The 288,358-nt window shown below is 45.8% G+C and overlaps 1 protein-coding gene across 1 annotated transcript; it reads left to right on the forward strand.

Annotated features, from left to right (window-relative positions):
- The first annotated feature begins 285,240 nt into the window (after positions 1-285,240).
- On the forward strand, positions 285,241-286,176 carry LOC147660667 (olfactory receptor 2D2-like). The gene has a single exon (XM_086951549.1). It carries the CDS (start codon positions 285,241-285,243, stop codon positions 286,174-286,176), a length of 936 nt encoding a protein of 311 aa, XP_086807675.1.
- The last annotated feature ends 2,182 nt before the right edge of the window (positions 286,177-288,358 follow it).

Genomic DNA, 288,358 nt, shown 5'->3' on the forward strand with positions numbered 1-288,358 from the left:
TTGGGTGGTTGATTGACTTGGGTGTGAGCTCTGCTCAAGCAACAGCCACAATCCCTGGCAAGGTGAACAAACATAAATGCACTCAATTAACCTGTGCTTTACCCTAGGTAGCACTGCATAAAAAGCAGTTAGGCTTAATTTAGAGGCAATGTGTAAAGTATTTATATGCAGCACACAAACAGTAAGAAATTGAACAAACAACACAGGTCAGCCAGCACAGTACAAGAGGCACTTGTACAAGAGGCAGCCCATCCCTGCTACCCTGCATCCCTGTGTTTTCAATAGAAAATGGGAAGAAAAAGCACGCCCAAAGACTAACAGTCACTGCTGACAAGATTCCATTTCATCCATCTAACCTATCTTTAGCAGCCCCTCTAAGCACCACCCAGTACCCCCAGGAGCAAGACGAGGGGGAGGGGAGGAGGGGAGGAGGTCAAGGCAGCAAAAGACAGCGGTAAAAAATGGGCAGGACAACAAACAGTCATTAACAGCTATTAACAGCCAACTGAGGGTTGAGGCTGAAGATTGAAGGTCAGTCTAAGGCGAAGGCATTCAAGCCGGTCGTGATAAGTGTAGTCCAGCCTAGCGTAGACCAACAAAGCCTGTCTCATCGCACATTGATGGACCCATCCCTTGTTGGTTGACAATCAGGAAAACCAACAATTAACAGCCAACTACAGAAATAAAAGCAATCTAACAAGCGGATACAAATCTGACCAAGGCTGGCTCGATAAACAGGCAGTGGCCTACCTCCAAGTTAAAGGCACCGTTTATTACCGAGTATTACCCGGATCCAGTCTAAGCAGTCCTACATACCTGCTCAAAAATAGGCAAGCGAAGCACGCACCATCCTCTGACACCGCCCCCACCCTCTCCCTGACGGCAGCTGTCCCTCCTGGGGCAGACGGGCTTGGGAGCGCGAGCGCGAGTGAGAGGGTGAGCGCTAGCAGAGCAGAGCAAAACTGCGGGGCCGTTACTAAGGGGGCACAACCTCCCAGCGTAATCTAGACCCCTCGAACAAATCCCGCATCCGGATAGCCAGTGGGTGCCGGCGGAAGAGCACAAGCCCAGATAAGCCGAAACAAGACAGGATCATTGACGGCCGGCTGCACGTAGGCTGCACGTAGGATTTACGCCAGCGTGACCGTAAAGATCTGAATCACACCGAGAAACCAACGCCACACAGGCAACTCCGGGGCAGCAAGCGCACAGCATTGTGCAGGAGGAGGTTAAGCACCACATAGGTGCACGACAGCGTGAACGCGGCGACCTGCGCTGCGATAACAACGCTGCTGTAACCCAAAGCCAGCAAGCCCAAACAATGAGGTCCGGCAAAATAAGAAAAGCACCTAGCGAGAAACCGACAGCACGGAAGATCTCAGCCAAACGGAGAAGACTCGATAAATCATCTGCAAACAAAGCCAACAGCACCCTGAAAAATCCCTTAATATCACCAATTGCAACTCTCTTCGAGAAATCAATAGCGAACAAGAACTCTTTAAAGGACCAAAGATTCAACTTTTTGAAAGATCCAGGCGAGGTACTGTTCTCTTCCACGACCGACGTAGCAGGCCTACAAACCCCATTGGATCCTGAGATAGAACTAGAAGACAGCTTCCAGTCAACAAAAGATGCATGTACATACTCAACCTCGCTTGTAAAAGTAGCTGTTCAACTCACTGAAGACAGTCCTGTTAATAAAAGTCAAGATCACCTAACAAGCAGTGAGAACAATACAAATCCGCTAAATGGACCAACAAGTGTAACCACATTTGCAATAATTCACTCTGTTGACAACTCAAGTCTGAATAATCTGTCACAACAATGGCCCACCACCAACCAACTACTTTACAAAATTAAAGCGAGAGAGCTATCAGCCGAAAAAGGCCCCTACGATCCGTTGAACCAGGAAATAGGAAATGTAGAGCCTGAAAAACTCCAGTCAGATGAAGTCCCATACCCACACATCCCGGAAAGCAACCCAGCACACGGTTCAAAGGCCCCCGCTGGGCAACAAGTCCCACTCAATAACACGAAGGATCATAACAACTCGCTAAGACACGACGACAAAACAAATTCACCTACAGGTGACGAGTCTCTGACCCTCGTGGCACCTCTCCTGCAAGCACTAAGAACAGCTACGGCAACGTTAACAATGCAATCCGACAAGTTGGACATCCAAATAGATCTGATGAACATAATTGCATCTTATATAGCAGGAATAAATACAAAACTGGATAACCTTAATAACTTAATTAAAAGGGCGCAATCCATCTCGGCCGAACAGCATCAAATTTGCCCTTGCAGCCCAATTCTGGATAAATTGAGTACCCTACCAACGGTCCTTGACCAGATCATTAGTTTAAACAAGCAATCAATAAGCTGCGACAGAGCTACCGAAAGCTTAAAGACCGTCAAACTTGAAGATCAACAATCTGGCAGCAACAGACCTCGAGAAGAAAAAACACCTGAATTACAGACATCACGGCATGAGATCAACATAATCAGTGATAATACACCAGAAAAACCAGCGACGGAATCTACCACGGCCAAGCAAAAGACACAAAATTTAACGAAAAGACAAAAGAAAAAAGAAAGGAAAGCAAGAAACAAAAAAACGGAAGATGACGTGCTCCGACGCCATAGCAGCTATCCTATATTCCTAAAACACCATACACAAAACACACCAGAGTTAGGCACAATGGATACCTCTAAGAAGGCTGAAGCAGGAACCATCGGACAATATATATACACAACCTCGCTAAACGCGAAATCCAGCCCTCAAAGCTCACTGGAATCTCGGGAAAACCCCCAGTTGAAGCAAATACCTGATCAAAATCCAGCCTCAAAACAGACCAGTCTGACTACAAAAGAGCCGGAGCACAAAATATCCCCGGCACCTGAAAACAACAAAACTATTGTTCAACTACACAACGAGCAGTCAGAAAATTTACTAAACAGGAGTTCACCCAATGATCCGATGCCACTTACGGAATCAATAAAACCGCCAACACAACATCATCATTAAACCCTCAAAATGCTCAAATTCGAGCACTTCACGATGGAAACAAAACTGCCCAAGAACGCACTAGCAACCAACAACAGCAGGAGAGAGAGAGCGAAGCTGAAAAACACTGCCTTAAAGCAAACAACACAGATCCAGCACATCGAGACGAATTGCATAGCACCATCCAACACCCCGGGCTAAGCCCCCACACCTTAACATCAGGCAGCCAGTGCAATTTGACTCAGACAAAGCTGAGCTTCGTTGTCACCAACAACAAAATGACACGACCAAGAGACGCGGCAGCGACAAACCAAAAACTAGATACCATCAATTTATCACCTGATATCCAGCACAATCGGCTCCAAACGTCACGGCTAAGCGAAGAGGCAGTAATAAAACCAATAATAGACACGATCAATGCGGATAATGTCAGCTGCCAAATTATCTTTACCCCCGAGTACGTGACTCAAGGCAGACACGATATCCTAAATAGGAATAATGTCCTAAAACTGACCAAAGAAATTAAGGAACTAAGCGCTATCAAATCATCCGACCTAGACCGGGTAGAATTTCTAAGTAGCTCTAACACAACAACGCATGAACAAACAAGGACAACATGGACCTCGCTGCTATAGCCCAAGCTATTCTAGAGCATACGGAGACCTTCCAAGCATGGGGCATTCAATTATCACAGCCAACTGCCCCAAGATACCCGCTTCCTCTACAGACAAATAGTGGCACGCAACTTATAAGAAGACTGGCAGACCTCGCCCCAAAAAAAACAGTCTACTCTATACTACATAACGCCAAAGGCAGAAGCGAGGCAGAACCTAAATGCATAGAGGCAAGCGCAGTTACAGTGGGAGAACAGCTAAATATAACTGATTCTTGGAACTGGCTCCCTAACATACTAAACAATAAACGGCCTAACTGACCGATCGCCCAAGAAAGAAATAAAGTAGTACATAATGAAATACATATTATCTCATGGAACATAGCAGGCGCAAAAAGACTGCTGGACGACGGTCTCGCCTTGGATGAATGGGACAACGCCGACATAATTGCCCTGCAAGAAACATGGCTGCAGGAAGAAATTGCATTGGCGGGCTACATCCATTACACGGTGCCAGCTAAAAAATGTAAAACCTACGGAAGAGCAATCGGAGGCCTAATGGTATACGTGTCTACTGCTCTTAAAATTAAGTCAGAACAACTTCAATCGCCAGATCCAAGTTTACAGTTAATCAAATTGTCAGGCCAAAAAAAGTACGGCCATAAAACGGCAATATTGATTAATCACTACACCCAACCGAATCATCTGGTAAAAAAGACAAAATTCAACTTATTACGCAAGGAGATACTAAAATTTCGGAGCTCTGAACCAACCTGGAACATCATCCTAACAGGAGATTTTAACTCCAATCTGATTTATACACCAGAGGAAGATGAGATACTAACCTCAGACAACATACACTGGAACGTCCCCCAGCAAGCAACAGGTGCAAAAAGAGCCGAAAGGATAGCCTAGCCACTCACTTAGTAACTGACCTAGAGTACCTAGGTATGCGAGTACTGAATGGCAGAACAGAGAAAGACAATACACCAAAGAAAACGTTCTACAGTCCTTGTAGTCAATCCACATTGGACTTTACGATAATAAGTCTCCCACTGTTTCCTTCAGTACTCAGTTTTTACATCGAATATACAACAATGAGTGATCATAGTATGCAACATCTGAAACTCAACTATTATTCAGATACATTGCAACCGGTGTATGCCCTGGAAGGCTACTTGGGAACAACCAACCAGAAACGAATACACTGGAACAGTTCGACTAAACTGAATTGGACCTTAATAATAAAGGACGCTCTCCAAGAGGCAAACAGAGCTACAACAGATAAGATACAAACCTGGTCTCTCTTTCTTGCAAAATTAAAGTTAAGAATGAAACCAACAAAAACATCGGTAAAAACTAAGCATGCGACCAAGAAACTGCCCTGGGCACTAAATGAACAAAGAAGGGCCTTGCGTAGAAGCCAAAAAAATCTGCAATTAAAAGTGAATGACCCGAGCTGCTTGAATACGTTTCGTGTCCACAGAAAATTATATAAAAAAGGAATCTGGGAGCTGCAAAAGAAGGCGAACGATGACTTTTGGATTAACTTACTGGCTAGCTCTAAGTTACAGGACTCAAACAAATTCTGGACCATAATAAACCAGCTAACAAGGCCACGAAATGCTCTGTCCTCGAATATTCAAGAAACTGTATGGTCAACTTTCCTGTCGACAAAATTTGAAGAAAACCGACGGAAAGCTCCAGAACAGACATTGGGAACTGCGGCGCCATATTTAAACAGTTGCGATGAACATCATCACATTAACCGCACGACAATAGCACAAAGGATACATACGTGCACTGAAGCCACAGAAGGCTGGTACACTGCTGACGAGATCATAGCCATCATCGGAAAGGGAAAAAGAAATGGAGCGCCGGGCCCGAATGGCATCCCACAAATTGCCTTTAAGGATTCACCAGACCTTTGGGCACAACATCTCGAAGAGCTCTTTACAGACGTTCAAAGGTATAATCACATCCCAGAAAGCTGGAAAGGCTCTATCATCACCCCAATACACAAAGGTGGAGACAGGGCAAACCCTTTAAATTACCGCCTAATAACACTCCAGGACATCGAAGCCAAATACTTTGCCTCTCTCCTTTTAAAAGACCTGGTAAATTGGGCAGACGATAAAGCAATAATTCCAATAAATCAAACTGGCTTTAGAGCGGGTATCGGAACTACGTCTAATATACTAACAATAACAATGATAGCGGAAAAATGCCAGCGCTCGAAGCAGGACCTGAATCTCTGTTTTATCGACCTGAAGGCGGCCTTCGATAGCGTTGACCGCAAGCTATTATGGGCGAAGCTGAAAGCCTGGGCCATTCCCGAGAAAGTACTGAGGGGGCTACTCCTATTCTACACAGATACTTGGACACAAATCAAGTTAGGGGATGGATCACATCTATCAAGAAAAGTATACACATCGATTGGCTTAAAACAGGGCTGCGTCTTAGCACCACAGCTTTTTAATCTATTCATATCAGACCTGTCAGGAACTTTAAACATTTGTAATGCGCATGCACCAAAACTTGGCAACCGTCATCTTACCCATCTGGCTTATGCTGATGACATCGTTCTTTTGAGCCAAACAAAAGTGGGCCTGTCCAGGTTACTGTCAGTAACATCACAATTTTTGAAGGCAAATAACCTTACTCTGAATTTATCTAAGACAAAAACTATGTCAATAACCAATCATCGTACTGTGAAACTTAACATATCATTTGAGGGAAAATCACTTGAAAGAGTCACAGACTATAAATACTTAGGATACTATCTCGATGACAAGCTCACCCTGAACGCCCAAAAAAACTATATGAAGCAGAGAGCCGGAGCACTAATTTTTGCACTTAGCTCATTGGCAAAAAAGCTGCAAGGCCCCTCACTGAAACCTCTACTAACAGTAATGGCAACCAAAGTACTTCCAACACTATCCTACGCAAGCATAGCTATGCAGGGCAAGGATGATATTACTTTAAACAGCCTACTGCAAAAATCTACAAGAAGGTCTTGCAACTTCCACGTTCATCTTCTCCTGCCCAGACGCGTTTAGAATTTGGCCTGATGAACGAGACACTCGGAAGACTCTACACAAGTATTAGAGTATGGTATAGAATTAAATTGAACTCTACAAATAACACCTTGGACAGCTTGTTATGGCAGGAACTACAAAATCAACAAAATTCTGCCGCAAACAAATATCTGACAGGCGCTTTGGAGCAAACATGCATGGTAACCTTGTGGGAAAAAAATCTACCATTCACGTCCTTTAAACAGGTCCTAAAAAAAGCGGCCAAATTCCATTCATTAATCACGGATAAAGCCATCTTTGCAGCCCGATCTCACGCTTGGACCGTGATTAACAGCTATAACAATCTCATCCCGGCTACCTACCTTGCATCAACATACTCTGTGTTTATAAAAAAAAGGCTGATGGCAGTGAGATTCGGTAATCCACCAACTGTGGCTGATGGACCTGTCTGGAAACGCTCAGAAGCAAATACCTGCCGACTATGTGGCACTATAAAAGAAGATATAATCCACATTATATGCCACTGCAAATCACTGACCCAGGAGCGAACACTTTTTCTAAAGAACATTTTTAAGGCCAAAGGTCTACGCACCTGTAGATCTGCAATTATTGGTGCCTTAGACTCAACCGACCCAATAATTAATTGCAAATTTATAAAATTCTTGATAGCCTTTGAAAAGCGGCTGAAAGCTCTTGATATTTTAAAATAAGATGCTCAGTTTTATTAACTATTTTAAAGACAAACAATTGGACACAGCTCCTACCAGCATCATTTTAACTTTTGCAATTTAAAACTGTACGATGCAGAAATTTAATTGATTTCACTGTAATGTTTAAATGTCTTCCATGTTCATTTTTGTTATGGTTTTAATTAACTAAACAATAAAGTTTTACACCAGCTATTGTAAAATATACTCTTAGCAAAGCAGTAAGGCAAATTAATTCTACACACAGTGGCATGGTAGCACTAGCAAGCACAGTACATAACATTTGTGGTATGTATCTAACCTCCCACTTCCTTGGCCTTTAACATTTGTGAGAGTTTCAGGCATTCAACCACCCATACATCTGATTCCTATCAGTCAACTATGCACGCATGCATCCCACGTATCCTTCTCTGCCAGTCATAAATATTAAATCTCACCCGTCCTTTTTCCTCCCACCCTTCTTTCCCTTTTCGTTCAACCCATCCATCAAGGTCATCTGATCTGACTTTTAGTCTTCTCCATAAAACTTTCACAGCTAAGTTCAAGTCAGATAGAAGAGGCCATTGGTTACTCCTCACTCCAGCCGCTAATGCTTTTAGTAATGCTAAGTAAAGGGTGTCTTCAAACGTCGTTCACAACGACTTCTCACTTAGTAAGTCTCAATAGTACAGTATGCAGTACACCCTTGCAGAGAGTGTAATGTCAATAAGTAAGGATTAGAAATATAACTTACAACCGCCAGCCGCTGCTTCTGGCTCATACCCTGCAGCTCTTCCTACAACTGCCGCATCTTCTCCCTCAGCATCCGTGTCACCTTTGCCGCTGGCCTCGACAAAGGTGGTCGGTAGTACGCCATACTGCTACTGTCTAAGCTCTGCGTACAAGGTCGAACAAAACAAGCCACTTTGTTATGGAGTTCCGATGTTAGTCCGTATTGCTTATCCATAAAAATGCTACACTTTTTGGCATGACTGAGAAGTGCTTGCAATATACTAACGTGCTCCATTTTACTCCTAACAGACGCAAGATTCCCTTATATGAACCAGAGCTTTGCAAGGCTTATGATGTAACCAGTACTAGGTTCTTCTAAGGTGAAGGGTCCCCAGAATTTGCTCAGAGATCTTCATTTATAATTGTATTTAAACTATATTCCTATGAAGGGGAGGGTGGTGCTTCCACCACAGTTCAGTTATCATGATTTCACATTTTGTCTTCGTTCTATGGACTTGTAGTTGTTGTAAGTGTAAGTGTTTATTGTTTTAATCTCATGCATTTTGCTGTTGGTGCTGCATTATAGAATAACGTACAGAGCTTGTCAGTTGAAAATAAACCTTTTGAACTTACATAGACTCAGTGGTATTTGGTGTGGACTTACACGAGTGAGTGAGCGAAAGGAAGGGTGTGCATCTAACACTCCCGAGAGGTCGGGAGTGTTATGTTCTGGGTTGTCTACTCATTGGGTATCTTCGGGGGGTTCAGACAGCTAATAGTAATTAGATACTACTATATCTAGTCGGGCAGGGAATTGTGGTGGGTTCTAAATTGATTGAGGTGTGAGGAAGGTCCAACCTCCCATCACCAATGTCCTATTTTCTTGTGCAATGTTCTGTATGTGCAGAATCCCTACAGCAGTAGTAGTAAGTCCTATCCTATCCTATCAAAAATAGTAAAATCTGAATGGGCATTTTGTTAGTGGGAATTGTCAAAAAGCCTCAAGATTAAGAAGACTGAAGTAGTAGAAGAGGACAACCCAAAGGACTGGACTCAGGCTAGAGATATTGGTGAATCTGAGTTTTATTTAAAACATTTTAAATAAAGAGTGGCCAACTGGGCAAGGTTAGCTACAGACAGACTAAGAGTAATAGTACAGAGAGTTATAGCAGAGGCAGTTAGAGGCAGGGATAACAAGAATTTAGAAACAGATAGTCAAGATTGGAAGGGGAATCAGTAAAAAATAGCATTAAGAAACTAAAACATTAGTTCTGAAAAAATAAGGTGCAGTAAAAGTTAGGGAAGAATAATTATTAATATTAAAAACAGGAAGACTTAGGGGGGCCAGTAGCAGAGCCCTCAATAGAGGAGTGGTCCTGGCCCTCCTGTTCCTGGTGTTTTCCAACTGCTCCCGCCGACTCCAACCCCGTCTTCTTGCCCCTGGATGCTGATCATGAAAGATATAAGAACGAAAGAGACAAACATTGATAATTGATGTGAAACAAATAAAATATTTTCAAAAACAGTCAAAAAAACATTTATGCAATGAAATTGACCTATCTAATCTGGTCGACTAGTAGTATTAGGGGATTCACGGACCGACTAGTTATTATTTATCAACACTAATCCAGTGTTCCATTCTGATTCCAGAGTACTAACTAAGCCTAAGTATCACCTGACCTAGCCCACCTATTCCAGGCATGCCAGTTGTTCATTAAGTTATCATTTCCAGTTCTTTTAGTTCTCAAAAATGCATAAATGGAAGACACATGCCTCCATTTTTGCATACACCAATTAGTTGGTTGGTTGCTGCTGATGTTCTGCTAGTTACCACTCACTGAACAAACTACAAATGGTTCTACTAAGGACGAGAAGAGCTGCTAAAATCTGCGGCCCTCTCTGACTTCTGTAGAAACTGGTGCCTAATGAAACATAAACAAAGAACAGATAAGTGCAACCTATCCCTAAATGTGTTCCTGACTAAACCTTAATCTTATTAGAAATTCTCTTCTAAAAGTACCTCTTGGATCCTGGTCTCAAGCTTCCAGGTTTGGAATGTGTTACTGTTCTGGGATGTGCTTTCTATTACTGTAAAACTTCTGAAATGAAATGAAAAATTGCACTTATATAGCGCGTAACTACCCGGAGGCCTGTACAATCAAACGAATATCATTATCAGAATTACCAACATCTAACATTCACCTTAATATAACTGAAGCCTAAATTCTTAATAGCAAACTCACTTTCACACATTTCCAGACTTTTTATAAAACAAATACTGTACTTTTACATCAAAATACAGCAGGTCATTTGTGCAAGTCCTTGATTTACTGTGTGCCTTGCTGTCAATGGTTTCTTCTGTTCAATTCTTTAAAAAGTTCCATGTAAAACAATGTTTATTTCACAAAGTTCCACAAGGTATTCTTGTAACAAAGAGTTTGAACCACAAAGTTCGTGTGAGATATCTTGTTCCAAATTGTATTTACATGAATCCAGAAATCTCCGATAAAATTCTTTCAGGTAATAAAAGGTTTTGCACTTACTTGTTGCTGAAAAGGGATACTGATCAGTCTAACCGTGACCTCTTTCTCTTTTGCAGGTCGATTGCAGTGGACAGAAGAGGGGCTGAGGCAAGAAGTAGCCGGAAACCAGAAGAAGGAAGAGCCAGAAGCCACGCCTGTTGAAGTCAATGAAGGTCTGGAGAGAGCAGTAGTGCCAGCGCCAAAGGATCTGTTCTCAGGTAAGTGGGAGGTAGACGAGCACAAGCTCTGGGTGAGGCTCAGGGGCTGCCTTTTATAGACAGGACTGGGTGTGGTTCGAAGAGCTGGGTGTGGTTCGAAGAACTGGGTGTGGTTCTCACAAGCAGGTGTGCAGAGCTTCAGTTATTATGCTAATGAGTTGAAGTAACACATGGCCAAGGGAGGAGTGTTCTAAATAAGCCTTGGTAAAAGCAAGGTCCAATGTTTTCTAAATAAGCCTTGGTAAAAGCAAGGTCCAATGTGCAAACAAGACAGCAATGTCCAAACTTGTGAATACATTGAGCAACATACACAGAAGTCTTAGGGAGGGGCTGAGATAACAAGAAAGGCTTTTCAGTAGTATGTTTAAAGAGAGCTATTACAGAGACCACTAGTGCAATGAGTGGGGACATGCTCTTTGTTGTGCACAAACCATAACACCCTCCTTGGCCAGCCGCTCTGCTGCAAGTGTTATGGTGGCCACCTCCTGCGCCCATACTCACTGGAAATGCGGGCCGATACAAGTGCAGGCACCACAGCAGGGTCAGTGAACTCATCCGCAGCATGACTGCTGCCCGCACCACAAGTCCAGCCCCCGAGCGGAGTGCGTCTAGTCCTGCGGCCAATATGGATGTCCCCGCACAGCCTCCGGGGAGTCATGTATTTTTTATTTATTTATTTATTTATTGGGTTTATAAAGCGTGACAGCTACCCCAAAGGGTTTCCCGGCACTAAAGGCAGAAAGCAGCAAGGCACTAACGGATGGAAAGTTATTTATTAAAGAGCCAGGTTTTAATGGCTCTGCGGAAGCGAGTATAACAGTTCTCAGAACGAATGTCAAGGAGGATAGAATTCCAGAGTCTGGGCCCTAAAAACGAGAAGGAGCTGCCACCCATTCTAGATAGTCTATACTTGGGCACGCAAAATAAATTTTGTGAGGAGGAGCGGAGAGAGCGAGAAGGGACCTAAGTCTTAACCAGAGACTGTAAATAAGTGGGAGCAATCCCAGTCTTGATCTTGTGCATGTAACTCAATGCCTTGAATTTCACGCGACTCTCAACTCTGAGCCAGTGTAGCTCGCGGATGCGTTCAGTGATATGATCAGTTCTTTGACATCCGCAGAGCAGACGTGCAGCGGCGTTTTGAACTAATTGAAGACGTCGCGTGACTGCCTTGGTTCCCCCCAGGTAGAGTATGTTACCATAGTCCAACCGGGAGGTCACCAAGGTGTTCATAACAGACCTCTGAGGATCGGACGGCAGCATCCAAAAGATTTTTCTCAGCCAGCGCAAGATGGTAAAACAAGTGGCTGCCACTTTGTTGGCCTGACATTTCATAGTTAGTCCATTATCTACGATTACGCCCAGGTTGCGCACATGCTCTGAAGGAGATGGAAGTGGACCCATCTCAGATGGCCAATGCCTGAAACCCCAAAGGTCGGGTTTATGTCCGAAGACCAGGACTTCAATCTTCCCACCCTTTAGTTTAAGGAGGTTGAGATGTATGTCTCACCTCTTCCCCCTGGAGACACAATCAGGGCACGGGATCACTCAGGGTGTCACGCTGCAGGCCGTCTGCAACAGCCCCACAACAGTCTCCCACAAAACAGGTAGGCCCACAGCTGGAACAGGCATTGCAGGCATTGATTGTGGTGAATGCCCACTCGTCCACCACCTCCTTGCTGATGATGGATGCCCCTGGAAATCATGGGCTGGTCAGGCACTCCGAGGCACACAAAGCAGAGGGCCCTGCTCTGCAATGCTCTTAATGATGCAATTACTGAGGATGATGAAAGGTATTAAAAAAAGGCCACTGTAGTGTAGTTCCTATATTCCCAATAGACTCTGCACATTGGAATAATATATCCTATAGATTTGACGTAGGACTTATGTCGACTAGGTCTCTATCGAACATATTAGACTTAATTGTGAGTGGCAACTAGCTCAGAGGTCACTAGAAACGTTCTTGAATACACAAGAAGAGATTCATTTCTGACAACCGCATAAACATGACAACTTTGTTTCCCCAAGAATAAAACTGATCTTCAGAGTCGTGGAAACAATAGATAGATACTTTACTTAGTCAATCGTGCATGCTTCGTTTCATCAGAGGTGCAGAGAAATAGAGAGACTGGCGTTTTCAATAAAAAAGGTTTATTGAACAGTCTTCTTTCTCAAACAAGTACAATGAACTGCTACAATCATAATACTGGTTGCTAAGTATAATGCGTACAGTAAGAAGAGTATTATAAAATAATACTGTAAAAGCATTGTATGGTTCCTAGACCATAGATAAATACATACATAAATAACACAGGCTAAAAGTACTCAACTGGTGCTTCTAAAATACGCCTACCCCAAATGTACCTAACCTAAGTCTAGTACGCGGAAAGAAGTAAGTGAGGTGTGGCATAGGTTTAGTTTGTTTTTGCCAAAAATCTAACCAGGATTTTTCTTAGGGCCTAATCAGCTCCGTACCTTGGTGTTAGAATGAAGGAGGTCTGGTATTTCTGTCTCCGGACTCATTTCCCCAACACCCCGCAAGGGGAGCTTGGAAACACTGGAGCTGGATTCTCAGCAAGAGAAAAGACAGCTTGTCTGTCAGTGCGTCAGCTGGAGGGTCGGCTTCCTTCGCCACTTACTGTAGCGAGCTGCGTCGGGCAAGCAGATAGTCGATCTGCTCCGAACCACCTTGTCTTTGCTAGTGCAAGTGTAGGCATATTTATACCTTGAAGGTGCCTAATTTGACGTAAAGCCAGACATAATAACGTCACCAAAGAACCCCAAGGGAAAGGTAGTTCTTTGAAAATGCCATGATTTCTAGGACAAATCAATATTCAAGTAAGGGGATGTCCCTGACTGCTGAGTTTTCCAAGAAATCGTTGTGGCTTTTTGGAACTAGTGGAAGTAGCCATGCCTGTATTGGACTGGATGGGTTATGTCTAAATATGGGTATGATTTCTATGTCTATATAAGGGCAATGTGATTTATACCTATATTAGGAAGTGAATCGGTAAATTGCGCTTGATTCTAAAATGCTTCACAACACCACAGGAGCTCGCCTAACTTGGGGCCACCTTGAGGCCAGGCAAGCTCTGCTCCCACTGAACTGTTTATTTGCACAAACTGTTACTGTTTTGCCAAACACCTCTTGTTTTCTGTTTTTTCTAAGGAATACAAACCCAAGCAACAAGTGTTTCAGAGAAACTTTCCTGTGCGAGTGTCCTAGCACTAGTCCTAGTTTCAATTATGATTTGTCAATGTCAGTACCATAGTCACAATGTTCATTTGGCAGTTTCTCTTTTATGTGTCGTAGTTTGAAAGCTCCTTTGGCAAGAGATCTGGGGCCAGATGTAGGTAATTTCTATTTACCAATTCCCAAATACCGAATTTTACTGATTCGGTATCTAAGAATCGGTAAATAGAATGTAGGTAAAAAATCGGTAAATTTTACGGATTCGGTAACATTCGTTATTACCGATTCGGTATTTACCGAATCGGTAATAAGGAATACCTTCCCATTCATTCCTAAGGGCCTGGAGGCCCATAGGAATGAATGGGAAGCCATTCACTATTACCGATTCGGTAAATACCCAATCGGTAATAGGGGGAGCAAGGGTGGCAGGGTGTCACATTGACACCATGTTGCACCCCTGAATCGTGCATGTGTGCACATGTGGGGCACATACATGCCCTAAGGGCATGTATGTCTGCCACAAGGCACTTTTGAAAAAGCACAAAATTGCTTTTTTAAAGCTATTCGGTATTTATCACCAACTTGTAGTTGGTGGTAAATAACGAATCCTTAAACCAAAAATGCACTCACTTGAGTGCTCCCTACATAGGATTTAAGGATTCGGTAATTTACCGATTCCTTAAATTAAGGAATCGGTATTTTACTGATTCCTTAAAATAATGAATCGGTAAATTACCGAATCCTTAAATCCAGCATCCGACATCGCAAAGGACTAAATACCGGTCGGTAACGGGAAATTTACCAATTTTCATCCGTTACCGACCGGTATTAGCCCACATACATATGGCTCTTAGTGAGCTAAGCAAAAAACCATGGGTGTTTTAACATGAATTAAAAAAAGTTGCCAAACACCTCTTGTTAAATTTCCTGTGCGAGTGTCCTAGCACTAGTCCTAGTCTCAATTATGATTTGTCAATGTCAGTACCATAGTCACAATGTTAATTTTTCAGTTTCTCTTTTATGTGTCGTAGTTTGAAAGCTCCTTTGGCAAGAGATCTGTTGAGCTAAGCAAAAAATCATGGGTGATAAATGTTTTAACATGGATAAAAAAAAGTTGTGGCATAAGAACGCACAGTTCAAAAAAGGCAGTTGACAAGTAAAATACATATTTCACAAATGTACACATTACGGTCACTTAATAAGTATTATGATTAGCCCTACTTCATACACATGATTGACCATGCAGGATATGTTTGATTGCTCATTTAAACATTAAATACATGCTAGCTTGCAGGCTGAATGTATTCAGAGTTGAAATAACCCTCTAAGGTTAGAATATTAGAGCTTGCACCAGAAGGCGGACAGGGAAAGACAAGCCTCTCACTCCTCTGCCCACCCACCAGCCATTATCCCATATAGCGGTCCCAGAATGCAATAGCAACCCAAGTGATCGAGGTGGAAGACTTTGTAGACCCCTCAACATCAGATCTGTGAAATCCCACTATTCGACTGCCATGCAAACTAACATTGCAGCATGGAATGGGCCGCACTGCATCCAAAATGGCATCAGCGACTCTTCAGAGGTCCTGCTTTGTACGTGAGAGTGGGACCAGAGTTAACCTCAGAGACCACATAGCGGGGGTCTTTGCTTGATTGGGTGCCCAAGAGCTGCAAGGGCTGGGCGGCCCCACCTACCCAGCTGGAACCCCTGCAAAACAGAGTCAGTTGTCAGGAGGACTCTTCCCCTGGAAGTCGAGGTGAGCAAGGCTGGAGCCCAGAAGCCACAGTAGGGCCTGCCCCCCACCACAAGAACATTAAGACTGCTTCACTGGGGAGGTGTAGCAGGACCATGGCTGTTCCCTGGGGAGTGCACACTGAGGTCCTCTAGGACTGCTCTACCAAGTAACACATTGCACACCTGTACCCGGCAAGCAGAAGGAGGCACAGGCACATGAACCCAATTTTTACTGAAGGGGCACTGCAAGGGTGTTTTGCAGAGCCGGTACTCGCCACTCCAGGGATGCTGGGAGGGGACAGCCCTCAGCCCCTACCACATGGGGTATTTGCACCCAATGGGCTACCAGCTGGGGCTTACAGCCAATAACCCTGAAACATTCTCCTATACAAATCCCAAGGAGCAGATCATCTACCCCCGTATTGGACACAAAAGAATGCCTTCCAGTAAGAGCAAAATATCTGAGACGTGTTGAGTAGGTCCGTAACCACAGTGAGGGAAGGTGCACCATCATAATGGAGTCCTTAACACACAAAGACCCCAGCAAAGATCATGCCCCACTAACAAGAGCATTCCTAGAGTCCCTGTTTGGTTTCCTATGCATCATTCTCCAGTCAGTGAAACATAGCATGTTTCCAGAACTATGGGAGATACGACAAGATCTGAGCACCCTTAGGAACAGAGTATTCACGCAGAAGGATGCCGAGATGACAATAGATAAGGCGCTTGAACACTTTCACCAAGGAGTTGTTGCGCCTGCATGAGAGACAGGACGACCAGCAGTTGCATACTTAGGACCTGGGTACCCGCTCTCGCCGCTACAATGTGAGAATCTGCGGGGTTCTTTTAGGCACTGAAGACCCGGACATCACAAGCTACGTGGGAGCCTTGTTTCAGCATGTCCTAGGGCACCACAAAGGACATCCAACTGGATAGAGTCTACAGAGCAGGTTACTCAGGAGGAAGCAAGAATAGGGCCCCATAAATCTTGGCTTGCATCAACAACTTCCTGTTGAAGGAGGAGATCCTTAATAAAGCAAGGGACAATAAACACCTCCAATTCTGTCGCCATTTGGTGGCAGTATACTAAGGCCTCTCCATGATTACCCTACAGTGATGAAGAGACTTCTGCCCCAATAATCATTTCTTCTAGAACAAGCAGGTATATTATGGGCAGGAACACCCAATCAGCCTAATTTTTCAATGGCAGAGCTGCCTGCACCAGACTAAGGGCCCGATTCACAAAGGTAAAGTTATACCAAAAGTTTAACTTGTACCAAAAGTCTAACTTCACTACTTTTCAAATATTTACAAATGTAAAGTTACTTTACTCTATTTCAGTATTCACAACGGTACAGTTAGACCAAAAGTCTTACTTAGATCAAAAGTCTAACTTTAATGGTAGTAACTTACTTTTGTGACTAACATTACCTATGTGATTTGGCCCCAAGACACTTTCGGAGGCAAGTTGGACTTTGGGTAACTCATCCCAGAGGACTGGGGGCACAAGACTGGGTGGAGAGGATTAGTGGCAGAAGGTGTTACAGTCTTTCAAAAGATCACATGCGTCCCAGGCACTATAGCACAGGAACATCAGGTGGCCCTGGACAGTGGTGGAGGAGATTGATGCTGATAGACGAACCACATGATGGCCATGAGGAACTATTGCTTGCTAAGACAACAATCAGAGCGGCTACATTGAGCCAGTAAAACTGGGTGGTGACAGGGAGAGCAGATGGTAACACATCAATATATAGAGAGATGGCCACTACCCTGTCCAGGTAAGGCTCAACTGATTCACGCCTATCAATACCATACAATATTGCCTTGTTAACCAATGGTTTGCTGTTGTGTTATTATGAGCTATTTGGGGGAATGAGTTGTTTGAAACCTGTCTCCTTGGCCAATTCCAACATTTTTGGCAGCAACTGCTTGCAGGGCTCTCACTCTACAGACCACAAGGTGCAATATACCACAAAGCACAAGCTCTTGCCACTGGCTTGGGAGGTGCACCAGCATATTCACCTGCTTCACTCACATCAAAATTATTAGCCTCAACATGCAAGGCGTAAACCACCTAACTAAGAGGGCAGCCACCCTGTCCATGCTTGAGCAAACTGAGGTAGACATATGTTTTTTGCAAGAGACTCATTGCCTACCATGGGATGACACATAATGAAGTCCCAACGGTTTCCCGAGCATTACTGTTCAGCAGGACCTACAAAATTTTAAGGGTGGCAATTCTTATCTCTCGTAAGTTCCAAGGAGAGCTAATAGGCAAAATAGCTGAGCGAAAAGGCGCCTACTAGCATACTGTATTGGGGTGTGTGACCACTCCCTTACTAACTATCCGTGCCCCCAATGAACACCAAGAAAATTTTCTCCTTTACACATTGCCTGAGATTTTACAGACCCAGGACGTAGTCATATTGGTGGGTGGTGATTTTAATTTAGTCATTAATAAAGACATGGACAGATAGGTGAGCATCATGGCCAAACCAGGGTGCTTTCTGGGAAGGGCCATGCATTACTATGAGATTGCAGGTTAGCAGACGTATGGAGCCTTGGCCATCCCAAAAAGATAGACTACATGTTTTACTTGGCGGCAGGTAAGACCAAAGCTCACCCCATCACTACAGATCCTAGTTCATCTAAAAAAAAGGGGGAGGGAGAAGATCAGCTAGGTTCTTCCTCAAACCAAAGTATAAATGCAAAATATGAACCCAACTGTTATGAGGATACTAACCCTTCACAGGAGAAAGCAAAGGTTTTCTTGTAAAATCCTCACCTGCCAGGGTTACCCCATGGTGGCATGCTTCATCATCGGGTCCATCCTGCTCTACTATGGAATGGGGCGTACAACCAACCTATGAGAGAAATGGGAGCATTTTTAAGTGTGCAATGATAGAAGGTAGTGGAGACAGTTGGAGTGGGGGGTGTTATGTGAAGGTAAAAATAAAAATACCTGGCACTTCAAAACAACTTATTTATTCTGACCTCTAGTCGGTATGGGTAAAATCAGAGGGGAAGTGGAAAAGGAGGATATTATGTGCCTACTTTTCTAAATGGTCAACATGTTTTGAGCTGTACCCCTTAAATGTCATGTCAGGAAGGAACCCTGACTATAATACCAAAAATGATAGCTCTAATAGTTCCGACTTCAGTTCAGGTGCAAATGACACCCATGGGGCAAAAGGAATTACGGAAGGGTTACTGGACAAATATATGGAGAAGGGAGAGAATGGGGCCAGTACAATGGCCCCCTAATGGCGCTGAGACAGAATATCAAGTTAGAAATATCAACCATCACAAATATCAAGTTGGAAATATTGCGATCCAGAAATATCGACAACAAGAATATCATGGTCAAGAATATCGAATTTAAGGTAAAAAATGTAGGGGTTCATTAAGATGGCGATCGGAAAATCACCCCAACCGCAATGGAAGCGGAAAACAACTGCCCGCTGGGACCATGTAAAAAACGGCGGTCAAATTAGGATCATCCATCAAAAAAGACCGACCTCAACGGAACTGGCCCAAGAAAAAACGCATGTAGCGGGCGGTGATGTCCAAAATCTGACCGCGGTGGTCGGAAACGGAGCGGAAAATCAACAGTCCGCCGCAAGCATAGCGGAGACACCGGACAGGAAATTAGGATATCACCGATTGTCCAGCGGTTCGATCAGCTGATTCCGACCACCACAGTCACACACTGGAAAGAATGGGAGAGCCAGCGGAAGAGCTGCAGCATACCCACCATTGCGGGCGATGCGTAGAAAGCATGGCGGGTGATGCAGAAACCCCACAATAAGGCCAAACATTGAACTATTCAAAGTAGCCATGCCCGCCGAATACACAAAATCACATCCCAATGTAACAAACACATCCCAAATACAAACATACAATTCCCAGTACAACACCCTCAACACACCTGACAGGAATACCCCATTTGGACACACTCACAGAGCTGAGTATAAAACCAACTTCTACCCTGACCACAATCCTTTGCAACACTCCAGAAGAGACGGGCATTCACCAGATCTGAGAGGAGAGGCAAAAGAATACAACACACACACATCACCACCACCACCCTCACACCAGCACCAACAAGCCCCCAGCATATAACACACCTCACACACCACCACCATACACACTACCCACATCCCTGCACCCACAAACACTTTGCACACCACACACCATGTCCACACATAAACTGCCCAAATTAACAGAGAGTGAGTTGTCAGTCATGGCAAATGAGATAGTAAGAGTGGAACCACAACTGTTTGGTAGCCTGGTCCAACAGACACCATTTGCCACAAGGACTCAAATGTGGGAAAGGATAGTACAAAGTGTCAATGCAGTATGGACAACGGTGTGATCAAAGAAGGAGATCATGAAGCGGTGGCATGACCTGAAGACGGTTGTCAAAGAGATGAGGAGCAAGACCTGGGAGCTGGCCAACTGGACTGGCAGTGGCCCTCCCATTCCACTAAAACATTTACACCATGGGAGGAGAAGGTTCTTGCCAAACTGCATCCAGAGAGTCTCACAGGACTAACCGGGGGAGTGGAGGCTGGTAAGTAAAAACAAATGACTACCACCACACTGATATGTACTGTCTTGCACAACTACTAAGCTGCACCACCTAGGATAAATACCATTCATCTGCACTACACATTCACAAAAACATGTCTCACAGATCCAACGATCACCCACACCCATTCACCCCAAATGTAGCCACCAATATCACCATGGGGGCATGTGTACAGGCAGTCAGCACTATAACTCCCACAAGGCCCCCTGTCCCACATCAACATCAAGATAGATCCCTCCCTCACCCCACCTAGAAGCATGTGGCAGCCATTGCAGTACACCAAACGGCATAACAAGTAGGTAGCCATCTCACCTGGGAGGGCTGTTTGGGGGTGGGTGTCATGTACCTCTACTCCCACCATGCCTCCTGTCCCACAGCATCATCAAGATGGATCCCTCCCCCACCCCACCGCAAAGCACTTGGAAGCAATTACATTGTTCAGCTTTACCTAACAGTTAGGTAGCCACCTTCCCTGGGAGGGCTGTTTGGGGGTGGGAGGCCTGTACCACTACTCCCACCATGCACCCTGTCCCACAGCATCATCAAGATGGATCCCTCCCCCACCCCACCCCGGAGCACATGACAGCCATTGCATTGTTCAGCTTCACCTATCAGGTAGGTAGCCATCTTCCCTGGGAGGGCTGTTTGGGTGTGGGAGGCCTGTCCCATTACTCCCACAATGAAACCTGTCCCACAGCATGATCAAGATGAATCCCTCCCTCACTCCACCCAGAAGCACTTGGCAGCCCTTGCAGTACACCAAACAACATAACAGGTATGTAGCCATCGTCCCTGGGAGGGCTGTTTGGGGGTGGGAGTCCTCTACCACTACTCCCACCATGCACCCTGTCCCACAGCATCATCAAGATGGACCCCTCCCCCACTCCATCCAGAGCACTTGGCAGAAATTACATTGTTCAGCTTCACCTAACAGGTAGGTAGTCATCTTCCCTGGAAGAGCTGTTTGGGGGTGGGAGGCCTGTACCACTACTCCTACCATGCACCCTGTCCCACAGCATCATCAAGATGGATCCCTCCCCACCCCACCCCGGAGCACATGGCAGCCAATGCATTGTTCAGATTCACCTTTCAGGTATGTAGCCATCTTCCCTGGGAGGGCTGTTTGGGTATGGGAGGCCTGTACCACTAGTCCCACCATACAACCTGTCCCACAGCATCATCAAGATGGATCCCTCCCCCACCCCACCCAGAAGCACTTGGCAGCCATTGCATTGTTCAGCTTCACCTAACAGGTAGGTAGCCATCTTCCCTGGGAGGGCTGTTTGGGGGTAAGAAGCATGTACCACTACTCCCACCATGCCGCCTGGCCCACAACAATGGCAAGATGGAGCCCCCCCACCCCACCCAGAAGCAGGTGTCAGCCATTACACAACCCACATCAAACTTACAGGTAGGTAGACATCTTCCCTGGGAGGGCTGTTTGGGGGTGGGAGGCCTGTACCACTACTCCCACCATGGCCCCTGTCCCACAGCATCAAGATGGATCCCTCCCCCAACCCACCCGAAGCACTTGGCAGCCATTGCATTGTTCAGCTTCACCTAACAGGTAGGTAGCCATCTTCTCTGGGCGGGCTGTTTGGGGGTGGGAGGCCTGTACCACTACTCCCACCATGAAACCCGTCCCACAGCATCATCAAGATGAATCCCTCACCCACTCCACTCAGAAGCACTTGGCAGCCATTGCATTGTTAAGCTTCACCTAACAGATAGGAAGCCATCTTCCCTCGGAGGGCTGTTTGGGGGTGGGAGGCCGGTACCACTACTCCCACCATGCAACCTGTCCCACAGCATCATCAAGATTGGTCCCTCCCCCAGCCCACCTAGAAGAACATGGCAGCCATTGCAGTACACCAAACGACATAACAGGTAGGTAGCCAACTCGCCTGAGAGGGCTGTTTGGGGGTGGGTGTCCACTATCACTACTCCCACCATGCCCCCTGTCCCACAGCATCATCAAGATGGATCCCTCCCCCACCCCACCCCAAAGCACTTGGCAGCAATTACATTGTTCAGCTTCACCTAACAGGTAGGTAGCCATCTTCCCTGGGAGGGCTGTTTGGGGGTGGGAGGCCTGTACCACTACTCCCACCATGGCCCCTGTCCCACAGCATCATCAAGATGGATCCCTCCCCCAATCCACCCAGAAGCACTTGGCTGCCATTGCATTGTTCAGCTTCACCTAACAGGTAGAAAGCCATCTACCCTGGGAGGGCTGTTTGGGGGTGGGAGGCCTGTACCACTACTCCCACCATGCAACCTGTCCCAGAGCATCATCAAGAGGGATCTCTCCCCCACCCCACCCAGAAGCACTTGGCAGCCATTGCATTGTTCAGCTTCACTTAACAGGTAGGTAGTCATTTTCCCTGGGAGGGTTGTTTGGGGGTGGGAGGACTGTACCACTACTCCCACCATGCAACTTGTCCCACAGCACCATCAAGATGGATCCCTCCCCCACCCCACCCAGAATTTGAATTTGAATTTGAATTTAAAGGAATTTATAGAACGCACGTGTACCCAGCGGTTTCATGGCGCTAGAGGATGCTTAGCCCAGAGGCTTGGAAAGAAGATTACTGAGATGGAAAAGCTTGTGAAAAAAGAAAAGTCTTAAGGGCCCTGCGGAATTCCAGGTAGGAAGGGACAGATCTAATGTGCAGGGGAGAGAGTTCCAGAAGGTCGGGGCTCGAACAGCAAATTTCAGATCCCCTGATCTGCTTTTCTTGAATCGGGGTACTGAAAGAAGGAACTTGGCGGAGGAACGGAGTTCTCTGTTGGGACGGTAGACTTTGATTACAGATGAAATAAACGCGTGAGCAGTCCCCGCAATGGCCTGAAAGGAAGTACAGCCCAACTTAAAGAGGGCCCGTTCTTTAATTGGCAACCAATGTAATGATTTGAGTAAGGGAGTAGTGTGAAGGAATCTGGGCAGCCCATAAATCAGGCGGGCAGCCTGATTTTGGACTACCTGAAGGCGACGAAGGGCATATGCTGGAGCGCCGTTATACACTATGTTCCCGTAGTCTAGCCGAGATAGGACCATTGCCATTAGGATCAGTTTTAAAGCCGGGAAAGAGAAGAACCGGGAAATTTCCTTATAGTACGGAGAGCAAAGAAACAGGAAGAAACTACTGAACTGATCTGGGAATGGGGTGTGAGGTGTTGATTAAGTGTAATGCCAAGTGTTTTAACTGAGGATGAGGGTAGGGGGGGAGTGCCCAGGGAAGGAGGCCAGAAGGAGGGGGACCAGGGGCTGGGAGTGCTACCAGTGACAACAAGTTCCGTCTTGTCCGGATTTAATTTAAGATGATTTAAGATGATTGCAGTTCATCCAGTCTCTAATGAACAGCATGACCGATTGAAAGTTGTGAATGCTAGCGGGGGAATGAGAAACATGAAAAATAAGTTGGAGGTCATCAGCGTAGTTATACACGGTGACCTCCATCTGCTGTAGTGCAAGGATAAGTGGAAAAATGTAAAGATTAAATAATAAGGCGCACTTGGCAGTACACCAAACGACATAACAGGTAGGTAGCCATCTTCCCTGGGAGGGCTGTTTGGGGGTGGGAGTCCTATGCCACTACTAACAACATGTACCCTGTCCCACAGCATCATCAAGATGGATCCCTCCCCCATCCCACCCAGAAGCACTTGGCTGCCATTGCAGTGTTCAGCTTCACCTAACAGGTAGGTAGTCATCTTCCCTGAGAGAGCTGTTTGGGGGTAGGAGGCCTGTACAACTACTCCCACCAATTAACCTGTCCCACAGCATTATCAAATGGATCGCTCCTCCACCCCACCCAGAAGCACTTGGCAGCCATTGCATTGTTCAGCTACACCTAACAGGTAGGTAGTCATCTTCCCTGGGAGGGCTATTTGGGGGTGGGAGGCCTTTACCACTACTACCACCATGCCCTCTGTCCCACAGCATCATCAAGGTGGATCCCTCCCCTGCCCCACCCAGAAGCACTTGGCTGCCCCTGCATTGTTCAGCTTCACCTAACAGGTAGGTAGCCATCTTCCCTGGGAGGGCTGTTTGGGGGTGGGAGGCCTGCAATTATACTCCTGCCGTGCTCCCTTGTTCCCCAGTACAGCATGATGGAGCACACCATACCACAAGATGCATATGTCATCTAAAGGACCACCTCAACCAAATCACTAGGTAGCTAGAGATATTCTCTGGTCCCATGACACCATTGAGCAGAATGTAATCCTCCCCCACGCACACACAGATATGCCACGCCACAAAGCCAAGTGTGAGGACGTAACTGGTAAGTAGCCAGTACGTGCACTGTTAGAAATGGGGTGACCAATTCTACTGGGGGTAGCATGAAGCAGAGCAGGCAGGCCAAACTCCTGAGGACATGCCTGAAGCATCCACGCAGTACCCACAGTCAACACACTTGGCACACACAAAAGAGACACAACACCACTTCTGGTTGGAAAAAGAATAACTTTTGTATTAGGTCCAACCTGCAAAGGTAAAACACAGTAAAGCGCAGTAATCACAATAGGGCGCCAACTGGCGCCACGGCAATGGATACCAGGGGGATTATTTACAAGGAAAACGGGAAAAGTAAGAAAAAGGTAAGTAAGTCCATTAGTGTGCAGCTGAAATAAAAAGAACGTTATCAAATGCATGAAATGCAGGGTCAGTATTGCAGGGAAAACACAGGCATTAATCCTTGGCATAACCTTAGCAGTAGGCTGTAAGCGTAAAATAAAACATTAGGCATAAACACAGTATGACTTGTATTAGCACCTCCTGGAAATTGGAATAATAGGCTCAAACTCCTCAGGGTGCAGATAAGTATAGGCGGAACACAGGAGCATAATACACAATTTTGCAACTGCCTCAACATTTAGGCCCCATTACTGGCCCCAGGACCTTATCAGGCATAGGCATAAAACCTTAGATATCACCCTGAGCCAGGGGGCTAAGTAGTGTTCTGGCCCGGGCTAGGGGGGCTCTCAGCCTCCCCCTAGCTGTCCTTCAGGCCTTCGGAAACAATGGGGGACCCACAGGGCCCAGGGCAGTTCTTAACCCCAGTTCAAATGGCCTGTAGACATTTTTTCCCCTCACCTCAGCTTGAGGGGGGCCATCGCTGCGTTAGTCCAGGCCAGCAGGGCCCACCTACAGTTCCTCCCCCAGGGAGGGGTGGCCACAGGGGCTCCCTCTTCGCTCCTCGTGTGTCCCGCTCTCTTCTCTGGCTGTCCGCCCTCACCAACACAGTCCACTTGAGCCCCCACTCACTGGGCTCTAGATGACTTCCTCCTGCTCCCCTGCGGGGCTCAGTATGTATTGCAGGGCTCACTCTCCTCCGTGGCTGGCGCGGGGACCCCGTGGGTCACCTGCAGCACCTTCTCGTGGCTTCAGGCCGCTGCCACTACATGGCTCTCCACTTCATCCGGGTCCCTCTCCAAGGGGCCCGGGACTTCAGCAGGCAGCAGGGATTTTTGCCGCGGAGGGGGTATGCACCGGTCACACCAGACATTCGCGGCACGGTGGGCACTCCACAGCCTTCACCCGGGTTCCTTTCAGGGACCCGGGGCTTAGGGACGGCTTCTTCCGGCTTCCACCCTCACAGGGCGGGACTTCCGGGCACGCTGCGGCCAGCACCCGATCACAGCTCGGCTCTCCAGGCCCGGCCAGGCCTCGGTGGAGCTCCGCCCCTGTTCGGGCCGGGTGTCCTGACTTCCGCGTCGCGACGGCGGCGCGGGCTCTTTCCGGGCAGCAGCAATGACTCCGACGGCCACGAGGGGTAGGCTCCCTCTTTCCTAGAACCACCATGCGGTGTAGGCACCCACTCCAGGTATGTTCGCCGGCCCGGGCCGGGCGGTGAGGTTGGGTCACTTTCTTTGTTTGGGCAATACGGTGTGGGCACCCGTTAAAGCTGTAACATGCGGGGTAGGCTCCCACGATGGTTGGTAGCTGACAGCGCTCCCACCTTCGTTTAAATTCGCACCAGGGGGCAAAATCTTGCGCTGTAGCGCTTAAAGGCACAGCAGCACTTCCCAGGGCAATACAGCACTTTGCAGTCACACACAGCAGGGCAGTATAGCGCTCAGCAGGCAGCCATTCTCTTCGGCCAGGCAGCGCTTCGCAGTATAACAGTTCCTTCAGGCCAGGCAGTGCTTCTGTAGCACAGCGCAAGAGGGCAGACAGTCCTGGCAGCAATCCCCAGGGTAACTCTTCTCACTTCCTGGGTGGTGGGGGGTCCAGTCCAAGGTACTCTCCTTTGCTTTCAGGCGCTTCTGGGCTCAGCGCTTGCGTGGTGCAGTGTCCCATCAGGTTCAGGGACCTAGGGGGGCCCTCCTTCTTCAGGGGGCCGGGGGCAGAGCATCAGGCACTACTGGGCCAGGTCAGCAGTTAGTGGGGGCTTCATCAAAACAGGGCGGTAGGCTTTCACCATCCCCACTGTAGCGTAGCCCTCCTCCTACACGGCAGCCTGAACTCCTGAAGTGGGTCTTCCACTAGCCCTGGGGACAGTAGAGGGGTGATGGATGGGTGCAGGGTCCAGCACACAGGCCCAAGTGGCGGTCTCCCCTCACAGCAGGTCCCCTCACGTTTCTGTCCCAGCTCTGTCTCTGCACATGGTGGCACATCCCCCTTATTTATACCCTCCTCACCCCACCTCCCAGACAGTGCCAGCAGCTTCTGGAATTCTGTGGCAAACTGGTTTAAACTGGCTCAGGGGGAGGAGTAGAGCACCCTGGGTGCCAGGCTTTCCCTCCAAATGCTGGGGTGGCTGGGTACCTAACGTCTAGACGGCTAACCCACTGCAGTCAGGTGGCACAATGTACAGCCATAGCATCCATATTAAATACAGCATTTCATTGGGGTGCATGTTTACAATGGGGGTTAAATCAGTGCACACACTATTGCATGACATTGAACAGTGAGCAGGGCATCTCATACCACACATGGCCTATACAGTAACCTTTACCATGGGGGAGACATCCTGAAGTTAGGGGGGCGAAAAGCGAAACATTTTGGGGGAAAGGGCCAAGTCCAACATGCACCCACACATTTGTCACTAAAGAAATGGCGCCATATGCCAGCACCAGCCCTCTAATAGCACAAATATGCTCTCTGAACCCGCTTGCCAAGCACAGTGGGCATACAAGTAAGCATAGGGAAACTGTCACAGCTACCAATGAGTCACACACCAATGTAGATGCACAAGGAAGACTGGGCACAATCATGCACAGCACACACTTATGAGTGCTTTGCCATGGGGTCTACACGAGAATGACCATTTTAAAAAAGAGCAAGCTTGTGTGGGGTTACAAATCAAGATATGTCCATGACAGGACAAAGGCATGCAGGACAATACAATGGTCAGATGTGACGTCTGCCAGGGTAGACAAATCAACAAGGAGTCAGCAATGAAAAAAGGGTGTGCCGGTCCCTACATGGTAACAGGTCCCTGTGAACATGATTCCTGCACGAGTTGCATGGCATGCATTGATACCTCACACCATGTGCAAGTAATATATGTACAACTGCATCAAGTTAGGAGGTACAGTAGTGCTCATAGTAAACAATGAGAAGATCAGTCAATTGTGTAGTGTACAGACAGTGGATGACACACAGCCAACACAATTCTTTCACAGTGCACTACAACGACCATTTCCCATCTAATCCACAGGTGACCAAGAACTTACTGCAGAGGACAACAACAACGACCTGCAGAGCCAGTCTCATCCCACGGTACATAGAATCACGGATGTAGGATTTTCTGGACGATGAGCTTGAGGCCGGCCCATCTGGTGTGCCAGGGAGCAACAGGTCTCAGGACCCCATCCTCACCACCACCACATCTGCTGCAACACCAACTGCACAGCAGACCCCTGCTGTTAAGGCCTGTGTGTCTACCGCCAACACCACCAGTGCCACCTGCTACACCCTCCCTGTCGCAGAGGATGACCGCACCAGATCACCAACTAAGGACAGCAGGGAGAGTGTGCGGGGAACCACAGTGGCAAGGTAACAGGTCTGTGGCAGCAGGGTAGGTAGGAGGGCCAGGGTCACCCCAAGACACCAGGAGGCTGGGACCGAATCACTGGACCACATCACCAGAGTCCTTGGGGCATACCAACAGGCCCAGGGACAAAGTGACCGGTCGGACGAACTCTTACCCGAACTCATCCTGCTGATGAGGTCCATCGACACCCGCATTGGACAACTGGTGGACCTCAAGGGCCAGCAAGTGGCGTTACTGAGGGACAGGCCTGCGCCACAAACGACACCTCCACCTCCCTATGTTGGGCCGCAGGATGACAGTTCACCATACTCCCCTGCGCCCATAGAGAGGGGTGAGTCCTCAGACACCACTGGCCCTGCAGCAAGCCTCCCCCCTGCCAAACGACCAAGGGGCCCTCCTAAGAAGAGCCTGGGAGTCTCTGAAGGCAAGGCACCTTCCAACGCCAGTCACGGAGCCAGCCCTGACGGCAACCCTCTTCCCCACTCCATTGACTGTTTGGACTGTCCTTCCCCACACTGCCTTGGGAATATCATCTGTCTGTTGGACTGGGTCACATGGTTCATCTTGTTTACCATGACTTTCAACTCACTGCTCCACCACCACCTCCATGTGAAATTGAATACCCCCTCACATGTTAACTTTATAAATAAAATACTTTACAAACTTTTATTGTGTCAGCTGTGTCTTTAGTGCAGGATGTACAGTCTTCAACATGTCCATAATGTATCACGAGTATGTACTGTATGTAGGCAAGGATAAGTTCAAGGCACCTAGGGAAACACAACAGAACAACATTACACAACACCGACCATCTACATGAGCCAACATGCAGACAACACAATGGGCAACAAGTGTCAACATACACCTCCCACAAATTTTCTCGGATGACATGTCACAGTAACATATCCACCCACAGCTGAGTCGACAACTGGCGGTTCTCACTATTCAAACAAACCCCTTCACGACAAGATCAGTAGACAATGGCTATGTTGTACATTGTCAAACACCTTCAAGTGGAGTAGCGGGTGATGAGCTGTTGACGCATGTCACCACCTTCCTCTTCTCCACTGTCATCATCATTGGACTCAGGTTGTTGTGTAGGCAGGGGCCTTGGGTCCTCATCATCTTCCAGGAGCAGGGGAATCGCCTTGCTAATGGCCAGGTTGTGGAGCATGCAGCATGCCACTATGATCTGACACACCTTCCTGGGCAAGTATGCCAGTGCACCTCCTGTTTTGTCCAGGCATTGGAAACGTGGCTTGAGCAGACCAAAAGTATGCTCCACCACACCATGTGTCCTCCCATGGGCCTCTTTGTATCTGATATCAGCCGGTGTCCTGGGATTCCGCAGTGGGCTCAGCAGCCATGGACAGATGGGATATGCAGAGTCACCTAGGTATAAGAAATAGGCATTATAATGTTGCACAGGCAGAGGGCAGCAGGTCACACAACCAGCACACCATAGAACTAGGCATACTCACCCACAATCCATGAACACTCTGGAAGCAGATTAGCCATCAGCCAGGGCAAAATGCTGTTACGCAGGATGTACGAGTCATGGGCTGAGCCAAGGAATCTTTCACACATATGCGAGATGATCATATCTGCCAGGCACACCACTTGCACATTAATGGAGTGGTAATGTTTGCGATTGCGGAATATGTGCTCACTTGCCTGTGGTGGTACAAGAGCGACGTGTGGAATCAATGGCTCCAACAACATGGGGGATTTGCCCAAGGGAATAGAAGTCCCCCTTCACAGCTGGCAATTCAGCACCTTTGGGGAAATGGATATATCTGTCCTTGTATTTCATCATGGCGGACAGAATATCACGCAGCACTATGCTGGACATGGGTTGAGACATCCCGCCAGCGCTGGCCACTGTCTCCTGGAATGATCCAGTGGCAAAAAAATGGAATACTGCCATCACTTTATAAGTTGGAATGAAAGCTGTTGGATATGTCCGACGATGCTGCAGGTGGGGCTCCAACATATCACAAAGAGTTTTCAGGGTGGTTCTATCAAGACGGAATTTGTGAATGATCGCCACATCATCCATGTCCTCCAGCACTGTCAAGTGATAAAGCCGATTTGGCCGCCTCCTAGTTGAGATGAAAAGTGGACACATGTCAATGAAATACATCATGAGATGGCCACAGCATATCACGTTCTGGATGACACAGCAAATCCAAAGACTGACTTGATAATTGAGTGACACACCAGGTTATATGGGTGGACGTTTGAGCTACACAAAGTGCACACCTCTCTATTTACAATACACAAGTCCCTCAAACAACACACAGGTCAATGTGAATGCACATAGTGATATGGCCACATTTCACATGTGCACGCCTGGGAGCGTGGCATCCAGCCAATGTGTAACAAAACAACACCACTGCCTCATACTTAGCTGCTGTACATGTCACACCTCAATGCATCTATCAAACTTGGCACACATCCACAACACAATGACCACTGTTGGTGTTAAACTGACTATTGCGTGTATGAGCAGACAGAAGAGCACATGTAAGTAACTACATCATACAGTGAGACAAGCATTGCCAATGCAATCACTGCACCTCAACTCATTGATATGTGTACACATTGTAGAGTCCACAACTACATTGTCCTGCCTCATTGACCATCTGATTTATTCTTGACATGTGAGGGACTACAGACCAATCTAAGTCACATATACACATCCATGGCATGTGAAGGCACCAGGGCAGTCAATGGAACATTGGCATTATGAGCACGATGATGTGCCCTTCACCATGTGGCCACTGTGTCCTGATGAAGTGTGCACGATGTCCCTTGCCAATGAATGTCCCACAAATTGCGGTAGCTACCGCCTGTCCCCGGCGGATGTCACCAGCACCCCCCATTCACACAGGCGCGGTAGTCATTGGCATGGAGACATGCCCAAATGGCGGTCCCCGGCGGTGTGTCACCGCCATGGAGCATGCCCTGGAGCCAATGGGAACAATGATTGCGGTGGCATGATGCAATTTTGAAAATCGTAGTAGGCGTGCTCTGCCACGGCGGAGGCGTTCATTAGATGATTTTGAATGAGGCAGACCTGGACCAACAATTGATGCAGCTTGGCACCTTTGAAACGACCCCAGGGGGCTATATATGTGTGGGAGGGAGTTTCACATTTCCACTGCTCACAGAGCCTGCTGCCAGAGACCTCTGACCTGCTGCCTCCAGGGACTGCTGCCTGAGACCCCTCATCTGCTGCTGCCTCCAGAGCCTGCTGCCTGAGACCCCCTGACCTTCTGCTGCCTCCAGGGACTGTTGCCTGAGACCCCTGACCTGCTGCTGCCTCCAGAGACTGCTGCCTAACACCAGACCCCTCATCTGCTGCTGACTCCAGTGCTTGCTGCCTGAGACCCCTGGCCTGCTGCTGCCTCCAGGGACTGCTGCCTGAGACCCCTCATCTGCTGCTGCCTCCAGAGCCTGCTGCCTGAGACCCCTGACCTGCTGCTGCCTCCAGGGACTGCTGCTTGAGACCCCTCACCACCCAATTCCACCACAGGTGTTCCATGTCCACAGGGATGGTAAGGGCAGAGAAGATCCGTGCCAGTCCATTCACAAGCGAGGAGCTGGAGGTCCTGGTGGACGAGGTGCTCGCAGAGTACCCAAGGCTGTATGGTGCCCCTAATGTCGTCGTAAGTCATCTAAAGTGAAGGTGTAGGGCAGGGGGGCACACATGTAGTTGGACTGATGCAGAACATGCCTGAGGGTGTGGAGTTGTGTCATGCACTGACAAACATGGTGTCTCCAGGGGAAGGAGTGTATGTACCAATGTCACAGTTCTCCCTGACTGCAGTTGTAGGTAAGCGTGAAGTGTGTTGCATTGTCTGCCATACAGTGATGCAGTCTGTTGGTCATGCAGGTGCCAGGACAGTGATTGCTTGGATGAATGGCTGTGTGCCCCTTTTGTCCATCCCAGTGTGAGCCCAGATTCTCAGCACAGTGCCCGCCCACCAAGATGAGCTCACATCACTTCACTTACTGTGTCCTCACTATTGTGTTTTTGACAGTCAAATCCAGCTATGCACCATCTCACCCTGTAGATTGCACATGGCCAGACTTGTGTGGATCAATATTTTGTTTGTGAGTCCATGTCCCTCAATGCCACAAACATGACATACTGAGATATTCACGGGGCATGAACATTGAGTGCTGCACAGTCTTGCACACAGTAAGTCCACCCCCTAGACACAGGTTGATAAGTGGTGTATGTGGTGCCCAGACATGCAACATAGGGGGTTCAGTGCTGGCACCCTGCATGTGTGTGAGATGTACAGGGACTGTGTACCCACTCACAACTGCATGCAATCACATCTGCTTAGCCCATGCATAGTGCCCATGTGAAATGTACCCCAGTGTGAGATGGACTGATAGTAGATTTTGTAATGAGTTTGTGTCTTGCAACTGTACTGATAGATGTTGGTACATGACACTGTGTCACTGATTATTTCCCCCCTCTTGTCTCCCATGCCTGTAGCTCAAGGTACACCAGAGTAAGGCCGTGTGGAGGGTCATTGCAGCAAAGGTGCGAGCTCTGGGGGTATCTAACCGACAGCGCACCCACTGCCACAGGAGCTGGGACTGGCCAGCTGGCAAAGAACGTGGCAGAGATGACCTTGGGGTTGGCATGGCATGGCGCAGCATGACACCACTGATGGGCTGCATCTTGACGGTGACTCATCCTGAGCTGGATTCACATCTGAAGGAGCATCAGCAGCAAGGCAGCGGTGAGTATTTGGTGAGGGTGACTTTGGCTGGGAGCAGCTGCATGTGGACAGGGCCTGTGCGAGCGCTGGCCTATGAGTTTTGGTGAAGTGGTGCAGTGTTGTGTAAGTGGCGGCTGTGCTGGGTGCCAGTGTCATGCATTTGGCCAAACTGTTCTTACAAAAGTAAGCCTCCATGCTCTGCATTCCCATTGCAGTCTAAGTTGTGCTCTTCAACTTTCTTCAGCAATGGGGTAGTCAGGGGAATCAAATTGGGAGTCAACATCAGTGTTCCCAATCTGAGTGTGTGAGCTCATCAATGCGTCCATTGCATGCACCATGAATGTTGAGGCCTAGACATCTGACAACAATGTGCACTGGTCTTGGGGCCCCCGAGTGCAACATGGTGGTTGGAATGGGCTTTTTGCCATTGTTGACTGTCATGTTGTAATCGGTGTCTGGGTTGTCCCCTCCTGTTCCATCCAGGTCTGTCAGTGACAACAAGTGGTGTTCCCCCATCATGTCCGTAAGTGTGGGAAGAGCAAGTTGTGTGTCTGGTAGACTTCAGCCATGGGCAGGGTGTTGTGCTGTGTGGCCTTAACATGGTTCAGTCATGACAGATAATCAGGGTTACATGCATTGTTGGGGTCTATGAAGTGAGGTCCCGCAATGTGATTGCAGAGTGTGGTGCGCAACAGGTAGATCTGTACCTCTTTTGTTCTGCATTGATTGCATTGCTTTGTCCTGTTGCAGCCACTAACATGACGCTGCATATCTCTCTTATGCAGATTCACCAGTGGTCATAGAGGGACAGGAGCCGGACACCAGTGGGGGTGAGACTAGCACTACAGCTGCACAGGAGCCCAGTGACACAGATACTGTCCAGGCTTTGTAATTGTCAATTGATACTTGTAAATTGATACTTGTAAATTGATAAACCTGTACATAAAGAGATTCGCGTAGGCTGGAGCCGCGCAATTGCCCATTGATGTACCAGACCTCTGGATGTAGTAGTGGTCTTGCCACTTGAAGTAACTGTGATACAGGGTAAAATTCAATAACTCCATTATGAATATCTTTAGACCTTCCTCCATTACATTGAGCATCAAGAATGATGCTGTAGCTTCCAATCCGAGATTGTGACGTATTGAGGTATACAATGATTGGACATCAATTGTGCATAAAATTATCTCAGTACAAAATGATGACTTATGATTTTCCATGATGGTCAAGAAGTTAGTGGTATCTTTGATATAGGTTGTCATTGATTGTACCAAAGGTTGCAAATGTCTATCGATAGATCTTCCGATTGGTTCGTGAATAGAGTTCACAGTGGATGCAATTGGCCTACATGGCGGATGAGTTGGGTGTTTATGTACTTTTTTAAATCATATATATATATTTACCCGCTGGGTTTGATTTGATGAGATATTGTTTTTCTTTTTGTCCGATTGTTCCCTGACTTTATGGTTTTGTCAATGAGGTTATAAAGAATTTTGGTGAATTGTTTCGTCGGATCCTGTTTCACTTTGTAATATGTGTCATTCACGTGTTCATTGACACCGTCATTGTAAAAGTCGGCGTCCAATATAACTAAGGCTCCAACTTTGTCCGCTAGTCGAATGACAATTTCCGCGTTATTAGCCAATTTTTTTAAGATGTGTTGTTCTATGATTGAAAGATTGGTAATTTTGGATTTTGGTTGTTTGTGAATTTTTTCTATGTCTTTGGAATTTACCTTTTCAAATGCATCGAGAACCTTCGGTGGTATAAATTTGCTTTTGTTTCTTAGTCCCTTGAGGGTGTCTTTTGGTGATTCTTCAGCAACTGGAATGATGTTGGTGAAAAAATGTCGTAAACGCAACGATCTCATAAATTTATAGATACATCTTTGAGTATCAAAGAGTTTGGAATGAAAAGTCGAGACAAAGGTGGTACCTTTTTGTAACACATTGATTTCAGAACATGATGTTTGATATTTTGAAAGGTTGATGACTACGTTTTTTGACTCCTGGCATTTTTCGCTATTGAGTCCTCTTTTGTTTGACCTTTTGCTCCTCCTGGTTCGTCTGGTGGCGTCTGGCCTCTCTCTAAAAAAGTCTTTGCAATGGTGTTGACAGTGCTGCCCCCACTGGATGTGGTTGGTTGCTCGCTTGGTTTTGCACTTATTTGTTTTGAAGTCGGTAGCTGTCTTCTGTGTTGTGATTCGTCTGATGAGGATGTTTCATCAGATGTTCGGTTTGAACTCGGTTTTTGTTGTCTTCTTCTGGCGTAGATATCAGCTCAGTTATATACTTCGCCAAGTTTGTAGTCGAGAGTATCACGTTTAAATTTTCTGATTTCTCGTTCATTTATTTCTTTTGTATAAGTATCTAATTGTTTGTTAATATCGTTTAACATTTTATCCATTTCATCAGTTGTGAGCATGGTACTTAAGTCATGTTTGAGTTGTTGTGTTTCTTTCCAGAGGTCCTTTGTAATGGTTACCCCTGGATTATTGGCACATCTGGAGTCACCTGTTTTAAAGATTTGGCTAAACCATTGATGTAAATGATAAAAAGCACCCCTGTCTGACCCCCCTTCCTACTTTAATGGGTCCAGAAACTTCCCCGCCCATCCCAATCCTAACTTGTGCCTTGAGGTCAGTATGGAGGTAGGCCAAAAAGTTAACAAGAACCTCATCTAGTCCATAGTCCAAAAGAGTGGACCCGAGTTTGGATCTATTGACTAGATCGAAGGCAGATGAAAGATCCATAAATGCAAGATAAATAAGGGACGATCGAGCGATGTTATACTTGTCGATGACCAACTTCAAATTCAGACATTGCTCCACCGAGCCCACCTTGCTCCTAAATCCCATCTGACAGGGGTCCAATAATTCACTGTCTTCCGTCCACTCCAACACCCTATTATAAAGGACTCGCCCCAGGATTTTTAGGGTGTTATCCAGGAGTGAGATTGGTCGGTAGTTGGCCGGATCTGACCTATCGCCCTTTTTAAAGATTGGGACTATTGTACTAGTGGACCAGGTATTGGGCATAGGTACTGAGGGCAAACTGTTAAAAATGTTAAGAAGGACCGGTGCCCACAAATCCGGACTGGACTTAATAACATCTATAGGGAGTCCATCAGAACCAGGAGCCTTGTTGCCAAGGCTCTGTCTGATGGCTACTTCTACCTCATGGAGACCAATCTGTAAACCACACAGACGACCGAGGACAAAACTTGTTGTCTCTTCGATTGGTGTGGCATATATTTCAGAGAAGTGGGCCTCCCAGACACTGCTGGTTATGTTACAGCTAATCAGAGTTAATTGTTTGCCCATGTCTCGCATTTTCCTGACGGCCGTCCAGAAGGGGCCACTGCTCTTCTGGGGCCTCATTTATGAGAAATGACGCATCGCTGCGTGAAAGCAGCGATGCGTCACTTCTCAGTGCGCACTCCTTGCGACATACCTGATGCGTCATATTTACTGTATGACGCATCATGTCGCAAGGAGTTACAGATACGTCAGTATTTCTGACGTATCTATAAGCGCAAAAGTGACACATTGCTGGAGTGTGTCACAAAAGTGACGCAACTCCAGCAATGCGTCCTTTCACATGGGGCAAGCCCCATGTGAAAGGGCCTGCGTCAGTCTTACGCCTGCTGTGAGGCAAGTGCAAGATTTTGACGCAACGGCGTCCTAGAAGTGACGCAGTGAAATCACATAGATTTCACTGCGTCACTTCTACAAGGCTTTTTGCGGGGGAACGCCACCCCTGCATACATTATACCTGACGCAGGTATAATGGAGTGCAGGTATTTACAAAGTGACGCATCTGCTTAGATGCGTCACTTTGTAAATAGTGCGCAACAGGATGCATGTTTTACGCCGCCGATGCGTCACAAAAAAAAATGAGGCCCCTGGCTTGCACCTCCGACCAGTGACTCCCACTGCTCCGTCAGTAATGCAGCTTTCCGTTCAGCGATTACAAGTTTATAGTGTTTCCTAGCCACCTGTACCTCTGCTGTGCATCTGGGTTTAGTGGTTAATGCCCTACGGCGGAACTGATAAACAAGTTTTTATAACAAAACATAATTTGCCAAAGTCTGCGATTATCCTAAGGCAATTCCCATCATAGTAAGCATGGGCGGAAAATCCGTTCCGCTAGTGGATTTTGCGGAATTTCGGTAAATTCGCAATCTGCGAGATTCGCGAATTTTCCGCAAAATCCACGAGCGGAACGGATTGGGTCAAAAGTTCAAGCTGACTTTTTGTAAATATTTTAGAATGGCGCCGGCAAGCTGCCAGAGCCTCTAAAATAGTTACAAAAGTCAGCTTCAACAGGAAGCACTAATAGATAAAGTAAAGCAGGTGCTAGAGTTGAATCTCAAATTCAGTTACACAACCATTAATCACCCCAAACTTGATGATTGTGTAACTGAATTTGAGATTCAACTCTAGCACGTGCTTTACTTTATCTATCAGTGCTTCCTGTTGAAGCTGACTTATGGCTGAGGGCAGAAGGGCACAAAGTGGGACTGAGGGCATGAGTTAGGCAGAGGGCAGAAGGGCACAGAAACCAGTGGGGCAGAGGGCAAAAGGTCACAAACAAGAGTGGGGCAGAGGGCAGAAAGGCACAAAAACAAGTAGTACAGAGGGCAAGATGGACGTGTTGGAGTGCGAATTATGACCTCCTGCGTCCTGTGTGGTCTACATGTTTCAGCCAGGCCTTTTAATTTTAAAACTGGCTTTCCTCAGGACCAAATGAGTATGTGAAAAGGAGTGTCGCACTCCCTAAGGTGCGTTATATGTTAGAGGGGGATTCCCTCTTGCTTTACTACACATAACATATAGGACATAGACAGACGTACATGGTATAGTCATTTTAGCATGATATGGTGCTTTTCACATTATTTGCCGACTTGTAAGGTGGGTGCTTGACCTATATTCGGCTAGGGTGTGGTCATGTCAGAGACAGACTGCGTGGGTTTTATCATAAAACCGATTGTAGTGGTGGTGAGCTAAACTGCGGATATTAGCATGGTGAGGTACAGGTAAGTAAAGTACATTATCCTCACACAGGCTATTTGCTGTAAAAAGCTTCCTTGGGTCACCTGGCAGAGAAAGAGACCCTGAAAAAAGGTTTTGAGAGTATTTGGTTACATCCGACCTGTAGGGAAAAAGATATCAACAGCTTACCCCATTCGTTGCTGTCGTGTGCTAGATTTACTCACAAAATTGTCGGTCTAGATCCTCCTTGGACCTGTCGTCCTTCTGCGGTGCCCGAATGAGAAGGGGAGGACCGCCGGTCGTGACTAAATAGCTCCGTTTATTGCTTTCACCTGGGTAAGTGTGGAAATAGAAGGAGGGATGCGCTGGCGCTAAGTGCCTCGTCATTCAGCCGCGGTGCGCATCTGTGAGGGAGCAGTGGTTCTCGCGCGTGCGCACTGCGGTGTAGTACGGCCAAAGAGAGCCTCCGGGTCTGCGCATGCGCGTTGATGCATTGGAACTCTATTGCTGGCAACGCCGGGGGCAGAGAATGCCCATTATTAAGAAGTTAGCGCTATGTTGCGCCGGCAGCTTGGTGGCTTGCTCGAAAAATGTACACAACATGCAGTAAAACATCTATGTGTATATACTGTTTGATATGGTATGTTATTGTACATAGAGGTGCCTACATGTATGCTAGAGCGCTGGTATTATGCACGGAGGTGCCTAACTGTTAATTTGCGCGCTGGTCTAGTAGTTTGGTGGGTACCTATGCTGGGTTGCACTGTGGGTAGAGAAGAATGCGGGAGTTGGTAGGGACACATGGCATGGTGTTCGCATTTGAGAGCTCCCGCAGGTATGACTAGCGGAAGGCTGTTTATACATGAGTGGATTGCTCAAAGAGTTAGTGAATTCCACGGAATTGAGTCATTCAAACCCGCTGTGTGGGTAGAAAGTCTATATATCCAGCGTTGTTCTTTTTGGAGGAGGTAGTTTTCATTGGTTTCTGTTACATCAAACTGTTCAATGACAGTCCATGTGAAGTCGTTAGGGGTGTGGTTGTGGGACAAGAAGTGGTCCGTCAGTTTACTTATGTTCTTGCCACACCGGATGGTGCTCCTGTGTTCTGTCATTCTAGTTTTGACTTTGCAGGTAGTCATCCCGATGTACCTTAGGCAACATCTGCAGGTTATCAGGTATACCAGGTTGGATGAGTTGCAGTTTGTGAACTGGTGTTGCGTCCATGTTTTGCCTGGTTCCAAACTGAGGGTTTTGGACGGTGATGTTAAGTGGCATACGCTGCAGTTGTTACATGGCTGGTGGCCTGTGAGTTTAGGTAGGCCACAGGCGTTGAGGATTGTCTTATCGGCCGGGGCGGGGTTGGTCCTGGGCCTTGTCCTGACAAGCTGGTCTTTTAGGTTTTTTGCTCTTTTGTACGCAAACCGTGGTTTTTCCCAGTTTCTGGTGCCTGAGTTGATGATCTTCCAGTTTCTTCTGATAATGTTGGAAACCTGGTTTGACGCAGTATTGTATGTAGTCCCACAGGTGAGAATGGGTTCCTCAGGTTGTTTGACCGTGGTTTCAAGCAGTGCCTCCCTATTTTGGTTTCGTGCTCTTTTACAGGTAGTTCTAATGATCCTGGCGGGGTACCTTCTGTCCTCCAGTTTGTGAACTAGGGCGGTGGATTGTTGCTTGTAGTCCTGGATGTTACTGCAGTTGCGCCTGATGCACAAAAATTGCCCGTAGGGAAGGTCTTCCCTCAGGGGTCTTGGGTGGAAGCTGTCAAACCTAAGGAGGGAGTTCCTTGCTGTGGGTTTGTAAAAGGTAGTGGTAGTTAAGCCGTCTTGGTCTGCTTTGATGTTAAGGTCCAAAAAAGCTAGTTCAGTTGGGCTGCTAGTGCTTGTGAAGCGTAGGTAGGTATCCCGGCTGTTGATCCAGAGTAGGAAATTGTCCAGCGTCTCCTGGTTGCCTTCCCAGATGATGAAGACATCGTCGATGCAGCGACGCCATGTTTTTATGTTGGTTGAGTATGGGTTGGTAGGAGGTTGTATGTGGGTCTGTTCAAAATGGGCGACATAAAGTCCCGCCACGCTTGAGGCAAAAACGCTCCCCATGGAAGTTCCGTTGGTCTGCAGGTAGAACTTTCCCTCGTATTCAAAGTAGTTTTCTTTCAACGCAAGGGTGGCGCAGTCAATGATGAAGCTACGGGGGGTTTGATAATCCCAGGTGTTTTCCATCAGGACATCATGTAGTACCTTTAGTGTGGTGTCTTGTGGCAGGCTGGTGTATAAACTCTCTATGTCTAATCCGACAAGGAGTTGAGTTGCCAGGTCAAAGCTTGTGTCCTTGATGATATTGAAGAGGTGTTTGTTGTCTTTGATGTATGATGGTGTCTTTTGAACCAGGGTGTTGAGAAAGAAATCACAGAATCGTGACAATGGTTCTAGAAGCGATTAGATCCCTGACACGATGGGCCTCCCTGGTGGAGGGGTGACTCCTTTGTGCACCTTGGGGACTGTGTAGAAGTACGGGGTTCTGGCATTTTTAGTACAAAGGTAATCAGCTTCTTGTTTTGAGATTTGTTCTGCATTACTGGCATTTTTAACTTGATGGTGTTGCGTAGCTCCTCAGTGGAATCTTTTTTGAGGCATTTGTAATTCCGGGTGTTGCTCAGGAGTCTGCGGCACTCCATGTCGTAGTCCATTTTGTCCATCAGAACTATTCCTCCACCTTTATCCGCAGTCTTGATAATGAGGGATGTGTCATTATTTAAGCGTTTGATGGTTTCGCGTTCCCGGTGGGACAGGTTATTCAAGGTGGCCTGCGTTGCAGTTTTTCTACGTCTGTGAATACTGCCTGTTCAAATGTAGATATTTCTACTGGAATGCTGGCTGGTGGTGGGATGATATTGGACTTCAACTTGAGGCCTGTCTCATTGGGGGTCTCATCGTGGTTATTGCCTGTATTTTCTTTCTTCTCAAAGAAAGCTTTGAGCTTGAGCTTCCTGAAGAACTCGGCTAGTTCTACATGTAGCTTGAAGGTATCAAGTCTGGTTGTGGGGACGAAGGAGAGGCCTTTCTTTAAGACTTCCGTTTCCTCATTAGTGAGCTGTGTGCTTGAGATGTTGAAAACTAATGGGCTGGTGATTCGGGGGGTTACTATTTGCTCGGTCCCGCCTGTTCCTTGGATGTGTTCCTTGTGTTGGAGCTCACTGGTTCCTCTTCCGGTGCCCATTGGACCTGTGCGGGGTTCCTTCTCTTTCCGCGTGGTCTTCGGCCCTGGGGTAAAAAAGGGTACCTCTGGTTTTGATTGCCTTGATAGAAGGGCATGTGCCCTGGTGCATATAGAGGTGGGTAATCGAAGTATGGTGGTTGCATCGGTCCAAATTGGGGGGGCCCAAAGTTATGGTTTTGTGGGGGTCCCTGCCATGGTTATTGCCAATGTTGTCCTCGCCGTCCTCTACCTCTAGGTTTGTTGGATCCTGTGCTGGAGTTGCTCGAGATGGAGCTGTTGTCACCAGAGCTTTCAGAATCTCTTCTGGGAGCAGTGTAGTCTTCGTCTGCGTAGGGGTAGGTTTTTGAGTAGCTAAATCTTTTCAGATCCTTCTCGAATTTCTTTGCCTTAGTCTGGGTTAGGTATTCTTTGTACTCGGCCATTTCCCGGTTCTGGTCGTCTACTTTTTTATTAAAACCTGTGAGCGTGGTTTTGAAATGGTTTTCTGTTGCTTGGATCTTGATCATTATGGCATCCGATAGGCGTTTAGCAGTTTTTATAATCAGAATCAGCCAGTCCCTGGTACAATGCCAGGCGATCTGGGCCCAGTCTTTTCTAAAGGTGGCATCATCCAGAAATATCTTTGGAGCGTTAGTAACTATGAGACCTTTGGGGGCCGTGTTGGTACGTAGGTATTGTGCCAGAATTACACCATGTAGAATGGTCCGTATCCTATTCCTTTTCTTCTCAGTCAGTGTGTCCCAGTCTGTGGTTTGCGCTATTGTTGTGGAGATATTGAAATCTGCCAGGAGGGATGGGTCAGCTAGGAGATCAGTGACATCGTCTTCAGTGAAAGTGAGGCCGATGTTTTCTGCCATTTTGGGTGTGGGTATATGACTCTTGCAGCTGTGCGCTGCCTAATATCGTCAAATCAAAGGAGAGAGTGAGGACTAGGTAAGCTAGTCCGAATCCCCAGGATTATATGTCAAAATCAATAAGGACTAGCTATGTCTGAGGGAGGGAGACTCAATGAAGTACGTTTGCTGGCAAACCCATTGGTTTGTTCATGAAGCCCTCACCCACCAACCTAGTCGGTGGCATGCCTCATCATCGGGCCCACCACAGTGACACTGAGTGTGTCCCGGGTGTGCTTCGACGTCAGTGTTACTGCGGAGCTGGTATAGTCGCTGAGTGTGCAGTGTGGTGACTGAGAAAGTGAAGGTTAAAAGCTATACAGTGGGTCCCAGTACCCGAGGGAAAATAGATAAACTTTAATCACTGGGCCCCTGTTAGCAACTAAAAAGGCAGATGGACGTGTTGGAGTGCAAATTATGACCTTCTGCGTCCTGTGTGGTCTACATGTTTTAGCCAGGCCTTTTCATTTTAAAACTGGCTTTCCTCAGGACCAAGGACCAAATGAGTATGTAAAAAGGTGCAGATAAATAATAAAATTACAGTGATTGTGTCGCACTCCCTAAGGTCGTTATATGTTAGAGGGGGATGTCCTCTTGTTTTACTAGTCTCAAACCAAAGAGAGGGACTCCGTGTAACCCAAAAGGAAATGGAGTTCCAAATAACTGTTAAGTAAAACAAAGTATTCCTATTGGGGGTTAGGAATAATTGCCAGCTGAAGCACTCACTACATTCAGTCACTTACTCACATTCGAGGTGGCTTTTTTATTATGTATGTAATTGTTTTAAATGAAATTGTTGATTAATTCATATGTCTCTTTTATATTAATAAATTTGTATACTGTGTATAATTGTTTTTGTTTTCATTATAGAGCCTTTCCCAAATGTGTTGACCATATAAAATCGAATGTGAGTAAGTGACTGCATGTAGTGAGTGCTTCAGCTGGCAATTATTCCTAACCCCCAAAAGGAATACTTTGTTTTACTTAACTCTTGTTTTACTACACATAACATATAGGACATAGACAGACGTACAAGGTAGAGTCATGTTAGCATGATATGGTGCTTTTCACATTATTTGACGACTTGTAGCCTTTTGCCCCCTAGTTCGTAGTGGTGTACTGATGCTCTTTTCCTTATCCGTATTTGACATATCAATGATCGGGCACACTTCTATGTCCTCTTGTTGTACCGAGTCATTTACTGAAAGTGGTAAGGAGTCTTGGCTCATATTTATGTTTGATGTCAACATGGTGGGAGTTGATGAAAGCCTGCTTCCCGTATAAAGATGTTCTGATGGTGCCCTGTCCTGAATTATATGGTTCTCCTTAGGGTCAGCTCTGGGGAGCCCTGCATATGATGCGGCAAGCACAGAGTCAAATGAGTTGTCTTGATGCATAAATGGGGGCATGCTTGGTGGGAGTGAGAGGCATCTTTCAGTGTTCTCTATGGCCGATGCCACAACGCCAATAGTCTTCTGTAACATTTTGTCTATGGCCGTTAGGCTTGGCAATGGGGTAGTAGTAAAGGTTATGGCCATTTTATGCCTGATCTTTGATCCAGACGATGCCGGTGTTCTTTTCCCCATAATGTGTGTTAATCAGGTTCACTCAAGGTAAATATACAGCAAATGACCCCCAACAGGCTACAGATCACAAATTACCGCTAGGATGTCGAATACGAAAACGAGTTTTAGTCACTGACCTGATATACTGGCGACTATAAGATGCGTCTGTAGGAGAGTAGGGTCTGCTATCCTATGGTCATCCCAAATTTTTGCTTTTTGCTTCACTGGTTTATGACTTAATGTGGCTGTGGGCCTGCTAATCAGACCCACAGCCTGATGTTCTCTCTCTAAATTAATGCCAATGCACTCTAGGTGCATTACGAATTGGAACTGGATCACCTTATAGGCCCCTGTAACAGTGTAATCTAGGTACCCAGGGCATAGGTGTATCCAAGGCCTACCAGGGGCTCCAGCATGTATTTTGCCACCCCTGGCCTGGCCTCCATATTTGACACAACTGGCTGATCACTCAGCTGGGGTAAGTTGGCGTAATCACCTCTTACTTAGGTATAGTATCCCTATATCTAACCCTAACTGGACACATGTTAACCTATAAGCCACTCCTATGGAAGGCCTAAGCAATCCTGGAGGCAGAGTGCTTGGTTTCCTGTAAGATGGTGCTAAAGCATGAGCTGAGCCTGTCTGCAGCTGTTAAGAACAACTCCATTAGCTGTTCCGGGATATTGCCATACCATATACTCTTAAGTGCATTATAATCCTTGCGGTTATATGCTAACTTTGGTTTGGCTTTATCAAAACATGTCGAGTAAGGTGTCATACGATTTGGAATACTATCCCCTCAACGGTCCTGTTGACGGGGATAGCATTCCACCCTTCTATAGGGACATGACATGTACATAACCTGAACCCCGGTTAAAGTTAAACCAGAGCCTCAGCATCACAAAATGGATGCTGCCACCACAGACACAAGTCTGACCTCCTGCTGCTGGGAGTCCTTCCAGCGAGGGAGGCTTGGACAAAGGGTTTCCTGCCTTGGGAGGTGCGAGCATCACCCCAGACAGGATTTTGTGTATTGGGTAGGACAGGGCTGAATAGATTGAGACATGCCTGGGGCACACAAGGTGTCCCCGTGCATAAGCCAGTCCAAACCGGTGCTGGGGCTTTCCAGCCCCAGTCCTGGCACGGAGCTGGACAAAGGAAAGAGGGTGTAACCGCCCCCCTTCCTTGTCCCACCCAGAGGAGGGACCTAGCAGGTAGTCCACCCCTCAGATTGGGAATAAGAGTGGGAGCAGTGCCATAGCACCTCAGATCATCCTGAAATCGACTTGAAACTAAGAAGACGCCTGGACTTCGACATTCTGCTGCACAGAAGACTAAAGAGCATCTCCCTTGTGGCCAAGGAGTGGCCACCCTGTGAACACAGGCACCATCCAGCAACTTGACATCTGCTTTGCCGCTGCCTCCTGCCGGAGCCCGAGCCCACAGCCCAACAAGACCCAGACTCCCAGACATCTCAGAGCCCGATTCACAGTCCCTGCAAAGAAGAGACCCATGAAGGCATGGAGAGACGTGGGACCGGACATCTCAAAAGACCACCGAGAAGCTGACTGCGCAGCACCCGAGGTACTCTCGATGCTGTGCTTTGGGGTTTGAGAAGCCCCACCACGGAGCAGCATTTGCACCAAAGATCAGGCCCCCAGCATCTCCACGATCTGCGTGGGCCCTTTTGCACTTTGCCACTCGATGCGCCATCCCGGCCACTTGCCACGTGGCTAGTGGCCATCTTGGCAACGAAACCTACAATCAACACTGCGGGTCTGGTTGCTCCAGACTTGCCCTCGCTCTCCTGAAAAGGAGCACCCGCTCTGACCTTGCTGGTCCGAGTGATAAGCTTTCTTCACTTCCTGCTTGGCTTGCATTAGATTAGCCAAGGCCTGTTTGCTCCAATCAAGTTGCCAACACCGCCATCAGCTAGAGCCTTTGTGGGACAGCTCGTGATCGACTCCTGGACATCCTCAACCTCTTCGTGTCCACGTGGCTGTGGAGACAAGCTACACCTCTTCGCCTGTTTGCACCCGACATTGCCTGGTTCCATCCTGGTTCCACGGTAGTCACTGGCTAGTGACTTTGAACATTGTCCCCTCTGCTTTCAGGTCTTCACCACTTCAGATCCACCCTTGGATCCACCAGAACTCTCCTCGACGACCCGCCTGCAGCATCTTCATCTTCAGGCACTATCGACCTGCGTGACGAAACCCGACACTACCTTGCACCTGTGCAGCCGCTTCCTGTGGGTGAGGTAACTCAGCAACGCCAGTGTTCCTACACTGGTACGCACCTCTAGTGTATATGTATAAAGTTTCGTCCTTCTAGGTCACTCGAAAGGTTCCTTAAACAGTGACTTTGTAACTTTTACGCACCATTGACATTGCATTGGTGCATGCGTGTGCTTTAAGCACTGCACCCGAGTCCCGCGGGCCTTTCCCGACTTCTTCACTGTTAGTCCCGAACAGCTCCAGCAATTCCCCAGGCCCTAGGCCTACTTCCTTTCAGCTAGGTGGTTTTTATACCACTATTTTAGTATTTGGTTTAGGTGGCCCCTAGGGCTCATCCATATTGTGCAGCTTTTGTATATTTAAACTGTGTTTTGTTTTAAGGCATTTGCTTCTGTGCTCATAAAGAGTATAGGGGATATTTGTAGTAAATAAATATATATATATTTTCAATATATATCTGTGTGGTGTCCTTTCATATGGTATTCAAGGGGATTGTGTATGGTAAAACAGCTTGCTTCACATGCCTTTACAGAGTTTAGCCTAGGACTGCTTTGTCCACGCTACTAGGATAGGTGGTCTATAAGGTTGACTTACAACCAATCATCATAAGGGTTGCTTGGCATGGTACAAGGTGATCACTAGAACTAGTGAGCATCATATACCAGGCCAACTTCTCACATTGGTGAGCAGCGGTTGCGATTTGAGCTTTCTGTTGTTTTACCATTACAATCTTTGAGAGTATCATTTGAAAGATCATACAGGTACCTGCTAGGTACATATAAAACAAGAATAGTATACTTAAGTTCTACTGAACTTAGTTGTTGTAGAGGATAGGGAGTAGCACACCCTGACTACAACTACTAGATAGGTTTAGTAGGTAAACACCAGTGTAGGTAGATTGCAACATATCCACCCACACTAGAGCAATGTCTGGAGCAGAGGGGTCCACTGGGACTGCCACTGTTGAGAGTGACCCTACAAGGGCACCATCCAAATTTGCTATGCTTAATTTTAAAGAACGGAGGCAGATCTGTACCTTAAGAGGTCTCAAGACGGGTCCAACCCCTACCACAGACCACCTCAGAGAGCTTTTAGACCAGTCTGAAGCTCTAAAGACCTCTAAACCAGACCCCACAGGGAATGGTGAAGGAGGCTCTCCCACTGAAGATGATAATACTGACACCCCTGTCCCTGTAGTCCAGATAGATGAGGATGACCAAGTCACTGGAGATACTCAGCCTGATGAGGAGGAGGAAGAAGAGGAGACAGAAGGGGAGAGCTGTGATTGTGATGATGGCAGAAATAGTCAGGTGCCAGCCAGAGGGCTTAGCATTGCTAACTTAAGCCTATTTGGGACTGCGTCAGGGATGAACCCACTCAGACCCCCAAGTGGACTTAACCAGGAGCATAGGAGGAGGAGGAATCACTCAGGTGAATCCAATACCTCCCAGGCTTCTAGAGGTTCTCCTGGTCACTCCAGAAGGGGGATGACTAGCCCTCAGAGAAGGGAACATGAGGCCAAAATGAGAGAGGCTGAGCTTAGGATCCAGAAGCAAGAATTAGAAGTTGCCCTGGCCCAAGAGAAACTTGCTAGAGCAAGACAGCCTAGAGAGGGTGGATTAGGATCCACTGGTGGCAGCACTATCCCTAAGGATAAAGACTGGTCCTATGACAATAGAAACCTGAGTAAGATTGTGCCCCCCTACAAAGCTGGGGATGATATCCACAAACGGATGACTGCACTTGAGAGAGCCTGCAGAGTACAGCAGTTCCCTCAGGAGCAGTGGGCAGCAATCGTGTGGCTCTCCTTTGAAGATAGAGGCAAAGACAGACTCCTCACAGTTAGTGATGGGGATTCTAGAAACTACCTGGTCCTGAAGAGTGCTCTGATTGATGGATTAGGCTTAACCACTGAACAGTACAGGTTAATGTTCAGAGAGACCCAGAAGACACAGACTCAGGACTGGTCTGAATTTGTTGAACGTGCCACTAAGGCTCTGGAGGGATGGTTGCTGGGAAGTAAGGTTACAGACTATACAGGATTGTATAATTTAATTATGAGAGAACAAATCTTAAATAATTGTCAGAACCAGCAGTTGCATCAACAGCTGATTGACTCAGATCTGACCTCTCCCCAAGAATTGGGAAAGAAGGCAGACAAATGGGTTAGAACCACGGTTAAGCAAAAGAACCAGAACCAGAACCAGGGTAGTGACCAGAAGAAAACAGACCAGAAGGGTGGGGAGCAGAAAGCTAAAGACCAGAAGTCTTCAACAGGGCCCCAAACTAATACTGAGGGTGGGTCCCAAACTTCCAAGAAAAAGAAGAAAGAAGGTCAAAGAAAACCCTGGTGTAGTACATATAAATACACCTCTCACTGGACAAGTCAGTGTAAAAAGGGTGGAGCCCCCAACACTGCAGCCCCTAAGGCACCTGCACCCACTAGTGCAGCTGGCAGTGTTGGTCCACAAACTAAGGGGGTAGTGGGTATCAACTTGGGAACTGAGGGAGATTCTGGCCTAGTCAGAGCCCCTACACAGGCTGTTCTGATTTGTGACGGGGACATATATTTGACCCCTACTATAAGTCCCAGTAATCTGGGCAAGTACAGACAGACACCTTTGATTAATGAAAAAGTGGCTCAAGCATACAGGGACACATGTGCCAGTGTCACTATGGTGACACCTAGCTTTGTGGACCCTGGACAATACATGCCAGGTGACAATTACCTGGTGACTAATGCCAGCAATGTCACTACTACACATAGTGTGGCAATTGTTAATTTCTCCTGAGGAGGGGTAACTGGCCTGAAAAGACTTGTGGTTAGTGCTGATCTCCCAGTTGAATGTTTGTTGGGCAATGACCTGGAGAGCTTTCTATGGTCAGAAGTTGAGTACAGGACTCATGCAGAGATGTCAGGGATATCATCACATGTCCTTGCTGTGACCAGGTCACAGGCCAAAAAGTGCCTCTCTGAACCTCAGGTCTTGGATCCTGGAACAATGGACCAAGCACCTTCCAAGAAGAAGAACAGGAGGGTAAAGGCTGTGCCTTCCCAACTTCCTACAAGTGAGGATCAGCCTTCACAGGAAGATGATCTTGAGACCCCTGAAGGAACTGTCCCTGAAGAACTTGAACCTGATCAGGTTGAGTTTCTGGGGACAGGGGGACCTTCTAGGGCAGACTTGGGGCAGGCTCAGTTAACCTGTCCTTCTCTTGAACCCCTCAGACAGCAGGCCGCTGCTGAGGCTGCTGGGAATGCTCAAGGTACCCATAAAGTATATTGGGATGATGGGCTCCTTTATTCAGAGGGTAGAGACCCCAAGCCTGGTACAACCAGGAGGTTGGTTATACCTCTGCAATTTAGGGGCTTCCTTCTTACCTTGGCCCATGATATTCCCTTAGCAGGACACCTAGGCCAGAATAAGACTTGGGACAGGCTTGTCCCTCACTTTCACTGGCCTCACATGTCTGAAGACACCAAGGAGTTTTGTCGCTCCTGTGTAACCTGCCAAGCCAGTGGTAAAGCAGGTGGCACAACAAAGGCCCCCCTGATACCACTACCTGTGGCGGGGGTTCCCTTTGAAAGAGTGGGGATTGATATTGTAGGTCCAATGGATCCCCCTCCAGCATCTGGGCACAGATTCATAGTGGTGGTGGTGGACCATGCCACCAGGTACCCAGAGGCAATTCCCCTTAGGACCACAACAGCTCCTTTTGTGGCCAGGGCCCTGCTTGGAGTTTTCTCCAGAGTGGGGTTTCCTAAGGAGGTAGTATCCGATAGAGGTTCCAACTTCATGTCAGGATACTTAACAGCTATATGGAAGGAATGTGGTGGCAACTACAAGTTCACCACTCCTTATCATCCACAGTGTAATGGGCTTGTTGAAAGATTTAACAAGACCCTAAAGGGTATGATCAAAGGATTACCAGAAAAGCTCAGGCGGAGATGGGACATCCTTCTACCCTGCCTTCTGTTTGCTTACAGAGAGGTCCCACAAAAGGGGGTTGGCTTCAGCCCCTTTGAATTGTTGTTTGGGCACCCTGTAACAGGACCCCTATGTCTGGTGAAGGAAGGATGGGAGTTACCTCTCAAAAAGCCTAAACAAGACATAGTGGACTATGTGCTTGGTCTCCGCTCCAGGATGGCTGAGTATATGGAGAAGGCATCTAAAAACCTTGAGGCTAGCCAAGAATTACAGAAAGCTTGGCATGAGCAAAAGGCTGTCTGGACTGAGTATCAGCCTGGACAGAAGGTACGGGTGTTGGAGCCAGTGGCCCCAGCAGCACTCCAAGACAAATGGTCTGGACCCCATACAATTGTTGAGAAAAGGGAGAGGTTACCTACTTGGTGGACCTAGGAACTCCCTGGAGCCCCCACAGGGAGCTCCATGTCAACAGACTGAAGGCATATGTTGACAGGGCAGACATGGGCTTGCTCATGGCTACAGATGAGGGGCAGGAGGAACAGAGTGACCCTCTCCCAGACCTGTTAACTCAGAACCCTGAAGATGGCTCAGCTGATGGTGTGGCCTTAGATGGCAGCCTCAGTGAACATCAGCAACATGACTGTAGACAAGTTCTGCAGTCATACAGACATATGTTCTCATTGACACCCAGTCAGACTAACTGGTGTACCCATGTGGTGGACACTGGTGACAGTCTTCCTGTGAAAAGCAAGATTTACAGGCAACCTGACCATGTCAGGGACTGTATAAAGACTGAGGTGCAAAAGATGCTGGAATTAGGTGTTATTGAGCCTTCAGAGAGCCCCTGGGCTAGCCCAGTGGTTCTGGTCCCCAAACCTCACACCAAAGATGGCAAGAGAGAGATGAGGTTCTGTGTGGATTACAGAGGACTCAATGCTGTCACTAGGACAGACGCACACCCTATTCCAAGGGCAGATGAGCTCATTGACAAGTTGGCTTCTGCCAAATATTTGAGCACATTTGATTTGACAGCTGGCTATTGGCAAATCAGATTATCTGAGGACTCCAAAGCCAAGACAGCATTTTCTACCCCAGGAGGACATTACCAATTTGTGGTGATGCCCTTTGGTTTGAAAAATGCACCTGCCACCTTCCAAAGGTTGGTGAATCAAGTCCTTACTGGGTTGGATGACTTTTGCGCAGCATATCTGGATGATATTGCTGTCTTCAGCTCCACCTGGGAGGATCACCTGGTCCACCTGAAGGAAGTGCTAGAGGCTCTGCAAAAGGCAGGTCTCACTATCAAGGCCACAAAGTGCCAGATAGGGCAGAGTAAGGTTGTGTACTTGGGCCACCTTCTGGGTGGAGGCCAAGTTCAGCCACTGGAGAGTAAGATCCAGACCATAAAGGACTGGTCCCCTCCAACTACCCAGACTCAGGTCAGAGCTTTCTTGGCCTGACTGGGTACTACAGGAAGCTTGTTAAGAACTATGGGTCCATTGTGACTCCCCTTAATGATCTGACATCCAAGAAGATGCCCAAAAAGGTTCAGTGGACAGTAAACTGTCAAAAGGCATTTGATGACCTGAAGAAGGCCATGTGCTCTGCACCTATCCTGAAGAGTCCTGACTACTCAAGAGAGTTCATTGCCCAAACAGATGCTTCTGAGTTGGGAGTGGGAGCTGTGCTTTCACAACTTAATGTAGATGGTCAAGACCAGCCCATTGCTTTTATTAGCAGAAGTCTGACCCCCAGGGAGAAACGTTGGTCAGCTATTGAGAGGGAGGCCTTTGCTGTGGTGTGGGCCCTGAAGAAGTTGAGACCATATTTGTTTGGCACTCACTTCAAGATTCAGACCGACCTGATTTGTTAATTCGGGAAAGGGGGGTAAATGATGGTGGTGGGGGAGGTCAATAGGAGCTGGAGTTGGACAAAGCACCCAACATCACTGAGGACATAGTCCTTAAGCCTCATCTTGGGTGGGAGGGATGGGGGAGGGGAGGAGGGTTTAGAGCAGGGTTGGGGGGTCATGCTTGGGGGGGGCAAAAAAATAAAATAATACATGAATATTGGTTGGAAAAGAGCTATTTTGGTGAGAATACGTTTTGTTCTGAGTTTGTACATGAAGCTAGATTACCTAAGATTGACTCAACTAGATGGCTGGTAGGGGTATTAGGATAGACACCCTGAATGTCAAGGGGCTGAAGTCAATAGATAAAAGACGTCGGGTAGCACAGGAGCTATCTGCTCTCTACTGTGATATAATTTGTCTCCAAGAGACGCATATTGTATGGTCAAAACGTAGGTTGCTCGAAGAATTGGGATTTAATTTTATTGCCTGCACTAAATACTCAGGTACGTCAAGAGGGGTGGCAATTATGGGTAAGCGGCACATAGGTAAAACAGGAAGAATCTTAGCTGATGATTTAGGAAGATGGGCAATTGCAGAGTGTGTAGTAGGGCAGGCAACTTTTATGGTGTGTGCTGTTTATGGGGCAAATTTAGATGAAGCTTTAACTTTAGAGTTTCTGAATGTTGAGTTAGCTTCCTGGCCTACACCACTGATTCTATGTGGAGACTTATGTAATAAAAATGTCAAGTACAGTGGGTGGAAACCACGGGTATTTAAGGCACTGCAGGCATTAATGATGGCACATGGGCTGACGGATGCATGGGCCTTTATTAGGGGAGAGGCTCCTGGGTACACATTTTTTTCTTTTCCCCATCGTAAGTTAGTTCGTTTGGATTATGTATTAACCCCTCAGTCCTTGTTGAAATCGGCCATTATACAGGTTTACCCTAGAATTATGTCCGATCATGGGCCGGTGGTCCTCTCTATAACAGATATAATTACGCCAACCAGACCAAGGGTGTTCTCTTTTGACCGTAAGCTGTTATTGGGGCAACAATTTTTGGAATATATGAAACAATGAATTGTAACATTCTTTAATGTTAATCGGGGGACTAGCAGTGTGGGTAATGTCTGGGATTGTTTTAAAGCCGCATTTAGGGGGGAATCTCTGAGCTTTGGTTTATATAATCAGAAACAACAATCGGTAAAATTACAAGAGTTATATCTAGAGTTAACAAAGGCAGAGGAACTAATGGCACAGGCTTTATGTACTGGAGGGGATATAGAGGACCAGATGACGTTAGTTGCGAGACTTAAGGCAAAGTTGAACCTGAAATGGTCACAGGAAAGTGCAAAAACATTCTTTATTAAACAACAAATTCAATATGAGTATGGGGAGGCAAGTGGCAGATGCCTGGCCCAAAAACTAAGGTTCAGGGAAGTAACACAGCGGATATATATTATTAGTGATATAAGGGGGGTATCGGTTACTAATGAAACAGGCATATTAGAGGTATTTAGGCAATTTTATGAATCATTATATCAAGGAGACGAGTATGACATGGAGAGGGCTGCTAATCTTATAGACCAATTTTGTATGTCAGATTTATCGGATAATGAAAGAGAAAGCCTAGAGGCTCCTATTTCATTAGAAGAACTAGAATTGGCAGTTAATGGATTAGCTAGTGGGAAGGCAGCAGGCCCAGATAAGTTACCCCTCGAAATTTATAAGTCATTTTTTTCTGTTTTAAAAACTGATCTTCTTGTAACGATGCGATCCGCTCAGAAGGGTGTACCCCCGGGGAGTTGGAGCGAGGCATGTATAGTAGTTTTTCATAAAAAAGGCAAGCCTGCGAATCTACCTGGGTCTTACCGCCCAATTTCGCTTTTAAATGCGGATGGCAAAATCTATTCGAAGATTTTGGCAAATAGACTATCCGGTGTAATTTCAAATTTAGTTTCTGCCATACAGCATGGGTTTATCCCACAGCGCGGAACGGCCGATCATGTCCGCCGGGTAATTACTTTATTTTATTTTGTTAATGTTAGTCAGGAGCCTTTATGTTTAATTCTATTAGACGCCGAAAAGGCGTTCGATCGGGTCTCATGGTGCTTTTTATGGGACGTAATGAGGCGCAGGGGGTTTGGTCCTGATTTTATTACATCACTCCAGACGCTTTGCTATCATTCTACTGCCCGTATTAGCACCATGGGACTAGTATCTAATTTGGTCCAAATACAAAGGGGTACCAGACAGGGGTGTCCCTGCCCCCCTCTTTTATTTTCCCTATATATTGAGCCTTTTTTAAAAATGCTGGAATCTAGTTCTAAGATCCCTCCGGTTATGATACAAAACTATTCTTTTAAAGTCCTAGCCTATGCGGACGACGTTGCAGTAGTCACGCCATGCCCTGCTGCTGAAATTGAAAGTTTAGCTTTGAAGTTCGGGATGTTTGCGGGTTATAAATTGAATGCTGCTAAAACTCAGCTATTATGTGCTAACCTGCCAAAATACTCGGATGTGCGGGTTTGTAAAGAGGTAATTTACTTGGGGATTAAGCTAAGGACCTCACCAATGGCTTTGGTTAAGGCTAACTGGGAAGATCTAATATTTGGAGTACGGAAACAGTTAGCTGAGGCGGAATGTCTACATCTCTCGTTAGTCGGTCGCTGCAGTCTATTAAAAATGATGATATTGCCACAAATATTATATTTTTTTAGGTGTCTTCCTTTAGAAATTTCTACAGCTAGCCTGGCACAATTACAAACTCTTTGTATGCGCTTTATGTGGGCCGGAGGTAAAGCCCGCCGTGCTGGTCGTTATATGACCTTACCAAGAAATGTAGGAGGTTGGGCGGTTCCTGATTTCACATTTTATTACTATGCTTGCATGCTGCAAGGCATGAATGTTTTACTAACAGGGATAGGTCCTTCGAACCCGGCAGAGAGCCCGTCAATTTATCAGATGTTATTAGGCTCAAAGGCTAAAAATTGCTTATTTCTCTACCAGGATTGGAGTTATTATAAACGCACACGTTTTAAGGTTTTGATCGCTGCATATAAGATTTGGAGAACACTACGGAGATTGTTGGGTATAGAGAAAATTTCATGGTATACACCATTAACATCCCCGATATTTTTGCCAATCGATTTGTGGGATAGGGTTGTGTATGTATGGTGGAAAAAAGGATTAAGGTTGGATTTTTATAGAGATGGTTCTCTTAAGTCCTTCGAACAACTACGAGTGCAATATCATCTCTCTAGGGAGGATTTCGTAAAATATCTGCAAATCAGGAATTTCCTGTCTCAGAAAGTAATAATTCTCCAAGCGAATGCACTAATTGAAGACAATATAAAAAAGGTTAAAATAGGAGTGTTATACGGTCATATGTTAAGTACTAAGTCTGATGACTTAGTTCAACAATATATCAAATGGGGTAATAAATTAGGGAGACAGGATATACGGATAGAAAATTCTCTGGAGATGGCTTCGAATTTATTCATGTCAGCAAAGTTATCTGCACACCATTATGAATCCACATATAATCTATATTACACACCCGATAAGATTTCTAAATGGCCGGGTGACAATATGGGGAAATGTTTTCGTTGTGGATATTTATCTGCGGATGATCTTCATTTTTTTTTCAGTTGCCCGAGATTAACAACTTTATTAAATCAGATTCAGAATTACCTTTCTATCATTTTGGGAAGTCAAGTTCAATTAAGTGCAACACAGATATTATTAGGTGTAGAAATGGGTGCATCAGTTCCAGTTGCACTACAACAACATGCAAAATTAATATTTCTAGTAACAGCCGTATATCGGCTGGTAATAGCTTCCTGGTGGCTACAACAGGAACCGCCTTCTTTCGAATTATGGAGGGCCCGCTTCTTCGCAGTCCATAATATGGAGTACAGTTTATATGCACTTAAAGGGCATAGGAAAAAGAAGCTTGGTTTAGAAATCTGGGGTAGAGTTACCAATTATCTGGAAGCTGCAATGTGATTGGTGGTCCTATTACCTTTTTTCTTATCTTGATTGTATTGATATTGGTTGCATTTATGGACTATCTTACTGTATGGCTAATTCGGATTCTGTTTAACATATGTTTCTGTATCTATTATTAATGATCTATCAAGTGTATCTTATTTATTTATGCAACTTTTGGTGTATGTCAGAGTATTCTTGGCTATGTATTCTGTTAATTTTGAGTTATTTTCCGACTAATTCATGTATTCTGCAAAAAAAAAAAAAAAAGATTTAGACCGACCATAAGCCCCTCTTCTGGCTTAATCAGATGGAGGGTGAAAACCCCAAACTACTCAGGTGGTCCATTTCCCTACAGGGGATGGACTTTACAGTGGAGCACCGCCCAGGGACTGACCATGGTAATGCAGATGGTCTCTCCAGGTACTTCCACTTAGAACATGAAGACACAACTGGTCAAGGTTAGTCTAATGTCCCTGCGTTTGGGGGGGGTTGTGTAGGAGAGTAGGGTCTGCTATCCTATGGTCACCCCAAATTTTTGCTTTTTGCTTCACTGGTTTATGACTTAATGTGGCTGTGGGCCTGCTAATCAGACCCACAGCCTGCTGTTCTCTCTCTAAATTAATGCCAATGCACTCTAGGTGCATTTTGAAATGGAACTGGTTCACCTTATAGGCCCCTGTAACAGTGTACTCCAGGTACCCAGGGCATAGGTGTATCCAAGGCCTACCAGGGGCTGCAGCATGTATTGTGCCACCCCTGGCCTGGCCTCCATATTTGACACAACTGGCTGATCACTCAGCTGGGGTAAGTTGGTGTAATCACCTCTTACTTATTTATTTATTTATTTATTTTAGAAATTTATAAAGCGCAACTTATACCCATGGCTGTCTTGGCGCTATAACTCTGCTTATTGTCTTTGTGGTAAACATTATCGGACTTCAAAAGTGGTACAATGAAAATTATTGGTCAAACAACCAAGTTTTCAGCAATTTTCTAAACTGAAGCAATGAAGGTGAAGATCTAATCTTCATCGGAAGGGTATTCCAGAGTCTGGCGGCGGTGTTCGTGAAACATCTGTCACCCCAAGTGACCGTCCTGGTCCGTGGCACTGTCAGTTGGTGCAGATGTTCAGATCTAAGTGATCTGTTAGGTTGATAGAAAAGAAGCTTCTGTTGAAGAAACACCGGGCCAAGACCGTGTGATGCTTTGAAGGTGAGGCATGGGGTTTTACATCTGATCCGATTTCTTACAGTTAGCCAGTGGTAGTTCCTGATTACATGTTTGATGGATTTAAATTTGTGAGTGCCAGATAATAGCCTTGCTGCTGCATTTTGGATAAGTTGCAATTTGGCCACCACCCGAGATTGAGCATTTGCAAATAATCCATTGCAATAGTCCAAGGACGAAAAAACCAAGGAGCTCATCACTGTTTTTTTTGCATTGTCTGGAAGAAATGGTAAGATTCTTCTGAGGAGTCTGAGTTTGTGGAAGGCTGACAATGCTATTTGATTAGCATGGTTGGCAAAGTTCAGCTTTTCATCGAAAATTATACCTAGGTTCCTAACCTTTTGAACGGGTACTGGAAGAGCTCCAAGTGGGGGGGGCACCAGACTGAAGACCACAGAGGAGATAACTTTCCAAAGATAATTACCTCAGTCTTCTCTGAGTTAAGTCTTAAACAGTTCTCCGCCATCCACTCCTTAATTGCCAACATGCCTTCCTGAAACCGGGCTGCTACTTCTTCACCGTCAATCTTGATGGCAAGCACCAACTGGGTGTCATCAGCATATGTGGTAAGGCTCATCTGGTAGTTTTTAATAACCATAGCTAAGTCCGACACATAGATGTTAAAAAGATGTTAAAAAGTGTCGGACTTAGAGATGAGCCTTGCGGAACGCCACATGGGCAAGATCAGCAGATTTTAATGATCCCAATGTTACTGCCTGCATTCTGCCTGACAAAAAAGAAGCCAGCAGAGCCTTAGCCATTTCTTCGACACGGTCAATCAAGATGGAGTGATTGACCGTGTCGAAGGCCGCAGATAGATCCAACAGGACCAATAGTGCTGTGCCTCCTTGGTCCCTGATGGTCCTAATATCGTCAGCGGCTTTGATAAGTGCGGTCTCAGTCCCATGCATTTTGCGGAACCCAAATTGAGAGTCGTCAAGAATGCTGTTGTGTTCGATATATTCTGACAATTGTTTGTTCATTGCTTTCTCCGCTACTTTGGCTAGGAACGGCAGACTAGCAATCGGTCTATAATTTTTCAATGTGGTTTTGTCTAGACCAACTTTTTTAAGGAGAGGTTTCAGTAGGGTATTTTCTAACCTATCCGGAAAGACCCCTGATTGAAACATTACATTGCAGACTTGTGTTATGACTTCACTAACAAGGTCGGTTATTGGGGGAAAAATTTTAGGGGGGCAGGGATCTAAGGCTGAGCCCGTTTTTATAAGCCTAATGAAATCCGCTGTCTCCTCCTTCGTTATCTCCCTGAATTGAGAGAATGAACACTCAGGAAGCTTACATGGATACATAGGTTTAAGTTTAGCAAGGGTTTTCGTTACTGAAAATTCAGAGTAGATATTGTTTACTTTTGAAAAGAAAAAACCTGCCAGTGCGTCGCAGAATTCCTGCGAAAGAGGAGGGCTCAGATCTACCGATTTCCCTGCCAATGATTTTACCACCTCATACAATTGTCTACTTGAGTTTTTGGAATTTTCTATTTGTTGCTCAAAATATCATTTTTTTGTAGACAGCTAGTGTTTCTTTGTATATTGATTTGCTTTTATTATCATAAGTCTTTCGCCAGTTTCTTTCCTGATTCCTGCAAATCTGTTTTTGCTTTCTTAAGGTTTCTGAAAACCACGGGGCCGAAGGCACTTTCCTATTTTTAGAGATGGATTTTAATGGCACATGTGCCTTCACCGCATTGCCCAACCAGGTGAAATACTGATCCACTGCTGCTCTAGGGTCTGCCAGAATAACGGGACATGAATTAGTCAAGGACATTCTGAAAAGCTCATAATCAATGTCCTTCCAGACTCTAAACTTTTCCTGTGTCTGAGGAGCCCCTCTAGGGGTAATGACCCGAGTAATAGGAATTTGGCACAGAATGACATAATGATCAGACCAGGTAAGGGGCAATACATCACCTATCACTAACTCATTAATGTTAGAGAAAATGCCGTCCAATGTATGTCCAGCCTCATGTGTTGGTAAATTTATGAACTGATTTAGTCCTAGCGTTTCACAGTCTGCTAGTAGAGATCGTGTTTCCAAGTCCTCCGTTTTATCTAAATGGAAGTTTAGATCTCCGAGGGCTATGAAGGTGTCGTCCATTGCCAATGGTTCCATCCATGACATAAAGGAGGACAAAAACTCAGATCGTGCCCCTGGAGGTCTGTAAATAAGTGCTCCTTTAAGATTGTAAGATGGAGTAAGCTTGATGGCAAAATGTAGTGCTTCACATGCTGGTGACGGTATGGGAGATATTCTGACCGGAAAAGTAGTCCGGGAGATAATTGCCAGACCCCCTTCTCTTTTTCCCCCCTGTCTATCTTTATAGTGAAACCTTGCGGTACTGCTACCAGTAAATCAGGATCAGATGCTTCATCCATCCATGTCTCAGTGATGAACAGGATATCTATTTTTTTGTCCACAATTAGATCAGCGATCTCCTGCCTATGCCTTGCCAGAGAGCAGCATTAATAAGGGAAAAGGTAATGGTGTCATGTTTGGTGATATGAACATCATTGAGGGCGGCCTTAGAATTAATGAGCGGAATAGAAGACTTGCAGTTCAAACAACAGATGGTGGTTAGATCGATGATGCTTTCAGGGTTATGTTGTGAACAGGCCTCCATTTGTGCAGGTTTCCACTTCATAATTTCTGCAGGGGCATATATAATCCGCCCTGTAGTTGGCGACACAGGGGGTATGGCGCTGGGCGCGGGTCCGGCGTGGACAGGCGCAGACGGGCGCAGACGGGCGCAGACCGGCTTGCCTTTGGCGCGCCTGCGCGGACGGGAAGACCATCCTCTTTTATCCAGTGCTAGGTGGGCGAGATGCGTCCAGCTACTGGAACGCCACCCTTCCTACCTCCAATATGGCGCCTGCTCAGCCTGTACTCCCCGCGTCAGCACGTAATCTGCTGCGCGGAGGACAGCGCGTGGAAGCGGCGATATATGCAAATCGGCTCTGATATTTTAAAATAGCACAGAAGTTATAAACAAAGCCAGAACAGAAAATAAATGCCCACTTTTTAAAAATTGCGAAACAGAGCCCCCGGCTTCCGCTTCAGGGGAGAGACTAAAGTTGAGTCAGCGCGCTCGCGCTGTTACGGTGACTAAGTAGCCAGGGAGGGCGGGAGGCGTCCAGCTACTGGAACGCCACCCTTCCTACCTCCAATATGGCGCCTGCTCAGCCTGTACTCCTTGTGGAGTGCAAAAAAACGATGGATTTGGGCCCAGATCTTTTGACTGGGGGAGTGTGTGACATTGATCCACATTCAGTCCATCACTTGTTGTTTTTGCAATTGCCGCCCTAAGTGCGCTGGGGATGCCCAGACGTGGGTCCCAGGCACTCCACACCACTTGGAGTCAAGCTAGCCGGGCTGATGAGAGGTGTTACCTCGAAACCGGTCCGGTCCTCGGATGCTTGATTCCGTTCTGGGAAGGACATGGCTTTTGTAGTTCGGACTGGACTGTTCCCATGGGGCAACAGGGTCAGAGCTGATTTGCATATCGCCATTGTCTAACCCAGGGTGGTGTGGAGTGCAAAAAAACGATGGATTTGGGCCCAGATCTTTTGACTGGGGGAGTGTGTGACATTGATCCACATTCAGTCCATCACTTGTTGTTTTTGCAATTGCCGCCCTAAGTGCGCTGGGGATGCCCAGACGTGGGTCCCAGGCACAACACACCACTTGGAGTCAAGCTAGCCGGGCTGATGAGAGGTGTTACCTCGAAACCGGTCCGGTCCTCGGATGCTTGATTCCGTTCTGGGAAGGACATGGCTTTTGTAGTTCGGACTGGACTGTTCCCATGGGGCAACAGGGTCAGAGCTGATTTGCATATCGCCATTGTCTAACCCAGGGTGGTGTGGAGTGCAAAAAAACGATGGATTTGGGCCCAGATCTTTTGACTGGGGGAGTGTGTGACATTGATCCACATTCAGTCCATCTCTTGTTGTTTTTGCAATTGCTGCCCTAAGTGCGCTGGGGATGCCCAGACGTGGGTCCCAGGCACTCCACACCACTTGGAGTCAAGCTAGCCGGGCTGATGAGAGGTGTTACCTCGAAACCGGTCCGGTCCTCGGATGCTTGATTCCGTTCTGGGAAGGACATGGCTTTTGTAGTTCGGACTGGACTGTCCCCATGGGGCAACAGGGTCAGAGCTGATTTGCATATCGCCATTGTCTAACCCAGGGTGGTGTGGAGTGCAAAAAAACGATGGATTTGGGCCCAGATCTTTTGACTGGGGGAGTGTGTGACATTGATCCACATTCAGTCCATCACTTGTTGTTTTTGCAATTGCCGCCCTAAGTGCGCTGGGGATGCCCAGACGTGGGTCCCAGGCACTCCACACCACTTGGAGTCAAGCTAGCCGGGCTGATGAGAGGTGTTACCTCGAAACCGGTCCGGTCCTCGGATGCTTGATTCCGTTCTGGGAAGGACATGGCTTTTGTAGTTCGGACTGGACTGTTCCCATGGGGCAACAGGGTCAGAGCTGATTTGCATATCGCCATTGTCTAACCCAGGGTGGTGTGGAGTGCAAAAAAACGATGGATTTTGGCCCAGATCTTTTGACTGGGGGAGTGTGTGACATTGATCCACATTCAGTCCATCACTTGTTGTTTTTGCAATTGCCTCCCTAAGTGCGTTGGGGATGCCCAGACGTGGGTCCCAGGCACTCCACACCACTTGGAGTCAATCTAGCCGGGCTGATGAGAGGTGTTACCTCGAAACCGGTCCGGTCCTCGGATGCTTGATTCCGTTCTGGGAAGGACATGGCTTTTGTAGTTCGGACTGGACTGTTCCCATGGGGCAACAGGGTCAGAGCTGATTTGCATATCGCCATTGTCTAACCCAGGGTGGTGTGGAGTGCAAAAAAACGATGGATTTGGGCCCAGATCTTTTGACTGGGGGAGTGTGTGACATTGATCCACATTCAGTCCATCACTTGTTGTTTTTGCAATTGCCGCCCTAAGTGCGCTGGGGATGCCCAGACGTGGGTCCCAGGCACTCCACACCACTTGGAGTCAAGCTAGCCGGGCTGATGAGAGGTGTTACCTCGAAACCGGTCCGGTCCTCGGATGCTTGATTCCGTTCTGGGAAGGACATGGCTTTTGTAGTTCGGACTGGACTGTTCCCATGGGGCAACAGGGTCAGAGCTGATTTGCATATCGCCATTGTCTAACCCAGGGTGGTGTGGAGTGCAAAAAAACGATGGATTTGGGCCCAGATCTTTTGACTGGGGGAGTGTGTGACATTGATCCACATTCAGTCCATCACTTGTTGTTTTTGCAATTGCCGCCCTAAGTGCGCTGGGGATGCCCAGACGTGGGTCCCAGGCACTCCACACCACTTGGAGTCAAGCTAGCCGGGCTGATGAGAGGTGTTACCTCGAAACCGGTCCGGTCCTCGGATGCTTGATTCCGTTCTGGGAAGGACATGGCTTTTGTAGTTCGGACTGGACTGTTCCCATGGGGCAACAGGGTCAGAGCTGATTTGCATATCGCCATTGTCTAACCCAGGGTGGTGTGGAGTGCAAAAAAACGATGGATTTGGGCCCAGATCTTTTGACTGGGGGAGTGTGTGACATTGATCCACATTCAGTCCATCACTTGTTGTTTTTGCAATTGCCGCCCTAAGTGCGCTGGGGATGCCCAGACGTGGGTCCCAGGCACTCCACACCACTTGGAGTCAAGCTAGCCGGGCTGATGAGAGGTGTTACCTCGAAACCGGTCCGGTCCTCGGATGCTTGATTCCGTTCTGGGAAGGACATGGCTTTTGTAGTTCGGACTGGACTGTTCCCATGGGGCAACAGGGTCAGAGCTGATTTGCATATCGCCATTGTCTAACCCAGGGTGGTGTGGAGTGCAAAAAAACGATGGATTTGGGCCCAGATCTTTTGACTGGGGGAGTGTGTGACATTGATCCACATTCAGTCCATCACTTGTTGTTTTTGCAATTGCCACCCTAAGTGCGCTGGGGATGCCCAGACGTGGGTCCCAGGCACTCCACACCACTTGGAGTCAAGCTAGCCGGGCTGATGAGAGGTGTTACCTCGAAACCGGTCCGGTCCTCGGATGCTTGATTCCGTTCTGGGAAGGACATGGCTTTTGTAGTTCGGACTGGACTGTTCCCATGGGGCAACAGGGTCAGAGCTGATTTGCATATCGCCATTGTCTAACCCAGGGTGGTGTGGAGTGCAAAAAAACGATGGATTTGGGCCCAGATCTTTTGACTGGGGGAGTGCGTGACATTGATCCACATTCAGTCCATCACTTGTTGTTTTTGCAATTGCCGCCCTAAGTGCGCTGGGGATGCCCAGACGTGGGTCCCAGGCACTCCACACCACTTGGAGTCAAGCTAGCCGGGCTGATGAGAGGTGTTACCTCGAAACCGGTCCGGTCCTCGGATGCTTGATTCCGTTCTGGGAAGGACATGGCTTTTGTAGTTCGGACTGGACTGTTCCCATGGGGCAACAGGGTCAGAGCTGATTTGCATATCGCCATTGTCTAACCTAGGGTGGTGTGGAGTGCAAAAAAACGATGGATTTGGGCCCAGATCTTTTGACTGGGGGAGTGTGTGACATTGATCCACATTCAGACCATCACTTGTTGTTTTTGTACTCCCCGTGTCAGCACGTAATCTGCTGCGCGGAGGACAGCGTGTGGAAGCGGCGATATATGCAAATCGGCTCTGATATTTTAAAATAGCACAGAAGTTATAAACAATGCCAGAACAGAAAATAAATGCACACTTTTTAAAAATTGCGATACAGAGCCCCCAGCTTCCGCCTCAGGGGAGAGACTAAAGTATACTTAGGTATAGTATGCCTATATCTAACCCTAACTGGACACATGTTAACCTATAAGCCACTTCTATGGAAGGCCTCAGCAATCCTGGAGGCAGAGTGCTTGGTTTCATGTGAGATGGGGCTCTAGCATGAGCTGAGCCTGTCTGCAGCTGTCGGGAACAACTCCCTTAGCTGTTCCGGGATATTGCCATACCATAAACTCTTAAGCGAATTATAATCCTCGCGGTTATATGCTAACTTTGGTTTGGCTTTATCAAAACATGTCGAGTAAGGTATCATACGATTTGGAATACTATCCCCTCGACAGTCCTGTCGACGGGGAAAGCATTGCACCCTTCTAGAGGGACACGACATGTACATAACCTGAACCCCGGTTAAAGTTAAACCAGAGCCTCAGCATCACAAAATGGATGCTGCCACCACAGACACAAGTCTGATCTCCTGCTGGTGGGAGTCCTTCCAGCGAGGGAGGCTTGGACAAAGGGTTTCCTGCCTTGAGAGGTGCGAGCACCACCCCAGACAGGATTTTGTGTATTTGGTAGGACAGGGCTGAATAGATTGAGACATGCCTGGGCAGACAAGGTGTCCCCGTGCATAAGCCAGTCCAAACCGGTGCTGGGGCTTTCCAGCCCCAGTCCTGGCGCAGAGCTGGACAAAGGAAAGGGGGTGTAACCGCCCCCCTTCCTGGTCCCACCCAGAGGAGGGACCTAGCAGGTGATCCACCCCTCAGATTGGGAATAAGAGTGGGAGCAGTGCCATAGCACCTCAGATCATCCTGAAATCGACTTGAAACTAAGAAGACGCTTGGACTTCGACATTCTGCTGCACAGAAGACTGAAGAGCATCTCCCTTGTGGCCAAGGAGTGGCCACCCTGTGAACACAGGCACCATCCAGCAACTCAATGTCTGCTTTGCCGCCACCTCCTGCTGGAGCCGGAGCCCAGAGCCCAACGAGACCCAGACTCCCAGACATCTCAGAGCCCGATCCACAGTCTCTGCAAAGAAGAGACCTGTGGATGCACCGAGAGACGTGGGACCGGACATCTTGAAAGACCCCTGAGAAGCTGACTGCGCAGCTCCCGAGGCACCCTTGATGCTGTGCTTTGGGGTTTGAGAAACCCCACCACCGAGCAGCATTTGCACCAAAGATCAGCCCACCAGCATCACCACGATCTGCGTGGGGCCCTTTTGCACTTTGCCACTCGAAGTGCCATCCCGGCCACTTGCCACGTGGCTAGCGGCCATCTTGGCGACGAAACCTACAATCAACACTGCGGGTCTGGTTGCTCCAGACTTGCCCTCGCTCCCCTGAAAAGGAGCACCCGCTCTGACCTTGCTGGTCCGAGTGATAAGCTTTCTTCACTTCCTGCGTGTCTTGCATTAGCCAAGGCCTGTTTGCTCCAATCAAGTTGCTGACACCGACATCAGCTAGAGCCTTTGTGGGACAGCTCATGATTGACTCCTGGACATCCTCGACCTCTTCGTGTCCACGTGGCTGCGGAGACAAGCTACACCTCTTCGCCTGTTTGCACCCGACATCGCCTGGTTCCATCCTGGTTCCACGGAAGTCACTGGCTAGTGACTTTGAACATTGTCCCCTCTGCTTTCAGGTCTTCACCACTTCAGATCCACCCTTGGATCAACCGTAACTCTCCTCGACGACCCTCCTGCAGCATCTTCATCTTCAGGCACCATCGACCTGCGTGACGAAACCCGACACTACCTTGCACCTGTGCAGCCGCTTCCTGTGGGTGAGGTAACTCAGCAACGCCAGTGTTCCTACACTGGTACGCACCTCTAGTGTATATGTATAAAGTTTTGTCCTTCTAGGTCACTCAAAAGGTTCCTTAAACAGTAACTTTGTAACTTTTATGCACCATTGACATTGCATTGGTGCATGCGTGTGCTTTAAGCGCTGCACCCGAGTCCCGCGGGCCTTTCCCGACTTCTTCACTGTTAGTCCCGAACAGCTCCAGAGATTCCCCAGGCCCTAGGCCTACTTCCTTTCAGCTAGGTGGTTCTTATACCACTATTTTAGTATATGGTTTAGGTGGCCCCTAGGGCTCATCCATATTGTGCAGCTTATGTGCATTTAAACTGTGTTTTGTTTTAACGCATTTGCTTCTGTGCTCATAAAGAGTATAGGGGATATTTGTAGTAAATAAATATATATATATTTTCAATATATATCTGTGTGGTGTCCTTTCATTTGGTATTCAATGGGATTGTGTATGGTAAAACAGCTTGCTTCACATGCCTTTACAGAGTTTAGCCTAAGACTGCTTTGTCCACGCTGGTGACCTGCGGCAGGGGGGAACGGCAACGGGGCAGAGTGGCAGCAAATAACCCGGCAGGGAAAGCCAGCAAGACTGAAGCCCAGGGCGTCCGGCGTCAGCAAGGTGAGCTCCGAATAATTGCAACCCCATTAATATCAAAATGACATTGCTTCTCAACTACAATAAGTTATTACATTTGAGTTTTCACATCACAATGCCCACTGCCGCCAGCAGCCGGGATGCAAAGAGGGTCATAATGAAAGCTGCGGGTCAAATGTGAAAAACAGGAGCTGCCTTTTCATTATTTTTTTCCTTTTCTTATTCTGTTTTCTAAAATGAAAAGCAATCAACGGGAAAGTGGTATTTGTGAAAGCATCTTTATTTTTCCTGTGCCGTAGGGCATCCAAAGAAAGAAATAATTTGCTGGGAATACAAAATACAAATCTGTGTTACTGCCAGTTCTTTAGTATGATCGTGTCCCCCTGATGAATTGTCTGTTTGGTTCTGCGGGGATGAAAGGACGAGTGAGTCCAGTGGAGGCGTGTTGCATGAAATGTATTGTAGTGTCTTGATACCATTTTAAACACAAAGGATCAGATTCTAAAAATTACATCACTTGAGAATGACATGATTAAAAGTGCAGCTTTGTGTTGCTTCTTGGCATGATTTAATTATTCTATACTTCTGCGTTCCACCTAGAGGCAATCTTTCTCCTCAGCTTAATGTGCTCAACCTCTTAATAATGACATAGCCAATATAATTAATTATATTGCATGACGGTGGCAATATCCGCGCTGTTTGTTGTGGAGAAGTTGTGTACCTGTTTGTGCACTGGTTTTGTTTAATTTTGGTAGGAGTAATTTTGGCTTATTAGAAAAATCTATCTAAAACAAACAGGAGTCCTGGTGGGAAGAAATATAGCATACCAGGGAAAACATCCAATCACTGGTGCACTATATAGTGTCCAGTGTATATGTCCAACATGTGATGTAATTGAAAACCTTCTAAAGAAAGCCCTCGGACACCTCCTCAGTTGCCATGTTTTATCCCTAGCTTCCTCATATGTCAAGAATATTATGGTAAACATGGTGTGCATACTGCTACCCCACTGTGTTTTTAAGAATATTCTGATGACATAGGCTTTGGTACTTAGTAGGAAACACTTCGCTGAAGGTTTGGGCGAGAAGGGGATCCGACAAACTTAAAATAAAAATCACTAGGTGTCTCAGGTACTTTTTCTTTACTGAGTGCCTAGGACATGGTTCACAAGTATTGGCATAGCCAATCGGTCTCTGCAGTGGGAGTGCCTAATTATACAAACGGCAAAAGGGGTGTGTGATGCGATACCTCGCTTGGTTAATCAGACTATATCACTTTGCTTTTGACAGATCTTCTGCCAGCACCCATGCTATTTAATGAGCAGTGTGTCAGGCGCTGAGCCTATGCGCCTACAAGAACAATGATGAAGATGAACTACAACTCCCAAAAACACTGCTATTGGAGGGGGCTGGATTTTTGTATTATCTCCCAGCATCGCGAGGTAGGCGGCCCGGAGTGCGTAATTCTGGCCGTTTATTGAAGCTGCGTGTACACACAGCTGTTCAGATTTCCCTTCCCGATCGGATTTGGTTTCCACACGCCACCAAAGGTTCAGGTGGTGTATTCCTGAGAAGCAGCTCCTATCTTGGGGTCGCGCTGACTAAAGTTCCGCTGTGCTTGGTTGCCTGGTGACACCTCTGTATGCGAAATCGAGGTGAGGTTATTCCTTGCCGAGGCGCGGAGGCAGGGCTCGAGTTGGGGTACCACGCAGGTGGACGGCGTCCCCCCACTTATTTTACCGGTTGCAAACAGCTGGACTTCACTCTTTGGCCTCTCTGGGACGAGGAGCTCAGCACCTTTCGTGACGTCACTTCCTGTTGTGACGTCACTTCCAGTGACAGCGTCCCCCCACTTCTTTTTTTACGACTTGTGCCCTGCTCGGAGGGTAATTCCTTCCACTCTGTGCAGACCCCAGAGTTCATGGCTCCGGTGAAGAATAATTTGCTTCCGAATATCCTGAACTTTTGTGTGCTAGGGATGCTGGATTCCAGACTACTCGGGCTCGAGTAGCTGTTCACGTTAAGAAGGAAATTCCTGCTCTCATGCTTCAGTTCAGGTATCTTGTTATCTGCTTTCTACGTCCTTCAGGGAACAATAACTTCCAGTGACTTTTGCAAAAACAATGTTCTTTCTTACTCGTTTATAATTGGAGTCTTTTTACTTTGGATAACTTTATTGGGTTCCTTGTTGTCAAGATTGACTTGTGGATTCTGATGTGCTGGAACACTGGAATCCTAGATCTTTGTTTTTCTTCTACTTTTGCTTTCTGTTGTATTAAAGGAATAGTAGGGTGCGTATGAGCTGGTGTGTTTTACATTGGGCTATATGTTGGAACGCATGGAGGTTAATTTGTCTCCACTTTATTGTTTTAGGTACACATCACTGCAATTGGAGAGAAGGATCTCTAATGTTGATAGAAAGGAACACAGCAGCACTACTTAGTTGTCTACAGGTAACATGCAATATTAGTGAGACCATATGAGTGAATCATTTTTATAGACTTGTGTTAACCTTGTATTCTTTTGTTACAGGTATCCTCATCCCTGCTGTTCCTTCCCTAATTCCCTTTCCCCCACTTGATTGCCTTATTACTCTGTGTTTACTTCTCCAGAGTTGGGGACGTCAAGAGGTGGACCCCTTAGTGCATCACCGGATCCTGAGGAGTTACAGTGGAACGTTACAGAATTATGCACCCACAAAATATTACTCCTTCCGATTTGGGCGAGTCGCAAACATGGCATCCTTAGATGATGTGTTGCAAGCACTAGTTCTAGTACAGCAGTAGTTGGCTGCCTCTAAAGCAGAAACAGCCGCCCTTAGAGAAAGGGTGGACCGACAGAGTAGAAATCCTTTTGATGCTTCTCCCTCAACGTCACAGATACCTCCTCCTATTCCCTTGGCTAGTCCTTAAGGATGTGATAGCACAAATTGATCCTCAGCCAACCACGCATACAGATTTAATGAATCTTACGTTCCATCTAGATCATAGATTGTCAGCAAGGAGAGGAGAAAGGACATACGCTCATACCGAGAAAACAGAGAGAGGGGCCAGAGCAACGGGGTCTTCCTCTGAGCAAGGTTCGGAACCCATGGAAGCAGGAGCCATTAGAGCTCCATTGTCTAGAACAGAAAGGGAGAACCACTTAGTACAGGGCTTATGCATGTATTGTGGGAAGAAGGGCCATTATGTGAGAGAATGTCCCACCAAACCCAAGAAACAGGGCTTGTACTATCCCAGTAAAAAGGTGGCAGTTACAATGGTACTCGTATCCTTTCCTGACGAAACTGCTATTGGAGGAGGATAGTGGTAGTGGCCACGTGGGCCACTGTCAGAATCAGCACTTAGTAGAACTAGAACAATGCCAATCACAAACGTTACGGTTTCCTTCTTTGGGGGGGACCAAGCTGGTTAATTCTGAATCTCATATTGTGCTGTCCATGTTTGTTACGGTTGGACCAAAAACTCATCAGGTTGGGGTGATGATTGATTCAGGGGCCACAGGGAACTTTTTTGACAGTGGATTGGTACAGCCTCTGGAACCCCTACGTGTTCTCTGAGGGATACCAGAAAGAGTATTGGCCGTAGATGGGAAAGCATTAAAATCAGGTTCCATCACTGAAGTGACAGAGGAACTAGAATTAATCAGGAGAGAGAATGACCAGGATCATGTTGGGAAGATTGCTTTAAACATAATAGAGGCACCTCAGTATGAGGTGATACTAGGTATGCTTTGGTTATGGAGTCATAGCCCCACGATTGATTGGAAAGGAAAGATTGTGGCGTTTGATTCAGAGGTGTGTAGACAGACATGTCTACAAGCTCATAACACCCATATTTTGTCTCTTACTCGTATATTTCATATTGCCACAGCAGCTGAGAAGGAGACGGTCCTTCCTGCGGTATATGTGAGGTACAGGGGTGTGTTTAGTGAGATCAAAGCATAGCTCCTGCCACCACACCATGACTATGATTGTCAAATAGACTTGATTATGGGAGCAATCATGCCGTCTTTTAGAGTTTATGCATTATCAGAATCTGAGACCAAACATCTACATGAATATTTAGACCATTATGTAGCCATAGGGTTTAACAGACTCTCTCGTTCACCTGCAGCTTCGCCTCTATTTTTCATCAAGAAAGTCAATGGAGAATTGAGGACATGCATAGATTATCACGTGTTGAATAAAAACACAGTACGAAACCGATACCCGCTTCCACTCATCCCTGTATTGCTGGACCAGGTGAGGTAGGCCACCATCTATACCAGACTTGATTTGAGAGGAGCCTATCTTCTGGTGCGGATAAGAGAAGGGGATGAGTGAAAGACAGCTTTTAAAACACGCTATGGTTTGTTTGAATATATGGTAATGCCGTTCGGGCTTTCTAATGCCCCAGCGGCGTTCAAATATTTTTCGAATGATGTGTTGAAGGACTATGTAGAGAAGTTTGTGGTTGTCTACATAGATGACATTCTGATCTATTCCAGCAATCAGGAAGCACACATCAGACATGTGTCACAGGTCTTGCAAAGGCTGCAGGAACATAGCAGGTTTTGTAAATTGAGCAAATGTGAGTTCCATGTAGAAGAGGTTGAATTCTTGGTGGTGATGTTGAGTCCTTCAGGACTATGCATGGCGGAGAGAAAGATCACGGCAGTGCAGGAATGGCCTGATCCCAAGAATGTGAGGGATGTGCAGTGTTTTTTGGGTTTCTCCAATTATTACAGGAGTTTCATTTCTCACTTCTCTCATCTAGTCTCTCCTCTCACTTGTCTATTGAGAAAGGGAATCTCCTTTTGTTGGACCACAGAGGCTATGGAAGCCTTTGTATATCTAAAAAGGGCATTCACCACCACTCCTATACTGCAGCATCCACAAATTGAGGTGCCATTCATCATGGAGGCGGATGCCTTGGATATTGCAGTGGGGGCTGTCTTTTCTCACTGTGACAAACATTGGGGACAGTTACATTCCATTGCCGTTTTGTCTAAAAAACTACATCCAGCCGAACTCAACTACACTGTGGCTGAAAAAGAGTTGTTGGCCATAAAGAAGGCATTCCAAGAATGGAGGCATTATCTGAGAGGGGGGGGGGGGAATATCCAGTCACGGTTTACACCGACCACAGGAACCTGCAGTATATGAAAACAGCCAGGCAATTCACCCAAAGACAGATGCTTTGGATGCTGTTCTTCGCAAAATTTGACTTTGTGGTTAACTTTCGGCCAGGTTCAGAAAATAGGAAGCTCGATTCATTATCTCGACAAGAAGATGTTCTTGGGCCTAGAAAAGGCGTTACGGTAGCAATCATTACTCCAGAGAAAGTGGTGTGTTCTATCACATTGGATAATTTCTTCGATGAAGTAAAATCCCACAAACCACTTTCTTGGCCGCAAAGATGGGCTAACCAAGACTCGCATCGTACGCCCAAACATGGATTGCCATTCTATAAGAATAGACTGTTCTTGCATTCCTCGGACCTCGGCTTAAAGCTAATTGGTTTCATGACTCTGTTATAGCTGGTCATGCAGGATGTAAGAAAACCCTGCAGCTCGTGCAAAGACAGTTCTGGTGGGATCATATGGATAAGGAGGTAACACAATGGGTGGCACAATGTGAAACATGTGCTTGTTCCAAAGGAGACCATTCTAAAACAAAAGGTAAACTGATTCCCATGCCAACACCATCTCTACCCTGGCAAACCATTAGCATGGACTTCGTTCTGGGCCTACCTCTGGATCAGGGTTGTAACGCCTTAATGGTGGTAGTGGACAGTCTCACGAAAATGGGCCCTTTCATCCAGTGCAAAAACGTACCCACAGCAGGACAGACTGCTCAGTTGTTACGGTCTCAAGTAGTCCAGTTGCATGGGCTCCCGAGAGTGATTGTGTCAGAAAGAGAACCACAATTCATTGCAAGACTCTGGAGAATGTGGTGTAAAGCCCTTCAAGTAGAGGCAGCCACATCTACTAGCTTCCATCTGCAGACGAATGGCCAAAACGGAAAGGCTGAATCAAACCCTCAAGACTTATCTGCGTTGTTATTCAAAAGAAGCAAGTAACTATTTGGTGTCCTTTCTGTGGTTGGCAGAATTGTCCTATAATAACGCTTGGCACAGTTCCCTAAAGGAAACCCCGTTCAGGGCCAACCATGGTTTCCATGCTAAGGTTCTTCCATTATCCAGTCCCTGTGATGTGGTAAATCAACCAACTGTTTCATCACAGATGAGGGTTCTCCAAGTAATGCATAAAGTGCAGGATAATTTGAATCGAGCTAAGCAGCTCTACAACACCTGGGCTGATCGTCGCCGCCAGGAAGGCCCTACGTATCAACCTGGTGATTGTGTGTGGTTATCCACTAAGAACATACGGTTCCGATTCTGCAGCATCTTTCATCCCAAATACACTGGTCCCTATGTTGTTGAACGCAAGATCAATCCAGTTGCTTATAGACTGAAACTACCGGCTTCATTGTGTATCCATCGTGTTTTCCATTGCAGTTTGTTGAAACCGACGATTTGGGCCAGGCGAGTGACTGTTCCACCGGTGGTTCTGGATTGACAGCTGGAATTCGAGGTCCGAAAAGGGTTGGACTCAAAGTATCGTCCGGGTCGGCTCTGGTATCTCATCGCGTGGAAGGGGCATGCGGCAGAGGACGACTCTTGGGAACCTTCTTCGAATGCCCATGCTCCTCGTGCAGTGCGCTTGTTCCCGCCTGTTACCCTGACAAGCCTGGTTCTAGGAGGCGCTTGGGAGGAGGGCGTACTGTAAGGCGCTGATCCTATGCGCCGACAAGAACAATCATGGAGATGAACTACATCTCCCAGAAACCCTGCTATTGGAGGGGGTGGGCCTTTGGATTATCTCCCAGCATCGCGAGGTAGGCGGCGCGCGTAATTCTGGCCTTTTGTTGAAGCTGTATGTAGATGTGGCTGTCTGGATTTCCCTTCCAGATCGGATTTGGTTTCCACATGCCACCATCTTGGGGTCACGCTGACTAAAGCTCCGCTGAGCTTGGTTGCCTGGTGACGCCTCTGTATGCACAATGGAGGTGGGGGTTTTCCTTGCTGAGGCGCAAGGGTGATTCCTTCCGCTCTGTGCAGTCCCTGGAGTTGATGGCTTCGATGAGGAATAATTAGCTTCCGAATATCCTGAACTTTTGTGTGCTTGGGATGCTGGGTTCCAGACTACTCGGGCTCGAGTAGCTGTTCATGTTAAGGAGGAAATTCCTGTTCTCATGCTTCAGTTCAGGTATCTTGTTATCTGCTTTCTACTTCCTTCAGGGAACAATAACTTCCAGTGACTTTTGCAAAGACAATGTTCTTTCTTTCTCGTTTATAATTGGAGTCTTTTTGCTTTGGATAACTTTATTGGGCTCCTTGTTGTCAAGACTGACTTGTTGATTCTGCTGTGCTGGAACACGGTAATCCTTGATCTTTGTTTTTCTTCTACTTTTGCTTTCTGTTGTATGAAAGGAATTGTAGGGTAAGTATGAGCTGTTTTTTTTTACATTTGGCTACAAGTTTGAACGCATGGTGGTTAATTTGTCTCCACTTTATTGTTATAGGTACACATCACTGCAATTGGAGAGAAGCATCTCTAATGTTGATAGAAAGGAACACAGCAGCACTACTTAGTTGTCTACAGGTAACAGGCAATATTAGTGAGACCATATGAGTGTAGCATTTTTATAGACTTGTGTTAACCTTGTATTCTGTTGTTACAGGTATCCTCATCTCCGCTGTTCCTTCCCTAATACCCTTTTTCTCGCTTGATTGCCTTATTACTCTGTCTTTACTTGTCCAGAGTTGGGGGCGTCAATAGGTGGACCCCTTTGTGCATCGTCCGGATCCTAAGGAGTCGCAGTGGAACGTTACACAGTGAGTCAAAGGAGATCTTCATTTTCGTGGATTGTTTATCAGTCAGTACCACTTCCTGTACTGTGAACTGTACACAAGAGAAATGCCAAGTTCACAAGTAAAACTCAGAGCTTGACACACCAAAGAATAGCGTCAAAAGACCCATACATGAAATATAGTAGGCATATACTATTGTTATGTGTTAGAACTGGGATTTCTGGTTGGCTAAGGCTTAAGCCAATGCCAGGCAGAAACCACCATTCTAGTCAGGGCAAGGGAGTAACACGCCAAGATAACCCCTGCTCACCCCCTTGGTAGCTTGGCACAAGCAGACAGGCTTATCCCGGAGGCAATGTGTAAAACATTTGCGCACGCACACAACAGCAACAACATCCTAGGCACACCACAAAAGGAACTCCACACAAGGTTATATAAAAATAACTTTTGTATTGTCAAAACACATCAGATAGTAATCACACCATATACATTGTGCCAACTGGCATGGGCAATATTCCCAAGGGATTATTTACATCAGGATAGGGCCACGTGGAGCACTGTCAGGATCAGCACTTAGTAGAACTAGAAATACTGTTAAAAATAGCACTTTGAACATACAACAATCAGAAGTTTCACACATGATGCATAGAACATTCAGAGGTGTAGGAAAGACACATGATGTATAAACATACATTCAGCGGTGTAAGAACAAGGCACATGGCGCATCAAAACACATTCAGAGGTGCAGCACAGGAAAACACATGATGCATAAAAACATTCAGAGTGTAGGTAAGACACAGAATGCATACAACACATTCAGAGGTGTCACAGGCATAATGGCATAGCACATTACGCATAACTCACATTTGGGACTAACCGGTAAAAATACAGTAGGCAATCTCCTCACTAGTCTAAACACATTAGACTCTGCCTCCTAAGAATAAATCATTTTTAGGGGCGTAACTCACATAGTGAAAACATCTCACTAGCATAAACCTACATAGGTAAAATAACCTCATAATCACAGTAACATCACATTGCGCAAAAATCACATTAGGCAATTACCATTATAAACATAGTAAAATCACATTGCGCAAAAATTACCTTAGGGCCTTGCGTCCTACCCACATACCAGTCCCCTGGCCAACTGGCCATCTCAAGAAAGGAACTCCAAAGCCCTGTGTCCAGAATGTCAGGGCGCACTGCCAATGCAGCGCCAGTCAGGGGGGCGCCACCGGTGCAAACCTAAACGTTGCAGCTGCCCACTACTTGCTGGGCAGCTGATGACAGTAACAGGGCCTAAACGTTGCAGCTGGCACTAAGTGCTGCGCAGCTGTAGAAGGCCTGGCACCTCTGTGCCATCTCTGTCCCACACAGGGACTCTCTCCATTGCGCCTAAATGGTGCAGCTGCCCACTAATTGCTGGGCAGCTGGAGACAAAACTGCGACATGGGCTCTCACTAGCCCCTAGGAATAAATGCGCCACACAGAGCCATCTTGGCTCTGAACAAACAGATTGGCCCCCTGAGCCTCTCTGGGCTCGAGCAAACACCTGGCCCACGGGAGCACTCTGACCCCCTCAAACACTGGAGCCCTCTGCACTCTGAAAGTGCTCACGAGGCCTTGGGACCCCCTGGGGTCCCTTTTAAAACTATGTCCACGTTGGAGTGGCCCACTGGCACACGGGGCTGCTCTGACACAGTGCCTCAAACCGGTACCAACAGCAGCCTCACGGAGCCCCCCGAGCCCTTTCTACTCACCGGGCTGTTCTTCGGCGGGGCTCCTCTGCTCTGGGAGGTGGTGGCGAATCTCCTGGGAGGCTTCCTGGAACTCCTGGGAGCCCTGCACTGCCGTCGGCGGCCTCGGCTGCCATCTTCGCCTCACCGGGGCCCCCTCCTGGGGTCCAGGGCTCTCTCTCTCCACCGGCGGCGACCGCTGGAGTCAGCCAAACCTGGGCTCCTGGACGAGCCCCTCTCGACGCTGCAGATTCTTCTTGGGAATCCACCAAGCGGGGCGCGGCTCCACGAGACAAGCCTCCACCAGCGGCCCAATCGGAGCGCGGCCCCTTCGGTTCTTTTTCCGCGGCCCTAGGCGGAGAACGGCAACTTTTCGGTCGATTTCAGGCCCCCGGGCAGCGGCGGTGATCTACCGGCAAACGAGGGGTAGGCTCCCTCTCCAATTTAAATATAACGCGAGGTGGCCCTCGCTACGATCGGCAATCCTGGGCAAATGCCGGGTGGGCACCAGTTTTTCCCCACGCAAAATGCGGTGCAAAGAAACGCTCCAAATAAAGCAAAAAGTGCTCCCAAGCGCTATCAGGCAAAAGAAGGTCTCTGTCAAAAATAAAGTGCTCCCCCAGCGCTACAAGCAAGGTCCAGCAGCACAGTGAAGCAGAGGGGACCCCAGGCAAACAGAGATCCTCCAGGCATCCAGGTCCATCAGGTATCCAGGGGCTGGGCTGCGCCCAGGGAGGCAAGCCTTCCCCTGGGCCCAAGCAGCAGCACACCCCTGGCAGGATTCAAGTCAGAAACAAGAACATTTTGTAAGGGGACACAGCCCCTTTTTATACAGTAAAATCCTTTGTCTAGCAGGGTGCAGGCAATGTGAGAACCAGCTACAACTGGTTATATGGAACTCCTTTCACTGGCCAGGCTAGGGACATCAGACGCACCACTTGGGGTGGAGCCAGCATTGTGGAGGGAAAACCCAGCCATATTCAGGACCCAGGTGCACTCCTCCCTCACATCAGCATGCTAAACACTCCATTCACCACCGGGTCAGGCCCCTCCAGACTCTTGGAGCCAGGCTCACCAGCCAATCACATGCCAGACACAAATTACACACATATGCCAACTTCTAGAAGTGGCACTTCTACACTAGACACATTCATGCCGCATACATCATTGCGCAGCATTCAATCTCACGAGTTCGCACATACCAAACTCGACCCTGCACTCCCCACACACCAGTAACTACCATGGTCACACATATTCCCTATGCATTCCTATGGGAGGTTAGGTCACTCACCACACATACACAGAGAGCGCACGCACTTTACATTGGACCACAGTGAAAAAGTGCGCAGAGGCTTAAAATCACCAACACCAGGTTACAGAAACAGGCTAGGCAAAAGCAAAAAGTTTCAGGGTGAACCTGCCAAAAAGGGCCAGGTCCAACATTATGCATATGTTTACTGCTTTGTTTAGAAGAGATGACCAGCTTAGTCAGAAAGAGATCCCCTTTGGGCAACCAAATTCATTGAACCATACACATTTGCAAGCATAATCATTCACTGGACCATATCACTAGAACATAACACCAATACCCTCAAAGGCCAAGTGCTGAAAAATTATGTACAAAATGTATTGATCATAAAACATTAAAAAGGTTAAAAAATATTATTCAGCAATTGTTCAGCAATTGTATGGACATATAATAGAAACCACTGCAATTCAAATAGTTACAATATTGGGAGAACCTGCAAGAAAAATAGTTTCTAATCGGCTAAACAGGCAAATACATTAGACCAATTCATTTTCATGACATTCATTTTTTTGTATAATCAACTTGACAAATAAAAAAGTGTCTGTCACAATCTATAGTATGCCAGTTGACATTGGGACAAAGTTGATTCCATTTCCACACATTGTTTTGTGCTGTATAGTTTTATCAGTAAAACTGTATTTCTGTGCAAATGTAATGGTCATTTCAATTGTTATGTTATGTTATATTTAGTTTGTAGAGTGCACGGCTACTTGGGAGTGTTCCGGCGCTAGCTTCCAAAATAAGGAAGTGCCCGCTCAACTGATTAAAAAAGCAGCGTTTTAAGTTTCTTTCTGAACAGCAATGGGTCTTGAATGCTCCGTAGGGCTAAAGGCAACAAGTTCCAGGCCAGACCAGCCCTGCGCACGAAGGAATTGCCACCCAGGCGCTGGCGCTTGAACTTCGGGGTCTGCATCAGCAATTGAGCAGAGGACCGAAGCTGTCTCCCTGGCACATAGAAGGAGAATCTCTTCTGCAGGTAAACAGGTCCTGTGCCATACAGGGCCCGATGCGCTATGGGCAATATTTAAAATTTTAGGCGCAATTCCACTAGAAGCCTGTGCAAGTCGCGCAAATGTAACCCAACACTGTCCCTGGGAGACAGGCCCACGAGAAGTCTAACCGCAGAATTCTGGACCACTTGTAATTTTTTTACCAAGGACCCCGGACAACCGACCAAGAGGGCATTGGCGTAGTCCAGACGGGACCGAATTAACGCACGGACCACTGTTTCTCTGGAAGTGCTAGGCAAGAAAGGGAGAAGCTTCCTCAGGCTCTTGAGCATGCCAAAGCAGGTTCCGGCCAGTTTCTTCACTTGTGTTGTGAAGTTCAAATTTTCGTCAAACCAGACGCCAAGATTTTTAACGGCTCCAGTTCTTTCAGATGGATGGGGGAAACCTGGAGGCCAAAACCGTTCTCTGAAATCTGAGGGAAAGGAGCCAAACAGCAGAACCTCTGACTTTCCCTCATTACATTTCAGCTGAGCCATGGCCAACCAGTGGAAAACTGAAGATAAACAATGTTGGGCTATCTCCACGGAGACTTCCCCCTTGGGCCAAGTAAACAGCAGCTGTGTATCATCAGCGTATGCCCTAACCTTAGCCCCCAGTGACTCCGCTCGAACCACCAGCGGAGTCACATAGATGTTAAACAGAAGGGGGCTAAGTGATGAACCCTGTGGCACGCCTGTAGCCACAGGCATGGACGCAGAGGCACACGGTGGAAGCCAGACCTGCTGCTGCCGGCCCTCCAAGAAGGAGCTAATCCATTGCAGGGCACTGCCAGAGATACCTATGGCGGCTAGACGATTAAGAAGCAGTGCATGAGGGACGGTGTCGAATGCCGCCTAGAGGTCCAGCATAACCAGTGCTGCTCTCCCGCCGGCATCCAAACACGCCCGAATAGCCTCCGTGACCTCGAGCAACGCAGATTCCGTGCTATGCGCAGCACGGAAGCCCGACTGAGCCGGATGAAGCCTATTTTCATCCTCAACAAAATTGGTGAGTTGGAAAGTGACAGCCTTTTCGCAGACTTTCGCCAAACTAGGAAGCAACGAAATAGGGCGGTAATTTACCGGCAATGAAGGGTCCAGAGAGGGTTTCTTTAGCAAAGGAAGAATCAAGGCATGTTTCCAAGCCATGGGCACACAAGCCATGCAAAGAGATTTATTGATCATAAAATTCACTTCAGTGTTTATAGTGTCAGCCAGATCCGACAAAAGCCTGGCAGCACAGGAATCATTAGGTGAGCCAGATTTGAGGGCCTTCAAAATTTTGAGGGAGCTGGCAGAATCAATTTGCCTCAGCCCTGCTAACCAGTGTGGAGAACACTGCATCGGGATTCTCAGGAGAGATTGATAGCGATTCTTGGATGCTAGTTATTTTATCCCTAAAGAATGACGCCAAGGAGTTGCACCAAGTATCCGAAACCGGAGTCGCAGTCGCCTGTGCGCTAGGAGCCAAAAAGCTTTGTACAATAGAGAAGATCTCTTTAGAGTTATTTTTAGGTTGTTCAATGCGCATAACAAAATACTGGCCTTTGGTCTCCCTGATGGCCTCGTAATAGAGTCTTTGTTTAGCTCTAAGAGTGTTTTTATCAATTGGGCGATAGCCCCCGGCCCGCCATGCTCTCTCACCTGTTTTGCACTCATGCTTAGAGTAGCCAGCTTAGGGGAAAACCAAGGCTTGGAGGGAGACTCTCTCCTTAGTTTGGACTTACTAGGAACAGACGAAGGCACAGCTGAGCTAGTAATCCAATTGGCAAACTGGACTATGTTATCCTCCAAATCCCCTCAAAGGGAGGGGCATGAGGCGGCCAGTGATGCACCAAGTGTCCCTAGGTCCAGTCTCCCGAAGGCTGGGGGGGGGCGATGGCAGTGGACCATTCGAAAGAGATTCTTCAAAGCCCAGGAAAGAAGATAGGAAAGTGGTCGGACCAGGCCACCGGCCTCGGTCTCTTCACCAATAGAGGGTTTTACCTCCAAGGTGGGTGGGAAACAGGACTCTTTGAGAGAGGTTCACCAAGTGGAAAGCGTCCAGAAGGATTAAGGTATCAGACGCCTCCGCGTGATCAAGGTGGATATTAACATCACCGAGAAACACATACTTAGAGAAACGCAAAGCACACTCTGCCAGAGCGTCCCCACATGAGTTCAAAAAATTCTTAGACGGACCGGGTGGTCGATAGACCAGGGATCCCCCAAGCGTAAAGTGGGCGGAGAATTGTATGCTAAAGTGAAGGACCTCACAGTCCCCAAACAGGGAGGATGGTTCACTGCGAAGGACCCAGTCGTCCCTGAGCCAGATGGCGAGGCCACCACCTCTGCCCACCTGGCAATCCACCTGATGGATTTGAAACCAGCAGGTGTGGCTAGAGCAACTATGGGGTTAGAGTGGGCATCAAACCATGTTTCAGTGACAAACAAAATGTCCAGACCATTATCCATAATCAAATCAGCAATATCCACATAATGCTTATTCACTGATCTGGCATTAATAATTGAAAATGTGTTATCTGTAATGGCAGTGCACTATCATACCATGCATTATCGACTCTGTCACGCCACTCTGGCATTCTGCGCTACGCCACTCTTGCATTCTGCACGATGCCGCTCTGGAATTCTGCGCCACGCCACTCTGGCATTCTGCGCCACGCCACTCTGGCATTCTGCGCTACGCCACTCTTGCATTCTGCACGATGCCGCTCTGGAATTCTGCGCCACGCCACTCTGGCATTCTGCGCCACGCCGCTCTGGCATTCTGCGCCATGCCGCTCTGGCATTAGGTGCCACGCCGCTCTGGCATAATGCGCCTTGCCGCTCTAGCATTCTGCGCCTTGCCGCTCTAAGACTCTGTTCTACTCTGACATTCTATGCCACTCTGCCCCACTCTGTCAGAGTGGAGCAGAGTAACATAGAATGTCAATCTGGTAGAGATGTCTAGCTGCAAATTCCTTACCTTAGAATTATCCCCATGACCCAAGCTCGACTTTTTTGCCCTAGTTGGTGTTGGAAATGTTTCCATCACACCTCCGATGCCACCCAAATGTTGGTATAGGCCTGGCTGTTGTTTAGATGTGCCTTCTGCCCCTTTTGGGTATCATAGCCATTTTTAGGTTTCGCCTGGGGCCGGAGCTCATAGCTCCGCCCAGGAAAAATCTTATGTCCCTACAGTGTGTGGCTTAGTCCCGCCCTCTGTTCCATTGGCTAGCTCCATAAATGGAGGCTAGCCATTGGAACAGAGATCTGTCCGTCATGGCCGGACCAGATTCGTGGGCGTTCCTGCATTTTTTTCCCTCTCCACCCTTTTTGCATCGTCATCGGGCGGTGGGTGGAGTTTCGTTTTTTTTTGGGGTGTTTGTTTTCGTCATTATGCCGACCACGGCCGCCGGAAGAAGTCCAGGTGAGTGCCCGTTACCACCCCCTCCCGCTGTCCGTGTCCGCCCCCCCCTCCCGCTGTCCGTCCCCCCTCCCGCTGTCCGTAGGTGTTTGTTTTTTGGTTATGCTCATTTCTTTAGAGAGGTAGGGGAGGCGCCCAATCTGTGCTCTCCGAGATCTTCCGATGCGCCTGTTTTAAACGCGTACGCGAGGGAAACCTGCTCTGCACCGTCCGTAAATGCTCTTTATCCACTTCCCTGGTTCACGCGCTGATGGCGGGGTGGGGTCGGGACTGGGAAACCAACCCGTAGATCATAGCACAGGCCGCCTGCTTCCCCGATCCGATGTCTGCATCCAGAACCTCCCGTGTAGCCGCACGCCCCCACTCCCGCTGTCCGTGTAGCCCCCCGCCCCCCCTACCACTGTCTGTGTAGCTGCCCGGCCCCCCCCTCCCGCCTCCCGCTGTCTGTGTAGCCGCCCGCCCCCCCTCCTCCCGCTGTCCGTGTAGCCGCCCGCCCCCCTCCCGCTGTCTTATTCGCAGGGTATAGAAGGTATTGGTTGTCTTTGAAGCTGTAACACTGGTTGGACATTGAGTTTATTCTATTGTATTTACGGGCCGTCAGTTTCTTGCCCTCCTTGGTTGGGTGACCAGATATTTAAAAAACACACAAAACCCGTAACATTTCATTAAAATAGAAGGTCTTCAATTTCGCATCATCCAAGGGGTACAGAATGACAGCGCATATCAACCAACAAAAACACACGAGGCACTGAGGACATAACTAATGTGCAATTTTCACACCTGTTAATTACATTGTTTCCTGCTAACTGCTGCTAACTAGTCCTGCAAAAATGCGCCTCCCGGTGTTTTCCGTTGACCCTCTCTGGAAGCCGGGACGTGAGCCAAATGTGCTGAAATCTGAGGTAACAGCTGCTGAAACCCCGGGAATGTCCTGGCAAATCCGGGACGCCGGTCACCCTGCCCTAGGGCAAGCCCGGTCTGCGCGACTTCATTCCTTTGGGCATCTGGTCGTCCAGGAGGTTGTCCAGCTGGAGCGCAGATGTACTCACAGGCAGCCCTGACACACGTGGGGAACAAGGAAACCCACGCACGACCCCGCCCAGGACCGTCCGACCGCCTCAGCACCCCCAGAGCAGGCCCCGCAAGGAGGGTGTGGTGACGGGGGCCTGGGCCGCTGCCAGTGGCCAGGGCGATAATCAAGAGGTGCAGGGAGGCCACCAGGGGGTGTTGTTTGACCGATCTAGGTGCTTTCTCTAAGCCAGGGGTACGAGAGAAGAGGGAGTGCAGAGTCCCTGGGCCATGGCTTGCTCGGAGAGGTGCTGTATGAAAGAGAAGGCTGGATGCTGTGAGGTTGAGCGAGGGGTGCTGAGTGACAGCGCGGCTGTTGTATTACAGCGCGCAGAGAGACATGAGGGTCCCGAGTGGCAGCGCAGGGTGAACGTGAGCAAGGCTCGCATTCCCGCGCCGCTTCCTCCAGCCCCCTGCACTTCAGGCCATTCTCGGCTCCGTAGGTATTTAAAACATCCCTTTGGAAGAAGGGCTCCGGCAGCTCAGGGTCATCTCTGCCGCTGCCATGGCAACAGCATCAAACACTCACATGTCAACAGGGCCGTCCGCGCAGAGCTGGAAACCTGGCCGAGGCCCCCCCTGGGTTCCGCAGGCACCGACGTGTGGGAAAGAAAAGAGCTGCTTTTAATTAAAACTGGACATGGACAGCCCCATGCAACCCCGATGGCGTGGGGGCTGGGGTCGGGCGCAGCATCTTATGTTATGCCACTGGAACTGGAAGTCAGACTCTGCCCCCTGGGGCCTTCTGGTGTGGCGGGGTCTCCAGAAAAGACTCGGGACCGCCGCATGTTTCAGCGGCGAGTGCTTTAACATACTACATTAATGCCTGCCAGCACAGAGAGGCTGCCATTGGCTGCCCAGGCGAGGGCACACTGTACACCTGCTGAGGATGAGTACAAGGGCCGGCCCTGCTTTCAGAGCGGGTGTGCACACGTTAGAGCAGGGTGGCTGGCTCCACCGACCAGCTCATTGTACCGTGGCGGCGGTACACAGAAAAGCTCGGGGTATCATGGCGGTGGTACACAGACCGGCTTGGGTACCGTGGCGGTGGTACACAGACCAACTTGGGTACCGTGGGGCGGTACACCGGCCAGCTTTTGGTACCGTGAGGTGGTACACAGACCGGCTTGTGGTACCGTGAGGTGGTACACAGACCAGCTTGTGGTACCGTGAGGTTGTACACAGACCAGCCCGTGGTACCGTGAGGTGGTACACAGACCAGCCCGTGGTACCGTGAGGTGGTACACAGACCAGCTTGTGGTACCGTGGGGCGGTACACATACCAGCTCGTGGTACCGTGGGGCGGTACACAGACCAGCTCGTGGTACCGTGGGGCGGTACACAAACCCACTCGTGGTACTACGGGGTGGTACACAGACCAGCTCGTGGTGCAGAGGAGTGGTAGACAGACCAGCTCGTGGTACCGAGGGGTGGTACACAGACCTGCTTGTGGTACCGAGGGTTAATACACAACCATCTGATGGTACCGTGTGGAGGTATACAGACCAGCTCGAGTTACCGTAGCGATGATATACAGACCGGCTCCTGGTACCGTGGCTCACACACCAGCTCATGGTACCGTGGTGGTAGTACACAGACCAGCTCGAGGTACCGTGGCTGGGTACACAGATCAGTCATGGTACCGTGGCAGTGGGACGCAGACTGGAGCGGGTTCTGCAGGCGGCTGCGGTTGACTGCCTAGCTGCAGTGCACCCAGAAGATGGCTTGCCCACCCACACAATTATCACTGTGGGCAGTGTCGAGCGCCTAGCATAGCGCTGCCTCCGTTATTCACGACAACAGGAGCTCTTCAGCTTTACCCTGCCTGTCTGGAGTCACGACTCACAAGAGGTTATTTATATCAATTTCTAAAGCGTTTTGAACTAAAGAAGGATTGAAGCGGATAGAAGAGAAGACAAAGACATAATAAGAATTACAAAAAAAAATACATTTATAAAAATATTATAAGTTCAGAATCCAAATTCTTAACTTTTTACAGGTTAGATGGAGTCAAAAACAAGAGAGCCACACAGGTTGTTATAGCTAAAGATCAGTTGCTTTGTTGTACTCAATTTTGTTTGTTTGTGGGTAAGAGATATATCCTTCCACGGACTGGTTATCTCAGACTCAACATTCATCCGTCCTGTCTGTGATTATAAACATGTTGCACTTGCTAGATAGCCCAGTCCTTGGTTTCTCGGCTTCACTTTCACATGTGGGGGCTTTGTCTATGCTCTGCTTTCTAAGCACCTGGTATCCAGGCCAACAGTGGGTGCATGAAGAACACTTGAGATCGTGCAGGGCTTCCTATTTGCTGCGAGAATCTGTGAGGAAGCCTCACATCACTCTGAGCCCTTCCTAAGTGCATAGACTCATCAGACATCTCTACAGATGAGATCCTGCTAAATCTGCACACATAACAGGGCGTAGAAGCAGAATCCGCTTTTCTATAGGTATCGGATGCAGTGGCCTGTGTGGGCTGTGAGAGCTGTGTGGGCTGTGTGAGCTGTGTGGGCTCTGAGGGCTGTGAGGGCTGTGTGGGCGGTGTGGGCTGTGAGAGCTGTGTGGGCTGTGAGAGCTGTGTGGGCTGTGAGAGCTGTGAGAGCTGTGAGAGCTGTGTGGTCTGTGTGGGCTGTGTGGGCTGTGTGGGCTGAGAGAGCTGTTGGCAATGTAAATAACAATGCCATTTATTTATAAGTATAAAAAAAAAAGAAATGTCATGAGCAATGCCAATAGCTCTAACTTTTCCAAAGGCGAAACCATTGCATTGTAAATGCTTGTTCATCTTTTGTCTCTTCTTGAACATGGATTCCTTGCCCTTCCACTCTGGGTTGGTTCATATATGAAGGTTTTGTGATCCCGAGGATCTTGCTGGGGTATTTTTTTCCCCTCACTTTTTGCGAGCGTGGATACTATTGCAACCCCTTGGATGGTTCACCCTCCCTCTACTAAAGAGTATAGCAGTTGTGATTTAGGTTGGCGTCAGTGCCTTTACTCATGATGTCAACATGGCTTGTTTTTGGGGCGCAGATCGGTTTAGGCTCTTGGACCTTTCCTTTTCCTTCTAGCCCTCATACTTGTTAGGATTTAGGTACTACCTCTCCATTGTTGATTCTGTTCTTTACTCTGGTTCTGTGGTTTGGACCTTCAATTGTGGCATTGGGCTTTCCATGCTTTTTCCCCCCTCCCCTTGATCGCCGATGTGGCATGGTCCCTTCCCTGTCTGTTGTTCTTCAAGACGGGTACTAGTTTCTATATAAGCATTCCTGTGCTGGCCTTCTTCAACTTGACCCTTTTACAGTTATCCATTGTGGTCTTTTTATATTCTAACAAGATTGTTTTCCTTTTCACCGGTCTCTTGGCCGCCTGTTTATCACCACTCAGTCTGTGGTGATGTTTCTTCATCTTTGCATTTTGTATGAGGCCATGTGGTTGGTTTCCAGTTCGCTGTTCCATCTTGGCCCATGCCAATGTGGTGGCCGTTTATGTGTCCTTCTTGGACACCTTGTTATGCAGTTTTTCTTCTGGATATGTATTGGGTGTGTGTGTGTGTGTCTATATGGTTTTGTCTGTATGTGTATGTATATATACACACAAACACCAATACATTTACAGAACAAAAATTGCATAAGGTGTCCAAAAATATAATGTATTCTGTGTGTATTTTCATATATAATACATATTCCTTATCTTTTTTACCGACTTTTAAGTCTCTCTATAGTGAGTGATCTTCTCCTGCCTCTCTTATGGAGGAGTAAGTTTCTGCTTACATTGTTGCGCTCTTCCTCGTACCCTGGTGAGACCTCTACATGCTGTTTCCCTCTGCCCCCCACCCCTGATGATTTTATGTTGATCAGTCCCAGAGAGTCTCTTTCCCTCTCTGAGTGTTTCCTCTGACCACATGTAGTCTTAATTGACAGCCCAGAGGGACCTCTGGAGTACCGACTGGAAGAGCGGTGCTCCCATTACCTGTGCTGTAGGCAGGTGAGGTGGAGTCATCCTCTCCTGCCACAAAGTCAGGAGAAGGTTGATCGAAATCACAATCAGGTGATAAAATACCTTTTTATACTTATACTTGTACTTAATGATATAGCAGTAGCGTTAATGGTCCTGATGAAGCAGCAGGATACCTTTTGGCTCCGTCTAGTCTGCAGAAACATGTCGACCTAACACACTCATTAGTAGTCATTTGTTTATACTACTATTTTTGTACTCTTTTTATGATTTGGGAGTGAAGAGGTGCACATTAAAGTTTTTCACCCCTTCACTATCCAATTTTATCTGCTGATACACATCCTTCACTTTATGATTTGTTCACTTTGCTTGCACTGCTATTCAGTTTGAACCTGACACCCTTACACATTACATATATCACTGGGACTCACAGGTTAGATTAGGCGTATACACCTGCCAATCCACTGTGGGTATACAGTCTTTCCTTCATGGAGTGAAGGATCCCAGATGATGAAGGGCGTTCTCATCGATACTGATGGGAATTTTCTCATAAAGAATGAATACCCTAGTTGTGATTTTATTGGTCCTGTTGATAAGTTGAGTTGGTTCCACCTTCTTTAACACAGATACTTAGTTTTCTTTTGCATGACCCATTGCTACTATTTGTTGGTGTTACTATTAGTTGATGCCCTCTACATTCCTTACTTCTATGGCTAGACATTTTGACTCACTAGTTTAAGCCACTGTCCTTAGCCTTCCGTTCCATTTTCTTGGCCCGGTTGACTGTAAGGGAATGATGTACTATTACGTTTCTATGGACTGGTCTTCTGACTCATCTTTATTCTACCCATATTTGTGCCCATGTTTGTGAATTCAGTTCCATACGCGTTTCTCCTCAATGTTTCTGGTGAGAGGTCTCTCTCTCACCTCCCTTCCTGGCTGCTGGTCTCTTTTCCTTCTTATTTCAGACAGGTTATCCTGGTCCGGGATCATTCCTGTGATCCGGTTAACAGGCCCTCCTCGGGGGATGGTATTGCTTGGGTATCCCATTCTAAGGTAAGGAATCTGCAGCTAGGCGTGTGTATCGGATGAAGAAGTTACTTGCCTTCGTTACTGCACTATCTGGTAGAGACTAGATCTAGCCGCAGATTACTTACCGACCCACCCAACCTTCCTGCTCTGTGACCTGATTCTCTTTCTCAAACAAGCATCGGCATAGCCAATAGGTCTCGCCTTTGTGACCTTATAAGTGTTTAGTTATCCAGCACAATAACCTTGATGCAACAACATCAAGTGTTGCATGGCTAAAAACGTATAAGGTCCCAAAGGCAAAACCTATTGGCTATGCCAATGCTTGTTTATTCCTGGTGCCAGCTTTATGAGGGGAATACCCTGGCCTATTCCCAAAACTGGTTCTGGTCAGTACTTCCCCTGCCTCTGCTCCTGGGTCCAAACTGTCTGGGGCGACAAAAGGCAAGGGCAGGCCTTGTGTCAGGTTCCTTTGTGTGTGCTGTGAGCAGGAGTGTTTGAAAAGCAATCAGGGCAGCTCCAGCCATCCTGCCAGGAAGACCCTCAGCCAGACCCACCCAGGTTCTATTGTTCACTGTCTGGGCCCAATACACATTCTGGGAGAACTGTAAACGGGCCCAGGCAGCTGGCCCTTGGAGAGTCTTCAGAAACGTTGGGCAGAGAGGGCCCGGTCCAACGCATTCTATCTGCTTTTATGCGGAAGCATGTGGGTAGAGAATGGATATGTCCTAGATCATGAGACCGGAATGTCATCTATAAGAATTATGGCCCTTAGTTCACAGAAGAAAAGGAGAAAGAAAGCGTAATAACAGAGACTGTTTTCATTTGTCCATTCATATTGGGAAAAAGATGGGGAGAATCAAAATGGCAAACTCCAAATGTCTTCATTAGGCTCAAGCAAGAGGATGCTTTTCTCTCGCGGTGGACTGTCATAAGGGATTGACTCGAAAGAAGAGTCCCAGGTGTTCACAGGAAGAGGCGCCTCTCTAATTGCTGCACAGTCTCCGTCTGGACTCTTGACACAGCTGTGAACCCCAGGGGCTGCCAGCGATGGTTTTATAGCAAGCTAGAGCTGAGACCCTCCCGCCTTGAGCAATCAGGGCGAAGACAAGGGCGGCCGTTCACGGGCACCGAGCGAGTGGGTCACTGAATGAAACCGTTCCAGCTCCATCGGGTTTCAGCTGCAGAAGCATTAAAAGCAACAGGTTATGTTCATTATTTTCAAAGCTAAAGTGCGTTGGGTACACTGGCTTAAAGATATTCATGTATCTTGGTTAGCAACTGGAATTGTCTCCACTCGGTGTGCTAGTTTCACTGGGTCCGAGGAGGGGTGCAATGCAGAGTTCCATGTTTTATCAATTATGCGCTTGGCAGTTGTTGACATTGTCAACCACATTGCTTCTAGAAGTGACTCGAGCGTAGAAGGAGAGATCGCAAATAGATTTGTCTGTGCCTATATGATGTGTACTCAAGATTATAATCACGGTCTTCAAGACAATGTCAGGCATTTTAGCATTCATTTTTAAGTCTGGAGTTAGCCATTATCTTTAAATTTTACTAACATTATATTTATAATAAACTGAAAGGGCCTTTCAGCCAACGCGCTTTCTCCATTGGTCAGTCACTGAGTCATTGCATTCTCCTTTCCACCTTTACCATTTTCTAATCTTACTGCAAATGACGCCATTCTGCCTTCCGCAAGGAGCACATCCACTCACAAAGTAATTCCCATAAGGGACAGGAACAGTTATGACAATGCTTTTTGAGACTAAAACAGTATTTTTGCTTTTAGCCAATTTTTTTCTTAGATTGTGAAGGGGCTTTCGGTGTTTACAAAAATAACGTTTTGCAAAAAACATGACAAAAGAGAACAAGCGTTGACAAAGCAAAAAGGGCAGCGAGCCAACGCCATATATATTGGCTTTGCCAGCGCAGGTTCTAGATGATATTCCATCTAACACCGCCACTTCATACATGGTTTGATAGAGTTCTCTAAACATGGAGATCTTATTGGCCTCTTCTGCCACTCTTGCTCCATCTCCCCTCACCAATTCCTTGATTCAATAATCAACCTTTGTCTCCAAGGGCCAAATGTAGGTAATTCATATTTACCGACTCTTAAATACCAAATTTTACGGATTCGGTATTTAAGAGTCGGTAAATATGAAGGGGCGAGATGTAGGTATTACAGGCCCACATGCATCAATCTCGGCTTTTGCGATTTCTAAATTGCGATAAAAAGCGATTCGCAATTTAGAAATCGCAAAAGCCTATGCATGATTATTTTTTAAATATTTATGCAATTCGGTAGAAATTGCTATTTCTACCGAATCGCATAAAAAATGCGATTTTGAAATTGCGAATTCGCAATTCCCATTCATTCCTATGGGCCAAAAGGCCCATAGGAATGAATAGGAATTGCGAATTCGCAATTTCAAAATCGCAAATCCTGATTGCATTTCAAGGGTGGTGAGGGGGGTTCAAATGAACCCCCCCTGCACCCCTGAAATGTATTTTTCGCATCATGTTGCACACACACATGTCCTAAGGACATGTGTGTCCGTAACATGAATGCTTTTAAAATGCGTTTTCTATGTTAATTACACTTTTTGCAAATTTACCGAGTAGTTCAACTACTCTGTAAATTTGTCCCTCTAATTGCGAATTCGCAATTTCAAGAGTATTCATGCATTGCTTTTAAGAAATCGCAAATTTGCGATTTCTTAAAAGCAATCGCATTTTTGGAAATCGCAAAAATGTTGCGATTTCAAAAAATGCTTGATGCATTCCAAAAAGCATTTTTGGAATCGCAAACGGCCGATTTTAAGGAATCGCACCGTTTGCGACTCCAAAAATGCTTGATGCATGTGGGCCACAGATTCTGTAAATACCGAATCGTTAAGATTCGGTATTTACCGAATCTGTAAATACCGAATCGGTATTGCCCATTGATTCCTATGGGCCTTAAAGCCCATAGGAATCAATGGGCAATACCAATTCTGTAATTACAGAATCGGTAAATACCGAATTTTGCAAGGGTGCTGGGGGTGTCACTTTGACACCCTCTGGCACCCCAAAAATAGGCATGTGCGCCATGTGGCACACAGACATGCCCTAAGGGCATGTCTGTCTGTCACATGGCTAGGTGTGCATGCACACATGTACATGCACACCTGAATTCGGTAATTTAACACCCAACTGGATTGGGTGGTAAAATACCGAATTTGTAGGGCTTTGGGACTCAGAAGAGTCCCACCTACATCTGGGAATTACCGAATCGGTAAAAATACCGATTCGGTATTTTACAGATTCTGTACATTTAGGGCCAGATGTAGGTCGGTCGGTAACGGCCGAAAATCGGTATTTTCGGCCGTTACCGACCGTTATACATGATTTGGCATGTAGGGGCACAATTTTACAGAATCGGTAACTTTACCGATTCGGTAAAGTTAACGATTCTGTAAATTACCGAATCGGTATTTTTACCGATTCGGTAAATCTCATATGTAGGTGGGACTCTTCTGAGTCCCAAAGGCCCTACAAAATCGGTATTTTACCACACAATCCTATTGTGTGGTAAAATACCGATTTCAGGTGTGCATGCACATGTGTGCATGCACACCTAGCCATGTGACAGACAGAAGGGCATGTCTGTGTGCCACATGGCGCACATGCCTATTTGTGGGGTGCCAGAGGGTGTCAAAGTGACACCCCCTGCACCCTTGCAAAATTCGGTATTTACCGATTCTGTAAATACAGAATCGGTATTTCCCATTGATTCCTATGGGCTTTGAAGCCCATAGGAATCAATGGGAAATACCGATTCTGTATTTACAGAATCGGTAAATACCGAATGTTACAGAATCGGTATTTCCACATTTGGAAATACCTACATGTCCACCACATTGATTTACCGATTTTCAATTACCGAATCGGTAAAATTCGGTAATTGAAAATCGGTAAATCAATATTACCTACATCGGGCCCTTACTGATTCGGTAAATTTACAGAATCTGTAAAATCTGGCCCCCTACATCTCAAGATGCCAAATACCGGTCGGAAACGGCCAAATTCGGCCGTTTCCGACCAGTATTTGCCACCTACATCGGGCCCCAAGAGTCTTCTGGCTAAGAGTCTCCTTGCCAGCCCTCGCTGTAGTTCCGTTCTTCCATATACTTTGAGAGTGTGCTTCTATATGTTGTATTTCAAGTGCTGTTCAATTCCATTTCACACATCTTTCATCAGCACCCTCGCTTTGTCAAGGAATGCAGATCCTTCCCTATAGTACTTAATTTGTAAAATATAAAGTGCAGGTGCTCACATTTTTTAGGAGGCCATACCCACTTCCCAGGCTCCGCCCACAACCTCCAGTGGCTCCACCCACTTCCTTTTTTGACCTCCACCCACATCCACAAGCCTAAACACATTAGAGCTACCTCCTCACTTGAGTGTCACAAGGAGCTGAAGCCCTAGTTCTTCACATAAGCACATCAAAGACCTAACCTGATTAGTGCGCTATGCGAATCAATATAAAATATTGTAACATTTGGGAAGCCTATGGCAACAACTTTAAAGTGAACTCAAATTAGAAAATGTGTGTGAACTCAAACTTTATCATTAGTAGGTTAATTTGAGGGCCCGAGGCAGCTTTATAAAGTAAAGAGAGTGTGCTTGTACTGTGCTGTTTAAAAGAAAGAAAGGTATGAAGGAAGGAATACATCAAAGAAGACAGCAACAAATTCATGCAGGAAGGTGAGTAATGGAATGAGGAATTAAATGAGTAATGGATAAAGAAGGAGGAAATAAGAAAATAATGTGAAAGGAAGAAATGAAGGGATAGAAGGAATGAGGGAGCAAAAGTGGATGATGTGTGATGGATGAATAGAAAGAATAAAAGAAATGAGGAAGAAAAACAGAAGGAAGGGTTGAAGCTAAAAAAAGAAGAAATTAAAGAAGGGATGAAGGAAGGACCAAGAAAAAAAGAAAGTATGGAATGAAACGAGGAAGAAGGAAGAAATGCACCAAGGAATGGGAGGATGGAGAATGGATGAGGGTGTAAGGAAGCAAGAATAGAAAGAGGAAAGGAGGCATGGCTGGAGGTGCTTCAGAGACACCTGAAGGCGGGCTGACGTTATTTGAGACACAGACAGACAGTGGAAACTATAGAGGACCGTTTACAGACACTCAGAGACCGACAGCCCAGTCAGGCACAGAGTGTAGTCAGAAACAGGCAGACCCAGGTAACTAGACAGTTTACTGATACTCCGAGAACCACAGCACAGCCAGACACAGACAGACAGAGTTAACTAGACAGTTTACAGACACTCCGAGATATACAGCAGGGTTAGACATAGACAGGCAGATATTACTAGAATGTTTACAGATACTCTGAGACCCACAGTATGGTCGGACACAGACAGAGGTAACTAGACAGTTTGCAGACACTCCGAGACCCATGGCACGGTCATACAGTTAGACACTGTCAGTTTACTCACACTCAGAGACCCACAGCACTGTCAGACACCGACAGACAGAGGTAAGTAGACCGGGTCCACTCAGCATTTAATCCTTCTGAGGACGATAAAATGAGTCTCATTGAGTTGGGTAACAATAAACATCTGTTATTCAGCGCCAAGATACCCAAGGGTGAACGTGTGCTTAACAAATACGCATGTTATGTTAGGTTAGGTTATGTTATTTGTGTTGGGTTATGTTGTGTTTGCAGGGTGCTTTAGCTCGAGGCACAGATGGTAAATAAAACCGCGAGACAGGGGGCGCCCGAGGTAGTGAGACACACAGAGGAGCCCAGGGATTGGATAGGCAGAGACAGAGCGAGGAGCAGAGAGAGTTTCCAACAAAGATATGAGGAGAGAGGGGGGCCCAAAGCACAACGTTTTATTGATGGGAGGTAAAGAAAGAGAGGTGACTGGAAGAGATAAGGCGATGAACACACGGACAGAGCTCCAGAAAGACTGACAGAGGCTCCAACAGCTGCTTTAAAATCAGGCCTCACAGAGCCCAGAAATGATGCTGGCTGCGTGCGGTACGCCCTGTGTACCTCGCTGCACAGTGTACGTACCTCACCCGCTATTCTCTTTGTACCTCAGAGGGCTGCCCCTGTACACGACCCTGTTGCTCACAGCGCTGGTCCAGGTTCGCCACTCGGAGCTATCCTCTGAGTGTTACCCACCGTACCTCTCAGTGCTGCATCATGTGTGTCACAGCACAGGCTCCCTGTGCGCAGCCCACAGGACTATTGCATATAAATACCTCACATCCGCTGTACCTCACAGAGTGGTACTGCTGCGCTTCTTGGCTATCGCCCACCATTGTTCCTTCAGTGTGTACTAGGTTTGCGTGTCTCACGCCGGCCCGCAACAAATAGCCACTACTGCCCACTGCAGTGCACTTCTGGCAACAAAACATGATAGTGATGATCAAACCAGGCAGGGGATCAAAAACAACCTCACCCTCATGATCAGTGACGTGACCATCAACATAAAAAAGTAAACCAGTAGGCCTCACCAGGCTCGCCTGCACAGCTTTATTATTTTTTAATTCATGATCAGATTTGTCCGCCGGTCTACGCCGCCTATCCCAGGCCATCATTATAACCAATCAACAATTATGATTAAAAAAAACGGTAATCCTGCACCTGCGGCCCCAGGCCCTGCCCTGCCTTACCTGTGCAGCTTGATTTATTAAATTGCGATGATTCAGACGCCGGCGCCGGCCTACCCCAGGCCATCATGACCAGACGCCAGTAGTAGACCAATCAAGATGATTAAAAAAAAACTAACCAATAATCGCCGTCACAGTGCCTGGCTACAGCCTGCCAGGCCCTGCCTCGCTCACCCTCACCTGCTGAGCAGTGCAGAGCTCCCAACTCAAGCTACTTTGAAAGGCGGCGTGCGTTGGCCGAGTACACCACCACTGGATATTCGGTGGCGTGGGAGGAGAGGTGCGGTTATGCTGGGGCAGGCAGTGAAAATGCGCGTGCATTCAATTGCATAATCTGCGCACCCGTACTCTGCCGCGCACAGCCCCAAACCCCGCAGCAAAGCCCTGCCCTGCCCAACAACAACTACTAACTACAGTGTCCCGCTCACTGGGCCTGATCCGCAGCCGGGAAGTCTTGAAGAGAGTAAGGAGGTAGGGGGAGGAAATTGACTCGAGAATCGAATCACTGGGAGTCAGTGTCAGTCAACGTGCGTCACGTCGCCGACAGCAGTAAGTGTTTACAATTCACTAACTGCATGCATCGAGTCAGTCAACAACCCGTACGCGTCAGTCGGTAACTTAAACTAACTAAGTGACAGTCACAGGCAGCAGCACAGCACACGCTCTCTGTGTGTGCTAGTGCCACGCACGAGTCACGACTCTCATAAATCAATTACTAAGGCAGGCCAGGTGCACTTAATGCCTCGTGACTGTAGACCCGGCCCTCATATTTAGGTGCCGGTGCTAAGCACCGGCAAGCTCCAGCTCAAATTAAGCCCTGCCTATGCTGCCATCTGATCACTGCTTCAACGCATCCCAAAGCACCCATTGCATGCTTGCACAATACTGTCCTCCTTCAGGAACTTCAGAATTGCCTTTTGCCCCTTTGCAACCACGACCAGATGTTTTAGAGTGGTGATGTTCAACATCCATGAAGGCCCGGATCTTTGTGGTATGTCAAGGTCCACAATCAAATTAATTGGGCTAGGAGTTATTTTCCATACAATTGCTTCTTGCACCCCTTGTTTAGGTTTGCTGTTCACAAAGAAAAGTTCCCCGGCTTCGGTTTTGTCAGCTAAAGGTAAAATCCTTCCCCGCTTTATGTATTTTCCTACAAATATCTGTGGGACTCAGAGCATCCAGCTGTGACCTCCCTTCCTTCACCACATCCTGATACATCAGTTGTATGAAACATGTGCTTGCTAAACCCATCCATTATCGAGTTAAAGTACCCCTTGATAATCAAGGGCTGAAGCACGAAAGGTATAAACTCCCCATTGGCAGCTGGTGGCTTTAGAGAGTGATGGGGAGTACACATTGTTTGTGACATCTCCACATTCACTAGGCAGGCAGTGAGGTCCAGCCCCCTCCTAAATAGATCCATACACACACACACAGAGGCAGACATACAAACACTCTCTCATACACATATGGAGACTCAGACATATGGAGAATCCCACACATACAAGCAGAAAGGAATTGTGTTGGTTGAGGTCGTCTGGGTTGAGGATGGTGTGTTGAATGTTGAAATTGTTGCAGATGTTGGTGATCTTGCTGTGGAAGTAGTCTGAGAGTGTGCTGCAGGGTTCTTGGGAGGGGTGGATGGTGTTCTCTATGTCTGTCGGGTTGGAGAATTCTTTGACTATACTGAAGAGTTCCTTTTTGTGATTGGCTGTGGAGTCGATGCAGTTGGTGACGACTGCTTTCTTGGCTACTTTGATGTGCCAGTGATAGTTGCTGAGGGTTGTTTAGTGAGCTGCTCTGTCAGTGTGGTTCTTGGTGGTGCGCAATCGTTTCTCCAGTTGTTGATGTCCTGACTTCTGGGGTATACCAGCTGGCCTGTTTGGAGTGCTTGTTGGATTTTTTAGGTTTCAGTGGGGCAACTGTCAGCGCTGCTGGTGATCCAGGCGGCAAAGTTCTGGACAGCCTGTTTGAAGTTTGTTAAAGCCTCGGGTTGCGAGTTGATGAGGGCCTGTGACCGCTGTAACCACAGAGTTTCGGTGACCTTGCTCCGGCTGCAGTGGGATGAAATTTGACGCCTGGTGATGGTGTGCTAGGCATCGGTGATGGTGAAGTGTAAAAAGGTGTGGACAGTCCAGGTGAGTTTTGCAGTGTGGCTGATTTTGATTCTATTGATCCAGCTTTGAGCATGGGTTTGGTGACCAGTTGGGTGAGGCCGATGTTGTTCAGGTTCTTTAGGAGTCTGATGGAGTTGGAGTAGTTGAGGTCATCGATGTGGGAGGTGAGGTCTCCCTGCAGGATGTAGTGGTGAGAGTCAAATGCTAGAGGGTGATGAGGTTGGGAATGGTGTCACAGAATGTTGCTCGTGGTCCCGAGGGTCAGTAAGCGTGGTATTCGTGTCAGTTTGTACTAGGAAGTTGAGGTGTTCCATGAGTGGTGTGGGGTCTTCATTGGGGATGGTGCATCTGATGGTTTTCTTGGAGATGATGTTGATGCCTCCACCTTGTTTGTTGGCATGATCATGATGTTTGTAGAAATCAGTAGCGTGGTGGTGATGTTGGGGATCAAGGAGGGGTTGAGGAGGGGTTGATCCATGTTTCAGTGATGAAGGCAATGTCCGTTGAGAGGGTGGTGTTGGTGTCCCAGATGTGCGTGGCATGTTTATAGAGTGAGCGGTGTTGAGCAGGATACAATGGAGCAGTTGCAGGGTGTTCTTTGTCTTGTGTGCAGGAGTGGTGCTGGATGTTTTGTAGGTTGTGTTGCAGGAGAAGTGGCAGTGTCAGAAGGTGAAGGGTCCTTTGGTGGATCGATGGGAGGAGGGGACACCGCTGTTTCAGCATCCAGGGTCCAGGTTCAGGAGTTCCTTGGCGGTTTACTATCAGGTGGCAAGAGGGTCAGGGATCCTGGCACTGGGCGTTGTCCAACCAGCGAAGCATTGGTGGCACACCTGCCGTGCGCATCCACTGCGTGGTCATGCAGCACCCTTCATTAGTGGTCCTGGTAGGTGGTCCTGGACCATCATGGACCTGGGCTGTGTAGCACCAGGACAGGGACAGCAGGCAGCATAGGGACAGTAGGAAGTGATGTACAGCAGGCAGTGCAGGGGCAGCAGGATGTACATGGGAAATGACAGCAGGCAGCACAGGGACAGCATGCAGCGCAGGGACAGCAAGAAGCACAGGAATGGAAGGAAATGCAGGGACAGGGGTCGCAGGCAGTACAGTGACAGCAGGCAAGCCAGGGACAGGGTATGCAAGCAGTACAGGGGTAGGGATAGCTGGCAATTCAGGGGTAGGGACAGCAGGAAGCGCAGGACAGCAGGCAGCACAGGGACAGGGTCGTACATTATCTTAAGCAAGGGGTCAGGTGAAGAGGGGTTGCCCAGTCCAGCCTCCTCCGGGCTCCGCCCGCATACATCCCGTGATACGGAAGCTACGCCAGGAGGCATGGAAACAAGACTACCAGCTGGCCCCACCTCGGAGGCTGCTGGGAAATGCAGTCCGGCGGGTCTAGCCATTTATACGATAGAGGCACACAAGGCTCAACCACACATGCCTCTACCATGCAGCCTGAACTATGAATGAAACTTAAATAATTATTCACCTTACCATGCATGCCACACAATTTTGTATTAAAGGTATGAATGGCAAGGGTGCATGTGCTGCTAGGTTCGCCCCTACCCCGACCTGAAGGACTGGGTTTTCTCAAGACCCAGCGGTGCCAGGGATAACACCTAAAACCTTCGTGGGTAACCTGTTCCGGCGTACAAATGACAGAGACACGGGACACTTCCTTCGGCGTCAAAGATTCGAGGTTTATTACTGCAGGGAACACAGAAGTCACAGGAAGTACAACACGTGTAGGTTCGAGGAGTCTGATTCAAATTGTATCTGTGGATCGCTCCTTTTATACAGTTTTCTCTCATAGGTTAACATGGTGCACAAAAGATTACAACCTGGTTCCCATCGTTAAGACCATAAGGGGTCGCTTTCATGTATTCAGGGCCCGGAACATAAGTACAGAAACGTTTGGTAGTTCCCAACTGTAAAATCACATCTTCTCACAATTAGTACATTCCGTTCGGCTATAAACGAATCAAGGAAGAGACAGAAACAGGTGCAGAGGAAGACGAAGATAGCGAACAGATCAAAGAGGGTGTAAAAGGGGAGGTACCAGGAAACACGAGTTGCAGGGATCAAAGGACGTGCCTAATGTAATGCACAACTGAGACAATAGTTCGATACGGCAAGATGAGCCTTGAGCGGGGCCATCTGCCTTACAGTGCCATCCCCCTCATCATAAAGACACCCTTAAAGGAAACGTGTCTTCCGCAAGAGTTTGGGAATCCCAGGGTCGCGAAGCGGACAACGTCCGTTCGCTGGCTACTTGAGGGCAAGAAACAAAATGGAAGCCGTATCTAAGATGGAACCCGTGGGTTCAGATGAAGAAACCCACGAAACAAACGAACGGTTTAGGCTAGCACTGCGAAAACACATACACCCACTAAACTCGTCATTTGCGGTTCATAGATACCAGACTCGACCATATTCGTGCGAGTCGAAAACACCACTTACAATTGTCAGGGAACCTCAGACGCTCCTTTTGCCCTCATGTAGGCAAGCACTAGTAGGAATCATAATCGATCTCGATATTCATCAGACCATCCGGATGCTGCTGCAACATAATTCTATCCATCAGAGTTCCTTTGGTAACAGGCGGCTGTCTTATACACGTTGTAGCACAGAGGCCACATAAGGCAGGACCACACTGCACACAAAGACAGCACGTGAACAGGAATGCTACAACAGCCCCGATGACCATCAGAATCTTCCAACCCCAAGTCGACATTAGGCCCCAAAACCACCCAAGTAGCGTCCAATCCCCTACGTCCACGTGTATGGACTCAGAGATCTTATGCAACTTTGAGATGGCTTGATAGATAGTCGGAGCGTTGTCTGGACCGAAAATACAACAGCTCGAATGGATCACCTTACATACTCCACCTCGATCTGCTAAGACAACGTCTAAAACCATACGGTTTTGTAACGTCATAAGCCTATCCGCCTGAAGCTCTGCTGTGATATTACCAAGGGCACTGGCAGTGATATTAGCTGTCGATTCCACCACTCGAGTCAACTGTCTCAGGTTCCTACTATTGACCATAGGTCCCCAAAACGTAAAAGAAACCCTTGAAAAAGTCTCCTGCCTCTTGACCGGCAGTGTCCTCTTCGCTAATCACGCCCCTCACAACTCTAGTCTTGTGGTAATCTGCGGCAACCGTAAAGGTTGGAGGCAACAAGTTTGCAATATAACAGGTGCCCGCAAAGTTAAGGGGCAACCATGTATATGCACGGTCGTAACAGACAAAGTACGTACCCTTGGCAGTCAGGAGAACAGGGGACGAGAGCATCGGTAGAACATACGTCTCGGAGCAAGCACTCTCTCCAAGGTGAGCTCTCGGGCTTCGGCCACGACCTTTCAAACAAAAATTACCAAGGTGGGGTACGATCCATATTGGAGATGAACTTTTCAGCTGTCTATCGCCCACAAGCACGTTATACTCAGCCTCACTCAGATCCCTATAAGCTCGCACCTCTTCCTCTGGGATGAGCGACGGCTCATAGATATCCCTATCTAAATCAGCTATCGCTATCGCCAAAGACTTATGGTACGGACCAGGACCAAAGTGAGGAGAACGCGGCTCTCGATTGGGGTAAGAATCTAGTGCGCTTCGAAACATTGTTTGGAATGCTCGAGCTGAACCCTGGGAACTGTAAGGTAGGACCAAGTACGGAATTCCCTTATCGGCATTAACCCACACACCCAACAGTTGGTAGTGTTAACAACCAACTGATGCTGATGAAGGAGCTGAACGAAGGAATTGTTCATGAATTCCGCACGTCTAACCTGCTCGTGTTGGGGTAGGATGTGGAAGGAATGAGGAGAAACAGTGGATGTAGGTTTAGGTTCAGAAGAAGTGGTAGGTGAGGCAGAAGGCAAAAACGACTGTATCATGTAATACACCCCACCAACCAATAACGAGGAAACAGTTAAGAACAGAAGGAACACCTGAAACATGAAGCATTTCGTACGAGCAATTTGCTGCAGCTTGAATCTTTGGGCCTGAGCTTTTTCCAAATCCACCAGCTTAGAGAATGGCATCCTCTAAAACCGTCCGCAACGTTTTTGACGCACTTCGTTCTGTGTAGCAGTAGTCAATCCCCAGGGGTTCCCAGGAACCGACGGCCTTCGACCTAGTGTCAAGACCTACTAACCAGAAGGAAGTGCCCGCGCAGCCCTACGGTCCACCCGGATGTAAGGTATCTTTAATTTACAAATATGTACAACATCTCCTAGCTGTGGAAGCAAAAACACATATATAGAAACAAACTCACAATATTACAGAAACCACAATTATACGAATGTGTTCAGACTGAATGGTGTCAATGGGGTAACGTGGATTTCAAGGGAGAAAGCAAAAGCTTTTATTAGTCTTTGGTATTGGATCGCAGAAAATAGCGGCTTCTCCCAGGACGTGTCTGTTCGTCAAACAACGGATCCGATGATGGGACAGAGTTCTACTGATCAGTCAATAGTTCAGATCTTGAGTTTTTCGATGGCAAGTGTTCAACAATGTCGTTCTGCTGCACTGAGGACTCTCCAACAGGCTGAGCGCCGCTAAAAGGGACGAAGGTCTGCACAGTTTCTGTTTCGGACGAAGCAATGCCCTTCCTCACCCACGAGTCTGCCGGTAAAGGTATAGGCACCTTTTTAGTATGGGTGGCGTGCACCCAGTTTTTCCGTCCTTCCAAACGAACAGCAGTCCTCGTGGCAAGAAGCACTTGATAGGGTCCAGTGAAGCGGGGTTCAAGGTTGCGCTTCCGTCCGAAGTTTCGCGTTACCACCCAGTCTCCTGGCTGGAGCTGGTGGCCTGGACCCTCCGTCTGCGTCGGCAGTGCTTCAAAGACCTGTTGGTGAATTAACCTCAGTTTAGCAGTCAGATCATGCAGATAGTCGATCAACATTGGGTACTCAAGATCAGAATACACACTCGGTCTAGGGACCCCCCAAACATTTGCAGGGCGGCTGAACACAATCTCGTAGGGGCTGAGCCCTACTCGGGAGTGTACAGTCGCCCTTGTTGACAAAAGAGCTAAAGGCAAAGCGTCAGGCCACGAGAGACCAGTCGTAGCCTGAATCTTCGCTAACTTCAACTTAAGGGTGCCATTATAACCTTCAACCAAACCTGCTGACTGGGGATGATTGGCGCTGTGGAATTTCTGGGTGATTCCAAGACCCTTACACACACTCTTCATCACACTCCCCACAAACTCACTTCCGTTATCAGACCATACAATTCGTGGCATTCCATACCGAGGAAAGTATTCCTTCAGTAGGATTTTCGCTGTGGACAGAGCAGTGTTATCTTTGAGAGGGTAGGCTTCGATCCATCGGGAGAACGTGCAAACCACGACTAAAACGTACTTCAGGTTATTGCATCGCTCAATTTGAATGAAGTCTAGCTGAATCACCTCAAAGGGACATGAAGGGGGAGTGAAATGGCCAGGAGGTGTAGGGGTTCCCTTTCCAGGATTGTACATCATACATATCATACAATTCTTAACCAATCTCTCAGCACACTTAGTAATACCATCATTCTTCCATACAGGGGATAACAACTTACAGATACCTTTCGCACTAATATGTGCCAAGCTGTGTGCCATCGTCACAACAGCTAGTACATACGCATCCGGCAACATCCACCTCTTATTCTCTGACAAATCAATCCAACAGCCATTCGCATCCAACTTTCCCGTACTCTCTTTCCACTTGGTCTTTTCAGTCTCGGTGGCCTCGTTCTGAATCGCTTTCACACTCTCGATAGTGTCCTCACACATACCAGTCTCTGCAGGCCACCTAACCGAACTCGTCACATACATTCTAGTGCTAAGGTTCCTGGCAGTCTCCTTAGCAATCTCATCTGCAAACGCATTACCACGACCAACATCATCCGTCACCTTACGGTGTGCACTGCATTTAATAATCGCCACCTGCTTGGGCAATGTAAGTGCGTCCAAAAGATCATTCACGAGCTGTCCGTGCTGAATCTTCGTACCATGCGATGTCATAAACCCTCTTTCTCTCCACAAACGTCCAAAGCTATGGGCCACGCCAAATGCGTATTGGCTGTCAGTAAACACATTCACCCGTTTCCCTTTCGACAACACACACGCTCTAGTCAAAGCAATCAGCTCTGCCGCCTGAGCAGAATTCTGATTCAATCTCGCACTTTCCACAACAGTACTCAATGTCACCACAGCATACGCAGTCGTTACATCACCATTCGGCAACTTAAAGCACGACCCATCCACATACAAGGTCCCATCGGGATCTTCCAATGGAGTATTTTTCAGGTCTACACGACCTTTTGTTTCTTCCTCCGTTCGTAAGTAGCAGTCATGAGGTGCTACTTCGTCTGATTCCATACTGATTGGCAACAAAGTCGCCGGGTTCAGAACATTGCAACGTTTTATTTGAATGTGACTTGCCAAAAGCGTCAACTCATAACCAGACAACCTTGCACTCGTCAGGTGTTGAGTTTTCGTACGATTCAAGAGAGTGTCAACTGCATGTGGAACCATCACCGTAAGAATATTATCCATGACCAATCCTGCAGATTGTCGGATGGACACCGCAGCTGCCGCTGTTGCTCTCAAACAACTCGGCAATGCTCTAGCTACCGGGTCCAAGGTCGAGGAGAAATATGCACAAGGACGTTGCTTACCGCCGAATTGTTGCGTCAAAACACTCAACGCACAACCTTCCCTCTCGTGAACGTATAGTGTAAACGGCTTACTGTAGTCAGGAGTACCTAAAACAGGGGCCGAACACAACGCATCACGTAGTTCAGAAAAACTTTTCTGACATTCTTCCGTCCATGGTAAAGGAGTTGGACCATCCTTGCACGTAAGAGCCACCAATGGTTTCGCTAGCAATGAAAAATTTGGAATCCATTGCCTGCAGTATGACGTGATACCTAAAAAGGCACGCACATCTCTTTGAGTTGTTGGCACGGTCATGCGAGCAATCGCTGCAATTCTCTCTGGGGTCAACCTTCTTCCCTCCTTTGACAATAAGTGACCTAGATAGGTTACTTCTTGACAACAATATTGCAGTTTAGAAGGTGACACCTTGTGATGTAAGTCACAGAGATGCTGCAACAACGACACCGTAGCAAGTTTGAAAATTTCCTGAGTATCTGCAGCCACCAATAAGTCATCAACATATTGGATCAAGGCCGCACCGGCCGGCAACACAAACGCATCAAGTTGGCCCTTAAAGGCTTGACTGTATATCGATGGACTCTCACAGTAGCCCTGAGGAGCACGTTTAAACCTAAAGCTGCGGCCACCAAGAGAGAAACCGAAAAGGTCTCTACTTTCCTCAGCAATCGGAATGCTGAAGAAAGCATTCTTCAGATCGATCACTGAGAACCAGGATGCAGAGGCTGGAATCAGAGTCAGTAGAGCCGTAATGTCAGGCACCACAGGGAACTGAGGAATCACAATTTTATTCACCTCCCGTAAATCGATAACAAAACGATAAACAGGAGGCTTCGATGGATCAGTGCGCTTCAAAATGGGCAGTACAGGGCTATTGCACACGTTTCCCCTAGTTTCCTCGATAACATCTTTCTCAATTAAGTCGTAGATGATTGCTAACAGCGCTCGCTCACCATCAAGGGAGATACGATACTGGGGAATACGAGGCAATCGCACATTAGATTTCAAGTGAACAACATAAGGAGAGATATCAAGCAGGCCCACATCATTGGGACCCGTTGCCCACAAAGATGCAGGGAGCAAACTCAATTCCGGTGGAAGCTTATCGATGGATAAGTACATAGGAGAGACAACTCTATCTCCCAATGTAAGCTTTACTCCCGCAGGAGAACAATACAAAGTCGCATACAGACGTTTCAGCAAATCCAGGCCCAAAAGATTTTCACCACAACCAGTAGTCAAAATCAACGGAGCTTTTAGTTCACGAGGCCCAATTGTAAGAGGCAAAGGGCACGAAACCGGATTGCTAACAGGGGCGCCAGAGAATCCAACGGAGACATTTGTTAAGCCAGACAAAGGTGCGCCAGGGAGTTTCGAATGCATGATGGAACTTTTTGCTGCACCAGTGTCCAACAGAAAAGGCTCAACGACGCCCGAGGTGGCAACTGCGACGTAAGGCCCTCTCTGATGAACCGGAACTGATACTACTCCCTCTCCTTGTCTATGGCTGTCCTAGTAATTACCATCGTCAGCGTCCTGATCGACGTAAGAATCGTCCACATTGTACTGAGCAGATCGCCCTTGCGACGATCCGCGCTGATCGAAACAATTATTAGAGTCAGAAGAATTGTTGGAACGATCATTTTGAGTACCGCGACCTCTACCACGTGATGTCTGTTGAGAACCACCACGACCTCCTCTAGATGAATTACCACTATTGCGATCACGCAAAACTGGACAATCGAATTTTAAATGACCCTCTCCCCTACAATAGGCACACTGATTGTACCCTAACGAAGATCTCTGCCAAGAGGAGTCATTTCGCGATTGTGACCTATTCGACTGAGACTGCGATCGATTCCGTTGTTGCGAATCATTCTGATTCGAACGTGGAGGATACGCCTGCTGCAACAACACTTTAGTTTTGAGTTCTTTCGTCTTTTTATCGGCACGATCATTCTCCTCTTTCTCTCTATTCTCATAGTATTGGGCCGTGGCCAATATTCGAGCAGAAGTGGAAACAGCCCACGCACTTTCTGAATTTCGTAATTTGTTGCTCAAATCAGGCAACAAATTTGAAACAAACTTATCCACAAACAATCTCTGACCTCCCTCAGTACCCATATCCTGACCACTATGATCAATGAATGCCTCCTCGAATCTCGTAAAGAAATCAGAGACACTCTCATCCTTCTTTTGTTTGCAAGCGGACAGTTTGTCCCAATTCACCTTCATAGCTGGCATAAGCGTTTTCATCAGAGTGATAATTCTCTGGGGCAAAGCCGCAATTAACTGATCAGGCTTGGCCCCACCAACTTGCAAAGCATCAGCAGCCCCTAATGCGTTCCAATCACCGCCTAATTCCGCCGCATGGTCTTCTTGACGAATCTTTGCCCATACCGGTTGCGGTACGACATTGCCAAACAACATATCGATGTCGGCAAGATTCATCACCGTCGCATCCACTAGCTGAGACAATTCCTTGTAATACCCTGCAGGATTTTTGCGAGGGTCAGGCAAAGATTGCTTTACCTGCAAAACTTCCGATCGTTTCCACGGAAGGTGTATCCACACCCTCTGGAAGAATGGTAAGACCGGAGGGTTAGCACCGGGGTTACCTGGCATATACACTGGAGGAACCTCGCGCATGGGATACTGACCAGGCGCTGCAAGCGATCCCTCAATGTCTTCTAGAAACAATGCCCGAGGCATTATAGAAGGGCGAAAAGACAACAACTGCTCGACAGCACGTCGAACATTGGTGCCCACCAACATTCCACTCGCAAACTGAAGCTGAAGATCAGTCAAAGCAGTCATGACATCGTCAGATGCATCAGCCGATATTTGGTCACGTAGAACCTTACACATTTCTTCAAAAACGAACCTTTGTGTCGGTATGTTGAATTGACAAAACGTATCTAACACCACACGTGGAGGATTTCTAAGGGGGTATTTCATCCAACCCATCACCATATTATACAGCGTGTCACGTTCCCTACTACCGGGAAGCTGGCTTCGTCTTTGAGGACCGTCCGAACCAGCGGACTCAAGAATAGGTCCAAGAGAATTAAAGAAATTAGCAGCAACAGAAGGGGTACGACGTCGAACAGATGGAGAAGAAGAGTAACACAACGGGGTAACAAGAGAAGTATCAGGAACAGAAGAGACAGCAGGAGTAACCAGAACAGCAGGAGCAGCGGGAGCAGGAGTATGAGGGAGTACAAGCGGAGGAGCAGTAGGGACAGGAGCAGGTAGAGGAGCAGGAACGGGTTGAAGAACGGGGACAGGTTGCGGAACAGGAGCAGGAGCAGGCGGAGGAACAGGGACAGGGGGAACCACAGGAGCTACGGTACCCTGTGCGTACGGAGGTGGTGACTTCAAGAGATAGGACAACAAGGGGTCCTCTACTGATTCCTCCTTTTTATCCGTACCCGTCGGTAAAACGGGGTAACACTTATCTACAGACATACGCTGCAATCTATCGAAAACCTCCTTTTCCTTTTCCTCCTTATCTCGCTGGAACTGCTCTGCGTTTCTTACCGTGGTAACAACTCCTTCTCTCTTATTACGTTTAATCTGTTTGATTTCTCTCTGTTTGGCTTCTTTACGCCACAACCGAAAGGAATCAAACATGGCCGGCCTTGCTTTTCTTTGGAACAATTTAGCTTCTAGATTATCTAAAATCGGGGTCTCAAAGCTACCATGAGGTGGCCAACTAAGGACACCGTCTTTTTTAGTATAGCGAACCCAACACTCATTGAATGTAATCGGACCTAAACCGTGTTTACTGTACAGCTCATAAGTTGGAGTTCCAACCGGAGGTATCGGACACGAGTCCTCCAGTCGGGAATCCGCGCCACAATTTCGAAAGCAACTGAACAAAGTACTACGGCCAGGCATCGTGCACACTAACCGAGTTTCACAAACGTCAAGGGTTATAGGATTTACAATGTCCCTGCAAAGAGCAAAAACCCTTGGTTTTTGGCGACTGCAGACGTCAAATATCACAACAAAGAACCAAGTACTAAGAACCACAAATGCAATGGAACCATGCAACAACTAAGCACCCACAACAACAAAGGACTCTGGGAGCGACCCACAAATACTTAACTCAAAGATCAGTGGCGTCGCCAGGAAGGCCCGTCAATCGTCTCGCTGTACCAAGGTCTACGCCAGGCGCCAAAACAGGTCTACAGTCAGGGCAGCAGTCCGCCGCAGCCGTCAGGAGGCGGGAATCTTCGCGGGAAAAGTCGTCGGGCCACTTATTTCGACAACAGGATCGATGAAGCGGGGTGCACCTTCCCTCGGAGATTTCACACGAAGTTCCTCACGATCGTCGGGCTTTAGACCGGTACCACTGATGCAGCCCCATGTTGGGCGCCAACTGAAGGACTGGGTTTTCTCAAGACCCAGCGGTGCCAGGAATAACACCTAAAACCTTCGTGGGTAACCTGTTCTGGCGTACAAATGACAGAGACACGGGACACTTCCTTCGGCGTCAAGGATTCGAGGTTTATTACTGCAGGGAACACAGAAGTCACAGGAAGTACAACACGTGTAGGTTCGAGGAGTCTGATTCAAATTGTATCTGTGGATCGCTCCTTTTATACAGTTTTCTCTCATAGGTTAACATGGTGCACAAAAGATTACAACCTGGTTCCCATCGTAAAGACCATAAGGGGTCGCTTTCATGTATTCAGGGCCCGGAACATAAGTACAGAAACGTTTGGTAGTTCCCAACTGTAAAAGCACATCTTCTCACAATTAGTACATTCTGTTCGGCTATAAACGAATCAAGGAAGAGACAGAAACAGGTGCAGAGGAAGACGAAGATAGCGAACAGATCGAAGAGGGTGTAAAAGGGGAGGTACCTGGAAACACGAGTTGCAGGGATCAAAGGACGTGCCTAATGTAATGCACAACTGAGACAATAGTTCGATACGGCAAGATGAGCCTTGAGCGGGGCCATCTGCCTTACAGTGCCATCCCCCTCATCATAAAGACACCCTTAAAGGAAACGTGTCTTCCGCAAGAGTTTGGGAATCCCAGGGTCGCGAAGCGGACAGCGTCCGTTCGCTGGCTACTTGAGGGCAAGAAACAAAATGGATGCCGTATCTAAGATGGAACCCGTGGGTTCAGATGAAGAAACCCACGAAACAAACGAACGGTTTAGGCTAGCACAGCAAAAACACATACACCCACTAAACTCGTCATTTGCGGTTCATAGATACCAGACTCGACCATATTTGTGCGAGTCGAAAACACCACTTACAATTGTCACGGAACCTCAGACCTCCTGACCTCCGCTCTAAATTACAAACCCCCTACCTGCCCTCGCCCTAAGTCCTAAATTACAAACCCCCTCACTGCCCCATCTCGAACCCTAGAAACGCCCCATTCCTTAAATACTCCTCCAAACCCAGCCCTTAATCTACCCCAGCCCCCTCCTCCTGCCCTGAGTCCTAAACACTTGCCCCCTCCTTAAAAGTGCCCTGACCCCCTCCCACTCCCTGAGCTCTAAAATCTTGCAATCAACCCCTGATCCGAGCCCTTAAAACTTGCCACTGATCCCCCGAACGTTACCCCAGACCTAGCCCCACTTATCTATCCATGTCCGCTTCCTGTTCTGACACTCCTGTTCCTGTTTCAAGACCCTGTCCAACTCGAACACTAGAGCCCCCTTTCCTTAACCTCGCATATGCATGGTTTAGGCAAATGCATTGTTCGGGCAAACGTGGGTACGCTTGCAGGCTTCTGGAACGCATGGCTCTGGTCATGTAGTTCTGGATGTTTCCTGGTTCCAAATGTCAGACACATTTCCCCTTTGGGTGAACTTATAACATAGCAACAGCTATTCCCCACAACATTTCATACATATGTAATTAACTTTTAGACAACAGACCAGGAGTAAAGGAATAAAAGGTGATAGGTTTGCAACAAAATGTACATTTTATTACAATATATTTAAAAACAATATAAAATATAGCAACAATAAAAACACAAATTATACTCATCAAATCATTACAGACTGAGGGAAATAAATCAAGGAAAATAATTCCAATTAAAAGAGATGAGAACCGCTAGTTGGGAAGTATTTGATCAGATTCCAATTTGTAAATCTATCGCAATAGGAGTAGTTGTATCCAATAACTTAGCCAATCAAAACTTGATGCTAATTTGAGTTTTGATTCGCTAAGTTATTGGATACAACTACTCCTATTGCGATAGATTTACAAATTGGAGTCTGATCAAATCCTTCCCAACTAGCGGTTCTCATCTCTTTTAATTGGAATTATTTTCCTTGAATACTTTCCCACAGTCTGTAATGATTTGATGTGTATAATCTGTGTTTTTATTGATGCTATATTTTATATTGTTTTTAAATATATTGTAATAAAATGTACATTTTTTTGTAAACCTATCACCTTTATTCTTTTACTCCTGGTCTGTTGTCTAAAAGTGAATTACATATGTATGAAATGTTGTGGGGAATAGCTGTCGCTATGTTATAAGTTCATCCAAAGGGAAACGTGTCTGACATTTTGTCTTTTGGTACCCTACCCCTTTGGATTTTGGGTCCCTCTCTTTTATTAGAGATACTGTTTCCTGGTTCAGCCAGTGTACTCGGTGATGGGAAGGGGTCTTGAGATGCTCTCTAGTGCTGGTTGCAGGCAGGCAGAATGCTGGAGGGGAGATGCCTCTTGCAAAGAAGGACAGAAGGCGGCCACAGGGGGATACATCATAAGTTCAGATGAAGTTCGATGGATTCCTGATGAAAGCCAGGAGCGGAAGGAATGGAAGAAAAGGCAGCCATTTGGAATCAGTTAGCCTTTGTGATCAAGGAAACTTTTGTGAGGTAATAAATGACCACTACCAAGTTGCATCGATGACTCAGTGATCTGAGGATGAGATGAGCACCCTCTTTGAACATGATGGCTGGCAGACAAAGCTGAAAGACAATTCGATTTGCAGCCTCTAAACAAAGTTTAACAAATTGTGACATGTCAGCTGATAGCACCAAATCAGCTAGACTTTGAGAAACATAGACCTATTCCTTCCTTATTGTAATACATAGGAAAAACGGGTCATGTGTGTTCATGCAAAATGAAAACAGTGAGGCAACCACAAACAGGGAGGTCCATGAGCTCCTTGTAATGTGACAAACCCTTGAAAGGGGCAAAACTGTTGGGGATCCTATTATACGGATGCAGAAAGGCAGAGGTAGCACTGTGGCCCTGCTTTCCTTGAAGGGCTTCAGGACCGAATCTGATTATTGTACAAGGAGAAGGGTGCCATCAAATGAAATACCAAGATACAACTACGGAACAACAGAACCCTGTGTCCTTTCAATGTAGATTTTGGGTATCCAGCCATCATGTCCAGGTCCTCAAAGGCAGTGTACTGCCCATACACCTACCACTCCCACTACTAGCACCAAATCACTTTAGTTTGCCCTCGGGCACATGGCGATCGCATTGGAGACAGGATAAGGTAATGGGTGACAAAGCATCGCATTCAGTAGATGAATGCTTCAGGTAGTCCAGAAAGCATATGCCCTTTCATTCCTTTCAAATCCACTGCATATTCTACCACCTTCAAAGTGGCTATCTGAGGACCATTTGCTCATTTTATGGCAGGAGGTTCTGCCTCTTTTGGGCAAAGGATCCATAGAGAGGGGGGAAGCAAAAACAAACTTACCTGACACGCTGACACTGCCGACACCGCCAGGAGTCACGAGAGGGGCCAGGCAGAAACGCCAACACCGCCAGGAGTCTCAATATCCACAGCATCGCGCCGCCGCCCCGGGGGACTACAGTACCCGGCAGGCTAAGCGGCGGCGCATTCTACACAGGAGCAGAGCGCCTGAAGGCGCATTTAAACAGCGCAGTTCCGGGCAGGAGCGGGGGACGCAAAAACAAACTTACCTGACACGCTGACACCGCCGACACCGCCACCGCCAGGAGTCACGAGAGGGGCCAGGCAGAAACGCCGACACCGCCAGGAGTCTCAATATCCACAGCATCGTGCCGCCGCCCCGGGGGACTACAATACCCGGCAGGCTAAGCGGCGGCGCGTTCTACACGGGAGCAGAGCGCCTGAAGGCGCATTTAAACAGCGCAGTTCCCCGCGTCGCGGGACGCCGGGCGAAGCCCGGGCCAAGGGCGGGCCCATTTAAGCCCGTTCAAGACCGAAGAGGCCGGGACGGGCCACCCCCCTTTCATCCACCCTCCAGTATACCCGAGTGAGTACATTACCATTAAAATCCTCTGCGACAAACTGAGACATTTGGTATGCCCCCTAAAGAGGCCAAGGGGAGGGCGGGCGCTGCAATATTCACGGGAGCTATGGACCAATTCCTAACCAAGATGAACAGTGTTGTTGATGAGGGGATTACTATAATGGAGCGACGTGTCTCGCATGAATTAGCCATTGCAAGAAGATCTTCTATGGGACTAATTGTGGATGCTCGGACTCCTGATAACTTGATTGCCAATAATTGCTTGAGTGCTTCCCCCATTTTAGAACTCCCTATTCCGCAGCTCCCCCTTTGTAATTCGTCACAAACAACCCTTAGCAGCCAATCCACAGCCTCTGAATCATTGTTGTTGTCACCTCAGATGCTTCCCACTGCAGCTAGCGTAGTAAAGGTGCATAATACTAGGCAACAGTGTGGGAAGGACCCAGGGGCAATACCTAAAAAGACCCACCAGTCACCTAATAAAGCAGGTGGGAGGAGATACAAAGGCTGTAAGGGCAGGAAAGCAAATTCACCTATTGCGGTGCAAGGAGTCGCTAAATCACCTCTTGGTCTGATAGACCCCGTTCCACAAAGCAGGGCTGCAGAGGTTTCAAGGGGGTTACCAAGCCAGGAAATGCCACAGAGGGTGTTGGAGGTGGAGCCTAATGCTGTCTATGACACCATTAGGCTCCTGTTAGCTCCATTAGAAGAGAGGTTGAGCAAGATCGAGGTCCACTTGAAAAGGATTGAACGTGATGTCAAGGGCCTTGTTGAACCCACTCTCAGAGTTATTCCACCCCCAGTTGCAAAACTGTTTAAACAACCTAAAATCCGCAAGGAAATGGTTCCCACTCCAGTGACCAACAAGGAGTTAGTAGATTTAGGTTCAGCCCAGATGACTATACCCGTTTCTGAAGCTATCCCTACTCCTAAAGAACTAACTCGTCCCAATGTGAATAGCTCATCCCAAAGAAAGAAAACCTCAGATCAAAACACGCCTGGTGGGAGGGAATTGGTCAACCAACCCATTGCAGGTAAAAAGATCTTAAATCTACCTCCGGAGGTTTGCCCATTTGTGGTGGTGCTAGCGGGAGCTCCAGAATTGGCCACAAATGAAAGGGAAAGCCCCACAAAATTATGGAACAGAGTGGTACACTGGCTAAATGTGAATAGACCCTTGCCCCCATACCTAGCAGGCAAAATACTTATGATTCGCAGGACTCCATGGGTGGGACATTTGGCTAAAAACATAAGGGGAGATTGTATTTTGATTAATTTCAGTAACCCTAGAATTGTCGATTTCATTTGTAATTGGAGATACCCTAGCACAGGCACGACTGTTCATTCCCTCCCTCTAACCTATTTCTACCCCCCCGGCCATTTTTCCTCTCAACCTGACGGATGGACCTTGGTTCCTGGGCGTAGGAGGGGAGTAGTACAAGGAGATTGATCTATGCCACCTGCAAATTTTGATAGCTTTTTTCCCTACAATCGCTATGACTGTTTGGACGCAGTTGATTGACCAGATGCTACTGCAAGTGAAATAAGTATTTCTTCTTTCCCCTCAAGTGTCAGAGGATATAAAACCCACTGGCATAGCCTTGGACCCGGTGGTTATTACTAACACTAAGGCCATCCCGACCTTGACTGACATTGCAAACATTTTATCCCATGGTAGAGATAATGCTAGTAAACTTAAAATTGTTTCGTGGAACGTGGCAGGTCTGCGAAGCAAGCTTTTGCTACCCGACTGGGCTGACTTTATCAATGGGTTTGACATCTGCATGTTTCAAGAGACATGGAGCTTAGAACCGTTGCATATGCATGGTTTTTCTTGCTTTTGTGTACCCGCTATATCGGTTGGTCGTGGTCGTCCCTCCGGTGGGCTTATAATATGGGTAAGGGTTGATCTTAACCTTAGGATTACACATCATACTCTTCCCTGTCCGGACATTATGAGACTATCTGTTGAAAGTATAAATGGTGACCCCGCCTGGGAATTTTTCAATGTTTATATAAGAGGAACACAGGGGGGGGGCAAATCGCCCACAGTTGAGACTCTAACTGATTTGTTAGGCTGTATGCGCTGATTCTTTAGCCCTGGTAGCTGGGGATTTTAACTGTTCATTTGAACCCTTGGCAATAGAGGATATTTTAGGAATACATGAGGATGACGCACAATGGGGCGTTCCGTCCCTAACCCTTAAGCCCGTGCGGAGATGGTCTCCTGTAGTCATTCAATTAAACGGCTTAATGACAGAAACAGGTTTACGGGCTGCAAACGGCCGTACTACCTCCGACGCTCAGGGTGCTATTACCTACAATAGAGTGTTGTGCGAGAGTAGGATTGACTACATAATGATAGATAGGAGAACCTGGAAGTCTGTAGTGGATATGGTCATCATTCCATCGGTTGAGAGTGACCACAACCCTCTGTCCCTCACATTGCAAAACCCATGGCACAGAAAGGAGCGTATACCCTCAAAAAACAGGGGTTTATTAACAAAAAAACGTATTCCCTCGAATTGTAATAGATTTTTAAAATGGCCAAAGTTCTGTCTGGATGATTCTAGATTGCGCGAGCTGGATGGAATTCTTGCAGAGCAGCTACTAAGGCTGTCTGTAGTCTGCAATGAGGAGGCAGGGTCAGTAGAGATAGAAAATATTTATACTGCCACAATGGACCACATTGGCAAGCTGTTTATGGTCCCACCCAAGAAGAACCTGGCACTTACCAAGCCACTGCAGCGCTGGTTTGATAGTAATTGTAGAAGGAGGAAAACTGATTTAATTTCTGCTATCAAATCTTCGAACCCAGTATCTGTACGTTCGGCAAGATTGTATTATAGAAAGGCAATTATAGCCGCAAAAAGGGCTTGGGAAGAGTCCCATTGGGAAAATCTCAGAGATGCAAGTAGAAATAGGGGTGCTAATTTGTTTTGGTCACTAGTTAGAAAATCATCTGGGTGCAGCTCGAACCAAATTTCAAATCGTATCACGGATAGTGAATGGTTTGAACATTTTCTTAAGCTTTATGGAGGGATTGACCTGCCCGGAGCCCCCGGGCATTTGAGCGGTGCTCTGGTTGATGGTCCCGGGCAGCTCATGTCTACTATAATTAATAAAAAAGAGGTTCTCGCTGCAATAGCCAAAATAGTTTCCGCCAAAGCCCCAGGACAGGACGTAGTGCCTGGCGACCTTTTTAAAGCTAACCCCGAAGGTTGGGCAATGTATTTTACTATCTTTATAAATGCATTGATGGCAGGCTCCCCAGTCCCTAGTTCTTGGAAAGCGGCCGAGGTGATTCCCATCTACAAGAAGGGCCCCAGGGAGAACCCTGCCAACTACCGTCCAATTAGTCTGATAGACGCGGGACAGAAGTTGGTCGGCAGGGTTCTCCTTGAAAGTATCCTCTCATGGGCAGAGGAGAACAATATCATTTCCCCTTACCAGGCTGGTTTCAGGGCATGTACAGGTACAACTGATCAAGGATTTAGATTGCTCCTCCTCCACTGGAAGGTGGTTACCATCGGCAAAGGCGGTCTTTATTTGGCATTTATTGACTTGAAGACCGCCTTTGACCTGGTTCCTCGAGACCGTCTGTGGACTATACTGGAGGAGATGGGGATCCCGCTTCCAATCCTAAACCTCTTGATACGTATTCATGATGGCACTTATGCCCGCATTAGATGGGGCTCTCAGGGGCAAAAAACTGATAGGATTCCTGTTAAGCATGGGGTTAGACAGGGGTGCGTGTTAGCCCCAACACTTTTTTCTTTGTTTGTGAATGGTGTTGTCTCTTTTCTACTTGAAATTGACGCAGATGCCCCGGTTCTGGCAGGCGAAAAAGTGCCCACCTTACTCTTCGCAGATGACACCTTGTTGGTTTCAAAAACCCCTGTGGGCTTGCAAAAATTGCTGAATCACTTTAGTTTGTTTTGCGAACTTAGGGGCCTAGTCATTAACACCACCAAAACTAAGCTTCTCTATTTCAATCCGAGTAAGTCCTCCAGGTCCACCCTCTTTCTTAATGGAGAACCATTGGAGCGCATAAAAGAATTTGATTATCTGGGAATCAGAATTTCTCATAATTTGAAGTGGCAGCCCCATATTGATAAAATGCTTTTGAACCACAAAAGGGTGACTGGTGTTTTGGGGCGGGAACATCGCATGTCCATCTCTAAGCACATTGGCCCTGCCCTAGATATATATGCTGCAAAGGCTGTGGGCAGCGCCCTTTATGGTGCCGAGCTGTGGGGCTTCGAATGTATTAGTGCACTTACCACTTCTGAGAATAAGTTCCTAAGAGAGCTAGCATCCCTTCCGATGGGTACCCCCATCAAACCACTATTGAGCGATCTGGGTCGCCGCCCTATCCGGGACTTAGCTAGGCTACGACCTCTTTTATATTGGGCCAGGCTATGGCGGACCCCCGAGCTCTCTAAGTACCTTGATGGCTTCATAGAGGTTATGAACCTTAATGGTTCTTATAAAGTCAGTTGGATCTGTAACATTAAGAAGCTTTTGAGCGAAACTGGTTTGCCAATTCGTTGGGAGCGTGGAGCTTCCGTATCCAAGCTTGAACTCAAGCGAGTCTTCTGGAACAGGGTGGACGAGCAAGATCTAAGGGACCCAAACCAGGGTAGGCTGACTGAGGAGTTTAAACAGCATAAATGTAAGCCTCGCTTGGAGCCTTACCTGGACCTTATTGTAAAACCAAGGGATAGATCGCTGTTCATCCAGTTCAGGTTGGGAAATTTACCTTTACACGACTACACTTGTAAGTGGAAGCCCCCGTACCAAACTCCATCCGACTGCCCTACCTGTAATGGCGTCACTGAAACTATTGCCCATGTTTTTTTTGTGTGCCCTGCTTATGCAAAGCCGAGACAGAGATGGCTAAAACCTACATGTTTATTGCTCGGAACCAGGAATCATTCCGTAGCCTTGAGAATTTTAAAGACCGACACCAGCACATGTCTAGTTTGTGGGGTTGCTAAATTTTTGAGCTGGGCCTGGGTAATCAGAGCAAAATCCTTGAGATGACCCAGTTTTTATTCAAACTTTCCTAATTTTTACTTTCACAAAGCTGCTATTGTTTAATATGCTTCTTAACTTATTTATTGTAATATGAATGTTTTTACTGTAACTAATTCTGCAAAATGTAAAGACCTATGAATTGTGGTCTTTCTTTTTATCTTTTGAATGTGCTTTTATGATATCATGTGTTTATCGAAATAAAGCTTTGAACTGAACTGAACTGAACATAGAGAGGGACCTGGACTCAGGAAATAGGGCTGGTATTTACACCTGATATTTACTTGTGCCAAAGTAAGACAGAGTCCCTCATCCAGTTTTAGATCTGTGTACTCTTAATTTCCAACCTTGAGTCCCACAGGCGTTATCTGCAGTTCATGGTGGGCCAGGAAAATGTTCCCTTCTCTGTGCTCCTCTTCAACCTTACCAGTGCTTCTGGTATCAATGCTACAAGTGATGGAAGTGGTTGCAGCACATCGACAGACGTTGAGGATACTAGTATTCTCCTATCATGATGAATGGCTGTGCATGTGGGCTTGACACACATTCGCAACGCACTACTGTGCGTTAATCTGCACTGATGCAAAGCTTGAATAAATCTGGCCTTAGTGAGCACTAAAAGTGCTCATTTAAGACATGCCTTTGCCACAGTTTTGGCTGACAGCTGCCTTAAATTGTGGAAGAGCTGAAGCGGTGATCACTTATCACATTAGACAGTAGTAAATGGTTGTTTTGTCACTGGAACTGTACAATAATGTTCTCTTTGTTGCTGTCAATGCAGCAGCATTTGCTGTCATCTTGTATGAAAATGGATTATTAGCTTGGGATGGTGTGCCCAACACCCAATTTCAATATATAAACCTGGTCTGAACTCCTGGTTGTGTTAAAAGGGGTTCAAAGACAACCAGTAACCAAAGACCCCTTTATGTTGCCCGGCGGTGTCGCCTCTATGACCCACCAATATTAATCAATGAAGAAGCAGGCGCTGGAGACTGGAAGGCAGGAAACGAGGATTTTATTCTCTCCGGAGGAGAACACATCAATTCAGACAGCAAGTATCGTCACGAGGTGCTCTAACCACATCTCTGAGGCCTGGCCTCTTATACTAGGGTTTATGACCTTTATTGCACGTAACACATTCTCGCAACACTTTGATATTTGAAAGAACCTCCTCGGAATCTCCCCTTCAGGCCCGTTCCCACATACATTTACAGTTGAATTCCCCACCCGGTCACAACAGGTGATGATTGTCGCGCAGCAGGGCATTCCGCCGGTTCACGGAATGCGTGGAGTTGATCGGATCTCATAGGGTGGGGGCTTTGATCAGCTTCGAGGGTCTTTTGATGGGGAGGGGAAGCTTCCTACTGTACAGGGTGATAAACAGTATCCGCAGGGCCAGGTGGTGGCCTGGGAACAAGGAAGACAAACGGGGACACAGGAAAAAGGGGTTTTGCATCAAAGGACCTGAGACCATGAAAGGAATGAAGGGAGGTGTCGCGCTGGGAACAGGATGGGATTCTGTGGCGGAGCTGCGCTGAAGAGGGGTTTATGACCCAAGGCATGAGAGAGCGGGGGTTGTCAGCGTGCGGGGGATGCTTGCGAGGTTAGGAGAGAGAGAGAGAGAGGCGCGCCGGCTATCAGCGAGGGGCAGGGAGGCCATGGTGTTTAAAATGGCTGCTGCTTATGCGCAAGGCATGTGAGAGTGGGAATGACCGGTGCGTGGGGGTCTTTCGTGAGGGTGATTCTGATCGTAACGGCTAAAATATGGCGGATGTGCATGACGAAAAGTGTGGCATCGGAAAAAGGCAAGATGGCGTAGATAATGTTCACCAAACTGTATTAATTTTCCACAGTCCTCCCTTTAACATTTCCAAGACATCTTGCTGGCCTATTTCCTATCTATACCTATTGCAGCGGTCATAAGTAAGGGAGAGGGGACTTAGGCAAAAGAACTGTACATAAACATCACATTATAAACATCACATTGAAAAATCTCATCATCTAGTAGGCGGGTTCATCGTTAAGTTGGTTGCAGAAAAAGTCATAGTACTGCAATATCAGACTAGAATTATGTAGCGAAGGCGTTGGGTACAGATCATAGATACTTATAGTCATTTGGAATAGGAACTGGTAAGTTATCATATAAGTAAGTCCTTTTTGTACTCGGCGGGAGCATAGTCAGTCCAATGGTGGTTGGGAGAGAAATGAGATATAATAAAAATAAAAATCAGAGTTCTCAGTGTCTTTGTCGTCTTCTGTTGGCACTGTTAAGCACCTGGATTACAATTCGTTCTGTCAACAGGAATGTTCATGTGGATTGAGTCGTTGGAGGTCTGCGGGCAGGGGTACATTTTGTTTTGTTTCGCCAGACCTCATAGGAGAAATGCGTTACGGTTTTGGAGCAGGTGCATTTTCTTCCGTAACCCAGAGCATAGTTATTAGGAGGCAGAAAAAGGATTGTGATGAAAAGTGCAATTGTCTTTGAGTTGTGGGGTCTGTTTGTTTCTTGAGTCTCTGTGGTGGGTATTTCCTGTCGCTTCCATCATCATCGAGGCGTTCAGCAGCGGGTAGAACCACACACTTCGTTCATCTTCTCTTTAGGGGCGACCCTTGGTGGAGTTCTAGGTCACCGTTCTGAGATTAACATAGTTCGTGGTCTACTTAGTCGGAGCTCCCTCCCTTTTGACGCAGGGAATACCCTTCTCTGGATAGCTCAGTAGGATTTGGAGGAACTTGGAAGTTCAGGTGGAAAGGTGTGTGTGTGAACAGTCCTTATGGTAGGTCGGAGGAGGAGGGGATGGAGCAGGGCCAAGTCGGGAACAGATCAGGGGGACGGAGAATTTGAGACAGGCGGGTCCATAACCAGGTTCAGAGAGCGGGGACTTTTTTTTGGCACACGTCGATCATAGAGCAGGGGCTTCAGGTCAGCCCTTTCCTTAGCTTTGTCTGAAACAGTGCCTCATCCTGCGACTCCTTACTGCTGTGGTCTCGCCTTGGCCTCCGTCGCTGAGGTTCCACGATCCGCAGTCAGGCCGCGTGCTCCCACATCCGGTCTCTTTCTCCTCCGACAGTGGTACCCTTAAATGAGTTCGAAAAGACAGTCTTTAGAGATTTTGCAGAAGAAGGTAATTACATAAACCTATTTCTCTCCCAACACCAAGCAACTGGGGTAAACATCCGCTACATTGAGATTTGCAGCCAACGTATAAACAATTGATGATGGGTTTGCTGGATTTCCTACAACTTCCCTTTGTGGCTAATTCTTTGGCGTTTTGTTGGTTATTACATTCATTTGTCGTGGTACGAGGTCTGGTACCCATTCATTGCATTCGTCTATTACAGTAGATGTCAGTTCTTCTGGTAGAGACCCATTTCCCTAGTACGAGTCTTGCAAGGCTAGGCCGGTCTTCAGGGCTTTGTATCTTACGGAAAAGTGCAACGTGCTATTCACCATAGTCTGATAGGCATCCTTCTGAGGGATGAACATAGGCTAAACGACTCTCCATTACATCAATGCGTCCTATCTTTTAGCTAAACATCCTATTTTCAACAAGGTTTACTGCAACAAGTTCTTTCAGTTTTCGATCTAATTTTAACTTTGCACACATCTTTCTAACTTTCTATATAGATTCTCGCAACCTGGCTACTACAAAAACTCGGGGGGGGCTTGCGATAATTATTAAACTTATCCTTGGGGTGGGTGGGATCTTATGGAAAACAACTAGGAACACAGCGAATTGGAGCAAGGGGCGTTTTTCAGATTCTCGTTCAGGTCAGCTGATACCAAACTGGGGGCATTTTGGGAAGACGGGGGTGTCTCGATCATTTCTTACTGCTTGGGGTAAGGAGACAATTTGGAATGGGGAAGGTCGCATTACCACAGACATTTTTTTTTTTTTTTTTTTGTTTTTTTTATCATAGAAGCCACTGACAAATAGTTCCCTGACTGTGGGTCAAATTTAGGGAACCTTAGTCGTCTTACCTGTCCCTTTCCTTTTGGTCAATTTAATTTTCATCCATATTTAGCAGAAAAGGAGAGGTAGTAACGTGGTATCGATACAATTTTATTTAGGACGAATTTGTGCAAATACTTGTGGTATTTGGGGCCAATCAGGAGGTGCACCAGGTTCGCCAATTAGGTGCCAGTCGCTAGGAAGAGGGAAAGTGTGGAGGGGTGAAGAGAGAGAGAGAGAGAGAGAGAGAGAGAGAGAGAGAGAGAGAGAGAGAGAGAGAGAGAGAGAGAGAGAGTAACAATAGGCCAAATAGTACACGTGTGACATGGAGAATGACCGTGTATTGTTTGGGCTATTCAGTGCATTACCCAACGTTAGACGTTTCGGGTCTGTGTTAGGATGTAGAAAGCATGCAGTTTTGGGACGGAAGAGCATTAGGTCAGGTACAAAAAGGTCGCGCATTGAGTAGGGCGTCTTTTTGTGTCGTCTTGCAGCGTTAGTCCGTTTTCATGCATCGGGCGTGACGTGGCTCCAGATCCTTTACGATACCCTAATCGGGACTCCAATGTAACCTGCAGAGGGAAAAAGGAGGAAAAGGGAGGGGGAACAACATTCGAGCACATCAAATGTACGGGCACGAAAGTCCTTTACTTACCACATACTCGTACTTATCTCCTCGGGGTATAATCCCTAGGGTCTTGGTTTCTGAAGTCAAGGGGGCGGGCAGTGTGATAGGTGGTTCATGGGGGGGTTCGAGGGTGGCATTATGGATCGTGTGTAGGGAAACGCTAAAAAGAGGAATCAGAGGTGCCTAGCGCGAGGTACCTGGTTTTGTAGATGTATCTGGCCATCGGGATCCTTAAATCATTCCCAAAGCTGTGATGTTCTAAGGCATATCAGTTCTTCGGTCAGCCCTGTCCCTTAGTACCTTCGACCACCATACCTTTATAACATTCTATCAATCACACCGCTTTACTTTACCCATTCTCAGAAGTCGAGGTCCTTCTTCATACGTTAGTTCCTGAGCTTAGTCGCATATTTTGGAGGCAGCGTATCATACCTTTGATTCGATCATCAATCCAGGGCCGAACAACCATTTTTCAGATAACCTTAAAAAAGAGCAGAACGGTTGCGCACAGAAAAAGCCCTCCCACCAATTCCCACATTTACAAAAGTATGTGATGCCTATTCATAGTTTGGAAAACCTTTATTTGCATAATCGTTCAGTACGTATAATGTGAGAGTGCAATCATATTTTGGCCGGACATGTCGACGATGGAAGCACATACAGTAGGGGGGTTATTTTGCGGCACAAGAACATGTTAGAAAGGCCTAATTAATTATTTGCAAGTAACTAAAAACGTTTCATTGCGTGATGAGGGATCAGGGGCATTTCAGTTCATAAATGGAAACACAGTCAAGCTCATTGTAATCACATTTCCTAGATGTATACCGTGGGTGTGCATCATAAGCGACGTTATGTACCAGTTACAATAAATATCAAAATAAATCGTTCATTGAAATCAACATTTTTACGGGACCCCTTTCAAATGTTCGTCAAGTGAACCCTCCTCCCTTTTTCATCAAGTGCGCAAAGGTTCGTATATAAATCTTAGTCCATCAAGTTTCATTAGCTAAGGAACACCACGAGGCATCCGTTAGTTCCTATTGATACCGGCGCCATTTTGGGCGAGGCCGGTTTAGTCCGGAAGTAGCATCAGGGGCAAAAATGTCTCCGACGATTGGCGGTTGGACCAGGGTCCCTTTCGGCAGTTCAAAAAACCTGTGCTAACAGAGGGGCTGGTGGTGTGGATCGTCAATCAAGAGAGGGAGGGAGGTAGAGTCTTTCTTACCGGGTCATGTTGATGTTCAGCCGGAACTTACTCGAGTTCGTTAGCCCATAATGTTCCTGGGTGGTTCAGACGGAAGCTGATGCAGACACGAGAGCACCGCCATCTTGTTGCTGTGCCGTGGTTATTTCATTAGTGATCAATGCAGCTGTTCCCCACCGGAAGCCTGAAGGGGCTGAGGGCTCTTGGGACTTTGGTAGAATCTTCAAAGTCGAGGGGATGTTTGTCGATGGTGGGGGCTTGCGCCCAGGTGGGCAAGTGCCCGAGTTGCAATTTCGGACAAAGTTACTCCAGCGGCCTAGACCCGCCTTCCGAGGGCCCAGACGCCATTTTGAGACCCTGCGGCAGCCGCTCTCCGTCGTATCTTTCAGGAGTGGAAGAAACTTCTTGTGGCGACAAAGACAGAACATCATGCTGTTGGAGCAGGACATTTTGGTTCGGGGCGCCAGGGTGCAGCAGTGGAGCCTTCATCTGGGGAGGTGAGGGAGGCTCGTCCGTGCCGCCTCCCTCTCCCGGCGCATCCCACGGGGTCCCTTTGAATCAGGGGTGCACATGATGACCACCCTACACCCCTGATTCCGACTCTTGGGGGACCATTGTACGTCCGGTGCTGCGCAAGTATGCCCGTCGGACATTGTATGTCCTGTGCTGCGGAAATATATGTGCGTCGGACATTGTAAGTTCTGTGCTGCGCAGGTATATGACCGTCGCCCGGCTGGAGGACATCGGCGCCGGGCCAGGGCTGGGAAACCTCCTACCTGCGGAGGCGGGAGAGGCTCGTCCGCGTCGCCTCTCCCTCCCTGCCCACCCTGCATCAGTTCGATGGAGGAATTCGTGATGGCCGGACCAGGAGATACGAGGGAGGGGGTCATTTGCATCCGCCCCCTCCCTACTCGTGGCCCGGGGGGCGCCATCCCTGGAAGGGTAGTATGGGAAGACCATTTCATTGCCTGCTTTGAGGAGCCTCCTGTACCTTCTCGCCGGCGATCTCTTTTGGTCTATGGCTGTTGGCAGGCCCCGCCCCACACGTGCTATGTGTTTCGGGTGGGCGGGACCGTCGAACTGTTACATTTCGAGGACTTCCGGAGTGAGCGTAATATGTTTTGTATTTCTCCTGAGAGAGCGGAAATTTGAATTGAAATTATGTATAGGGCATATTTACAAGCACATTGTGTAAACGTAGGAATGAAACGTATATCGTAATGTGAAGTGATACTTATAGCATATAGATAACCGAGATAATCCAAAGTAATATAGGAAATGTGACTATATTCACTTTAGAACATGTATCAGATTTAGAAGGCCCGTATATGTAGTGGGCAGATGTAGAGACGGTGTAGAAATGCTTACGAAATGTAAAAACGTGCAAAGTAGAATTCATGTATGTGTGTAACTTTAAACGAATAAACCGCGAGAAATGAAACGTGAAGAAAAATGTAGAACATATATTAAACGATATAGCGAATGATGATATGAAGTTATGCTTACGTAGTTTATATTCTATGTAAAATGTATTCATATACGTGTAACAGACTTTTGCTAAATACGAATATATAAATGTGTGTTAAAGGTTGTACTGTGTAGAAGGCTTTCTGTGAGAACGCTAGAAAGGTTTAGGTCATTTGTGATTCTAACCTGGCTGACTAAGGGTTAGCAGGAACACAGTCCAATGTATATAATTTAGCGGACTTACAGGAGTCGTAAATAGCTTGATGTGGACGTGAGAGCCAAGAAGTCTAGCACTTGTTAGATTTAAGGTGACAACGCTGGACAAAGTTTATGGCCTGAACGTGATGAGAAGCGCTAAGAATTTGAGACTTGTTTTTGAATGACCATTCACAGGACCTAGAAGGTCAAGGAATAGCAGTTGTAAGTTAAAGTCTTGTTTAAGTTCATATGATTTCTGATCTGAAAGTGTCAATTGAAATTGCCAATAAGAAGATGAAGATGACATCTAAAGAAGAAAGGTCGACTTAACAGACGACGAAAGAGATGAAGTAATGGAAGAAGCCAGAAGCTGACATCATCGGGGAAAGTCCGTGGTGGGCATCAAGGGGCGTTCCACCCACACTGTGATTGTGTATTTTAGGGACAGCACCCCGGGGAGGAGGTAGCAATTAGCAATTGGCAATTGGAGATTAGGAACAGTAAGGGAATTGCTCAAGAGAGAAGGCAAGGGTAGATGACTTGAGCAGATGCGCTGAGAGAGATCAGAGCGCAAAAGAGCAGTAGGCCGAGGACCCTTAAGAAGAGCGGATGGGTAGGCAGAGAGGGTACTGCTTCTTAAACTTAAGTTACCTTTAGAGGCTAAGAGAGTTTGATCTTCTTTGGAAGTCAAACTGCTGACACCTTGTTAGGGAAGAAACTAACGAAGTAGGGATGTCACATAGCATAGAGTAGGGACAGATTTAACGTGAGATTTTTTCTCTTTCTGTAGATGACGCCAAGGAACCACTTCACATCGAAGCTTTAAATTGCTGAATGTGGAATTGATTTTGTATTCTTTTGTATACTTTGGTCCCGAGAGGATTGTATTTGCATTTAACTTGACTTTTATATAAAACTTTTAAACTTTATCAGTTGTAAGTGGTTCTTCTGAGTGGCGTCCGTTAATGGGGTTTGTCTAAACCGATACAGGGGTTGTCTTTTACTCAATGACAGATATAAGCGGTCCAAACCAGATGAATGAGATAAGTTATTAAATTGATCATAAATTGATATCAAAATCTCATTCCCCGCAGTTGGTAGCAGAGAAATGATGGTTATCTTCTTGAGGAAGACGACCTAGGCCAGGTTTAGTTTACCCCAAGGTCCCTAGTCATCGACGACCAGAAGAAGAATCCCTGCCGAAGACGGTGCTGACGGTGCGACGAGAGAAAAGCAGCAGAATCGGTCGAGAGTGAGTATAAGGGTCATGCGTTGTAAGATTGCGGTGTTTGATGTTGTTCCTGTGTTGTAATGTCAAGCGGAGTTGAATGCCTGTAGTGTGATTGAGGGAAGGTTGTGAGCGCGCGCAACCGGATGAAATCTTAAGCTCCACGGAAGGACTTAAGTGGTTCGGGTGTATCGAACACCCAGAGTAATTTGTCTACCATTGAAAGGGAGTCATGAGGTACCATTGATTTCCCGACAGACCGATGATAGGGGGAGCGTAAGAGTGAGTGAATGAGTAACGGACGCTGGTCGTACGTTTACTGTGTGTAAGTAACCTATCAGTTGAGGCGATCGTCTGACCGTAAGAGGGAAGACGTTTCGTCAGTTGAGGTGACAATTACAGTTAGACTGTGGCCGTACAGTCAGAGAAAAGTGATCGCTTGGACGGAAGTAGTCATTTTTCAGTGTATGAATGAAAACGCATGTGAAATCGTGAGACAAATTGAGAACGGAGGAAAATTGCTGTAAGAGGGAACGAGTGACGTCAGCATAGAACCGCGCTGAGATTGGTTAGTTTGTCAGACGTCAGCGAAAGTCGCACTGAGATAGGCCGATTAGCGAGAGTCGAGTAGGGATTGGTTGTTGGTTGTCAGTGGGACGTAAACAAGGAAGAGTAAAAGGAAAAATTGTAAAATTATCGGAAATGAAGTGTTTTAAGAGTTTAAGAGCACTCTTTAGGAGAAATAGAAGAAACTTATATGCCGGAGAGGAAGCTCCACCAGAAGGCACACCAGCTTACTATATGGCAGTGAATGTAGGCTTGCACTCGATATTATGGATCTCCGAGTGGAATAAGCTGACTGAAGGGAATAAGGAACTGGCGTTTCCGAGATTCGGAACGTTTAAGCTAGATGTGTTGAACGAACTGAAAGCAGTAATGCTTGCAACAAGACCTCTACCGAGGCCAACACAGTTCGAAGCACTTAGTGTATGGTTTAGAACAGCACACGAAAAGAGCGTAAAGAGGCGCCAGGAAAGAGTGAGACGATCAGTAAAGGCAGTACAGGATGCCAAATGGGATGAGGAAGCTAAGAAATGGAGAGTACAAAAGATAGAAGCGGACAAACTGTTCACCATGATAGAAGCCACGGGAGAAAGGAAACCTCTAGAGGAAGAAGAGGAAAGCGAGACAGAAGAGGAACTGATAGAGAGGCTATTGACAGATAGACCACCTCCGTACAGCGGAGGGGCCGCAAGTCCTATATTACCACAAGAGGACGGAGCTAGATGGGGAGAATATAAATCGATCCCAGTATCAGAGTGGGATGCCAGGAAAGAGGAGGAGGTACCTCAATCTAGTTCCGAACAGAGAGTAGTGGGAAGATTCGTGGTCCAGAAAATGCCAGAAACACAGCATGCAAGGTCTTACCAAATGCCAGATGCTCTACAAGTACCGGTTACCATAGGCCCTATTGTGTCAATCTACAACCCAGAAGGGGTCCAGCAGGAGGAACAGGCACGATGGGACAGGAACAGGGCAGAGATGGAGAATAGGGATCAGAGACAGATATTAGCACCGATGAGTCGGAGTACCCCATTAGATACCGAAGTAGGTCCCTGGGTAGAACATGGGCGTCAAAGAGGGCCAATGGACTTAAGGGGACCAAAACCGAAGTCCTTTAAGGAATTAAGGGAATACCTGAAGGATTGGGATACTGCCGAGGAGAGTAGGAACAAAAGTGTAGAAACAGGAGCTGAGTGGAGAGACCAAGATAATCGGGTTCTCTCTCATTGTGGAGCTGGAGAAAGCAGCCCGGAGTGGGAGAGAGGGAGTCAGGAAAGCAGAGGAAATAATCGTCCTACTATCAGCGGCAATAGGCAAATGTGCGACGACAGGAGTACAGGGTGTGGCGAAGTGCCTCGCGTCACCTTTAGTGAAGGAGAACAAAGGACGCAGGAGTACCGTAATACTTTCAGGTGCACTCACCATGCCCCGGGTGAAACAGCGCAACATTGGAATCACGGAAACATGGAGAGTCGCGAAGCGTCTCGACATGCATCCGGCGAAAGTAGACAAAATCATGACAATGTAGGGAGTCGCGAAACGTCTCGCCATACTTCTGGTGATCAGGATCGAGATCGCGGGAGCATGGGGAGCCATGAAGGACCTTATCGTTTATTGAGTGACACCAGACAGCAAGCGAGTTACAGTGATGTTGAACAGAACGGCGGATCCTATCTCGTATCTGGAGAAACCGAGCCAAAAAGGCGAAATGTAGGGATGGGGGATGGAGTAATGTTCCACCACACCCCACGGGAAGATGGAAAGGCTTGGGATCTAGAGAGGTGGGAACAAAGAGATGGAAGGAAAACTCCTCATAACTCACCTGTGTTCAGGCGTAGGGCGCATAGTGGAGGTGAGAGGGGTATGAACGAACCACCTAGGACTGACATGCTGAGAGCTGAAATAAAAGCAAAACGGCTCGATGTAATGAGTTTAAAGTCAGACCTAGATGAAATAATTGACGGCACAGTGAAAATAGAGAGATTAGAATTGTACGCACCAGATGAAATATTGTTTATCTCCAAGGATGTTACTCGGAGAGCGAGGTCAGCTCATGAAAATTTATCGAATTTGGCAAATAGATATATGATAGACCTGTCACGAACTAAAGCTTTACAGGGTAACCATAGGCTAACTTGCTCGGATCAGGATCTGGATGAGCGTAGAACGATCGCGCTGAAGGTACATATAAGGGAATTGATTCAGAGTATTAGAATATGGAGAGATCTGGATAGATGGGAGGAAAGATGGTCTAAGAAGGGATCCGTAAGAAGGAGTTCACTTACAAGGTCCCCGGATACAGACCTAATGCGAATGGAAGCATTCCCTTTGCGAGAAATCGCGAACGGAAATTATGTTCACGTACCATGGAGTAGGGGGGATTTGGCGGCATTTACCAATTCCTTCCCAAAGCTTAGAGAAAATCCCGTCGAGTGGTACAAGCAGGTAGAAAGATTTGTGAAGATCTCGAAGGTACTGTGGATCGATTTGAACACATTGTTCGATATCGTAGTACCCGGAGATTTGTGGACGGCATGCAAGCTTAGTGTTGAATGGCCTACTTGCGAGCCTCCGAGAGATGTTCGGACGAATGGTCCATCAGTCAGAGTCATGGAGAAATACGAAAGAGTCATAACATGGTTGAAAGAGAAAGTGCCAGTGCACGATATAGACTGGGTTAAGATAGATCGAACTACTCAGGAGCCGAAGGAAACAGTCCATGAGTTTTATGAGCGACTGCTGAAAGCATTCAAGCAGTACAGTGGGTTAGATGTAATGGATCCTAAGGACATAGGACAGTTTGTGTCAAAGTTCGTTCTAGGATTGAGACCAGACATAAGCCTGATGATACAACAACATCTAATTTGTTGGCAGAACAAACCTTTAGATGAAATTCTGAGGTATGCAAGGTATTGTAGCGATGAGATAGATTCGAAGGCAAAGAAACTCAAGGAAAAGTTAATGCTGGTACAAATGCAAGCAGCTGGAAAGGGTGGACAGCGGCAACAGGGAACAGGAACGCAAGCAAAGAAACAGAATAATCAGAGCAGAGATGAGGAAGAAAGACCGAGACCGAGAATGGATATTGCGACACTGAAAAAGACAACTAGATGTCATCAGTGTAACGAAGTGGGACATTGGCGACGCGAGTGTCCTTACAATGTTGAGACAGGGGAATTAGAACAAGAGGAGGAAGAGGTACAGAATAACGTGGTTAAGGGAGCCGCAGCCCCGAAGGGAAAGTTTATCAAAGGGGGGACTCAGACTCCTCGAGCCCCGTTTCCTCAACCGCCTCGCATTACAAATGGAGGGAAAACCTATAGACAAATGCCATTGTTTGTAGGAGGAGAGGAATGCTATTACGTTGATCCTCTTACAGGGCAACGAGTGAATAGGGAGGAAGACTGTACTCTAGGAGCAGCCCTGGAAGTAGATCAGAGAGGACCATACGTAGAGGCTGAAGTAGCTGGATGTCCTACAACCTTTTTGGTAGATACGGGTGCCACTCGATCTACGCAGAGATCAGCGGTAGTCCCAGGTTTGCCAATATCGGGAGAGACGATTCAGGTGGTAGGAGTCGCAAACAAGAGGATGACTAATCCTCTGACCGAACCAGTGTCAGTAAAGATAGGGAATTACAGTGACGAACATCAGTTTGTGATCTGTGATTCTAGTCCTGTGTGTTTGCTAGGAAGAGATCTATTGTGTAAACTGAATTGCACAATACATTGTACACCTGAAGGAGTAGAAGTGCAGACGAATGATGAGGATGCTGATTTTAAAATTGTAAACTCGCAAGAGTGCGTGGAACTATATCCTACGTTAACAGTGGAGGAACTTCCACAGGATTTGAGAGAGAAAGTGTCAGATGAGGTGTGGGATTTTACTGGAGAAGAAATAGGACTGATTAAAGGAGTGGAACCAGTAAAAATCTTGGTAAGAGCCAATGCTGAGTATCCAAGAACCCCACAATATAAGTTGACTCCAGAGACGATTGCAGGAATAAAGCCTGTGATCGAATCCATGATTAAACAGGGAATACTGAAGGAGATTGTGGGAAGTCCATGTAACTCCCCGATTATGGGTTTGCAGAAGCCTAGTGGAAAATACAGAATAGTGCAGGATCTTCGGAAGATTAATAACATTGTTGTCTCATGTTGTCCAGTGGTACCGAATCCATCAGTGATATTATTTCAGATACCGTTCCAAGCTGAATGGTTTACAGTGATAGATTTGTGTCAGGCTTTCTTTTCGATACCTTTAGATGAAGAGAGCCAGTATCTTTTCGCTTTTAAGCTGGAAGATCGCGTCTTAACATGGTGTCGTATCCCTCAGGGGTATACAGAAAGCCCATCGATCTTTAACCAGTTATTAAAACGAAATCTGGAAAGTCTAGTACTGCCCAAGAATTCAGTTCTAGTCCAGTACATAGACGACCTCCTAGTTGCGTCAGAAACTGAGGAAGCTTGCCGAGAAGACACCATAACCTTGTTAAATCACTTGGCCGAGAATGGACACAAGGTGTCTCCAAGTAAATTGCAATATTGCAAGACTGAAGTGCAATACTTGGGCCATAGGATTGAAAAGGGAAAGCGGAAGGTGTCTCCAGACAGAATAGAGGCGATCATGAAAATGAATGCGCCTACAACACAAAGAGAAGTCAGGATGTTTCTAGGCATGGTCGGTTACTGTCGACAGTGGATAGCCAACTTCTCACTGAAGGCAAAACCGTTATTACAACTGACGCATAAAGGAGTAAGTGATCCGGTACCATGGGACAAAGATTGTTTGATGGCGTTTTTGCAGCTGAGGGAGGACTTATGTCGTGCCCCGGCTTTAGGAATGCCTGATTACACGAAGCCATTTTTGCTTTACTGCTGCGAAAGAGAGGGATGCGCGTTAGCAGTTTTAGCTCAGATCCACGGAGATGCGCGCAGGCCAGTGGCGTATTTTTCGGCTACATTAGATCCAGTAGCTGCAGCGTTGCCCGGATGTCTCAAATCCGTAGCCGCAACGGGTGTCAGCATTGAACGATCTGAAAGCGTAGTTATGGGTCATCAGTTAGAGGTGTATGTACCACATTCTGTAGAACTGTTAATGACCAGGACTAAGACTCAGCATCTGACAAATAGCAGGCTCACACGCTACGAGCAAGTCATACTGGCTGCCGAGAATGTGACCCTGAAAAGATGCTCCGTCTTGAATCCTGCAACTTTGATGCCACTTCCGAATGAGGTGGATGATGAAAATTGTACAGATCATGACTGCCTTGATGTGACTGAACTATGCACCAAACCGAGACCCGATATTGTAGATGAGCCATTGACTGACCCAGATGAAATTTTCTTTGTTGATGGTTCATGTGTAAGAGACAATATCGGTCAGCTGAGAGCAGCTTATGCAGTTTGCACAATTACGAGAGTAATAGAAGCCGCTTGCCTGGAAGGAGTTCACTCCGCTCAGGTAGCTGAAATTGTTGCTTTGACTCGTGCTTGCTTAGCGGGCGATAAACTTCGAGTCACCATATACACCGATAGCCAGTATGGTTTCGGGGTAGTTCACGATTATGGGCAGTTATGGTCTCAAAGAGGTTACATGACCTCCTCGGGTTCTCCCATTAGGAATGGAGAATTCGTGAGACTTTTGTTAGAGGCATTGCAAAAACCGATGGCCATAGCAGTGGTCAAATGTGCAGCCCATACAAAGAATGTTGACTTTGTGTCACTAGGAAACCGCTACGCAGATGAAGTAGCGCGTTATTGTGCGGAACAGGGATATTCTCACACTGATATAAAAGTGGGGGGAATCCAAGAAAGAACTGAATTGACTATGTTGTTAGATACTGTAGATACGTGGGATGAATTACGAAGTATTCAGGAAAATGCACCAGATGATGAGAAAAAGAGTTGGGAAACAGCTGGTTGTTCTAGAAGTGAAATGAACTTTTGGATCTCTGCAGATGGGAGAGCAGTTTTACCGAATGAACTTGTTAGTCCAATGGCAAGGAAATTGCATGGATCAGCACACATAGGAAGAGATGCTATGGTGAGAGTATTCAGACAAACGAGGTTCAACCCTAAATTTAGAGTAGCGGCAGAAGCTGTGTGTCAGCGATGTACGATCTGTCAGCAACTCAATGTGGGAAAGAGAACACCAGTTACACTGAGTCACATTGGGAGGTCTGGGGGGCCTTTCAATAGAATGCAGCTTGATTTAATTGAGATGCCTAAATGCAACAGACTCAGATACGTTTTAGTGATTGTTTGCATATTTTCTAGATGGGTTGAGGCTTACCCTACACGTAGGTGCGATACACTTACAGTAGCAAAATTGTTACTTAGAGAGTTAATACCGAGGTTTGGGGTGCCATCCTCTTTGGAATCGGACAGAGGAACTCATTTTAACAGCGAAATAGTGAAGATGCTATGCTCAGCTTTGAATATCGATCAGAAGTTACACTGCAGCTATCGACCAGAAGCTTCAGGGATTGTAGAGCAAATCAACAGCACGATAAAGTCCAGACTTGCCAAAGTTTGTTCAGCAACATCCCTGAGTTGGCCAGACGCACTTCCAGTGGTTCTTATGAGTATACGTAGCACACCGGATAGGAAAACAGGTCTCTCTCCTCATGAAGTGCTAATGGGGAGAGCCATGAGATTGCCATCGGTTCCGACTGCAGCTCTAGTGAACATCACAGACGATTTGATCTTGGACTACTGTAAGGGACTATCTGATGCCGTTAATTCTGTGTCCCTCCAGGTCCAGGCTGCAGAGGTTCCATCAGCACAAGACTTGTGCCATGACCTGAGTCCGGGAGACTGGGTCCTGGTAAAGAAGCATGTCAGGAAGAACTGCTTAGACGTGCGCTGGAGAGGACCGTTTCAAGTTATACTTGTGACGAATACCGCAGTAAAGTGTGGAGGTCTGCCAAACTGGATACATGCCTCACACACCCGAAGAGTGCCAACACCTCTAGAAGAAACAGCTCCTCTCTCGGATGAGAATCCAGCGGGAAGCGGAGAAGCCATAGAGGGGGAAAGCCAAGCTGTGGAGGTGATCAAAGAGGCTGAGATTGAGACGGAACAGGTCGACGAAGGTCAAGACACCAGTGGGACCGAAGTCGCCTCAGGAGAAGAAAGTAATTGGGAGTCCGACACAGATATTGAACAAACCGAGAGTGACCAAGAGACTGGTCCAAGAACAAGGAGCAGGAGGACAAAGAGAGACGAAGCCAGTTGGCCGGAGAGAAAGAAAAGGCCAAGCTCAGAAGAAAAGCAAGAAAGAACTCTTGTTCCGATCGCAGAAGAATCAGACCAGGAGGAGGAAACTACAGACTCAGGAACTGAAAGTCCAAGGAGATCGAGAAGGGTACGTGTGCCCTGCAGAAGGTACGCCACCCCAGAGTGGACTTATCTAGCAGATGTCTTGGGGACAGAAATCTGGGAGAGTGAAGAGAGTGAAAGTAATCGATCACGATCCATTTGTGGCAGTGGAGATATGGATGTTGATGCCTGGACTCGAGACTGAGGGATTACTGACTTTCACACTTCCAATACCCCCATATTTGAGTCAAATTCAAGATCTAGTGCTAAATAGATTACAATTTCCAACTTTTGGCCAGCAAATGCCAGAAGAAGAAGAAAAAGTTATTCGTTTTGAATTATTAGAAATTGTTGTGAAAGCTGCAGGTCCGAGAATAATTGTTGATGCATAAGAGACTTTTGTATATAAGCTATAAAGAAGAAGATAACCTAGCGCCGAGTGGAAAGAAGAATAAAATTAGGGATTACATTTAGAGGACGGAGAAGGGTTAGGGTTGTCCGTTGCTAAAGGAAAAAGACATTGTTGCGAAAAAGAGACTTTGTTGACAAAGAGCACTTTTAATAAAGGAAATAAAGACTGAGAAAGCAAATAAAGCAAACAAAGACTGCAGAAGGAAAACTTTTCGCAAAAGAAGGAGTTACGCTGTTTTGATAACATGGAGAACGGCAACCCAAACCGAAAAGCTAGATGTATAGTAGGTACACTAATAGCAGTAGTAATTTTTCTCATAATTACAGTAGTGACAATATCATACCTCATAGGACATGAAAGTGATAAGGAAATAGCAAATGTAAAGCCGATAACGACTTTGAAACCTGCTCTTATGGGGAAAAAGGAGGAGAGCAACGTTATACGTGAAAAGGCGTTATTGGCAGATGAAGCTCGTAGGTTACACATAGACGAGTCACAGGGAAACTTTAGGTCAAACGCATATGCTAAACTATTATATGAATATATCGATGCCATGGAGGCCAAAGATTGCTATGTTTGTATGCAATTGCCGGCTTCTGTAGACGAAGGCATTAGATATCATCATCTCCCATTGACTTATGGGATAACATGTAGTTTACTGCTTAGTATATTTTATGGTAGAGAAGGATTTGAGTACTACTTTTCAAATTATGATTCGGTACTGCCTGAAGTTCCGAATTATAAGCAAATGAATAAGTGGGACTATTACAAAAAGGAGGATAGATTAGCCAAATTCTTTCTTCCATGGGATACACTAGATACATCATATGCACGCAGAAATAATCTAACTTGCAAGGTATCAGAGGTAGAGAAGAAGTTCATAAGACAAGTAGATGATAGATACAGAAGGCAGAAGATTTTAAAAATGTCAGGACAATGGAAAACGGATTGGACCGAAGAAGAGAAGGCACATAAAAAGAAAGGTAGCAATGGTCCAATAGCATTGGATAGAACGCAGAAAGGAAAGTTATGTTTAACTCGAAGTAAGACATATTATGAGAGTGTATTTGTAGGTGAAGTGAATTGCGAACATGCTTTTCGTTTAGAGTACTATACGAAAGATTTTATGAAAGGAATGCAAGCTATTTCGAATGTGTATTTTGTATGTGGAAGAAATGCCTATGTAAAACTACCTGATAATTGGTATGGTTCGTGTTACTTGGCAATTGTCTTCCCCAAAATATATCATGCAAAGGATGTAGCGATAATAGAAGGAAAGGCTTCGAGGAGAACGAAAAGGGAAGTAGGAGATGCAGAAGTAGTAGGAGATGTATTTGGAGCAATGTTTCCTATGTTAGGTTTAATACTTAACGATGTTAAGATCAGGAGACTGGCTACAGTTGTGGATAGATTATCTGCAAGTACTGCAAGGTCATTAATGTTAGTAGAAGGCGAGATGCAGTCGATTAGAGCAATGGTTCTTCAGAACCGACTTGCTTTAGATGTATTGCTAGCAAAAGAAGGCGGAGTTTGCAAGGCTTTGAAGGTCCAGGAATGTTGTACTTCTATTCCTGATAATTCAAAACCACTTGAGAAAGTTATACGGAACATTACACAGATTCATCAAGAGATCAAAGATTTAGCAAAAATAAATGTTTGGGAAAAAGTTGGTCATGGAGTAGGAAAGGTTGGGAGTTGGTTTGCCAACCTTGGGAAAAGCATAGTATGGTACATAATAAAGCCTGTATTGATAGTATTAATTTGTATAATCACATTGTTAGGTTTAGTAAAATTGTATAAATGGTATAGGTCGAACCAGTTACAACGAACAATGAGAGAGCAAGAAAGGAGATTAGCTGCTTTACAAGATCAACAGTACAAAAGCTTAAGAGCACTTGAAACGATGAAAAGAGGGAATATTGTAACTAGTTCGGTTTAGAAATGTTATTCAAATTGCGTTTAGTGATGACTCCTAGAAGTCATCAAAGGGGGGACTGAGAGAGCGGAAATTTGAATTGAAATTATGTATAGGGCATATTTACAAGCACATTGTGTAAACGTAGGAATGAAACGTATATCGTAATGTGAAGTGATACTTATAGCATATAGATAACCGAGATAATCCAAAGTAATATAGGAAATGTGACTATATTCACTTTAGAACATGTATCAGATTTAGAAGGCCCGTATATGTAGTGGGCAGATGTAGAGACGGTGTAGAAATGCTTACGAAATGTAAAAACGTGCAAAGTAGAATTCATGTATGTGTGTAACTTTAAACGAAGAAACCGCGAGAAATGAAACGTGAAGAAAAATGTAGAACATATATAAAACGATATAGCGAATGATGATATGAAGTTATGCTTACGTAGTTTATATTCTATGTAAAATGTATTCATATACGTGTAACAGACTTTTGCTAAATACGAATATATAAATGTGTGTTAAAGGTTGTACTGTGTAGAAGGCTTTCTGTGAGAACGCTAGAAAGGTTTAGGTCATTTGTGATTCTAACCTGGCTGACTAAGGGTTAGCAGGAACACAGTCCAATGTATATAATTTAGCGGACTTACAGGAGTCGTAAATAGCTTGATGTGGACGTGAGAGCCAAGAAGTCTAGCACTTGTTAGATTTAAGGTGACAACGCTGGACAAAGTTTATGGCCTGAACGTGATGAGAAGCGCTAAGAATTTGAGACTTGTTTTTGAATGACCATTCACAGGACCTAGAAGGTCAAGGAATAGCAGTTGTAAGTTAAAGTCTTGTTTAAGTTCATATGATTTCTGATCTGAAAGTGTCAATTGAAATTGCCAATAAGAAGATGAAGATGACATCTAAAGAAGAAAGGTCGACTTAACAGACGACGAAAGAGATGAAGTAATGGAAGAAGCCAGAAGCTGACATCATCGGGGAAAGTCCGTGGTGGGCGTCAAGGGGCGTTCCACCCACACTGTGATTGTGTATTTTAGGGACAGCACCCCGGGGAGGAGGTAGCAATTAGCAATTGGCAATTGGAGATTAGGAACAGTAAGGGAATTGCTCAAGAGAGAAGGCAAGGGTAGATGACTTGAGCAGATGCGCTGAGAGAGATCAGAGCGCAAAAGAGCAGTAGGCCGAGGACCCTTAAGAAGAGCGGATGGGTAGGCAGAGAGGGTACTGCTTCTTAAACTTAAGTTACCTTTAGAGGCTAAGAGAGTTTGATCTTCTTTGGAAGTCAAACTGCTGACACCTTGTTAGGGAAGAAACTAACGAAGTAGGGATGTCACATAGCATAGAGTAGGGACAGATTTAACGTGAGATTTTTTCTCTTTCTGTAGATGACGCCAAGGAACCACTTCACATCGAAGCTTTAAATTGCTGAATGTGGAATTGATTTTGTATTCTTTTGTATACTTTGGTCCCGAGAGGATTGTATTTGCATTTAACTTGACTTTTATATAAAACTTTTAAACTTTATCAGTTGTAAGTGGTTCTTCTGAGTGGCGTCCGTTAATGGGGTTTGTCTAAACCGATACAGGGGTTGTCTTTTACTCAATGACAGATATAAGCGGTCCAAACCAGATGAATGAGATAAGTTATTAAATTGATCATAAATTGATATCAAAATCTCATTCCCCGCACTCCTATTAGTACAGTTTGCTTTAGAGAGTGTTCTACTAGTTATTCTATTTACCGTTGGTTGTGTGTTATCTTTACTGTAATTAAATCCTAAGTTATATAACAGATGCTTGGCTTCCTTGAGTCCTTTCTCTAACGGGGGTTGTTTACACTGGCCTGTAATTGTGTTTGTTTTTCAGAGTGGGGGAGCAACAGAGAGCAATCAGTCCCAGAACTCTAACATGTCGTTAAAATTGGTCTGACGAAATCTGTGCCATCGAGCATAATCAAACGGGATGGTTCTATCTGTTCTGTCTGCACTAGTCTGATTGGTTTTTATCTCGCGCCTTTTCCCTTTCTGTCGGCCTGTTCTTTCTGTCGACCCTCCGTTCTTACCTATGCTCTGTAGAGTCGGGCATTGGGCTTTCCAGTGCCCGAGACATCTACAGAAAGCACATTGGTTTTGTTTTAAATCTGTTCGTCCTGTGCATAGTGTCGGGGGATTACTTTCGGGTCGTTGTGTCCCGGGGTTGTCCTGTCGGCACATCCCTTTACACCGTTCCCTTTTCATGTCTACTCCTCGGAACTGTGCCATCGCTGGCCCTTCCCTTTGCCTACTAGACGTTTGGAGGGTTGTCCGTCGTGTCTCTTCACCCTTTCTGACTTCATCGCTTTCCTTTCGTCGTGTGGCTTCTTTGCGCCACATACCGAGACTATCGAGCATAATAGGTGTTGTTTCATTCCTACGAAGGGTTATTTCTACCGTTTCTATTTTGTCAAGATCGAAGGATCCTATCAGTGGCCACTGACTTTCTCGATCCTTTTTCGTATATTTATGCCACAGTTGGCTATAGGCTATAGCGATTAATCCATGCTTCATGAACATGTCCTTATTAGGGGTGCCTTCCAGCGGAGCCGGATGGTTCATCTCTAATAAGCGGTCCGGGCTAAACAGGCTACTAACCAGTGGGGAGAAGACAGGCATGACGGATCACAATGGGGATAATAGTCAGCACTACCTATCTTATCACTGCGTGCAAAGACTAGACAGAATATTTCTATTCTACGTTGTTTGCAGGCAGTGAATACCTCATGAACCAATCTTGAGCAATCAATGTTAGGTCAAAAATAAAAAATCAATATGGTCAATGGGGAGAATAAGTAGGCTCGCAAAGGTCCGCGTCACCTACCCTTTCACTATCTGCAAAGAGGGGACCTATTCTTCCCTGTTTGCAGACAGAGAATCTCCAGAAAACAATCTATAACAGTTAATCAATGGGGGAGGGGCAATTGTTCAGTGGGGGAGAAAGATAGGTCCGACGGATGCGTACCTATCCTTCACTGTTTATAAAGGGAGAGCCTGTTGTTTCTCCGTTTGCAGACAGTGAATCTCCAAATAAATTAACAAAAAGTAATACTAGTATTTTCTCATCAATTATCAATCACTTTCGCAATTCGTCGTGTTTACACGACCTTACCCGGACCGCATGGACAGTTTCTTGTCTTCCGAATCCAGCGCCCGATCGTCCTCTTCTCTTCGTACTTCTTGTGGCACTCCTGATGGTTCCCAGTCAGGACCGCAGATCACTCGAGAGAGGTCTGTTCGGAACCAGTGAAGTTCGGATGATCGGCTGTCAGACGAGGGTCTATGGGACAGGGTACCTTCCGATCGTTGCAGTCGTTCACTCTGTCGTCAGGACCTCTCCCACTGGATCCACGAGTCGCTGATGGGCCCCACGCTTGGGACGCCAATTGTTAAAAGGGGTTCAAAGACAACCAGTAACCAAAGACCCCTTTATGTTGCCCGGCGGTGTCGCCTCTATGACCCACCAATATTAATCAATGAAGAAGTAGGCGCTGGAGACTGGAAGGCAGGAAACGAGGATTTTATTCTCTCCGGAGGGGAACACATCAATTCAGACAGCAAGTATTGTCACGAGGTGCTCTAACCACATCTCTGAGGCCTGGCCTCTTATACTAGGGTTTATGACCTTTATTGCACGTAACACATTCTCGCAACACTTTGATATTTGAAAGAACCTCCTCGGAATCTCCCCTTCAGGCCCGTTCCCACATACATTTACAGTTGAATTCCCCACCCCGGTCACAACAGGTGATGATTGTGGCGCAGCAGGGCATTCCGCCGGTTCACGGAATGCGTGGAGTTGATCGGATCTCATAGGGTGGGGGCTTTGATCAGCTTCGAGGGTCTTTTGATGGGGAGGGGAAGCTTCCTACTGTACAGGGTGATAAACAGTATCCGCAGGGCCAGGTGGTGGCCTGGGAACAAGGAAGACAAACGGGGACACAGGAAAAAGGGGTTTTGCATCAAAGGACCTGAGACCATGAAAGGAATGAAGGGAGGTGTCGCGCTGGGAACAGGATGGGATTCTGTGGCGGAGCTGCGCTGAAGAGGGGTTTATGACCCAAGGCATGAGAGAGCGGGGGTTGTCAGCGTGCGGGGGATGCTTGCGAGGTTAGGAGAGAGAGAGAGAGAGGCGCGCCGGCTATCAGCGAGGGGCAGGGAGGCCATGGTGTTTAAAATGGCTGCTGCTTATGCGCAAGGCATGTGAGAGTGGGAATGACCGGTGCGTGGGGGTCTTTCGTGAGGGTGATTCTGATCGTAACGGCTAAAATATGGCGGATGTGCATGACGAAAAGTGTGGCATCGGAAAAAGGCAAGATGGCGTAGATAATGTTCACCAAACTGTATTAATTTTCCACAGTTGTGGTGTCAAAGAGCAGAGAGGATTAATTTAAGGGCAAGTTTGTTAAGTATTTAGCAATACCAAGACAAATAGAAAGTCAAAACGCAACACTCTAAAAATCCCTAATCTATTTTATAACAATTGAGAAACCTTAATTAAGTAAAAATACATCAAGCAGCCGTGGTCTGTGCAGGTAACAACAGTTACCCCGGGTAAGGGGGAATTTCGAGGGACGATGCAGAGGGAAAACAAAATAAATAATACATTTTCCCTCGGCATTGTCCCTTGAAACCCCCCCTCTCCCAGCCCCTCCTCTGTTACCTGCACGGACCACGGCTCACATCAAAATTACGAAAATTCAACTCAGGGAACCAGACAGCTGATTTTTTGGAGAAAAAATGTTTCAAGAAAAAGTTAATCGCAATCATAAGTCACTGTCCATGGTTGATCAGGACCTAGGTGCGATTTAACGCCGACTGTGATGGAGCAGATTTCAGATACCCCCAGCAGATAATGATAGTGAAAGATTTTATATTCTGGTTTAGAGGGTGATTTCGATGTCAGTGTCCATCTGACATCGATCTGGAAGTGGGACTAACCAACCTCCTCTCAGCGGTCCCAAATGAAGGGAATCTTTGATCGCGCAACTTAGCCCAAGGACATCAAGGTGCCGGAGCAGGTCATATAATATGTAATCCACCAGTGTAGGCTTTTACAGGTACACTTCAGAGAAGAGCCAGTTTTCAATGCTTTGAGGAACAGAGCAAGCGAAGGTTGCCCTAAGAATTCGGAGGGGATAGAGTTCCATAACTTGGGTACAACAGAGGAAAATGCTCTGCCTCCCTATTTCACTCTTACAAACCTGGAAACCTCAAGGAGATTTTTGTGAGAAGAATGAAGAGATCGACTAGGGGAGTAAGGGTGAACAAGTGACCTGATCCCATCTGGGTTGTACCGTGAAGAGCCCCATAGGCAAGACAGAGAATCTTAAAAGAGATCCTGGACTGAATGGGAAGCCAGTGTAGGCTTCTCTGGGCTGACGAAGCCGAGGCAAGTCTAGGGAGGTTTAGAACCATCTTCGCCGCCGCATTCTGGACCATTTGAAGACGATGGATTAGGCTCTTTTTTATGCCTACATAGAGGGCATTACAATTGTCCAGTCTTGAGGTGACTAATGCCACAGTGGCCTGTTTCCGGGCATCAGGGCAAAGATGATGGGCAATCTTTCTGAGAATCCTGATGATGCCACAGCGGGTGGAAACCTGACGGTCAAAGGAAAGCGCAGTGTCCATTAGCACCCCTAGGTTCTTAGCAAACTGGCGGGGTGGAGGGCAATCCCCAAGGGATGGCGGCCACCAATCATTTGACCAGATATCCTGACTGCCCTCAAAGATCAACACCTCCGTTTTCTCCCCGTTTAGTTTCAGGAAGTTCTGTACCATCCACTGAGACACAGCCTCCATGCAGTTCCTGAAGTTCAGGGTAGAGTCCTTCATGGGCTGCGTGAGAGAGACCAATATTTGGGTGTCGTCAGCATAGGACAGCGCCTCCAGCCCAAAAGATCTAACTACCCTGGCAAGTGGGGCCACATAGATGTTAAACAATGTAGGGCTCAATGAGGAGCCCTGGGGGACCCCACAATGCACAGGCCTAGGGGCAGATAGAAACTGGCCCAACTTCACTCTGTGTTCCCAATCATTAAGAAAGGAAGCCAGAAGGCTCAGTGCAGGACCTCCGACCCCTATCTCCCTGAGACGGGCGACCAGAATAGATGGAGACAGGGTATCAAAAGCCGCCGCCAGGTCTAGCAGGACCAAGAGAGTAGTAAGGCCCTTATCGACCTGGGAGCGGATATTGTTAACAAGTACAGTAAGGGCGGTTTCAGTGCTATGAGATCTCCTAAAGCCATGCTGGGAGACATCCAGGAGGGCAGAGTCCCCAAGGAAAGAACTGAGGTGACGATTGAGATGAGATTCCAGCATCTTTGCAGGGGCAGGAAGAAGGGAAATGGGGCGGACGTATTTCAAAACCCCTGGATCCAATGTGGACTTATTCAGAAGAGGTTTAACAACTGCCATCTTCCATAGAGAGGGAAAAATTCCTTCCGAGATCGCACGATTCATGACATTCATGAGAGGGGGAATAGCCACTTCCCAGTAGGCCTTCAGGGCTTTGAGCGGGCAGGGGTCTAAAGGGGAGCCCGATTTGGTGTTGTCCAGAAACTGGATCATCAGCTCAGGAGTAAGAAGGGGGAAGGACAGGAGACTCGGAGGATGTCCATCAGACAAACTCCCCACTTTAGGAGGAGCAGGAATAGTAGGAGGTCCCATACCAAGATTTAAGGATTCAAGTGTGCCATAAATATCCACGATCTTTGAATGGAAAAAGACCGAGATACTATCGCACAGCTCTTGAGATTCCACAATAGGGTCAGCTGCCTGAGGAGAAGATAGGGAGTCTATGATTTTATAAAGATCTCTGGGAGAATTGAGGGAAGCAGTAATCTTGGAGAAATAGGCCCTCTTTTTCTCCACAATGGCTAGCTTGTATTCCTTTAAACAGAGTTTGTGTTGTTCCTTCTCCAAGGGATCCAACTGAGCCCGCCAGAGCCTCTCCTGTTTACGACACCTTTGTCTCAGCAGCCTAAGTCTGTCCGAGAACCATGGAGTCTAGGGACTCCTTCTCGCAGAGTAATGCTGTTTAGGGGGGCCACGATGTCCAAAGCCCCTGAAATAGTACTCGCGAGTTCAAGAGCAGCAGAGTTGGCGTCCTGCAATTCAACAGGCGTCAATTTATTCAAATAGGGAGAAAGAACCTCGTTATTAATAGCTTTAAAATTCCTTCTGAGTTCCCACTTCCTAGCATCCGGAAGAAAAAGGGCTGCGTCCTGATATGACAACTCTAGCGGAATGGCCGAGTGGTCGGACCAAGCTAGCGGGACAGGAGGTCCCTCCTTCAACCTAAGGTCATTGGTAAAGACTCCGTCAAGTGTATGGCCAGCCAGGTGGGTGGGGCCTACCACCAGCTGAGTCAAACCGCAGGAATCCAGAGTTTCCAGAAGTGTCTGGGTATCTCTTGATCCCATATTTTCCAAATGGAAATTAAAGTCGCCAAGGAGAGTAATATTGGGCCTCTCAATAAATGGCTCTAGCAGCTTGATCAAATCCTGGCTAAAAGAAGATCTAAGGCCCGGCTGCCTATAAAACAAGAGGCAAGAAAAAGAGACGGAAGGGGTGGAGTTGATGGAAAAGTACAGAGCCTGAAAGGGGTCTAAAGGAGTGGAAAGAAACTCAGTACGGCATATAAGAGAATCCTTATATAGAATTACTATTCCTCCTCCTCAACGGCCATTTCTATCCATCCTAGCCAGGGCATAACCAGTAGGAATAGCGTCTATCAAATCAGGTCCCGAGGCATCAGATGCCCAGGTCTTTGTAATAAACACCCTCGTGGGCTTTCTGGCTGAAGCAAAGTCCCTGAAAGCAATGTTGTTTTTTATTAAAGACCTCACATTAATAAGAAACTCCCTTTCAGTCGTTATACTGGGGGCGGGCTTAGATACACCGGTGATCGTCTGTGCCTTCCGTGGATTCGCCTTTCCGGAGCCACTGCTCTAACACCCACAACCCATCCTATATGAGAAGGCCTCAGGTGCAGTGATATGGTAATAGGGCTTGTATAAAGGCCACCAAGTAGGACACTGTTGGGTCGCAATCCTACTCTTTAAAATGGGAGCATGCATTCTGAATGGAATGAATGCTCTCACTGTAATGAGCAGAGGTGCAGTTCTTCCCTGCACCCCGTGGCAGGCACCTCAAGGGGCCTGCCACTGTGTGCAGAGATCACCAGGGTGGCACCATAGGTGACCACTAGGCCACCATCCATAGGCCTGGCACCCATCAGAGCCCTGCTGGGGGCCCCCAAAGTTGGATTCCCACAACCTTTCTGTGTCTGAAAGGCTGGCATGGAAAGGCTGTCGGAATCTGCCATCGTAATCCCTGGGGCAGAAAGAGCCACCCTTGGGATGACAAGCCCCTTTCCAAATGGCAGACGGGCTCTCCGAGCCTGTCAGAAGCCATTTGGAAAGCCCGTTTGGATTGCTTTCTGGTCAACCACATCATTATTGGTCGGTCGCAAAGGAATCCAAACTGGATATTTCGATGTGATTGGAACGGCTCCGACCGATGGTTGGAGCTATTTCCAACCGCATTGAAATCAGCCCCTAAGTGTCTGTGAAAAATTGGGTTGTTGGTTGACTTGGGTGTGAGCTCTGCTCAAGCAACAGCCACAATCCCTGGCAAGGTGAACAAACATAAATGCACTCAATTAACCTGTGCTTTACCCTAGGTAGCACTGCATAAAAAGCAGTTAGGCTTAATTTAGAGGCAATGTGTAAAGTATTTATATGCAGCACACAAACAGTAAGAAATTGAACAAACAACACAGGAAAATTTAGAAACATAGAGTGAAATTTAATACATTTTGACACCAAAATTCCAATCAGTAGAAGTAGGAGAAGTTTCTAGGGAATTCCCTTTGATGTGCTTGATGTTTTCTGCCTCCCCAGTCCTAGTTACCTTAGTGACTTATATGCAATACAAAGGGAGTTTAGTGCTTGGCAACGAGGTTATATTGCAGCATCTCTAATACAATCAATAATGTGCTTCCATGAATACACTGGTTGCCTCTAAGGTGCCATGTAAATGGACAATCAATAAACCATCCTTAACAACGACGGTCTTTTAGGAATTCTTATGAAAATATCAGTGCATCTGGATGTAGTATAGACCATTTTTAAAACGCATACGAGAACTACCAAGGAATCAAGGGGCAGTACCTGTAAAAAAGAAGGCTGAATGCCCACAATATATATACTTCGTAGCATAATTTACAAGTGTTTTAGGTGTTTCAAGATATTTTAAGATAAACACTGCTCAAGGGTCTAAGGGCCATATGTAACAACAACCTGATTTGCGATTTCAAATAGCGATTTTTTAGAATTTTTTTTGCGATTCCTTAAGGTCAATTTGCATTTTTTAATGCTTCTTACATTGCATTTAAGGAATCGCAAAATTTGCGATTCCTTAAATGCAATTGCATTTCAAACATACTATTTAGCACTAATGCGTTCGCAAACTTCGAAATTCTGCGAATTTCGGCATTTGCGAACACATTAGTGCTTGATAAATATGGCCCTAAGTCTCCAAATGGCAAGCAAAGTAGCCTTCGTACACTTCAGTGCATTTTCATAAAACGGGTGGCGTGAGTGACTAAAAAGCGAGATGATCAAGTTAGAAATGAAAATTGGGAATGAAAATTGAGGCTGTGTCTCAGGTCACAACTTAGAGCTCTTGCAAAAAATCTGAAATATTTCTGTTTTACCACAACGCAAAAAATTTAAGAACTTTACTGTACAGGTCAGTGAATTACCATGAGCTCACTCTCGCTTGGTAAGAAATGGCTGCATGTAAAGGAGCATTAAAGAGCAGCAAAACAAACTTCTACTGGGTTTGCCCATTGTGTAAGCCATGGCCCAGTGATGAATCTTGAAGATCTATGAATTTTGTGGTTTTCTGACTGCACAGTTAATCGCATACCATCTCAATGCAGACTGTCCACAGGCAGGCAGCTTGATGTTTTTAGGGAGAAGGTGAAGCAAGAATAATTGGAAAAACAAATGTTTGGTTATATGCAAAAAAGGCAGTTTGAGACTTGCACCCACATGCATCATTGTAACATTTTGCGATTTTTTAATTGCGAAAATTAAGGAATCGCAATTAGGAAATCGCAAAATGCTATGTATGAAAAAATCGCAATATTTTTTGCAATTCGGTATTTTTCCTTAATTGCGATTCACAATTTGCGAATCGCAAATAAGGAAAACCCTTCCCATTGATTCCTATGGGCCAAAAGGCCCATAGGAATCAATGGGAAGGCATTCACATTTTGCGAATTTCAAATTGCGATTCGCAAAATGTGAATGCAATTTCAAGGGTGCAGGGGGGGTCCAAAGAATCTCTCCCTGCACCCCTGAAATTTAACTTTGAATTTAATTTACACACACACATGCCCCAAGGGCATGTGTGTGTGTAAATTAAAAGTTTCAAAAATGCAATTTGTGCATATTGAAAGTTTTCGGTAAATTAGTATGAAGTTCAACTTCATGCTAATTTACCCCTTCCAAAGTGCAAATTCGCAATTTAAAAACAATCATGCATTGCATTTAAGAAATCTGAAATTGCTATTTCTTAAATGCAATCGCAATTTTAGAAATCTCAACATGGTTGCGATTCCTAAAATTGCAAAATGCATGATGCATTCCAAATTAGTCAATTGCATTCGCACGTTTGTGAATGCAATTGACGTTGATGCATGTGGGCAATGGTCTCTCTTTTCATGTAATATCATTGGTCTCAATATTTAATTCATCACTTAATAACTCTCCTCTAAGGAAAATTCTCAGTTTATTCTTGGAAAAGCTCAGGCTGGGAGCTTTTCTCATAGTCACTGGTAGAACGTTCAAACGTTTTGGGGTGGCTCCTGAGAAGGCTTGCTTGCTGCAAAAAATCGAAAGAAATTGTCAATTTTCTGGCTTGATATGCATACCCTAAGCCAATCCAATTCTTTAAAATACTGCTACAAAAACAGACATTTGTGGTGAGCAGATTTATAGAGTCACTTTTGTTGTAGATGTGCTGCATAAAAAAAAGATTACACCTCAACCTATAGCCAGGGAACTATCCAGCGTTCCTAGCTAGTACTTTGCACAGTCCTTTTTTGCTTCATTGAGTACCACTAGAGATATTTATTTTCTTCCAGGAATTTGGGGCCATTGTCCAGACAGCCATGCATGTTATACTAGCAAATTTAAATGTACATCTTTGTTCCAAATGAAGCCATAGTAGATCTTTTAGAACTAAAGTGATATGATCCCTTCTGATAATTCCAACGAACAATTTTAGTGATATGTAAGACTGCTTTGAGAGGTGGCAATTTGGATTTAGGGATAGCAACTAGGAAACTGAGTCAGAGTCCGGACTATATAAAATTTGTTTATGTATCAAAGATTTCATTTTCTTAATCACCTTTATTTAATATTGGACCCCTGTAGGATGCTGGCTTTTTATATGATATGCCACTAAGTGGTTATATCGTGCAAAGAGTCTGGATATTCTCCGAGAACTGTACAGGGCTCAATGTAAACCCAAAGTGCTCTATTTGTGGTAGTGTTGTCGAGAGCCATAGGCCAAACACACAGTGGCAAATAAATAACACACAGCTCAAAAGGAGATCCACACCAATTTTATAAAAACAAGCTTCTTTCAAGATTTATTTTGAGACCAAGAAGAACCTTAAAAGGTAAGTACATTTTAAACTTTTCTCTTTAAAAAGTGGACACTGCAATTTTTCTGTTCCGCAATGTTGACCTATGAGAGGAAAACAAGAATGCAGTTTTGAAGTGCCAAGTGCCAACACAGTGTCGGTGCCCAATGTAACTCAATGGGGAGATCCGTTTTGGAGAAAGGCTGCAGGTTTGGGCCCAGAGGCTGGACGAGGAAAGCCCTCAACTGCCCAGATAAGTCCCGATGCTAGGGGACATAGAGACACCATTGGTCAAGCTCCCCAGGGCCCAGGGGCTTCGGGTGCAGAGGTGTCCTTCTGCTTTGGATACACCCTACCGTCAGGTCTTGGTCAGGCGGAGTCTTCGGATTTAGGTTGCAGGTGTCGAGGCAGAGTACGGCAGGGGTCAGCCCTCGGTGGACCCAAGCGTAGAATGGCTGAGGAACCTTCGCAAGACCAGTGGGCCACTTGGATTCAGGTCATGGGTATTGGGTGCAGAGGTGATTCCGGAGGTGGTTTTGCAGTACCTCAGAGCAGAGTTGTGGTCTTAAAGTTGTTTTTTCTTGGACAGGTCTACAGTACACAGGGGTTCCTTGATATTTATAGAAGGCAGACAGTTTTCCCAGAGCGTTGGAGGTCGCTGGGCCTGCAGGACGAGTCAACATTTTGTAGCAAAGGCAAACACTTCAGTCAAGCTGGCAGGGTTGTCCTTCTTTCTTGCTCTAGTCGCTCTTTGGCATCCAGGCTTCGTAGGTCATCAGAAATCTAATTTAAGGATATAGGGGTGCAATAAATAGTAGATTCATGGATGTTACAAGGGAGTGACAGGTAGGGAACATCGGGTTCCCCCTGTTATGTCATCCTCCTGTGGAAGGGGGCATAGCCCTATCCCTGATTGGATAAGTCTCACCATCTTGCAGATGGTGGTTACTGAAAAATGGGCCTCACTTTGCCTCCTTCACCTGAGGGGTGGAGTTGGCGAATAGAGGGGAAACCTGTTGCTTTTCTCATTAAGTTTTCCTGCGGTTCTCCCACCAAAAGTTAGGGTTTGTACCAGCTAGCAGCAAAGACTAGGGTTGCATTAAAAAGGCGGCCTTTAAAGCTTCCCCCACGAGCACTGTATTCATCCCGGGGGAGAAGGTGTGACATCTACACCCAGGATGGCCTTTGTGTGTGGCCTCAGAGAGCATAGGCTCTCGACCCTGGGGTCTAGAAACATGTCTGGTAATGGCAGGCTACCAGGGCAGTTAGGTTTTCAGGAGCACCTCTGAGGTGCCTTCCAAGTACATGCTTTATTAAATCCAACACTGGCATCAGTGTGGGTTTATTGAGAGGATTTGTTTGGTTGTGTGGCATCTGTGACTTGCCAGTGTATGATGTCATGATGTCATGGTGTCATGGTTACCACTGGTACATTCTTTTCTCAGTCTCCTGTTTGGAATGTTTTATTTGAAATGTTGGTGAGCTGTTAACCTGACTGGCTGTGGCCTGGATGGATCTTTCTTCTTCTTGTATTAAACCTAAATATATTCACTACATCCTTGTGTCCAGCATCACCCTTCTGTAGTGGGCTGGTCCCACAGGTTCTGGTGTAGATATGAAGACACCGTAGACCAAATCAGGTACATGTAGAAGATGTTTATTAGTTCTTCAGATGCAGGTATCATGGTCAAGATAACAGCCCCATCAGGAGCAGCCTACTAGCCGCTCAGCCCATCCTTAACTGAAACTATCATGCATCCAACATTCCACCCACACTAAGATTCCAATGAGAATACTCACACAGGGCTGAGCAGCTAGATACAAGAACATACATACAACATGAGGATACCACACCTTCCAGCTACAAGAGGATCTTACACTGGCGTAGTCAGCAGCTGGAAAGAAGAAGGACTCAACAATCTCAAAATCTTCTATTTTTTACTTTATTTCTGGGTCAAAATCCCTTGTGTTACCCAGTTGAAAAGATCTTCTTCAAGGTACTGTATTTTTATTTACATGTTTGGGACTGGGAGCTTTCGCCGCGTTATTGCATTCCTATCTGCCTGATGTTCATTACTCGACGTGGGCTCATCCCTATTCTCATCATTAATGCCTTGAAAATCTAGTCCCCATCTTCAAAGTACTTGTCCCTAGAAAAAAAGCCAAGCTGGTTCGAAGGGGGATTAGCGCTGTAGTAGGGTTGTTTCTTCAATGCCTTTGAATCCATTTTTAAATGCTGTGCGCGACATGCCATTAGCGATGTTTCAAGGCTTATGTCTAAAATTAACACAGCCTGCTGTTTTGCAATCAGCAGTGAGGGAAGCATTTCATTTAACCCCTCCCCTGCTGGTGACGGAACTGCTCTGTCACCAGCCACGGAAGCGCTGTGCTGATGATGGAGCGGTTCCGTCACGGCCCGCTCAGCGCGCCTGCGCAATGCGGATTTTGCGCCTTCGCTGGACATTCTGTTTAGTGGGCGGGGCCGTGACGGAACAGCTCTGTCATCAGCACAGCGCACCCGAGGCTCGTGATGGAGCGGTTCCGTCACGAGCATGGGAGCGCCGCGCGCCCCCCCCCCCTTAGCGTTGCGGCAGAATTGTAGCCGCAGCAAAGGGGTTAAAGTGCCAGCTTCTTCTCCTCACTCGAAAGTCGTCATTGTTGGCAGTGCGCGTCATAAGTAAAGTCCGAGGGAGCAAGAAAGACATCTTAAATAAACATAGCTTGCTGTTTGGAATCAGAGAAGCTTTTCAATTAAAGTATTGGCTTCTGTTTTCTCACGTAGAAGTCATGGGGGTCCGCAGGGGGGGGGCAAGGAGGGGCGCTTGCCCCCCCTGGAGCACCCTCCTTGCCCCCCCTACGGACAACCATGAAAACCGTGACTTCAAGACGGGGTTCTCACTCTCTTTCCTCCCCTTTCTTTTATTTGCTTCCCTTTGAAATGGATCCAAAAAAGAAAGATGCTTTTGCTGGAAATGTAGTATTTTTCTGACATTTTAATTCCAAAGTGCAGCATTGGGAATAAAAGGCTAAACATATGAAAAATAGATAAATAACTAAATAAAGTAAGCCAGAATGGTAGCAAACTGGCCAAACTAATTTTATTCACACTGGATTGGAAAACAAAATGTGTGCTGCGGCTCTGGGTCCAGGTATGTGGTCTTTTTACCATACTGCTTACGTTTTGTAAGGATATAAGCAATGGACATTGAAATGGGTCTATTCAGGGCCCTGTAGTTGTGTCCTTAACTTTTCAGGCAAAAGCACTCACTGATTTCTGAATAGTGAGTGTAAAAGCATTAAGGTAACCATGTTGTTCCTGCTTACATTTCCCATGGTTTGCTAAATGTTGCATTCCCTATAAGTGTTTGCTTCTTCCAGGATGTTGTTCCTTTTTTTTTTGTTGGCCGCATATTGATCTTGTCTAGTGTGTAATTTAAATTACGCATTCAGGTGTTTATAGCGGGCAACAATTGGGTTGTAGTTGAAAACAGTTGGAGTTTTTTTCTCAGTGGGGCAGTATGGTGTTCCGTGGGGGAGAGGCTGTGGCACAATGGTCAGAGCTGCTGAATTTGGAACTTGGAACTTGGAACCAGGTTCAGCCTTAATAACCAGCCCACCAGACCACTCTCCTGTGAGAGCACATGCTATACCTTAGAAGGCTTCGCAACACCTTAGAAGTCCTGGTGTCTTCGTATCAGCAGGTAGACCCTAGCATGACAAGTGTAGGTTAACCTTCAAGGCTTGTCCACCACTATCCATACTGAAGTTCACCTCCAGTCTTGTTGGCAGGCCTATGAAGCAGCACACCCTTGATCAACAGTCACTGAGGTCACAGGACACTTGAGAAGGGCCAGCTCTTGGGCGGTGCAACCAGTGTGACCGCACCGGGTGCTGACTTTAGGTTAAGGCATCATGTTTGCAAGAATATTATGGTTTTAAAAACGCTTGCTGTCTCCTTCCTGGCTTCCAGCAAAATTCGGCAACAATAAAAATGTCATGATGACTCTGGTGATTAATGTTCTTCCTAGAGAGAGATCAGAATTTTGTCTAGGGGAAGTTTTGACTCATGGAAAGGTAGCTCAGATGGGTAATGTACCGGCTGCAAAGAACATGCGCCATGCAGATCACAAAGTGCACATAATGTAAATAGGTCAGTGGGCTACTGCTTTGTCAGAGATCCTTTTGTTACTTGTTAAAATCCTAACTTAGAACAGTGAGCTATTAACTGTCATCTAAGAGCTGTATACAAACTGCAAGGTATACATTTGCGTGTTATGTTCCACCCCCGTCCCCCAGTCTTTGATTATCCTAATGTCCCAAAAAGTGTTCTTTTGGACAGAAATCAATTCTGATAATTAAGGAGAACCCCAAACCATGGTATTACGTTTTAAATTCCGGGTATTGTGTTTCTCCAGACCAATCACTATAAAACTATACGGGCTACTAGTATGGTTGTCATGTGACTCCTACACCTTGTAGTCCTTAGTCTTATGTAACATTTTCTATACAGTGATTTACACACATATTGATTGTCTCTGTGTAATGTGTGTGATGTAAAGTGCTCTGACACCATACAATGGTATGAGTGGCGCTGTAAATCAAATTAAATGCATCTGAGAGAGAGTGGTTATGGAGACTTGGGGGGCACAGTTAAAGGGTGGTAGTGAGGGAATCCATGGCAGAGGTGGTCATTGGGGGGCACTAACAAACATTAATGCACAGGACACCACCAGTGCAATGGCTGGCACTGCCCTTGAGGCCAGTCTGCCTCACCCAAAGGCACCTCCATTGGCCTTGTTTCAGCAGCAGTAGCTGCAATTCACCAGAGATTGGCAATGCAGGATTTTCACACACCAAACTAAGTTCGCAAACTTCACAGTCTCCCTGCTTCATTCACAAGCACTTTTGACATGTGATGCCTGCTGTGGGGCCACTGGAATTAATTATGCAGCAAAGGATGACAACATTATGCCACAGTGTTGACTAAATTAAGCATTAAAAAAAACGCTGCAGCATAATGCAGTATATTTTCAGATATTTTATTATTTTGACGTGTGTACAAATGCAAACAGTCTCTGGAAAGATTTTGCCTTATTAGTACCAGTGTAACATACAAATGCAGCAGTGAGAAAGGTGTCCAGTCAAACTTTACAATAGGCCATCCACTCCGCAGCAACACAAGTCACATTTTATATTAACTTTTGATATGTTTGAGCTACAAACAATTTATTCGTTTAAATGGTCAGATCATGCAGAGCCATAATTTTAGAGAAAACATTTGTAAACTCGGATATTTTGCCATTCATGTTTGAACTGCTGTTGTTGAAAAAGGGTGAAGTGCTGATGACAGAAACTCCATGGCTCGGAGACAAAGTGCTTGTGTTTCCACATTTTTTCATATTTGGTACATTCTGTGATTAGAAGCATATCCCACTTTGTGAATATATTTTAATGTCAATAACTCATTATAACCTTAAATAATCATGTGTATCCATTGGTTGATTAAACTGGGCAGTGAAATGCCAAACAAATAAAAAAAATTGGGATGTCTGTGCATTCTAGCCACACCTCTGGCTCCACCAACAGATCGAATCCTTCGGTTATTCTCGCCCTCAGATTCTCGGCCCACTGTTCCCCTACTTTTTTCTCGCACTTCAACCACTGTGTAAGACTCAGCATCCCTGGACCTGTGATGAGGCGCAGCTGCGGGCGCCGCATGTGCCACACATTTACGGTGCCGGGCTTCCGCATAAGGGAACTGGCCATTATTGTATCCCTAAACGTGCGCACAATGTTAGTTTGACATTGACTACACGTAGAGGGACTCTAAGTTTCTTTTCAAAAATATAGCTAACATTTGGACCTATACATTTTATTTTGTATAAATTCATTGAATGTGTGTAAAATTTAGCAATGCCCGGAGAATTCTAGTAAAGGGAGCACCCATTGTCAAATCGCTAGTGTGTGTGATTGCTGCAATATTTATTACTAACTTTGACTTTGTGCTTTAACTTTGGATAAAAGTTATCATGAATTCTAGCACCAAGAAGCCAGTATTGGTAAATATGTGTGCTACAAATAATCCCTAACATACACTGTGCATACAGTATATTTAATCTGGTGCTTTAATCATAGGCTGTTTTAAAGTATTCTGCTAAAAATCGAACCGTGCTGAAGACAGCCTTGATTGGTGTTATGTTATGTTATGTTTTTCGTAATTTGTATAGCGCACGGGCACCCAGAGGTTTCATGGCGCTAGAGAAGAGGAAAGATGGTGAGCAGTATTCTAACCGTGTGCTTGTTTGAATAACCAGGTCTTCAGTGCGCCCCTGAATTGCAGTAAATTGGTACAGCTCCGAAGAGAAAGGGGAAGCGAGTTCCAGATCTTTGGGGCCAAATAGGCAAATCAGCATCCGCCGAGGCGTTTCTTTTTAAAGAGGGGCACGGTGAGGAGGGACAGGTGGGCAGAGTGGAGATTACGAGTCGGTTCGTGTTTGTTTATAAGATGGTTTATAAACTTGGGGCTTTTTCCATGAAGAGCCTTGAAGGTCAGGCAGCCTACCTTGAAGGTTACCCGTTGGGCTATATGTAGCCAATGAAGGGTGGCTAGCAGTGGTTTCGCCAAGCTCCTGCCATTGCATTTAAATATTAGTCTGGCCTCTTGATTTTACACAATCTGCAACCGATTGTTGGATCAAGTACCCAGAAGTCTGCACACCTAGCAGACAGAGATAAAGCACCTTGTCAGAAAGTATAGCGTATTCCCTACAGGTGGTGTTTGTTGGCCCGTGGCAGGGCCAGTCACATGTCATGGATTCCTGGCATTTAATTGAGTCTATCCTAGTTCTGCGCCTCAGTGTTTCGTGTGCCCCGACACATCATGTCGGAGGATGGTGATGACGTCAATATTTTGCCCCCCCCCTGGAAAAATTTCTGCGGACGCCCATGGTAGAAGTTGACTTTGTTGTCTGCGCAGCATAAATAAACCCCAATCTTTTTTAAATGCTGTGCGCGAGATGCCATTAACAATGTTTCAAGGGTTACATTTAAAATAAACATAGCCTGCTGTTTGGACTCAATAGTGAGAGAAGCTTTTCATTTAAAATATCGGCTTCTGTTTCCTCACGTGGAAGTTAACTTTGTTGTCTGTGCGCACCAGGGAGCAATTATTTCCGAACTTACTCAGTGTGAAACTTTCACTTGAGAGAATACTTTATTTGCTTTGCGTGTGGAAATGAAGCCCGAGGGAGCATTTATCTATGATTAACCCAGCATGAGGGTCTGGCTTTTAAGAAAACATTGTTTCTTGGGGGGCGTGCCCAGCAACTAAGCATGGCGGTTGTCTGTTAGAAGAGCTCCGGCCCGAGCCTCCAACATCCGGAAAGATATTAGCCCTACAATGTACATAATAAGCGGACGGCTGTGGCTGTGTGAGACGACCGTGGTAGGGGGCCCAGACACTTGGAGCTGGTCAGACACTGTCGTGAGCAGCCAATTGCAACAAAACCGCAGAGGCTGCACAACATGGAGCAGTGAGAGGCGGCGGCCCAGATCGGCACTCTGACGCCGTGAATCCCTGAGACTGGGACATCGGCAGGGCCGGACTGGGACCCGAAACCGGCCCTGGCAAAGTGCTCGGCCAGCCCCCCCTCCCCCCGGGGGGTTGGGGGGTGCGACCACGCTCTTTGCTAGGGCCGGTTTTAGGCCAATTTTGTTACAGTGCCGTTTTTGCAGCTATGCTGCAAAAAACGACCCTGTAACAAAACCGGCCCCCTGAGGCCCAAAACCGGCCCCCACCCTCGCGGCCGACCGGGGGATTGCCCGGTGCCTGCAACGGCCAGTCCGGGCCTGGACATCGGGGATAGAGTGACTGCTTCAGGCGGAGGGGGCGGCACATCTGCCCATCTCCCGGCCGCAGACTTGCTGGAGCTGAGTCTGCAGGCCCGACGACAGGTGAGAGGGAGCCTGTGTGGGTGCTCTGGGACACACGCTTAAACAATCCTGGGGATCCTGAGGGGCCTACTTTTCCTCAGCAACGGACCCCGTCTGACTGTGTCCACAACAGAGAGCGGCGACCCTTCCATTATACCTCGGGGCAGACCGGAGTTGTCAGGATAAGTGGGACAGTGCCCTAATGACTTGTAGTGGCGGGCAGCGTTGGGGCAACCACCGGCATCTTGGACTAGCGGACGTGCCCACAGGCAGCGGCGGCCATTTATAATTGGGCTGGCAAATGCTGGTGCTGAATTTCCCTCAATGCCCTCGGTAAACTAAGCAGACGAAGTGGCATGATGCTTAAGACCTGGCGCTGGACCAACGATGTGTGAGGGACATTGCTGGCGCTGCGTCGGAGGATCTAAATACCTGCACAAACTTAGGCACGCTCTCAGTGGGAACTTGGAGTGTCATACGCTGTGCTATTTTAATATACCACTGTGCCCAGACACACTTGGGAGGGGGGAAGTACTAAAACCGGAGTGGGTATCCTGTGTTCTACCTGTCACTGGCATTGCTCTCCCCCTGGCCTCCGGTGAGGTGATACGGCGGTGTGCAGGCCACTGGGTCAACAGCACGAGGTTGGACACGTGGAAATGAGACTTCTCTGCCCCACTGATGATCGCTGCGGAGCCTGGTAGGAACTGGGATGATCTATATGCACTACATGCACGCTGTGGGCAAGCACTGAGATCTGTAATAGCCTTGTGGACCAGAACCACCTACCTCACCGGCAGTACCAAAGGACATAGAGTGTGTGGGTCAGAGAGCAGTAGCTAAGGGCCCCTTCTGAATGCTCATCTCTGGTGTAGTGAGTGTTTCCAACACGATCCGCAGACAAGATGGGGCGCAATAAACCGAGACTGCAGGATCAGAGCGGCATGGACCCGACCCAACCAAGGATCTGAGGTTCCGTGACGATTTGAACCCGTGTTTTCAATATTGTCGGAAATACATAATATTGGTATCAGCGAACCGCAAATGATCCATTTAGCATATCCTGGTGTTTTCGCTATGCTACGAGCAAGAGTACTCTTGTTACAAACACATTTCCGATCTACCCATGGCATCCATCTTAGATCATGGCAGCCATTTTGTGTTTCTTGCCCTCACATACGCAATAACCTCTGGTTACTTCATTTCGATTAAGGACACGTAGGCTTAGCCGGCGATTCACCTTTCCAATGACACGTGCACCTTAGAAACAGAACACGCTGCAGCTGCATGACTCGACAAAGGCTGCCTCCTCTGCCCGAGGCCAGTCCTGCTATACTGGTTCTTGTGTTCGTTGGCCTGATCATGATTAGGCGGCCGAAGCCGGTAGCCTTGCCCATTTACGACCCACAAACATCTCTTATCCTGCTTTTCTATCTTCTGCACCTGGCTCTGCTCCTTTCCTTCTGGGCCTTTATTAGGGGGAGGTAAAAAAATTTACGATGAGGCGGTCCGGGTCTTGAATGAAATATTGACATGAGATTATGATGGAAAAGTGGGAACCCCTCGTTCGTAATGTTTTGACATCAGATATTGTCGACGATTCCTGTGCAACGCCAAATATTTATTGTTTAGGACACAAAAGTTTGGGAATGTATTTCATGTAAAGAATTTGCCTCAAACTCAAATTTTAGTATATAAGGAGCAACCCTTTTTGTACGAATCGAACAGGCTCCTAGATACTGCCCGTGTGTAGTTTCTGTGACTTCTGTGTCCCTGCAGTAATAAACCTTTGGTCTTTGACGCCACCATCGAGAAGCCCGTGTTTCTGTTTATTTGTGCACCGAGACAGGTGGAACTCCGGGGTCTTCGGGTGTTATCCCTGACACCTCTGGACGGAACCAAAAAGTCCAGAACTCCAATTGGCGCCCAATGTGGGGCGACGTCATTCGGTACCGGTCCAAAAGCCTGAAGAGTTTGAGAAGTTTCGTGTGAAGATTCCTGAGGGAGGCGCCCCACTTCATCGATCCCGGCATATCGCAAAAGTGGCCCGACGTTGTCTTCCACGAGGGTTCCCGTTCAGGACGGCTGCAGTGGTCCGTTGCCTTGACCGTCGCCCTGTCTTGGACCCGAGGTGCAGTCCTTAGTACGGCGAAACGTGACGGGTTTCTCCTTGGTGACGTCTTCAGTGCCTCAGTTAAGTATTTAGTGGTTGCTAGTTGGTTACTTCGTAAGGGTTGTTAAAATCCTTTTAGTTCTTGGTTTGGTTTGGTTTCGTAAGATTATCACTGGTTGTTCTGGTTACGATAATCTATTGGTTTAGTTTGGGTATCGATACATTTGTTCGCTTTTGGTAGGCCTAAGTTCTTAGTTCGAGTGCACATCCCTGTTTGTGTTTGTTTGTTCTGTGTTCCGGATTATAAAATGGTAAGTCGAAAAAGTTGTATGTTGTCGTGCTTTGGTTGCAACAGTGATTCCCGCTTGGAGGACTCATGTCTGGTTCCTCCGATTGGGACTCCGTTATATGATCTTTATTGTAAGTTTGGAGTGGGTCCTATATCTTATAATGAGGTATGGGTCCGATACACTGAGAAAGATGGTGTCTTTAGTTGGCCACTACATGGTAGTTTTGAACCCGAAATCCTTGACAATTTAGAAGTGAAATTGTTTAAAAAGAAAGCCCAGCCGGCAATGTTTGATTCTTTCCGTTACTGGCGAAAAGAATCTAAACAAAGAGAGATTAAAAGGTTGAAGAAAGAACAGAAAGAGCAAGAGTTAACTTTAGAACAAGCGGCTAAGCAGCTGCAAGATAACGAGTCTGAGAAGGCAATAGAGATAGCTACTAGAGAGCGTAATTTAGCGATCGACAAGTGCTATCCTGCCTTGCCCTCAAGTACAACTAAGATAGTAGAGGACCACGAAAACGATCCTCTGTTATCCTACTTGTTACGGTCACCCCCACCGTATGCACAAGGTGCTACGGCTCCACCTGTACTGAATGTTCAATTGCCGGTTGCTGGACAACCTGGTATTCCTGCTCCTGCCCCTCAGAATCAGGCTCCTGTACCTCCTGTGGTTAATGTGAATGTTCCTACGGCACCTCCTCTTCCTGGGTTGCCGACTTCTTTACCTATACCTATATTGCTTACACCTACTGCTTCACAAGCTACCTTACTTGATACTTCTACTGTCCCTGTGCTATCTGTTCCAACTGCTACTGTGTTTTCTACATCTGCTAGTATTATGACTCCGCTTTCTGTTCGTCGAAGAATCACTGATTCTGTCTCTAACATTCCGTCTCCTTTCTATAAATCTTTAATTAAGACACCTACTTCTGACTCTGTACAGAGGCGTAGTCAGCTCCCAAGTACTGAGGAACGGGGAATATTAGATTCCACGGCTCTCAGATGGATTTCGAAAAGTAGAAGATACAGTACTAGAGATGTATTAGATACATTTATGCAGTGGAACGAACCAACACAACGATATGTATTCGACGAGATGTGCTCTCTTTTACGAGAAGAGTTAGAATAAGATGATTCTGAATCAAATTTAGAAGACTTAATTAAGGTTCAGAAAGAGTTCGCTGCAGGTATGATAGTAGGTCAAAATATAAAAGAAGCGATGGAACTGATTTTAAGTTATAGGAATGATCCATCACTTCGTTCACCGAGGGACTTAGAGAAGAGTAGTACGAAGCAAAATCGCCAATATCCAATGAGGGAGGTTCCTCCAATTTGGCGCGAAGCAGTGCAAGCTGGTTTGGCGAACGGTGTTGTTGCCGCTCCGGCCCAATTCCAAAGAGTGTGGATACACATTCCGTGGAAGCGAGCCGAAGTGTTAGCAGTAAAACAGGCCTTGCCAGATCCGCGTAAGAATCCTGCCGGATATTATAAGGAGTTAGCACAAACAGTTGAGGCTTGTGTGATGAATCTAGCGGACATTGACATGTTATTTGGGAATGTAGTTCCGCAACCAATTTGGGCTAAAATTCGTAAAGAGAATCATCCAGTTGCTCTAGGTGGTGATTGGGCAGCTATCGTTGCAGCAGATGGTCAGCAAATAGGTGGTTCCAAACCCGAACCCCTAATTGCTAATCTTCCAGGTAGGATAATCGACCTAATGAAGACTCTGATGCCAGCATTGCGTGTTAATTGGGACAAGTTGTCCGCATGCAGGCAAAAGAAAGACGAAAGTGTCTCCGACTTTTTCACGAGGTTCGAAGAGACTTTTGTAGATCACAGTGGTCAGGATATGAGCACAGAAGGAGGTCAGAGACTGTTTGTCGATAAATTTGTAGACAATTTGCTACCAGAGCTCTGTAATAAATTAAAAGATTCTGAGAGTGCGTGGGCTGTCTCTACAACTGCGCAAATACTTGCAACTGCACAGTATTATGAAAACAGGGATAAAGAGGAGAAAGAGAAATCAGATAAGAAAACGAAAGATTTAAAGACTAAAGTTCTTTTACAACAAGCATATCCGCCTCGCATGAATCAGACCAATACAAAGCAAGGGTCGTATCAAAGGACAGATTATGGTTCTCAGAGACCACAATACCAGTGGAATCAATGTGCGTATTGTAAGAAAGAGGGTCATTATAAGAATGAGTGTCCAGTTCTAGCGCAAAATAACGCAGCAGCAGCTCAGAGAGGTCGTGGTGGTTTTGTGCAAAATTCTAGAGGTCGAGGACGAGGTACTATGCCTCCACAAACAAATGATCGACCTTCCAATCACTTTGATCAGCGAAATGGACAGTCTGCCCAACAAAATAGGTCGCAACAGTATCATGTTGAGGACTATTGTGAAAATGATGAGGGATTTCAACAAAATGAGTACTAGGACAGCCATGGACAGAGAGAGGGAGTAGTATCAGTTCCAGTGGATCAGAGTGGGCCTTATGTCGCAGTAGCAACATCAGGTGTAGTCGAACCGTTTCTGTTGGATACTGGTGCCGCAAAAAGTTCTATCATTCATGCGAAGCTCCCTGGCGCACCTTTGTCCGGCTTAACGAATGTTTCTGTAGGTTTTTCAGGCGCCCCTGTTTACAACCCTGTATCTGGTCCTTTGTCTATTTCTGTTGGACCGTGTCAATTGAAAGCACCCCTGATTTTGACGACAGGTTGTAATGAAAATCTGCTTGGTTTAGACTTGTTAAAACGCCTATATGCGACATTGTACTGTTCTCCGGAAGGAGTACAGCTTACGTTGGGTAAACGAATCACCTCTCCGATGTACTTGTCAATGGATGCACTCCCGCCAGAGCTGCGTTCACTCCCTGATACTCTTTGGGCGACTGGTCCTAACGATGTAGGCCTTTTAGAAATTCCACCATATGTAGTGACTTTGAAAGCAAATGTCAAATTTCCACGAATTCCTCAATACAAGATTTCTACTGAAGGTGAACGTGCACTTTTATTGATTGTGCAAGATTTGATTAAGAAAGGGGTGGTTGAGGAAACTAGAGAAAATGTCTGTAACAGTCCTGTATTGCCAATTTTGAAACGTACTGATCCTTCAAAGCCTCCAGTATATAGATTTGTTATCGATCTCAGAGAGGTTAATAAAATTGTGGTTCCGCAGTTTCCTGTGGTTCCAGATATTACTGCTTTGTTAACACTGATTCCTGCAACAGCTACATGGTTTTCAGTCATCGACTTGAAAAATGCCTTTTTCAGCATTCCGATAGCCGAGGAAAGCAGAGATATTTCCGGCTTCTGTCTAAGAGGTCGAAGCTTCAGGTTTAAACGCGCTCCACAAGGCTATTGTGAGAGTCCGTCCATTTACAGTCAGGCATTAAAAAGTCAGTTAGATTCCTTTGTACTTCCTTCAGGTTCTGCTCTAGTGCAGTATGTAGATGACCTTCTAGTGGCTGCCGATGACAAGGAAACTTGCAAAGCAGCTACGATTTCGTTATTGCATCATTTGTCTAATTTGAATCACAAGGTGTCACCTTCGAAAATGCAATACTGCTGCCAAGAAGTGACCTACTTAGGTCATCTCTTGTCAAAGGAGGGAAGGAAGTTGACCCCAGAGAGAATAAAAGCAATTACGCAGATGAGTGTTCCTCGCACACAGAGAGAAGTACGTGCCTTTCTAGGTATTACATCTTACTGTAGGCAGTGGATCCCAAATTTTTCTCTTTTAGCAAAACCGTTGGTAGCTTTGACTGGGAAAAATGTTCCGAGTCCGGTGCCATGGTCTGCTGAATGTCAGGAGAGTTTTTCTGAGTTACGAAATGCACTATGTTCAGCTCCTGTATTGGGTACACCCGATTACAGCAAGCCATTCACGCTCTATGTTCACGAGAGAGAAGGTTGCGCGTTGAGTGTTCTGACACAGAGATTTGGTGATAAACAACGCCCTTGTGCGTATTTTTCATCAACATTAGATCCGGTAGCTAGAGCGTTGCCTAGTTGTTTGAGAGCTACAGCGGCAGCTGCGGCTTCTATTCGACAATCTGCTGGTTTGGTGATGAATAACATGCTAGTGGTCATGGTTCCTCATGCTGTGGATACACTCATGAACAGAACCAAGACGCAACACCTTACCAGTGCTAGATTATCTGGCTACGAGCTGACACTGCTAGCGAGTCATATTCAGATCAAAAGATGCAATGTATTGAATCCAGCAACACTGTTGCCGACTAATCAAGAGTCGAGTGATTCCGAGCCCCATGATTGCTGTTTCAGAACCGAAGAGGAGACAAAAGGACGAATTGATTTAAAAGACACCCCATTGTCAGATCCAGATGGCACGTTGTATGTTGATGGGTCATGCTTTAAATTGGAAAATGGTGATGTGACTGCTGCCTATGCAGTAACGACTTTGAGTACGATTGTGGAGACTGCAAGAGTAAGTCAGAATTCTGCCCAAGCTGCGGAATTAATTGCCCTAACGAGAGCGTGTGTTTTAGCTAAGGGAAAGAGAGTGAATGTGTTCACAGATAGTCAGTACGCGTTCGGCGTGGCCCATAATTTTGGCCGTTTGTGGAAAGAAAGAGGTTTCATTACGTCCCATGGGACTAAGATTCAACATGGTCAGCTAGTTAACGACTTGTTGGAATCTCTAACCTTGCCGACTGAAGTTGCGATTGTGAAATGCAGTGCGCATAAAGCAATCACGGATGATGTTGGTCGTGGGAATGCGTTTGCTGATGAGACCGCTAAACAGACAGCTAGGAATATGATGAGTGGAATGTATGTGGCTACATCTGCGAGATGGATTTCTGAGTCTGGAATGTGTGAAGACACATTGGAAAGTGTGAAAGAGATTCAGAAAGAGGCGACTGAGGAGGAAAAGCGTGCATGGAAAGAAAATGCGGGTAAATTGGACTCGAGTGGGTGTTGGATTGATTTGTCGGAACAACAGCGTTGGATGTTGCCTGATGCGTATGTGCTTGCAGTGGTGACAATGGCACATGGAGTAGCGCACATAAATTCTAAAGGGATATGTAAGATGTTGGCTCCAGTCTGGAAGAATGATGGGATTAGTAAATGTGCAGAGAGAGTGGTGAAAAATTGTATGGTATGTTTGATGCATAATCCTGGCAAGGGAATCCCTACTCCTGCTGGTCACTTCGCTCCTCCTTCTTGCCCCTTTGAAGTGATTCAGTTAGACTTCATTCACATGGATCGGTGCAATAACTTAAAGTACGTCCTGGTGGTAGTTTGTGCTTTCTCCAGATGGATCGAAGCATATCCACTAAAGGACAACACTGCCCTATCAACTGCCAAAATTCTTCTCAAAGAATATTTCCCTAGGTACGGAATGCCACGGATTGTATGGTCAGATAACGGAAGTGAGTTTATAGGGAAAGTTATGCAGAGTGTGTGTGCTGGTTTAGGAATAAAGCAAAAATTCCACAGTGCAAACCATCCCCAGTCTGCTGGTTTAGTTGAGGGTTACAATGGCACCCTCAAACTAAAACTTGCTAAAATACAGGCATCCACAGGTTTATCCTGGCCAGACGCACTACCCTTGGCTTTGTTATCCACGAGAGCGACTGTACATTCTAGAGTAGGGCTTAGTCCGTATGAAATTGTCTTTGGCCGTCCCGCTAATATTTGGGGAGTGCCTAGGCCGAAAGAATTTTGTTCTCTGGAATATCCAATGTTGATTGATTACCTTTACGACTTGACTGCTAAATTGAGTCTTATTCACCAACAGGTTTTCGATGCATTGCCAAAGCCTCCGGAGAGTCCAGGTCATCAGCTGAAACCAGGTGACCACGTTGTGGTGCGGAACTTTGCAAGGACGAAGAACCTTCAGCCCAGATTTGTTGGCCCCTACCAAGTACTGCTAACAACGAGAACTGCTATTCGTGTGGCTGGTCGCAAACACTGGATCCATGCGACACATGTCAAACGTGTGCCCTTGCCACTTCCTTATGACAACTGGGTGAAGAAGGGAATTGGTGCCTCTGAGTTCGAGCAAACACCCAAGTTTGTCTCTTTCAGCGATGCCGAATTAATAACTGACACTTCGAACTCTGACTCTCCTACTAAAACCCTTTCTTTGACTCCTGAACACTTGCCCTCTGCATCAGAAGAAACTTTGCCATCTGCGAACTTGAACATTGCAACCTCTGCTGACAAGACACTGTTTCCTGATCAAACAGTTCCTGCAAAAGCAAGATACAACTTACGATCTCGCAATATGGACAAATAAAGCAGGAAACTGCCTATTTTACACATTTGAAATTTTGAACCTTTTGCCTTCAGCCAGGAAGTTTGCTACTGTTTTATTGTTTTTTAAAAAAATGCCTTGCCGTCTGGGTAGCCGTAGGGTCGTGGCTGTGTGCCTAGTTGAATCTGCGGGGGTCAGACACAAGGTCGATCTTTCTGTTAGTTCTGGGAACTCCCAGGGCTGATAGAGGCATTTTCATCTACGTACACATCATCAGTGGTCGCGAGCGGATTGTAGAAGATGGAGCTTCCTGCGCTGCAACGAGAAAATGTGATTTATGTTCGCAGAAACAGACTTTACAGAATCCTTCATAGTAAATGTGTTCTGATGCAATGTGCTATTACATTTTCAATTGTTTTGATAACGTTGGTGGGTGGAATCGTTTTTGGTATAAATGTAATCTTTGTGCCAGTAACTACGGTACCTCCCCTTGATCCTGCTACCTCTACTGTTTCTTCTATACACTCTTTTCACTCGTTTCCTGAACATGAGCAAGCTCGACGCTCAGAATTTATCAATAACACTTTCGTACAGCTCTTGCACCAACACCAACTAGTAGTTAACACTACAGACTGCTGGGTGTGTGGCTTGATACCCCACACTATGGATAAAGGCATTCCCTATCTGGTTTTGCCTTTTAGCTATAATGGATCATTTCAGGCCTTTCAGACCATCTTTGCTTATGCCCTTGAAACCTATCCTCCGCGTCCACCACGTTCCACTAAAAATAACTCTGCCAACAAAGCTTTAGTCCAGGGAATTATTGACATGATCAAGGACGTCAATAATACTCCATCTTACCCTAGAGACGAATTGCGAGTATATTTGAGTTGGAACTCTACAGAGTATCGCCTTAGTTTGGGAGAAAGCAAGCGCAAAAGCTCCACTCCAATATGGGTCGTACCTCACCGAGGTCAGGTCTGTTTGCAAGGTAATGGGAGAAATCCGAGAGCTCAGCTAGGGAGGAGTGAGTGCGTTGAGACTTATGTGTTTCCGTCTAACTCTTCCCCTGCCTTCCTTACTGCTAGGGGTACTTACTTCATCTGTCAAAACAGAGCGTATACATGGTTGCCTGCTGACTTTTCAGGTTCATGTTATATTGCTCGATTGTTGCCTCCAACATACACTGCTTCATCTGATTATCACAAGACCAGAGTAGCAAGTGGTGTTTTCAGCAAGGAAGACACCGCTGGTCAGGAAGCTGGAGACTTCTTCAAAGGTTTCCTTCCGTTCTGGGGGCCTATGGCCAATAGTAGAAACATACGTCAGCTAACACGGGTGGTTGAATCTACTATTACCGAAACTGCTGGTGCCCTTAGCAATTTGACAGCTGAGCTTCAGGCGGATAGACTCATGACGTTGCAGAACCGTATGGTTCTAGACGTAATACTTGCAGATCGAGGTGGGGTATGCAGAATGAGCCAATCGAGCTGCTGTGTCTTTATTCCCAATAATGCTCCAACAGTCTATGAGGCGATCTCTAAACTACACAAGATTTCCGACTCTATACACGTAGACAAGGGAAACTGGTCCTTCATGGAGTGGTTGTGGACTCTGATATCAGCGTGGGGATGGAAGGTTCTGATGGTCATTGGTGTCATCTTAGTATTCCTATTCTCATGCTGCCTGATTATCCAGTGTGGTCCTGCTTTGTGTAGTCTCTGTGCTGCAACCTGTTTTAGAAAACCACCTGCGTTTGGAGAAAAGGCACGAGAAAGGATGATGATACAACAACATGTCACTGACCTGATGAGCATAGAATTAGACTCTGACATAGACTGAGTAATTGCCTATGTAAGGGCAAAAGGAGGGTCTGAGGTCGCGTGACGATTTGAACCCGTGTTTTCAATATTGTCGGAAATACATAATATTGGTATCAGCGAACCGCAAATGATCCATTTAGCATATCCTGGTGTTTTCGCTATGCTACGAGCAAGAGTACTCTTGTTACAAACACATTTCCGATCTACCCATGGCATCCATCTTAGATCATGGCAGCCATTTTGTGTTTCTTGCCCTCACATACGCAATAACCTCTGGTTACTTCATTTCGATTAAGGACACGTAGGCTTAGCCGGCGATTCACCTTTCCAATGACACGTGCACCTTAGAAACAGAACACGCTGTAGCTGCATGACTCGACAAAGGCTGCCTCCTCTGCCCGAGGCCAGTCCTGCTATACTGGTTCTTGTGTTCGTTGGCCTGATCATGATTAGGCGGCCGAAGCCGGTAGCCTTGCCCATTTACGACCCACAAACATCTCTTATCCTGCTTTTCTATCTTCTGCACCTGGCTCTGCTCCTTTCCTTCTGGGCCTTTATTAGGGGGAGGTAACAAAATTTACGATGAGGCGGTCCGGGTCTTGAATGAAATATTGACATGAGATTATGATGGAAAAGTGGGAACCCCTCGTTCGTAATGTTTTGACATCAGATATTGTCGACGATTCCTGTGCAACGCCAAATATTTATTGTTTAGGACACAAAGGTTTGGGAATGTATTTCATGTAAAGAATTTGCCTCAAACTCAAATTTTAGTATATAAGGAGCAACCCTTTTTGTACGAATCGAACAGGCTCCTAGATACTGCCCGTGTGTAGTTTCTGTGACTTCTGTGTCCCTGCAGTAATAAACCTTTGGTCTTTGACGCCACCATCGAGAAGCCCGTGTTTCTGTTTATTTGTGCACCGAGACAGGTGGAACTCCGGGGTCTTCGGGTGTTATCCCTGACACCTCTGGATGGAACCAAAAAGTCCAGAACTCCAGATCCTGCATCCAAAGACAAACTGGACCTCATACTGCGAGAAGTACGTGACTCACAGAAAGCACTCGAGCTACAAATAGGGTCCCTATCCACTGGTTTGAATTTGCTTAGGGCAGATCACGTCAAAATGGAGGAGAAGGTGAAAGACCACACGACAACACTGGCGGAGCTGCAGCCCAAACAGAAGCAGACTGAAACAGACGTGAAGCAGTTGCAGACGCAGGTGGCCACCTTACTGGAACGAGTGGAGGATGCGGATGGGAGAGCGCGAAGGAACAAAACCCGGGTGATAGGCCTGCTGGAGAAAAGTGAGGGGTCAGACGCATCGGGGTATATAGAAGGCTGGTTCAGGGATCATGTCACGGTAGAGGGACTCTCCTCACAATACTGTATAGAATGTCCGCACAGAATACCTACCGGACGACCAAAACCGGGTGCCACTCCACGACCCCTCATAGTGAAGTTATTGAATTACCGTGACCGGGACAAGCTGCTGCAGAAAGCCAGGGAGGCGGCGCCGATTAACTTCGAGAATGCGAGGATCTCCTTATTTCCGGACTACACGATGCTAGTTCAGAAGCAACGGTCCTCTTTCATGGCAGTGAAGCGACGGCTTAGAGGCCTGAACATACAGTATGCACTATTATTCCCGGCACAGCTGAAAATATTGCATGACCAGAAATCGTACTTCTTCTAAAGCCCCGGAGATGATGAGGATTAGCTGGAGGTCATGGAACTAACCAACGCGGAGGAGAATGCAGCGATAACAGAGGAGAGGCAGAAATCCTTGGCGACCACCTTGGCTGGTGGTAGAGGTGGGAGACCGAGAAGAGCCACTGGGCGTGCACAGTTCACCTCACAACAAAAAAAAACAGACCAGGGCACAGGCAATACTGGCTACGGCTACTTTCACGAACGCACCACGGTTGGTCACTCAGTCTGCTAGGGAGGAGGAGGAGGAGTCGCAGGGATCGGACTCTGAGGGTAGTGTGGCATTGTTCCCCTTGGCGACTCCACAGCTGATCAAGGATCTGTATGGGTGATGGACTTATACAAGTATTGTACTTATTTTTCTATTTTCTTGTGTCTACACACCACAGCTGCATCTAGTCTTCCTCCAGCTAGTTTAGATAATGTATGAGAGTCTATAGATTATTTGGGCTCTGGCGCCATAGTAGCTCCACCCTGGCAGCTCTTTGATACACCCTTTCACGTGCAAAGCGTAGGTGCATCCCCCCATATGCCGAGGGCGCTACGTATGTTCTTTTTTTTCCTTTTTATTTGTTCACTCTTTGTATTTATTGGTGATCCTTAAATGTATATTGGGTCAGTTCTTGAGAGTTGTGGTCCGATACAGTTTCAAGATTGGACCGAGTATTGGGGAAGTTGGGTATGGGAATGGTCTCTGAATGTCTGCCTTTATTGCTAAGCTGGTCTGCCTGTATGACATGCTATGTTCACCCACATTCTGGTTAATGCAATTATGTACACACCTGGGACGTACAAGATTATAACTTGGAACGTAAGGGGTATGGGCACAGTGCACAAGCGTCACAGGATAAACGCCCAACTGCAGCGCGTACGTACTTGTTAAAGGAACATTGGACGGCCAACTGGTGATACTGGGCAATTTCTATGCCCCTAATTATGAGCAAGATCAATATTGGAATGTGTTAAGTGGGGCATTGGTAGGATGGGAGGCGCACCCATGGATATTGGGGGGAGATTGTAATGTAGAGCTGGCAGTGTCTCTGGATAGGTCGCACCCACCACTACAAGGCACTGGGATACACAAACAGGCCGAGCCCTAATGCGGTGGGTGGTGGGGTGGAGACTGCGTGATGTATGGAGGATGCAACACCCCCTACATAATGAATACTCCTATTACTCCGCAGTGCACGACCTTCACACCAGAATGGATAGAGTGTTCTGCTCTGATAGGATAGCAATCTAGGTGATTGAATCCACATACCTTCCCAAGACATTCTCCGATCACAACCCACTAGAATTGCTTATCACATGGGGCAGGGTACCTACGCCGGTCCCAACGTGGCGCCTCTGGCCACAACTTCTTGAGGACCAAGTATTCCGCAGTACTCTTTCCACTACTATTGACCATTATTTCACTGACAACAGTAAGACAGCCACGAGTACATCAATAGAGTGGGATGCATTTAAGGCAATGGTGCGGGGGAAGGCCATAGATACGTTGGTGGGAGCGTGGCAGGAACTACACAAGACACTAGTGGGCGTTAAGGAGATTATGGGCAGGCTAGAGAACGAGGCAATCACGGACGCAGAGTAAAAAGACTCCCTCCAGGAGGCACGAATCCGGCATGCGGAATTGTTGGAGTCTCTGAGGTTATAGATTACACGACATATACACAACAAGCCCATAGCGAGGCTGACAAGGCGGGAGCATTACTGGCTCACCTCCTACGCGATGCCCCTCCATCGGTGGTCATACCTCGGATTGTTAAAAACAATGGGGACATAGTTCCCACACAAGGCGAGATTAATACGGTGTTCCGTGACTATTACGCCACACTGTATGGAGTACCGGACCGCCCCACAGGGGACCAAACAGAGGCTTTTTTATCTAACCTGACATGTCCAGAAATTCCAAAAGCACTACGTAAGGGCCTTATAGGACACATTACACCACATGAGATTAGGGTTGCAATGAAGGGACTTCCGAGTAATAAAACACCTGGTATAGATGGGCTACCCATTGAGTTTTATGAAACGTACGCAGAGGCTCTAGTGCCCCGCCTAGTGGAATTGTATAAAGAAATATTGGAGAAGGGCTCTTTGCCTATTACGGCAGCCCAAGCCCTGGTTATTTCACTACCGAAACCGGGCAGAGAGCACGCTGATATGGCAAACTATCGGCCATTATCAATATTGCCCACTGAATATAAAATATTGAGAAAGGTGTTGGAAAATAGACTGCTCCCGCATTTGTCGAAGTAGATCCATATAGATCAAACATGTTTTTTACCTGCTCGCAGCACCTCACTTAACATTAGGAAATTGCACCACCTGCTGACAGAGGCACTGAAGCGCTACCCACAAGCTGGTTGTCTCTCGCTGGACCTACGACAGGCCTTTGACTCAATACATTGGGAATGCATGTTTCAAGCGCTGTTAAAATTTGGGATACCGGCAGAATACGTACAATGGATACAAATATTGTATAGTTCCCCCACGGCACGCACTAGAACAGGGGGTCACATCTCTGCTGAATACACCATACACAAGGGGACGAGACAAGGCTGCCCATTGTCGCCCATCATTTTTATTTTAGCACTGGAACCACTGGCCATAAAGCTACGGCGGGACTTTGTTGATTGGGAGATAAAAATAGGTAATACTGCCCACTTATTTTCGGCATATGCCAATGGTATCCTCATGTATATATCTGATCTACGCAGGCCACTGGCTGCATTGTTTGAGACATATCGATATTTCGAACTCACATATGGGGTCTAGCTTTGAACACCGCAAAAACACATGCTTTTTACTTTATGGACTAGGAAGGCATCGCTGATGTGGATGTTGGACATACTAGCCCTAAAGGTGCACAGTCAACGCTTAGGTATTTAGGCATTCAAATCTATAGAAAAAATTAAGATATGTTGGAAGGCAACTTGAATAAAGCAATAAGGGCACTGCGGTCAGTGTCACTTTTTGGACTGGGTTGCCGCTTTCTGTCACGGGCAGAGCAGACATTCCAAAAATGGTGGTTTTGCATGATTATTATATTATTTTACAAATTTGCCTCTGCTTGTGTCACAGAATACTTTTTGTTTGCTCAACACGATAGTTACGGATCTAATCTAAGGCAGGGGCAGAAGACGCATTAGCCTCAGGAAACTACAAGTGGGTACTCGGGCGGGTGGCCTAGGTGTACCAGACTTTTGTGCCTATTATTAGGCATGTCAGCTGCAGTGGTTATCATATTGGACGGCGGGTAGGAACTTGCAGGAAATTGACTATACAGACACAGACATAGACAGTGGGGCACTACATGCTTTACTATTACCGGGTAGCAGAGTCCCGACAGACCTTCCCCCCTTGTTACAGACGGCACTGCGGTTCTGGAGAGCGGCATTGCAATACACAAACACGGCACAGAGGTACAAAGGGAACATACCATTATTAGGAATTATGCTTGCCAGTGGTAAACTTACGAAACGCAAACTGACGCCCTGGTTGGATGTGGGTATTAGCACGGTGGCGGATTTGTTTGGGGAGGAGACGCTAATGAACCATGATACGTTTGTAAACGAGACTGGTGCCCCGGCACACTTGTACTTACTGCATGCAGCATTGGTTAGATTTATTAAGACACACTGGGCCCCACAGAGGACTTCCCCCCCCGAGAATGAGCTGGTTAAGATGGTATATTATATGGGCAGTGGGCGTCATCTGATTAAATGGCTATACGCTGGTATTGACAAGGAGAATATCGATTATAATAATTATAGGCCACAATATGCACTATAATATACAAGAAAATCCAGCCGGACTTAAAGATTTATTCAATACTTAATTAAATTGATTCAGGAAAAAACAATGGAACAGTGGGACACAGTCCTGCATCCGCAGTGCTACATGTACATTTAGACAATACAAACATATAAGGTATTTCAGGCATGTAAGGAAAAGGGAGAAAAAAAGCAGTATTTACAGTGTATTTGCTTCACATATGTGGGAAACGAATGTCTGACATAATATCGATAGACAGAATATCGAAATGCAAAAATATCGGAGCAAAAATATCGACATCAAAAATATCGGAATCCTATCTTCATAAAGGTAAGTACAAAAATATCGAAAAAATAATATCGTAGTACAAAAATATCGGAATCAAAAATATCGTTTTTTTAAATGTATTAATAATAATGTAAAAATAATTGTAAAATACATATAATTTTACAAATATTAAATACAAATATTAAAACAAAATTAAAACTAATACATATACATTTAAAATAAATAAAACACTTAATAATTTAATGTAATTTTTTTTTAATGTTATTTATTTGATTTAATGTAATTTGTATTTGTTTTTACTCTGTACGCCTGTACCCCAAAAACCCAAAACTGACCCTGAACCCTAAAAATATCCCTGTACCCCAAAAACCCAAAACTGACCCTGAACCCTAAAAATACCCCTTTACCCAAAAACTGAAAACTGACCCTTATCCCTAAAAATACCCCTTTACCCAAAAACCGAAAACTGACCCTGAACCCTAAAAATACCCCTTTCCCCAAAAACTGAAAACTGACCCTGAACCCTAAAAATACCCCTTCACCCAAAAACTGAAAACTGACCCTGAACCCTAAAAATACCCCTTTACCCATGAACTGAAAACTATCCCTGAACCCTAAAAATACCCCTTTACCCAAAAACTGAAAACTGACCCAGAACCCTAAAAATACCCCTTTACCCAAAATTAATTAATATTATTTAATTACCAATTAATTATTAATTAACAATAACAATAAAGTAAATATATTAGCACATTAGCTGTAATTAATTTAATTTAATTATTAATAATATTTGTCCAAATTAATTAATTAAGAATAACAAAACATTATATATAAAAAAATTACTATAATTAATGTAATTAAATAATTATTATTAATTATTTACCAACTAATGAATAATTATAAATATGTACAAAATTATATTAATTAATTAACTAATTAATATAAATTAATTACCAATTAATTATTAATTAAAATATGTACAAACATATATCAATTAATTAATTATTATTAAATTACTTCCCACCCTATTCCCCTATAAACCCATAACCCGCTACAGAACATATTTATCAATTAATCAATTAATTAAAATTAATAAAAAATTATTTCTCAATTAATTAATTAATAATTCCTACTAATTAATAATTAATTTAACATAATTAAATTACTTCCCACCCTATTCCCCTATAAACCCACAACCCGCTACAGTAGTAAAAGACAATATTTAATTAAATTACATTAAAAATAAATAATAAAACATAATAAATACAATATAATATACACTAAATTTATTTAAAAATTGATATTAGTAACATCGAAGTTATTTATTTCGATATTATTGACATCGATATTTAAAACTTCGATATTACTGATATCATACTAATATCGATAGTAAGACTGTGGATATTACTTACCTTCGATATTTTGTCCCATCGATATTTAAAAATCGATATTTTGTCTGTGTACCGTGGGAAACACAACATTTTAGGCACATAATAGTGAACTGGTGTTAGACCCACATATTACCATATGTTTGTATTGTCTAAATGTACGTGTAGCACTGTGGATGCAGGACTGTGTCCCACTGTTCCATTGTTTTTTCCTGAATGAATTTAATTAAGTATTGAATAAATCTTTAAGTCCGGCTGGATTTTCTTGTATATTATAGTGCATATTGTGGCCTATAATTATTATAATCGATATTCTCCTTGTCAAGGACCTTTGTTTCTTTAATAATTGATACCCCACCCATGTCCTTGCTTAACTAGAGGGTTCCCTTGTCTTTAAAAATATTATACGCTGGTATTAGCACACATACGAGAACACCCCTACAGGCACTGAAGACCCTCTGGGAGTTAGATATGGGGAAAGACCTGTCGGATAAAGAATGGGCTATAGTACTGGAGCACCCCAGGAAGGTCCCACGGAATGCTAAATTCAAATTCATTCAAACACTGGTGTTACACCGTGCATATTTAACCCCGAACGGTCTAGACAAGATGTTTCCGCAAACGCAGCACTCATGTCCGAGATGCCTTTTGGAGGGAGCGGGTTTCATACATGTGATATGGGAATGCCCGAAGATACGTGGATATTGGGATGCAGTTAGAAACATAGTGGAAGCAGCCACACACCTTGTTATTAATGACACATTGGGGGAGTGCATTTTGGGTCTTCATACTCATACCTCTGCTCACAAGGCACAATACAGACTCATAAACCTTTGCACTCACATTGGCTATCCGAAATATCACCATGCGATGGAAATCACGTAAGTCTCTTGAAGTGCGAATCTGGCACACAGAATTACTGCGATGGGGTGGAGCAGAGGGCCCGGCGCTGCCCCGAGAAGAAACCAGAGGACTACGTAAAACCCCGATCTCCCTAGAGTGGGAAGCCATGTTAGAGGGGTTACGATCTCATGACTTGGAGTTTATAGTCGAGTAAGTGGATGATTTGTGGTACTGTGACCCATGCCATATGAATACCACAGGCCTTAGTAGGGGCTTTCTACACTTTTGCAAGAGATGACAATGTATAAATGTCCGCAAGACTGGCAACTATATGTTCGTGTATATATGTGATTGGTGGTCAGAGATTGAGACCTTTGGCGAGGGGGGTAGTTGGGGTACGTTTAGAGTTTTTGCCACATGTACTGCCTTGTATTATTGTAACAGCAACGCATTATATGGAAGAATGTATAATTATGGATAGGTAGCAGAAATATGTGGTTTGTATATGTGATAAATGCAGATTTAAAATGTACCATCTTTTTATATATTGTAATGCTACTAATAACGAGGCGTGAATATATTGCTCAGAACCATACAACTCAATAACCTATGTTTAAAAAAAAAGAAAACATTGTTTCTTGTGCGCGTGTGAATTCTATGGCAGGACAGGAGGCTCAGATTATGCTTTCTCGATTTCTTTACTACAAACAGCAGCCAATAGGAACACAGTAAAGAAACGAAAAACTACAAATCCCATGAGCACTTAGGCAACCATAGAGAGCATATCCCTATATAAAGAACCATAGAGGGCAAGACTTCCTCTTTCTTTGCTGCTTCGCAGCCAGTTAAGTCATTTTTCCTTCATTATCTTTACCTGTTGTGATTCTTGTATTACTGGCTTTGTGCTTGCCTTGTGCGCGCTCGTTGCGTTTCACTGCTTGCAGCGTTTTTTGTATTTTCGCCGCCTTCGGCGTCAGCATTGCCGCTGCTGCGCTCGTTGCGCTGTGTTCGTTTCGGCTTGCCTTTCCGCCGTCTGTGTTTGGAGAGCGTGGGTTCGCCTCTCGTTGAGCTTGGGCGCTTTGGTGCCTGCGTCACTTGTGGAGCGGGACTGGGGACTCGAGCGGTCGCGCGTTTCAGTCACGCGCTGCTCTATTTCCGCATTTGCAGGCGGGCGTCTGCGCATGCGTGACAGCCCTTTGTTGACTTTTCCGTGTCCCTAACGGCTTTCCTGACACGCTAGAGGCGGCGTTCATAACAGCCTGTGCCCACTGCCTGCAGGAGTGCTCCCCACTTGACACCCTTTCTTATTTATAGTTGGGGTTGAATAATAAGTAGAGGCTTTGCCTAGAGTGGCTTTCTGCAAGCCTGTCCCTCCACTTTATATCACTTTACGTGGGGAGCGTGTAGCTCTCCATAGTTGGCTTGCTGAGGGGTTGTCACTCCCCCTGACTGGGTCACTTCTGTGTCCTATTCCTTTTTTCCTGTGTGGGCCTTTGTCTGTCTATCCTTTCAGCCTCCATATATTTATCATGGCTGGTTATGCCTCTTACTATTACAACGAGGAGCCTGGGGACTCCTTTGAATACAATTTGGTCGATGCACTTGACCAAGGGGTGCAACATTCTGTCAATTCCGCGCTGGTCTATGCCATTGGGCCGTTGAAGCGTCATCTGACGGACTATGCACACCAACAAGGTTGGATTCCTTCTTCTGCGTCTGCCAAGCTCCCTTCTAAGTCCCCACGGAATCCTCACAAATCGGACTTTGTAAAATTGGCCAAGTCTTTGCCCAGCTCCAGTGGTTCTAAGAAGGCTATGCCCTCTACCCCGGATACCGAAGATTCCTCTTCCTCGTCCTCCTCTTCTGGTCCATCTGCACCTCCTGCTAAGAAGTCGAGGAAGGAGCATTTTGTTGACGCATCGGCCCATCCCCCGGTGCTTACCTTTGAGCCTACTGACATAGTCCATCCAAATTCGAAGTCCTGGCTCCCGGCTCCTGAGGTCGCAGAGTACGTCCAAGCCCATATTCGGGAATCTTTTGACCAGGAGGTGCGTTCTCGTCTTCGATCCGAGTGTCCTCACCCGGATTTGGCGGACAAACTCGCAGAGACTCCTGAGGTAGATCCCACAATCCTTACCTACCTTAGAAAGTTCACGAAGGACCCCAAGAAGGGCATTGATAGATCCTGGCGTCTGTGCCAGAATAAATTGTAAGATCTCCTTGGTCCACTTACTAAAATACTGGACTTGGGTTACCAGGCTCAGGGGTCTGCTTCTGGCATTGACCCGGACGAACCGATTGGTTGGGCCCAACGGGCTATTTGCCAGTTGGGTAATGCGAATTGCGCTCTTTCAACGGAACATCGTCGTTCCATTCTTCTTAAAATGGACCCACGTTTAACAGAACTGGCTTCTTCAGAATTGGGGCCCCTTGCCCAAGGCCTTCTGTTTGGTCAACTGTTCCTCAAGGAGCTGACGAAGTTCGTCTCTACGTTCAGTGGCCTGGATAAGGTGCAATCTTCGCTACGCAGGGCGTTCCGCCCGGTTTTTGGCAGGGCCGGACGCTCCAAGGGACGTTCGTTCAGCCGTGGTTCAGGCCAACAACGTGGCAATCAGTCCCAGCAGGGTGGAGGTCAGCAGTCCTCCTATTCCGGTTCCAAATCCAATTTCTACCCCTCCCGCAAAGGCCGTGGGCAGGCCTCTAAAGGCGGTTATAGCGGACAACAGGGAGGACGTCAAGATTTCGCAAACACAGGTGAGCCTAATTCCTTACGATTCAGTTGTCCTGGGGGGCAGAGTGCAATATTTCCTCCCCAATTGGCGTATGATCTCCAGCGATGCTTGGGTGTTTCAGACAGTTCAAGGTTACCACATAGAGTTTTACCATCTTCCCCATCAACCTCTCGCCCCTTCTCCCCTTGTTTTTTCCCAACGAGATCAGGCCGTCATCTCCACGGAAATCGAGTCCCTTCTGAGAAAGGGAGCCGTTGTACAGACTTCTCTGCATCCTCAGGGGTTCGTCAGCAATGTGTTCCTGGTGGAGAAGAAGGGAGGAGGTTCTCGCCTGGTGCTCAATCTCAAGGAGTTCAACAACGGAGTGGTCTATCGCCACTTCAAGATGTAGGGCATCCATCTTCTCAGGGATCTCCTTCGCAAGGGCGACTGGATGGTACGCCTGGATTTGAAGGACGCTTACTTGTCCATCCCCATCTTTCCGCCTCATCGCCGTTTCCTTCAACTCCAATGGTTAGGGGCGTGGTTCGAGTACACGGTTCTCCCGTTCGGTCTCTCGTCCGCTCCGTGGTGCTTCACGAAGCTCCTGAGACCAGTCATGGAATCGCTGAGGGCATGCGGGGTGCGTCTGATCGTGTATCTGGACGACATTTTGTTGATGGCTCAGTGTCCTGTACAACTACAGACCCATTTGGCATGGACGGTCGAACTGTTGCAGTCTCTAGGTTTTCTAGTGAATCCTCAAAAATCTCTTTTACTTCCCTCTAAGTCGATCGAGTTCCTGGGTTTCCTAGTCGACTCAGTCTCTTGCCAACTGCTCTTGCCTTCCCAGAAAGTCAGGTCTATCAAGAGGGAGTTGACGTTACTGTTGTCCAAACAGAGTGTATCCTTAAGATCGATCGCTCGGATTGTCGGTCTGTTGGCTTTATCCATTCAAGCGATCTTTCCGGGTCCCTTGCATTATCGGGCCCTGCAACGTCTCAAGATCAGGCATTTGCAGAAGGGTCTTCGTTATTCCGATCTTGTTCCTCTGTCACCAGACGCAAAGTCAGAAATGATGTGGTGGCTCAACCACATGCAGGCTTGGAACAGGAAAGCCCTGTTCGGCTCGACTCCGGATGTGGTGCTGGAATCGGATGCGAGTCTTTGTGGCTGGGTAGCCCGGTGCGGGCCTATGACGACGGGCGGCCGTTGGTCGCAAGACAAACTGAGTCTTCACATCAATTGTCTGGAGCTCCTGGCGGGATCGTTTGCGATCTGCAACCTTGCTCCTCAGACCACCAGTTGTAGCACCGCTCCGCATGGACAACATCTTTGCGGTGAGGTATGTGAACAAACTAGGAGGAACAAGGTCGAAGCTCTTGGCCGAGATTGCAAAGGACTTCTGGCACTTCTGCCTTCAGCGGAAGATCACTCTTATTGCAGAGTATCTCCCGGGTCGCCAGAATCAGGTGGCCGATTGGAACTCTCGCCATCTGCTGGATTTCAGCGATTGGCGGCTTCATCCCCGTGTATTTCGGAACCTGTCTTGCCTCTGGGGTCGGCCTTGGATCAATCTTTTCGCCTCTCGCCTCAATGCCCAGTTGTCCCGGTTTTACAGCTGGCGTCCGGATCCGGAGGCTCTGGCCACGGATGCCTTTATCCAGACTTGGCCCCCTCATCTTTGCTATGCGCTTCCCCCATTCGCGATGATTCCATGAGTATTGGCACAAAGAAAGCACTTCCAGTCGGAGGTCATTCTGATAGCTCTTTTTTGGAGGGCTAAGGCATGGTTTCCGGATCTTCTGGAGATGAGTTGCTCGACGTCGTTCCTGCTTCCACAGAATTGGAACTTATTGTTGGATCCTCTGCTTCACCCACATCCTCTGGTTCTGTCAGGTCAGCTCCGGCTGGTTGCGTGGCGCCTTTCAGGGAACGCTGGAAAGTCCCTGGCTTATCTGGAGATGCTACACGATTTATCAATGAGGCTTGGGCCCCCAACACGCACAAGAGTTATGCATCAGCTTTGCGGCGATGGTGTGGTTGGTGTTCTGAACGAAACTTGGATCCCGCTTCAGCGGATGTTACTTTAGTAGTTAATTTTCTTGCCTCCATAGCGTCTTCTGGTTCTGCTTATAGGACTGTCAATTCCTTTCACTCCGCTGTTTCTGCGGGCCGGGATTTTGTTGACGGGAAACCTATTGGGGAGCATCCCTTGATTTCTAAATTACTTCGTGGCATTCGGCTGGTTAAACAGCCTTTTCCAAAGTATGTGGCTCTTTGGGATGTCTCCATTGTCTTACGTTTTCTGGAGGCTTGGCCTCCCAACTCTTCCTTGTCTCGTAAGCAACTTTCAGCGAAGTTGACAATGCTACTTTGTTTGGTGTCTTGTAAACGCATTTCAGATGTGCGTGCGTTGGACCTCGCGGGGCGTTTGTTTTCTCCGGACGGGGTCACTTTTACAGTTTCCCTGCGCACCAAAAGTAACATGTCTTCTGTGACATACCCGGCTTTTCCTCAGAACCCATAGTTATGTGTGGTCCAGTGCATAAAGGATTATGAGGTAAGTACTGCTCCTTTTCGACAAGATTTGTCTGGGCAGTTGCTGATTGCTTTGCAGAAGCCTTTTAGGCCTGTGGCGCCGGCTACCCTGGCCCGTTGGGTACGTTGGCTTATGTTTGAGGCTGGAATAGATATCTCCATTTTCGGAGCTCATTCTGCTCGGGGTGCCATGGCCTCTAAGGCTTTTACTGTTGGTGCGAGTTTGACGCACATTATGAAGGCCGCTGATTGGTCTTCTGATACTGTTTTTAAAACGTATTATTTCAAACCCATTGTGGATATTGCTTCTGTTGTGGTGGATCAGCTTTGAACAAGCATAATCTGAGCCTCCTGTCCTGCCATAGAATTAAAAATTTGCAAACATTCGTGACAAGAATTTTCAATTCTATTAAGGACACGGAGGCGAGGATTATCCCACCCAAATGTAGTTTACTGCATGTATCATGTCTTTTCTCATTGCTATGGCATTGTGACATGTTTTTCTTGCACTATTTCCCCCCCTTTGTATTTTACCTTATGGTACTGGGATGGTGTATTACGGCTCTATTTTTCTTTTAGGTTCTGACCAGAAGTGAGATCCTTCAGTTTTCTCCTGCCTTGGTCCCGGTCTTTCGGATTCTGGACCTGTGGAGTTCTGCCTGCTCCAGTCTCCTGCTCCTTGGTTTTTCTTGGAATGTCGCCTGATGGTCGTTCTCCTGTTGCCTACGGATGTTTCCTCCAGGCTGTTCTTCGGTTCCACGTGAATTGACTTTTTTCATTGACTTATTTATTTTCCTGGCCAAAGAAAGAGGAAGTCTTGCCCTCTATGGTTCTTTATTTAGGGATATGCTCTCTATGGTTGCCTAAGTGCTCATGGGAATTGTAATTTTTCATTTCTTTACTGTGTTCCTATTGGCTTCTGTTTGTAGTAAAGAAATCGAGAAAGCATAATCCTCGCCTCCGTGTCCTTAATAGAATTAAAAATTCTTGTCACGAATGTTTGCAAATTTTTAATTAAGAGAGAGGGAGCAATTTCAGTTTAACGTCTCCTACCTTGTCTTCCTTTCATGAGGCTTTGGAACTGTCATTGTTGTGCTTTTCTTCAACGCTCCACCATCAAAGCTCACTGACACGCACGTCTGAAACGCAAGTGTTCTGGTCTATGCTCGAGGACGTAACGTGCCTCCATCTTGGATTACCGGAGCAGAACTTGTTTTAGAATACATTGTAAATTACGTGCATCTCCTTCTGTGATATGCACACACTTTAATGAAGTTAATGCAAGTATTCTGGTTTACGGTCGAGGACGTAACGTGCCTCCATCTTGGATTATCGGAATTTAACTTGTTTTAGAATACATCGTAAATTACCTGCATCTCCTTCTGTGATATGCACACACTTTAATGAAATTACCAAAACACCTACTGTATCATAATTTATTAGGTGTTTTTTACACTGCGTGTGTTTTCTCTGGTAACACACACATAATTAAAGTCACACATTGACTGAGGAAATACATTCATATATAATTCTGAAGTGTGATACTTTTTATGTTTCTGTGACTAGCACACTGAATCCTGTATTCCTCATTGTGTGAGCCACTGCTGTGACGCGCACACCCATCTACTGGAACAAGTTCTGGACGCTGCGTGCACTTTTATAACATTTCGTGGTTGTTTTATCTAATGCTCATTTTGTGAATTTTGTTTGCCATTTGTTTGACAGAGTTTATCTAGTTATATTCTGTTTTGTATCTGTATCTCACTATTTAAGAGGGGCAGTACATCTTATGTAGACACATTTTTATCTTATTTATTTGATTTCATCTCTTATTTAGTAGTCATACAAAATGTGACAGCACCCCCCTTTTTCTTAATGTCACCTGGTGAGCCGGCCATAAAATTGCAGAAATGGAAAAAGGTTTTTGAACGCTATGCTAGGGTGTGTGGTGTAAGTGTAAGTGCAAAACGCAGGACTTCTCTCTTATTACATTGATTGGGCTCTGAGGGTCAAGATATATTTGATCATCTTCCTGAGCTTAGTGATGCCGAGAGTATAGATCTTAATGAGTATGAGATCTGTACCAGTAAGCTAGATAAACATTTTTTGCCAAAAGTGAGCATCATACTTGAAAGGTATCAGTTTACCAAGAGATTACAAAGTGAAGGTGAATCTGTTGAAGTGTATGTCACCCAACTTAGAAAACGTGCTTCTTCCTGTAAGTTTGCTGAATTGTTAGATGAAAGAATAAGAGATCAATGTATGCTAGGATGCAACATTGAGAAGGTTTGTGAAAGACTATGGTTCAGAGATGAACCTTCGTTGGATGAAGTATTACAGGTAGCAAAAAGGATTGAACATTCCTTAAAATGCGTTGATACCTTAAAGAATGACAAACAACCTTCTGTACAACTTGTCAAGGAAGATGCTAAGGTGGGACCAAAACCTGATAGTACTGTAAACTCGAAAAAAATACTTTTGTTCCCAGATGTTTTAGGTGTAGTCAAGTCAAGTCAAAAATACTTATTGATTCTTTAAAAATCGTAAAAGGATGGCAAACCATCATAAAACACAGAAAATTAAAGGAACATATATATATATTTTTTAAAACATAGGAGAGGAGAAAAAACCTTGGAGTCATTACCACAGTTAAAAGGCTAACAAGTAGTGCAGTGTAATTATGAAAAGTCCGCAGGCAGGTTGTTTATTGGCTGCTTAGCTTTGATCAATTTTGCCAGGTCCTTTGCTGCTATTTTCCAGAATTGTATGGCATTACAGGAGAGGGGAATAGATAGCCTTCCAAGACACCTGATGACTGCAGTTCTACATGTTCTTATCTGTTCATTCCTTAAAATCTCCCGAAGAATGGATTTACGGGTTTTTAGGAAAAAGGGACATATACATAGTAAATGTAGTAGTGACTCCTCACCTTGACAACAGAGGCGGCATTCCTTAGAAGGCCATATACATTTCCATTTTGGGTCAAATCCTTTGAGGGGAATGATCCCATTTGTAGTAACATAAGGTAATGCTTTTTGTGGCAGGAAAAGTGTTCAATCAAATACTGTTGCGGTTTTAGCCTCTGGTAGGCCTATATCACAGCCCAGGCATGATGTTTTTTTGCAAAAATCGTTTTATCGGTTAAAAAAGAGATCCGCTTGGTTGTGGCGTTCACCACGCTTTTGAATCCAGAATACGTTACTGGTGTAGACCAGGCCACCTCTAGCTGTAATGCCGACAAAGATTCCTTCAGGGTTGTCGTGGTCAAGTTAGCTTGTCTTCCTTGATTTTCAATCACAACCCAACAGCGGTGAGCTAAAGTATGATCTTCTGCCTCCCTCGTCCTCCAATAGAACTTTACTAGGGCGCCTTGTCTGGCCATAATCTGTTTTTTTAGTCCAAATTCTAAACAGATTTGTTCTTGTGAGGTATGTATCAGTAATAGAAACAGTCTTTTGAAGAATATGGATTGTGCGGTATTTAGTATTGTGGCATCTTTGGTATTCAGGATTTCAGAGCCATACGAGATGGAGGGTAGAAATTTTGCGGCGATCACTTTACCAGATGACCGGTAGACCAGCCTATAAGCTTTTTCTTCAGAGTTTTGAAGGCAAATAACAGTTGCTTTGCTTTTATGCGTCCTTGCTCCATCTCTTGCTTAAAGTTAAGTTTGCAATCTAGGAGAAAGCCTAGATATTTATAGGAATCTACACGGGCCAGTGGTTGTTCGCCCAATTTCCAGAAAAGGTACGCTTATTCAATGTTTTATTGTGTTTGGAGAAACGCATGATTTTAGTTTTTTGGTGATTGATCGTAAATTGGTTTGAAGTGATGTAGGTTCCTAATCCAGTAATCAATTTCTGCAGGCCAACTGGTGTTTATGCTAGCACCACAATATCATCTGCATATTGGAGGCACGGTGTCGGTATTTTACCCAATTTGGGGGGTCACCTGGGATTGTCTGAAGGCACTTGTCGAGATCTTATGTGTAAATGTTAAACAGACAAGGTGCTAAAACGCAGCCTTGTTTGAGTCCATTTAAAGTTGGAATCTTACAGGTTACGCTGGACCCATCTCCTTTCTTGATTTGGACCCATGTGTGGGAGTACAGATTGATAATGGCATCCAGAAGTCTGGGCGGGACACCCCAAGCTTGCATTTTTACCCATAAAGAGGCTCTTGGAACTTTATCAAAGGCCGCTTTAAGGTCTACGAAACAGGTGTACAAGGCCCTTGATTTTACGAAGGCTTGCTTTGCTAGAAGAGTGACCGCAGAGATGTTCGTAAGGGTGCCCATCCCAGCCCGGAATCCAGTTTGCGTTGGAGGAATAAGGTTTGTATGACTGATCCAAGCCTCTAGCTCTACCAAGAGATTAGATGCGTATATTTTTGCCTCCACATCTATCAGTGCAATCAACCTGTATTTGGAGGGATCCAAACGGGAACTCCACTTGTAGATTGGATTGAGGATGCTTCCTCTCGGGGCGTGGCTTGGAAGCCGATGTAGGTGGCAGTGGTCTCTGGAGCTCCTCCGCGACCACCCTTCTCCCGCACTGATCCTGGCATTTATACCGGGCCTCCGACCCTGGGATATCGAGCGGAAAGCCTGGTGAACGCAACGGAAGGAGCGGGAAGCGCTAACGAGCACTGCAAATGGGGCAGAAGAACCTTACCCCGCACTCTGAGAGGCTTGCGGCACAGGGGCTCAAAATGGCGGCTGGCGGTAGCGAGAGAAACCCCTGACCTTTAGTCGCCTGCCGCCGCGGGGGGCCCTGGGAGTGCCCTGATAGCGCCAACGGGACCTAAACGGAAGGAGGCTGACCCCGGTGACTAACAACGGTTGAGGGACGTCGACTTTGGACGTTTGGTCCTCCTGTGCTTTGCCTGACCCCAAAATGGCGGCGCCCGCGCTGTGAGTTGGCGCCCATTTCGTACAGTTGGGGAGTTGCGAATTGGCTGGAGATCAGCACCGCCTGCATTGTAAGTTGGAGTGAGCGGAGGTGTGCTGGTGACTACCCTGAGGTGGGGAAGGGAGGCCGCCGACTGACCTTGTGGCTCCTCACTGCCTGTGTGCTCCTCGTAGGGGACCTCATAATAGATCGGACCTGCGCTGCAGAGCATAGCCCTGGGAACAAGTTAACCAGACACCGGAGCAGCGTAGTGTCTACTGTGACCTCCTTGGAACTAAGGTGAAAGGAGGGGTCCGGGGGCGGCAATCCGGGGAGGTGCTCTGGTTTGAGGGTGCAGGAGACCATTGCCCAGACTTCCTCAAGAGATTTTAGCTGAGGAAAGTCATGAGGTCTGTATGGCTGGCATGACCTGAGGAATATTGGCAGAATTTAATACACACTGCGGAGCTGAGAGACGTAGCTATTTCAGGGACTGGAATACTGGTGGTCTGTTGCAGCTGGCATTCTTTCGGTTTGCCTGCACTGAGAGCTGGGGAAGAACACCCAGTGGAGTGCCCCGTGCAGGTCTGCCTGAGCCTGCAGAGAGACACCAGGTTCCCGCCCGAGGAGAAGTGGGCGCATAGTCTCCGTTGGGCTGGTCAGTCAACTACTATCGTCTGTGGTTGCCAGTAGGGATTTGAGGTGTTGCAGATCGAAGAACCGGGACACAACATGGATGAAGAGGACTCTGCACCTAGGGCTAGCGCACCCACACAGCCCCGGGACTCCTCCTTGGGTGACATTGTGCAGGCCATCATAGCCTCGAGGGAAGCATTGCAGAAAAGGATGGATACCATCAGCTTGGATCTTTCCCTGCTAAAGGAAGACCACCGCAAACTCAAGGAACGAGTGGCGGCTAACGAGACTACCATGAAAGTCATTCCGGATACGGTCGCTGCCTTGCAAAAGACGCTGAATGAGGTGGAGCAGAGGGTCCATGTGTTGGAAGTGAGAGCGGATGACAGCAAAGGGCGCTCCAGGTGCAACAATCTCCGCAAAGTGGGAGTCCTGGACCGAGAGGAAGGATCTGATGCAGTTCAGCACTTTGAGACATGGATAAAAGCGGAGGTGGCGCCGGAGGGCCTATTCCCATTTTACGCACTGGAACGCGCACACAGGGTTCCGGCTCGCCCACCAGGGCCTGGGGCCCCACCCCGCCCGATGGTGGTGCGACTTCTGCATTACCGAGACCAGGATTTTATTCTGCAGAAGGCTAGAGAGCTACAGAATTTTCGAATTGGGAACAGCACAGTAATGATCTTCCCGGACTACACCAGAGAGGTGCAGCGCCAAAGAGCCTCTTTCTTAGCAGTTAAACGGAAATTGCGTCAACTGCGTCTCCTCACACCGCGGGCCGCTTGGGACTGGCTGGCTGGAAGCTCGGGGGAGCCTGGCGCGCGTTCGCCAGCTGCGACCTCACCTCAAAACCGCTCACCTGCCACACTGCTGATTCAAAGGCCCTTCTCTCCCACAGACTGGTGCCAGGGGCGAGACAAGGCGGTATTAGCGCTGGCAGCCATCAGCCAAGGAGCTCTTAGCCCAGCCAGTAGCAACTCAGAGCACGCGAAGAGTGGAGCGGAGAGACCCAGTTCAAGCAACACCCACGGGCTCTCGGATGCAGATCTGCCAGTGGTTACCCCGCAAACGGCGGATGGGGTGTTTGGATGAGGGAGCAGCAAGAACAGTGTGACAGAATTTGTGAGGTGTCTGCGCTGTCTATTGGGCCTTGAGTCTCCTTACTTGTGTGGGGGTGGGCTGACTGGGTGCACCACTGGAGACATGGGGGGGCCTGGATGGCGGTATTAGACTATAGGGGAACAATGATCCTCCGAGCACTCCAAGTCACAAATCACAGTCTCTGAAATGTAGCAATTCTCAATTTAATATCCCACTTCAATATACTTCAATCCACAATTCTTCACAATTCTTCACAATTCTTCAGTAGAACGCCGCCACCATATGGACACGTACTCGTGCCATAATATAACAGTGGTGACTTAGCGCTAACTTTGAGAACATAGTCCGGCCATCAACCGGAGTGTACAATAGAAGATTACATTATGCCGGACTAGGAGGACGAGTTATTAGACTGCTGGTTGTGATTTTGATCAAGAACTGATGGTGCTATTACGTTTGAAATTAGAAGGAATATATCAAATTGACAGAACTGCCCTGAAGAAGTCAATAGTCTGAACTGACTTGACGAAACACGTGTTGACTGCGTCTGAACAAAGAGAAGAATTGTGGATTGAAGTATATTGAAGTGGGATATTACATTGAGAATTGCTACATTTCAGAGACTGTGATTTGTGACTTGGAGTGCTCGGAGGATCATTGTTCTGTTAATTAAGCTACTTTTTGGTGGTTTATTTTGGAGTCGTGGTAACCGACCCTCTTCATCCTGAGCACCAATCTTTGAACTGGGACACTGTACTGACCTTAACCTGCTGTGCGCTCTATTCTTACTGTTACCTTTATTTGTATTAGACTATAGGGGGGAGGGGGTTGGGAGAGTATCTGGAGCCATCGGGTTGACGTACCAAGCAGCCTTAACTGGGTAGATTTTGTAAGCACATTTTCATCTTTTGGATGGGGTTGCCTCGTTGGGTGCCTGTCCTGGGGAGGGGGAGTTGGGGATGTTTTACATATGTTTTTTTTTTCAGGAGACCCAGACGTGTCACGTGGGTAGGAGAAGTGGAACATTGTCAATGTCATTGTAAGCAATGGGACCCGCATTAGGATACACATGTCTAACATGGAATATACGGGGCATGCACACTGTGACTCGGCGTCACAAGATACACTCATTCCTAACTCGTAGGGGCATACACATCGCATTCCTCCAGGAAACCCACCTCATTGCAATAGAAGGGAAAGCACTACAATGCCGTTGGAGGGTTCAGGTTTATTACACTACATACTCTGCATATGCGAGGGGGGTATTCATTTGGATTAGGGCTGGGGTTCCCTTCCAATGCATGACACAATTGATAGACCCAGCGGGCAGATATGTGGTGATCCAGGGGAAACTAGATGGGAGGGACCTCACGCTGGGATGTCTATATGCACCTAATGTGGACCAACCTGCCTTTTTCTCTCTTCTATCACACAAGCTAGCGACAGCCCTTGCAGGGCCACTGTTACTTGGGGGAGATTGTATTTGTATCACGGATATTGACCTAGATCTCTCACACACCCCCTCCCGAATGCACCAGCACATAAACTAGCAGAGGCGCGTTATACCTGGCAACAGCCTTGGGGATTAGTAGATGCTTGGCAGGCCCAACACCCATTGATCAAAGATTACTCCTTTTTCTCCACCCTGCACGAATTGCATGTCCGCCTGAACGCCTTCTTATGCTCCCCAGATGTACACGGAGAGCTTTGCAGTAGTGAATATCTCACTAGAACTATCTCTGACCATAATCCGTTGCTGGTCCAGTTGGGATGGTCGCGGCTGCGCCCCAGAATCCCTATCTGGAGATTGCGACCGGAAGCGCTTGACGATCAAGTCTTCTGCACCACTATTGCCACGGCTACTGCAGAATATTTCCAGTTCAATGAGGGGACTACTGGGGCTGTGACAGTGGAGTGGGACGCCTGTAAAATGGTTGTTCGAGGGAGATGTATTTCAGCGGTGGCCGGGACTTGGTGGGCCCTCCTACAAGACATTCAAAGGGATGATGATCGCTTGCGCACCCTGGAGAGGGAGCGCCCTGAAAACCCGGCTAAGCAGGATAAATTATTAGAAGCCAAGGAAGCTGTGGCAGTGAATGTAGAGCGCCTGCGGTGCTTCGATTACAAAAAATATGTCACACGGGCGCACTCGGAGAAGGATAAGTCGGGGGCCCTCCTGGCATGGTTGGCCAATCCGGCTCATCGCGGCTCAGTCATACTGGAACTGCAAGACCAGATTGGGATAGCCCGCTTTGATCAGCAGGGAATAAACAATTTGTTTTTTGATTACTACACGGAGTTTTATCACAGCCATGTACTCCTGTCTGAGGAAGACTTACAGAACTTTACGGAGGGGCTGAACCTGCCAGAGCTGGGTGACTAGGACGCAAAACTGCTGGGACGGAACATTGAGGTGCGGGAAGTGTGGTAGCCATCAAAGTATGGCCCACAATAAAGCTCTGGGCTCAGATGGCCTCCCAGTAGAATTTTATCTCACTTACCTCGACCTCCTAGACCATCGCCTCGCGCACTTATATAATGAAGCCAAGAAGATAGGTAGATTGCCGGACTCCACTAGGGAGGCGATCATTATTCCTTTACTAAAGCAGGGCAAACAACCTTGGGATAGAACGGCTTACCGCCCGCTGTCCATGCTCAACTTAGACTACAAAATCCTGAGTAAGATACTGGCAACTCGCCTGCTTCCTCACATGCCCACTCTAATACATGCCGACCAATCTGGGTTCATCCCAGCTCGCAACACAGCGCTTAATATATGAAGGCTCCTGCACATCTTGGAGGCCGATTCCTATGAGGCGGATACTTCGGCGATATTCGCTGTCGATGTCGAAAAAGCCTTCGACAGCCTAGAGTGGGAGTACCTATTTCATGTAATGCAACGAATGGGTCTTGGCGCCGACTTTGAACGATGGACGGCTCTGCTATACGCAGATTCGACCGCCACAGTTAGAACGGGAGGGGTGATTTCTGAGGCATGCAAGGTGGGGAGGGGCACGCGGCAAGGGTGTCCCCTCTCCCCATTGTTATTCGCCATGGCTATGGAGCACCTGGCGGCATATGCTCGCTTAGGGCGGGGGTACCAAGGCCTCAACGTTTATGGACAGATCCACCATATCGCACTTTATGCGAATGACCTCTTAATGTTCCTGGCGGATACAGGTGAGACACTGCAAGGGGCGAAGTCCCTGCTGCGGGTCCTGAGTGTAGTAGCTGGCTTAAAGGTCAATTGGACGAAATTGTGCCTCTTCCCGGTGCGCAAAGGCAGAATTTCCCCTCAGAACATTGACGGGGTGAACTGGGAAGAGAGATGTCTGCCCTACTTGGGCAAGGTGATCCACCACGAACAGGAAGATATACTTGAGGGGAATGTTGGGAAGGCGATCAGGGGAGCCAGAGCTAACTTTGAATTCTGGGGTACTTTACCATTGTCGGTAGCGGGATGCGTGGCGCTCCTCAAAATGGTGGCCCTTCCTCGGTTACTATACTTCTTTCGGGCACTCCCGATCTGGATCCCGGCAGTCTATTTTAAGAGGCTTAGGGCAATGATCAGCTCTTTTCTGTGGGGTACGGGCAGGCGCAGAGTGGCTCTCAACACACTCATGAGGCCCCGAGCGGAGGGAGGACTAGCGGTCCCGGACTACTAAACGTATTACATAGCAGCCCAGCTCCAATGGCTCATACAATGGGTAGCGAGGGACACTAGGGGAGAGGGTGAACCAGGTGAACTGTCAGGCCCCCTGTTGGTACTATCTCACATAGTATTGCGACTTCCGCTCGGGAACACATACCTTACCCAGGAATTTGCCACAGCCCAGAAATGTTGGAATAGGTATCGGCCCCTGACATGCCATTGAAGATGTGCAGGGCCCTACCACATGGGGGTACCTGGCAGAGGTTGGAGGGCTTGGAGCAACAGGGATTATCGCCGATAGGTGACCTGTACGAGGACGGTCCCCTGATACCTTTTGATGACCTCCGAGACCGCTGTGAGCTGCCGGGGGGTGACTTTTTGCTACAAACTGCGAAACCGGTCCTAGGAAGCTTGTTTACAGTCCAGGGAAGGCAAAGCTTGGCAGTTCGGGCTGGACTGTTCCCATGGGGCACAGGGTCAGACTGATTTCCATATGGCCATGTCTGAACTGGGGTGGCAGAGTGGGCTAAAGAACAGTGATGGATTAAACCCAGATCTGTTGACTGGGTGTGAGTGTTTGATTGGTTCAGATGCTCTGTCCATCACCACCCCCTTTTGTACCGCTTTGTTTGCCATAAGTTGGCAGGGTATGCTCAAACGTGAGTCCCATGCTCACTTTGCCACTGGATTCAAGCAAGCCTGGCTGAAGATGGCTGGAATGCCAGAAACCGGACATGGAAGCTTGTTTCCGGTCCAGGGAAGGCATGGCTTGGCAGTTCGGGCTGGATTGTTCCCATGAGGCACAGGGTCAGACTGATTTGCATATGGCCCTGTCTGAAAGGGGATGGCAGAGTGGGCTAAAGAACGGTGATGGATTAAACCCAGATCTTTTGACTGGGTGTGAGTGTTTGATTGATTCAGGTGCTCCGTCCATCACCACCCCGTTTTTTAACGCACTGCGCTCACGTCAGCGGTTCAAAAGCACTGGAAGGCGGGCCTAACAGAACCACCTACTTCGATGGGCTGCTAATATGTTGTGGTTGCTGCGGGCACCATCAAGGCAGTAACATGCTTATATAGGCGCATGACACAGGAAGCCCTAACCCCATTGACAGGCCTAAAGACGAAGTGGGAAACTGACATAGGGACGGACAGCCCAGACACGGCATGGAATGGAATAGTGGAGAGGGCCTGGAAAAGCACGTGAAACAGGCGTTTCCAGTTAGTGCATTTTCACATCCTACATCGGGCATAATTAACACTGGTCCGTTTGCATGAATATTTCCCAACCCAGTCAGCGTACTGGCCACAGTGCGCAATGGTTGAAGCTGATTTGAAGCATATGTTGTGGGATTTTCCGTCTCTTGACTCCTTTTGGAGGGGGGTGACAGCCCTGTTGACTGATGTAACGGAAAGAGACCTACAACCCTCCATGGCATGGAGAAGTGTGGCTCACTGGTTAGAGCAGGCAGACCCTGAAGCAAAGGTCAGACCCGGGACCAGGGTTCAATTCCCGACGCGGCAGGGTCTTGAGCTCAAATGTCCACGGACTCGATAATTCTCGCTTCGGTGCCTGACCTAATCATGGGTTCACACTCTGCAACTCTGGGCATTAAGCTTGCTTAATCTCCACAACGGCCCCCCGCGGCGGGATGCCTGGCTTTCACCTTGGGGATGCCCTGTAGGGGCTATCTCACAGGGAAAAGCCAGGACGGGTTCCCAAGGCAAGCACTTAGAGACCCCTGGGTGATAAGCGCTATATAAATCCAATATACAATACAATACAATTGTATCCTCCATTGGTTTCCCCACACCTCAAAGAACAAAATCACTAGCAAATTTATAGACCTGGGTTTCTACTAGCCAGGAGAACTATAACCTCCCAGTGGAAAGCGAAAAAAGGGCCCCATTTGGATAAATGGAGGGTTGAAGTTCGAAAGTGGGCCGACTGCGAGGGTGCTGTCCGACTACAAATTGCACACAGAATGGGTAATGAAAAGACGTTGGAGAGGGCGAGAGCCTGGGGAAGGCTGGTCATGGAACTTACACCCCCTGGGGATGAGGATGTTGATGCCTCAGCGAATAGTACCGAGGCATGCCCACCATAGTATGTCAAAGCACTTACTGGGGTTCCATCGTGAGCTGTTGACAAATGCTGCCCTTACCCGCTTGTGAGACGCTCCCTACCACGGTGCCTCCATTGATCCCGTTGCTTGACATGCTCAGGGGTATGGGCCCATTTACATTCCAGTGAGGGCAAACTATGACACACCTGGGGGGATGGTGGGAGATGAGGGGGGATTGTTGGGGGTGACTGAGGTTGGTTGTGGCCGGGGGGGGGGGGCAGCTGTTAATGGACACTTGTACAGCAACCACGCATGAATTGCACTGAAACTGGTGGAACAAAATGAATGCAGACGAGACAATGGACTTTCCTGCTGAAAATTATTGCTTAACTAGTGACTACTTTGTGGAATGCAGATGTCTATGGCTGTTATGATACTTATCAATATGGCGTATTACTATGCTGTCAAACTAATAAAAATTGTTTAAAAAAAAATGAGGATGCTTCCTCTCCAGGACTCAGGGATCAAGCTGTCAGCTGTAACTTTGGAAAAAAGAGGAGTCAGGACTTGAGACCAGAATGGGGGATCTTGCTGAAACAGGGCATTTGGTAGACCGTTCTGGCCTGGGGCTCCCTCAGATTTTATATTTTTTATGATTTTTAAAACTTGAATTTCTGAAAACAGTTCTGGATCCTCAGAGAATTCGTAGTTCGTGGGATAGTTGGCTTTACCTCGACCTCCAGCCTCCTGCCCTGATGGTAATCCAAAATTTGGGGCTGATTGGGATCTATTTTCATTATATAGGAGTTCAATGAGAGCTCTCCATGTGGACTCCAATATATCTGAATTGTGATGTAGATTCCGGCCATTAGTTAGTTGGTTAATTTGTTTCCAAAAAAGCTTAGAGTCCCCTAATTTGCATGCATATACTAGTTTTGCCCAAATATGTTCTTGGTAGATTTTATGTCCCTTTTTAGTTTTTTTCTTATTTTAGAGATTAAAAGCAGGAGTTCCTGGTGTCATTCTGTTCCCTGGGATCGTAGTTGTCTGAGGTATTTATTTAGTTGTTGTTTTTGTTTCCTCAGGCTATTGTTGAACCATGCTGCCCCTTTCACGGACCCTGCAATAGGAGCGTGGGCGTTTTTAGAGATTTTTTTTATTAATTTAATAAATAAAGGACTCCCAGGCTTTTATGGTCAATGTTTCGGAGTTGGGTCTTTCCAAAAGGCTGGTGTAGGTGCTTGTGATGGCCACAATGTTATCCTTATTCCAGCTGGGGCGTTTTCGGTTATAACATTGTGTTAAAGATGATAGGGCCTTTGCTTTCTCCGGGGTTGTGAAAGATTTAAAGAGTAAAAATTTGTGGCTGGTGATCACTTTCCACCCTGTCTTTTATCTGGAAATTCGAAATGTACAGGAGAAGGTCGTAACCCATAAAGGTATAATCAATGGTAGATAGTGTTTTTGTGTGACCCTGGTGTATGCTGCGGGCCAATTGGTCGGGCCTTGTCCGTTAAGTACATACATTTAAAGGTCTTTCAGGCGGGCTGCGCATTTCTTACCAGCTGTATTCCGTCGGTTAATGGCTGTTGTGTCCTCCGTTTTACCTTTGCACCAAGTATATTATAAATTCATGTTGAAATCGCCCGACAGGATGGTTTTAGCGGCTGGATAGGCAAGTTTTAGTGTTCTTAATGAGGTAAATAATTGTTCAGTTTGTGCTATCTTTAATTTGGATGCGGAATGAATATAAATGTTAAGTATTAGCAGGGTCTGGAACTCCGAGACGACTATTTTGACGCACAACATCCATGAACAGTCTAAATCTATGACCGAAACGTGCCATGGAATTTCTGTTGAAATAAAAAATAGAGAGACCCCCTTTTGCTCTTCCATATTTAGTAGCTCTCTTGGCCGGGTTCAGGAATTCCTTAAAACCAGTTATTGGAGATGAGGTTATCTGCCAGGACTCTTAGAAGAGAAACATTTTGTATTGTGTAATAAAGGCCATGAAGTCGGGGTCTTCTAATTTTGAGTAGATGCCATGCACCTTCCAGGAACAGATGTTACAACCTTGCTGTGAGACTGGAGCTATTGGTGAGGTGGTTCATGCAATTCCCGAGGGTTTGCCTTCTTTATTTGAGACCCAAGGGCCCAAAAGCTTACCGGCTACAGGATGGTCAAAAGTAATGGTGATTTTCCTGGCCGAGTGCACTGTATCCCTTGTTTGACTGTGATGATCTGGGCCTTTTGCCCCTTTTAAAAGACTCACAGTAATGTAGGTGTAACAAACTAGGGCATTTCGCCAACAATAAGAAATGTCCTGCCTTAAATGTGGTATGTTCAAAGTGTAAAAAGAAGGGTCATCTTTATGTTCTTTGCAAAAGCAAGCTTTCTGGTTCTAAAGTCAAGAGTGTTGAAACAGATGTCCTTGAAGAAGATTTTGTCTTTGGACAAATAGTTGTACAATTTAGCTCTGCTGAGGAACGAAAATCTTGCCCAGTTGACAGTATTTATGTTTAAGGCGAATCTACTAAATTCTACTCGACTCCGGGGTTAAAATTACTATTATATCAAAATCCTTCTTTCAAACCAAGCTAGCTAGTAAGATTTCACTTCTGAAACTGGACATACGTCCATTAGCTTATGGTGGTGAGCCCATACCTTTATGTGGTTACTTCTTGGGTCTCATCGAATATGATGGGCGATATGTTTAAAGAAAGACTTACGTCTCTCAAAAAGGTGATAGCATTATCAGCTGGTTTCACCAGGGGGACTTAGGTGTCATGTTAGACCCCAGTAGTCCATGTCGCATCATTATTAAATGTGAAGTTCACTCTGTTGGTGCTAATTCTGATGTTGTTGGTGCTAATTCTGATGTTGCTGTTAAAGCACACATTAGGCACAAGTTTCCCAAGGTGTTTAGAGAGGAACTTGGTTGTCTCAAAGACTTTAAATTAGATATTCCTTTACGCCCCAATTCACAACCTTCCAGATGTAAGGTTAGAAATGTACCTCTAGCTGCGAGGGAATAGATGAGGAAAGAATTAGATAAACTTAAAGCAGGTGGAATAATTGAAGATGTTACAAGTACAGATTGGCTTGCTCTAGTTGTCGCAGCGAGCAAGGCCAATGGTTCCCTCCGCTTGTATGTGGATTTGAGATGTGTGGTGGTTGATCGCTATCCTTTGCCAAAAATGTTAGATTTATTAACACTGTTGGGAGGTGCAAAAGTTTTCAGCACGATCAATTTGGCATCTGCCTATCACCAGATGAGCTGGGTGAGAGTTCTAGAGAATGTACTTCTTTTATTACCCTGTTTGCAACATTCAGGTTTGTTCGGATGCCATTTGGTTTGGTATCAGCGGCTTCAGTGTTCCAACGTGCAATGGAGACTGTTCTTAAAGGTTGTGTTGGTGTTTGCGTCTATCAAGATTACATTTTAATCTTTGGAAAGGATAATGAAGAACATAGTTGTCGTCTTGATGTAGTTTTGGGGAGACTTCAAGAAGCCAATCTCACCATAAAATTTGAGAAGTGTCAATTTGCAACCTCTTCTATTAATTACTTAGGGCACACGATCTCAGAAGATGGTATTGCTCTCAAATCTGACTTGGTGGACACGATCACCTACATGCCACCTCCCTCCTGTAGAGAGGAACTGATGACATTTTTCGGGATGATCAAATACTATAGCAAATTCATTCAAGGTTTTGCTGAGCATTGTATCAACATGAGGGGTCTTTTGAAGAAAGGCACAGAGTTTAAGTGGAATAAAGACTGTGATCATGAATTTCTTTCTCTTAAAAGGAAACTGTGTGAAGCACCCAGTCTTAAGAGTTTTGATCCTACCAAGACTTCTATCATTACCACTGATGCCAGTCTCAAGGGGTTGGGGGCTGTTCTCCAACAAGAAGGTGAAAATGAGATGGAAACCATCACTTTCATTTCACGAAGGCTTAAAGATCCTGAGTCACGGTATTCTGTGATTGAGCGTGAAGCTCTCGCTGTATTCTGGGCAATCAGGAAACTTAAGAAATTTCTTAGGGAAGAAAATTTCTGGTCAAAACCGATCACAAACCACTTTGTGAAACTTTTACTAAAAAGGGTATTGATTTGGTCTCTGGTAGAATAACTAAGTGGGTCATAGCTCTCCAAGAATATGATTTTGACATCAGGTATATTCCAGGGGTAGAAAGCTGTGTTGATGACACACTTTCTAGGTTAGTTGTTGATGAATCCATTGATGATATGGCTGATGATGAATGGAGTGGAAGTGACATTCATGTATGTCTAATTGGTGAAATAATCATTGATGAGAATCTGTGGGGTCTCAAATTGTCAGTAGATCCTGTTTTATCTGAGGTAATGGATCTCATTCATAATGGGTGGCATACAAAGAAACAAGCTTCTGAAGAAGCTTCTAAATTCTGGGGAGTCAAAGGTGAATTGGCTGTGTGTGATTAGTTACTAGTACGTGGCACACATCTGATACCTCCTGTTGAGCTGCATAATCAATTAGTGGAGTTGGCTCATGAGTCTCACTCTGGTATGCCTAAGACCAAAGAGAAACGTTGGTCTTCTTACTGGTGGCCGGGTATGGATCTATATGTTGAAAGGATTGTTAGAGACTGCATGGTGTGTGCTACGAGGGAAAAGTCCAAGGTTGTGAGAGTTCAATCCATGATTATCAGGGAGCTACCACGTGGACCTTGGAAAGAAGTAGCTTTAGACATTGTAGGTCCTATTCATTCCAATGGTCAACAGATTTTCATTTAGGTTCTACTGGACTTATTCTCTGGATGGCCGGAAGCCCACTTTACCTCAAGCATAGAGACTATTCAGGTGATTAGGTTTTGAGAGAGTTTCGTAGCAAGGGAGGGTTACCCTGAATCCATCCTTACTGACAATGGAGCTCAGTTGGTTTCAAAGGAAATGGAATCATTTTTGAATACATGGGCACAAAAACACAAAAAAAAAATTATTTACCATCCTGAAACCAATGGCATGGTGGAAAGGTTCAATAGGGTGTTAAAGGAAACCATTTCTTGGGCCAAGAATGCAGGATTAAACTGGAAAGAGCAAGTTCTAAATAAGGTTAAGGATTATAGAGTCAGTCCTCACAGTTCTACTGGTCAGTCTCCCTTTGTTCTCTTCAAAGGTAGGACTCCTTGTACCTCACTTGAACCTTCTTGGGTAAGGCTTCGTGAAGAGTCTATTTCTCAATCCTCTTCAGAGAAGTCTGCCTTGAATTGGCGCAAGGAGGAAGAGGACAAGCGTTTAGCTAGGAAAGTGAACTTTGATTCTAGAAAATCTGCTAAAGACACTGTGGCTACAGTTGGTGACTTGCTGGTTGTCAGACTTCCTGGTCCTAAGGTTATGTTTTCAAAGCCTTTGTATGTTACTAAGATTCTTAATAATGCTGTGAGGACTCAGGATCACAGAATTCGGAATTTGAATAGAATTTCTGTGTGTTCTAGTCCGAGTTCATTTAAAAGATCTTACACTGGTTCTACTTCTAACTCTTTTATCACACCATGCTTCTCGTCTAGAGTTAAAGTCAGGCCTCATTATTTGAATGACTATATTTCATAACTCATGAACTTATTTTGTTTCCAGCATCTTTTATCTAATACAACGGGGGGAGGTGTGTGGCATCTGTGACTTGTCAGTGTATGATGTTATGATGTCATGGTGTCATGATTACCACTGGTACATTCTTTTCTCAGTCTCCTGTTTGGAATGTTTTTTTTTAAAATGTACGTGAGCTGTTTACCTGACTGGCTGTGGCCTGGATTGGTCTTTCTTCTTCTTGGATTAAACCTAAATATATTCACTACATCCTTGTGTCCAGCGTCATCCTTCCAGCTGCAAGAGGATCTTACAGTAGCAAACGCTCCTGGGCTCAGTAAAGCCATCATGGCGCTGGAGAACTCGATTTGTCGAGTTTCCAGTCCATGTACTTTCTATGGCTTCCCTGGCACTTACAATATTAAGGACAGACTTAAATATTATAGGCGCATCTCTGCTCATGCAAATATTCCCCTCTCCTGAGATATGATGGCTATGGCTATGAACATGCTGACCGTGTACTGTACTGCAGCATTTTGACAATAAACCACAATTCCCCACACACCATGAACTCTTTTGTATTCGAGGGAGTCACTGAGTTCTTATACTTCAAGGTATAACTTACCTTGTGGCCCACAGCATTTTTTCTAATCATTATACAATGTTGCTGCAGCCAAGAGCTTGCTACAGGGACGCTGGGTTTCGTTGCAGAGACTCATTGCTTCCTATGCTTATGAATGACATTTATTATAAACAAACAGTGGTCCTAAACCTATAGATTACAATGTTTGATTTAATCAATGATGAATCAATATTTTAGTAAGGAGCAACAATGATCAGTCTGCTCTATGGAACTCAAAGACTGTGTTATTTTGAGAAAAACCTTACACCACGGCTAAAGAAAATATATTTCTATTTTATTTTTCTCTGTATTCATATTTTTACAATATTTTTATGTCAATAAAAACACACATAGGTTGCCCCAAGACAGGAGCGTGCAAAGAAAAGGTGTGATTCAGAAATTGAAACAAGTGAAGGGAGAAAGGAAATACACAGCAGTGATTAAGAAATAGTTTACATTATTCTAACAATCAATGACGGACATGTAATTCGCCGTATTGAACCCCTGGCCAAAAACGTAGTTCATATTATTGCAATCAAAGACATTGTAATACATAAGCCTAAATATCCTTAGTTTTGCACTGTATACAATGCTGATGAACAATTGGTCCAAGGTATGTGTAATGGAGGTGTCGACGTTTCGACTCGACTTATTCCCAACCGGTGATTTGGACCTGGGGAATGCGAGTCTTCATCAGGACTGTGAGAACAAACGGGGCAACCAAGGGAAAATAGATAACCCTAAAAAAGAGAGGAATTCAGGAAATTACTATCCGTGGTGAAGATTGGAGCCTATCCCACACAGGGGGTATGGCGATTTTTCTTACCCTTCATGATAGAGCAAGCGATGTGAGTAGATCCGAGTTTACCACATCTCAACAGGTATCCTGTAGGAACAAATTGAAATTCAGATTGTATCTAGATCAACTAGTATGCAATTCGCTAATAATTACTACTGTGGCAGAGGCATCTTTTTACCTTGAGCTCATATCTTTGTCCAAGTCAGGAAAACGATACTTCATATATATAAAACATGATGAAAGGGTACCTAGAATTAATTGAGGTAACATCAGTATACCATATCCAAACAAGCTGATAGGTACCAATGTATTCCCATAAGGGGAGGTGTCAATTACCTTGTTGCTGTGAAATCAATCAATGCACCCAAGTCGGTAATTTACGAACTTCCACTCCGGGATTCAAAACACTATAGAAATGACAATGAATCGTCATTCATTATATGCCACTAGTTCCACTGTGTTGGATTTTCAAGATTCATTAAAGTACAATAGTTGAGAAACTTAAAAAGCGTACCTGGATTTCAATGTACTGTTTTCCAGACAAGCTAATGGTAGAAATACTCGTTTTTTGAAAGGAGCTGTGTGGAGGGAGACACAAAAATCACTGAATTCAGGTCTCGCTCGGAGTAAAAACGAGGTTGTGTGTAAGTCGACCAAGAGTTTTTAGATGATCTGCACCTACCCGCTATTTTTGTGAAATCATCGTATACATCCGAGCCTCACGGTGCTTCCAGATGCCCAGGCAAGCTAATGTCAAAGACACTCCTACTCGTTTTTTTTGCTGTGTTAAGGGAGACACAAAAAAACACTTAATTCAGGTCTCGCTCGGAGTGAAAGCGTGGTTGTGTGTAGGTCGATCAAGAGTTTAAAGGTGATCTCCACCTACCCGCTATTCCGATGAAATAATCGTCTACATCCGAGCCTCACGGTGCTACAGGATGCCGTCGGAAAACGCTAGTGTCCTTCCGCGTTTGTAAATACCCAGACTGCCTCACACAGCCTGCATAGAAAGAGGACTAACTTGTGGTGTGCTTAGACTAGATTGCTACGTTCTTCTATCTGATTAAAAATATAGATGTAACGTGTTATTCTTGGCTGCCCGAGCTACTAACTCGCCCGTTTTCAAAAAACGGCGATGTCTTTAATTCAATGATGTTTGTGGAAAAAAGGGGGGGCGATATTTTAAACAGACCGCCGCAATTACTTAAATTATTAATTTACCACTGAAGGTAGATGGTGAAAACTTCCGAAAGAAATTTCGGAGGGTACTTATTTGACGGACTCGATTCATTTGTGAAAAACATTGGCAACAAACAAGGGGAACTTAAAGTTCGAAACTGGTGCTGCTGAGTAGAGATAGACAAGGGACCAAGGTCCTGAATGTGATGTGGACCTTCGAAATGTCTTGGGTGCTATAAATTCACCAACATGTTGGCAAATTGGAAAAACGGTGAACAACTGATACATGTACAACATCAGGGTATTTCCTTGGCTGCATATGTAATTTTTATATAAAATTCATATATACCTATGTATACCATGATGGACAGTAGGGTGTTACTTATGATACAGTGACAGAGCTACAAAATGGCTACTATTTCATAAATTTTTATAGACTCATGCAACCCATGATGAACAACTAGATGTTACTTATAATGTAGTAACAGAGAACTCTCATAACTAAATCGATAGTATTTCTTTCATAGATAATAGCATAGTACAATCTATTGAAATTATTGAAAAACATTTGACTGTTCAAGACATAACAAAACATTTCACCGCATAATGAGATGTGTTCATATTCCCAACAGTGCCACTTGTTTGTTCATTTCCTCAAATGATGATGATTTGATACATCATCCAAAAATGTATAAATCGCCATTGGCATTTAATCAGTGGTGAATTGGGTGGTATCCCACCACCTTTACATGCATTCCGTAAGGGTAGAAATATCAGGGACCACCTGGTGAAAGCACTCTTACCACAGAAACTACCTTTGAGTCAACCGACGATCTGGGGTGCGTCACCGGTAGAAGGCCACAGAAAGTGTGGGAGTTGTAAGGCTTGTCCCCTAACACTAGAGTGTAACAAGTTTGATCACAATGAGCGGACATATAAGCTCACCCAACACACCAACTGTAATACATCTTGGGTAATCTATGCGGTTTCATGCCCGTGCGGTTTTCTGTATGTGGGTCAGACCACACAGAAAATAAAATGTCGGATCCTGCAACACATGAGCCGCATAAGGTGCAAAGTCCAGGGTGCACCTTTGGTGGATCATTTTAGCAGATTCGAACACCCCGAGAACAGCCTACGGTGGTGGGTTATTGAAAAAATAACAGCTACCCTAGAGGAGGTGACCTACACTACATCTTAAATAGAAGAGAGTGCAAATGGATATACACTCTGAACACTGTTAACAAGGGGCTGAATGAGCTTGAGGAAATGAACAAACAAGTGGCACTGTTGGGAATATGAACACATCTCATTATGCGGTGAAATGTTTTGTTATGTCTTGAACAGTCAAATGTTTTTCAATAATTTCAATAGACTGTACTATGCTATTATCTATGAAAGAAATACTATCGATTTAGTTATGAGAGTTCTCTGTTACTACATTATAAGTAACATCTAGTTGTTCATCATGGGTTGCATGAGTCTATAAAAATTTATGAAATAGTAGCCTTTTTGTAACTCTGTCACTGTATCATAAGTAACACCCTACTGTCCATCATGGTATACATAGGTATATATGAATTTTATATAAAAATTACGTATGCAGCCAAGGAAATACCCTGACGTTGTACATGTATCAGTTGTTCACCGTTTTTCCAATTTGCCAACATGTTTGTGAATTTATAGCACCCAAGACATTTCGAAGGTCCACATCACATTCAGGACCTTGGTCCCTTGTCTATCTCTACTCAGCAGCACCAGTTTCGAACTTTAAGTTCCCCTTGTTTGTTACCAATGTTTTTCACAAATGAATCGAGTCCGTCAAATAAGTACCCTCCGAAATTTCTTTCGGAAGTTTTCACTATCTACCTTCAGTGGTAAATTAATAATTTAAGTAATTGCGGCGGTCTGTTTAAAATATCGCCCCCCCCCCCTTTTTTTCCACAAACATCATCGAATTAAAGACATCGCTGTTTTTTGAAAACAGGCGAGTTAGTAGCTCGGGCAGCCAAGAATAACACGTTACATCTATATTTTTAATCAGATAGAAGAACGTAGCAATGTAGTCTAAGCGCACCACAAGTTAGCCCTCTTTCTATGCAGGCTGTGTGAGGCAGTCTGGGTATTTACAAACGCGGAAGGACACTAGCGTTTTCCGACGGCATCCTGTAGCACCGTGAGGCTCGGATGTAGACGATTATTTCATCGGAATAGCAGGTAGGTGGAGATCACCTTTAAACTCTTGATCGACCTACACACAACCACGCTTTCACTCCGAGCGAGACCTGAATTAAGTGTTTTTTTGTGTCTCCCTTAACACAGCAAAAAAAACGAGTAGGAGTGTCTTTGACATTAGCTTGCCTGGGCATCCGGAAGCACCGTGAGGCTCGGATGTATACGATGATTTCACAAAAATAGCGGGTAGGTGCAGATCATCTAAAAACTCTTGGTCGACTTACACACAACCTCGTTTTTACTCCGAGCGAGACCTGAATTCAGTGATTTTTGTGTCTCCCTCCACACAGCTCCTTTCAAAAAACGAGTATTTCTACCATTAGCTTGCCTGGAAAACAGTACATTGAAATCCAGGTAAGCTTTTTAAGTTTCTCGACTATTGTACTTTAATGAATCTTGAAAATCCAACACAGTGGAACTAGTGGCATATAATGAATGACGATTCATTGTCATTTCCATAGCGTTTGAATCCCGGAGTGGAAGTTCGCAAATTACCGACTTGGGTGCATTGATTGATTTCACAGCAACAAGGTAATTGACACCTCCCCTTATGGGAATACATTGGTACCTATCAGCTTGTTTGGATATGGTATACTGATGTTACCTTAATTAATTCTAGGTACCCTTTCATCATGTTTTATATATATGAAGTATCGTTTTCCTGACTTGGACAAAGATATGAGCTCAAGGTAAAAAGATGCCTCTGCCACAGTAGTAATTATTAGCGAATTGCATACTAGTTGATCTAGATACAATCTGGATTTCAATTTGTTCCTACAGGATACCTGTTGAGATGTGGTAAACTTGGATCTACTCACATCGCTTGCTCTATCACGAAGGGTAAGAAAAATCGCCATACCCCCTGTGTGGGATAGGCTCCAATCTTCACCACGGATAGTAATTTCCTCAATTCCTCTCTTTTTTAGGGTTATCTATTATCCCTTGGTTGCCCCGTTTGTTCTCACAGTCCTGATGAAGACTCGCAATCCCCAGGTCCAAATCACCGCTTGGGAATAAGTCGAGTCGAAACGTCGACACCTCCATTACACATACCTTGGACCAATTGTTCATCAGCATTGTATACAGTGCAAAACTAAGGATATTTAGGCTTATGTATTACAATGTCTTTGATTACAATAATATAAACTACGTTTTTGGCCAGGGGTTCAATACGGCGAATTACATGTCCGTCATTGATTGTTAGAATAATGTAAACTATTTCTTAATCACTGCTGTGTATTTCCTTTCTCCCTTCACTTGTTTCAATTTCTGAATCACACCTTTTCTTTGCACGCTCCTGTCTTGGGGCAACCTATGTGTGTTTTTATTGACATAAAAATATTGTAAAAATATGAATACAGAGAAAAATAAAATAGGAATATATTTTCTTTAGCCGTGGTGTAAGGTTTTTCTCAAAATAACACAGTCTTTGAGTTCCATAGAGCAGACTGATCATTGTTGCTCCTTACTAAAATATTGATTCATCATTGATTAAATCAAACATTATAATCTATAGGTTTAGGACCACTGTTTGTTTATAATAATATTCACCCAGGTCCATACCTTATGGGCTACCCCATTTTCGTAATGGTTATGAATGACATTTGGCAGTACAGAGAAGTCGAGAAAATGTATTGTTGTTTTGATGGAAATTAACTTTGAACTTTATTTTGAACATGTATATAAACTCTTTTCTATTCTATTTCATTGTTAAAGGGTATCCTATGATGGAACAGAAAAGATTCTTAGACTAGACCATGTTCATGTTTTATATGAATGTCAAGTATAAGGTATTGTAGTTTTAGTATGAATATGAACTGTTAAGAATAGGGACCAATAGAATATTAATATTGTTGGTTACCTTGCTGTTCTGTAAGAGTCAAGTAGAAGTTATAACTTATCTTGAACAGAGAGTGCATAGTTATGAAGCTTGAGGTGGGTATTCAAGTCATAGAGAAGTGTCAGTGAACATATGATTTAGGTTTTTATTCTTTGTGTGTTTAGGTTCTAGTAATTACGATTTCTACCTTAAAATACAGAGAGTCAGTTGCACAGAGATATAGCTAAGTTATATCCATCCACTTTTACAGTTGAGCATGGAAACTATGTCAAGTTATGTAGGATATCCATTTGCCTTGTTGATATCCACTACATTCTGAAAACATCCTTAATCAACAGAAGTGATGAGTTAGGGTGGTGGACAAGTGGACTTCAAATTCATGTGTATGTGGTCACTGGTGGTCAAAGTAAGAGACAGAAAAGTGCATTGCTCCTTCTGGATTCCTCATATATCTTGCAGTTTGGGGGTACGTTGATTGCAAGGTTATATTCTAGAAGGTCCGAGGAATGTAAGTCAGCCCAGTATAAAAGAGTCCTCATCTGGGTGTGAGAGCAGCAGTAACTTATTTTGTCTATGTTCAGGCTGAGTTTGTGTTTTGTAATCTTTTCTTTGATACATTTTCCAGCAATTTACAGGAAATTGTACATCTTCATGTGAGCACATTCCTGCATCATCAGTGGACTGATAATAGACGATCTTAACATATTTTAGAAGCTCACCTAGCGGTCCTATGTACATGCTGAACAGCAAACGAGGAAGGATATATTTATGTGGTACACTAAATAAAGCTTGGTAAAAGTGGAAGCAGTGGGTGTCAATATATATTTCCATTTTCCTGGTTGAGAAATGTGGCTTGAACTATTTCAGCACTAGGTCATCTTTTCCCAGACTCTTCTGCGGAATGCAAGTTTGTTGTTGTCATTTTTGAGTGCACAATGTCTAATGATGTCTAAAGCCACAGAGAGTTCAAGATAGACAAAAGCACAAGACTCGCCATAGTCTAGGTGGGGACCAGCCATCACAACGCAACTTTTACTATGTGTTGCTATTACATCGCATGCGTTACAACGCATGCGATGATACAACGCATAGTAAAAACTACGCATTCCATTACATCGCTTGCAATTTTACAATGCATGCGATGTAATGGCTATCCACGTCATTGTGAGGAAACTGAGGCTGTTTCCTATCAATGATGTGCACCGCCCGAGGAAGCAGGAACCAAGAGCAGAGGCGGTGACTCTGGAGAGGAACCACAAGGAAAGAGGTAAGGCTGGTTGGGGTGGGGGTAGTGGTTTAGGGTAGTGTCATAGTGTTTTAGGGTTAGGGGTAGTGTAGGGGTGGGAGTAGTGTGAGTAGTGTTGTAGTGTCATAGTGTTTTAGGGTAGTGTAGGGGTGGGAGTAGTGTGGGTAGTGGTTTCGAGTAGGGTAGTGTTGTAGTGTTTTAGGGTTTAGGGTAGTGTAGGGGTGGGAGTAGTGTGGGTAGTGTTGTAGTGTTTTAGGGTAACCCTGGCATAATACTACACTACGATAACGGAGCATGCAAAGTTTGTACTAATTCGCACTTCGCAAATTGCACTTAGTACAGTACCAAAACTGTGCTTAATCACGTAGTGTAGCAGCTAAATCAACAACATTCTCAGATGCTTTGAAAAAGCAATTTTACATGCTTAAAAGCATTTTACCAATTCACAAAAATGAACTTTTACAATGAAAACATAAGGCAATGAGAGAGCTGATGATTTTGGGGTCCCCCCCTAACCCAGGGGAGGACCAATCAGATGCCTTGAACACAAAGAGCATACACAAAAAGCACATTTTGTTGAATTTCAGTGGTGGTCCCATCCTCTTAGGACCACCCCAAGCACAGTTATTGGAAATAACTCTAATGGCAAAAAAACAATTCCAACCAAAGGCCCTGCAAAGCATTATGGGATGAGATTAGCAGTGGGCAGTGAATATTATAGTATCCAATGTCAAAATAATTCTGCAAAAGTTTCTAAATCTTGATTTAGTCCCATGTTAATATTATAAAGTATGAGAAGTGAGTGTGATTTTCTTAATATAAATATACAGAGATACTGTACATCGCAAGACGAGCAACACTAGCCATACTTTCATCACCAGGGGTTGGCCACCTGTGATCCAACAAATTAGACTGTTTTCCTAATTAAATACATGAGAGCATGCCGAGTAATGTAGGTTGATGTCCAATAATTAGCATCATTAGAACCTTCAGCAATAGTAGCGCATAGAGAGTCTGGCCTTCTTTGATGGCCGCAATCATGAACTAAACGAACGTCTCCGACGCACATACGTTTGGCACGTAGTGTCTCCTTCCTCTATTTCCTTCCCACATGGAATAGAGCTTCCATGACGGGTCGGAGCACTGTCCTCCACTGACCTTGCCGATCGGTTATGCGCAACGGGTTCTTGATTCAAGTAAGTACATATCTCCCCTGTCCAGCATCTACTATCCTTCCCCTATTAAATGTTCTAATTACAACATTATTCTTCATAGATTTCTCGTTTGCGAGCCCCTGCTTTGCCGGACCCACGGCAAGCATTTATAGAGCACTCCCTCATTGGGTCCTGTAATTGAAGGAGGTTGACATTGATACATGCAGTGTACAGGATCGGTTCTCACCCAGAGGTGATCCCCATTACAGATGTCATACCCATAACATGGTGAGTTAGAACCCATGCTGCCACCATGATTGCAAACCCTCCCTCATGGACACTTTACTTTATTAATACCCCCTCCAGTTTTTAGGTATTCCCACCTGACTAGACCAGACGTATCCCACGTTAAGGGCATAAGCTTGAAGGCATTCAATCCTTCTGAATGGTGGGCAGTAATTCTTCATGTGCCACCATGCTCACTTATGCAATCATACAGACGAATGTTTCCTAAACCACCTCTGTCTCCCCGTTTACGGGTCCTGCACCTATTGTATAACTCATCTGGATTCAATGAATTAAATAATATTAATAATAAAGAAGATTTATAAAGCGCATGGTTACGCGCTTAGTGAGAGGGAGGTAACAGCTTAACCGCGGTCTGAGGTCCCCGCTATGCTAACCTGAGAACAAATATGTGTTAAGCGCCTTCCTAAACTTAGCTTCAGAGATCTCCATCCGGAGTTTACAGGGAGTTTATTCCAGTTTTGAGCTGCCAAGAACCTGAAGAATCGGCCTCCCATTCTGGCCTTCTTTACCTTCGGCACTTTCAACAGCCTAGTCCTACTGGATCTAAGGGACCTTCCAGGCACATAGCTAGTGACAAAGTCCCTCAGATATGAAGGGCCAAGGTTTTGAGTGATGCGGTGGCAGGTGCATAATACCTTAATCATCACTCTTTCCTTTACTGGAAGCCAGTGCAGTGAATCCAGGGCTTTTTTTGAAGCCGCCCTCCTAGGCTGCATAAGTATCAGCCGTGCGGCAGCATTCTGCAAGACCTGTAGTCTCCCCAGACCTTTTGCCCTGGCGCCAAGGTAGAGTATGTTGCCATAGTCTATGCGAGATGATATAAGAGCGTGCACCAGCGTCTTCCTAGCCCCTATCGGGAGGAGATCAAACGTTTTGCCTAGATTTTTGAGGACTCCAAAGGATTTCCCCACTACGCGTCTCATATGTCCATCATAGGAAAGATTGGAATCCAACCAGACCCCAAGATTTTTCGCCTGGGTGCATGGTATGTGGGTAGGGCCCAGACTCGGAGGCCACCAAGCAGACGTCCAGCCCGATGAATCACCCCCCCACCACAAGTACCTCTGTCTTGCTGCCATTAAGTTTCATGCAGTTCTTAGCCATCCAGGAGGCAAGCTCCTGCATGCAAGCCCTGAAATTAGAGGCAGCTAACTCCGGTGCCTGGGATAGGGAGATCATCAGCTGGGTATCGTCAGCATAAGAGACAACCCCAACTCCTTAACCCGGTACTATCGCCGCCAAAGGAGTCATGAACATGGGGAACAGGATAGGGCTCAGGGCAGAGCCCTGAGGCACTCCCTGCTCCAGTTTAATGTCATTGGAGTAGTGTGCACCTTGTCTAACCTGAAAACTACGGCCTACCAGGAAGGACTTCAGCCATTTCAGGGCCGGGCCTGATACACCGCCCTTATTCAGACACTGCAGCAAGGTGTAGTGTGCTACAGTGTCAAAGGCGGCACTAAGGTCTAACATGATCAGAGCCATGGTGTGCCCAGCGTCAGCCCCCTGTCTGATAGTTTCCGTGGCACGCAGGGGTGCGGATTCCGTAGAATGACCAGCCCGGAACCCCGATTGCGACGAATGTAGGAGGCTCGCTTCCTCCATATGTGTCATGAGTTGTCGATTAACCACCTTCTCGGCTACCTTTGCCAAAAACGGCAAAAGGGAGATAGGCCGCCAATTTTCTAATTTGTCTTGACTGATATTCGGCTTCTTCTTGACTGGGAGAACAATAGCTCGTTTCCAATTCCCTGGCACCGTGTGTAAATTGAACGAGACCTCCAAAACATGCCTGATGAACGGCTCATGAATCTCCAAACTCTCGCCCAGCACTTTAGGTGGGGCAGGATCTCTGGGAGAACCAGACTTAATGCTGAGACAGATTTTACTAAGAGTCTCCGGAGAAGGAACAATGAAAATGTTCAGTCTCTGCCCTGCCTCAATTTCTCCCATCTTTTTCTCAAATTCTACGCCCCTACTTACAGTCCCTGAGAAGGATCAGTAGATTTCCTTCTCCTTCTCCGAAAAATAATTCGCAACCCGATTGCAGGACTCAGCTGAGCCCACAATTGGCACGGTCGTAGCAGCAAGAGAAGAGATCTCCTTGTAGATTTTAAAGAGTTCTTTTGTAGAATTTTCTGCCGTCCAATTCTGGCCTTATAGTAGGTGGCTTTAGCCCGTCTTATAAGACCATGGTATTTTCTCTGTTCCTCACTGTATTTCAATCTATCCTGGCACAAAAATCCCTTTCTTCACTTCCTCTCCAGACGTTTACATTCAGCTTTTGCGAGATGTAGAGCAGGGATGAACCAGGGTGCAGATTTATGTACCCTTTCCATCGATTTATTAGAGAGCAGCGGGGCCATAGAGCAGACTCTATACGCCTCTCCAGTTTCATACAGGCAGTTTCACTGTCTGTGCCACCTGGGAGCCCGCCCACTTTCAACTCTCTATTAAAATCATCCTGAACAATTTTTTCCATTTCCTGCGTGGGTGATTGCCAATGGCTAAATCCTGGCCTTTGATCTCTGGCACCCTTATCACAAAGGGTACCAGAAAGTGATCCGACCAGGGAACAGGGAGGGGGGGTGGATACTTCTACATTCTCCTAGCTAGCAAACACCAGATCAAGTAGATATCCGTGCTGATGACTAGGGACCTATGATTTTAGGCACAAGTGAAGTGACCGAAGATCGAATGCCCGCTTATTCAGAGGATCCTTCAAATGAAGATTCAGATCACCCAGAACTAAGAACTTATCATGTGTTAAGGCCAAATGGGCAATACCCTCCACCAAACTGGGCATAAAGCATATGGGGGGACCCGGGTCTACAGACCAAAAGCCCTTTCACCGCAAAGTTGGGGCTGATGTTCAGCGTAAAGGACCCGGCCTCACTTTCACATAGCATATATGGTTCAAGAAAGCATTCATGGGGAGGTCTAAAGATCTCCGCTATCTCCCCTCCTCTGCCTACTGCCCTATCAATTCTGGCTATAGTATAGCCTGAGGGGAGTGCCTCTAGGATATCTGGCTGAAGGGTGTGGACTATTGATAAATTGGAGGACTTATGCCACCAATGACTGGACCTTACAACAGGAGCTTAAGTGCCCATAGGTAAGCAATGCTCCTGCATACAAATTCTTAAGTGGCCCTTACGCAACTCTCTAATCCGCACTAATACCATATCAACACTTTACAGTTCCCAGAATTCTCCGTCCTAAAGAGACCCCATGTGCATAGGGGGGTCAAAACATCGTCAGCAACCAATAAGGATAGTCTTGAGACCACTAGAAAAGACTCTGGTCCGTGTCCTGAAATATTGAATCAGAATCACAAAAGACATCCTTCTTACTCCAATAACCTGTTTTGTAACTCAATACAGTCACTGCGGGTTTTAAGACAAGCTGGCTATGGTCCCTTGACAGGGGTCACATAAGTCACTTTTTTCTATTCTTCAATATTTGTGTAATCATTATCAATATATGTTGTGTTGTGTGAGTATGTCTTTTTATAAAGATTCTGTAATTATAAATACAAATCACTCACTTCGGCTGAAGTGAGGATTAACCAATACACCGTCTGGGCTACTTCCTTAATAATTATTGGACAAATAGTACAATGTTTAAATTAATTTAGGCATTCAGACTGTATTACTCTTCTTTTCAGGCTAATGAGAGAGTCATTGCAAAAATTCATATACTTGCAACAGCAAAAAAAGTTTTGGTTTTTTTGCGCGATTTTATATTGCGCGAACTTGACGCGAATCGGGGATCTGAGCGCTTTACATAGCACCAGTTACGTTACATGAGGACACACATTCATTTTTGTTAGGCACGGGGAGATTAACCCCCAGATTCATCAAAGTCCTGTTTTGCGAGTCCTTACGAGCAAATTTTAAGGATTAGCTATTAAAGACTTGCAAAACGGGATGCATGTAGTAATCGCAATAATTTTTGCGATTTCTACAGCTTCCTTATTTGCGATTCGCTAATTGCTAATCGCAAATAAGGAATGGCTTTCCCATTCATTCCTATAGGCCTAAAGGCCCATAGGAATGAATGGGGAGTCATTCCTTATTTGCGATTAGCAATTAGCGAATCTCAAATAAGGAAGCAATTCCAAGGGTGCCAGGGTGTCCAAAGGACACCCTGTTGCTCCCCTGAAATGGTAATGTCCACTGGTGTTGCGCACACACATGTCCCAAGGACATGTGTGTGTGTAACATACAACTTAAAAAATGCACTAAAGTGCATTTTTCTAAGTTTTTGCTATTTACCACGTAGTTAGACTTCGTGGTAAATACCAGCCCCAGATTGCGATTTCGCAATTTTAAAATGGTTCATGAATTGCATTTAAGGAATCTCAAATTGAGATTCCTTAAATTCAATTAATCGCAATTTAGCAATTTCTACATTTGCGATTTTTGCAATTGGGATGATGCATCCCAAATACAAAAATAGGTTCATTCAACCATTCACTGATAAGAAACCTTAAACTTCGTCCAAGCAGTTGGCTCTCACCAGTGCACAAGATCTTGATTTGTCCTCTCCTCATCGTGATGTACAGCAGTTAACGCCTCACCAACTAGGTTTGCAGTACTCAACACATCCATATGTTTATGGACATTTTTGCACAAGGGTCCTTTTACATTTGATGAGCCGGGATGAGATGGGTTATTACATGTCTTTTTATCATCAGAAAATATACTCTGTGATAACAAATTGAAAGGTTTTTCGATGGTGCATACTATTTGAACCTCCTGTTCTTCCATTTTTAGGATTTTACTACTTCTTTGATTCTGGTATGTAGGGCCCAGGTCACAAATAATGTAATGGCGTCTGTGTCTGCTAAAGGTGCAAAAACATGTGTGCAAATCAAAAAGCCAGTGTCACATAACCAGTATTACCTTTGAAAGGTAAGTGTGGAACAGGGATGAAAATGGTGAGAGTAATTAGTACCTGACAGCATAAGTCCGGCAATCATATACTGCCTAGTGGTGTACAGCATTAGACTAAGAATAATATGCCCAATTATACTGTGTATTCAGATTTTACATTATGCACATCAAACCCTATCACGACTAATAGAGGTAATGACAGTAACTCTTTTGCATTGTTCGTAATTAGACTAGGAATATCATGCGCCATAGTACTGTGTTTTCAGATTTTACATTATAAATATTAAACCATATCACAACTGATAGGCGTGAATTAACACTGGGATGCATATAACCGAGTTTACACGGATTCTTTTGCACGTTCCCATGTGAGACACTGTATTCTACTGATTTTCTATCTCCTATATGCTAATGTATAATCAGTACAAACTAATAAACTTGCACCATTCTTCAAAACTATTCAGCCCTTGTCAAATTATGTTACATTTGTCAATCCATTTACATTTTAGAGTCTGCCAGATCAATGATATATCTCAACCCTGGGTGAGATTTTGTCTTTTTCAATGATTTGCCAACGCAATCCATCAGCGGGATGAGTCGTTCCTTGTAATGTTGAACTAGTGGGGCATTTTCTACAAGGCATTGTATTCTATTCCTGTGCTGACCTATATGTGTCTTAACTGGTTGTGGTGTCTGGCCTATGTATATCAGGTTGCAAGGACACCAAATGCAATAAAGTATGTGTTTGGTTGAACAGTTTGCGTGGCCGTCTAGAGCCATTTTACTGAGTTTTTTTATATATATCTCGAACTTGACCCAGTATCAGGTGTCAGAGCGCTTTACATAGCACCAGTTGTGTTACATGAGGAGACATTCATTTTCGTTAGGCACGGGGAGATTATTGCCCAGATGCATCAAGCATTTTTGGAGTCGCAAACGGTGCGATTCCTTAAAATCGGCCGTTTGCGACTCCAAAAATGCTTGTTGATATGCATCATTAGATTTTGTCCAAAATCGCTAATTTTGCGAATTTCTAAAATGCGATTGCATTTAAGGAATCGCAATTCTGCGATTCCTTAAATGCAATGCATCATTGTTTAAAAATTTGCGAATTTCAAAATAGCAAGTGCAAATTACCACGAGTTTGAACCTCGTGGTAATTTGCAAAAATGTTTAATAATGCACAAAAATGCATTTTTTAAACTGTGAAGTTACAGACACACATGTCCTTAGGACATGTGTGTCTGTAACTTATAGCTAAAAGTGCATTTCATGGGTGCAGGGGGGGGTCATTTGGACCCCCCTCTCCACCCTTGAAATGCTTTGTTGAATTGCGATTTTGAAATTGCGAATTCGCAATTCCCATTCATTCCTATGGGCATTTCAGCCCATAGGAATGAATGGGAATTGCGAATTCGCAATTTCAAAATCGCATTTTTTTTGCGATTCGGTAAAAATTGCGATTTTTACCGAATTGCAAAAAAAATGCGAAAATAATGATGCATACCATTTTGCGAATCCTAATTTGCGATTCGGTAATTTTCGCAAATTAGGATTCGCAAAAAAGAAGTTTGATGCATCTGGGCATAAGTGATTTGCCCAGATTCGAACCCAGTTCCCCAGATTCGTGGTCGACCGCACTAGCCGGTAGGCCAACTCCTCTCCCATTTTGATCTCTCCATGCGCACATTTTATGGTATTATTAGGGTATTGGCAGGCTATACATCTACCACCTTTGATGGGTGGTAATGACCACATGTTCTCAACGGTGCCCTCCTGTTTGGGAATGTTTGTGTCAGAGTGTACTAAGTGATCTCTAATATTCCTTTGTTTTCTGTATGAAAACATTGGCAGGTCTTTAAGTATCTTCATAGTGTTCAGTGTGGCCCAATGACGCATAATGGTTTTAGCAATTTGCGTGTTATGTGGGCAAAAAGTGGTCACACAAATATTTTTGTTGCAGGGGTCTTTTGTCTTTGTTTGAGTATATCTTCTCATGGGCTGTACCAGGCCATTTTCATCGATGTTTTGACTAGACTTTTCGGGTATCATCTTTCTCTAAGTTTGCCACTCAATATGGTCCCTACTTGAAGGAAATCATCTTTTCAGTGCAATTTCTCAGCAATCTCAAAAATTGAGTCCATCCTTTAGGGATCGAGGATGGGTTTCCTGTATAGACTCACATTCAATTCATTATTTTTATTCCTCATTTCCAGACCCAGAAAGGGAATTATTTCTCTGTCACCCTTATAGGTAAAGGTAAGTGAAGATTGACAACTATGGAGGCTATAAACATCTTCAGTCTGTCTTCGGTGCCATTCCAGATGAATTTTTTTTGTCAATATAACACTTCCAGCATTTGATGTTCTCATGGAATGGGTTATCTACTTTGGTAATATATTTGTGCTCTAGGTTAAACTAATACAAATTAGCTAGATGGGAAGAAACAATGGCCCCATAGATGTTCCTGTGCACTGCTGATAGTATGTTGCTTTGAACCTGAAGTAATTGGTGGTTGGGGCATGGCCGGACCGCGTACCAAGATGACTGCGTAGATCCGAAGCTCCGCTCAATTACCCCGATGATTTGGCCATTCCAGCGGCCCGGACATTCCAGAACGGCAGCGAGGGTTGCATTTGGCTCCACACCGACTCCAGTCCGTGCCGAGCCCCGCCTTTCCTTCCCCCGCACTTCTGAGCTGCTGCGACGCTGAGATGTGATGTCCTTCGCCCGTGGGAGTCGGGAGACGCGCCAGTGAGCCTGATAAGAAGTGTTGAATCCTGCTCAAGGAGGAACACCTGTGGCTTCTTGACTGCAGCAACGGGGAGCCCAACACACCACTGATTGATTGGTCGGCCGGGAGTGGAGAGTTCTACCGACACAGCATGCAGGTAGGCCTGCACAATACCCCCGGAGTCCTTGTGGAGACAGGGTCCACGGGTGAGCCTGGGGACCGGCCACTCGGCCGGATCGTAGTGGAGCCCCCTCTGTCCCTGAATCCCACTCCTGCCTCACTGATATGCTTCCCCACCTGTCCTGGGGGAACTGTGCTCATAGCGGTGTGCGTGGTGCCCCCCAGCCTCCATATCATCGCACACCTCAATGCATCGTGGCAATACGCCCTTTAATGATGGGTCCAGGAACAGGGCGTAACAGTTGAACTGGCAAGGTGCCTCCTTTTTTCACCAGCTGCGCTCCGGATCTAGGGGGTACCATTGCTGCGCGGACGCCCAGGCTGGCTAGCCCTCTACTTTATTGGCCACCAGACATCCAGCCGCAACCATCTTCGTGACCAACCTGGAGCTTTATTTGCTCTGCCTCTCTCCCTTCACAGCCTCAGGGAAAGGTGACCAGGGGAAACTGCTATTCGAGAAGACAGTGGGTATCACTGATCTCACTGGTGGCACCATGGCAGAAGAGGGCGATTCTGTGTGCCCTCCCCAAACACCTGGACTGGGTAATGATGCCCTGATGGCAGATCTATGGGCCGGATTCAAAGAGCTCGACACAAGGTTTGAGGCCCTGGACAGGAGACTGGATATCATGGGGACCAGAATAGATAAACACAACGCTCGCCTGGACACAGCTGAGGGCAGAATTTCGGATTTAGAAGATGGGTCGGATTTGGAAGATGGAAAAGGTGCTCAAGACCATCACCATGAAGAATGACGACCTTGAAGCCAGGGGGAGGCTCAATACCATACAAATTATGGGTATTCGGGAATCATCGAACACTGGGCGACTTGATGGGTTTGTTGAGGGCCTCCTGTGTGACCTATTTGGCCGTGACTCTTTCACTCCCACTTCTGTCATTGAGAGGGCACACCGGTCCCTTGGTTTCCACCCCAAACCTGGTTGTCCACCCCATCTGATCAAGGCACGACTCCTGAACTTTAAAGTCAGGGACACTGCCCTGCGCTTGGCTCAGGAATGGGGGTCTCTGAATTGGCAAGGTTCCTCTAAACCGTCAGAAGTTTGGACTTGTCAAAGTTGCTCTTCTGAAGTCTGGTCTGCGGTACGGAATGCTCTACCCTGCATGCCTGAAGGTGGACGTTGATGGCAGACCTAGGGTCTTTAATGCCCCTGCTGAGGTGCAAGAATTTCTCTAACACAGGTCAAACACTTCTCAGCTGCATAGATCGCCCCCCCGATCGATCTCCTCGATTGTCGGACTCTGGCGCTAGCTCTGAACTGTTTTCCACAAATTGATATCCCTGCCCCATGTCGACGAACTGATAAGTACTGATCCTTTTCTCTTGACTTGCTACCCTCACTGATATCAGTGGGTCAGCCTGGATTATGGTCTTTACGATTAGTTTCTATGAGACTCTTTTCAGATCTAGGGATTGGTTGTAGCTTGCCTCCCCTCCTGTGCTTTGGCACTTATTTGTGGTTTATAAGGTTTGATTGTTGTAACGTTTGCGATGTATCTAATTGGGATTTAGGATTTCCCCTACGTAATGGGTGTGGGGATGGGTGGGGGTGGGGTTGTTTTAGGTTAACAACCTTTCTTTCCTTACACAGACTATTTGCAAATCTACTGTCATGTCTTATGATCCACTACGCAGCATTGTCAAATATTTTATTAATGTCACGTAACACTCGCCGCACAGAGACTATCACCCTGCTGTCCTGGAATGTTCGGGGGCTTAACGATCCGTGCAAACGTAAGCAGGTGCTACATTATTTACAGCGCCATCAGGTGGATGTCGCTTTTCTCCAGGAGACACACCTTCCCCCTCACTCCTTTCCAAAGTTTGCCACCAGTTGGGGACGCAACAGGTACTTTGCCGGTTATAGCAATTACTTAAGGGGGGTCTCAATTCTGGTGCATAAGTGTCTGCCATTTAGAATGGTGGTGGTGCACTCTGACTCGGCTGGCAGGTACATTTTGGTGAAGAGCTGGCACCTTTGCTATACGATCCTCCTGATAAACGTCTATGCGCCCAATATTGACAGCCCAGATTTTTTCACCGAGCTCCACTCCCGCATTGATGCAATGGGAGCTGAGCACATTTACTTGGGGGTGACCTTAATATTCTCCTTAACCGCCGGCTGGACTGCCACTTCATCTGATACAAAGCTGAGGGCTAAAAGAACTCTTTCCACACTGGTTGATACCCATCGGTTATCGGATGCTTGGCGTCATATGCACTTATCTGCACCCGCAATCACACACTACTTAGCCCCTCATAACACCTGGACTACTAGTTACTCTTCCCAAGCGTTATTACTTGGCTGAGCTCAGTCACCTACCTCCCAGACATTATCTCAGACCACGCTCCTGTGGTGCTTGGGCTACAGATCCCAGGGGCCGGGGACAGGTTGGGGCAATATCGATTTTCCTGAGATGGCTCTCCAAGGCTCTGTCTTTGAGAAAGAGTTGCATGCAGCTTTGGAGGAATACCTTGAACTCAATGTGAACACTGAGCCACATTGTGGGAAGCATTTAAAGCATATATTAGGGGGATATGCATTTCCAAAAGTGCTGGCATATTGAAAGATCTCCTCCGCACTCTGGCTGGGATTGAGACTAAATTAGCTGCCCTGGACACAATACAGGAGGCCCACGTTCCAGTCCCGACCTTCGAATTAGAGCGACATTGTTGACAGGGTTTCAGGAGGCGGCAGATAGGGAGGCTCACTTTCTTGGGAAGTATGCTATAGCCAGACGGTATGGGGATGGTGAACAACCTGGACACACACTGGCCGGACTGATCCATCCCCATCGCGGACCCTCGTACATCACCAATCTGTGCAGCTTGCAAGGTGAACATATCACTGACTGTGTAGGCATTACCAAAAAGGTTTTTTCTTATTATCAGGACCTCTACAGGACCAGGTTTAATCCTGAACCGGCAGCCAATAAGGCCTATCTGGACGAGGTAGCCTTGGTATGGCTGGAACAGGTACACAGAGACTTCTTAGCAGAGCCCTTCACGATTGACGATGTGACTCAAGCAATCGAAGATATGGATGGCTCAAAAGCACCCGGCCTAGATGATTTTCCAGTTTATTTTTATACATCTTCAAAAAGACCTTAGCCCCGCACCTCATTGATTTGTTTCAGGAGGCCATTGAGCTGGGTGAATTACCCCGACGCTCCGTGAAGCGGTTGTCACACTTCTTCCCAAAGCTGGCAAACATCAGCAGCAGTGCGAATCCTACAGGCCCCTCTCACTGTTGAATTTTGATTATAAAATTCTGTTGGAAATGCTTGCTAACAGGCTTTCCCTAAACATCGATAAGATGATATCACCCGCACAGGCGGGGTTTATCCCACACCAGTCTACTGCATTGAATTTGCGTACTTTGTTCACCACTCTCCACCTAATCAATCCTTCTCTCCCAGCTGCAGCGGTCCTCCTGGATGCCGAGAAAGCATTTGACTCGCTGGAGTGGCCCTTTCTTAGAGTCACACTGGTGCGGCTCTGCCTCCTGCCAATGTTTATCTCAGTGAATTCACCATTATATACATGCCTTACGGCTAGAATTCGGTTAACTGGTGCACACTCTCCCTCCTTCAAATTGTCAAGAGGGACGAGACAGGCTGTCCCCTCTGTCCATTCCACTTTATAATTGCAATAGATCGACCCTCTTATCCGTCATCGCTTACATAAGCACTCACACAGGGGCATTCAATTTAATACTGGTCCTTTATTGCTAACACTTTATGCTGATGACGTTATTCTCTATGTGAGGAACCTGGATGACAACTTAGAGCTGATCCTTCGTGAATTGACCTGCTTTGGCACCCTGTCGGGCTTTACAAATTAACTGGGGTAAATCCGAGGTTTTTCCTCTGACAGAGGCCCAATGCAATCGCACTTCAGAGTTTCCATTAAGTTGTGTGACAACTCAGTAAAGTATCTGGGCATCCATATACATCGGGACTAATCACAAATACTTCAACTCAACTATAGTCCTGCCATGGTGAAAATATCTGATAACATTGACCACTGGTTGAAACTCCCTTTATCAATGGGTGGTAGAATGGCTCTAATTAAAATGGTCGTTCTCCTGCAATTTTTTTACCTGTTTCAGAAAATACCCATACCCTTGTACAGGAGCTTCTTTGCGAACCTTCGCTCATAGCTGCTGCGGCTGGTTTGGGGTTGGTCAGCCCAAGGTTAGCTGGAAAGCCCTCACTCTGCCCTTTGAGCACTGGGGATTCGGTGTTCCTAACTCTCGTATTTACTAATTGAACGTGCAGTGCAGCTTCTCGCGTAACTGGTTTCACTCTGTCGCTCGGATCCCATATCTTAGGCCTGACGCTGACCTCGCCCTCCTACCCCTCTGTCAGCCTTGTTACCGGTGGGGTTGGCCCGAGATCCACAAGATTTGCAAATGCTATCCACAACCAGTTGGGGATGGAAACAACTGACCCGGGCAATGGGGGCACCACTGCTTTATTCCCCATCCCTCCCCTTACCGACGAACCTATGCATTCCCCTCACCAAGGAGGTAGTAGTACAAAGCAACCTCTCTAAATTCACCTTGGGAACATTCGGGGATCTATTCCCGAACAATCACATCTTCTCTCGCTGTGAGGAAACCCGTTTTACTGAAGTCACATTCCTTGACCACTTTATATTGTACTGAGCGCACTGAGGTCCCCTGTCCGGACATACCCGATAGAACCAACCGACATTCCCCATTGACACTCCTGATCAAGCATGCTAGCGGAGACCACTTAAAGTCTAAAATGTACAAAGCAACTATCGCACTTCTCTCGCCTAGGGTTTTGAAACTGAGGCAGGCATGGGATCATGACCTGGGTCAGCCGCTCTCGGACGTGCAGTGGCACTTTTGCGGTGAACAAACCCGCAAGATTTTCTTTAATTAAATTAATAAATTGTTACATTTCATATACCTACAGCTGGTATATGTTACACCAAGCATAGTCCACCGTATGGATCCCTCTAGACCCCACACATGTGCCTGATGCAGGGTTCCCATGGCTGATTTTACACACATGGCATGGACTAGCACCAGAGTCACTTTTTTGAGGGGGAAAGTGTTCGGGCGCTATCTTTAATGCTGGACAAAGCCCTCCCTCCATGTCCCCTCATGGCTCTACTAAGTTACGTTGGAGGTCTCCTCAAATCGTGCAGGTGTTTTTGCGCTCTTGCACCGCTTCTGACTAAAAGAGAGGTAGCTTTCTAGTGAGGAAATAAACACCCCCCTTCGCTGAAGGGTTGGATGTACAGCATGACATATTGCAACAATAACTCCGAACTGTATGCCCAGCTGCAACCTCTTTTGTCCCGCTTCCTTGATATGTGGTAGTCCTTCAAATCTTATCTGTTGGGCCAAGCTTCAGTGAGCTCGCAAACTGACCCGGAGCTCTAAATGTTGTATTTGTTGTATTGATTTTGTTCCACATTGTATGTACTCAGGGAAAATGATTAAACTAATTGTTATGTTATGGTTGGCATGTATAACTGTGGATCTATGATGTACTGACTGTCTTTGAAGGAAAACATTTGAATAAAGGTTTAAAAAATGTATTGGTGGTTAGAATAATTTCTAGGAGATCTGTGATAAAAGTAGTGGGAACATGGCATGTTGCAGGGCGTGAGTCAAGGACTTCTGTTATTGCCTTAATGCTTTCTCTTTGGGGGATGTTCGTGTACAGGGATTCTATGTCTAGTTTTACTAACATATCATCTGTAGGATTGCATTCTGATCCTTCAATGAGGTTGATCATGTGTGTACTGTTTCTCACATCGTGTCTAGTGCTGGGACAAATTCCTTGATGAAGCAGTTTATATATTCACCCATAAGACCTGGCAATGTTTTCATACAGAAAAGGAAGGAGTATTAGAGATTACCTAGTGCAACCTGACACAAACATTCACAAACAGGAGGGCACCATTGATAACCTGTGGTCATTACCACCCATCAAAGGCCATTTCAAATGTGGTAGATGCATAGCCTGCCACTACACTACTAACGCCAAGGAATTTGTGCATGAAAAGATCAAAATGACTCTACACGACCACACAAACTGTTCTACCTCACACGTAATTTATTGCATTTGGTGTCCATGCAACCTAATGTACATAGGCCAGACATCACAACCAGTTAAGACATGTATAGGTCAGCACAGGAGTAGAATACGATACCTTGTAGAAAATGCCAAGCTGGTTCAACATTACAAAGATTGACTCCATTCAGCCGTCAAATTGCGTTGGCAAATCATTGAAACAGCCAAAATCCCAACCATCTTGCAGACTCTAGAATGTAAATAGATTGATAAATGTAACTCAATTCGACAAGGGCTGAATAGTCTGGAAGAGCAAGTTTATTCATCTGTATTGATTATACATTAGCATATAGGAGATAGACAATCAGTAGAATGGTCTTTGGATGCGCATCCCCAAACTGTAAATACAGTGTCTCATATGTGAACATACAAAATAATCAGTGTGAACTTGGTTCTATGCAGTCCTGTGTTAATTCACATCTATCAGTCCTGATATGGTTTAATATGTATAATGTAAAATCTGAAAACACAGTTCTATTGCGCATGACATTCCTAATCTAATTACGAATAATGCAAAAGCGTTACTGAGATTACCTCTATTTGTCGTGATAGGGTTTGTGTGTGTAATGTAAAATTTGAATGCACAGTACAATTGCGCACATTATTCTTAGTCTAATGCTAACACCATTAGACAGTATTCGATTGCCAGACTTATGCTGTCAAGTTCTAATTATCCAGAGTATGAACATGCAAATGAGTTGTTTTCCATTCTAGTCAATGTTAATTCATATGTTTCTAATATTCTTGATGCAGTCTCATGGTAGTAATATAAAGTATAAGAGGTTTGTGTGATATTTTTAATCTAAATTAGCATATAAGCGGTACAGCGCACGACGAGCAACACTGGCCATACTTTCATCCCCAGGGTTGGCCACCCGTGATCCAACAAATTATACTCAATCTAATATGTGTATTCCTCATAACCCTGGGCATAGTTCGCGAAGTAGCGCTACGCGTAGCTACGCAAAGTGCACTTCGCGAGCTACGCGTAGCACTACTTGAACTGAAGAGTGCGCTGTTCGCGAGGATTGCACGGTGACAGATGCTTGTCTGCACTGTGCAATCATTGAAAATGTCATCTTGCACAGTGCGAGCTGTCTTTTACTGCCGCTTGAGTAGGTTTTTACTCGAGCGGCAGCTTTCTCAACGCGGACTGGTAGTGTCTCATCGCAAGCGGTCACAAGCATATGCGACCACTCGCAATGAGAAACCTGACCTCCCCGGGTTGAGAATTTTGCCGGGAGGTTTATTTTCCACACTTGCGACCGCCAACTTGATGTTGCTGATTGCAAACGAGGAAAAAGTCTCGCCGGGTTGTCATTTTGCTCGCTTGCGGTCGGCAACTTGACGTTGAGGACCGCGAGCAAGCAAACAATGACAACTACGCATGTCCGCACAGTGCTACGTGCAATTCGCATAGAACGAAGTAGCGCAAACTTCACAAACTACGTGAGCGGAGTGTAGTTGTCGGCCCAGGGTTAATTCCTATTTGAATATATTAGAGCATGCCGAGTAATGTAGGCTGATGTCACAATAACGAGCATCATTAGAACCTTCAGCCATAGAGAGTCTGGCCTTCTTTACCCTCTTAAGATGGCAGCCATCATGAACTGAACGAATGTCCCCATCTACCACGCACATGCGTTCGGCACATACTGTCTCCTTTTTCAATTTCCTTCACACTTGGAATAGAGCATCCATGACAGGGCAGAGCACTGTTCTCCACTGGCCTTGCCCATCGGTTATCCTCAACAATTTCTTGATTCAAGTTAGTACAGATTTCAAACGTCCAGCATCTACTATCCTTCCCCTATTCAATGTTATGATTACATTACTGTTCATAGATTTCTAATTCATGAGCCCTTGCTTTGCTGGATCCACGGCAAGCATTCACAGAGCACTCCCTACATTGGGTCCTGTAATTGAAGAAAGTTGACATTGATGCATGCACAGTACCGAATCGGTTCTCACCCAGAGGCTATCCCAAATACAGATTGCACACCCATAATATGGTGAGTTGGAACCCCTACTGTCACCGTGATTGAAAACTGTCCCTCCCGGACACTTTACTTTATTAATACCACCGCCTGTTTTTAGGTATTCCCACCTGACTACACACCAGATGTATCCTACCTTAAGGACATAAACTTGAAGGCATTCAATCCTTCTGCATGGTGAGTGATAATTCTCCCCCTGTCAACATGGTCACCTTTTCAATCATACAGACAAATGTTTCATAAATCACCTCTGTCCTCCCTTTTATATGTACTGAACCTATTGTATAACTCATCCGGATTTAATGAATTAAGGGTGTGGACTATTGATAAATTGGAAGACCTATGCCACCAATGACTCTGCTCTTGGGTAAGCAATGCTCCTACATACAAATTCTTAAGCAGCTCTTACTCAACTCTCTAAACTGCACTAATACCCTATCAAGACTTTACAATTCCCAGAATTCTCTGTCCTGAAGAGACCCCATATCCGTTGGGGGTCGAAACATCGTCAGCAACCAATAAGGATAGTCTTGAGAGCACTAGAAAAAACTCTGGTCCTTGATCTGAAATATTGAATCAGAATCACAAAAGACATCCTTCTTACTCCAATAACGTGTTTTGTAACTCAATACAGTCACTGCTCATTGGAGACCTGCAGTTTTGTAAGAGAGCCGCCACCGCCGAGAGTCACTTTCACCTTGCTGGGGCTGCTGTTGAAGGAGCCGCCACCGCTGAGAGTCACCGGGGCAATTCCAGCTAGGACGGACGCCGGAGGTGAGATGAACTATGCCTCCCAGTGTCCTCTGCGGCGCGTTTGCCGCTGACGCCACCAGACAGCGCCAGGAGGTGCCCAAAAGGACGGTCGGGCTCCCGCGGCACGGGACGCACGTGGGCGCTCCCCGGGCGAAGCCCGGGACATGGGTGGGCCGTCGGTGCCCTTACGGGACCATTCAAGGCCGGGCAGGGCCACCCCCCTGATATCGCCATTCCAAAGACAGCTGGACCTGCAGTGGTGAGTGGGGTGTATTTTTCAAGTAGCCATTGAATGTCTGGGGCAAATAACACCATGGGCAAACGAAATCCAACCACTGCAGCACGTAATGCTACGTCTATAGATACCATGTTGGAAAGGGCGATGGATATAGTCAGTACCGAGATTGAACTGACTGAGAGATGATTGTCCCTGGGTCTCACAAAACCCCAATCTGCAGTACAAGTTGAGAATAATGATATAAGCGACCCTTAAATAATGATGCATAATGAGGCTGACCACTGTCCACACCTATTAAGTGGAGAGAACTTACTGGGCGTGGAAGGCACTGACCATATAGGTGCAGTAGTAGACTCTGTATCTGGGAGTTGTCCAATTGATATTCCAGTTTTGGCTAATTCGGACATATCCCCTAACCCTGAAGTATGCGGAGCGAAAAGGAAGAGGAAGGCGACGAAACCAGTTTGCTCCAAACGGAAACAACCCCCACGCTTGAATTCAAAATGCACAACATTGAATACATGGATTAACGGCCCGAAGGCCCTAGTAGACTCAATCCCTAGTAGTGACTCAATTGATTTAGTGTCATTGGATGTTTTAAGTAATTCTGTATATACACAGACGGAGTCCACACAGACAGCCTTTTCTAATTTTACACATGGGGACACTGCCATAGATATTATTATTGACACACTGTATGAACGTGTTAAACGGATTGTGGATAAAAGTTTTGCAAAGCTATGGAAGCGTCTAGATCGCTTGGAATCTTTAACCATAAAGGCAAAATCTCCCTGCAGGGAACCTAATCAGCCGTCTCAACAGGATAGTCCTCAGGGAAATCTAGCCCGGAGTGGGCAATAGGTACCCCAAACTGCAAAGTTGCCATTTGCCCCCGTGATATTAATAGTAAAACTAATGATCCCACAGTCTTAAAAACATGCATTGGACCTGCTAATACTCAAAATATGACCGTCACTGGTGCCCATGACGGCCCAACAGGCAGCTCGAGTACTGTCGATATTAATACCGGTGGACATGTTGAGCCAAATAAGGATGTCTTAAATCTACCCCCAGCATCTTGCCCGCATGCTCTGTTGCTTGCAGGGGTACCCTCATTAGAGAAAAATAAACTAGAGTCCTGGGAATAACTACAGAACAAAAGTGTGGATTGGCTGGTTAAACATAAAGGGTACAGGAGGTGGGATATACATGATATTTTAATGGTACGAAGGGTAGGCTAGGTGGGACCAGAAGTGTAGGAAGGTGGATATCTGACTATGGTTACCCCCAAACTTTTTGCCTGGTGTTTAGCTGGTTTTTGACATAGTTGGCCTGGGATCCTGCTATTCAGGGCCCCAGGCTGATTGCTCTCTGCTTAAAATGGACTCCATGTACCCTAGGTGCATAACATATTTGGAACTGGTTCACCTTATAGGCCCCTGTAACAGTGTACCATAGGTACCCAGGGCATAGGTGCATCCAAGGCCTACCAGGGGCTGCAGCATGTATTGTGCCACCCCTGGCCTGGCCTCCATATTTGACACAACTGGCTGATCACTCAGCTGGGGTAAGTTGGTGTAATCACCTCTTGCTTAGATATAGTATCCCTATATCTGACCTTAAACTGGACACATATGTTCCTATCAGCCACTCCTATGGAAGGCCTCATCAATCCTGGAGGCAGAGTGCTTGGAAATATGTGAGATGGTGCTCTAGCATGAGCTGAGCCTGTCTGCAGCTGTCGGGAACCACTCCCTAAGCTGTTCCGGGATATTGCCATACCATATACTCTTAAGTGCATTATAATCCTCACGGTTATATGCTATCTTTGGTTTGGCTTTATCAAAACATGTCGAGTAAGGTGTCATACGAATTGGAATACTATCCCCTCGACAGTTCTGTCGACGGGGATAGCATTCCATCTTCTAGAGGGACACAACATGTGTGTAGCCTTAACCCCGGTTAAAGTTAACCAGAGCCTCAGCATCACAAAATGGATGCTGCCACCACAGACACAAGTCTGACCTCCTGCTGCTGGGAGTCCTTCCAGCGAGGGAGGCTTGGACAAAGGGTTTCCTGCGTTGGGAGGTGCGAGCACCACCCCAGACAGGGTTTTGTGTATTGGGTAGGACAGGGCTGAATAGATTGAGACATGCCCGGGGCACACAAGGTGTCCCCGTGCATAAGCCAGTCTAAACCGGTCCTGGGACTTTCCAGACCAAGGCCTGGCGAGGAGCTGGACAAAGGAAAGGGGGTGTAACCGCCCCCCTTCCTGGTCCCACCCAGAGGAGGAACCTAGTAGGTGATCCACCCTTCAGATTGGGAATAAGAGTGGGAGCAGTACCATTGCACAGCAGATCATCCTGAAATCAACTTTAAACAAAGAAGAAGACTGGACTTCGACATTCTGCTGCACAGAAGACTGAAGAGAATCTCCCTTGTGGCCTAGGAGTGGCCACCCTGTGAACACAGGTACCAACCAGCGAATTGACGTCTGCTTTGCCGCCGACTCCTGCCGAAGCCCGAGCCCAGAGCCTAACAAGACCCAGACTCCCAGACTTCTCACCGCCCGATCCACAGTCCCTGCAAAGAAGGGACCCGTGGAGGCACCGAGAGACGTGGGACTGGACTTCATGGAAGACACCTGAAGAGCTGACTGCGCAGCACCAGAGGCATCCTCGACGTTGTGCTTTGGGGACTGAGAACCCCCACCACCGAGCAGCCCTTGCACCGAAGATCAGCCCCCCAGCATCTCCACGATCTGCGTGGGGCCTTTTTGCATTGTGCCACTTGACGCGCCATCCCGGCCACTAGCCACGTGGTCAGCGGCCATCTTGGCAACGAAACCGAAGAACTACACTGCGGGTCTGGTTGCTCTAGATTTGCCCTAGCTCCTGTAAAAAGGAGCACCCGCTCTGACCTTGCTAGTCCGAGTGATAAGCCTTTTTTGACTCCTGCCTGGCTTGCATTAGCCAAGGCCTGTTTGCTCCGATCAGGTTGCCGACACTGCCAACAGCGAAAAGCCTGCGTGCGACAGCTCGTGACCGACTCCTGGACGTCCTCGACCCCTGGTGTCCATGTGGCTGCAGAGAGAAGCTACACCTCAATGCCTGTTTGCACCCGACATCGCCTGGTTCCAATCTGGTTCCACGGTAGTCAGTGGCTAGTGACTTTGAACATTGTCCCCTCTGCTTTCAGGTCTTCACAACTTCAGATCCACCCTTGGATCCACCGGAACTCTTCACATCGAGCCACCTGCAGCATCTTCAGCTCCAAGCACCATCGACCAGCGTGACGAAACCCGACACTACTTCGACCCTATGCACCCGCTTCCTGTGGGTGAGGTAACTCAGCTCCGCCGGTGTTCCTACACTGGTTCACATCTATAGGGCCTGTGTCTCAAGTTTCAGCTTTCTAGGTCACTCGGAAGGTTCCGAACTAACTAACTTTGTACTTTTTACGCACCATAGACTTTGCATTGGTGAGTGCGTGCACTTTAAACACTGCACCCGAGTCCCGCGGGCCTTTCCCGACTTAGTCACTGCTAGTCCCGAACAGCTCCAGCGATTCCCAAGGCCCTAGGCCTGTTTCCTTTCCGATTGGTATCTCTTAAACCACTTTCTTAGTATATGGTTTAGGTGGCCCCTAGGGCTCATCCATATTGTGCAACTTTTGTGTATTTTAAACTGTCTTGTGTTTAACGCTTGTGCTTCTGTGCTCATAAAGAGTCCAGGGGATACTTTTAGTTAATAAATCCATATATATTTTCAATATATATCTGTGTGGTGTCCTTTCATTTGGTATTCAAGGGGGTTGTGTATGGTAATACAGCTGGCTTCACATGCCTTTCAGAGTTTAGCCTAAGACTGCTTTGTCCACGTTACCACTAGGATAACTGGTCTATAAGGTTGACTTACAACCAATCATCATAAGGGTTGCTTGGCATGGTACAAAGTGATCACTAGAATTAGTGAGCATTATATACCAGGCCAACTTCTCACAAGCAGAAAAAAATATTAGGGGTGATTGTATTGTCATCAACTTTCGCCGAACAGGTATTGTTAGATCTATACTAGCTGTTAGAGAGACTAATTGCCCCCTACCCACAAACATCTGCACACTACCCCCTCTGCTTTTTCAATAGACCACCACCAACACAGCGTCCACTTATTAGTCCAATTTTTCAGTCGGTAAATAGGTTTTCCGCCATCTCCAATCTAGACACTCTTGATTGACCTTTTTCTGAATCTCAAACGACTGACTCTGTATTCACAGCACCCATGGAGATTTTTAAAATCAATATTGACACTGAGGTGGAAATCATTTCTGCAAATGATCTTTCTGATTCATTACTACGGGTGCTGAGCTGAAACGTGGCTGGTCTGGCTTTTAAACTAAACATTGAAGAATGGGTTAATATGGTAAGTAAATATAATATCCTTATGTTCTAGGAGACCTGGGCAACTAAAGAGTTATATCTAGAAGGATATGAGTATTTTAGTATCATACCCTCTTATCCTAAACACGGTAGACCCTCGGGCGGTTTATCAATATGGGTTAGCATTGCATCAGGTGGTAGAGTAAAATTAATTCCCATCAACAATGCTAACTTTTAAGTATTGATTTATACACGGGGGTTCTATTTGTTTTATTAATTTTTATAATAATGACTTTTTAACCACACCTAATGTTAATTTTGCTAATCTTTTTAATTTTATTTCAGGCATGGATAATTTGCTGGGAAAGCATAATTTGGTAGGGATATGTCTGGGGGGGACTTTAATGCGAAGATAGCGTGGGGAAATACTGCGAGTCCCACCCAGCATATCTCAGTTAACCCATGCAAGAGAGGATATGAACTAATAGACCACTTATCAAATAGCAGCCTTTTAAATGTTATGGATATCGCTTCTGTAACTAATGAGGAAAATCCAACACCCACTTATAGAGGTTTTGGACGAGCCTCAACTATAGACTATGTTTTTATATCTGCACCATTAGAAGATCATTTAGTTTTGGAAGAGGTCAGGGCATCTACTTTTGGGGACCACAAGCCTATCTTAGTTTCTTTTAGGGCAGCCTTGAGACCCAACACCAGAAAGGAGCCAGGGGCTGGCAATCTAGAACTCTCCACTGATAGCCTAAGAGTTAAATGGAAGGGCATGAACTGCCCGAAGGTGTTCCAAAAGTTGGTAAAAACCTATCCATCCCTTTGTGAGACGTGTCTCACATTGGCCAACCCTAACCCAGAGGCAGTCTCTGCTTTTATCTTACTATGCGCAGGCATTAAAACATTGATCTCTAGACCTGTAGCTACACCTAAATTTGAGCCCAGGTGGTTTGATAACATCTGCTCTAGGGCTAACAGGGAACTCAGAGCCGCCCTATCTGTTTCCCCTAGGGACCCTAACGTTATTAGAGCGCTAAGGTATACTTATAAAGATGCAGTAACGCGTAGACGAGATGTGGTACTAAAAGAGCATTGGAGTAACCTGGCCTGTGCTGCTAAGCTTAACAATACAAATGTTTTTTGGTCAGCCACTAAGTCATTGAGAGCGTTCAGTAATACATCCACCCCGCTAAGTTGTATTATAACAAGCGTAGCGTGGGTAGCCCATTTTTCAAAAATATATGCTGCCACGTCTCAATGTGAAGATATTTTTGCAAACCTCAGTCTTGTTCAAATTCAAATATCTTTATCAGAAGTTGAGGATGCAATAAACCAGAGCCTGGGAAATAAAGCCCCGGGCCCGGACGGGTTACCCATTGACCTTATAAAATTTAGGCCAGAGTTTTGGCCTCCCTTGCTACTCAATGTTTTTAATAATTTAACTATAACTAAAATTCCAAATACCTGGTCCACATCTGTAATCGTCCCCATTTTCAAAAAGGGAGATAGATCTAAACCTAGCTGCTATAGACCAATCTCTCTAATTGACAATACTCTTAAGATATTGGGGAGAGTTTTATTTAACAAAATCAGAACTTGGGCAGAGGATGAAAACATAATAAATAAATGCCAGCTGGGTTTCGGAAGTCATCTTGGAATGGTGGAACAGTGTCTGAATCTTAATTTAATTATAGGGAAATATACCATCGCCCGACACAGTCCCTTCTACCTGCCATTTATGGATCTCACATCCGCTTTTGATTTTGTTAATAGATCCAGGCTTTGGCAATGCCTCCTAGATTATGGATTGGACAAAGATATGGTACACTGTTTAGCATATCTGCACAGTGACCTAAGGGCTCGGGTAAGAATAAGCATGGATGGGTCAGTTTCAGGGGACATAGTAGTTGGTAGAGGCGTCAGACAAGGGTGCGTTCTTGCCCCACTTTTATTTATTTTATATGTTAACGAGCTACATAATGTACTGTCCAGCCAAACTACAGATGTCCCAATATTTAATGGTAAGAAACTGCCTGTCCTATTATATGCAGATGATGCTGTTTTAATGGGGCGTACACCTAACGCTCTACAGAATTTTAGTTAGGGGTTTTGTAGCTTTTATGAATAGTTTGAATCTCTGTACACATTTAAAATCTTTTTTAATGTGATGTGGCCCTAAAAAATGTCTTATTAGTACTATTACTTTGGGCTCGGATTCCCTGCTATGCACTTGCATTTTCTCGTATCTGGGTTTACAATTTTCAGATAACGGGTCCTGGACACCGCACCTGGCATATGGACGGACCAAATTTTTAAAAGCAATACATTCAGTAACAAGCCTTCCCCAACCAAAGAGAATTGAGGTGGTACTGTCCCTACTTAAAATCTATAGGACACAATGTGTACCAATTATGACTTATGGGGCAGAAATATGGGGTTTCATAAACCTGAAAAGTGTTCAGGCTGAAGAAAACAGATTCTGCAGGAGAATTTTGGGTTTACCAATTTCTTCATCTACTTTTATTTGTCATAATGAGCTAAGATTACCTTACTTAGCGGATAATATTAGGTCCCTGCCCTGCCATGTTTTGGCTAAAGGTCTGGCAAAATCCAGCAGCCTCGTTAACAAGGTAGATCTTGGCTGATTGTCTAAAATGTGACAGGGATGGTGACATACCGTGGCTAGCGGAAGTACGGGCAAATTTAACAGCAGTCAATCTTGGCATGTTTTTTATAAACCTGAACAATTGACAGAAAGACCATTCGAAAAGTTTTATATAAACATTATGGGGATATAAGATATGCACAGGAGTCCATAAAAGTATCTGTGGGACAATATTTATTAAGGGCAGAAGAAGGCGGATCTCCTTCTTGTGTTCCAGTTAGCTATTTCTTAAGAGACATCACTCGTTGGGAGCGAAGCCTTCTTTTTCACATTAGATCTGGTACAATAAAATATTTGCTGTGCTTCCCCATAGACTATCAACCCAACATTGAGGATATGGTTTGCTCATGTGGAAATTTAGGAAAACAGTCTATGTTGCATTTCTTTTTTTTCTGCACCTTTTATCAAAAATATAGTATGCATCTATTGATACCATTTTTTAGGATAAAAGGGAAAGCGGATTTTAAGGTTGCATATAAAATCATTCTTCAGCTTAAAGGTGATGATTTAACATATCGAGTGTGCACCTTTTTAAAAATGGCTATTCGTTTGCGTTCTTCTATGGATTCCTGAACGCTGGATTAGGATGTACTATATGTACTTTTGGATTTTATATTTAAACAGAGCAGCATGCAATATGAATAATATGCGGGGGTACAGAGCACTATGCATAGAATCTAATAATTTTGTCTTCTGGTTGCTATTTTTCTCCATTTTTACTCACACTTTGCACATTGGCATTTTATATAAAGCTGCTATTTGTAATTCTAACGTGACCTAATAACTTGTCCATCCCGGCTGCTACTCACTGAAACATTTGCACTTTGCACTTTTGCACCTTAGTTTTGGCTGCTATTGATTATGTGTGATAATCTTGTAATATCTTTATTGACTAGTTTTATATCCGAATTATGTTTTAAAATTGTAATGATGATGGACTATGTAAGTGATTATGAGAAATGTTTTCACTTTTATGGATAATGCATATCCGAATAAAGACCAATGAAACTGAAACTGAACAGTCACTGCGTGTTTTAATACAAGATGGTTATGGTCACTTCACTGGGGTGACAAATGCAAAAAGAACAAATTATGGACAGAATGCAGAACAATGTCATACATTCACCCCAGTGCAGAGATCTGGGCCCAAATCCATAGTTTGTTTGCTCACCATGCCATTCCAGTTTGAAACCAGCCATATGCAAATCAGTAATGACCCTGTGCCCAATGGGAACAGTCCAGCCCAAACTGTCAGGCCAGGTCCTCCCTGGACTGGAAACAAGCATCCTAGGTCCGGTTTCAGACTTTCAGCCCTCATCACCCAGGATAGATTGACTCCAGTGGCATGGAGAGCACAGGACCCATGTCTGGGCAAACCCGTCCCACTCGGATCAACCCAGATCTGTAACTGGGGTTGAGTGTCTGAAAATTTTCAGCGCTCTGTCCATCATCTCCTTGTGTTTGCTTTGTTCGCCCTAAGTTGGCAGGGTATGCTCAGATTTGGGCCCCTTGCTCACTTTGCCACTGGATTTAAGCTAGCCTGGCTGAAGAAGGGTGTTACCCAGAAACCAGTCCCAGGATGCTTGTTTCCGGTTCAGGGAAGACCTGGCTTAGCAGTTCGGGCTGGACTGTTCCGATGAGGCACAGGGTCAAGACTGATTCGCATATAGCTGGGTCTGAACTGAGTTAGTGAAGTGAGCTAAAGAATGATGATGGATTCAACCTAGATCTGTGACTGGGGGTGAGTGTCTGAAAAGTTTCAGCGCTCTGTCCATCATCTCCTTGTGTTTGCTTTGTTCGCCCTAAGTTCGCAGGGTATGCCCAGACGTGGGACTCTCGCTCACTTTGCCACTGGATTCAAGCTAGCCTGGCTGATGAAGGGTGTTACCCAGAATCCAGTCCCAGGATGCTTGTTCCCAGTTCAGCGAAGACCTGGCTTGGCAGTTCGGGCTGGACTGTTCCCAGGAGGCACAGGTTCAAGACTGATTTGCATATAGCTGGGTATGGCCTGAGGTGGTGAAGTGAGCTAAAGAATGTTAATGGATTCAACCCAGATCTGTGACTGGGGGTAAGTGTCTTAAAAGTTTCAGCGCTCCGTACATCATCTTCTTGTGTTCACTTCACTGGGGTCACATAAGTCACTTTTTTCCTATCCTTCATTATTTGCGTAATCATTATCTATATATGTTGTGATGTGTAAGTATGTGTTTTTATAAAGATTTCTGCATTTATAAATAAATATCACTCACTTCAGCGGAAGTGCGGATTAACCAATACACCTTCTGGGCTTCTTCCTTAATAATTATTAGGCAAATACTCCAATGTTGAAATTAATTTTGACATGCAGACTGTATTACTTTTCTTTTCATGAGTCATTGCAAAAAATCATATTCTTGCAACAGTGATAAACTTTTTCTTGAATTGAGAACAATTGTTTCTAGCTAAAAAGGATATTGGTTTATAGCATTGCAGTGTAAATTGGGAAAGCTTGTTTCCTGTTATTTTACATTTTTTACACTTGGTATTTTGGAATCAGGTAATGGCATGGTTTTGTTTATTGTGCAAGCCTTTTCATACCATACGTATTTGTAAAGTGCATGTTCACCCAGCTGCATAACAGATGTTCATAGTCACCCAATTCAAGGGTGCTCATTTTATCAACTTAAAAAGGATGAAAGGCAGAGTGGGCCACCAAGAGTTGAACCTGTAGCCAGGAAGTCAAACGCTGGCTTTTACAAGCACCAGACCCAACAGCAAGGTGTCCATCCAGGCAGATTGTGGTGTTGATGGTACTGCCTATTATGTGATTTAACGTGTAATGAAGATGATGCATTCTTACTGGGATCACTACAGTTTGTGAGGATCAGGGTGGAAATTATTTCATTTTTAAGTTTGATCATTTGAATGCAAAAGGGAATATGTTTTGATCTATGGAGCCAAGCATTATGTTAAATATTGGTTTAAGTCATTCTCTGTGGAAATTATTCATGATATTCGAGGAAGAAAGCATAACAAGGAGGTCTGACAGTGACACCACTCTGAAGGAAACATTTTCTGGGGCACCACTTTTTACTTTTGTAGAATGAAGGCAAGTTGCTTGCTTGTGCTCTTGACAGGTTTCCTGATCGTGCACATTTTGTTGATAGAGAACAGTTTCCATTTGGTGGGTTGTTGGGTGAGCCTTGATCAGGGTGATGCAATACTTAAACTTTTAAAGGGAGTTTTACTTTGGCTATTTTGTACACGTAGTGGATGGTGTGGCTATGGCTTTTAAGTCGTCTTCACATTCAGGGTTCCCCCATTTCTATCGCCATGTACAGATGGCTACCTGTGAGATGTTGGTTGTATCAGATTGTGTTAGGCTTGGTTTTAGAGGAGTGTAATTTTAAGGCAGCATGGGAGTTGGCACTGTTTTTCAGGGTTGTGTTCAGTGCATTCGCAAGGGATTCCATATCAAATTTGTAGTCAGGTTAAGGTGCAAGTCATTATGAATGAATTTTTCATCAGGGTAATTCTTGAAGATGCAGTACCTTTATGTCATGCAATTAGACTGGCTTGGTTAGTGACATATGTGTAGTGGATGCTTCATTCACACTGGAAGCTTTTAATCTTCTAAAAATAGGCCTTAGGAAGCGTCTTCCATAAAAACAAATACATTAATTAGACCAATGTTGTGTTCATGGTCGAGACAACCGCATGCATGGTCTAAACTTATTACAATTTCTCTGAAGTTTGACTTCTGAAATTGTGCCCCGCTGTAAACCTATGTCCATGGAAAATTGACAAGAGTTTTCCTACTTTTGATTGGTTCCATAACATCGTTTAGAAACACCTTTCAAACTATCACTATGAGTTTTTAAAGGTGTGGAATGAAAATGTATGATCATTGACTTGAAAGTGAAGGCAGGGGTTTGCAAGTCTGAACTTCATAACATATTTGCACAGAGTGACCCTCTTCCCCCCCCCCTTCGCCCGCTTGTAGTTCAGACATGCAGTATTTCACTATTGTTGTCAATGTGTACATTAAATAACTGAATACTACATCCAGCTTGATATTCAAGGCCTATGAGGGAGACTGAACTCCACCAGGAGGCCCTCAACTGGTGGAGGCTTTGAAAATCCCAAAATATATCTCAGACAAAAGCTATCCCAGCGTCCCTAGTTCCTTTCCATAATCCTATGGCTTATCTCCACTCCATTTCATGTAATTGCCAGTAGTCTTTCTGTAAGGCTGTGGTGAGAACATTACTTCATACATATTGTTAAAGTGATGACTATAGAATGCTAATTCTTCAGGATACAGAAACTCTTCTGCACTATCTTTCAGTGTCAAAGATGTTTGTTAAGTTAAAAAGCTATTTCTATCTTTCATTGTTCTCAGCTACAAGGCGAACAGTGAATTTGGGTACAGTGCACCTGTCTGGAAAAATCTGCTTAAATATGTTACCGTGTTTCGTCATAAAACAAGTATACTTTGTTCATTTAAATAAGTTCAAAGAGCCGCTTGAATGTGCTGTGTCCCCTTTTTTGCGGACTAATTGATATGTTAGGGAAAATAGTATATTTGTGGTGTACAACGTATAAAGATTTTTAACCAGTGACTTTTTAAGGATTTGTGGGGCCATGGGCAAGTAATATTTTGGGGGCCTTGTTTGGGGCCACTTTGAATGTATTACTATTTTTATCTCACTCACGCAATTCAAGCCCTCCTAATGTCAAACAATACCGAATTTGTCAAACCTTTAGAAACGGGGGCATGCAAAAACAGTAAAAAAACTCATGCTGCCTTCTTTCCACCTAGTGCTAAAAGAAAGTTTGAATAATCATTGATAAGAGCATTTAATTTTGAGTTTGGATTTTGAGTGTTTCACTTGGAACAACAACATTTTATGTGAAATTTAGTGTGGTAACAACTTGTTTATGTGGTTCACGAAAGTGTCAAAGTAGTCTCACTCAATGTAATTGGGTTTTTATGACAGTGAGGGAATTGCTCCTTTTGAATATAGTGCCCTCACACACCCTTGCAAGGGTCATATTCAGGTGCTGCTCCTCGGGGGGCTAGCGCTGCTGTCCTCCACGGGCCCCGCAAGAGGGCTCTTTATCGGAGATCTTTTAAGGAGATGCTGCAGTTGTGCATGTGGGTTTGTGGGCCTAGGACAGTGAGTGAGTGAGTGCATTAAAATTACCTTTGCGGTACCCAGAGCCTAGTTTTATTCAGGGGTCCGAATAGTAAGGTTAAAAAACCAAAGGATGGGAGCACCACCTTCAAGCAAATGAGGAGGAATGAATGTCTTCCTGCTGCTCTCAAAATCCGTGTGAATGAGCGAGAAGTGAGATTAAGTCAACCTGTTTTGCGCTTAAAGGTGGTCCCTAATGGATCCAGGAGCGCTTCGTTAGGACCGTGAAGTGAAAATAAAAGAAAGAGAGAACAAGAAACAGGGAAAAGACACCCTGTATTCCTACTGTACCTATAATCAGGTGCTGATGTGTCTAAGCGCTAGTAGGAACGTCTGGTTCGAGTTCCCTTTACCCAACCTGGTGATATGAGAAGGGTTAAAAAAGATAGAGAGACATAAAAACATACAGAACAGCATGTGAATCACATGTTAATGGTGGCAAGCACTAGGACTCGAAGGTGCTCATAGACAGGCATTCAAATCCTCAGGCATACTTGTGGGCATGCTTAGTGAAATATGTCCTTGTCGACATACTGCCAGATAATCATTACTGCCAAATTTAGCATACGGATGAGACCCGTGCGGTGGTGCACACACAGATCTGGTATGCGCTTCGACTGGTTGTCCATATTCAGAGGCGGATGGTGTATGGAAGGCACATATCTTGTTCATAAACCTCATGGTTTACAGGGTGGTTATGAGGCTAAATCATTAAAATCATTAGAATCCAGGCTTCACCGGCATGCTGCTCGTGGCAGTGCATGAGCCTTATTGGTCAGTCGGGTTGGGCATTCTGCATGCAACTACCTCGTCCATGAAACCAGCGGAAAACAGAATGATGGCACAGTTAATTCAGTGAAAGCAACACGTCACTGCCTTCGTACTATAGGCAGTCCCATCACCTTAACAAATGCGTGACATGACTGTCATGGATGTTTAGAAAATAAGACACTCGTGGTGACAATATTGGAGGTTGTGGTGCCATAAACATACAACACTCATGAACAAGCTTAACCAAATACCCCCTATTTTGAAATCGTTGGCTTCACCGGCGCTCACTGCGGTTATGCAGGTGAGTCTCTATGGATGCATAAAAAAAAAAACAAAGCTAAATCATGTGCTCGTACTGCTCCCACTGCTGGCCCTTTGCAGAGAAAGCAGGAAGACACATTCACTCGTCCCTGTAGAATCCCCTGTTGAAGAAAGGACCCCGTTGAAGGCCTTCACGGAAGAAACCAGCATCATTTTAAAACGAGCCGACAAATGCGGTGCCACAATTATCCAGAACATAGGCACATATGATGCTGAATGTCGCCGTCAACTCACCAACACTAAGAACTACCTGCCCCTTACGGCGTACCCCACGGCACGGTTAACCACCAGGATCAAGGGTTGAGTCAATGAAGCTGAAACCGAAGGTTGGATTTCCTAACGGGAAGCCACTTTTCTCATCAATGACGATCCCCGGATCCCGTATTACTATACCCTACCCAAGATCCACAAAGGAACTAACCCTCCTCCAGGACGTCCAATTGTGTCTGAGATCGAGTCAGTGCTGGAACCTGTCAACAAGTTTTGAGATTTCTACCTCTGCCCCCTAGTCACTAAAACACCTTCCTCTCTCAGGGACCCAACGAAGTCCTCAACCTGAATGAGGATTTTCCTGAACCTGAAACTATCAGCTTCTTGGTTAATTTGGACGTGAAGGCACTCTACACAAACATTCCCCAGGATGCCACCATGGAAGTTTTGGAGTCCACACTACGGAGTATCGAGCCATGGCCCTATGAGACACCGATCTCGTTCATTTTTTAATGTGCCTCCATAGTTGTGAAAGAAAATGTCTTTGCCTTCCAGATGCTGCTTTATCACCAGATCCAAGGCACCAGCATGGGGAGCACCTCTGCTCCCAGTCTAGCCTGCCTTCATATGGCCAATTTTCGAGGACAAGTACATCCTAGGGGAAAACAATCCCTACAGGAATAACATTATTATGTGGCGACTCTACATTGATTATATCCTCCTCTTCTGGAGGGGTGACGAGTTACAACGTGAAACATTCTGTGGGTGGATCAACACTCCAGACCCCTCTTTGAGGTTTTCAGGTATGAAGTCACAAGAAAGCATCCCCTTCCTGGACGTCCAGATTATTTACGATCTGCAGTAGAAAGAGGCGGAGTGGGTGCTGTTTAAGAACAACTATTGGAGTGTCCATATTTCAATGAATTGTGCAAGCAAAGCAAGCAAAGTTAAAAGTTGCTTTAAATTGGACCATACACTGATGCAGTAATAAGCAAATATTTATAAAATAACGTAGTTGAAACGAAAGAAAACAAGCAGCAAGAAATACTGAAAGTCACCTAATACGTAACAGTAGTGAGATTGAGGACTTAGCGGACAAATTTCGTGAGGTAATGATTAAAGTAAAGCCTCAGTTCTCGCAAGGACCGAAAATGCAAAAACAACATAAAATCATGAGAGGAAAGTTAAAGTTACCAGGTTGGGTAAGGGAACTCGAACCAGACTAGAGCTTAGACACGTCAACACCTGATTATAGGTACAGTAGGCATACAGGGTGTCATTTACCTGATTCCTTTTCTCTCTTTCTTTTATTTTCACCTCACGGTCCTGACGAAGCATTCCTGGAGCCAATAGGGACCACCTTTAAGTGCAATACATGTTGACTTAATCTCACTTCTCACTCGTTTGCACAGATTTTGAGAGCAGCAGGAAGAAATTAATTCCTCCTCCGCATTTGCTTCAAGGAGGTGCCCCCCATCCTTTGTTTTTTTAACCTTACCTTTCGGACTCCCAAATAAAACTATGTTCTGGGTATCGTAAAGGTAATTTTAACGCAGTCACTCACTCACTGTCCTAGGCCCACACACCCACATGCACAACTGCGGTGTCTCCTTAAAAGATCTCCGATAAAGAGCCCTCTCGCTAGGCCCGTGTAGGACAGCATCACTACCCCCACAATGAGCAACGCCCGATGATGAAGCATGACACTTGCAAGGGTGTTTGAAGGCACTATATTCAAAAGGAGCAAGTCCCTCACTGTCATAAAAACCCAACTATATTGAGAGAGACTACTCTGACACTTTTGTCAACCACAATATATTGCCTTCTCTTTTTTCTTTAGGAATAGTTACCCCTTAGTGAATACTACGTCAGTCTTTCGGAGCAATGGTACTGGACATGTACTTTTTGTAATAGCTTCCCGTTCCTCCCTCCCTACATTTTGTTGTAACAACTTGTTTATCCCATTGAAGGAAAAAGTTGCTAGCGGGCACTTTTAATTGTAGGTTTAGTTGCCCAATATTTCTAATCACAAATATATCCTCTTCACAACTGATGTTCTTGCTGCAACAGTGAAAATTAAATTGTTGCTCTGAGGATTTTCATAATTCACTTCATTGAAATCTAATAACAATCTCCTAATTTCTCTTTCCTTGTCCCTCTTCTCTTTTTTATATTTATGCACTTCTCTAGCTAAATAGTTACCTACGACCCTGCTGAGTAAGAGAAATGGTATACAGGTAGAACACAATTGATGGACAGAGACATAAAGAGAACAGTATAGTGAGAAGGGAGTAGAGATAAGGATGATGTGGAAAGATGTTTGAGATTGGGAAAGATGTAAATCTGTGGAAATCTCAGAAATTGCCATTAGCATAAGCTGAAGCCATTTTAGTTGTGGCATCCATTTTGTTAGGGAGAAAAAGCACAGAAGTCCCTACAATATGCCAAAAATGTTCATCTTTAAGACGACAGCTGCCTCACTATGAGCCAAGTGTCTATGTAAACCTACAGCCAGTCTAGTATAAGAGATATATAAAACTATTTTTTAAACTTGAATAACGAAATATATATGAATGAAACAAATTATTTAAAAAAATATTTTGATGAACATGCAGATTTCATCAGACATTCATCCAATGAATATGATAACACTCCTCCCAACGGAAGTTACAATCTAAATTCTTCCCAAAGATAAAAAAGAAAAACTTTAAAAACAGCTTTTCAGTGACACCTTGATTTTTTTCACCTTCCTCAGGACTAAAAATGTTTTCTTCAGATCTAAATGGCAAAGATACTTTGCTTAGACACATGTTCATTCTGCAGGCTGATCATACTACACTTTACACAGTTCTATATTTCTATTTAGGTCCTATAATGTTTCCATCTATTACAAAAATGTGCTAGAGGCTTGTTCTGTATACATTTTCTACTATGCTGTCTCTATATACAAAAAGACCTATACTTGACACTTGGTCCCCCACTCACAATTTTTAGTAAAACATGTTGAATCACAGTTATCACAACCTTTCTTCTTATTTTTTTGAAACATTGTAATAGTAGTTAAATTGGTTCTCTATTTATCCATAGTCAGGCAATCACTACTTTACTGTGTTCCTGCGTTTTTTGTTGAAGAGTGCTGTGACAAATACAGCAGTGACTCTACTGTGCCCATGGTTCCTCTCCCTAACAGCGCAGCCATTACAGATCATGTTTGGCGGCAAAAACTGCCTCAATGGACAACCGGGATACCACAGCACTTGCTCTCTCATTTTTTTTCAGAGAATCGCAAATCGAGTTTGAATACGAGCCACTCAACCCCTCCTGACCATGGGGCTAATCTGAATCTCATTTGAAGTATTTGATGGCGCAATATGCAAAGTTTTCCTTGTGGTTTATGTATGTGTTGTCACGTGGTGTCCATGTCTAAAAAAACTTATATTATTTAGGATATCCCTAGGAGACGGGACACGCATGTTTAATTCCACCAATAAGCCACAATGGAATGACGACTATGATGTTATTTCACGCTTAACAAACTGTATTAAGTGTGTTTTAGACGCTGTGTGCTGCATGCAGTTCAATACCAACAGTGCACTGGCAGGCAGATGTATGGTTAACATTGTTCTGTTTTATCTCCTACAGATCAATTGAATTAAAATCGTATGTATTATAGTGCATACACAGTAGGTGTGTACATATCACTTCTCACTTATCTATTTCTTTACCTCACTTTTTAGGTCACTTAGGAGTGGAACATGCAGGGCTGGCCGTTGGGTGGTCCTAAGAAAAAGCCGCGGGGAGGCTCGAAACAAGTTGACCAACACTAGAGACTTTTAACTCATGGTTACATCATTGTCTAGTACCCCTGTTTTTAATATCCTGACTAGGAGCTAGAATAAAGTGTTTTGCACACTAGACAGGTATTTTTAGATTTTCTATCCACTCCACGAAATACTGCACCACACATAGTCGCCTATTAGTGCTCCTACGTAATTTTACAAGTCGAAGCATGCCTCAATCCGCGGCTGATTGAGAGGACCCCAATGATGAAGCATGTCACCGGTGGGAAACCCCGGTGAGGGAGGGGACTCAAGAAAGCATTTGTTCTTTCTTGTCATAAATACCTGACCTTCCATTTCAATTTGACTTGGGGTCAAACATCACTCTAACTTGGTCCTCTATCCGGTAATCCGTCCTTTTTTTGCATACATGATTGAAAGGCGGGTGGATGTAGCCTAATACCCTCTACCTCTCCCTGTTTTTAAAGTCCTCAAGGGTCAACACAGACTGTATTGTTGTCTACAATCATTATTGTTTTTATCCCTGATATAAGGTTTTTTTACTCATATGATTGGCACTTTTGTATTCAGGGTCAGACTAGGTAGATGACTAGATTTATTCCCTGGTAATGCTCTACGTGTTATCACTATACTTTATGCAATTGTGCAATACCTTATCATCAGTTGGATTATGTTCCGATTACATAATCTGTGATTCTGCCATCTTCACTGTTGCCTGCCTTTCTATTCTGCTTGAGTCATCAGCTTTAGTTAACTCCTTCTATTCTAAGCCAGAACAATGTATGAGCTCAGAAAGGCCTGTAGTTGCTAGAATGTACCTGTTTTAGAATCTAACTGTCCGGCTATTTCAACTGAAGCAAGCACTTTCTGACAAAGTGGTTTCTACCTGTCCATGTTAGTCAGTATCTATTCCTGTGTAGGCCTGTACCTTCTATTTGAGTCACCATACTTACTGTGCAACTAACAGGGTATAAAAGACCCTTGATTTCTGTATTCCTTGTACTACCTCATACAGTGCCCGAGGGTGTTGTATTGATGTAGTGTTAATAAACTTGTTTTCTTGATATTCCAGCTTCCGTGCCAATCTCTATTTTGTTGGTTTAAGGACCAGTGGACGGATTATGGGTGAACCTCTGCACCAGTGAGCCCCTAAAAAGGCTCATTTCCACAAATAGAGAAAGGGGAGATGGCCACAAGGAAAGTTAAGGAGAGGTAAAAGAGGAAGACGTAGGTAGAGAACTCGAGGTAGAGAAGTATGTACAGCAAAGTATACATCTTTTGCAGGCACTATATATATAAAATATTTTTACACATAGGACCACATTACGATGATGGTCCGGCCGCCATCACCGCTGGGCTGTGTCTGTCCGACAATGAGTCAGTGGCCCCACATACCCTAATATGATGAGACTGCTGGAAGGTGGTCAGAAAGGGCCTTTTCCTACTGCTGCTTGCCGTGCTGCCCAGGAACAGGACTGCAGAACAAGCCACAGTAGTAAAAGGATCTTTGTGCACAACTATGTACTGTGTGTTAGGCACCATGTAGTGCCTGGCACACGATGCATGGATGTGTGGGGGGGGGGCACTATGTGCACCCCCAGGACACTTAGCAGTGGCCCACAGGGGACAAGGTCCCAGCTTGGGCCCCCCAAGTCCCATTACGGGTGACTTTCCATGTCAGTGGGACCTCCATGTCAGAAAGGGATATCCTAATCCCTACGGCAGTTCCTGTACAGGCACTGCCCTCATGGTAGGATAGGATTACGATCGCCGCCCCAACATGATCCTTGATCCTATTGGAGGCGGCAGTCTGTCCTCCAGACCGCTGTGGTCCGACTGTCTGCATCGTAACGCGGTAGTTGGACTAATGGCATGGATGTCAGTGGGACCCCCACTGACACCCTGACGGTGGCAATCCCACCAACATCCAAATGAAGCCCATAATGTATTTTGATTTCACTTTTTACAACCTCTTGATTCATTCGCCTTTAGTGGTAACCTTGTTTTTCTGTGTAAGCACCGACTGTTTGGGTAATTTTTCTAGTAAGTGAGGGTAACACTCTGTATCATTTCATTTAACAGATAAATAGCAGAGTTATATTTTGTTGTCACATTAGAACACATAAAACAACTAACGATAGTGTAAACAGTGTATTCCTTCTCACAGCATTTCTTGTGGATGATGTTCTAGATCTCATGACCAAGACCTCTTGTGGTTTGAAGATAGTGGGCCCGATCCACAGAACTAACTTAAGATAAAATCCTAAACTTACTACCATTTTGGTATTCTCAGAAGGCACTTACTCATTGTGGTATTCAGTGAAGGCATTTACTCATTTCGGTATTCACAGAAGTTAGGACTCCTAACTTTAGGACTCCTAAATGCCTTCTGTGAATACCCAAAGTCTTAAAATGAGGATTGTTCTCATTTTATGAGTAGAAAAATTAGGACTCCTAACTTTAGGACTCCTAAATGCCTTCTGTGAATACCGAAAGTCTTAAAATGAGGATTTTTCTCAGTTTAGTAGTAGTAAAGTTAGGAATCCTAACTTTAGGACTCCTAAATGCCTTCTGTGAATACCAAAAGTCTTAAAATTAAGATCTTTCTCAGTTTGGGAGTAGTAAAGTTCGGACTCCTAACTTTACTACTACTAAACTGAGAAAAATCCTAATGTTAAGACTTTTGGTATTCACAGAAGGCATTTAGGAGTCCTAAATGTAGGACTCCTAACTGCTGTGAATACCGAAATGAGTAAGTGCCTTCTGTGAATACCAAAATGGTAGTAAGTTTAGGATTTTGTCTTAAGTTAGTTCTGTGAATCGGGCCCAGTGTTTTTCTCCACCTAAACATCACAGCGGCTGTCTAGTTCATTGTCCCTTTGTATTATTCAGTTAAGGGTATATAGGGCACATTAGGTATGTCATTTCTATTCTAGATAGATGCTCTCCTTTTATCTTCTTTGACCAATTAGTCATGGTTTGTATTTTGTTCATTTTAGCAGTACCCTCCTGACGAAAGGATACTTCTCCTTCTTTTTCTCTACAGTTGTACCAACGTTCCCATGGGATACAGTGTAAGGTGTGCACCAAAAAATGTATGGATGGGTTGTTTTTTTTTATAACACATTCTATTGGTATTTTTGCCGGTATGCCTTGGCCCATGAGGCCCATTACATACATATTGCATAAATGTCAACAAAGGCTTGAAGAAATAATAGAACAATAAAAAACAACTTTTGCAGAGGCGGTACACCCCACCCCAACCCATGTAGAGTCTCTGTCTAATTCCTCTAAATGATCATGTTTGCTAAGCCAGAGAGAATCCATACCTATGTGAGTGGGTAGTTCATGTTATGAAGGATTCCGGGGATAGTGTTGGGGAAGGCCTATGCCTCTGTTAGCGGCCCAGTGAGATCAGATCTTATTATGTTTCTGCAGGCAGCCTTGCGCCTTGTACACCGCTATCTCCATCCTCATACATCTACCCATGGCGTGATTCCACCCACCCACAGACGGTGGCGAGGTCGCCTACCAGTGCTGGGCTATGTCCTGCTTAGCAAGTGTGAGACCCAGGAATAGAAGGTGTTGCATATACCAGTTACCACCAATCCCATCCATGCTGTGAAGTAGAAAAAAATGGGGGTCAAGTGCCAAGGTGCCAGAATAAGACCTTTTCTAAGCACAAAGTCACCTTTCGCCAGAAAGGCTGGAGTGCCCTACAGTTCCACACTGTATGCAGGAAAGTTGCCTCATCGTCCCTGCATCTAAGGAAGGTGGGGGGGGAATGCCCACATTTGCCAGAGCCTGACCTTGTGCAGTATGCTCTATGCATGTCTTTCAATTGGATTAGGCAGTACCGAGTAGCGATAGCGGCTCCACAGGGACATTCTAGGGCCTCAGTCCAATCGTCATCAGTGAGGTCAGGGATATCCCTTTGCCAGGTCGTGCACAATGTATCTAGTGTGGTGTGATTGTGGGTAATTAGTGACTTGTAGATCTGTCTAATTTTGTGAGCGCCTTCCAGTGCGTGGAAGTCTGGTAGGTGCCAGTGCATGCCTGAGTTGGAGGTATCTATAAAATTGACTACGGTGTAATTGATATTCTGTTTGAAATTGTTGGAAGGACTTAAGCACCATCCTGTGCATTATGTCACCTAGTGTTGAGATCCCAATAGTGCTCCATACCCGAAAGCCGGGTAGTGTGGTGACCTGGCGGAGGGAGGTAACGTGTCAGAGCAGGGTTGTCTGTGTCAGTCGCCCTTTACAGCCATCCTCTTAAGCACAGCCATAATGATATTACCACCTAACATGCGGGTGGCAAGTGAACTAGGTTCGTCTCAGAGTATAGGAGGTCAAGTAAAGTCTGAGGGTTCATTGCTTGCCTTTCGACTGCGAATGCTGGGTCTGCCTGTGCTCTATAGGACCGGTCATTAGTACTGAGTTAGTGAGAAGTGGAGTAGTATGCGTCTATGTCGGCCGCAGCGATCCTTCAAAAATAAGTAGATTATGTACATATCTGAGGGCCACCTGAATTGCGCCTCCTCCCCACTGGAATTGATGTAAGAGAGCATTGACTTGCTGGAACCATGATGGTGGATGACATATGAGAATTTTTGAAGTCAGTACAGTATTCGTGGAAGGAAGACCATCTGGAAGATGGCCAACCGCCCATATACGGATAAATGTAGAGACGCCCATGCCTTTATCTCCTCTCTGAAGCGCAGCAATATTGGATGAATATTATGCCACCATGAGACTATTGGGCCTGGTGAAATTAACACCCCTGGGCAATGGAACCGTCCAGTAGCATGAGTTAGCTAAGTCGACTAGGAGCCTCTCCCCTGATCACCACAGACCGGAAATAACACCGACTTTGCTGGGTTGGTTTTAAGCCCAGTGGTTTCCCCGAATACTCGTAGAATTTGCAAAATACGTGGGTCAGTAAGAAAAAAGAAAAGGTGATCTGCATATAATGCAATTCTTTCAAACGTTTCTACAGACCAGTCGTATCCCCACACTAGAGCATCCCGCCTCATGAATGTTGCCAGGGCTTGATCGCTGAAGCAAATAGTAATGGGGAAAATGGGCATCCCTGTCTTGTGCCCCGATGAATGGGGAATTGCCTCAAGCGTGTACTCGCCACCTGTACTGAGGCAGAGAGGCCTGTGTATAAAAGAAGGATGTATGAAAGAAAAAGTGGGCCGAACTTCAGGGCAAGCAAGAGGAGAAATAAATACTCCCAGCTGAGGAAGTTGAATGCCTTGTCAATATCGGCAAGTAAGAGGGCTGCAGGGTGTCCAAGATCTGAGGCCTTCGCAATAGCATTATGAACCCACCTGATGTTATATCATGTAGATATGTGTGGCATAAAGCCCACCTGGTCTGAATGGACGAGCTCATGGATATGGGTGCGGAGACAGTCTCGAAGGACCTTGGCAAAGGAGCTTGGGCTCAAAGTTCAAGAGGGAGATAGGGCGGTACGAGGAAGGTTCCTCAGGCAGGCGCCCCGGTTTGAGGAACACCACAATTTCGACATGACTCCAATTTGGGGGAAGGATGTATTGTTCGAGGGCTTCATGGAGTGCATCAAGGAGGTGTGGCCCAGGAGGGTCATGGAAGATCGTAAGAAATCACTTGGGAACCCGTTGGGGCACTGTGCTTTGCCTGGTCATAGAGCCGATAGTACATTATTGAGTTCTTCAACTGATATTGGTTCGTCAAGTTGCTCACAAATGTGATCCGATAGTGATTTTGGTGGTATATCTCTGAGGGATTCTTCAATTTGGTCTTGGTTATGATTTCTTGTTTTGTATAAAGTGCTGCATAATATGATGCGAACATTTGAGCGACTGCGGTGGGTGTTGTGCATAGAATCTCCTCTTCGTTATGCAATGCCGGCACTAGGGTGGGCAGCAGCGCCGCTAGACAGAGGCGGTGTAGCATTTTGCTGGACTTATCGCCCCATTGATATATTATGGATTGGGTCACCAGCCAAATGTGTTGGGCTTCGTTTCTATACAACTGGTGTACTTGCTATTGTGTGAGGAGGAGGTTTCCTTTGGCATTAGTACTTGTGCCCTCTTTAACTTCTGTCTCTAGAGCGCACTGGCGTGTCTCAAGATCCACCACCTGTGCCTAGCGGTGATGTTTCTCCCCGGAACTGTGGCTGATATCCACCCACGAATCTTAGGGTTAAAGGCTTCCCATAATGTCGTACGAGAGGGGGCCGAGTCCAAGTTGGACGATAAGTAGTCCATGATTGTATGTCTGAGGGTGACATGGTAGGACAGGTCTCGCAGGTGCTGGGGTGAAATATGCCATCTGAAGGGAGATGTACGGTACACTATGTGTAGCCTTAATGTTACTGGGGAGTGATCTGATAACCCCCTGTGAAGGACAGAGACTTCTGTGACCCTATGGACCACCGCATATGGGAGGAAAAGATGGCTAATTCTAGAGAGTGACCCATGTACCACTGAACGGTGGGTGAAGCCCGGCTCTGCCGGATGATAGGCCCGCCCTGCATCCGACCACCCCGAGTAGAGACCAAACCATGTAGCCTAGTTCCCCCTGCATTGCAACCTGGGCCTGCATCCCGCCACCGGTGAATAGGCGTCATACCATCATTCCAGTGACCCCTTAAAATTGTTGGGCTGTCAGGGAGCTCACCCCATAATTGTACGGTATTATCTATAAGGGTTTGCCCCACTGGAGGAGGGGCATAGAAACTGCCAAGTGTCAGGGTCAGGGTTTCCCCATATATTGTACCCGTGGTGATATTGAACCTCCCACCTGGGTCGGACCATATTTTGGAGATGCTGCATTGGACCCTGCAGGGTATTAGGATCGCTGTACCCCGTGACCCACGGACAAATACGGAGGGAAAAACATGGTTGAATCCATAGCAGGCTTGGGATGGTGCTTTAGTTCCATCATGTGGGTTTCCTGCATAAGAAGTATGTCCATTTCTAGTCTTTTTGCTTGCTTTAGAACTGCTCCACATTTCATTTTGTCTAGTACCCCGCTGACATTCCGTGCTGTGATATTGAGCCCATCGAGCTCTGTATTAGCGGTATGTGTAGCCATCTAAACCTCGGGGGTGCTGGATACGAAGTGTGTGTATAGGGTTTACCGTGCAGCTGTACCTGCACCGAAAGTGAACTTAACACTGAAAAACTAAATACAACTCTCACCTCCTCTTCTACCACCCCAATACCTCAGACAACATGAAGTATCTGTCGCAGGCAGGATGATCCCAGGCCCTAGGAGCCTCCCACCAATGGTTCCCCAACGTCCCAATACTCTCAACCATAATGTATCAGGGCATGCAGATAATACTTCTTGGGTCTACCAAACCAGTTATTGTTCCAAAGGCAATACAACCAATCCAAGTATATGTGTAGGCACTGGGTTCACTGCAGATTCTCATTGTAGTCTGGAGTCTTTGCCCTGTGCCTGCGAGTGCCAGTTGGACCTGGACCCATGCCATCACTTGCAATTGGACTTCTTCGGCTGGTACCTTCTGGAACCTCGGGAAGAGTTGTCGTGTTCTAATCTAGGACCCCGATCAATATTGTGACCTTATGCCCCTATACGGCTATAATCCATCCATACCCCTATAATGGCATAAATGATCAGAGCCATATTTCAGAAACACGTCTCTGGCATAAACGATCAGAGCCATATTTCAGAACCTCGCCTCTGCAGCTCATTACAGTAGATGACACAGCAGAAGGCACTATCTTAGATTCCTAGATTACACTCCGAGTTCTTCAACAAGATAAAACCCCCAGCAACCTAGGAAAGCCCCGCTTGCTTTGTTTTTATTAGTAATAGAACTCTAATGAGCACTGTAAGAACGACCAGTTCTGAGTGACATCTTTATTGACGTCTTATGTCCAAAAACTTACGTCAAACAAGGCACCTTTCAGGTATAAATATTACCAACGTTGCCTTAGGCAAATGCGTTGGTGTGGTGAATACAGGAGCAGAACAGCTGTCCCTTGCAGAGCCCAGCAGATGCGAGAAGCCCACGGACGCTGCCCCTCCTCCTCCTTGATGCGCTGAGAAAGACGCTGTCTTTTCTCCTGCCGAGAAAATCCAGCTCCGGCGTTTCCAGCCTACCCTTGCGGGTGACTGGAATATTGAGTCCTGAAAGGAGATACCAGCCCTCCAACATTCTATTCCAGAGGTATGGTGTTGACTAAACCCTTAGAGAGAATTCTTGAAGCAAACCCTTGGCAAAACCAACTTAACTAAACTGCTACTTACTTACTCCCCTCCCAAGTATTAGGCTTAGGTCAGGTACACTGGGGTAGGCGTAGTTAGAAGCACCAGTTGAGTACGTTAGTCAAATGTATATATGAATGTATATATTTTATTTATTTTAACCATTGTATGGCTAAGAAACCATATCAATGCTTTTACAGTATTATTTCACAATTCTCCTTTTGCTGTACGCACTTTTTATAATAACAAGTCTTGCAATTGTGGCATTTCTCTTGCATGAGAAGAAAGACTGTTCAATAAATAATACCTGTTATTGAAAACGCCCGTCTTTCTATTCTCTGCATCTTGGTGAAAGTAATCTGCACAACTGACTGAGTGCAATAGCTGTCTATTGTTTCACACAACTCTAGAGATCGACTCTTATTCTAAGGAGCAAAGTTGTCATGTTTATGCGGTTGTTGGAAAACTGAATCCCTTCTTGTCTGTACCAGGGAAGCTGATCCCTTCCTATTCAGTCAAGAAAGTTTCCAGTGACCTCTGTGCTAGTTGGTGCAAACCCAATTAAGTTTAGCATACTCAGTAGAGACCTGGAAGACCGCACTTCTACGTCTACACTGCTGTTTATGTTATTCCAATGCGCAGGGCCTATAGGGAAAATAGGAACTACACTACATGGCGCCCAACGTTTGGTAAGGCGATAAAACTAACGCAAGACGTTAGAGTAACTCAGTCGTGCTTTTTCACACAGACCCTTTCTACCGTAAATTCTCCAATAGACGTCTGGAGTGGGTGAAAGGTTAAAATCCGCCCGAACTTAGTAGGAAGAGATTCCTATGTAAAGCTCTGGTTTATTCAACGTTGAAGGATACAGTGTTCCAAAATATTGTGCACCTAATCTTTGTTTCCTTGAAACCTGATCTGCAACAAAAGACCTTCCTGACAGTAAAATGTCAGAAGAAAACAACGGAACCACTGGAGCCGCAGTAAATGCGACTCAGCAGGGTCCCGATGAAATTAATGAACCGGGTGCGATTATCATCCCGGCCAACATAAGAAAAACTATAACGTTAAAACTTATAGAAAATGGACTGACCACACAAGGTGGCACAGTCGTCTTCGTGATAGAGGCACACGAATATCGGCAGACAGAGGTATTCTATTCATGGATACAATTTCCAGTGGCAAACGCTGCAACAAACGAGTTCCACTATTACAAAATAGGGGAACCACCGGATGAGTACGCTCCTTTCGAGGAGATTGAAATCCCATTAAAATACCAAGAGCATTTGCTCTGGTTTAAAGGCGCCCTAAAACACAATGATCATATTACCAGGCTCGGTCCACTAGGTAGACCAGGAGCAACGTGGCTGGTTCTAGCCAGCTACACACCACATCCGGACATTGCAAAAATGTCTAGAGAAGAACTTTTAGCACAGCTAAAAACATTAATCAAAATACATAGGCAATTAGTCCAATATGTAATGCGGACTGCAACAGTCCAAACAGCTGTTAATGTCCCACAGCTGACCCCTCATCAGGGGAACACAAATAAAATTACACCACAGAACATACAATCATGTCTTGGTAAAACACCCATAAAACGGGAACAAATTCCTTTCTGGTTAGCGCAGAAAATTACTCAAATAGAGGCAGTCTTTCCGAATACTACCCCTATTGAGAAACACAGAATTCTGACCATCTGCCTTCCAATGGGGGTTGCACCACACGTGGAGGACTGTGACACTTGGGGTACAGTCTTTGCTTCCATTTTGACAAAAACACATGGTGTTCCGTCAATGGCGGTAATACCAGAAGTGCTAAAACAGATTCAGAATGAATACGGTCCAGAACCTGCTTTAACTCTTGGTATGAAATTACTGAAAGACTCCAAGCAGGTCTCGGCTATACTACTAGCCAACATAAAAGGAGAAGCAGCATCTGTGGCGATCCGCCAGAAGTTGAAGGAAACAGATATAACAGATCAACCAATTGAGCTTGCCAGAATTATAGAAAAATGTTATGAAGAATTAGGTAGAGATAGCTTGTGTGGGAAACCAGTAAAACCCCAACTACTCGAAAATCCTGAAAAATTATTTATTAAAAATAATTTAAACACTCCTAAAAAGAACTGGGATGGAAATAAACAATCCACTCCCAAGGAAAAAGTTTTCCAGTCCAGAGGAAGGTCTCCTCGACGGAGGGAAAGAACTCCGACTCGAGAACACCAGTCTCCCCAGAGGGAGCCCCCGAGAAAAGATATAACCTTAGAAATAGGGATAACTTGAGAAGCCTGATAGATATCAAAGTATTGATACACGTCCCTCTCGATCTTTTTCGCAGAAATCGGAAAGAAGAGGACGGTCAGACCCAGGAGAGCACACCAAGTCCAAAGACAAGGAACCTGATCAAAGTAAAAAATCACAATTTCCAAAGAAGAAGGTAGCCAGTATTAGAGTAATCGAACATGCCGAGAATACTGAGGACACAGCTGAAAAACGGGGAGTGGGCACAGACAATGCTAGACAGTGCAGCAGAAATCACCATAGCTCGCAAGATCCTGATGAGTCATCTGGAGACAGTGGACACGAATGAATACATTCAAGTAGAAACTGCCGACACCAGAGTTAGCGTACCTCATAAGATATACGAAATAACACTGCGTATAGAGGGAGATAAGACTAGGAAAATAAGGGGTCTATTTTGGGATAAACTCTCAAAAGGCTATGATATTCTGTTAGCTGAAAAGGATTGGCCCCCGGAGTTTGTCAGGGAGTGCCCTCGTGGCGAAGAAATAATTATGCCTGCCTTCTCGAATCACATTCCGATTCACACTAAATATATATATGCGAGGAAATGGGCAGTAGCCCAGGCACCAGCATTATATAAAAATCATGTAGGATGGGATGAGGACTCTCCTCCTCACAAAATCCAGTAAAAAAATCAAACGACTGCACAAAGACAGTACCCAATTAAGCAAGAAGCTAAAAAACAGGTCAGGGAGATTTTAAATCAACTTGAATACCAGGGGGTGATTGAAACATGCACCTCTCAAATGAACAATCCTTTGTTTCCTGTCCCCAAACCGGACGATTCATATCGTCTAGTTTTGGACCACAGACACCTAAACTCATGTTGCAAAACATTTGCAGTACAAAATTCGCATAGTGCTGCACTAATGAATAACATAGTTCATAAAAAATATAAAACAACATTAGACATATCTAATGGTTTCTTTTGTCAAAATATTGCACCAGAAAGCAGATACTTGACCGCTTTCTCAGTAATGGGGTCACAAAAAAATTTCTGTAGGCTCCCACAGGGATTCAAGAACAGCCCAGGACTATTTTCAGCCAGAGTAACAGAGTTACTACAAATATATGATGATGAGGCATTATCTTACGTCGATGACATCTATCTCACAGACGACGACTTGGAGACTCACTTGAAAAGAGTGAACACCATAACACTTGGGTTCGCAGCTGAGGGTTACAAATTCAGCTTTAAAAAGTCTCGAATTGCCCATATGACAGTATTATTTTTAGGATACGAATTATCAAGTGAAGGGAAAAGCCTAGCGGACAACTTCTTAGAGAAGTGCGCTGTACTCCAAGCACCAAAAACGCTGAAAAACTTACAATCGATTCAAGGTTTCCTGAATTTCGGAAGAACTTACATTCTAAATTATGCGGAGAGGGTTAAACCTCTCTACGAACTAATTAAACCTGATTTTAAACCAATCAACTGGACTCAAAAACACACAGAAATTTTGATATCACTGCAAACAGACATGTTAGCGAAAACAAAATTAGACACACTTGATAATACACGAATCCTTGTAATCCGAGTCATCCCAGGAAGATGCGGATTCACATACCTGACCTCTAATGAGGGAGAAACGGTACCAATTGCTTCCAAATCTCACTTGTACACACAAGCAGAAAAAACATTCAGTCTCACAGAAAATACTGTGAAAGCAGTAGAAACTGCAATAGCAAAAGAACGAGAACTAGCACATGGCAAAAGGATCAATGTCCTCACAGCGGAATCCGCCTTCGAGGCGCTATTCAGCCCAGTAAACCTGCCTACAGTGTCACTGGATCCGAAATGGATACAGTGTGTAAATTCTCTTGGCGCGGAAGACGTGAAATACTATTTCGCCCCGCACATGAAAAAACTGAATGATTTAACTTATGAACAAGAATATCCTCTGCCAATCGAAATTCTTCCTCTACAACAATACTCCTGTATAATCTACACAGACAGATTTGTACAGCACTACAATGTAGAAAATAAATGCTACGATGCAGCCTGCGCGATTGTTAAAGGTCGCTGGCTCTGCGGTAAATTCAGACCGAAAATAACAAAAACTGAATCAGTAAGAAACTGTTCGGCTCAGCGAGCTGAAATCAGATCCTTAAAGATGGAGCTTGAAAATGCAGAACGTGAATTCCTGACACTAATTGTGTGCGATTCGCATTTTTGCATCAACTCTTACAATAACAAGTTACAGAGCTGGGTTCAAAATGATTACAAAGATGACACAGGTGCCACAATCAAGCATAAAATGGTAGTTCTCTTACAGAAGGAACTACAAAAGACTCACGTGATACACACTCTGAGTCATCAACGTGATGGCGTTCACGTTGCAGGGAATTCATTGGCTATTACAGCCACAGCGTAAGCAACTAAACCGGCTTCCCGAGCCACAAAAAAGCGTTCAGAAAAATACATAGACGGGGAAACCATGCTGGAAGTAAAAACGTCCTTAAAAAACGACTGTGCAGCACTACCCGTGAACTATCCACTCAATTATGCATACGTAATTGATGCAAACTCCGTTCCTTTTGCTCGAATCCCTGGAGTGGGGGATAGGGTAATTCCAAACACGAACCGGAGAAAGGTATTAATAGCAGACGCACACATGGGTGAAGGTCCAAGGCATAAACAGATGAAGGAATCTCTGACTGAATTACAATCAGAGTACTGGTGGCCGGAGATGAGTCTGCACCACTATAAATATGTAAAGAACTGTCCAGACTGCGACAGAGATCGCAGCAGCGAGTCAAGCGCAGTAAGGCCATGGCCTGGTATGTAGGTAGGGTAATGCTGACTATATACAAACCCGCGTCCTATTAATTATTTAAGACTAGATTCACTTAAAAAAATGTGGCCCCAGCGCTCGGCTGACGCCAAAACTGTTATAAAAGATCTGCGAGTCTTTATCGGCACATACGCAATTGCCATGTTCCATTCTGACCAGGGTCCTGCTTTTAGCTCTCGAGCTTATAAGGAGGCCATGGCCAGCATGGGTGTTGGGTTGCGATACTCTTGTCCATCACACCCTGAGGGGAACAGTGTAGTGGAAAGAAAAAACCGAGACATAAAGCAATCTATAACAGCGAATGTATTAGGTTCGGTGATGGGTGGGTCAAACATTTAATAAGTGTCCAACTTAGTCTAAACAACTTGCCAAGAAATTCTCTAAAAGGTTTCAGCCCGTACGTACTATTGTTCGGAACTAGAATGCATGTTCAAGAACTTGATAGTCAGGCTTCAGTGGTAAAAGACAAAGACTTTGACATCAAAGATCGTCTGGCTGTTTTACAGGACTTGAATGAAACAAGAAAATCCTTAAGCAACATTAAAATAAAGCAACAGCCAACTACCACTGAAAAGGCACCACCAGCCCCAGCAAGACCTGTCTGGATTCCAAAGATTGGGGATCTAGTCAGAGAAAAAATAGCGGTGAAGAAGGAATTTGGGCCTTCTTACAGAAAAGCAGTACCTGTCTTGGCAATCAATGGAACAAGATCAGTAGTACTACCGCCTCTTGCTGGTAAAAAGGAGAACAGAGTTGTATCAATCGACCTGGTAAAACCACAATCATGTGGCCTATAATCAACAGTAGGCCAAATGGACTCCCAAGAAATAACAGAATACCCAAATTTGCAACAATCCAAGAGGTTCAAACTGAAAGACTAATCACATTTTATAAACCTGCAGTGCACAGAGAGGGACTAAGCAATAATGCCATGGAACTCGTGCCTCTTGAAACACAGATTGAAACAGTTCGTCATGAAACACCAGTCTACAATGATGTGGCATCAGAATGTGCTACCGAAAGACAAATTGAGAAAGCAATTCCAACAATTGACAGAACTGCCTCTGGCTACTTCATCAACTTCGATACCTTTTCTGATGATCAAAACGACCCTGAAGTGACGCCAGTAACAAAGACTTTTAAAGAAAAAGCAACAGAACTCTTTAATCAAATCAAAGAAGTATATCTGGATGCACCATTGATTGAGCATTGGATTATATCAGGGGTACTTATACTCCTACTAGGCCTAATATTGGTTTTCATTTTAGGAAAGTTTATTACAATTCAATGGACACAGCAAGTCAGAACATCAACTTAGTTCTAAAACCTCACAAATCATCCCATGTGAAGAAAAGAGGACTATCATCAGTGAATGTCACAGCCATTCCAATACCCGGCGGGGTAGTACTGGATAAGACTGACTATGAAGTATATGGCCCGGTCGAAATCCTGAAATATCCTCACCAGTTCAAGGTTTCATTAAGTGACTTTGTAAAACCAAGTACATTTTCCAATGATTGGGATTTTGAAAGTATAAATAATAGGATGTCAGATTTAGTGTTGTCAGCAAGATTTACAGAACATGATTATTTACAAGGTTCGTCTAATTATGAACAGATGTACTGCTTCACATATTACGGAGACCATTACTTACATAAATCTGCACAACCTAGAAATGTTTTAAAATATAACCAATGGGAACATTGTGCTACTCAACCTAAAAGCAGTTCGAAAACATTCTAAGAGAAATTCCAGTACTTCTCAGGGTTTAATATAAGTAATGCAGAAACGTTTTATTATAAACTGTTGGATAAAACAGGGTTGAAAACTATGCTGACAAATACTAAATTGATATATTCAGAAGCATTTTATGAAATAATGATGACATTTGGTTTTGATTTTTGGAAGAATAACATTGAAACAAAAACCATCTGGGGTACAAAAGAATGGCAGGTACAAGGCATAGAAGCATTATTTCGAGCCTGCATGATCCCAGAACAAATAATGTTCTTAAATGACACAATTCACCAAACATCATGTCTTGGCCGAGCTAAGATTAAAGACCTTAACAAACCGTCTATTCCAAAGCCAATACCTGATAATGTAACAACAGATATTGAAATAGACGTATCTCAAATTTTAAATCTAAACAGAACATATCCTGATTGGAAAAAGTGGTTAATCTGGCCTACTGACACAAATAACTGTCAAGATAGATTCCTGAACAAAACACAGGGGTTAACAATGACCAGACCAGACCCTAGATACTCCCAGAGACAACATCCAGGAATAGTAACAACATACAGTGTAGGGAAGCTGTGCCTTGAATGGCTAGAATCATCCACACTGGCAGAAATTAAGCAACACTTATCTTTACACACACATGCTATAGTGACAACAACAAAAATGTATTTCTTAGTGGTGAAAATTGCAAACATTCACTAAGCGGTATACTTTTGTGCCAGGGTATTAATTTACAGGGGGCCTGTGTAGGAACTTCAAACAACCTTTCATGCCACCAACATGTCACACCTGTAACACAAATAGAGCCTTTCTTGAAGCAACTCTCTAACGGGAGTTACATTCTAATAACGGATCACAGCTGTTGTGGCTTGCTGCCAGGGAAAGCATATCTCGTAAGCGTAACTTCCATGGTCACTTGCTGTATGCAAGCATTGTTTCCAAACGGCCCTGGAGACTCCGAGACTCCCATTTGGCCTCGTTTGAATGTCTCTTCTATACGAATTGATACTTTAAGCAGAATGAAGTCTGTGCTTTTACAGAAAACAGTGCCCATCACTTCATCAAAAGAGACGTATGATCTCCAAGTTGCAAGGACAGCTTCGGAGATACATGACCTTTTATCAACAAATTGCCACGTGCATTTCACAGAAATGCTTAGCCAAATTCTAAATATGTCAAATGCCGTAGGTATCTCAGGCGTATTTAAGACGGTCTTTTTGGGACTGTTAACACCATTCAAAGCAATCCTAGGAATTATTCCTAATTTTGTCCATTCAGTCTTTGGCGGCATACCCCTAATTTTGGGACTTGTAGCAGGCATTTTATTTTTGACCCTCCTGCTCCGATATGGCAAGCCAAAACACAGACATGACTCCGGCAAGGATGAAAGAAACGATCCTAGCAGTACGCTACCGGGACCGCATAACTAGAGTCCTTGGATTGGCCAGACTGAGAGATCTGAACATGACCTGGTTTCTTTCATTCAGACCTATATGGCAGACCTGCATCTTACCTGTGCTTCGATGTATGCTATGCGGAGAAGAATGCGTGTTGGACACCTGTCTTGCACTTCCGTCAGCAGTACCAATGGATATCGATACTTTGCTAAGTCCTGTAACGGCTCACGCATTGTGTTGTCCCCAGCGGCTACCAATCCTGATGATGGCATTCATTGAGACTCCTGTGCTACGACTAGGTGGCGACAGTGGAGCGAGAAATAAAAGCAACATCACCCAGGTACGACCTTCTGTGAGCATTGCTGATCCAGACATTGATGATAGCAATCATTCTCACACCTGCCAAGTTACAGCATTATCGAACTTGGTCGAACTGTCACCTGATTTTGTAGACCAATTCTCTGAGAGCCTGTCTGATATGATGTTCTCCCCTGAACAGAAACAATAATTTTTGAAAAACATTCCGACACACAGCATTCCTGTGAACTCTGAATTTGGCCTTCAGTTTTGATCAACAAAAACTACTGAAAGGCGCTGGAACTCTATTCCCCCGTTCACCCTGAGAACATTTTTTGGGGAATTGAACACTTTTTTCAAAATATTTACTTTTTTCTGGCACGAAAATACCTTTGCTTAAAGTAGAACTATTCATAAAGAACAGAACTTCTATTTTTAGTACATCTAGAGACATAATAACCTCACCTCAGCCTCTATCACATGTTACAGCGATTGCATTTATATGTGATGAAATAATCTCGCCCTTCTTTTCTGTATAAAGAGATATTTATGTGTAATTCTTTTTTTTCTCGCAAAATCGTTCAAACTGTTTACATATGCTATAATTTTTGAATGATTTCTATGCTTAAAGACGTACAGTACCTATATTTTCATGTATTTCAAATACACCATTTAAAATGCAATATGTATTTTGAGGTGGGTAATGTTACACGCGCATCTTATTGCTTTAGTTTTTAGTAATTTGATGGACATAAATTCGTGGAGTTGGTGTCGTGTTCTAATCTAGGACCCGATCAATATTGTGACCTTATGCCCCTATACGGCTATAATCCATCCATACCCCTGAACTGGCATAAACGATCAGAGCCATATTTCACAAACTCATCTCTGGCATAAACGATCAGAGCCATATTTCAGAACCTCGCCTCTGCAGCGCATTACAGTAGATGACACAGCAGAAGCCACTATCTTAGATTCCTAGATTACACTCTGAGTTCTTCAACAAGATAAAACCCCCAGCAACCTGGGAAAGCCCCGCTTGCTTTGTTTTTATTAGTAATAGAACTCTAAGGAGCACTGTAAGAACGACCAGTTCCGAGTGACATCTTTATTGACGTCTTATGTCCAAAAACTTACGTCAAACAAGACACCTTTCAGGTATAAATATTACCAACGGTGCCTTAGGCAAATGTGATGGTGTGGTGAATAAAGGAGCAAAACAGCTGTCCCTTGCAGAGCCCAGCAGATGCGAGAAGCCCACGGACGCTGCCCCTCCTCCTCCTTGACGCGCTGAGAAAGACGCTGTCTTTTCTCCTGCCGAGAAAATCCAGCTCCGGCGTTTCCAGGCTACCCTTGCGGGTGACTGGAATATCGAGTCCTGAAAGGAGATACCAGCCCTCCAACATTCTATTCCAGAGGTATGGTGTTGACTAAACCCTTAGAGAGAATTCTTGAAGCAAACCCTTGGCCAAACCAACTTAACTAAACTGCTACTTACTTACTCCCTCCCAAGTATTAGGCTTAGGTCAGGTACACTGGGGTAGGCGTAGTTAGAAGCACCAGTTGAGTACGTTATTCAAATGTATATATGAATGTATATAATTTATTCATTTTAACCATTGTATGGCTAAGAAACCATATCAATGCTTTTACAGTATTATTTCGCAATGCTCCTTTTGCTGTACGCACTTTTTATAATAACAAGTCTTGCAATTGTGGCAATTCATTTCTCTTGCATGAGAAGAAAGACTGTTCAATAAATAATACCTTTTATTGAAAACGCCCGTCTCTCTATTCTCTGCATCTTGGTGAAAGTAATCTGCACAACTGACTGAGTGAAATAGCTGTCTATTGTTTCACACGACTCTAGAGATCGACTCTTTTTCTAAGGAGCAAAGTTGTCATGTTTATGCGGTTGTTGGAAAACTGAATCCCTTCTTGTCTGTACCAGGGAAGCTGATCACTTCCTATTCAGTCAAGAACGTTTCCAGTGACCTCTGAGCTAGTTGGTACAAACCCAATTAAGTTTAGCATAGTCAGTAGAGACCTGGAAGACCGCACTTCTACGTCTACACTGCTGTTTATGTTATTCCAATGCGCAGGGCCTATAGGGAAAATAGGAACTACACTACAGAGTCTGATTCTAGTGGAGATGGAGTATGAGGCTTGATGTGCGCTGTTTCGTCAGCCCTCATGAAGATAGCCTCCGGGGTATTGAAAAATATGGATTTATTCTTCTAGGTTCCGCATATCCGAGCCGGGTACAATAGCATATATTGAATGTTCAGGTCTCAGAGTCTGCGTTTGGCCGCCACAAATGATTGGCGCTGCTGCTGAACAAGTCGGGTGTAAGCAGGATAGATCATGATATTGTTGGAGTCGTAAATCGGTTTATCTCTGTGGGCCCTAGCAAATTGAAGGATCGTGTCCTCTTCCTTAGAGTTGAACAGTTTGGCTATTATAGGTCGCCCGCTTCCCAGGGGGGCTTCCTTATGAGTGCTCTGTGGGCTTGTTCCACTACAAAACCGGAGGAAAGGGAGCTCTCAGAAAACCCTACTCTGAGGCGCATTTGCATCCCTCTGGGAATCCAATAAGGAGTAAGTTGTTTTGTCTTGCTCGGCCCTCCACGTCTTCCACCCGTGAAGCAAGTTCCAGGGTCACTACTGTAAGATTATTGACCTTTTGCTGTAGGGTTGTGACTGTATCGTCCACTGAATACACTCTGGTTTCCGCCTCAGTGATGAGGTCTATGGCCTTCCTGAGGTCTTGACGAAGAAAGGAAACCCCTGAGCTGAGCGCACTAATCTTGGCATCCAACATGTCGCAGGATTGCGTTATGGCGGCAAGCAGGGCGGCATTGCCTAGAGCAGGGCTCCTGCCATTGGTGCCACTAGCCCCCATGAGGGCAGTGGTGGATTTGTCCAGTGTGCTTTGTTTTGAGTTTGCCCCGAGGTCTTGTCCTTTGTCATGCTGTTAGGAGAAGGAGGACCACAGTCCCAAAGCACCACTTGTAAATCAAACATCCCTCTGGAGAGTGGGGTCTTCGGATCTCTCCCCAGGCAGATTACTGCGAGCCAGGCCTAACAGACACAGTCTGCCCCAAGCTGCAAGCCGCACAGATCCTAGCATGGCCACTTCTACAGCCTGGGGACCGACTGCAAGGCACAGCCCATAAAGGGAAATCTCACCCGCTGGACCCTCAGCTTCCAGCTCTCCACCCACTCATCTGTTGTGCTATCCCATGGGCGGCCTCACACGCAGCTCAGGGTGGTGTTGGCCCAGGCCCGCCTACGTCCATTGGTTCCCAGATGTAGGCTGATGTTGCGTTGCAGGGAGACGGGAGGAAAGGAACCTCAGCTTTGACCCCATCTCGTATGAAGGAACGGGGGACCCACGTCGTGGAGTTACCCTATTCCAGGCCAAAATTCTGTGGGCCTGATTGATCCAAGCTCCGATCTGTGCCCCAGGGGTGTGAGGCCTCCTCCACTACCCGATAAAAGTGATGCGCCATCTGGTGCCACTGCTGATGTCTCGTCAGAGACTTGCGCTCTCCCAGGAGGCGACGAGTGGTCCTGCACCACGGGCCTACCTTGTGTGGGCCTGGAGCTCCGATGGTTCTGCGATTCTGGGCCACGGGCTCCTGCACTCAGTCCAACGGGGAGCCGGTGCCACTCAACTGCGGTGAACCGAGGTGCCGTGTAAGAGGCGGTCACATACATGTTCTGAGCCAGGCCCTCAAGGAGATGGGCTGACTCACCTTGGCTCTGCCGCGTTGGGAGGGGACATCACCAAGCCTATGCATCCACTCCCTATTGCTGCACAGCTTCAGCAAGGCAGTACGCCAGAGCAGTTTATGTCCCACCACTGCGCCTGACAAGGAGGGAGCTGCCCCGAATACCGCAACCTGCTGGCACATGTAGGTGCCAGCAGCCCGTCCCATGCCGAGCGCCGCGAGTCATGAAAGCCGGGCCTGGATGTCCCCGCTTCAGGTTCGAGTTCTAGGGTCCCAAGGCAACTCTTCTCCAGCATTAGTATGGCCCTGGGGGCCCCTCGCCAGTCCGATTGACATTGAGTCTGCCTAAAAGGTGGTAGCTGCAAATGATGCTGGATTATAGGCTTGGCGAGGCGGGGCTGCTTCAGATGGCATCCGCCATGATGGCTTCCCAAGCCACGCCCCATGGATGGGGAGTTTGAGTTGATTTTTTCTATGTCATTTTATTTTCTTTGATTATTATTACTTGTATAAGCACATCTATAGATGGTTGTGTAAATTATTGGTGTTGGTCACATAAAGATTGCTCTCTAAACACATTGGTGTTGGTACGATTATTTGGTTATATTTGTGTGTTACACATGTGGAGCTTTTCTTCTTACGAGTACTGCCTAATAGGAGTTTTGGTAACATTCTAATTATGTTCATTAGTATGAGCCTCATTATATTTATAAACTTTGCATGTGGTATTTCCTCAAATGTTACTTACCCTTTCTCCCCTTGAAGCCCTTGTATGTCATTGCTGCAACCAGAGGAAGGAGGTTGACTGCAATCGAGTTTGCCACCGAAAAGTGCATCAGTGTTAACAAAGTGAGGACCTGAAGATTACACTATTAAAGAAGTGTACAGAAGAAGACAAAGAGGATTAAATACACCAGGGTTTTGAATTAAAATCATCCCTACGCAATGTTTCAATGTAAGACATGAAACAATAATATATTGAATGTGTCCAAACGATATTATATAACACAAATAATAGTAGAAGTATTTATATATAACTTTATCTTTTGATAACAATATATACAGAAGTACATGATGCATACATTTCTCTTTGTGGAGGGAGGGCATGGCCTAAATGTCCAAAATGGCCAACGCAAGTTTATGAGCTCCTCATCTGCAGCTCCTACGATTCCCGATTTGCAAGTACTGGGTGCTGCCATGCCACAAAAGGGAAAGGGGGTTTGCATTAACCACCTGCACCACCAGTGATGATCTCTCATTGCAACTCAGAGACCTGAACATGTTCCCTGGCCAGCACCTGCTGAGTTTTTCCTCCTCAGATGCTTTGCCTCCAACATGGTGGCTCAGGAATGACCAAGAGCCCTCTGCTGGATCGCGGTGAGTCACACAACCATGCTGGTGGTGCGGCAACCCTCAGTCCTGTGGGCCCTCCTGCAAATACATTAATGTGGAGACACTCCCGCAGGGGCTTGCAGGATTGCTACAGATATGCGATGGCCATGACCGATAAGGCGTGGGCCACACCCTGGTCTTTGGGCTGCTGCTGAGCATCGCTGTGACCCACTGGGATGTGGTCAGGACCGCAGACTCCTTCTTTCAGCCTTGTGGCCACCCCCGGATCCCTTCATTGGCATTCCAGACCAGAGACTGCTGGCTGCTGCAGCAGGCCCCACCCCCTTTAACTATGTGCAATTGCGGGCTCCAACTTGAGCCCAATAGCCCTACAGGCTCTCTGGCGGGTCCTGTAGGGGGCCCATTGAACAGTTGGGCTGTCTGACCAGTGGAAGTCCTTGTCCAATGGGAAACAACACTTACAACGCAACTTTTACAATGCACTACCTTTACAACGAAACTTTTACACCGCAACATCCATTACAACGCATGCCATTACAATGCAACCATTACAACGCATGACACTACAACGCATACCACTACAATGCATACCTTTACAACGCATACCTACACTATCCAACACTTACCCTACTGTTGCACCCCCTGGAGTTAGAATAGTAATTTTTACCCCTACACTATCCACTACTTACCCTACTGTTGCACCCCCTGGAGTTAGAATAGTAATTTTAACCCCTACCCTATCCAACACTTACCCTACTGTTGCACCCCCTGGAGTTAGATTAGTAATTTTTACCCCTACACTATCCAATACTTACCATATATGCAATGTAATGGTATGCATTGTAATGGTATGCGTTGTAAATGTAGTATGCGTTGTAGTGGAATGCGTTGTAAAGGTAGTTTCAAAGATTTCGTTGTAATGGCATGCGTTGTAATGGAATGCGTTGTAATGGATGTTGCGGTGTAAAAAATGCGTTGTAAAGGTATGCGTTGTACGACATACATCCTTGTCCAATATGACCTACTCTCCTTGACACACAACGGGGCTTGTGGGTCTGCAGCTGCATTTTGGGCCTCCTCTTGGTCACCTTCTCCAGAACCCTGGTGCAGGCAGCACCCTTAATCTGCACAATGGGATGGCCTAGGTAAGTAGCAGTTTGACTAAGGGGGGCTGCTGAGTCCAGGGGGCCTTACTCGTTTGTGTGGACCCAGGTTTACCATGGACAGGACCTCTGCTTACCTGGGGCCCTGCCCAAGATATCTTTGGCCCGGTGAAGAGACAACTGGGCCGCCGGGTCTGATTTCCGGTGTGTTGTGGGGCTCCTTCCTTGAATTATACTATCGGGCACCAATGACGCCATTGGAACTGTGACTGGGTGCTGCACTGACTGCTCGTGCTGCCCAGGCCTCGTGTCTGGTGCAAGCAGGTCAGTCATGGTTCACAGAGCTGCCCGCCTATATATTCTATACCTCTAACACTTTTGTGGAGTGAGCTTGCACTGCACTGCCTGCAGTCCTCCGATCTTGGGCGTTTGTTGTCCAGCTCCATCAATCCAGAATCGGTCAGGACAATGGCCAACCAGACCAGGCCAAGATGGACAAGTACACAGACCTTCTTGGGAACACAGGGAGTGCCTCAGGGACCGGACTGGAGGCCCCTGCATCCTAAAACAACCTGCCCGTCATCCTACAGGCCATCAATGACTTTAGACACTCCTGGAGACTAAAAGTGGCGAGGTGCAAGCAAACATTTCCCTATTGTGACAGAATCTCCATCAAACCATCGAATGGGTCTAAGAAACAGAAATTAGGATTTTCACTCTGGAAAATACTGTCAAAAAACTATCCTTGGAAGTAACACGACCTTCTCGCAATGGAAAAATCCTCTAAGACCACACGGAAAACACCAAAAATAGAGCACAGAGCAATAACCTCTGCTTTTTTGGATTTCCTGAAGGATCTGGAAGCCAGTCCCCTGAAACCTTTCTCAAACAATGGATCCATACCTGGGTGCAACTTGAGGAACAGCCTTCTGCTTTGATCTTAAAGGGGTACATCACACATTGGCCCACTAAGCTGCCTCCAGGGTCCCTTGCATGTACCTTTGGTGAGCTCAGATTTGGCGTTCCCCGGAGAGGATATTTAGCTGGTGGTTCTCACTGCTCACCTCTATTCTGCAGCCTTTACTGCTTCTCCCTCATCCCCGGTGGGGGACTATCATTAATTTTCCTACAAATAGCCATGACTCATACATTCACTGTCTTGACATGGAATGTTCAAGGTCTATTAGATAGTATAAAGTGAAGGGCAGTGTTTTAGTTCCTTCACCGCCATTCCCCATGAGTGGTGTTGATGCAGGAGGCACACCTTCAGGGCTCTAACTGTTCATTCTTGTCCGGAAGGGTTACAACAGAGTATTCGAATGCTGAGTTTATAATGGGTTCTAGAGGGGTTGCTATCTTCCTTTACAGATCCCTACCGATGGCGCTTACAAACATTACACAAGACACTCAAGGTAGATATATCCTGCTGTAGGGTTCACGGCAGGGCACCTTGTACAATATTGTGTGCATCTATGTTTCCCCCACCATGCACCAAACCACACTTAAGACCCTCTGGAACTTAGTGGCTTCCCTTTCTCCGGCAACAACGATACTGGGGGAGACTTCAATGACATTATGGACCCAAATGATTGGTATGTGCCTGAGAGTCTCACTCCCAGATGTAGCCAGGGTCTGAAAGACTGAACATGGGGGATAGGTGTTGGAAACTGGCTCTATATATACCACATCAAAATGAGGTATAGTGTGTATAGAGTCCAGGTGACCCCAGAGGTAGGCAGAGGTTAAAGTTAGATAGAACCTTACTCTCTATTAGTGGTAGAGTGGTTGAGCAGTAAGCCAGTATCAGAGGACAGCGTTAAGCACTTGATGTACACCCTCAGTCAGCAAATTAATTCACACACTCAAGAACTGAACTTTACACCAATTGTTATTGTATAAAAAAAAATACAGTTTTTTTTTATTTTTAGAACCAAGCAAGCCCGGTACAGGTAAGAATTAAGTACTTTACAGTAATAAGTTGCTAAATGTAGAACAGTTTGAAAATGCAATAGTATTTTGTATGATTTACAGAGGATGCAGTTATTTGCAATACTTAGCAAATACAGTACATTGAAATGAATAGGCTTTTTCAGTAAATGATAGGTAAGTTACATTTTACGTTACTTTTCTAATTCAGTGCTGGATACCTAGATTCAGCACTGGGACATTTCCTGCAAACAGGTAAGTAAATATGTTTTGGTTATTCATGCGATTTTTTAGGAATACTTTTAGATTTCAAAACCCCAAACTTAGAAAGTTTTTGAGAGAAAAATTGTCAATGTTATCCTATGGAGGAAAGACAGTTTATCGGTTCAAAGGTAAGTTATCGACTTTGGGAGTTAAGGTTCTGGGGTTAGACTCAGGGGTCCTCCATGGTCAGTGATGCACTCTTGTTACACCCTCAGATGCACTGGGGCAGTTGGGTGCAGAGTGTTGATACCCAATGTCAGCCTATGGAGGATAGGGGGTCTCCGATTGGTGGCTGCCAGCAATCGGGCCACACGGCTGTGGAAGCAAAGCTCCTAGGGTTTAGCTCTGGGAAATTGGGGTTGCAGGCCGGCACAAAAGGTGCACCCTCAGCGCCACTGAGGCGGCCGGGTGCAGAGTGCTGTTTTGGCACCGGACGCCCTGTTGTTTGCTATTAAGAGACTCCGGTTGAAAGAAATACTGCAGGCACGGGGACGAAGATCTTCTGGGTGTGAACACCACTTCGAGGGGTAAGTTGGGATGTCTTGGGTTGGCTAGGCACCGTTGGTTGGGGCACACAAGGTCGTGAGGCTTCGGCTGCACTGGTGCCTTTTGGCATCAGAAAGTCTTACCCGCTCTTGGACGCGGTATAGGGGATCCTCTGGATTGAGACTGCAGGTGTCCGCTGGGGTCTTAAGGCTGGTCTGGGATTTCCAGATCTTGGGTGACAATCTCCTCGTCATGTTTTTCCACTCGAGTTCGGGCCGTGGACGGCGGGTGCCGAGTGGGCTGCATTTGCAGTGTCCAGCCGGAGCCAGTGGTTGCAGTTGAACAAATCCGGTGTTCACGGGAGAAGCAGTCTTTGGAAGTGAAGGCAGGCAGGTCCTCCAGCGTTTTTGAGGTTGCTGGCTGCAGGACACACTGAGATTTTGCAGGAGCAGCTTCAAAGAGAGACAGACTGGTAGTGCTGGGGCCAAGTCAGTGGGTGTCATCCCCTTTTTAGCTCTGCACGGTTCTTCGGTCCTTCTTCTTATATTCTTTCTTGTCGTTTCTGGATCTGAGGAAGTAAAGTTCAGGGTGCCCCCTAAATAGTAGATTTAGAGGTGCTACAGATAGGTAGAGGGCAGGTACCCATAGGTCCCTTCCCTGGGTGGGTACACCCCCTATTGTGCCACCCTCCAGTGGGAGTGGCAGGAGCCTGTCCCTGGTTGGTTGGGTCCCCCCATCGTCAAGATGGCGGGGACTCAGAGTTGTGCTTCACCTCACCTCTCCCACATGAGAAGTGGAGTTTTTAGAGGTGGGCAAACCTCTCTCCGCACTTGTTTTTATATTAAATCTCACACTGGCATTAGTGTGGGTTTAATGTGCTGAGAAGTTTGATACCAAACTCCTCAGTTTTCAGTGTAGCCATTCTGGTGCTGTGGAGTTCATAATGACAAACTCCCATCACCATATACTCTTAATAGCAGCACTGCACTTACATGGTCTAAGATGAACTTAGAGACTGTAGGGGTACAGGGCTCATGCACCTGTACCCTCACCACTGGTATAGTGCACCCAGCTAGAGGAGTGACTGATCTATGCCAGGGCAGTGGTTTGTAGGCATGGCACACAGGGATGTGTGCCATGTCGACTTCTCACTTTGTTCTGCACCAAGACACGCAGCTTCCAAATGCAGTGTGTGAGTGAAAAGGTGCAGGGCCTCTAAGGGTGGCACAATAAGTGATGCAGCCCTTATGCGCCTTCCCTGGTCACAGTGCCCTGGGTACCTGTGGTACCATTTACCATGCGCTTACCTGTGGCCAGGGATGCCAATTGGGTTTAGGCTTCAATTCAATTTTAGGGAAGAAACATAGGCGCTGGGTACCTGATTAGCAGGAGCCCAGGGCACAGTCAATCAAAGAACATCAGCAATTCAGCAAAAAGTGGGGGCATACCATGCAGAGAGAGGCCACTTTCTCACAATAGGCCTCAGTGATTCTTAGCAAATGTGGCTTCCCGGTGAATCAGGCTATACTCAAACTCAGCCTCCCACGGCTCCCTCACAGGCATTGATTACTTGCTTTTGCCAGCACATGACCTCCTTCATAGTTTGGGATCCCAGATCCTGCCTAGAGTAATATCTGATCACGCACCGGTCATGCTCCAATTTGACATATCCCCTGAAGTTCCCTGCCCTACGCCTGGTTCCTCCAGAATGACAAGTTCACGGAACACCTCTCTACTATAGTCTGTCCCTATCTGGAGATTACCGGGGGTTCCATTCGATCTGCTACAACCCTGTGGGAGGAGGATAAGGCATATAAGGGGTGTGTGGCATGTTCCTTCCTCAGGGAACAGACTGTGAAAAACACCTTCGAGTGGTTGAGCTTCAAACCTCGTTAATGCACTTCGACCACAGAGATCGGGGAATGACCACGTCCCTGGAAAGACACTAGATGGACTAAGATAGGACTTCATTGCGCCTAATGCTGGATGGCATCCACATGCTGAGTATACGACTGGGACAACAAGTCATGCAAATTATTGCATTGGCTAGCCACACACTTGCAGGGCGATTTCCAATATTATGAGGATCTTAAGACTCTGAAATCAAGCCTTGGTGCCGCCACTGTGACCCCTCTGGTGGAAGAGCTTGCTTTTCCCGATGTATTTATTTTTTAGCATTTGTAGGGGGCACTGCAACCCTACGGGCATCCTGGCACTGAGACATAGAGAGAGGAGGCTGAAGTGGAGGATTACATGGCTAGGTCAGAGGGTCATACTTTGGGGAAGAGCCACGTCTTAACTCTCTTACGGAACAGCATTAGGTTCTGTATACTCCTAATTTCCAGTGAAAGACTGTTCCAAAGGTGGGGGCAGCTTTCACGCCAAATGCTCTACCCCCCAGGGTTGCATTCTTTATCCTGGGAATCCTGGCAAGGCTGGCAGAGGATGAGCGAAGGCTGCGCGCAGGTTCATACCATTGGAATCTGTCTTGGAGCAGTTTAGGCCCCTGTCCATGACGTGCCTTGAACACTTTACATAAGAATTTGAACAGAATCCTTTGAGTCACTGGAATCCAGTGCAGCTTGGCCAGCGCTTGTGTCATCGAGGAGCGGCGTGCTCGGGTCAGAGCCAGCTCTGCTGCTGCCGTCTGGATACTCTAGAGTCTAGCAATCAGATATCCCAGAGACTCTAAAAGCAGTGCATTACAGTAATCCAGGCGGTTCAGTATAATGCTCCTTACTACAGTGGTTCTTGCCTGGACTGGCAGTAATGGTAGCACTTTCCAGAGTCCTCGGATAAGAGTATAACAACCTCCCACCAGTTTGTTGACGTGGGACTCCAGATTCCGTTTTTCATTAAAACTGACCCCCAGATTGCATACTGTGCTCACTGGTGTCAGAGGGTCATCTGTGGTTATCGGCCAGAAATCAGGTGATAGTCCTTGCGGGATCCCACTCACCTTACAGTGTAGAATCTCTGTTTTCTCGCTGTTGAATTGAAGCGAGTTGTCCCTCAGCCATTTCACCATTTCAAGCATACATGCATGAAAGCTTTCCTGGGAGTCCGTATGGTCACCATTCAGGGACACCATTAGCTGGGTGTCATCGGCATAGTTGACTACGCTAATGTTGTGTGTTTTCACAATCTCCAACAGTGGTCACATATATGCATTGAACAAAATGGGGCTGATTGAGAACCCCTGAGGTACTCCGTGTTCATTTTTTAGAAACTTCGATTGATACGGGGGAGCGCTACCGCTTGCCATCTATCAGATAGGTAAGAGCGCATCCATCTCAGTGCTACGCCTGTCACTCCCAAAGTTTCCAGCCTCAAGAGAAGAATAGCGCGATTGACCGTATCGAATGCGGCTGACAGGTCTAGCAATATTAAGGTTGTCGATTGTCCCCTGTCCGCCCGCATTCGGAGGTTATCAAAGACGGTCACCAAGGCTGTCTCCGTTCCGTGACCAGGCCTGAACCCAAATTGCTCATCTTCCAGTTTATTGTTTGTCTCTAGGAAGAGGAACAATGCCTACTTACCAAACAGGACAAGACAGACCGAGATCATGATAACACTGCAGATGAAATTGGGGCAGCATTGGCAAAACTTAACCCTGGAAAAACTCCGGGACCCTATGGATTTCCTGTGGACTTTTATCACAAGCTTAGCTCCATTTTGATTCTAGCCCTCCTCAAGCTATGCACTTAAGCAATATCCCATGGTCAATTCTCCCCAGAGATTGCCTAGGCCGCCATTGTGGTTCTTCCTAAGCCGAGTCGCACCCCAACCACCTGTGCCTCTGTTTGGCCCATATCTATCAGTAAGGTCAAATGATATGCTAATATTCTGGCTAATCAATTACTAAGAGTCCTCCACACTCTGGTCCATCTTGTCCAATGAGTGCTCATTCCCCGTCATAGTACCAGACACTGTATCCGTCATGTACATATTGCATTGTCCTGTATCAGTGCCCTCGAAGGCCACTCAGCTCTCTTGTTATTGGACTTTGAAAAAACTTTCAATACAGTGGATACCTTGATAAAGTGCTGGGTTTTATGGGCTTTGGACCTCTATTCCAGATGTATATGAGAGTCCTTTATGTGGGTGCTCGGGCTAATACTTTCTTGGACCACTTTCCCAGGCAGAGGGGCACAAAGCAGGTATGCCCATTGTCAATGCTGTTATACACTGTAGGAAAGTAGGATCTGCTTCTTATGGTTACCCACATTTTTTGCTTCATGTGGCACTGTTTTAGACTAGTCTGACTGGGATCCTGCTAATCAGGACCCCAGTCTATCTGCTTTCTCCCTAAACTGTTATGCCATGTACTTAGGTACACTCCATATTGGATACTGGGGTACCTGTGTCACTCCCTAGTATACGGTAACCATGTACCCAGGGCATAGCTGAAGCATGTACTATGCCGCCCCTGAGAGGTCATGCAAAATGGAACTACAGGCCTGTGAATGCAGCCTGTGTAAGATGGTGTATTCACCTCTAACTTTAGATATAGGTTTCCAAGAATTAAGGTTCAGTGTACTTAAAACTGATAAGTCACCCCTATAGCAGGCCTTAACAATACTGAAGGCAGGGTGCTTGGTTCTAAGTGAGAGGGTGCCCCTGCATGAGCAGGACACCCCTGTTGCCTACGGAGTCCATTCTAACGGGTTGTAAGTATATTAGTGATTTACGGTATATAAAGTGCCATTATGCGACTGCGTAAAGACCAAACTCTAAAACGGCTGAAAGTTTTGGTATCAAACATTGTGGAATCATACCCCCACACCGTAACCGGTGTAGGAGACATGATTCCACCCCTCAGAAACAAGCTTTGTGAGGTCCCTGGTGTTCCCGGTACCAGCCTTCTTGTCCCGGTCAGCCCAAAATGGTTGTTTCAGACCAGAGACACATTTCTGCCCTCCTTATACTGAGCCAACGCTCGAGCAGGGGACGGCAGGACAATAGGAATCTTGTCACAGGGAGTTTTGACCCCCACCCAGACAGGAATTTATGTATTAGGCCTGGGTAGGTGCGCTTGCCAACGACCAAATGTCTGCATGAGGGGCACATTTGGTGTCCCTGCGCATAGTCCAGTTCAAACCAGTCCTGGGAGCCGTTGGCTCCTGCTCTGGTGTGAAAATGGACAAGGGACATGGGAGTAACCTCCCCACTGTCCTGACTCTCCCCTGGGAGGGTCCCTTGAATCTGTCCAACCCTCTCCCATGGGTACAAAAGGGTTTACCTGGATGTAGGACCCTAGATTCGAGGTGGAAAATATTCTGAACCAGAAATCACTGAACCTCGACCGTTTGGACACTCTGGACTTTGCTGGACTTTGTTTGGGCCCAACATCTGAAGGACTGGGTTTTCTTAAGACCCAGCGGTGCCAGGGATAACACCTAAAACCATCGTGGGTAACCTGTTCCGGCGTACAAATGACAGAGACACGGGACACTTCCTTCGGCGTCAAAGATTCGAGGTTTATTACTGCAGGGAACACAGAAGTCACAGGAAGTACAACGTGTGCAAGTTCGAGGAGTCTGCTTCAAATTGCATCTGTGGATCGCTCTTCTTATACAGTTTTTGAGCATAGGATAACATGGTGCACAAAGGTTTACAACCTGGTTCCCATCGTAAAGATCATAAGGGGTCGCTTTCATGTATTCAGGGCCCGGAACATAATTACAGTAACATTTGGCAGTTCCCAACTGTAAAAGTACATCTTCCCACCATTAGTACATTCCAATCAACAGTAAACGAATCGAGGAAGAGACAGAAACAGGTGCAGAGGAAGACGGGAACAGTGAACAGATCGAAAAGGGTGTAAAAGGGGTGGTATCAGGAAACACGAGTTGCAGGCATCAAAGGGGACGTGCCTAATGAATGCACAACTAAGACAATAGACCGACAAGGCAAGATGAGCCTCGAGCGGGGCCATCAGCCTTACAATGTCATCCCCCTCGTCATAAAGACACCTTCAAAGGAAACGTGTCTTCCGCAAGAGTTTGGGAATCCCAGGGTCGCGAAGCGGACAGCGTCCGTTCGCTGGCTACTTGAGGGCAAGAAACAAAATGGATGCCGTATCTAAGATGGAACCCGTGGGTTCAGATGAAGAAACCCACGAAACAAACAAACGGTTTAGGTTAGCACAGCGAAAACACGTACACCCACTAAACTCGTCATTTGCGGTTCATAGATACCAGACTCGACCATATTCGTGCGAGTCGGAAACACCACTTACAATTGTCACGGAACCTCAGACGCTCCATCGGGGTCTTCCAATGGAGTATTTTTCAAATCAACACGACCTTTTGTTTCTTCCTCAGTTCGTAAGTAGCAGTCATGAGGTGCTACCTCGTCTGATTCCATACTGATTGGCAACAAAGTCGCCGGGTTCAGGACATTACAGCATTTTATTTGAATGTGACTCGCCAAAAGCGTCAACTCATACCCAGACAACCTTGCACTCGTCAGGTGTTGGGTTTTCATACGATTCAAGAGAGTGTCAACTGCATGCGGAACCATCACCGTAAGCATATTATCCATAACCAATCCTGCAGATTGTCGGATGGACACCGCAGCTGCCGCTGTTGCTCTCAAACAACTCGGCAATGCTCTAGCTACTGGGTCCAAGGTCGAGGAAAAATATGCACATGGACGTTGCTTACCACCAAATTGTTGCGTCAAAACACTCAACGCACAACCTTCCCTCTCGTGAACGTATAGTGTAAACGGCTTACTGTAGTCAGGGGTACCTAACACAGGGGCCGAACACAACGCGTCACGTAGTTCAGAAAAACTTTTCTGACATTCTTCCGTCCATGGTAAAGGAGTTGGAACATCCTTGCACGTAAGAGCCACCAATGGTTTCGCTAGCAATGAAAAATTTGGAATCCATTGCCTGCAGTATGACGTGATACCTAAAAAGGCACGCACATCTCTCTGAGTTGTTGGGACAGTCATTCGAGCAATCGCTGCAATTCTCTCTGGGGTCAACCTTCTTCCCTCCTTTGACAATAAGTGACCTAGATAGGTTACTTCTTGGCAACAATATTGCAGTTTAGAAGGTGACACCTTGTGATGTAAGTCACAGAGATGCTGCAACAACGACACCGTAGCAAGTTTGCAAATGTCCTGAGTATCCGCAGCCACCAATAAGTCATCGACATATTGGATCAAGGCCGCACCGGCCGGCAACACGAACGCATCAAGTTGACTCTTCAAGGCTTGGCTGTATATCGATGGACTCTCACAGTAGCCCTGAGGAGCGCGTTTAAACCGAAAGCTGCGGCCACCAAGAGAGAAACCAAAAAGGTCCCTACTCTCCTCAGCAATCGGAATGCTAAAGAAGGCATTCTTCAAATCGATCACTGAGAACCAAGATGCAGAGGCTGGAATCAGAGTCAGTAGAGCCGTTATGTCGGGCACCACAGGGAACTGAGGAATCACAATTTTATTCACTTCCCGTAAATCGATGACAAAACGATAAACAGGAGGCTTTGATGGATCAGTGCGTTTCAGAATGGGCAACACAGGGCTATTGCACACGTTTCCCCGAGTCTCCTCGATAACATCTTTGTCAATCAAATTGTAGATGATCGCCAACAGTGCTCGCTCACCATCAAGGGAGATACGATACTGGGGAATACGTGGCAAACGCACATTAGATTTCAGGTGAACAACATAAGGGGATATATCAAGCAGGCCCACATCATTGGGACCCGTTGCCCACAAAGATGCAGGAAGAGAACTCAATTCCGGTGGAAGCTTGTCGATGGACAAGTACATAGGAGAGATAACTTTCTCACCTAATGTAAGCTTCACTCCCGCAGGAGAACAATACAAAGTCGCATACAGACGTTTCAGCAAATCCAGGCCCAAGAGATTCTCACCACAACCAGTAGTCAAAATCAAAGGAGCTTTCAGCTCACGAGGCCCAATGGCAAGGGGCAAAGGGCGCGAAACCGGATTGCTAACAGGGGCGCCAGAGAATCCAACGGAGACATTTGTTAAGCCAGACAAAGGTGCGCCAGGGAGTTTCGAATGCATGATGGAACTTTTCGCTGCACCAGTGTCCAACAGAAAAGGCTCAACGACGCCCGAGGTGGCAACTGCGATGTAAGGCCCTCTCTGATCAACCGGAACTGATACTACTCCCTCTCCTTGTCTATGGCTGTCCTAGTAATTACCGTCGTCAGTGCCCTGATCGACGTAATAATCGTCCACGTTGTACTGCGCAGATCTGCCTTGCGACAATCCGCGCTGATCGAAACAATTATTAGAATCGGAAGAATTATTTGAACGATCATTTTGAGCACCGCGACCTCTACCACGTGAGGCCTGTTGAGGACCACTACGACCTCCTCTAGATGAATTACCACTATTTCGATCGCGCAAAACTGGACAATCGAATTTCAAATGACCCTCCCCCCTACAATAGGCACACTGATTGTACCCCAACGTAGATCTCTGCGAAGAGGAGTCATTTCGTGATTGCGACCTATTCGACTGAGACTGCGATCGATTCCGCTGTTGCGAATCATTCTGATTCGAACGTGGAGGATACGCTTGCTGCAACAACACTTTCGTTTTTAGCTCTTTTGTCTTTTTATCGGCACGATCATTTTCCTCTTTCTCCCTATTCTCATAATATTGGGCCGTAGCCAATATCTGGGCAGAAGTGGAAACAGCCCACGCACTCTCTGAATTCCGTAATTTGTTGCTTAAGTCCGGCAACAAATTTGATACAAACTTGTCCACAAACAATCTCTGACCTCCCTCAGTGCCCATATCTTGACCACTATGATCAAAGAATGCCTCCTCAAATCTCGTAAAGAAATCAGAGACACTCTCATCCTTCTTTTGCTTGCAAGCGGACAACTTGTCCCAATTTACTTTCATAGCTGGCATAAGCGTCTTCATAAGGGTTATTATTCTCTGAGGGAGATTAGCAATCAACTGTTCGGGCTTAGCCCCACCAACTTGCAAGGCATCCGCAGCAAGAAGTGCAGGCCAGTCACCGCCTAATTCTGCTGCATGGTCTTCCTGACGAATCTTTGCCCATACCCGTTGCGGTACGACATTGCCAAATAGCATATCGATGTCGGCAAGATTCATTACCGTAGCATCTACGAGCTGCGACAATTCTTTATAGTACCCTGCAGGATTTTTGCGAGGGTCGGGCAAAGTCTGCTTAACCTGCAAAACTTCCGATCGTTTCCACGGAAGATGTATCCACACTCTCTGGAAATATGGAGGAATAATGGGATTAGCAGTAGGATCGCCAGGCATCCACACCGGTGGAACTTCGCTCATGGGATACTGACCGGGCGCTGCTGGCGGTTCCTCAATGTCTTCTAAAAACAATGCCCGAGGCATTATAGAAGGACGAAAAGATAGCAACTGCTCGACAGCACATCGAACGTTGCTACCCACCATTATTCCGCTCGCAAACTGAAGCTGAAGATTAGTTAGAGCAGTCAATACATCCTCAGACGCATCAGCCGATATCTGATCACGTAAAAGCTTGCACATTTCCTCAAACACGAACCTTTGTGTTGGTATGTTGAATTGACAGAACGTATCAAGCACCACACGTGGAGGATTCCTAAGGGGCTATCTAATCCAACCCATCGCCATGTTATATAGCGAGTCACGTTCCATACCACCAGGAAGTTGACTTCGCCTTTGGGGACCATCAGAACCAGCGGACTCAAGAACCGGTCCAAGAGAAGTGAAGAAGTTAGCAGCAACAGAAGGGACACGACGTCGAGCAGATGGGGTAGTAGAGTAACACACCGGGGTAACAAGAGAGGTGTCAGGAACAGAAGGAACAGCAGGAGTAACCAGAACAGTAGGAGCAGCGGGAACAGGAGTATGAGGAAGTACAAGCGGGGGAGCAGTAGGGACGGGAGCAGGTAGAGGAGCAGGAACAGGTTGAAGAACGGGAACAGGTTGGGGTACAGGAACAGGAGCAGGTGGAGGAACAGGGACAGGGGGAACCACAGGAACTGCGGTACCCTGTGCATACGGAGGTGGTGACTTCAAGAGATAGGACAACAAGGGGTCCTCTACTACTTCCTCCTGCTTATCCGTACCCGTCGGTAAAGCGGGGTAACACTTATCTATAGTCATGCGCTGCAATCTATCGAAAACTTCCTTTTCCTTTTCCTCCTTATCTCGCTGGAACTGCTCTGCGTTTCTTACCGTTGTAACAATTCCTTCTCTCTTATTACGTTTAATCTGCTTGATTTCTTTCTGTTTGGCTTCTTTACGCCACAACCGAAAGGAATCAAACATGGCCGGCCTTGCTTTTCTTTAGAACAATTTAGCTTCAAGATTATCTAAAATCAGGGCTTCAAAACTACCATGAGGTGGCCAACTAAGGACACCGTCTTTTTTAGTGTAACGAACCCAACACTTATTGAATGTAATTGGACCCAAACCGTGTCGACAGTACAACTCGTAAGTTGGAGTTCCAACCGGAGGTATCGGACACGAGTCCTCCAGTCGGGAATCCGCACCACAACTTCTAAAGCAACTGAACAAAGTACTACGGCCAGGCATCGTGCACGCTAACCGAGTTTCACAAACGTCAAGGGTTATAGGATTACAATGTCCCTGCAAAGAGCAAAAACCCTCGGTTTTTGGCGACTGCAGACGTCAAATAGTACAACAAAGAACAAAATACCAAGAACCACAAATGCAATGGAACCATGCAACAACTAAGCACCCACAACGAAGGACTCTAGGAGCCACCCACAAATACTTAACTCAAAGATCAATGGCGTCACCAGGAAGGACCGTCAATCGTCTCGCTGTACCAAGGTCTACGCCAGGCGCCAAAACAGGTCTACAGTCAGGGCAGCAGTCCGTCGCAGCCGTCAGGAGGTGGGGATCTTCGCGGGAAAAGTCGTCGGGCCACTCGTTTCGACAACAGGATCGATGAAGCGGGGTGCACCTTCCCTCGGAGATTTCACACGAAGTTCCTCACGATCGTCGGGCTTTGGACCGGTACCACTGATGCAGCCCCACGTTGGGCGCCAACTGAAGGACTGGGTTTTCTTAAGACCCAGCGGTGCCAGGGATAACACCTAAAACCTTCGTGGGTAACCTGTTACGGCGTACAAATGACAGAGACACGGGACACTTCCTTCGGCGTCAAAGATTCGAGGTTTATTACTGCAGGGAACACAGAAGTCACAGGAAGGACAACGTGTGCAAGTTCGAGGAGTCTGCTTCAAATTGCATCTGTGGATCGCTCTTCTTATACAGTTTTTGAGCATAGGATAACATGGTGCACAAAGGTTTACAACCTGGTTCCCATCGTAAAGATCATAAGGGGTCGCTTTCATGTATTCAGGGCCCGGAACATAATTACAGTAACATTTGGCAGTTCCCAACTGTAAAAGTACATCTTCCCACCATTAGTACATTCCAATCAACAGTAAACGAATCGAGGAAGAGACAGAAACAGGTGCAGAGGAAGACGGGAACAGTGAACAGATCGAAAAGGGTGTAAAAGGGGTGGTATCAGGAAACACGAGTTGCAGGCATCAAAGGGGACGTGCCTAATGAATGCACAACTAAGACAATAGACCGACACGGCAAGATGAGCCTCGAGCGGGGCCATCTGCCTTACAATGTCATCCCCCTCGTCATAAAGACACCTTCAAAGGAAACGTGTCTTCCGCAAGAGTTTGGGAATCCCAGGGTCGCGAAGCGGACAGCGTCCGTTCGCTGGCTACTTGAGGGCAAGAAACAAAATGGATGCCGTATCTAAGATGGAACCCGTGGGTTCAGATGAAGAAACCCACGAAACAAACGAACGGTTTAGGTTAGCACAGCCAAAATGCGTACACCCACTAAACTCGTCATTTGCGGTTCATAGATACCAGACTCGACCATATTCGTGCGAGTCGGAAACACCACTTACAATTGTCACGGAACCTCACATCGTCTCCCGCTCAGTATGAAGCATCGCCTGTGCCTGTGCACCAAACAGGCTCCTTGTAGGACCTGTGGAGCATCAAGGACAACTGAAGATTTCTCCCTTGGAGTGAAGGAGTTCCTCTCCTGCAACCGAAGGCACCACATCTTAACTAACTGGTCTGCTGCTCCTGAGCTCCTAAGGACTCCGAAGGCTCCAGCAACACAGGAGGTGGGTTTCCAAGTTCATTGAGGTCCGAGCTGCCCTCTTACCAAGTTTGAGGTCAGAATCCCTTATTGGGGCTGCAATACCCGTACCCCTTTGCAACATGTACTCTTGCACCTGCATATGCTTGTTGGCATTTCCAAAACAAGTACACTAGGCTCCAAGTAGCCACAATCTCTGGCACCATTTTCTACAAAGAACTCTGGCCTCCTCACACCGAGTGCTTCGTGGGATGCTGCTTTGTGACTCTGCTCGAGGTCCCCTTGTAACTCTTTTGCCTCCAGCATGTGGGTGCTCTTGAGGGTCAACACTGCTTTTCTTTGGATCCCCTGGTTTCTCAAGGCTTGCTCTGACTCCCCTGTGTTTGGTGAGTCTCCTGGACATTGCTGGTCCAAACTGTAACCTTCCTTGACCTTCTTCTGGGGTTGCCGATGCCAAAGCTTGCTGGTGCTCCAGCTTGACACTGACCACTCAGCACTCAACATCCTTTGTGGGACAACTCACATCCAGTTCCTGGTCATCCTCAATGTCTCCTGGTCCCTGTGGCTGCAGAGTCAAGAGCCCCCTCTACGTACCTGAAGTACCCAACATCGGTGGGCATTTGTCTACCGAGCCCATGGTCACTTCTGAGTGAACCAGACTCTGTCAACTCTGCTTTCCAGTACTCTTCATCAAGAATCCATCTTTGGATTCCAACTGATACGTTTCTTCTTCCCAGCAGTGGCTCGTCTTCAAAGTCCTCCATAGAGCTCAACAATGGTTTCTGACGCCACTTCAAACTTATGCACCCGGCTTCCCTGGGAGGTAACTCTTATACTATGGTATCCATGGGTGGGGTGGCTCTCCAACCTCCTAACTTCATAGGGTTTCTTCGAAGTCCACTTAGAAGGATCCTTAAACTTTAAAACTGCAACTGCGACTCTCCCATAGAATTGACCTCTGTGAGGTCCCTACTTACTCACCTTGGGTGGTTCTTTGGAGTCCCAGCGATTCTATAACCTCTAGACACTGTCTTGACTGGAGTTGTGGTTCTCATACTACTATTTTAGTAGATGGTTTGGTCTACCCCTTGAGCGCACTGTGTATTAGTAATATTTACTATTGTTTCTGTGCTATAGTATTATGTGAGTATCTTCATGAAGAAGATACTGTGTCGTACCTAAAGAGTGTTATAGTAATAAAATAAATACATATTTTCATAACTGCTGTGTGGTCTCCTTTCGTTTAACCAATACTATATGGTTGCAGTCTGGTAAAACAAGCTGCTTAACATTCCTTCAAGACTAAGCCTGAAGGCTGCTCTCCACAGCTACCATTTGGATAGCTTTCTAAGGTTATCTTTGACCTCGTAAATCACCATAAGGGTCATTTAGACCCGCACAGGGTGCCCACTTTAACTAGTAAACAGCATATACCAGGCCAACTTCTCACATTCACCCTGCTATCAAGCTGCTTGAGGTATGGATCTGATGTGATACTCAAGTGTGGGGCACTGACTGGGGGTTGGCAATGGAGGATCGGATAGTTTATATGGAGACAATGTCCTTTTGTTTACTTCCAAACATGCTGAGACGGGATCTAGAGAGCTTGAAATCCTTCACGATTTTTGGGAGGCATCGGAGCTCCAGGTTAACTGAGCTGAATCTCTATTATTTCCGAGACGAAGACTGGCAATCAATAATCCTGGTGTGTTGGGTCACTTTCCACTACTTAGGAGTGCATGTCTCCTTGAAGCCAGACCTGGCGTGGAGCCTGAATCTCGCCCCGGTGGAAATCATGTGACAGTGCTTGCAATTGGACCTCCCGGGTGGCTCCCTCAATAGAGATGTGGACTAATGGAATGGATTGGTGTGGTAAAATGGAGGAAACAATCTATGAAGCTAGAAGCTACAAATATGAAAAAGTATGGAAGAAATGGTGGGACTATCATGGATTGGCGATTTAGCTACAATCTGTACTAATTTTTGTCTTAGTGGGGAGGTTGTTTTGTAAAAGTCGCTTTTCTGTACCTGATGTTAATGAAGCGATTGTTATTGCTTTTTGTACTGTACAAGTCAAATGGTTTGTTGTTAACCTATGAAATATCAATAAAATGTTTCTATAAAAAAATCTCGCTGAGTCCCCCTTATAGTTTTTTTAATGTTGTGATATGTTTGGTGTAACTGAGGTATGCTTGATGAATGAATGTGGATATGTATGAATATATGTTGAGTGTTTAATATTATAATGTTTGAAGAAAGGTCTGTACAGCCTTGCAGTAACAATTTTGATTAGGTTGTTTTACATTGTGTTATGTAATAATCAATGTACACAAAAGGCAAAATGTGTGGATAAAAATAAAATTTGCTGAAAGAAAAAATAATGAACAAAAAAGTGAATGAGAAAATATATAAGTGTATATATTTGACATGTTAGGCTCAACACATATGCTTTGACAACTATCAATCATTTGAATTATGCAGCTGTAATGGTATGGGGAAGGGGTAACTGTTTCTAACTTGTGTCTCGGATCAAGACTAGGTGCAGTTGGCCTATGTGTATTCCTCCCAGACAGTGTAACAAAAGGAGAGTAGTTGTTGGTAGGATGGGCCATTCTGCCACGATGGGAGCGACTGAGCTTTTCCCTGCCCACTTACATTTCAACTGAGTTGCCTCAGCACACTCACAGAGTAGCAGATTTACAAGGAACTGACGCATCTGCATAGATATGTCGGTTTCCTTGCGCCAGTGCCAAATGTCCTTGTGCCACCATGGCTGTGATGTATTTACAATACAGTGCTCCATGGTGTAGGGATTAATAGATGTGTCAGAAATAGTGGCGCATGGCTGGAGTTGCGCAATGGAGTACTTTTTGGCAGGGAATGCTGTTGGATAACATCAGTCATTGCGTAGAGTGATATGCAATCCCACCACCATCTGCCCAATTTTCAGTGCTTCTTTCCATAACTGTGAAGTGTGCGACAATCAGTGTGGGACCCTACAGGTGCCTTAGAGGGTAGGAATGGACCAGCTGTCACTAAAGATAAGAAGTGCATGCTTTTGTTTCATGACACGGTTCTACTAATAGGTTTTTTGTTGTTTTGGTCTAATTTTCTTTATTACATTTTGTGAGAAGTTGGTCTGGCATATGATGTCCACTATTCTAGTGGGTACCTTGCACCAGTCTAAACAACCCTAATTGATGGTAGAGTTGAAGTCAACCTTATAGAAAGCTATCCTAGTGGTAGCTGTAGAGCAGCCTTCAGGCTAAGACTTAGAGGCGAGTTAAGCAAGTTGTTTTACCAGTTTATAATCTCTTGAATGATGAAATGAAAGTACCCCACACAAGGTATATATCAAATATATGTATTTATTCTAAACACAACCCCTCTGGACTCTTTATGAGGTCAGAGGTAAAAGTACAATGCAAGGAACTTAATTAGCATATGATAAGTTGCACAGTATACGTTATGCTCTAGGGGCCTCACAAACCATATACTAAAATAGTGGTATAAGAACCACGTGAGGGATAGAAGTCAGGCCTAGTGCCTGTAGAACCACTGGGTCAACCAGGAACCACCCAAGGTAGGGACACAGGAGACCCACATCCGCAAATCACCATTGACTTTCTATGGAGAACGAACAAGTTACAATTTTAAAGATTAAGGACACTTAGAGGTGAACTACGATGGAACCCTTTTGGACTTACCTCACCCACAGAAGCCGGATGCATAGGTGTCTTTTGGTGTAAGGTTTCGTCGTCGATTCCAGAGCTGCGAAGAAATGCTGCAGGCGACCAGAAGAAAAGTGTCCGGGTGGATCCAAAGGTGGATCGGAGATGTGAAGAACCTGAAAGAAGAGAGGACCGAGTTTGGGTCACTAGCCAGAGACCAGGATGGCGACAGGAAGATGCCAGCCGATGTCTGGTGCTTTCAAGTGAAGTAGGTGAAGCTTGACTCTTCAGCCACGAGGACCAGGAGGCATTGACAATGACTAGGAGCTGGATATGAGCTGTCCCATAAAGGATGTCAGATGCTGCACTGTCAGAATCCGGATTGGACCCAACAAGCCTTGGCAACAGCAACCCACGCAAGATGACAAGATTGGCTTTGGTGAAGACCAGCAAGGTCTGAGGAACTCAGCATTTGAGCACGTCTGGAGCAACCAGGAAAGCTAAAAAAACAATGGATTGTCCTTTGTGGGGGCCCACTAGCCAAAGGACTAGGAACCCCAAAGGATCCTCAAGCTGAGGTGAAGAAAGGGGACTCACGGGTCACTTGTGGAATGATGGCCTCTGTACTTCAGTGCAAAAGGTTCCGGTCCCACATTTCTTGTGTCAGCTACAGGTCTCAGCTACGCTGGGAACTTGTGTCAGCTTCAGATATGTCTGGAAGTCCATGTCCTGTGAAGCAGATTCTTCGAGATCCGGTGGGAGCTTCGAAAATGCAGACCGGCAAAGATGCTTCTTTGGTGCCTGTTTGAACAGGGGGGGTCACTCCTTGACCCCAAGGGAGATTCTTCATTCTTTCAGTTGAAATGAAATGTCAAAGGTCCAGGATTTCTTCTTCAGAGTTTCGTCTGGGGTAATCTAAAGTCCTAGGGACTGGGTTAATATACTTACACTAAGTTTGGGGATCTGGGCTAACTATAAGGACCCACCTATGGGTGGACCTGGGGAGGGGGTGGATACACCCCTTCCCCTTTGTCCAGTTTCGTGCCAGAGCTGGGGCAGAGTGCCTCAGCAACCGGTTTGAACTGGGAAATGCATGGAGCACCTTGTGTGCCCCAGGCAGTGTCTGAAAAGTATTCACTGAATGCAACCCACCCTGCCCCATTACACTAAAACCTGTCTGGGGCCGTGCTGGCACCTCTCTGGACAGGAAACCTATTATCCTGACCTCCCCTGCCGGAGTTTCGTCCAGTAGCAGGAGGTCAGACTCGTGTCTGTGGCAGCAGCATCCATTTTGTGATGCTGGGGCTCTGTTTAACTTTAACCGGGTATACCAGTGTGTACATGTCTTTTCCCTCTAGAAGGGTGGAATGCTACCCCCGCCGCCAGAATTGGCAGGGGGTAGTATTCCAAATCGTTTGACAACTTACATGACATGTTTTGATGAAGCTAAACCGAAGTTAGCATTTAACCGTGAGGTTCATAATGCACTTAAGAGTATATGGTAAGGCTATATCATAGCACAGCTATAAGGAGAAATTTCCGAAAGCTGCAGAGGGGCTCAGCTCATGCTAGGTCACCCTCTCACACAAAACCAATCACTCTGCCTTCAGGATTGTCAAGGCCTGCCATAGGAGTGACTTATAGGTTAATATGTGTCTATATGTAAGGGTAGATATAGGTATACTATTTCTAAGTAAGGGGTGCTTACACCACCTTACCCAGGCTGCAAGTGCTGAACTGTGGTGTCATTTTGAAAGGCTAACCAGGGGTGGCACAAAACATGCTTCAGCCCCTGGTAGGCCTCTGGGGTCCCTATGCCCTGGGTACCTATGGTACCATATACAGAGACTCATAAGGGTGACCCAGTAACCAATCTGGTATGGACCTAAAGTACATGGTATCAATTGGCTGGCTTGGCTGCTGGAGCTATTCCCCTGCTGTGCTGGGAGGCGGGGGCGTGCACAGCGCCCCCATGCTCATGACAAGCTAAGCTCGTCATGAGCCACGGTGCTCCGGTGCTCATGACGATCTGAGCTTGTCACGACCACGCCCGTTTAATGGAACGCTCAGCACAACAGGGGAATTAGCCCAGCGTGCGAGCGTTCCACGGGCCATGACGAGCTCAGCTCGTCATGAGCACCGTGGCTCATGACGAGCTGAGCTGGTCATGAGCATGGGAGGGGTTAAAGAGAGAACAGCTAGGCTGTGGTCCTGAAGGGCCACAGCCATATTAAAGTCGAAAAACCAGTGAAACACAACAAAAAGTGGGGGTAACCATAGGAAGCAGTTCCGGCTCTCCTACACATTTTGCTCTATTTTTCTACAATGTGTGGGATTTTTCTGTTTGTTGCTTCACTTTATTACTTTGTGTGCTGCATGAATACTTTGCACACATTCCTAAGTTAAGCCTAGCTGCTTTTGTGCCAAGCTACCAGAGGGTTAAGCACAGGTTAATTCAGTGGCTTTTTGTGGTTCACCCTGACAAAGAGTGTGGCTGTTGCTTGAGTAGGGTTCCCCCCTCAACCAACAACCTATTTTTTGCATTATATCAACTGCATTATTGATGATATCAGTGTGAGATAACTCCCTGCTCATGATCACATTACTCTGTAAACCTTTAGACGATTTCATATATATAAAATTAAGTACTAAATGGCTGCATACATTTCCATTCACACATACAAGCTCTCTTAGGTTAACCAAAGTCCTCCTAACTCCTAAACACAGCCTTCACCATATACTGAACACTTTATGGATAGCAGAACTGATGTGGACAGTCAACCAGGCACGAGTGCACAAGCTTGTGCTGCAGATTATCGTTGTCCTTTGAGCAATTTGTTTTTGGGAGTACCCACTCTGTCCAGACACCTAATTTCCAGTAGGTGACCAAGTCCCTAGTATACACACCCTTTGTCCTGTCCTGTTCTGAATTCTTTGTGAAAGTCCACATCGTGTGGGCTATCAACCACACTTGGGTGGTACAGTTTCTACTGCATACAATTTTCTCTCTGAGCAGAACCGCTCCATTGAGTGCCACTCCCTCCACACACCCAAGACCCCTTAGGCACTGAAAGCCCTGCTACGCATAGCCTCCACCCTGGACTGAATACTTTGTAGATGCCTGACTTTTTATGGTCAATGAAGCGAACACTGGTGGGCACCTCCCTGGTGCATACAGTATTCAGTCCAATGCACAATTTATTCATACAGAGACTATTCCCTCTAGGCATTCAAGGCCTCTTGGGAGAGTAAGCACCTACTACGTAGAACCTTTGCCCTATAACAAAGCTTTTACAGATAGGCAAACTCTTGTGGGCAATCAGCATGATGCGATTGGGCAAGTCGGCATGTCATAGTTCATTTGAACAATGATGCCATTGAACATGAATTAAGTGATGTGTTATGTGAGGTTTATCCTTTGGTTTTGATTACATACATGTTGTAGTGTTTTTAACACTTGAAAATACATAAATTAGAGCTAAAACATATTCCAGTTCCAATTTCTCTGAGGGCGCAACCTCTTGTGAGTTCCTTTTTCTATTCAGAAAGGATGGAGAATCCATGTTATTTAGTGCAGACCCCTTTATGGATGGTGTACATTGAACATGTTTAATCACTTCTGACATGAGCTCTCTTTCATCACCTATAGGCTATGTTACCATGGCATTATTAATTGTATCCTCATCCTACTTTTTTTCATTCTGCAGGTCACTGTTATGTAGAATAATGGTGAAAGGAAACCAGACCCAGGTGTGGGAGTTCATCCTCATAGGGTTCTCAGAGCTCCCAGTCCAGCAGCAGGTCCTACTCTTTGTGACCTTTTTAACAGTCTTCCTAGTCACAGTGATGGGGAATTTGTTTGTTATCATCTTGGTCACTGTGGACCGTCGCCTGCACACACCGATGTACTTCTTCCTGCGGAGTCTGTCTTTCCTAGACATCTGTTACTCGAATGTCACAGTTCCTAATATGCTAATGGGTCTCTTGTCAACACAAAATACCATCCTGTTCCTGGGTTGTGCAGTACAGATGTATTTCTTCATATGTTTAGCTACCGTTGATTGCTTCTTGCTGGCAGTGATGGCCTATGACCGTTATGTAGCCATCTGCTACCCTTTGCGCTATCCAGCCATCATGAACAAGAGACTCTGCACACAGCTTGTGGTCTACTGCTGGGGCAGCGGATTCCTTTTGTCCATGGGGCAGACTACATTCATCTTCAGCTTGCCATATCATGGCTCCAATGTGATTGCACACTTTTTCTGTGATATCCCTCCAGTAATAACACTTGCCTCCACTGATACATTCTTTAACCAGATTGCAATCTTTATTTACACCATCCTAGTTATATTAGGCCCCTTCCTACTCATCCTGACCTCCTACGTGCGCATCCTAAGCACTATCCTAACGATGCGCTCAGCCTCAGGGATGAAGAAAGCCTTCTCCACCTGCACCTCACATCTGGTCTCCGTAAGCCTGCTGTATGGGTCTGGCACAGTGATGTACCTGCGACCCACATCAAGTCACACACAAAACACTGACCGACTATTGGCCTTGTTCTATGTCCTATTAATGCCCATGTTTAATCCTATCATCTACAGCCTGAGGAACAAAGAAATGAAAGGAGCTTTTCGGAAGCTGATAACTACCAGAATATTGTGACAAGAGGCTACAAAATCTAAAAATCTTGCCATTTTATTAAGAAAAGAAATTATTTCGACTTGCTACATACAGAGCTAAGTGGACAAGGCCATCCTACCGTTCTTGTGTGTGGCATTTTAAAGCTCTTTTGTTATGGGACATCTTGCAACATTCCATCAGCATTGATCATGAGAAAGACTTGATGGTGGTACATGGGGCACCTCAAAACAAATGTCAAGCGTATGATCTGTTCTCTGGCATTTGTCAAGAAGCAGAGGTTCTCAATAGGTTGAATATGCAACCCAGCCATCTGATGTTCAGACATAACTTTACACATGTATCCTTGTTTTCATTGCACATGTCTAGCTGCTGGTAGACAATAGGAGCCATGAAATACTTACACTCCAGGAGGTTTGAATGTAAGTCGGCTGGAGTCACACAGCTGATTGCTCAGTAAGCCACTTAATTTGCAATATGAATGTAAGAAACTTTATCATGACTTAGATTGCATTTTTTGCCATAATGTACTTTAATGATGCAGACACATTGCCAGCTTCCAAGGTGTGCAAACTTTGGTTTGTTTCCAAGCAGAATATAACTGCTATAAATCTGAGTCGATCTGGGGGATGGCGCCTTTTGTTTACTGTATAACTGGAATGATTGCCTCCCGCCACCAATCCAACATGTTCCTTTTTGAGTAACCTCCTCTACCCAGATAGAAGAGTGTGATGCTCCTGCTAGAGCTGAAATTGGATTTCACATGATATGTCTTGTTAATATTCAAAGGCCTCTTATCGATTTTAAGTGACATTCACTTACCATTGAGGATTCCGTCTTTGTTGCACGTGCATGATGAATGCTATTTTTGTACCACAGCACAATAACCTAATCAGGAAGGATTCTATAGTTCTACCATCATAGAACTTTGCACATAATATTGACTTGGTGAGTGCAATCAACTGGCATCTAGAGGTCTTGTCCATCTATATGTGGAAAGTTCTGAGTATTGTTTTTTTCATTGTGCGATATATAAATTCATTGTTTTTACACACTGTCTAGTCTTACTTATCTCTCAGTTTACAGTAATATGCTGAGATTCAACCGTCTAAATATAATTGATAATTAACTAGAGAGCAAAGCTGCTCCTAAAACCCTTTTATATAAGATTTTCTTTCGACTGAAAGTAGATTTAAAAAAAGGTCCCGTACATAGATATTACGAGCCATTTATTCATTTATTTATTGTGAACTTTTATAAATCATAATTCAACACTTAGGGCCAGATGTAGGTAGCCAAATACCGGCCGGTAACGGCCAAAAGTACAGAATTTCGGCCACTACCGACCGGTATTTGGCTTTTGAGATGTAGGTGCCCAAAAAAGACCGATTCGGTAAATACGAGTCGGTAATTTACCGAATCGGAATTTACCGAATCGAAATTTACCGATTCTGTATTTACCGATTCGGAAATTACCGAATTCTTATTTACCGAATCGGTAAATAAGAAATGGTAAAAAATTAGCTTTGAGATGTAGGAAACTTCTAAAATACCGAATTTCATGAAATTCGGTATTGAAGAGCGGTATTTACCATGGATTGAAAGCAGGTGGTAACCAGGTGCAGACTATGAAAAAGGCCCCAAAATGCAACAGTGTGACCAGAAAGGCGGCATTCTATGTGATAGCAAGGCGGCAACGGCTACAGGCAGCAGGAGAGAGGGTCTGGAGAAGGGAGGATCACATCTACAGACAGAGGATAACGCTATTTCAACTCACTGAGCCAGAGATATTGCAAAGGTACAGGCTACACCCCCAAACCATCCTGGACTTGATCAGGGACCTGCACCCACTTTTGGAGCACCCAACCCCAAGGGCGCATGCCATCCCACCCCATGTGCAGGTGCTCTGTAGCCTACACCTGCTTGCATCTGGGAGTTACCAGGGGGTGATTGCTGCAGTAGGTGGGGTGCCTCAGAGCTACCTGTCCTGTTTCTTCAGGAAGTTCCTAGAGGCCATGATGCAGAGGATGCATCATTACATCTGCTTTCCTAACACAAACGTGGAACTGCTGAAGACCAAGACTGACTTTTATCAAATTGCACAGTTCCCACACGTCATCGGCTGTATTGATGGCACCCTCATCCCTATATGCCCACCTGCTGCCACAGAGTACATTTACAGAAGCAGGAAGTCAACCCACTCTAT

This window comes from Lissotriton vulgaris, unplaced genomic scaffold (genome assembly GCF_964263255.1).
Source record: "Lissotriton vulgaris unplaced genomic scaffold, aLisVul1.2 SCAFFOLD_2119, whole genome shotgun sequence".
Lineage (NCBI taxonomy): Eukaryota > Metazoa > Chordata > Amphibia > Caudata > Salamandridae > Lissotriton > Lissotriton vulgaris.

What these genes read in the sequence shown, in the direction of transcription:
- LOC147660667 (XM_086951549.1), top strand. Translation starts at nt 285,241, where the DNA reads ATGGTGAAAGGAAACCAGACCCAGGTGTGGGAGTTCATCCTCATAGGG.